This window comes from Xiphophorus couchianus, chromosome 7 (assembly GCF_001444195.1).
Source record: "Xiphophorus couchianus chromosome 7, X_couchianus-1.0, whole genome shotgun sequence".
Taxonomy (NCBI): domain Eukaryota; kingdom Metazoa; phylum Chordata; class Actinopteri; order Cyprinodontiformes; family Poeciliidae; genus Xiphophorus; species Xiphophorus couchianus.
This window is the reverse complement of record NC_040234.1, coordinates 1,193,097-1,481,454: the sequence shown is the minus strand read 5'-3', so window position 1 is coordinate 1,481,454 and position 288,358 is coordinate 1,193,097. Positions and strand designations below refer to the sequence as shown.

The following is a 288,358-nucleotide window of genomic DNA, read 5'->3' as shown; positions in this document are numbered from 1 at the left end:
ACATAAACAGCGATTTTATGCTTTTGCTAGAGGTGTGTGACATTCACTGCTGTTCTTTTAAATCAATGCATTCTGCTGATAAAAATTTACTTGTATTTATCATTTTTTTCTGTTTCTTTGGTACATTTTTCGAAACGTAATAAATTTCTCATAAACAGTTTACAGAAAAACAAAACACCATTAACTGCAATCACCTGAATTTTGCCTTTGTGAAACAATAAAGGCTATGCCTATTCAATTCAATTCATTTTTATTAATTTATTCTATCTTGCTCAAAATCCTTATTTATTTCTCATAAGCTTCAATGAACATGGCAGTGCCAGTGCTTGTTTCATACTGTGAAGAAAAGACAGTGAAATTGCATAGTTATGTTGTCAATATAATCGTGTACTCTAGAGGGATATTTTAATATAAACTATATCAAAATATAAACAATTCAGTGATTTATAAACTAACAACAGTATTTTAAAGTCTATTCTCTGATCCTCAGGGAGTCAGTGGAAGGACGTTAGAACTGGGTGATATGCTCTATCTTCCTAATTTTAGTGAGAACACCAGCAGCAGCGTTCTGGATCAGCTGCAACCGGAGGACACTATTGCAGGAATCAATGTGACTTAAGATAAACACATGGATGAATTTCTCTAGATCTTGCTGAGACATTAGTTCTTTAACTCTGGAAATGTTCTTCAGGTGATAGAAGGCCGACTTTGTAACTGTCTTCATGTGACTCTGAAGGTTCAGGTCTTATCCATCATCACACCCAGTTTTGGGCCTGATCTCTAGTTTCTAGCTGTAATAACCAAAGCTGTGTGCTGACTCTAGATTGCTGCTCTTTCGATGCAAGATACAAGATAATAACTTCTTATCATGAGTTGTAGGTTAGAAGTTGGACCAAAAAGCAGACTGTTACTAGGTGTGCAAATCATCTTGAAAAATTGTTTTAATGGAAAAATGATGAACAACCTTACAAAAATCACAGAGAATCAGGGAAGAAACAATAAGTAAGCCAAAGCAAAAAAAACAAACAAACAAACAAAAAAAAAACAAAGAGAGGCTGGAGGCACAAGGAGAATACAGGGAAGTGACGGGAATATATGAGAGAAAGAGAGACTTAAATCCTGAGGAGATTGAATGCTGAACAAAAGACTTGGGTTGATGAGCTAACTCAATCTTTCTCAAACTGGGGTTCTGGATTACAGGTGGTCTGTGGGCCCCCCTAGTGGTCCACAAAGTATTCCATATAAACAACCATTTATTTGACGTTTCTTGAGCTCAAAGTATGACGCATATAGCTGGCTTCCCAAAGGATTGTGGTTAAAAATAATAATGGGTAAGTAGCTTAAAAGCACTCAAAAAAAAGAATTCTGACACGAAATAGTAATCAGAATAAAGAAACCTAATAAAACTAGAGTAGCAAAAATTAATTATAAACCAGAAATAAATGTAAATATGAACACTATTGTCCAACCCCTCTCTAGGAGGCTGGTTCCAGAGCCTCAGCCATGCATTGAGGTGAACCCGACTATTTCTAGCTGAAACCTCTCAACCTCACACACCAGCTCAGGCACCTGAGGCCTGAGAGAGGCAACATTCCACACCCCAAGAGCCAGCTTCTGTAGCTGAGGATCAGACCGTCAAGGTTCCTGCCTTCACTTCTGCTTCCATGAACCAGTTCACACTTCCACTACTGGACAGTTATGAAAGCTTTTGTATGAAAAAGGTCTGAAGTTAATTAGCTTTCCTAATCCACAGGTGGTGTTATTCATCTATTCTGATCCAGATGCCATCCTAATTTAGTAAAGTCCATCAAGAAGGATACCTTCTTCATCACAGACATAAATCCATAGGTGCCTCATTGAGCACTGAATTGTTCGTCAATGTCGCCACCATTTTGGAAGTGGCAGAGTAGAGTGATCATGGAATTGTTCCAACTAGTGGTGCAGAAAAAGATAAATTCTACACAGATTTGTGATTTCTAGACCTGAGAATTTTAAATTGATTCACAATGCTCAAAATGTAATTTTAAAATGCTCTTAAGTTGTATCTCTTTGCTGCTCCTACTTGCGAGTTTACTGCATATAGCATTACGCATCCACTCAACCATGGTAGGAGGCCGTGTCTCCGTTGATGTAGCAAAGTACGTAGCTAACAGCCAGCTTCTTTTGTCTGAATGGAGTGCGCTAGCATGGAGCATGAGTAGAGTATGATTCAACACGACCTGCTGTAGCTAACCAGTGTCTGGACACACTTTAGATTCTACAATGTGCCAGGGAGGAGACAGCTTGACATGAGCTCAATAATGAGCAGGCAAAGTAAAATAAAATTGAGATACCTTGGACATACGACCAGTGCCCAGGCTCATTCCATCTTAACTGTGTAACACAGCCTTCTTTTTGAAGACTGCCATGTGATTTCAGTGTGGATGTAAATGTTGTTTTTGTTTGTGTTTTAGGGGGCTGGAATAACAACCCGTCATCAGCCAGACAGATCCAGGCCATCTTCTGCCATCTGATTGCAGGGTGTTGACAAAAAAAGGCTTCTTGTTGTTGGTTAGTGTTTTCTTCCCCCAACCTGGAACATGGTGTGAAGAACTTATTTTCCATTAGTTTTTCTGGGAACCTGTCAGTTCTATTATTTTCTGACCAGCATAAAAATTCAGTTTATTAACAATATTAAATGTAAGATACCCTCTTTCTTTAAAAATATGTGTCCAAGAATCTTTGTCAATTTTGTTACCATATATTCTTTCCCTTTAAATTTGTGCAATTTCCTCCCACCATATGATGTCATTTCATCTGATAAAGAATACATACAAAGATACATACATACATGTACATTAAAGTATTTTCTGGTTAAGTTGAATACAACCCTACATTGTTACTGTAGACAGGTCTCTCTCAGCATTGAGCTAGGCCAAGTGCCAATCCACATAGAAGATAGGAGTATGTATTAAAGGGCAGAAGAAGATTGAGATGCAGCAAGGGGTTGGGAAGAGTTAGATTGGTGACAAACCTAACTGTAAGAGAAAAGAGGAAAAAGCAAGACAGCACATGATGCAAGTAGAGCTAGAAGAATAGAACACAAAGAAGACGACCAACCACAAACTCCTGATTTCACAAAGCCAATCTTCAGGGGTCAGCAATGTTTAGAAATCGAAAAAGAAAATTGCTAGCTAAAGTATCATGCATTGTTGGTTGACTTATTCTATATTATTATGTTGACACAACTTAAATAATTATGGTTTTAATAACTTTTATAAAGATATATATATAAATACCACTGTGGTTGTTTGTATATATGTTCATCAATGTCAATATAAAAATGATTGATCATTTGTATCAAATGCAACAACATTGTGCTCTTTCTTCAGAAAGTGTCATGAAGTGCGGGTGGTGAGAGTGGTGAGGCAGATGCAGCGGACCCAGGTATGATGAATATGAAGATTTAATTATGAAACACAGTCCAAACAACGAGCAGCAGGCACATGGAAACATTGAGGACGACTAGACTGGACATTGACGACACAGAAGCTAACATTGACGACACAGAAGCTAACATTGACGAGGACCCGACGAGGAACAAGGAACACAGGTGGAGTTAAATACACGGGAGGGTAATCACAGAACGAGACACACCTGGGAACAATCAAGGGCAGGACAGGACAACGAAGAAACTTAAGGACACAGAAAACTCTAAATAAACACAGAAAACACAGATCCTGACAGTACCCCCCCCTCAAGGGCGGCTACCAGACGCCCCAAAAAACAAAAAACAAAACAGAAAACACAACAAGGGCGGGCGGAGGGGCGCCGGACGGCGGGCCAGAGTCCAAAATAACAAAAAACAACCCACCATTGTGGGCGGAAACACGGGAAGGGCCAAGAGTCCAAAAAGAAACAAAAAACTACCAACAGGGTGGGCGGAGGCAAAGGAGGCGGGAAGCACGGAGGTGGTCCGGCGGTCGTCCGCGGCGGCGGGAACCACGGAGGTGGTCCGGCGGTCGTCCGCGGCGCTGGAGGCGGGAACCACAGAGGCGGTCCGGCGGCCGTCCGCGGCGCTGGAGGCGGGAACCACAGAGGCGGTCCGGCGGCCGTCCGCGGCGCTGGAGGCGGGAACCACGGAGGCGGTCCGGCGGCCGTCTGTGGCGCTGGAGGCGGGAACCACGGAGGCGGGAACCACGGAGGCGGTCCGGCGGCGGTCCGCGGCGCTGGAGGCGGGAACCACAGAGGCGGTCCGGCGGCCGTCCGCGGCGCTGGAGGCGGGAACCACAGAGGCGGGAACCACGGAGGCGGTCCAGCGGCGGTCCGGCGGCCGTCCGCGGCGCTGGAGGCGGGAACCACGGAGGCGGTCCGGCGGCCGTCTGCGGCGCTGGAGGCGGGAACCACGGAGGCGGGAACCACGGAGGCGGTCCGGCGGCGGTCCGCGGCGCTGGAGGCGGGAACCACGGAGGCGGTCCGGCGGCCGTCTGCGGCACTGGAGGCGGGAACCACGGAGGCGGGAACCACGGAGGCGGTCCGGCGGCCATCCGCGGCGCTGGAGGCAGGAACCCCGGAGGCGGTCCGGCGGCAGTCCGCGGCGCAGGAGGCGGGAACCCTGGAGGCGGGACCCCCGGAGGCGGTCCGGCGGCCGTCCGCGGCGCAGGAGGCGGGAACCCTGGAGGCGGGACCCCCGGAGGTGGCCCAGCGGCCGTCCGCGGCCCTGGAGGTGGCGATGATGAGCCCCGGGGGCCGCCCCGGGGGCCGCCCACAGACGGCAACGACGAGCCCCCCGAGGCAGGGTCTCTAGTGGAGAACAGGGGGTCTCAGTTGGAACACAGGGGGTCTCGGTCTTGGGAGGAACAGATAGGGACTGGGTCTCGGTCGGAGCGCAGGCGGTCTCGGTCGGAGCACAGGGGGTCTCGGTCGGAGCACAGGGGGTCTCGGTCTCGGGTGGAACACTGGGGGTCAGGGTCTCGGACGGAACGCAGAGGGTCAGGGTCTCGGACGGAACGCAGAGGGTCAGGGTCTCGGACGGAACGCAGAGGGTCAGGGTCTCTGGAGGAACACTGGGAGTCTCGGTAGGAACACTGGGAGTCTCGGTAGGAACACTGGGAGTCTCAGAAGGAACGCCGGCTGGAACGCCGGCTGATTCTGCCTCCGGTGCGCCGGCTGGAACGCCAGCTGATTCGGCCTCGGGTGCGCCGGCTGGAACGCCAGCTGATTCGGCCTCGGGTGCGCCGGCTGGAGGTGAGCCGGAGCAGAGCCTCGGGGCCGGCTGCGGGGGCGAGCCGCAGCGAAGCCTTGGAAGCGGCTGCGGGGGCGAGCCGCAGCGAAGCCTTGGAAGCGGCTGCGGGGGCGAACCGCAGCGAAGCCTGGGAACCGGCTGCGGGGGCGAGCCGCAGCGGAGCCTGGGAACCGGCTGCGGGGGCGAGCCGCAGCGGAGCCTGGGAACCGGCTGGGGGGGCGAGCCGCAGCGGAGCCTGGGAACCGGCTGCGGCTCCGGAAAGCGACGAGGGGCCGGGTGCACCGGCGGCTCACGTCGCTGTCTCCGGGCAGACAGCGGAGGTGGCAGCTCCGGAAAGCGACGAGGGGCCGGGTCTGCCGGCGGCTCACGTCTGCAGGTCGGCGAGGGCTTCAGCCAGCTCCCTCTCCTCCCTGCCGGATCTCCGCCTCGGTCCGCTCTGCCTTTTAGGAGGGAACCTCACTCCAGCTGGGTCCATTTTGCGCAGCCTCACCGTTCGGTCTGGTCGGGTCCTTCTGTCATGAAGTGCGGGTGGTGAGAGTGGTGAGGCAGATGCAGCGGACCCAGGTATGATGAATATGAAGATTTAATGATGAAACACAGTCCAAACAATGAGCAGCAGGCACATGGAAACACTGAGGACGACTAGACTGGACATTGACGACACAGAAGCTAACATTGACGACACAGAAGCTAACATTGACGAGGACCCGACGAGGAACAAGGAACACAGGTGGAGTTAAATACACGGGAGGGTAATCACAGAACGAGACACACCTGGGAACAATCAAGGGGAGGACAGGACAACGAAGAAACTTAAGGACACAGAAAACTCTAAATAAACACAGAAAACACAGATCCTGACAGAAAGCCAAGAATCAGAATAATCACATCAACATCTTAGGTGCTTGTTTGACTTCCAAATATATTAATGTTTACATGCAGATGTTGCAGACACTGTGACGTATCGCGGTGATGGGTTGACCAGTTCTATGAGGTGTCTACATATTTATATCTATGATCTCTAGAGCAAAGCTGCCATGGGCCATAAAGGCAACCAACTGGTCGATCTTGCTCTAGAGCATGTTCATGTTAGATTTCAGTAGAGTTGGTGGTTGTGTGTCTCAGACTTTGAATTCACTATAATCCCTAAAGCTAAACATTAGAATGCAGCAGCAGTTCTTATCTAAATCTGGGTTGCAAAAGATGTTTTGTTTATACATAAATATTTATGGCAAAGTAGCACAGAGCACATTATGCTCACCAAACTTTATAATGTTATGTAAGTGTGTTCATATACGTAGATATTAAATTGCTGTTTAAGATCACTAGCCAAGCAAACCACCACACAACATTATAAAGGGTAGTTCCAGACATGTAGGTTACAGTATCTCCTCCTACTGGGCTCAGTCTTTTTTATCTTTGCAGTCTGTTTAGTGCAAAGAACATCTGAAACACTGAGATGAAAGTTAAAACTTTCTGTCAAGTCACGAAAAAAGGCAGCTGAAAAGCATTGTTCATTTGTTCTTTAACAATCTGGCCGTAATTGACAGGTTTACTTTTAGACTTAGACTTAGACTGACTTTATTATCATTTTGCATGCACAGGGTGTATACAGAACAAAATTTCGTTGCATACGGCTCAGGACAATGTTTTGAGGTTCCAATGTTGTGAGGTTACTCCAGAATAAAATAAAATACAGTATAAAATATGAATATAAATATGAATATAAAATATAAAGTGCAGGACTGACAGTAAAATGGGAGTTATTTAGCTATGTATATGTGCAAGGTATGAAGTGGAGACCAGTTTTTGAGTGCAGTCCAGTTAAGAGTTCAGCAGTCTGATGGCAAGTGGGAAAAAGCTGTTTCGGAACCTGGTGGACCTACACCGGATGCTGCGGAACCTCTTTCCAGAGGGCAGCAGGTAGAACAGTTCATGGTGGGGGTGTGAGGGGTCACTGACGATGTTTCGCCCTCGGGACACGCAGCGCTGGGATGAAATGTCCTGAATGGAGGGAAGGGGGGCCCCGATGATCCTCTCTGCTGTCCGCACCACTCTCCTCACGTTCTTCCAGTCGGAGGCGCTGCAACCTCCACACCACACAGAGAGGCAGCTGGTCAGAATGCTCTCTATGGTGCTTCTGTAGAACGTCTTGAAGATGGGCGGGGGCAGGTGTGCTCTTCTCATCCTCCGCAGGAAATACAAGCGTTTCTGTGCCCTCTTGACCAGAGACGTGGTGTTCCCAGTCCAGGTGAGGTCGTTTGTGATGTGCACCCCCAGGAATTTGGTGCTGCTAACCACCTCCACAGCCGAGCTGTTGATGAGCAGCGGAGCGTGGCTGGGCCGGTTCTTCCTGAAGTCGACGATCATCTCCTTCGTCTTGTCAATCTTCAGGATCAGGCTGTTGTCTCTGCACCAGTCCACCAGCTGCTCCACCTCCTCTCTGTAGTCCAGGTCGTTGTCGTCTCTGATGAGGCCCACCACCGTTGTGTCGTCCGCGAACTTCACGATGTGGTTGGTGGCGAACCTGGGGATGCAGTTTTTTTGACCTTGTTGGCTTTTTTTTTGCAAGCTTACTTCTTGGATTTTCATTCTCACATTACAATAATACCCATTTTACACAAACTCCCACATATTTGAATGGAGCCACTGGCATACAATTTACAGCAGATGTCGTCAAAAATCCAAGTAATCTCCAAATTCAAAGAAATCCTTGTTACAGCCATAACATGTAAAGTAGATTATGTGTTCTGATTAGGCTTGCTTGACAGATTAAAAGTACCCTTTGAAAATAACATTTAGACATAATTTTCATAAAGCCCTAAAGCCACATTTCTTATCAAAATATTTTTTATTGGTCTGATGCAATATCCTAATCTTAAATGTCATGTTTCCATTAGCCGTTGTATAATTAACAGAAATAAAAGGCTTGAAACCATCAGTCTGTGTGGACGTAATCTAAATAATGAGTTTTATTTGGTTAATTGAGATACAGAAATCACCTTTCAAAAGTATCCAAATTTATTGAATGGGCCTGTAGTCCACAGAAAATGTGGATTACAAACAGTGATGGATGGATGGATGAATGTTAACAGATAGATGGATGAATAGATGGATGAATGTCTGATGATGGATGGATGGATAAAACAAGTGTTTTTGAAATACAGTGTCAGGGTGTGATTAATCTGATTAAATACTTCAATCAATTGACATCACTAGTTTATGTATATATTGTTATATGTATATACTTATCATTACTATGTTATTTAAATGATCACCACTATATGTTGAAAATGTCAAGAAAGTAATTTAGAGCCTTTTCTAAGGAGAAAAATGTAAAAACCAAAGTATAGAGCAGGTAGAAGGGGTGTAATGGAAGAGAAGTCTAAGGGAGAAGATTAGTCATGTCTTTAAATGGTAAAAATGTATTCATTTCCTACTAGTTACATAATGACATGGGCTGTTGGCCCATCTATGATCCTGTCCCGGGGCAGGCAGCACTGCCAGCTGGCCCAGCTCCTGCTATGGAGCAGGTTATGTATTCAAAGTTCTGGTTTAAATATCTCCTCCTGAACATTCAAGAAAATTTCTACTGAAGCATTTTCTATTTTATTAGAGAGGTACTGAATGACTCATCAACCTTTTCGTTTTCTATTACATATCAGGTTGTTTGTGTGCTGCCAATTCATGTTAAATCTCATTTCAAGGCACTCAGAGCTGAACCAGCCTCATTTGCCAGTTGAAAAGCTCTGGCTTGATGTTTCATAAATGTATTGTCAAGAAGTAATTTTTCACTGTTGCACAATTAGATACACATACAACACCAAGCAACATTAGGTACCAACTTGTCATTCCATTCATTCTCATGGGTGATGTGAGATCTGTTACTACCAAACTGCATAAATTGGTGGTGTTCACCTTTTTTATTTTCCTGGCGCTCACCCGGCATTGGAGGAGACCAGGTTGGTTATTCTGACTGAGACATACTAGCTAAGCATTCTAACTCTAAACTCACACAATGTTTGCGAAAAGATTTGAGTTACATCTGCAACACAGGGCATTTTTGAAACACAAAAGACAATTTACTGTCGTGCCTAATTTATGTCTATTTAAATGAGGGTATTTGTGACCTCTAAGATTTGCATATTTTACACTATACTTGAATGAAATTAATATATTAAGTCTGGGAGCAGGGCCCGCCCAAACCACAACTTTAATTTTCCAAGCGACCTATTTTTCTCAGTCTGTTATGTTTTGTGAACTGTCAGACTCGTGACTCTTGCTACGGTTACAATCTACAATTTTGACACACCCTGGGAGGTGACGTGACTTTTCAGTTCAACCCTTCTGATTTGGATGATGATCTCTTCAACACTCCATCTAATGCTAAACATTGTCCTCCTCCATTAATGAGACAAGCTCCAAATCACAAATGCCTGTGCTCCGTTATCTTTGACCCTTGTGCTCAGGCTCTCATTACATCACCATCAGCTCAACATCTGTCTGAGGTTCATCTTTCACCTCCAGCAGCATCCCAGTCTCGTGGCTGTGAACTGCTTAGAAACATCAGGCAACACGTGAGTCTCTCAGCCAAAGCAATACTAGTGCATCCACATCTCAGTGTTCCTCCTCAGGCATACCCAACATGCCAAGTCTTTAAATCCTGGACTGTCACGCACCTTCAATGCTCTTTAAAAGAAAAATAATTCTATTCAGCCGCGCAGACAAGAAGTTAAGATTCTTCCGACTGCTTTCATCTTTAGTGCCTCAACAGTGCCTTTAGTGCCTTCAGTGGTTTTTTATCTATTCATGACTGGACTTTTTTTTTGGAATTGCACAGCGTTGCTGCACTACAGCAGACACGAACTTCTGGACCTTTGGAGCTACAATTTTGACTCTATGATTGCCGATCTCCGACTCATCCCAGAGATCTCCAGAACACCGGAGGCTGCTCACTTCTCCCGGCCGGGTGGAAGGGTACGCAGGCCGTGACGAGAATGTAAACAAAGGTGGGGTAAGCGTGGAGGGGTGCGAGCTAGGTTAAAGCTAACACCACATCGGCTCCCTTTACCCAGCATTTTCCTCGCCAATGTCCGTTCTCTGGACGGACATTGACGGAAAATGGACGAGTTACGACTATCCATCACGAGTGACAGACGGATTATGGACTCAAATGTCATGTTTTTCACCGAAACATGGCTAAACAACAGCTGCCCGGACAATGCTATCCAGCTAAGTGGACGCCACACACACCGAGCTGACAGGACAGCAGATGACTCCAGCAAGACCAGAGGCAAAGGTTTGTGCATTTATATTAACAAAGCTTGGTGCACAAACTCTGCTACTACCGAGAGTCACTGCTCACAGAACGTGGAGTTTTTAATGGTCAAATGCAGACCTTATTACCTCCCAAGGGAATTCATCTCGATCATCCGTGTACACCCCCTCGGATGCTAATGCCAAGCTAGCCATGAAAGAACTCTATGCAGCTATTAGCAAACACCAAACCAAATACCCCGAGGCTGCTTTTATTGTTGCAGGTGATTTCAATCACTCCAACTTGAAGACAGTTCTTCCCAGATTCCACCAACATGTCTCCTGCCACACCAGAGGAGACAAGACCCTGGACCATGTCTACTCCAATCTGGCTGGAGCCTACAATGTGACACCCCTCCCCAACATCGGACAATCAGACCATCTCTCCCTGTTCCTCACACCTCGGTACTTACCACTCATCCAACGTGTGAAACCTACCGTGAGGACAGTAAAGGTAGGGCCAGAGGGCTCAGACGCTGTGCTCCACGACCGGTTCAGGAATACAGATTGGTTTATTTTCCACCATACAGACTTGGATCAGTACGCCTCATCTGTACTGAACCATATTTCCACCACCATAGAACGCGTCACCACATGCAAACGCATTACCATGTACCCCAACCAGAAACCCTGGATGAACCGAGACGTTTGTCTCCTGCTGAAGGCCCGCAACATCGCCTTCAGGTCAGGGGATGCACAGACGTACAGTGCAGCCAGGGCTGAGCTGAAGAAGGGAATCAAGAAGGCCAAACACCACTACAAAAGGAAGGTGGAGGATCATTTTTCTAACGCCAACCCCCGACGTATGTGGCAAGGCCTTCAGATTCTCACAGGCTACAAGAACCCCAATACCACCCCCGCTTCTACTGATGTCTCCTTCCTCAACGAACTTAACAACTTCTATGCTCGTTTTGAGAGAGGGAATACCACAACTGCAACCAAAGCAGCTACCACCCCAGGCCAACAGCCACTGACTTTCCTCCCCAGTGACGTAGGAGCGGCTCTGAGCAGGATTAAATCCCACAAGGCTGTGGGTCCTGATGGCATACCTGGACGTGTCCTCAGAACGTGCTCTGGGGAGCTGGCAGGAGTGCTGACGGACATCTTTAACCTGTCCCTGGCCCGCGCTGTGGTACCGACCTGCTTCAAGTCTACCTCCATCATCCCAATCCCCAAGAATCCCAACCCAACCAGACTCAATGACTACCGCCCGGTAGCCCTTACCCCCATCATTACCAAGTGCTTGGAGCGGCTGGTCCTAGCACATCTCAGATCCTGTCTCCCCCCCACACTAGACCCCCACCAATTTGCATACAAGCAGAACAGGAGCACAGAGGACGCAGTCTCTATAGCGCTGCACTCTGTCCTTTCTCACCTGGACAGTAAGAACACTTACGCCAGACTGATGTTCTTAGATTTTAGTTCAGCATTCAACACTGTCATCCCATCACAACTCATTACCAAACTCACAGACCTCGGCATCAGTCCACTCATGTGTAACTGGTTGCTCGACTTCCTGACCAGTCGACCTCAACATGTCCGGCTGGACAACCACTTCTCATCCACCATCATCATAAACACCGGAGTGCCACAAGGCTGTGTGATGAGTCCCTTCCTCTGCTCCCTCTTCACCTATGACTGCAGACCTGTCCATGGCTCTAACACCATCATCAAGTTCGCAGACGACACTACGGTGATCGGCCTCATCAGAGATAATGATGAGGCCGCTTACAGGGAGGAGGTAGACCGTCTGGCTGACTGGGGCGACAAAAACAACCTGCAGCTGAACACCGAGAAGACCAAGGAGCTTATCGTGGACTTCAGGAGGAACGCTGACCCACATCCACCCATCCACATTAAGGGGACAGTGGTGGAGCGTGTGGACAACTTTCAGTTCCTGGGAGTCCACATCTCCGAGGACCTGACTTGGACGACCAGCTGCTCCAAATTCATTAAGAAGGCGCATCAGCGCCTCTTCTTCATGAGGACCCTGAGGAAGAACCACCTGTCCTCAGAGATCCTCACGAACTTCTACCGCTGCACCATTGAGAGCATCCTCACCAACTGTATTACAGCTTGGTACGGGAACTGCTCTGTCTCCGACCGGCAGGTGCTGCAGAGGGTGGTGAAAACTGCCCAGTGTATCGCCGGGGCACCGCTCCCTGCCATCAAGGACATCTACAGGAAGCGGTGTTTGAAAAGGGCCGGGAAAATCACAAAGGACTCCACTCACCCAGCACACACACTCTTTTCCCTCCTGCCCTTTGGGAGGCGTTACAGAAGCCTACGGACTAGAACCACCAGGCACCGGAACAGCTTCTTTCCCACAGCGGTCACGCTTTTGAACGCCTTCTGACATAAAACATAAACTATAACGACTGTACTCCCCTATCCTCTCATACAACAATAACACATGGACTATCCTCACACACACACACATCACGGACTGTTTTCTTCACACACACATACAACCTGTAAATTTTATCTGCCATTATTTATCTATAATCCATTCCCTAACATTCTTATATATTCTGTATAATCTGTGCATATAGCTCCCATATTTATATTTATACACAATATCTATATCTCTTGCTATAACCCCTTATAGTCCATACATACATAGTCTTGTACATCCGTAAATAAATATTTATATCTTGTAGAGCACTTCTGGATAGATGCAAACTACATCTAGTTGCTTGTACTTGTGACAGTGCAATGACAATAAAGTTGAATTCTATTCTATTCTATTCTAAAACAACAGTACCACCATCATTGTGGCTTTCTCCTCAGTGTCATCTTCTTCCTCCAACATCTTCCATGACATCATTCCGTCGCTGGCTTATGAACTTCCGTTCGCACCGATAGCTCCCCCTTGTAGGAGCCAGGTCATATTACCCCCTGTGCCTGCATTCTCTCTTTCATTCCTGTCCTCTCAGGCTTCACAAAATCCTTGTGTACATGCATCCTTTCATACCTCCATCCCTTCTACTCTTCCTTATGCCTTTTAGTCAAGTTTAGCTCCCGCTTCTTTTCAAAATGCTTCCTCATCCATTTCTTTCTGACCTATCCTTTCAGCCTTCTCCTTATCTCCATCCATCCATTTTCTAACACACTTGTCCCTAGTGGGATCAGGAGGGGTGCTGGTGGCTATCTGCAGCTAACGTTCTGGGAAAGAGGCGGGGTACACCCTGAACAGGTGGCCAGTCTGTCGCACAGAGAAAAACAGGACAAACAACCATGCACACACACACTCCTAGGGAGAATTTAGAGAAACCAATTAACGTAACAGTCATGTTTTTGGACTGTGGGAGGAAGCCAGAGTACCCGGAGAGAACCCACACATGCACAAGGAGAACATGCAAACTCTATGCAGAAAGACCCAGGGCCTGGAATTGAACCCAGGACCTTCTTGCTGCAAAGCAAAGTGCTACCAACTGCGCCACTGTGCAGCCCAGTGACTGCAATCCTTATCTCCCCAATTCCCAAATGTGCTTCCTAATGTCAATAACCCTTACAATCTCACCACCGTAGTTCCTCCTGTCCAGTCCTCCTCATCAGTTCAATGTCCTTTAACTATTTCACCCTCATTACAATAACAAATTCTAAATGGTAATTATGTAGATTTAGCCCAACTACTTCAGCTTTCTTTAAGTAGCTTCAAGGGAATTACATTCAAGTCTGGGATTTATCTCCTCCTTGTTGTGGGCTCAGTGATTTAATCAAAGCCTTCTCAGAGCTGGGTGTCCCTATTTCTGAAGAGTAAACTATCGGTTCATGCACTTCTTTAGAATTCTTTGGCATTACTTTTGATTCCTCATCCCCTGAGCATCTATACCTACCCAAAAATTAATTGAAACACTTTGCTCCTGTCAAATGTCTTACTGACAGATGTTACAAGCAACAGTCGCTTACACTCTTAGCCATCTAAACTATGCCATTCGAATTACTTCTCATTGTATATCTTTCATTTCATTGCAAGAGGGAAATGCGTCTCTCGCACCATTTTTGTTCCTTGTGGAATGGCATATCTTTCTACTACAGCGACTTTCTCACTCATCCACGTGATATTCAAATCTACAGAAATACAGTGCCCTCTGTAGGCTTTTGTGGCCATTACAGAGGTAAGTAGAAGAGTTCATGTCTCTTCAGAATCAATCACACTGTCATCTGCACTTCACATACTTTAATCCCATCATCATTGCAGTGATCCAATGGGGGTACAGATGGTCTAAATCTATTCTCATTAATTCAGATAATATGGCAGTCGTAGAAATTATCAACAAAGGGCAATCTTGCTCTGCAGAAATCATGCAGTTTATTTGCAGACTTGCCCTGGTCTCTGAAAACATCAGTTCCTGCTTCGAGCAGCTTATATTCCAGGAACTAAGAACATTGCTGATGCTCTGTCTCTCCTTTCTTTTCAAAAATTCTGACTCCTGACTCCAGATTCAGAAACTCATCTAACTCCAGTCCCATCGTTTTCTTCAACAATATTCAACTGACTCCCCGCTTATCCTACCTCATCAAGCACAGTCCTCATCCATGCCATCCATTCACAGTCAACACTCTGATCTTCACTCTTCAGAGAAGGAAACTGATCAATTTGCTGTATCTCATCCGATTAATCTTTTCCATCTTAACTCCTTCCTTAGTTTATACGAGCCAATCTTTAAATTTGTTCAATCAAAAATTTCAGCAAATGTGTTACCTTAAGATACATTCTTCATCTCAGAATCCTGAAGTCAAGCCACTTGAGTCTGGTTTGTCAGTCATCTCACACAAGTCCTGTTAAGGTCAAGCATTTCTCATAAACATTATTCCACCCAGGGCTGCGCAGTGGCACAGCTGGTAACGCTGTTGCCTTGCTGCAAAAAGGTCCTGGATCCGAAACCATGGAGTTTGTATGTTGTCCTTTGCATGTTTGGATTTTCTCCAGGTACTACAGCTTCTTCCCACTGTCCAAAAACATGACTGTCAGGTTGATTGAGCTCTCTAAATTGTCCTTAGGTGTGTGTGTGTGTGTGTGTGAGGGGGGGGTGCATGCGTGTGGGGTGCGTTTGTTTGTAATACCTTGTGGGGACCAACTGCTCTGACTGAAGCCTGGTCACCACAAGAGGAAATGCTGTTTTTGGGTCAGGGTTAGGTTTAGAACTAAGGTGTGAATTGAGTTTTGGTTAGGGTTAGATGTAATGGTTAGGGTAAGGATAAGGGTAAGGTTTAGGCTGTAGAAATGAATGGAAGCCTATAGAAAATCAACACAAAGATAGCCACACAAACATATGTGTGTGTGTGTGTGTGTGTGTGTGTGTGTGTGTGTGTGTGAGTGTTTGTCCTGTCTGTCTTTGTGTTGCCCTGTGATGGACTGGTGACCTGATCAGGGTGACCCTGCCGCTTGCATGTTGGCTGTTAGAGATAGACACCAGAACCCCTCCCAACCCAACCAGGGATAAGCGTTTAAGGTAAAGGATGGATGAATGGATTATTTTATCTATTCTTGTTGTAATAGAGCAGTTTCTTCCACATCCAGCCAGGGTATTTCAGACCAGACTATCCAAGTTTAGTTTGCTGCTCATCAAAGACATACTGTTCCTACATCCGCAGTAATCTCAGGGATTTGCTCCATGCTCACTTTCACCTCTGATCAGTTTAATTCTGTATCTTTTGGAGGTCCAATGTGAGCTCGGGAAAATTAGAGGAACAAATTTTCCCGAACATATCCCCACACTAAGTCTTTATCTTCCAAGGCCTCCAACATTTTCCCCAGATGGCCAATCTCATTCATCCCTACATCCCATAATCCCTTCATCCTTACTGTATATTTAATTTCTGTATTATAGAAATTGAAATCCATTAAAAACCTTTATCTGTTATCTAATCAGTATAATTTCAAAATTACACCCACCTGGTATCAGCCCATTCTACAAAGATGAGAACAGCATTGCTTTAAGTAACCTCAACAGCTCTAACAGCCTTGATAGCAACCATTTGAGGTAGTAACTGATGCTCCAGGTCCACGGTTTCACACATGAGCAGTCTCCCATACAGGCTGAATACAGGCTGTTCAGTGGTCCATGTATTGTCCCAGCTTTGATGCTCTTTCAAACACAACTCATGAATATGTTAACTGGGCCTTTTCAAGGCTCAAAGGAAGACTTCCTGTTCTTTGTCCACTTTGTTTTCTTATGATTTTCACTTATGAGAATGGTGAGGTCATACAGCAAACAAAAAACAGAAATCCTCCTCTTCACACAGACTGCTAATTATTGGTCTCAAAAGAACGTTGGGAAATGAATTTAGACCCCTCTGGATAAATCTGTAAAGAATAATACTGTGCTTAGAATTTACTTGGATATCTTCATGACTAACACAATGCTTGAATTATCATTTTAAAATCCTTATCTCAGAACAGCACTGTTAAATAAAAGTAGGCATCTTACTTTTGTGGAGAAATAATGTGATTAGATGCGGACCTAGTATTTCATCTCTTTCATCTGTTTCTTTGCAGAGCAAATTCCAGAACCGGCAAGCAGTGGACACAAGTGAGTGCCCTTTGCATCAGCTTGGAGAACAAAGTGGTGAAAAGAAGCACAGGCTCTACTGATTGACAAGCTGCTGCTGAGCCCTCAGAAGGGCTGTTAATCTTCCTCTGTGAATGCTGGAATTATCTCACCAGACCTTACTGCCTTTTGAGTAAAAGGAAGAAGTCAAGTTTGGGAATTACATTACAAAAGGACATGCTTCACCAGGTGGAAGCAGTAAAGAGGAGGTATTTCAGGTGAAATCTCCCCTGTCTAAGTGCTCCCAGCAGTTTCACTCAATCTGGGCCTGACTAGAATTTACCAGATCAGTGAAGTAAAAAATTGGTGTCAACAAAATGAATAAAAAAAAAAAATCTTGTTAAGAAATTTCATAGGCTTCACTAAGAACCTGCCAATTAAAGAACCTAAAAAGTGTTTGTTTGATCATAAAAATGAAGAGTGACGACTCAAGCAAAGCATACCCTGCTTTCTGCTTCCTCTGAGCATAAGAACATGCAGCAGTGCCTCTCCAAGCCTCTACCTGTTTGTCAGTCAGTAGAGGATGTCTATGTAGCTGGCTAAAGTTTGATGTTTCCTCTGTATTGCCTACCTCTGACAGCTTCACGGTTGAACTGTTTTGTTTTTGCAGTCTGACTCAGTCTTCTATAAACCTTCCTGAGCCTTCTGGCCAGATAATGACTTGCCTATTTCCCAGAACATCAATGATTCTTTTAATTTCTCTGTTTCATTGTCCCTGATGCTTCAAAGCTGCAAAACGCTACAGTTTTCTAAAAATCAGTCGCTTCCAGGTAAATAAACAACTTGTCATAGCTCAGAATGCCGAAAAACACACAGCACATGGACAGACAGATGCAATTCTTTACTTCAGTGAAGTTCAAACAAAAGTACAATAAACAGGCTTCAGGCAGAGATCTGCCCCAAAAACAAGAGAAGAGGAGGAGAGAGAAAGAAAATGACGTCACAAAACTCCAGAAACACTTGAAGAGTAAAGACTCATGCTTTGCAGTTTACATCCACTGTATTTAAAGACACAAAACCATTTTCTCTCACTGTCTGATATTAAATCAAGTCAAGTTTATTTCTATAGCACATTTCAGCAACAAGGCAGTTCAAAGTGCTTTACACCATAAAAACACATAATACAATAACCAATAATAAAGTAGACAAAAAACACTACGTTCTGTGAAATGCCATTATCAATATCACCAAGAAAATGTTTGGGGTGTATGTGTTTATTTATTTATTTTTTTGGTCTAATGCATAAAAGTCACATTGGGTGCCATCATATGGTTAAATGTTACATGAATACTCTCATCTGTTTACAATATTCATATTTCAATTATTTCTTTGTTAACTGCACCTTTAAATAACTCCCAGTTATCTGTATGCTTGCATCAGTTCCACTTTATATCACCACAGAAATAAGAAAGTGAAGGAATAGAAAGAAACAAACAACACAGCTTCAAACTGATTGTCTATCTCCCCATCTCCTTAACCCCCCAGCTTGTTTTTACTGTCAGGTTTTCCACATTCATTCAGAGCCACTTACTCTTGAACAGCTTCAGGACTGAACTGGCTGCAGCAACAAAGATGCAATGTGGCCATCTTTCAAACAGTATTTCATGTTTACTTTCAAAAAGTAACAACATATATATGTGTGTGTGTGTGTGTGTGTGTGTGTGGGTGGGGGGGAAGGGGTCAGTGACGTGCGGTGAGGTTCATAGCTGGTGAGGCACTGACGTCATCAGAATCAGATTTGCAAATAGATGCATAGACTGACAGCAGTTTACAGGTTATGTTTCACTTCTGCATCCTTACACATACAAACTGTAGCTCACAAAACACACATTTCCTTAAAAAACAAAACAAAATAAATGTTATTACTGTCTTACCTGCTTCGATTGAAAGTCCACTTGAGAAAACTTTTTTAGTGTTGTAATGTAGTCATTCATGTCGAAAGTCGGGATGAGCGAGAGGAAAAAAATCACTATCTCTATTATAATCTATCGCTGCACTTGACTTGCTTCCCGAATCGTTTAGCCTAGCTCGCTGTCACTTACTCGGCAGTTGAGGAGTGAACAAGACGAACGTCTGGGATCTTGAGCGCCCCCTGCCATGAGGCAAGAGAACTGCCTGCCTCACCTCGAACCTGTTCTCTGCCGTTTATAATCGCTCATTACACGAAACACGTTACACAAACACAGTTGGTGACAAAAAGCACTGTACATTATATACATAAGCTAAACTATTGGAAATAAGTTCACATATTAAATTTGTTTAAACCATTTTATTGACGCCGTACAGCAACATGCTCTCTCCGCTTAGCAGCCAGCGCAGAGCCAGGGGTTGCGCAATCCAAGGTGAGGCAGAGCTCGCTGCTGCCTCACCGGCATCGCTTCCAAGCATTTGAATGGGAAAATAAGAAAATTCAGCGATTTTGAACAAATAAAAATCGAAATTGGTGAAGCTACATGAAAAATAAATATTTTTTAGTGCAAACCACCGGATGAATATAACAATTTAAATTACTTTATGATTATATATTTTCTTTCTTTCCATGATGGCAGGTGAGGCAGTGCCTCACCTGCCTCCCCTGACCGCACGTCACTGGAAGGGGTGCATGTGCGTATGTTTGTGTTTGCTAGAAGTGCTTGCCTCTCATTGTGGACCCTACAATTGAACCAAACTTGTGAATGCCAAAATTCTCTTGCTGAAATCTTAGCTGATTTAATTAAATTTTTGACATCCACACAGAGCCAAAGCTGCTTACAGCAATTTCCTCTTAATGGCTGCTGTTGTTTCTGGGCTAAGCTTTGTAAAGAAATGCAGAGGAGCAAGTGATGTGAGCTACAAATTGATGGCAGCAGTTCATCCAGTCTACTGGAGAAAAACTTCCTTTTTTCAAGTTCTTCCAGCTGTTTCTGCCTCCACATGTTAAAAAAGATGTTACAGCGTGGAAGTAAGTGTACAGCAAATCTTAAGCTGTTGCTAGGCAACTTCCCTTTGAACATTGCCACTATTTCACATAGAGGAGATGTCAACATAATTGACAAGGCAGAAATACGCTTGTTTTTAACTTTACCTGTAGGTGCTTGAGAATCCTGCCTCCTTCTCACAGTGTGCTCTTATTTGGAGCATTGGTGACATTCTAATGCTCTAAATATCTCCACTTATTTCATAATGCAGTACTTAACCAAACAACAGCACCTAAACAGCTAACAAAATCTGGCAAAACATTCTCAAATCAAATACATTTTTTTTTTAAAAGAGCTTACAATTGAGATATACAGTACTTTCCACCATCAAATCATCTAATGATGTAAAAATAGATAAATTATAAATAAAATATGTAGTTATACAATATGTTATTGCCACTGGTCGCATACTTGCATCTCAGTAACTGCAAGATTGAGGATTGGAACCCTGCTTCATATCGCTGCAGTGCAGCTGGAGGACCATGCTGGGACGCTGTGTCAACAAGCTCAACCATAGATCTGTAGAATGGTGTGAGGATGCTGGTAGGAAGGACCATTGTTTCAGTTTCCTCAGAAACAGTTGGGATGAAGAAAAAAAACTTTTGCAACTTTTGTTGACCTATCAAAAGGAAGGGGCCAAACCTAAGACCTGGTAGCAACAAGCAGACAGCTACAGGTATTATAATAGTTATAAGAGTTATATTAACATTATATTAACAGTCCAATGGTAGATCCTACAAAAACTATGAGTCAAGCAGCTCTAGTACTAGAATAATAACAAACAGGAGAGGACAAATAAAAAGAGGTAATCAGCAGAGGGCCTCAGTCAAAAATACACCAAAAGGAACAAAGGACTTGACTATTTAAGGTGCAAAAACATTACCATGGGAACATAACAAGCAGCATCAATGGAAAACACTTCAAAATTAAACACAACAATACACTAATAAAGACACTAATAAAGCTACGTGAAGCTCTCCTTCACACTCTCATGGAATAAAAAGAAGTCAGCTGAGGAGAATACATGAAACAGAAGTCAAACAAAAAACTGCAACAGATGACAGGAGATAAACGTTCCTTAAAACACAGCAGAGTGTGGAGTTTCACATAATAAACCCAGTGAGACTAACAACTCAATATGTGACTGAAACCGTCAGAAACGGAGGAACAGCAACACACAAACAACAAAACCTAATGAGATTCTTCAAAAATATTGCATATATTTCTCATATAAATGTTAAACCTCTTCATAAAGTCAATAAGTATGAAAAAAAAGTTTTATTTTTTCTGTTTCAGAGGGGTTTTTATAAATAAAGAAAAGTAGAAGTCTGCTTGCTTTGTGCTGTCAAACTTAGAGTTATAGGTTGCTTGTAACTTCTGTTGTATGATTTTATAGAATGTCCTTTTTGTGGTGTTTAATTTGTGAAACACAAACACATAGGAGAGCAGGTAAATGATGCATTTCATGAATAATAGTAGTTTATGCTGTGTTTTTTTAATAACACATCCATCCATTCCTTTACACCCTTATCCTTAGTTGGATCAGGAGGGGTGCTGGTGCCTATCTCCAGCGAGACATTTGGGGTGAGAGGTGGGACAGATCACCAGTCCATCGCAGGGCAACACAGAGACAGACAGGACAAACAACCATGCACACACACAGTCATGTTTTTGAACTATAGGAGGAGAGAACCCACACATGCACAGGGAGAACATACGTTTAAGAACTTGTTTAGGGAATCAAACCCAGGACCTTCTTGCTGCAAGGCAACAGTGCTACCTACTGCGCTACTCACAGCTCATACTATAGCAGCCAAATCAAATACTTTTATGAAGCTGAATGTTTTGCAAAGCCAGAGGCATTAAGGTAGGATGTTTAAAATGTCAACAGGTCATTTGGAATTTACTGTCTCTATGGTTTTCAGGTCACTTGTTTTTGACTCTGGATTAAAAGAACACTTTAAATATTTTATTGCTCATACATAAATTTATAGTATAATCTAATTTTAATTACAAACCCAACTAGGTGGTTTTCTAAACTTGCAGGCTGCCCGAAAAACAAGATTAAAAAAATCATTATCTGTTGAAAATCCCAAATACTCTAAAATTATTCATAGCTTTAGCTTTTAACCTTTTGAACATTCTTGTTGGTAAATATTTTCAACACTGTTAACAATTGAAGTGAATTGACATGGAATGGAGTTTAACTGAGATTTTGAGTCCTTAATTAAATTTGATTGAGATTCTGTGGAGAGAGTTAAAGATTGGAGTGATGGCAAAAAAATCTTCCAACCTCGAAGTTCATCACTAACGATGAATCATCTCAATTCAAATCTTTAGAAACTATCAAGCTGTTCGATCACAGAACAGGTTTAATTGCTCTAATAATGATAAAGATTCTTTATTATTGAGAAGGGTGCTTCAGACTAATTTGATAAATGTAAATAAAAATAGATTTTTTTAAACTGATACTCATTCTAAGTTGTTTTATTATAATTTGGAAGATACTTGTCACATGTCCTATGAGAAACAGGTTCCTTGATCGAAGAAAAATTATTTTAAATCTACCTGAGGTGTTTGTTTTAGTTTTGTCAGGATAAATAATAATAAACTTTATTAATAAAGCCCTTTATTTCCCCAATTGAAATCTCAAATGGCTCATTCACATGCCGATGACTGTAAGCTACTGTGATAGGTTTATTTTATCCTAACCTGCAAAGAATCAGCCAGAGACAGAGATTAGGTTTATTTTCTTTTCTTTTCTTTTCTGCAGAATAGGAGAATTGAGAACAGACGCGACGAATCGCTGTCAAACACTGTCTGAAATCAATTCTGCTAGATCTTTCTTTGCATTTCTCTTTATTGTATAGAAAAAGGAGGTTGGGCTTCTTCACACAGAGAATTGACCAACTGTCTTTACATTCTGGAAACTCCTATGGACATGCCCTTACAAGGGCATGTGACTGACCACAACTAATCAGTTACATATGGAACTAATAACACATGAATGTTTAACGTTATCAGCTTCCAGGCAAACATCCTAAGAAAAGTTAACAATATACTACAAAAGATTAATAAAGTTCTACAAAAGAAAGAGAAGTTTAAGTAAATATAAAAAGAATAATGTGAGAGTAATAATATAAAAAGAATAATATGAAAACATAACTTGTAAAATAAACTCATAAGTAAATAAACAGGAGGATAATTTTTCTAACATACTGGATTGTAGCTACAGCTGCCCTGGGGCAGGCTGACAGAACCTGACCAACACCAGCAGGCAGGGTGGGTGAAATGTCTTGCCAAGGGACACAAACAATGAGGGCAGGCAGACTGGGAATCTAACCAGCAATCCACCAATTGCTGGGGGAACTCCTACCGCCGTCACTACAGTCACTCCTTTCATGAAAAATTTACTAGGTAGCATTTTCAATGGTTAAAAAATAAGATTTTTTCACACTAATTGTCAATTGTGTGGAATTTTCCCCAAAATCTAACAGTAAGTATAAAATCTACTTAAAACTTGGAAAGATTCAAATCTCAGTTTTTTATTTTTATGAACTCTTGAAGTACACTGAAAGCAGCACAGCCTTATTAGCAGTAGCATTCAGAGGCTCACACTCAGGTCCACAATACAGCTGATATACACAATGAAATTGTTTCAATGTGGTCCTGAAGTCAAGAATAAGGTTAGTGTCTGCTACACCTCGTGGATCTATGTTTTATTAGATCTATTTTTTTTCCTCCAATTATAACCTCAATCAAAAACACAGACTATGAATTCACACTCTGATCACAGATCCATGCTTTGACAAAGATCATTTCTCCATTTGGAACATGCAGTACGGTCTTCGCTTGCAGCAAACAACTGATTTCTGTTAACTTAAAGCTTGACTCAAAAGAATAAATGAATAAACAGTAGAGAGAAATAATTATAACATCTAAGTTCTTCTGCAGCAGCCCCACATGATCCCTGCACCTGTCACACTGAAGAGAGGTGTTTCATGATGAAGCTCTGGTCTGTTCGGGTCTGTTTCATTTGTGTCATGCTGTCATGTGTCTACTCACTGTTTTTTCTGATAACAAGAAAACAGTCTGCTGTTGTCTTCAGCTTAGGAAATAATTATTTCATGATTATGAAAAGCAGCTTGACAGCCAGAAGAGTTGCTCACAGTATAATTATTTTCAGAGGATTACAACCTTCAATGCAAACAAGAGTGTTATCTTACAGATGTATTCTACATATAAGCAAACAGCTGTGGCAACAGAGTGATCTGGGGTGAAGCTCAGTTTGATGCTAAATGATGTTTCCACCTAGTGAAAGGTGATATCAAGGCAGGAAATATTACAAATAAATTAAAGTTCTTTCTGACAGAGAGAGTCAATGACAGTTCTGCAGAAACTATAAATGTTATATCATAGAATCCACAGTGGAATTAAAAGAAAAAAATGGTTTAAACTATCTGATTTGCATAAACAAATAGTTATTAAATATTATACTGGTATATTACATTCAAACAACTGTAATAGATAAATGTTATGAAGTAAGTGTTTTGGTGATTTATAGTGGGGGAAAATTGTTTAATAATATCCAGGACAGGAAGTGTGGGCATTAAGCCAAACATCTCAGAATAATCTCATACCCATTTAGAGTACATGTCTAGCAACAAACAACACACAGCAGTGGGCTTTGCTAATTATTGAGGTGCTAATTAGTACTAGCACTACATGTTTTTTCAATCCATTTTATACAAACACTAAAGCAGTAAGTATATACAGGATATAAAAGTGTAATGCTGAAATGAGATATAAGCCATCAAACAATGCTCAGAAACAGCGTATCCCTTGTAGTAGACCCAGAATGTTTTTTTTATCCAAAACTTATTTTCTTGCAAAACTAATTGGGAACATTGTCAAGCCTAAAGCAGGGTCACTGATGACAACTCATGTAGAGTTGCTCCACATTCTTGAAAAGGTCTAACATACTGAAAAGGCATTTCACCAATGCAGATTTCTGCATTTATCACTAATATTGTACAGCACAATGTTTTTTAACTGGATGTTGCCAACTTTTGCTTCTGTTGTTACCAAGTGCTGAGGTCTCTTACAGTTAGACAGTGCCTACTGGGAAAATAATCTAATACAGTATACTTATCCTGTCTGGAAGCAATAAACAGCCCTTTGAAGATCTAAACTTCAAAGTGTTGGAAGATCAAATATCTGCACTGTAAAAGTAACTAAAACTCAAAACTTTTCCAGCCAACATAACTAGATTGTATTTGGAGCTTCAAAATAAAGAGCAAGAGACAAACAGATCAGGCAAGTTATTGAGAACTTCATTTAACTCAAAGAGCCTGTTCTGCTGATCAAAAGTTTAATATTTTTGTCTTAAATGTCAAATTGGGGCATACATTTGACATTTATGTTATTTTTGATGAGTCACTCAAATTGTCATAAACCAAAGGCAAGAAATCTCTGTCTTTGAATCTGGAAGGACTGCTGATCTGAACAAGGAAGGCCTCTTAACGCACTATCCCCATGCGGGTGGGACACAGTAAGCCAGAATGCTTTAAAGTTCTTAAAACATTTTGAGGGGTTTTTAGGCAAAACAGCGAAGTCATTCCAAAAAACGTCCTTTGATCTGAGCTCAAGAATCAGAAGGGCTGTCTTTGAAAAACAGGCAAATGCTCAAGATTGAGGTCCTGAATGATGCTGACTGCAGTCAAATGGCTAAAAGATTGCAAGATTAAGTCTGACACAAAATGAGCATCTTCAAAGTACAAATCTCTTACATTCCACCAACATGTTCATTTGGACTTTGTAAGTGAGCACCAGACATGAGGCATTGAGAGATGAAAGTTATATTCTCAGACAAGAAAGAGTTTCATCTGGATGGGCAGAACTGTTCCTGGGTTTGAATCCTGACTGGGTTTCTGTCCAGGTCCTAGTTTCCTCCTGTCCTTCATAAACAGCACTAAACTGGCTCCGGTCCTTTCCTTCAAACAGGAGTTTTTCTGTAAATCTTTAACAGCATTCTTCCTCTGTGTCTCCTCTGAAGTATGGGGTTCCCCAGGGGTCGATATTAGCGCCTGTTCTTTTTGCCTTGTGTCTGCTGCCTCTGTATTGTATTTTTAAAAAGCACAAAGTCTCTTTTCATTGTTTTGCAGACAACATTCAAATCTATCTACCTGTAACTACAAATGACAGACAGTCTGCTGTACATATGTTACAGGATCGTCTTTAGGATATACAGGCATGGCTAAGAGCAAATTTCATTAAACTAAATAAGGAAAAAACTGAGATTTTAGTGTTTGGTCAATACAGTCCCCTGCTTGGACATGACAGTGTTGTTGGTCCCCTGTCTTCCTTTTGTCGTCCATTTGTGAAAAATCTGGGTGTGATTGTTGATCCTATGTTTTATAAGCATATTAGCACTGTTATCAAAGCCACTTTCTTTCAACTGAGGACCCTTGCTAAGATAAAATATTATCTTCCTCTGCCTGATGTTGAGAGGGCTATCCACGCATTTATTACATCACGTTTAGATTATTGCAACTTTACACCCAGAGCCCTAATGTCAACTGACCAGCTTTTATTGTCTGTCCCTAAAGTTAGGCTAAAAACTAGAGAGGACAGAGCCTTCTCTGTGGCGGCACCCAGACTGTGGAATGTCTCTTAAGCTCTCTCAGTCAGTAGGTCAGTTTAAGTCCAGCCTGAAAACTCATCTATTCTCCCTGGTCTCCAAGACCAGTCGAAGAGAAAAGGTAAAGGATGGGTGATAATTGTTGCCTCTAAATTTTAAAACAGTCTGGTTTTTATTCATGTTATCAGCTTTTGGTATCTCTGCCAAAGTTTCTTTATTCATTAATTCTGTTCAAGCGTTTGTGACAGATTTCATAAATATTTATCAGAAATAAAAGAGAATTAGAGAGAAGGAGAGAAACAAACCAGCATTAATGCTTTTTCTGACAGTTCCTCTGACTGCTTAGAGAATGCATTTGTTCAACAATGAGCTGCTACGGTAATGTTTCTGCTGTTTACTGCTGGGCTGGTGTCTTCTGGAGGTTTGATTATTGCTGACAGAGAAGCAACATGTAAAATTCTGCGTTGTAAAATCAAAGTAAGGACGTGAGAAGTGCAGATAATTATTTTTACGAGTTAGTTACCCATTACTTAGGCTTAACTGACATTAAAGCGATCATTATGGACATGTAAATGTGGTCATTGTGAAGGTAGTTGTTAGGAAAATGTCCTGCAGCTTCTTCAGTAATACACATTATTATTCTGGTCTGCTCCGTGTCTGTGCTTTTGTCTGAGCTTCTCAATTTCTCTCTTCCACTTGAGAGCATGCATGGTGACTAATTGGATTTTCTTCCTCAGCCGGCAAGATGGGGCATGCAGGCATGTGACAATGGCAGGCCACACACACAACACACACCAAATCCATTAGTATTTGGCCTGGACTATATGCTAATTGCAGCTGCTGTCCACTCACTTCTTCTAATCGCTGTAATTATTTCTTGTGAGATGATGGTGGCTGATGTGAGAGAAGCAGGTTAGAAAGTCAGAACTGCCTCCTGCATGCACATCGCCACCTCAATATTCACATGCTAATTAATGTCAGAATTTTTTTAACATGGCTCATGTTCCGACATGATGATGATGTCAAGATGACATAACTGTTTTTCTAAAAACAGAATTTGATTCAAAGTTAGTTCAAAAGGGGAAAATAAATCCAAAGGGAAATGAAATGTTGTAGCTATTAATTCAAATTCTTCAGAGTTATTGTAGATTGTAACTGCTGTTGGCAGGAATGATCTCCTGTAGCAGTCTGTATTACAGCAAATTTCCATCATCATCTCCAGAGGTTCCACAGAAGTCCCCAGTGCTCTTTATCAGGTTGTTGAGTTATTTTTAGGTCTCAGGGTCTGATGCTGCTGCACCAAAAGATGACTTCAGAAGAGATGACACTCTCAACAACAAACTTTAGAAAATCTGCAGCGTCTTGCTGAAAACCTTGAAGGATCTTAACTTCCTCAACAAGTCCAGTCTGTTCTGTTCCTTCTTATAGATGCTTCACTGTTGCGTCTCCAGTCTAGTCTGTTGTCCAGATGAACACCGAGGTATTTATATTCCTCAACCACTTCCACTTCTTCTCCCATGATGGAAATATGGTTTGTTCTAATGTGGTACCCGTGTGGTAGATTTGATAAATAAAAACTACAGAAACTGTGGGCAGGGTTTTAAAAACAAGGCAAAAAAAGTTAACGATAATTTATTTAAAAAAAGATGAGTGACTAAAAAAAACATATAGGGCAATAATGAGCAGCAGAGTCAATGGATAATTCTGCATAAGTCTTAGCTAGCCCAAGGGGGGCGTGGTCCTCCTCGGCGTTCGCCAGCCGACCGATCCTCCACGGCCACGTGCAAATCTTGGCGGCAATCTGGCCACTCATGCTCCAACACCCGGTCGTCCGTTCCTCGACGGCGACCAGCTGGATGAATCTCTGCGGCAACCAGTCCTCCAGTCCACCAGTCATCCAGTCCCACTGCTCTGCTGCTCCTACACCTGTGATCTGTCCAGCTCTGTCTCCCGCTTCAACTGCACAGCTACCTCTTTATTACCGGCTTCCCGGTCTGCACGCTGCTTAGTTAATGGAGAACACCTGTGCTGCTGCAGTGGGTGTCTCCGGGTATGAGTGGTAACGTCACCTCAAAAGCAAAAGAAAAATCAGAAAAACATGCAACACAACAAAGCAAGAATTTAACCCAAACTAAATCTAATAAGAAAAGTAAATAACTTCAAAATATAACAAGCAAATCCAAAACAGCAATGTAAGAGACATGATTACCTCAAAAATTAACTCAAAAAAGGAAAAACAAAGCCACATTACCACACTAACTCTGTTTCTCCTGAAATCTACAATCATATTTTTTGTTTTGTTCACATTTAAGAAGAGATGATTGTCCCCACACCACAACAAACCGCTCCACCAGCTCTCTGTACTCAGCTTCTTGTCCATCTCTGATAAACCCGACAACTGCAGAGTCATCTGAGTAGTTCTGCAGATGACAGAAGTCAGACTTGTGCTGGACATCTGAAGTCTAGAGAGTGAAAAGGAGTGAAGAGAGTACAGAGCCCTGATGTACATCTTACATTTTAGCTCACACTTCCAATCTGGTTTGTTTACATGGAACTAATACTCCTCAATCAATCAATCAATCCATCCATCCATCCATCCATCCATCCATCCATCCATCCATCCATCCATCCATCCATCCATCCATCCATTCATCCATCCATCCATCCTCTGTACACTCTTGTCCCTTGGAGGGGTCAGCAGGGGTGCTGGTGCCTATCTCCAGCTAACGTTCCGGGCGAGAGGCGGGGTATTAATTGAAATGAGTGGGATATCGATTCCAGATGTTAGAGATTTTTTAGTATTATCATTTTATTTTCTTACTCTAGTTCACATGAAGTCTATAGATCTTTGTGATTTTCTGTTTAAAGTGTTCTCTTCTTTAAATGACCTGGAGGTCACTACTGTCTGTTCAACTTTACGAGAAATAGATAACACTGAGTTTCTCAGACTTTAAACCCTTTTGCAAGAACACCTCCTAATTTAGTAACCACCTGTGAGCAGTCTTATTTTGTTTTCTTGACAGTATTGACCGAGATTTGAACCGGGCTCAGACCTTTGATCAGATATCACATCTGGACCTGGGTTGTTAGATGTTTGGTTTAGAAGCTTTACGACCTCTGTTGTTTTCCTGACTGCCCCCTTGCCTGTCCTTCTTAGACAATAAAAACAGGAGCCGTTGTAAGGGCAGCCCAGAACGCTCTGTGGATTCCTCGGAGAAAAGGTTCTCAGAGCCTTCTCCCAAGGGTTCTCAGAGCCTTCTCCTTTTGCAAAAGCTCTACATAAAATTCATATACGTTGTCTGTGGTTCTTTCTTTTATTTAGGTTCGAAAGGAAAAAACCTATCACCAGATATTACACGCCTTTCAGAGAAGCAAGAATTTACCAGAATATAGACATAAAGCAACAGCAGATTGCTTGTGAACATGAAGCTTTTCCAGTTAAGCTTTCATGGGTCAACATGATGGACCTCAACATCCAAGTCGACGACAATCCTGTCATTTTCCCTTTTGAAGATGACATAGACAGCCCCATTAAGCTGGTAGATGAATCAGCAGAGATCCAGGGGAAATCAGGTCCTTCCGACGACTTTGAGAGTCCAACATCATTGGAAGTTGAACAGGAAAAAACTGCCTCTGCTGGCTTCGAGATTATCCCCTCAGTGGAAGTTGTGGAAAAGACAAGCCAACACGTCATTGATCTCACAAAGCAGGTAGATAACCTTAAAAAAGAAATGCAGAGTAAGATTTTTGATCTCCATGAGGAAAGAGAACCAAGGATTGCATATCAGGCTGAAGTCAAATCACAGCAGGAGGAGATTCAAAAACTGCAAAAAATGTTAGAAAAAGAACGTCACATGCAAGTCAAATGTGAACATGGAAGAAACGTGCCAGAGATTAAAGATGTATCAAAGATTTCTTGCTCTTCCAAAGTTCCAGCTGACAAGAGAATTCTTCAACAGCTGGAATACTTCAAGAGGGAGGCTGAAAAATACGCCTCCTGCAATAAAGGTCTGATAGAAGTAATGGTTGAAGAATACAGAGTGAGACTTAAATATGAGGAGCAGCTCAAAAGTCACATTGAGCAAGTTTCCAAATTCAAAACACAGGAGGAAACAATGAAATCTCTGCAGGGTCAGGTTGCAGATCTAAAGGTGAAGTTGAAACTTGCTCTGGAAAATAACCATCCTAGAGTCTCCACCCAACCAGAGACCCCAGTGCAAACAGAAGGCTCCGTACAAACAGAGGAGTCCAATCAAATACAAACCTTGAATCAATGAGTGGTCTCCATGCACAGCCTGGCTCGGCCTTTGCACCGACCCACTCCCAGGTTGCAAATAGAAGGCTCCCTACAAACAGAGAAGTCCAAGCAAAGACAGAGCTCCAATCAACCAGGGAGGTCCGAGGAAAGACAGATCTTGAATCAATGAGGGGTCGCCATGCATAGCCTGGCTCAGCCTTTGAGCCGACCCACATCCAGGTTGCAACCAGAGGAGTCCATGCAAAGCCAAACCTGCACACAAACTTGGAGGTCCGAGGAAAGACAGTCGTCCATGCCACCAACCTCCACTGGTTGTATGGAGGGCCTTCATGTTGGCATTGGCATGAAGGCCAATCTATGCCCGGCTCGGCCTTTACGCCGACCCACACCCACGTGGCACTAACCTAGGTCACTATCCAAACCCAGGTTTTGCTAAAACTGGGCATTATGGAATTTTGAGGCTTTACACAAATTTGGGAATTAAAAACAGACACAGGCCTCAACTCAAATAAAATTCCTAACTTCAAAATAAATGGAGAAAACACAAGATAAGTCTCAGAGTTCAAAACAGTATAAGAAACATTATTAAAACTTTACTATGCTGCACCTCTCCTTGGGCTGCCACCTTATCGTGGTGGAGGGGTTTGAGTGCCCCAAAGATCCTAGGAGCTATGCTGTCTGGGACTTTATGCCCCTGGTAGGGTCACCCAAGGCAGACAGGTCGTAGGTGAGGGACCAGACAAAGCACAGCCCGAAGACCCCGCTGATGATCTAAAACATTGGACTTGGTGTTCTCTCGCCCAGACGCGGGTCACCAGGGCCCCACTCTGGAGCCAGGCCTGGAGGGGGGGCACAATGGCGAGCGCCTGGTGGCCGGGCTATTTCCCATGGCTTTTCCCGGCCGGGCTCAGCCCGAAGAGGAAACATGGGTCTCCCCTCCCATGGACTTGGACTTGGGCCAAAGAGGTCGGGTGCATTGTGAGATGGGTGGAGGCCAAGGGAGGGGGCCCTGGCGGTCCAATCCTCAGTTGCAGAAGCTGGCTCTTGGGATGTGGAATATCACCTCTCTGGTGGGGAAGGAGCCGGAGCTAGTGTGTGGGGTTGAGAGGTTCCGGCTAGAAATAGTCTGTCTCACCTCGACGCACGGCTCTGGTTCTGAAACAAGTCTCCTTGAGAGGGTCTGGACATACTTCCACTCTGGAGTTGCCCACGGTGAGCGACGTCAGGCAGGAGTGGGCAAACTTGTTGCTCCCCATCTCCCCTTATATATTGTGAGGGGGCACGCAGCAGTACGAGCCGCATTAACGGTAGTAGGAAGCGGCAGTTATTTTGAGGTGTAGAACAATTGCGAAGCAAGTCAGTCACTGTTCTCCCTATGCATTGCTATGGCAGGCCCCAATAAATAAATAAAGTGTCAATCAGTCCTTAGGGTGCAGCAATACTTATAGTTGCATTTGCTTCAAGTAAATGAAGAAGACAGGTTATACCTTTTGTTCACATAAAACTTCTTCAGAAAATTTATTTCCAAAACTTGTGAATCTGTAATCTTCATATTTTAAAGAGTCACCATGTTTAATGTCAGACTCATACAGCATTTAAACACTGTTAGAGTGGTGTAGTAATGAGTCACATTGACTGGTTTCATTTCACTTCTTACATTTTGAAATAGTTCCAGTCATAACACCACAGCAGCAGTGAAGGTGTCAGCCTGAGTTTACAGACTGGGATGAAAGAAGCAAAACTTCTTTAACACTTTTCATTCTACATCACATGGTGTGGCTGGCTAGCAGTCTGAGAAAATGACATGCCAGTAACTTCCTAACCTCCTAAAATGTCCTATAAGGTAAAGCTACACAGCAACTGTGTTGGGATAGACACAAATTTCCTCAGCCAAGCCTTTACACTTATAGGAAAACTTGACTTGGATGATGTGTAAAACCTTTAATCGAGAAATTCTACCTGAAGTTGAAACTTTTATGCTTATTTTTCTTTCTTTTTTTGTTTTACCAATAATTATATTTCAAGTTCAATTTCAGATTCAACCAAAAAGTTTGTTTGTAATAAACAAAAAAAAAAGTGGATCTGTTTATTGCCATTCAGAGGCGACAGATGTCCAGCTCCAGCCCTTTATTGTTGGATCCCTCCTCTCCAGAAACGTTGGAGTCATCATCGCTTCCTGGACTATATGGCTCAATAAATAGGAGTGCCATCCTTCTTTATCTTACACACTTACCCATAGTGGGGTCATGAGGTGTGTTGGTGCCTATCTGCAGCAGTCAACGGGTGAGAGGCGGGATCACCCCGGATAGGTCACCCTGGACAGGTCACCAGTCCATCATAGACTCCAACTAGCTTCTTTGTCAAAAACTGCAGATAAATTGGCAAAATCTTTGATGAAATCCTCACAGCTTCCTCTGCTTCTCTATACTCAGCTTAGTTGTTTATGGTTGTTGTTTACCTTCGTTATGTCACAAGATGGCGCTGGTGTTTGACCCAATTACTACAGATAAAAACAGCAAAGCATTCTGTGAGAAATATTTATTATGACAGCTTGTGCACAGAATGAAAGTACAGTAGTTCATCTTTTTAAATCATTTAACCCTCCTGTTATGTTCATTTCTGACGTACAGCAATAATGTTCGTGGGTCAATTTGACCCGGGGAGTGTTTAATCATGCAGCAGTATCAGAAACCAAAAAATTCCTTCAAAACATTTTTGTATCTGCTTATTAACTCAAATGCTAACCATTTCAATCAATATTTGTGCAATGATGTTTTTTTATTTTTTAGAAATTAAGGCTCAATGACGACAACCTACTCATTTACTCATTTGGACATAAAAATGGAATTTACATTTTTTATGTAGACTGAAAAAAACCCAGACACAAAAAACAATTCCCTTGAAATTGATCTTTGGTAAAAAAAAATTTTATACTACACTTTATTTTTTTTTTCAATGGGTGATTTTTATAATTGAACTTGAGACACACAAACTGTTCAGGGTCAAATTGACCCGCTGATTAAAATCAAGATAAATGAGTCATGCAGAGAGTATTTATGTTTTCCTCCACTTCTGCTGAGTGTCACTCAGTGTGGGTGGAGTTTGTCCACGGGAACAGAAAAGATCCCCATCAAACGTTGTATGAACAGCTGCTTTCTCGCAGTTTCCTAGTGAAGTAAAAAGAATAGTGAGTTGGTGGGCTGGGGTGTGTCGGGGTGTGCATGTATGTGTGTGGTGTGTGTGTGTGTATGTGTGTGTGGTGAAATATGGTTCAAAGCTGCAAGGAAACATGTAGAATTGGACATTTTTAAAATCTTTTTTAACCTTCAACCTGGGGTCAAATTGACCCAAACAGTATCTATGTAAAAAGTAGATGCGGGGGGTTACAAATGTGTAAAATGAATACATTTTCAATTTCTATGTAGAGTGCACCTATTAAGACAAATAAAAAAAGTTATTTTTTTCATGCAAAAAAAATACTTCCAACTATCTAAAAAAAAAAAAAAACTTTAAAACTGGTCAATTTGACCCGGAACATTACAAGAGGGTGAAGTGGCTTCATTGTGTCGGTGACACTTTAGATTTGTTGCACTCCTAAATACTCAAAGTACACAAAAAATGTATTCTAGAGCTAAGAAGGTGGGTTTTGTATGTTATGTCCCCTTTAAAAAACACTGTGACTGGGACAATGAACTGCCATATTTTTCTTTAACATCTTTAAAAACAACAAAAAATCAGACAACTTAAGCAGTAAATACGCAAAATGGTATGAATACAGAGAGTAAAGCCATAGTTACTTAATTAGATTTTTTATGATTTGACAACAAGCGAGCACAGCTTTTGAGCTGAATGCCCCCTGGGTGACTCTGCCTACAGGCCCAATAAACCAAGTAAGAGTTGCAATAAGCCAGTTACTTTTAAAGTGTGTGCAATGAAGTCTCAGCATGTTTCAGCCTCCTTTCTTCACAGTCTATAATTACTGCCTAAGCATTAGAGTTTTAGAACAGAACAAGGTTTAAGGTCTTCATTGAGCACAGGGATTAAAAGAAGGATTACTACAGTGTTTCATAATACAAGACAAATTACACTAAACCCTCCTCACTTGTTACTTACATTTCTTTTACATTAATGATTTTGAACAGTTAATTCAATAACATTTTACCATGCTGGGTGTGGTTTTACAAACCCAAAGCTCTTGCTCTCTTTCTTTGGGTTCTAATTAATATTTTTATTATTTTACAGCTAATGAATAGGGGAACAACACAATAGAACACACGACACCGAGTACTTCCAAGTTGAACTAGTCACACTTTCTGTATGGGGCTGTAGGAGGCCTGAAGGGCATCCAAGGAGGTTGGAGTCAGAGGTCCACTGCTCTGTTTGTTTCGATTAGCTGTACCTGTAACATGCTAATGGGACAGTTCAAAACTACAGTAGTCAAACATACAGGCAGTTAGATTGGAGTTGTCTAGCAACGCAAAAAGAACTGGATGAACAGAAGAATATTTTTTTACACTTGCAACACACTGTAAAACATGTGAGCCACATTAAGTTGTGTCTATAATCTTCTACTCTTTACGCTAAATAAATTTAACAAGTTTTCAATTTATTCATTTTGTCAAACTTACTCTCAAAGAGTTGAATAAACAAGATTTTCGGTTACCACTTAAAAAACTGAAAGAAGAAAAAGTCAGCAGCGGGAACTGGAAGTGTGTTACATTGATCTGACTTATGTGTGTTATTAAGGTAAAGGTTCATTGTAATACAACTGATAGTTTGGAAAGTTTGAAGATAATTTTCTGTTTACACTAAAATGTTTTGAGCAGAATTCATTGTGATATTTAATAAAATTAGATCAGAAATTTTGTTAATGCAATCTGAAACAATAATTTTAACTTTTCTAACGTAATATAAGTAATTATTTTAACTTGATAATAAGTAATAATAATAGAGAAATGTGTGCTGTTTGACTAGTTTAGGGAAGTTTTTGCCCTGCACATTTTGAAATACAGTAATTACTTGGTTTAAATTGCAGCAGTAAGTTAAAAGTCATAATTCAAGATTAATGAACTTAAAAAACAAGGTTTAGACAACTTGTCTTCTGCTAAATTAACTTCATGAACTTTAATTTCTGAGTTAAAACCAAAACAATTTTCTTGTTGACTTAAATTGCATTTTCAAGGCAGCAGGTGAACTTTTGTTTTTAAGTTAAACCATCTTCAAATGTTTTACAGTTCAGTTGTTACAAATGATTGATGACAGTTATAAAGAAACACACAAAACCCAGCCATTAGGCTTTTTCACTCAAGATCTATTTGTTTGGGTAGCTTTTTTCTTATTTTATTTTTTACATTTTACTTGATTTTAAAACATGCTTCATAAGTGTGATTTAACAAAGCATGATCAGGAAAATACATTAGAGGAGTAAAAACAGTGCAGTGTGTTAAAATTCTAAGATTTTTCGTTTATTGTTTTAATCATACTCAGACATGCTCTCTGCCCTGCGTGTTACACATGTTGAAACACAGTCCTGCAGCTATGAATATACTAAAGGTTTTCCTGAGGTCTGAATTTCAAACTTCTCTTTCAAACACAGTGGGTATCAGTGCTGGTTCCAAGTAAATCAGCTCAGAGACCAACTGGGAAAATCATACTACTGGCATCTGGTTCTTGTTGCTAGCAGCAACCACACTGCCACAGTTTGTCAGCTTGAAGCCCTGTTCATCCAGGCTGGATGTGTATGGAAGAAGAAGGGTTATTCTAATGTCACCTTGTCTGAAACTGTCATCCAGGTGGAACGTGTGCATGTAAATTTAAGTTACATTCTTCTATTATTCTCTGACAAAATCCCTTTGGGAGAAAAACTGAATGCAACGGCAGTTTGGGGTCACAGAGGTTTTCTAGTGTATGGCAGCATCGGTGTTCAAGTTTTGTGAAATAAAAACTACACTTTATGTCACCTGAGTTTAACTAAGCAAATAGGTAATTACTGCAGGGCGATTAACTCTCAACTGGCTACAGGTTGTTTAACCCAAACTAATCTAGTAGCTTCTCATGTCAAAAGGCACACAGGGAAAAGACGTTAGTCTCTTTAAAGGGATCCATGATTAGCTCTAACAATATACTTCATTTAATAAATATTCGGTTTAGATATAAGAACAATACAATACAATTACTGTAGGCTGTTTGACTTTCACTCGACAATGTATCCTGGGTAAATGACGTATGGTAGTTCCTATTGAGCTGGCTCTTTCCAACCAAAACAGAAATGAATAACGTAAAGTCTTTTCAATTTGAACCAGATCATAAGAGGTAATGAAAATGAGGAGAACCAAAAGGAGGAAGAGCACGGAGTTGGCTCTTCATAAATGTTTCATTTATGAAGCCTTCAGCTTCATGTACCTCTGGTTGGACTGTGTGACCCGGTAAAGCACACAGTAGTTGACGTGCTCTGTGTCTGATCCAGTCTTCGGTCCTTTAAAACCCATTCATGGGTCTTTGGTCCGGTGTTGGGTCCATAGCTTCACATTCAGTGCCAGCTGTTTTGGATTTATTATCATTTAAAAGAACTTCCAGTGTTGCCTGTTTCTGATGTTTCTCCCATCGTCTTTTGCACACTGGCCGGCGGTGGAACTCAGGGTTATGTTAGTAAATAGTAAATGAATTTCTATAGTGTTTTGTCGAGTCCAGAGGCCCCAAAGCACTTCACACTCAATTCAGTCATTCAACCATTCACACACAAATTCACCCACGTTTAATAGTGAAAGTAAAATCATTTCCACACCAACAATGCAAAGAGTAGTCAATGGATTGGAACTGAACAGCTGTGGAGCCATAAGAAAACTACTAATCAGACTAACAAGAGAAAAAAAGACAGACACATTTTGAGATGCCAGCTCCAGGATACAAACCTTAAACCCTTGTAGAGGGCTTCAGGAAGTAGTCAGACTCTCCCCATCATCAGTAAAGAATTTTGTTGAAGAATTAACTTAGCACTGGATAGAAACAAATTTCCTAATATTGCAGAAGCTTAGTGAAACAATGCCACAAGAAATGTGTGCTGTAATTTAAGCTAAAGGCAGTCCAATGAAATATTACAGTAATCGGGTCGCTTTCGGGTTTTTTCTTCTTTTGGCTAGGCAGTGTATAATTTTAAGATCCAGGTCATGGAAAAAATGTTCTATCACTATTTTAGTTTTAATTAAATATGAACTGGTTTTACTGGATTTTACTTGTAATAAACTTTAAATCTAATATAAAGTGCACAAAATCATTTGTAAATGTCCCTTGTTTAAAAAAAAATCTAAACAAAGCCAAAGGCTGCATGTGGAAGCTTATGTGAACTCTATAAATTATTAGCTTATGCAGTTATGGCAGCATTAACTGAAAATAGTTTCTGAATGACTTTATCAGCCTCTCGCATTACTGCTTCAGTTCATGTGGGGTTGCAGGCATTTTTATGCACAGCTCTGCTTTAGGCCATCTGTCTGACAGATTACCAAACATTTAACTCTCAAATACTTTGCTTCCTCATTCTCTCCAAACTAGCCACACTGTGTGACTGAAAAGTCTTTGGATGTATTTTTTTTTTTTGTATTTTATTTGAGCTTTGCACAGTGTGACCTTGGGATGAATTAGATGGGATGTACAGTAATGGGAAGCTTGGCTGGTGTTTTAAATGTTTTTCCTTTGGGAATACTCTCATTGTATAATGAGGGACTTTAAATAGTTTATAAATGTCCCTAAAACACTTCCCAGATTGATAAACAGCAATAATTGCTTCTCTAAGGTCATTGAAGATATCTCTTATTGTTGACATTGTGTTAGGTTGCACACAGAATGATCCAGACTGGCAAACTCTCAAAACAAATTAATTAGCTGCTTTAATTAGCAACATTCTCCATAAAATCTCATATAAAACAGCAAATTTGTACATTGTTTTTGCAAATGCCTTTTTTGTTCACTTTATTGATTGAAGAAAGGTAATGTGAAATTTGTTCTATATTTCAGCACATTTGTAGATTTAAATAACGAGCTGATGATCATCATGATGACCTCATAAACAACATGCTACAGCTGAAATGGGTTGTACTGTCTCTTTAACAAAGACTGTATATACATAGATTTTTATAGGTATTTTTTCTCAGTTCAATGTGATTACTGTCTTCATTTTTAAAGAATTAAAAATTAATCATGAAGTTAGCTTCTTGGCACAAAAATATTTAAACACACAATTTAAAATATGTGAAAAAATTACAGTAATGCTTTTCATTTCTAGCCATTTTGTGTTTATTATGAGGTGAACATTTTTCAGTTCTGTAATAGAAACAGTGTTGAATTTTTCTGAATAAAAGATTTCAGCTTTTCTACAGATCCTAGTCTTTGTCTCACTCTGCTTTCTGTGACGTTCTATTCCTTTTTGTCTGTAGACAGATCTGGACTTGCAGGCGGGCTACTTCATCGCTCACATCACTCATATGAAGCTGTGGAAAATCAGGTCTGGCATTGTCCTGCTGAAACAACATGAAGAGAAAAGAAGCTGCCTCAGTGATAGCACACATCTCACACACCAGTGGCATGCCCACCAGCAGGTTAGCTAATAATGCACCTCCATGCCATCATGGGGACTGGCCTCCTTCAACCCTTTTCTGATGACATACCTCTCATGGTCATAAATAGAAGTTAATTTTTTCCTGATGGAACTGGAGCTCCTTTAAATCTAGCTGTTCCTATTTTTTACCTCAACTTTCTGCTATTTGTATTGTGCTACATCTTGTCTCTCTGGTTGTGTGTGTGGGGGCGTGTGTGTGTGTGCGTCTTTCTCAGATTACTGTTTATTGACAATCATAACAGTAAGCCTCGATCGCAGTGAAGCGTTGTATCAGTGTTTATACTAACCCTTGTCAGTCCTCTGCTGCCTCGTCACCAGCCTGTCAGGATGTCTGCTGGCTGCTTCTCTTCCCATCAGCCCATCATTTGTCTTGTCAGAGACCGCTGGGCTTCATCTCACATTATCACTAGGTTACTCAGGGAATCCTTCATACATTATTTGATCACCCGTGTCAACTTTCCACCTCTGTATGACAAGTTTATATATAATTTTATGTTGTTTTCAGTTCTATGTTTGGATTCAGTAAGAGTGGAGTAAAGAAGGTTTTCCCAGGATGGACTGCATGTTGGAACAGTTGGTAGCTCTGTTGCCTTTCAGAAGGTCCTGTGTTCTGGTTTGGAGTCTCTGCATGGGTTTGTCTGATCTCCTCATGTAGTCCAGCTTTCTCCCACAGTCTGTTAGGTTAACCTGTTCCCTTTAATCAGGATCAAATCAAAATTTCACATACAGGTTAATCTATAAAAATAGAAAATTGTGAAAACATTCAATATTTTTGTCCCTTCTTTCAGAAACTCATTTGTCATATAGATTGCTTACAAATAGAGTAAAATATGTTAAGCCTTTGTTTCTTGTAATTTGTCTTTCAGTTAAAGAAAATCCAAAAAGAAATTCAGAATTTTATCAGAATAAATGGATATTTTAAGAAGAAAATACACCCAAACCTGACACCCTCACCCATTATGACTTAATTTGTCTCTTGTTGAAAATGTGTTTTCACTTCTATTAAAAAACCTTTAGTCAAGTGAATTTAGGGGTAAAGCACATTTAGGGTATAATCAGATTTTAAAGAACTTAACATGTGGGTTATAACAAAAAAACCCCTTCAGCTCAAAAATACAAATAAACAATTTTACCCTCATTACTTTCAACTTCAGTGTGTTTCTTTTGCTTTTGTCCTGCACAACATCTGTCTATCAGGTCCTGTAATGTCTGGTGACATTACAGGAACAATTAGTAACATTACAAGGAAACAAAGCACATTTTTCTTTCAGTTTCTCTGCCTTTATTCTGGCTTTTTTCAGATAGGCCTGCAGAGACGTGCTATGAACATTTCCATCCACTACTGTTCTGCAATTAATAATCTGTTCGTGTGGGAAATCTTTTTGAGAGGCAATCTGAGATGTTTCACAGGAGGTAACGTATGTAGCACCTACTCTCTGTTGCCTGGCTCTCACTGAGTTTTTCAGTGTAAATAGATATCAGATAATATGTCCAACCCAGAGCTGTCTGTGTTGAATGTTATTTTAAAACACCATTTTATTCCATTGTGATGCCACATGTTGCTTATACCAAAAGTCTTTCTATTACTGTTGAAGCATTATTGAACGCATTACTGCTACATTTTAGCTTAGTTGTATTTGGACAAAAGTAGAACCAATAATAAAACCATTTTCTTTTACATAGCTTTGCAAGGGTGTCGATGCCTCTTCCAGTGGGTTTTTTTCTTTTTTCATGTTACAACCAGAATTAGATCATTATTATACTGGGATTTTATGATAAAAAAGACATGACTGTGAAGAAGGAAAACAATAAATTTTTTTGCAGATAAAAAGCTGAAAAAATTGTCATAAATTTGTGTTGAGTCTGTTCAGGCTGGATTGTGAAGGTAATTGAGAGATTTTTTGGAATATTAGAAATAAATGCAAATCAGATCTTTCATTTTTTCCCAATATATATAAAAATCCTCTTCACAGTACCTCACCAATTTGTGTTACTCTGTCTCATAAAACCCTAATAAGATAAACTGAATTTATATTAGGTTTTATTGTGACAAAATGTGAAAAGGTTCACTTGGGATTCCTATATGTACAAGGTGGTGTATAAAAGATGGAGTTTTCAGAATGTAATTTTGTCCTATTAAAATAACAGGACAAATTTAATTAGGACAATTAAAATAATAGGACTTCTTATTCTTTCAGGTCTGAATATAGAAAACGCTGAACACTCATAATTAGTTTTCATGACCATTTTGTGTCACTGAACCAGCTTGTTTTTAATTACCTCCATTTGAGCATCAACTACACCAAACACTGTGCAGAAAAAAAATATTCAAGTTGTTTTCTGGCTAAGGTGAAAGTTTTTTTTCTAACAAGCTAAGGCAGTTCTAACAGCAGTAGAAACAGTTATGACTGGTTAATTACACTGCAAGGATCTACAATTAAATTCACCCATGAGTAAATTGGAATATCTTGTTTCACTAGTTGAAATAAATATCTGTAATGGAGGGTAAGAACATAAAGACATGGGAAATAATCAGCAGTCGTTTCGCATATTTCCATTGACAGCTTGTTGCATCTCCATACAGGCAGCCAAGTTTCACAGCTTCCTACTGGGCTTCATATTTATACATAATATATCTATCTTCACCCCCCCCCCCCCCCACCCTCCTGCCCACACATATATATATATATATATATATATATATATATATACATACAATACAGACCAAATGTTTGGACACACCTTTTAATTCAATGAGTTTCCTTTATTTTCATGACTATTGACATTGTAGATTCACACTGAAGGCATCAAAACTATGAATAACACATGTGGGAATATGCACTAAACAAAAAAGTGTTGATACTATTACTTGATACTAAAAACTAATATATATATATATATATATATATATATATATATATATATATATATATATATATATATATATATATATATATATAGAGAGAGAGAGAGAGAGAGATAGATAGATAGATAGATAGATAGATAGATAGATAGATAGATAGATATCCCTACTGAGAGGACCCACTCTGTCACTTTTCCCATTTCACTTCCTCCCATGTTCCATCTGTTGCATGTTTTTTAAAAGGGTGTCATTAATTATCGTCAGTCTCCCCCTGAACCCTGTGCTGGTCATTTCTGTAACGGGATGTCAACAGAAAAATAGAAGTGTTGAACAGAGGCACCTCTGGAGTTGAGCTCTGCTCCAGATGTGTTAGACATGCAGGAGGTTAAAGCTGAGGAGACACAGCACAGCGCTGCAGTCGGTATGAACATCTTAGCTTTGAATAGTCAAATTATGTAGTCTGCAAACTTTGTCAAGCAGCTTTCACACAGGTAGATAGGGGTGTGCTTAAAAGAGCTTCCTCTATGCCACAGCTCATTAACTCTGAGGTTCAGTGAAAGTTACCTGCAACTTTACTTGATACTAAAAACAGCCCCTGTACTCCCTGGTGTGTGTGTAGGTGGCCCTGAAGCCACAACAGAAAGCTGTGAATCTAATAAAGATGCAGTGGAAGGGATTGTAATGAACACATTTCTCATGGATATTAGGCATGTGTGTGTATGTGTATGTGATAAACTGGATGGAAGGAAGAAATTCACACACTCAGAGGACAACAGTTGGTAAATGGGACACATGTGAACCCATCTGGGAGGATTTAAAATGAGCACCAGCTGTGAAACTCTCCCCAGCATGGAGTCATTACATTACTTTATCAAACTGATAGACGTTCACTCGTCACAATGTGTGTCTGCTACTCTGTGCCCAATTTACCATGATTGGTATAGATGATTATGCGCAGAAACCTGCATAAACACAGATGGCATCCTGTCACACGACTCTGTAGTCTGCAGAGCTCAACCCAGGCTGCATAACAGCCATGGCCGCTGTGATATATGTGGCCTCAGGACACAAGCACTGGCCCCTGGCTTGCAGATGTGAGAGCAGGCAGGAGCAGTTTTTATTTAAAGTTGAATTCAAAAGAACAGCTGGAGCAGCAGCAGAACAACAGCAGGCACTAAACGGTCCACAAGGGATCATCCAACCAAGAACACAGTCAGATTGAAGATGTGAGTGGGGGGGAAGGAGAGATGGGTCAGAAACCTGAGGGACGTTCCTCCACCCCACTGAGTTTAGGTGGAACAAAACATTTGCACTTTTGCTGACTTTTATAGCAAAACAAATATCAATTTCAGCCACTATTATATTATATATATATACTATTAATGTTAATGTAAGTTTAAAGGCAAGGGGGGTGTTGGTGTCTATCTCCAGCGGTCAAAGGGTGAGAGGCAGGGTCACCCTGGACAAGTCACCAGTCACACAGAGACAGACTGTGTTGCCTTGCAATAGCAACACAGTCATTGCAAGGCAACACAGCACACACCCTTAAGGAGAATTTAGAGAGACCAATTAACCTGACAGTCATGTCTTTGTACTGTGGGAGGAAGCCGGAGTACCCAGAGACAACCCACGCATGCACAGGGAGAACATGCAAACTGCATGTAGAAAGAACCTGGGCTGAGAATTGAACCCAGGACCTTCTTGCTGACAGGCAACAGTGCTACCAACTGTGCAGCCCAATATTTGAAGTCATTTCTTGAAATAAATATACAACTAATGTAAGCTACAAGCTTAAACAAAACTAAAAAAAATGTTGTGAAAATAGTGATATGCTTTCATAATGACTTATATAATCAAGGTCATGTAAAAATATCATGACTGGTTGGGAGCTTTGGGCATGTCAGAAGAGGATGGATGGATCTACTGTTACAGGACCAAAGAAATTAGATTTGAGTAACAAAAATAATCTTTCAGTTCTTGAAATAGGAACTGAAAATCATTTTTGCACACGTCCACTTTAATAACATGTTTGAAGAGTTTCAATCAGGTTTCCGAGCTCATCGCTCCAGAGAAACAGCACTGGTAAAAGTCACTAATGATGTTCTCATATCCTCAGACATGAAACCATCAATCATTAGATTGATGTTTGAGTCTATCAACTTTCTGAAGTTCTTTCAAAGTTTTGGATGAGTATTTTTATTCACTTCCAGTGCAGTTTTTCAGATAAGACATGTCCTGTTTATGGTGAAGCAACTTATAACTAACACATGAGTCATTCCTCCATGGATGTTGAAACATAAAATGCTGCTTGTTCTTAGTTAGGACATGTTTTGCCAATAAATTAATACGATGTGATCATCATGAAGAAATTAAAACTCTGTATTGAGACATGGCTGAGCCTCCATTATAACCCTGATCAAGAGCAAAAACACCTGTGTTAGAATCAATCATGTGCACCTAGTGTGAATGTAAGTTGATAAATGGAGCAACGTGACAATAAATAAATGAGCACTTGTGGCTCAAGCTAACCCTCGTTTTTTTTAGTTCTTCCTCTCATTGACCATTAGAACGAATATATCACCCATACACAGAGATTATTACACTGATTAATAGACTGGCTGAGAGGATAGTGATTAAGTATCACAACCCTGTAATTTATTCTGTGACCCTTTAGTGAATGGTACAATGCACATAAACTACTTAACTGCTGTGCTCTCATTTGTTTCATGGCATAGTTCTGACTTTTTGACCCTCTACACAGTCCGTTCTCCTGACTAGTACAGATGAGGGAGTTCCTCCTCCATTTTCTACAAGTTTTGCGTAAGCTGCTTGCTTTGCAAAACTGCTTTATCTCTACACCAGATTCACAAAGCAGATTACACTTAAAGCAAATTCAAACACACTCATCCAGCCGATAACATGGGCTGGATGTTATCAGCAATTTGGTCCTTTATTTGGACCAAATATTATTTTATTTATTTGGACCAAATTTTATTTTTCTTGGAATTGTTAGATGATTATAGTTTATTGGAGGAAGATCAGGCCTAACATGACATTACGCAAGCAGTTCATTCCAGCATAATGTGTTGAATCCTCCAGAGACTATCAGCATCCATCGAACCAGTGATGTGTGGTGGGTTTCTTGACTCCTCTGAAGTTGTATGTACAAAGTCTAAACTAGAAGCTCATTTATTTTAATTGTGACCTTGATTAAAACATTTAGTTGTTTTAAATGTTTTCAGTTATGCTCTCATTAAATCTATATGGTTCAATAGAAAGATAAAATATTTTAACACATTTTATTATTTTTGTCTTTTGAAGTTTTTTTTTTTTTAATAAAACTGAAAATGATGCATGATCTTAACCTCATTTGTATATGCAGTCCATGCATCTGCCCTTTTCCAGGTGACAAATATCTCTGTCACTGTTATAAAATTTGCTCCAGTTTGTCTCGTTTTCTTTCAGTTTTGAAAGTCCAGGTCTTTCAAAAAATATGTATCAGATACACTGTGGAATGTCAACATAGGACATGTGAAATCGAGCATGTATGTTGACTATGTATAGAGTGAGAAATGGGCAGGTGGCAATTGCCTGCTTCAGTCAGACTGTGTAACAGTGGCACCAGCAGTGAGGCACAGCACTGCTTCACCTCCCAATTATTTCAACATGCAGGTGCTTAAACTCAATATTATATTTTGCAAAATTCAGCAATTTTGAACATAGAAATATTGATACCATACATGAAATTAATTTGCAGGACAGTCAGATGAATGAACTGATTTTTTCTTACCTATTTTACTTGTCATGATGACAGTGGAGGCAGTGCCTCACCTGCCTCCCTGACTGCACATCACCGCATCAGACAGGACAGATCCTTCCAACGTAGTTCCTCTTTCTGACCTTCTCTATTTCCTCTCAGGCTGCTTGCTGTGTCTCAGCCTTCAATCTGTTTTAGCTAAACAAACTGCTCCCCCTTCTCTCCAAGTTAAAGATGTTATGTAAAATTCTATAATTGGTCCTTTTCCTTCACCATCCTTTCCATCATTTGAATAAACCCTTTAGGTATTGCTATTGCTTTAGGTATCAACTTCACACCATTTATAAAAACCTCCACTGACAGTCTGACACCCAGCTATGAGCTGCAGAACTCTGCCTCTGCTGACCATGCCTTATCTTTATTCAGTCTAGCAGACGGCTAAAACAGCAGACATTACTTCATCTTTCAAAGTGTATCTTTTATTTGTTTGTTTCATCTATTAGGAAAAAAAATGTGTCTTGCCTCTGGCTGTAAAAGCAGTCCCAAAATCTTCAATAAACTTGCAGAAGCTCTCTGTTGGATTTCTCACACCAAATACCATCTACTTTTTGTCCTATTTTCTTTTTCACAATCTTCCCTGCCCTCCAAAAAAATTTGGTATTTTTACCCTTGTAACTTGCTTCTCTGTCTGTTTATCCTTTCTAATGTTATCGATTCCAAGCAACAGTTACTCTCCCTTGTTAGTCACAAAAATTTTGAAACGTGTATAATCCCAGAGGGCTGCGTAATCATTTCCCAGCTCGCTGACATGCCTTCTATCTCCTCCCTCCATGCCTCAGTCATTCTCAACAGTCCAGATTTGTAAGAAGCAACCCTGGAACAACTGGAAATTCTTTCGTCTGCTCTGATTCTTCTTGTTCTTCTTGAAGAACAACTAGCACTTTAAAGGCTCAGCTGCTTGGAAAAGTTTTCAGCACTTTTACTTCTCAGATTCCATTTAATTTCCTTCAGATGATCTTGCAACCCCTCACCTCCTCTATTACTACCTCACAAATCTGACATATCTGGCTGAAATTAGCTACTTTTACCAGCTAATCATTGGCATTCTCCATCAAGGCATCATCAACTCATTTTATTACAGAAAGAACTTCAGTAAAATGAAACATGTTTTCTTCAACCTTTCCACAACTACTGCAACTGCTTGAATACCCTATATCGATATCTGTCCCTCAATTTCCCCATTCGACCTCCTGGCCTGTTTCAGGTCAACATGTTCAGGGTATGTAATATTAACCTTTCTATTCGTCCATGTCCCTCATCAGTGAGATTTAAGTTGCTGAGTTTGCCTCATCTAAACTATGTATTGGAGAGATACTTTATTTACGTTCTGTTTCTTCATACCTGCATGTGATGCATCTCATAGCCATGAGCTTTGTGTTCTGTATTTCAAAAAGTAATAGTCTGAATTTAACTGAACTGACAGAATTTCATTTTGTTTATCGTAAGACCTGCAAATCCGTCAGACTTTTCCTTGCATGTAGGAAGAAATTCAAAATCAACAGATACATCAGTTGTCTACAGTCTACTGTGATCATTAGAGCTGAGGCATGTCTGTTATACTGCTTACAAACCTGATGCGATGTATGCCTTCTTTCCCCTATTTTATTCTTGACTTGAATATCATTGGAATTTTCAGTGACATAAATCATAAGCCAATCAGTGAATGCGGTCAACTGTTAATCAAATCACTTCAGTGTCGTATCTGGCTTGGTGCTGCTGGTACTGTCCCTGAAGTAGGTACAAAAATGGGCAGAGCCATGCTGGATCCTCTAATGGAAAATGGAACTGGTCGAGGCGGACCAGGACTGAACTGGTTAGAAGCGCTCTCTTTGAGTTGTTCATTATACTCATCATCAGGACTACTAGATACTTTATATATTATAAATTAAAGCTGTTCTTTGGTTTATTTTGGTAAGAAATTTCTAACTGTTGTGCCAAATTGGTCTGATCAGTGGGTATTTAAATCCCTATTTGTCTTTGGCTATTTGCACCATTTTCTTTTGTTTATTAATTAATTTACTGTAATGGTAAGTTGCTGATAAAGCCAAAACTTGGATTCATTGATCTTTTTTAACGGTCCGTGATGTAATTTCAGTGTCACATGTCTTTTGAAATTGTGTCCTTACTTTTATGTTTATCTGACCTTGGATTACCTCTTTAAGATCCAAAATCTCATTTACACTTGCATTAGTCATGGCCACGGCAGTGAGTTTGCCCTGCTATTGGTTGATTGCCGGCCCGATTCCTGGTCTGCCCGCCCTCATTGTTTGTGTGCCTGGGCAAGACACTTCACCCACCCTGCCTGCTGGTGTTGGTCAGAAGGGCTTTTAGTGCAACATTTGTCAGCCTGCCTTGGGCAGCTGTATCTGTGATCCAGTAGCTTACCATCATTAGCATGTGAATGAGCCCTTTGAGATTTCAATTGAAGATATAAAGGGCTTTAAAAATAAAACTGATTATTAATACAATAGAGACCTGTTTGGGAGAATTGCTTGGTCCCCATATGAGCTGGTGATTGAGACTTTCCCTATGGAGCTGCTGCTTCCATGATCTTGTCTGGGACAATTTATAATTTAAATATTATTTAGAATTTAAATTATAAATATATTAAATTGAGCTCTACAATAGGAGTGAATGATAATGACACAACTGAAGTGATTTGTGTTTGAAATGAGCTGGATCAAATTAAATAAATTGTACTAATTGGATTTCATTTGTGTGTGTTTAGTAATTTTTCATCATATAAATAAATCTACTTTAGGTCTCTGTCTTTCCTCATGTCAGTCACCAGTTTAAAGTTCTTCTTTGGTTCAGAAAATATTTCCCATAAGTTAGACTAGTACTTTCAAACAGGAGTAATTTGGGTTATTCCCCAGCTGTTTACCTTTCTGAGCCACATGCAAGGTTGACTTTCTTGACTCATAACCAAGTTTAAAGCAAAGAGAGGCGAACAGCTTCTGTTTAAGCATTTAGGATTATGGTCCTCCTACTTCCGCTTTAGGCTCCTATGTCCAGACCTTTCTTCTCCTGCTGTGATGGGAGGCATATTAAGCCTCACTCATTGATTCGGGTCTTTACCCTTACATAGCTCACATTTAGAAAATCCACTTGGATTCCAGAGAAATTGCAGTCTAAGATTTGCTTGCTTTAATCCGCTCTCCAGTTTTGCCTTCATCAGTGCTTCCAAAGTGACCATAAGATCAGCCGTCAGTCCAACTTGAGTGATCACAGTAAGTTGTGGAGTGTAATTTCTTCAGCCACCTATACTCTGCTGCTCCCCCTGCTGAGTTACAAAGTGCCTTTCATGCTGCAGACAAGTTTTCAGACAGTAAATACTCAAAGAAAATGACTATACCTTCTGATAAGAGCAGCCGGAAAATTTAACAGCGTAAAATTGCAGCCAAGTGCAGATTTGCTATTAAGCTAGTGCAGGCGTACTTGAAAAGAAGTGATTGATGGGAAGTACATATAAAAAAAACAGACTTTGAATCACTCCCCACTCCTGTAATCCCTCAAAACAGAAGCACTGCAGAACTGTTTGAGATTACCACAATTCTCAAGAAGACTACAGCACATGCAACGTTCTTCTTTTGTACAGCTGGAAAGAATTTAAAATTGTACCCAGATTTTGAGGAAATGGATTAGGGAATAAAATGAGTTGCTGTTAAGAGGCTCCTTCGTTGACAGGTAGCTGTGGAGAAATCTAATTTTAGGTGCATTTCCCGATTTTCTGTGTACTCTGAAATGTAAAACTGATGCACTTCCTCTGTGTTTTGACCAGCAAGTCAGTTCTTATTTCCAGAGTATCAGATACCTTTGTTCTGTCAGGGAACAGCAGTTTTTCAGAGATATGCACAAAGCTGCCAATTGGTATTGGAACCACGACGCTGTGGCTGTTGTGATATTTGATGCTGGAGGCAAACTCTGGCTTATGAAGCTGGAAACACATTCTATTTTTTGGAGATAAGAAGTTATGAAATGATATTAAGTGCCCCGGAAACAAATACATCTGGAAAACAATGACGGAGAGTGAGCAGCTCAATCATTTGTAGGAAATGAAGAACAAGGAATTAATACACTTTAAAACAAAAAGACAAACACAAATGTGCCAGTTTTATTTCCATTTCTGATTTATTGGACTTTATTTTTAAAGCTATTACCCAGGAGTGATGCATGCATAATTTCCTTATTTCCAAGGAGAATTCCCCCAGAATGGAAATGGGGATTTTCACTTCGTCCCTTCATTAAGAAGGTCATCCAACAGAACAGAATCATTAATAGTCATCTGCATTTATATGTCCCTCAGAAGAGAACAAATGGAAGTTTCTGTCTTTCAATATATTTTCAAATGTTCAAACGTGAGCTATAAAAGCTCTACATTATTTCAATGACTTCACAGATATGCAGCTCTGTAGTATGCAGTACATTAAGCAATCCTGATTCAGAGACTAAGCAATGTCTTTGAATGTTCTGTGGGATTGTTGGAAAAGGTTCTTAGTGACAGATCTCAGCGCCTGCAGGCATCTGCTTGTGATCTTGTGACATGCCGCACTGCGTCACCGTCTTGTCTTCTTCAGGTTATCCTCCTACTCCAAGAAGTGAAGAATCCCGCACAGCATACCTGGTCTGATTTAAAACATGTTCTTGATGATGACAAAGACGTCATGATGCTCTCAAATGCTCAAAAGCTTTTCAATTTTTCATCTTTCAAAACATTTCAAGGTTTTGAGGTCAAGCCAATATATTTCTCACATTCAACAGTGAACAAAATTAACATAAATGTTTTTTGTAATAAACAAATTCTTTTACCAAGGTAATGGGTGAATTATATTAAATCATCCAAATCTGTATCAATAGATGTTTTCTATAATGAGGATGGAAATATGGCTTACTTTGTTCTGCTGGCATCCTACCTGTAAACCCACAGTCTTCAGAAATGTAGAGAAAAATCACTCCTCAGATAGACGCTTTCTATTTCATTATTGTAGCGGCCAATGAAGGCTATAAAATATATACAGGCTAACGTTTCAAAGTCAAAGATGCTACAAATTTTGACCATAATCTATGGAACACATCAATGAATGATTCAATTACGACAGATCCACATATTTTTAAATCAGATGACAGGGTTAGGTTTAACTATGCTTCTGCTGAGCTCTCTATGCTAGCTACTCTGATCCTGACTAAATACTTTTTGCCACATTATGTACTATGATCACAATCACAAATTTGTGAGCAATATTTGAGAGAAATGTTTATTTTTTGTGTATAGAAAATGTTTTAGATCTTTGAGTTCAGCTCATGAAAAATGGGAATAAAAACACTTTCTGTATATTTCTGGTCAGTGAATCTGTGCTGAAACTGTCAAAGTTTGGGGGCCCTAAGTTTGTTGATGCCTTGGGCTGGCTCTACAAGAAGGTCTCAATTTCATCAAGCTTTTTCAGTCAACTTTATTTTAAGTAGTTACAGTCAGGGCCCGGCTCAAGTATGAATGGACCCTTTGCTGCTTGGACCCTCTGTTGGCCCTGGGGGTCTCAAGTAAAATCTGAAAGGAGATATTGTTAACTTGTTTTTACATACCAAGAAAAACATTGATGGATCAATTAAAGAATAATTGCTTACTTGTATATCACAAAGCAAACTGCATCTGATAAAGAATGCAAAAATAGATGTGGTTTTGATGTGGTTCCTGGTGGGCTGAACTGAGTGTGGGCCCCAACATGAAATTCTTTATTGGGCCTGATGCAAACCGTGGACTGCTCTGTAGTCAACCTGTAGTCAAGGTGTAGAATGTTTCAGCAGGTAGCTGGAACTCAGATTTAATTACATGATAACTACAAAAACATGGAAACATGATACTTTGTTACTGTACTTAAGTATAATTTTCATGTATTTGTACATTACTTAAGTAGATTTAATGGTGGATAATTTCAGTTTTTACTCCACTACATTTACAGTAAGTATCTGTACTTTTTACTTCACTACATTTCTACAAAAGCGTTGCGTTACTCGTTACATCCAAGTCCCATTGCACTTTCTTGATTTGTTTGTTAAAATGTGAAGTTCAAATGTGAATGTTCCATCTAAATTAATATTTAGAATATGTTTGAATAATTATATTCAACCATTAACACGCAACAGGATTTGAACTTTGCTATTATCACTTCCGGGAAGCAATTGACATAATGCTGGCTCTGCCTCCATGCGCATGTAGAGCTATCCTCCTCCAATCATTCCAGGGCATTTGTCAGCAACTGACCAACTGGCGGTTGCAATTTGTCTGAAAGTACATTGCTGATATCTGGATGAACTTGTTACATTCAGCTTAAAGCAGAACTTACAAACACACATAAGGGGGATCTGTCCCAGGAAAACAGGTAAGGTATGCTACACCATTTATTTTGGAAAAATAAATAAATAAATACCCAAATCACTCAATAAGAAATAAGTTGATCCTTAGCAACAATGATTTATTCAACTAGAATTACAATACTACAAAATAATAATAGTTATCTTAATAGATAGATCGATAACCCCATTCCCTCAAAAAAAATAATTATGGTTACTCGGTTTAAATCAGCACAAGACCTAATTAAGTAAATGTCCAAAATTTTCCAATCCTTTTTTCAAAGAGATTATTGTCCATAAAGCAGTTCCATATCCTCGAAAAATAAACAAAGTCCTGGAAGTATTTCCCCAAAGTCCCGATCCAAAATGAAAAATCCTAACGTCCAAACCCCTCCCCAAAAAGATACGAAAAAAAAGTGGTACCACCAAAAATCCCCAAAAAGAAAAGTACAGTCCAGATCTCACCGGGAGTGTTTCTCTTTCCCCTTGGTGGCGTCCTCTCGCACTGGCGGCGTCCACTTGCACCGGGCGCGGTTTCCTGGGTGCAAACTCCGATCCAGTTCCTAAAATACCATCTGTGGCACGGGGCGATCTTTGATAGCTGTTTTTGATGTCTTTCCTTTGATTTTTACTAGTTTTAAACGATCAGATAAGTCAAAACTCCCGCTGCACAGATCCCACGGTCAGCGTCTTCCTCCCCGCTTGCGCCTCTCGCGCCGACGCACACACCCCTTTTTTAATTACCAATTCGTTGCACACACACCTGAACATATCAGGATTTACCCGAAATCAGTTATAAACAGTGGAAAATTGAATACTTTTTAACAATGAAATCACAGCAACTGTTCTACACGACAGGTTGATACATTTACTTTTTAATGTATTTATTTAGGAAAAAACAAACATAGTGGTTATGTTACAAACTGACCTCACAATATTGACGGTGTTTATCATCGCAAACACGCTGCAGTCTGAGAGATTTTCAGGAAAATAATAAATAATCAAGATCCAAGCTGTCAGTGAGGAATGTGCCATCCCGACAGCCCTTACCCAGAACATTTAGAGGGCGGAATACAATTTATTACATTTCCAAAACCATAACTGCTGTAACATATGTGTACAGCGAGCTTTGCTAACATCATTGATAGGTATTTTGTTTACCTAAATACAAAGAAAGAACCACAGACAACGTTTATGAGTTTTCAACCAAGCTTCTGCAGAAGGAGAAAACATAGCAAACCACTTCTTCAAGGTGTTTACCATCTGACTCCCTGCAGCAGAGCCTGTCTTTTTGTTAAGCAGGAGAAAGAAGGGAGTCAAGAGTGAAATGTGGGAGAGTGATAAATCAAAGAATGGCTATTCTGAAACAAGGAAGAACTACATTCTACACAGAAGCAGTTTAAGGAGTATCCCAAGATAAGAAGCAGCTGCACCTTCAAGGTTTAGGGAAAAAGCAAGTTTTGTCTTTCACACGGTTTAACAAGTTCCTCCTCTCTGGGGTGTGAATACTAAACCTATGAATGAAAAGCAAACAGGCAACTACTTATGTAAGAATGATAACAAAACATAATTATTCTAACAATCATCACATAGCTTATCTTTCTTTAAGCTTCCTTTCAAAGTGATGATAAAAGTTGGACGCAGTCCCCACGTTCTGTGAAATATCGCATGATTTATGTAGCAGATTTCTATTACTGACGATTAGACAGAGGGAAACACTGAGCATGTCTTGGAGGGCCGCCTGAAGGTGAAAGGGGGAGATGATGGGTGACAACAGAAACACGTAATTAGTAAGTCACGTTATTGCTTGGATTTTACAGTACCAAGTTAAGTCCCTGAACTTCACATTTTAACAAGCAAATCAAAAAAGCACAATGCCACTTGGATGTAAGGAGTAACGCAACGCAATGCTTTTGCAAAAATGCAATGAAGTAGAAAGTACAGATACTTACTGTAAAATGTAGTGGAGTAAGAGTCGAACGTATCCACCATTAAATCTACTTAAGTAAAGTACAGATACAAGAAAATTGTACTTAAGTACGGTAACAAGTACTTGTACTTCGTTACTTCTCACCACTGGAGAGAATCCAGGTTAATGGGAGAAAGCCCAAACTGCTGCAAGCAAATTTTTTTTGAGAGGAATTGCACAGGAAGGCAATGGCCAGTCTACCTCCTGACAAAATGTCATGACTTTACCCCATAATGAAACTGAACTTTTCCCTTCTAGTTGTCAGGTCAGGAGCTCCTATAGGATCAGTTTCCTGTTATGCTACAGTGCTGAGTTTGTAACTGGTGCTTAGCAGTGTATCAGAAAAGAATGTTAGCAATTTTAGTCAAACCATGTTACTCGCACAAATTAAAATCTTGAGGTTATAATGAAGCTTAGCCTTGAGGACATGGGAACAGAAAAGCAGTCTAAGGTTTTTGTTTAGCAGTGTTTTGTTTTATTCTTTCAGGAATTAAACCATTGCAGTTTTCTTTAACCCAAACAACCTGTAGCCTTCAGCGAACAAAAGCAACATCTGTGCAAGGTGATTCAGACCAATGGGTCGACAAATATTTTCCATGCACTGCCTCGGCACTGCATGTCAAAGTATTCAGTGTCTTACCGGTGCATGATATTATAGAAAGCTGTTGCCCACACAATGCTGGGCCCACGCTGACCCCCCTAAATGCTGTGTGTTTGAACTCAGTCATGCCAAACTCTGTGGTGAGTTACAGATTTATTTGTCAGTGCTGATTTGTGAGGTTTCAAGAGGCACCAGCGATTGATGGTGTCCAGCCGACAGGGGTGGCAAACGAGAAAACGATCTCAGCTCACTTGGTGGTTCTGCAGCTTTCAAGTTTCCTCATCAGCAGAATGACTTCCATCGATTCTTCTCCTGCATCATTTGCTTAAAATCGACCAAAGCACTGTTTATTCACCCAACACCACCAGAGTGCCCGCTGCACATTAACTGCAGCAGAGACGGAGCTCTTCCTTCCATCTTCATACAGTTCTTTGTTTTCCAGCAGTTTTACTCTTTTAAAAGGAGCAATATCCATAAGGCTTCAGAAAATCTTCACTATAAAAAACCTGAAATCTATCTTTAACAATTGATGTGCCCTTTTTCTCCAAAAGGAGTTCAGAGATCTACAGCTCTTTGGTCAAGAGATGTTTTTAAAAGTATTGTTTAAAAATGTTATTTGAATTGCTTTACCAGTTTGAATCAACGTTAATGACTTTGTGTCAGTTGCTTGTGTGTGTGTTGTTTCTTTTAGTGAGTTCATGCCTGTTAAAGCAGCAGTATGTAACTTTTGTAAAAATTGTTTTTTCTTATTTCTTTTCTTTCTTTTTTTTTTTACAAATTGCATAGAGTGGACATATGCTTTTAAATCTTTCCATACATGTAAATAATTATCTAATGGTCTATATAAAGTAGAACTGCAGAGCTTTGGTTTGAATTCCTGGTTACTGCAGTTCCACAGACCCTTGTTTATCTGTTGTGAGGCATTTTACAGCAACTCATTTTGCTGCTGTCTTTTTATATTAAAATATTAATGCTACTACAATATGAAAGAAGCAAACAAAGCCTCGATATAATTATGGAGGCAGATAACACAAGTGTCAAGAACATCAGTGAATGCATTTGGATCATGTGTCCCCCAAGAGAAAAACAAAGCCAAATAATTATATTCAAAACATGCAGCACAGCACAAGGAAGCAGCTAAAAGCTAGCATACAGAGCTAACAGAAGCAGAAGGCTCAATCCTGCTATAAACCAATGGCCAGGACGTCATTATCAACACACAACATTCATGTCTAAAGTAAAGTTTGCTGTCATTTTAGTATTATTAGCAGTTTATTAGTTTATTAGTAAAGATAACTAACTGATCCTCAGATGAAGTTTTTCAGACAATCCCTCTTAATACTGGTGGAGGTCTATAAGTGATGAATGTAGGTACATTCCTGAAAAAATACAATTTTACCAGACAGTGTGAAGAGGCTCTGATTTGTGTGGGTTAATACATGCACTTACCAAACATTTTGATTTGTCTACTTGTAATAGAGGCATAACTGAACATGTACTACAAAATCGCTACCAGGAAAAAAAAGTGATAAAACTGATTAGCTGGAAGTCATGACCTTGTTTAGCAGTTTCACAGCAAATGTGTGACATCATAAACAAGAAAAACGTTACAGTGAACAGAGAAAAATTAACAAATTGAAAAATATGACTGAAAACGAACACAAAGATATCTTTGCAGCACCGGGATAGAATTTTTTTTACATTTTTTTTCATTCTTAGACACTCAAAGTACATAAAGTAGGGCTTAAAAGTGAATTTTGCATGATATGTTCCCTTTAAAACTATCATTGTACCATAAAAAATGACACTGAAAATCTGTGAAGAATTGAGGTTGTCTGTTTCCTCCCCGTGGTCCTACTGCCATTCACAGAAATATCCCATTTGGTCAGAAACAACCAATCACAGCCAGGGAGAGGGTCCTAGCATTATCAGTCAAGCTTGTGTATTTGCTGCTCAATGTGCTAATTACAGAGAAACAACTTAACCTTTAAAGGAAAACTGTATATTCACATTCATCTGTGGCCATGTTAAGTAGCCTGCCATTCATGGCAGGGTTCTTGTGGTGAACTAGCTGTAGCGTATTAGAGAACAAGAGTTGGTGTTTCCAGCACAAGCTGGTGACTTCCAGCACTAGAACGCTCCTCCTTGCTCTGGTTGGTTGTTTGTGTCAAAGTGATGTATTGTAGATAACAATAGGACTTAAGGGAGAAGGGAGAGGAGGCTCATTTTGTCCCACAGATTATTTGTCTCACAAAATGACTGTTTTAACAAATATTTATTTTATAAATAATGCATATTGTTTACAAGTTACCTACTACAATTTTAATTGATAATTAATTAGCTTTTGGATATTCAGTGATTAAAGTGCTAATCTTTGAGATGATTTTCAAATAAATCCTGAATCCTGAGCAACATGCTGATTCCTCATGCGATCAAGACAGCTGCCTCAAAAGAAAATATAATTATCACATTAAATTTAATTCATCTATGAATATGAATATAATTTCATGCATTTTAACTTCACTACATGTCATTCATTATAACTGCTAAAGTGGATGCAGCAGAAAATATATGGCTGCTATGTCTTTAACAACTGTGGCAACAATAGTTGTGTCTCACAGCACAGTAATATTTTTACTGACATGACAGGGAGACTGTTAATCAAGATGGTTGAGCTCTATTCATCTAATAATGTTCCACTGTGTCCTTTTCAAGGCTGTTGTCAGCAGACACTAAACAAGGTACAGCCTGAGCAATTTACCAACACAGACATACACAAGAATCAGGCAACCAGGCAAGTTGAAACCTAATTGCAAGGTTTTGTTTTCCCTTGTGCTGCTACTGAAATATGAAGACGGCAAAGAGCAGCCAACATTACCTGATTACCTGATCAGCAGCAAGAATGAGGGTAGTTATAAAAGCAAATGTCTTAACAGCTTGCTGTTCTTCTAAAAGCTTAGGTTAGCACAATGCCAAGCAGGAAATACATCAGCAATGAAGAAAATCTTACTGCCCATCAGAGTGGGGAGGATTTTAAGGTTATGTCTAAACAATGTGAAATCTATCAACCTACAGTGAGAAAGATTATGTACAAGTGGAAGTCAGGCCACTTGTGAATTCAGCTTGATGTCTGTAGATTCTAAGAGATATTAGAAGCTCTGTCTCTGACTCTGCAGGCCTCATATTCCAGATTAGTGTTAAAATTCATCAAGTAATGTAAACTACAGTATCTACGAATAACAATTACTGCTTTGAAAGAATTTATTTAAAACATTAAAATAATGTCCTTAGTAGTAAGTTTGTGTAAAATAGTTAAGGATGTCAATTTTACAAAGGGCTGAGTTGTGTTTATAAGAGGTTTATGTGATCCTGGTAAGACAGTGTTGGACTCTTGGATAAAAGACTGCAGCAACAGAAATATGTTTGCAAGAACCCAAGCAGAAAGGTTTAGTAATATACTCATTTTTATTATTAAATTATACATCTATACAGTAGATCCTTAATAAAACTGCAGCTATACAAATCATTAAGAAGTGACCACATGTATTACCCATTGCAATATAACCTAAACACTCAGAGGTATGTGTTCATTCACTGTTACAGGAAATCTGCGCACTATCACATCTTTGAGGGATACTTGTGGGACATGCACAGGGAGATCCAGTGGCTGCAGACTCATCATGCTTGTCTTGTTTTTCTCAACCCCATTTACTTCAACCTAAGCCATTATGGAGCTCCAGTCCACCAGTGCATTGGTCCAAAAACTTAAATCAGAGGAACACATCCTCCCCAAGTGTTTGTACCAATATTTAGAATCCCCAGAAGATGTTTTAAAATGTCTTAAAGATGCTAAAATAACAGAGGTTGTTGCATTTGTGTCAGCATGTAAATTTAGCTTTTCTTTGGGATTAACCTTTATTTAGCCTGGTGAGCTGAAAGCATAGCTGACGCTGACAAAGACAGTCATACTCCCAAAGAGCAGTGCGGTAATGAGAGGAACCAGACAAGCTGAGTTTTAAAATTTGGGTAACATCCTTTTCCTCTGGCATCAGAACTTTCTCCTGCCCTCCCAAAGCATACATCTATAAAAAGTAATGCAGTTACCATCCAAGTTTTAATGTTGCTTTAAATGTGCCCTGTGCATCACATGTCCTGGTGCAGATGGGCTTTCTTTTAGATTGTGTGCACATATTCTACCAGTGTATCATTTAGGGAAAAAGAATGATTATACTTGAGACACACTGGAAAACCAGAAACATATTCTACCACTTGGTGTAGGTCACTCAGGGCATGGAAAAACTAGCAGATTGGCTGTTTTGCAGGTTGCAGAAAGCTCTGGCTTTGCTGATTTGCATTGTGAAGTAAGAGACAAATTAAACCTGTGCACAGCCAGAAACTCCCAGATAAACTGCAGTGGGCCATCTCCCTCAAATGCAAGTCATTACAAAAGTTGGATGTTGTTATTTTTGCTGCTGGTTATTTTAAATTCCAATCATTTGTGTCACCCAAAGGATCCGTCACCACATCCACCACGCTTAGAGGCTGTGAGAAGCTCCTGGTTGCCTGCAGAGCTTACTACTTGTTCTGTGCACATCACATGACTATACTTATTATTAATACAATGCCACTTTACATTCACATCTTATTTCTGCAACTTTAAACAGTTAGTTTTAGAATGATTGTGCTACAGTTCCTACAGACAAGCCTTAGAACTTGCAGAGAATAATGAAGCCTCATTTATCAAACATCCCTGTGCACAGCATGGAAACTGTCCCAGGTTTCCAGACACAGATCAGGATTCATGTGTTCCAATGTGAATGGAGGTTTGCTCATTTAACGGGGCTCCAGGGCTCCTGACAACAGGTAGGCTGCTAATTACAATAAGATGTATGAAGGTAGAAGTTTTTTCAAGCCCTTGTTGGCTGTTTTTAACTTCCTGCACTACTTTGCTTCCGACTCAGGATTTGTATTACATTCTGCAGAAAGATGTTATTGATTTTAGGAAATGGCTTCTCCTTTAAAGATGCTACTATGTTCTGGTAGGTCCTGCCAAAGGAACATCTTCCTGAATTGCAGGTTTCTTTGCGGAACAGTTCACAGAACATCCTCTTCTGGCAACTGGCTTGTCTTCCCTCCACAGTGAATCCATGTCCCACTTGAGCACTTGGTGAATGTGTGTAACCTGAAAGTAAAGGTCATCACTTTTGTTTCTGGTAATAATCGTGAGAAGACCTCTAACATGTTCATTGCTCCTGGACTGAATTACAACATCCATTCCATGCCGTGGTGAAGGATTGCTTTCAACTGGCAGTGCTGCCTCCAGACTCCTGACTGCCACATGAACCTGTGAAAAGGTTTCATCATTATTCTGACTACCTGTCCAGTGCAGGGCTAATTACAAACTCCAGCTTTAGTGTCCAATGTGACAGCTCAGCACGCCACCTGAAGGTCAGAGAGTGCAGCTTCATGGTGCTGTGGGATCCTGACAGGAGCGCCGGAACGTTCCGCACAGGAATGGCACTCTCTACATGCTGCAGCTCACACTGTCAGCGTGTTAAGTCAGCAGCTTTAACGCTTCTCATGTGGAAGTTTGCATCCCAAACCAATCAGAATCCGACTGACACAACCAGGTTTTGTTATTTCCTTTTGCTATGTGGAGCAACTTTAAGTTATTTCTAAAATCAAAGTGTTTCAACCAGACTTGATCATTTATCAGAACTAGAATGGTTAAATACGCATAACAGTTTGATTATGTGAATCGTTTCTCCTACACCAGTCAATTGTGGTACTGCACAAAGTCCAGTACCTGGATCAGTTTGTTTTACCTTTACTTAACTCTGAAAGTCACATAAAGCTGTATTATGTGTCTTTAAAATTGAATGATTGAAAAATTTGCTCTAATAAAACTAATAAATTGATGTAGTTTGACTTGCAACCCAAGTGTGAGCAAAATAACTTCTCCATCTGTGGAAGGATTGGAAGGCTTTTCTAACGTAAGGTGCAATGAGATTAATTTTGTTTCTTTATAAATAAATGTAAAATTGGAGAGTGAGGTTGTCTATCCATTTAATATTCAATAGAAGAAAGTTTCACAAAGCCATGCTTGCTCCCACATCTCTGCAGTATTAGCCCTTTCAGAATTTGATAAATGAGGCATCGGGTCTCCGTCCAGTTACAGATTTAGAACTTTTCTGGTTTGTTAGCTCCTGTCTCGTTTCTCTGGTGAAATGGAAAACCTCTCGGTAAGAGAAACAGTCTCCCCCGGCTTGGGTTCAGGAAACAGAGGATGCTTACAGCTGGGAGATTCAGCTTTTACTGTGTTGGTCGCACACCTAAATGACAATAGTCTCCTATTAAATGCAAATGTGACTGCATTGGTGCATATCTATGAAAAGAAAATCTCTAAAATATTGAAAAACAAAAAGGTATATGCAAATTAGGCACTCATACTGTTTAGGCAGTTTTGTCCCTGTTTTTTCTACAACATTCACCACCACTGGGAAAAAAAGAAAAACAATTACAGCAGCGAATGCACGCATATCATACAGGCCTGATCTCCAGCTTCTCATCTGCATATCCAGCTCAGTGCGTTGCCCGTCCTGGGAGAAGGCCAGACTTTCACACGGAACAGGTCAAGTTGTGTTCGTTTAGGATGGACAGCAGCTTCTACTTCCTGTGTTCACACCATCCTTCTGTCAAGCCCTGAAGGACATTCATCTTATGCTTTACACAGTTTCAATGACAGAAATCACAGCAGCTTGATTCTGACAATTTCACCAACATCAAATACACTAACAGCTGCAAAGATTCAGCCACTAGCTTGTAGAGGAGCATTGAGGGGGCGGACGGCAGGCTGCAGGCTGCAGGTGTTTGCAGTGTTCCTGGGAGCTTTCAGGACACCAGGATGGGTCAATCCTGCAGCAGTGTGACCACCTATGAAGTCCTTTGTCAGAGAGAGGTACGTTTGTGGTACAGGCTGCACGCTGCACTCAGATGTAGTACTCCTTCACGTTGTCCCTGACAGAGTTGTGGAGGTGCAGCTCAGTCCTGTAGTCTGTGTACGTGCTGTGTCTGTGCTCCTCTTTCATGCTGCTGCTCCTCTTCGCCCGCCGCTGTTGATACAGGAGGCGGCTTATCACAGCCAGAGCACACACGGCAATGAAGACGACCGCTGTGACCACACCTGAGAACACAGCAGGGAGGGAGCATTAGAGGATGATGACAGGAGGTTGAAAGTCATGCCTGGAGGCAGGAAGACTTTCAGCTTCCAGAACAAAAACATCCAGCACTCAGAACTCAGACAGTAGCAGCATTCCCACATTCCCATGTTCACCACTGAACACAGTAAATCATTCATAAAGGAACCACCTGGATCCCTAAAGCTGTGGCTGCTTATCAATACCTTTGTTTTCTGTTTCATCTCTTTCCAGATCCTATAAAAGAGACTCAGATATGTGCTGTTCTGTGTTTAGGTTCTGTTTTAGATGAAATGCCAATGAAGGCAAGTTTGATGATCAGGGTTTTGCTCTACTGGAAATGCTCGGACATTTTTCTCTTTGAAACTCAAAGGCTGTTTAAACAAAACAAACCAGACTCCATATATCAAAGGGAATTTTGGTCTTTTCAGTTGTGGAGATATGGATTAAGAGCCATGTAGTCTGTGACCTGCAGCAGTCTGATCCTGAGCCAAAGAAACCTCTCAGAACAGATCTACCAATAGATGAATAGTAGCATTTCATCTTTTTAAAATTGACGTAAATAGCTAAGTTATATAAACTACAGTATTTTAGGATAAACAGAGCAAGCCTTTCAATTGATTTGATTCCAGGAAGTGTCATATTTTAGATATTTTACCTGAAAGGCTTGAACTGTTCTAAATCAGATCTGGGTCACATCTGGCTCTTTAGATGTCCTGCATAATGAACCAAGTATCACTTCTACATGTAAACCAGAACATGCTGGTTTTATTTTTGAAAAGTTTGCTTTTATTCAGAGTGCAACCAATGCAGCATTTCTATGATAGCAACATTAGCATCCTTATGCATTTGCTATTGGCATTTCAGGCTAAAAAGTGACTGATGTGGAGTGTGTTTTTAATGGAAATTAGTTCTGTAAAAGTTAATATTTCCAATGTCCTGAAGCTTCACAAGGTCACTTAGTCCAGTTAGCAAAGTTAGTTTATTTTTAAATGCAGAGCTTTGGGTCTACACCATAGAAATACAGGGCAGCAGCTTTAAGCCCACAGATTTACAGAAACAGCATAAACATCAATTATTGATTTCTCTGTAGAGGGTGAACCAGAGTACAAATGTTCTACATGGTGCTTAATCTCTGCATAATCCAGAGTTATCAAAATTATCATAACTTTTACAATTTAATAAAAGGTTTGAAGTTGTTATTGTGAATGAACTACACTAATGTGACACAACATAAATCTACAGTAAAAATGTAGGTCAACCACTACATCCCAAAGAAGGCATTCAGAATAAATGAATGCATGAATGAGTGAGTGAATGAATGCAGCATATTTTCATTCCATTTACTTTTTGATGTAAGCAATAGAGTTTGGATGGAAAAAAGCTATTTCTATGTCTTCTATGTTTTTGTGAGGATGATTTTCTTCACTGTGGTTCAGTTTGAACAAAAGGAATCTACTGTTCCCAGCCTGCTGTGTTTTATACTCTCCACACGACAAACAGAATTATCCACCAGAAATGAAAGTGTCCAGTTCTCTTTCTTTTTTACAAGGAATGTTGATCAGATATGGACTGACACGTTTTTCATGCATCACTGATCGAATTATTGTTGATTCTGAAAGTATTCACATCCTTTAAATACTGTGGTATTTATTTTTGCTGTGATTTCACTTTAGATTTAGAGAAACAAACAGGTCAGGTCTGGATTTTAGAGGTTAGCAGGAGCAACTTTGTTCCTCTCTGAAGTCTGTTGCTGCATGGAGCACTGAAGATTATTTAACCACATCAGGTGACAGGCAATCCCAACCTGGCCACACAGTAGGTCTGAACAGTTTTTCAGTTTCTATTTCACTTCATTCTAAACATGTAAGTAACTGATGAGGACTGATGAAGTTCAGGATACATCGTGAATTTGCTTCTTTTTGAGCTAATAAGGGAAAAAGAGCAACGTAATGTTAACATGTCACACATTTAGGAACATCACCTTTTAGCAGGTAGAGACAATAAAGCATCAGACTCAGCAGGCGCCTGAAATAAAACCTCATGCTAAACTTCCTTAAATTAATCTTGCCTTTATCTTATCCTCTGTTTAAAGGGAACTTTAGAAATGAGTGAGAAACATTGTTTTGTCCTTCTGGGCAAGTTCAGTGAGCAGGTTAGTCACACTTTCATGTCTTTTTGATAAACATGAGGCAGATTTATAACATGGACTCACGGTTTGTTGCCTGGAAACTGGGCTCAAGAAACACTGTGTGAAAGAGGAAATGATCATTTTCTCAGCTCTATTTGAAGTAAAAAAGAAAAACATCCAATGTCTACACCAGGGGTGTCCAAAGTCGGTCCTGGAGGGCCGCCATCCTGTGTGTTTTAGTTCTCTCCCTGGTTTAACGCACCTGGATCCAATGATGGCTCATTAGAGGCCTTAGGAGAACATTGACAAGCTGAGAAGGTTGTTACTACAACCAGGGAGAGAACAAAAACATGCAGGATGCCGGCCCTTGAGGACCGACTTTGGACACGCCTGGTCTACACACTCATCAAATATGTAAGCATTCTGACTCTTATCATCTTTATGTATATTCCTAACTTAAACAGGTAGAACTGACTGTTTGCTTGTTTTAACCTTTTTCAGCTGATAATTATGAAATCAGTTTCCATTTAATAAGCAAACATACAGTGTGACCTTACTCTCTTATTTTGTGAAATTTAACAAAGTCTCTCCAAAAGGAATAAAGTGGTACTCTTGTGAAGAAAAGTAAGTGGAAATAAAGACCAGAAGAACTAATAGAAAATAAAAAATGAAGCCAAAATTTTGGAGTCAGGTGACCATCCCGGTTGCCCAGCTCTGCCTTCTCCATCTTTAATTTAAGACAAGCACGCCTCTTAAAATGATGCTCCATGTGAAGTTGGTTAGTGCTGCTGGAGGCAGAGCAGTAAAATGCAGCTTTAAAGCAGCTCACTGTGTGCTGAGAAGTAGAAAACTGATATGCAGGAATCCTTACAAAGGGCATTGATGAACAGGGGAGAAAAGCTTCCTTTGTCTTCGCCAAAGCAATTTTCCTTGTGCTTGTCTGAAAAGGTTATAAGGCCAAGGAGAGATGAGAGAGGCATCCTTAAGCTCTCTGCAGAGCAACAAGAATTCCATCACAGTAAGCTCCTCAGTTAATCTATGGTTATTACAGTGATTAACTGCGCTTGTATTTTTTATACCAACTAATTAAAAAAAGATTTTATGCAGAATATTTCTCAGCTATTATGAATACTAGTTGCAAATTTTAAACACCTACTGAATAGTTTTGATCATCTTAGGCTTTCACATCATTGATCTTATGCCATATTTATTAAAATGCTTTCTAATTAGTACAAGTGAGTGTTGCTGTTTGACATATGGAAGGGACTACCTTAAATAATCCTCTTCTTTCTTTGAAAAAGGAATCTTTGAAGCACTTGACTTTTGTCTGTTGAAGAATCAGACAGCTCCCTTCACCGACTACTTCAGTTTCATCAGTTCCATCGGTTAGGAAAGTGTGTTGCACAGTGTGGCTACAGATTCCATTACCTCTTGTTTGAAAATTTGCTGTAACTCATGTAACTTGTGAGATTTTGTGCATCAGAAAAATTTAAATTCATGATTATTTCAGTTTCTATACCAGTTTTAAACAACTACAAAATAAAAACTGCAAAAGTGATTCATCATACTGTTCCTATGGTTTAAGGAGAAAACAGATAAAGAGTCAGGAGGACTGGGAGACTTTTCCAATTGTCTATTCACCCTAATAGACGATGTGCCTGTCAGCTGGCTGAAGCAAGGATAACGCACGTTACACTGTTGACAACAATAGAGTGGTCAAAGAGGACAGGCCATGGAGCGGTCCAGTTGGCCTCCACTCCAGAACTCAATCCTACAGTACATCTGTGGATTTTGAAGTTAAACTCAGTATCAGAGTTAAACCTGCTGTTTACAGACCACAGATCTTCAATCAGGATGTCAATGTTTCATTAGTTTTCCAAAAGTTAGATAAGTAAAGAAAGTGCTTGAAACTAATTTCACCTGTTAGATGGGTGATGTAACCCTCTCTGTTCAGTTAGTTTGTGTTTTTTTTTTTTGTCCAGACTGCGGTCATTGAAGTAAAGGTCAACTGTGTCACTGATGTGCTGCACTGTGACTCTGAAAAGTCAGAGCTGTCCTTGCTGCACTGGGCGGCAGACACACCACACACCACACACACACACACACACACACACACACACACACACACACACACACACACACACACACACACACACACACACACGCACACACACACACACACATATCTCAGCTTGTTTGTGGCTGTTCTGTTGTTGTGTTTGTGACCTCTGTGACCTCAGTCATCAGCCATGTTTTTCCAGATCTCCCTCCTGAGTTGATGAGGTTAGGATGTCAACAAGTTTGAGGTGCCTCCTTTTGCTTGTGTGTGTTTGCATTTATTTTCAAGGCAATGACATAGACCTCTCTTGGCCACCAACATGGCTGCCAGTGATCTGGGTCAAACAGCAGCTATTGATCTGAGTTTGTTAGGTGTGTTAGTATACCACTGTGCTAAAACCACTGTGTTTTTAAGGATGTTCACCAAAGAAAGCAGCTCTAAACTTCTTGCCTGTGAGATGAATGTTTATATTCACCAGTCTGATATTTTCACTTTGACTTGTTGCAGTCATTTTGTTGTAGATCTACCTGAACCAAACCACTGAGGTGGATTTATCTGTGGAGCATAACTCTAAATTATTATTATTAAGTACAGTATCTTAGCCTATGAAAGATATTTGAATGATGTTAGGTTCTGTGGTTGTGTCAATATGGCTTCCACTGTGTGTCCTAACAGATGTGAAGATACTGTATATTTGATGTTTGAACTAATAAAATAGGCAATAATAATTGTTTTGAGGGAGGTCTCAAGTATTTGGATATTTCATCCATTCAGTGATGCTTGTGGTCCCCTGTGAATACCAAGAGGTCCCCAATGAATACATTCACATAAAAATTTTATTGCCATTACTCAGCTATATTGTCCTATGGTATTCACACTGTGTAGTAGACTGCCAAGTCATTACTAAGTGAATATGTCAGTAAGCTATAGAACACATGCTTTTGTTGCTGAGTGCTCATGCTGCTCAACTCATCATCACACCTGTATGCTTGTGGTTTTTCTGGCAATATGTCACTTTTGTTTTCTTGCAGGTCTTAATGCTCTAACAGTTTGGTTTGATTTTGAGAGCTGGATTATCTAAATAGTAAAATTAGATCTGAACAGTAAAGTTAGACTAATGTGTGTGGATGCTGTGTGATGTGTAAATTAGTAAAGTTGTAAAGATGAAGGAATTACTATTTTCCTGCTGCTTGTCTTTGTGTTCAACCCGACTGACTGTTCTCTAGTAGTATTAAGGTGAATTCAATCTTCCTGTTGAACGTCTGGCAGATGATAAACTGTGGCTTTTATCTAAACCAAACAAGTTTCGTCTCAGGGTGGCAGATGCCAAGATAAAGTTCAACTTGTGTTTGTTTTGAATACTTCAGTGATGATAGCATTTGCCAATGAGGCTTTTTTAGACTCCTGTTCATTACCTCATAGACTGTGGTTACATTTATATCTAACTTGTTTTTTCTGATTGCTTTCTACTGTTAAAATCTGAGGAGAGCTCTTTTTATTTCCTAATCACAAAGCAGACATTACGCCATGAAACAAAACACGCTAAGCAGCCGGATTGAAAATGAGCTGGAGCTGAGTTATCAGGAGACGAGACAGGAACATTAAGACTGTGGAAAAATGAGGAGAATAACAAACAAACAGCTGGGGCTCATTTTCAATTAACCACAAGAAGAAAAGCTGCAGAAAGGAGGGGAAACAGACCTGCTATTACAGCCAAATCCTTCTGGGCGTTGCTGTCGTGCTGCTCCTTATCTTCATTTGCAGCTTGATCTGAAGAAGCATGAATGAGGAACAGATTCATTAATTATTGCCATAAAGACAGATGAGAGAGTGAAGATGTCAGGAATCCTAGAAAAGAGTTACATTTATTGTCCTAATATCTGTTTAGTCATGTTTGACAAATACATTGTTTTAGGTTTCGAGTGAATAAAGCTGTCTTTTGAATATTTTTCAGAACATTTGCCTTGACATTAGTTTCCATCACAGCCTTTAGACATACACATTCTAAGCCACTATCTGAGAAAAATAAATTATCTACAGTACATACAAAAGCTTTACAATCTGTTTGCGTTCCCAAATAAATTTCATTTTCTAGCTAAATATCCAGGCTAACTTGTAGGCTTGCATTTATGTTTTCCATCCTTTCACACCCTGGATTCTTTGAAGCCATTGTTCAGGAGCTGGTGGTTGAGGGTGCTTTCACAGCATCATAGCATATACAATCACATTTTCTCTAATACTTGGGGATCACACTAATGTTCAAGTGACGTTTCCTCTAGCCCCCTCCAACAGAGGGGGCTAGAGGATCCATCACTACTGTCTTTCATAGGTTGGTTTTAGTAAAGCTGATGAAGGATGATGCTTTCCTTTCCTTTCAAGCTTTCCTTTTTTTTTTCTGGTTCACAAAATGCTGATAGAATATTTTAAATGAAAGAATTACAAGTACAAACTGCTTGAAATATTTTATTCTTAGTTTGTGAATGTTAGGCAGTTTCTTTTGTACTGATGATGACCTGTGCTGTTAACAAAACAAACAAAAGGATAAAATACAAGTATTATCGCGACTAATCTTTGAAATAGAGTGGAAGCGGTGCTGCCAGGTCTTGTGAGAGAAACAAGAAACCAGCTCAACCAAAAAAGTCAAAATGGTGTAGTTTTACAGTGTATACTTGCATATGATACTACTCCCCAGCAAACTACCTACCTTTAGAGTTTTGCTTTAGAGCTGAAAAGAAAGTCAAGCCCAAATAAGCAACTTCATGCTCAAAGACAAGTCCAAAAAACCGCAATCCATGACTCATTCAATTTGCAAGTGACTGTAAAAAAAAAAAAAAAAAAAAGAGCCCAAAGTCACTTATAACTTGCGGATTTATCAACGCTGGGTAAAAGATGTTTAAATGTATTGTGATAAGTGGCTTACATCATGTGAAGTCCTAATACCCGCACTGCTATCCTTGTTCCGTCCATGTGTCCTTCAAATGCGTGTTTCATGTTGAAGGGTTTGAGTGTATAGTGCATGACTTAGTGTGTCCCAATTTTCCACATACATTTTAAGTCCCACCCCCTTTGGTCCCTATTTACAAACGTCTGCCAAACCCACCATCGACATAATGGTCCGGTCCCAACACACTGCATCCTATGCCCCTCTATCAAGTGTGGACTCAGTCAAATGAACATAAAGGTTTGAGTGCGCAGGTTACAAGCGTGCAAAAACTTGAGAATTGGGACAGTATGCCCCTGCAATGCAACTTTGACATCTTAAATGGTGGACAGATCACAGACAGCTACAACAACAACAAAAACATTATTCTAATGTACAATGTAGGTATTACTGTTTTCCAAAGTCACTAATGAAGCTATTTGGCTGTTCTGTGTTTTGTTATGACTTGTTGAATACAGAGCAAAATTAGATAATATTCACAAATGTACAGTGAAACAAAAATGATTTCAATACATTTGAAAACAGTTTTTTGCAACAGACACAGCTTCCTTGGTGTATGTTGCCAGATTTCCAATGGAAACATTTTATCACATGACAATTTTGTCAAAAAATACACATTAGAATGTACTAACAATGAATTTAACAGTCTTAAAGGAAATTTTCACATTTTTAAAGTATCTAATTATTCGTATTATAAATACTTAGACTACCACAAACAAGGACCATTGCCAAGGTTACTAGGACATGTGGTGGCAGACTTACAGGTATTTGTACTAATTTACATATGTACTTATGGGTGGTAACAGGGCCGACCGGCAACTGCGCTCTATTTCCCCTCAAATTTCTAAAGGAAAGCTGTGCAGGTATGTGTGTGCATACTGTACATCTGATTTGGTTTGTGTAACTCACTTTTCTAAATTCGTCCCTAAGCCAAGCTTTTATAAAAGCGTATGCATAAAAAATGTGCAGTGCCATATAATATACCAATAAAGTATATTCTAGTGTATTGTATTTTAATCTCTCAAACCATTCACAAAGCAATGGAGTTTCATGGATTTTATGAGTAAATGCACAAATTACACCCTCTCACCGATACATGACGTACAAACTACTAAACATGAGAAAAGATTTCTTTTATTTATGTCAGATCTGCAGTTCTGAACAACAGAACCTCCCCATTGGTCCATACTTGTCCAGCAAAGGACACTTCAGGGACCAAAAAGATTTAGTCAGATTACAACACTAAGGCTGCATCATGATGAGCTCTCACCAAGGTTAGTCTTTTGTAATTAGCCTTTTTAAATGCCAAAGAAATGTGTTTAAATTGACTGCTCTAATAAGTAGGGGTGTGTGTGTGTGTGAAAGGGTGTGTGTCTTTGTGTTGCTTTGTGATGACCTGGCTTCCTGTTGAGGGTGTTTCCTTCCTCTTGCCCAGTAGCTGCTGGAGACAGGGACCACCAAGTTAACAAGTCTGGCTTTGACAGTTACCAGGACAACAGCGCTTGCCTGGCTGCACAATTTTAATAGTAAAGTTTGGTCCTCGGGGGATTATGGTGTGTGGATGTTTTTCAGGAGCTGTTTTTGACTCTGTTAGTTCCAGGGCAATGAACTCTTAATGCTTCAGCATACCAGAACATTTTGGGCAATATTATGATCCCACCTTGGAATAGTTTAGGAATTCTCCCATCCTGTTCTAACATGACTGCAAACTAGTGCACAAAGCAAGTTCTATAAAAAGAAAAATGGTCGAGCTAGGAGCGGAAGAATTGGACTGGCTTGCACAGAGTCCTGCCCTCAACCTGAAAGAATCTTTGGGTGTGAAGACTTTGAGACTGGCCTTGTTGTCAAACATCACTATCAGACCTCAACATGCTCCTTTGATGAACTGCTCAGAAATATCCTACACACACTCCTAAACCCTGCAGAAATTCTTGCCAGAACAGTGAGAGTGAAAGGCTGAGCTGATATTATATTAAACCGCATTAAAAATGTGATGTCACTGTTAATGTGGGTCAGATGCCAGATAAGCAATATTATTGGAAATACAGTGTTATGTCTATGAACAGGATTTTTGTAAAGTTGTGAATAGGGGCTGTTAAGGAAATATGGATATTGTTGAGTGTTTAATATGGCTAATCTCATGACATGTGCGTTTAAGAGATAAACATTCCTATTTGGACAAATCTTAACAGGGCTTAATAAATAGACTTAATTAAAATGATTCTCATGATGATATATCTGAAATGCCAGGATTATTTAGATGCTTTTGTTTCCTGAAAGATTTCCCTGTAATTTTTATAAAAATTAAAGGAGTGTAAAAATGTGATTAAAAGCCAAGCTGTCCACATTATGTATATATACATGCTCATGCCTTTTGTTCAATTGCTTTGGATGGAATTGTATTGCTTGAAATTTCTCAGTAGCATAAAGAGCTAATATATAAAGGGCCCACCACATTTTCTATCAAATCACAAAAGTCCTCCAGAGGAGATGACATGCAAGTTTATCTCTTGAATAGAGGGAAACAAAATGTTGTCAGCAGGAGACGGTGTCACCTTAAAACAAGGACAATCCATCTGAGCCGTCGAGGTTTATTGTGTCATTAATTGATGACAAGATAAATGTGCACCAGAGGAAAAAAAAACATCAGCAAACACCTGCTGGCTGATGGGCAGCCTAGAAGGCATCATATTCAGCTGCTTCACTGACTTTATGCCATCATTTAAGTACTGCTTAGCACTGAAACAACCTTACTCTGTTTGTTATAATGTACACAGGCTTGGCTTTGGGTGCACGAGCATAACTTCAATTTGTCTACGCAATTTAAACTTTGTGCAGACCACACTTGTTTGTGTTAGTGTTTAACCTTGCAGAACGTGTGAGGTGGATTCAGCCAAAGCTCCACAATTTGATTGGACCAAAGGGCCACGAATAGTGATGAGGGAGCTTCCCCGATTGGTCAGTGCTGCCTTGAGTGGAGCAACATGGTTGAACTGCACTGAGGAGAGACAGCCGACGAAACCTTTGGAAGCAGCTTTCATCACCTCTTCACCAAAGCTGTCCATCCCTGCAGAGACACGGGTTAGAGGAGAAAAGACAAGCTGCTGTATGATTCATTTCTGTGAATCACATTAATTTCTGATTAAAATACCATCAGCAATGACAGAGGAATGGTGACAGGAAATGATGAATGGTTGCAACACAAGTATCATGGTGTGTGGTTTCTCAACACTTCTCCTTAGATTGGACAACTTACTGATGACTTTGCCCAGCGTCAAGGATCTGATTAAGATCAGCTCTGCATCAGATGACAGTGTGTACTTTCTGTGGATGTCCTGGTCGATCTGGTTGAGTGGAGAGAAATCAAATAACAAGGCAATTACACGAAATGTAAACCGATCTAACGGCTGCAGAATCAGCAGCTCACTATAATATTTTATAGATTGATATTTGTGTTCTCTGCAGTTTCACATAAAACCTTCTCTGCCCACAGCTGAGTGATTTTGACCTCTCTTCTCTGCTCTGCCATGCTGACTCAGATGCAATACTTAACACAATGACATGGATTGAAACACTGCAGAATTTTCTGTCCACTGCCATCAACGTACCAGGGTTCTTTACAAAGAAAACAGGTTTTAACACGTTTTCACTGCAGCTGATAAAGTTGTTGGAAGGTTGCAAGCTTAGCCACTTCTAATTATTCTAATAATTGTGTGTAAGTGATAAATTATCACTTATTTATCCTTCTGATCCAAAATGTAGGAGGAAAGAATAGATCACCTCCCCCAACCCATAGGAATTAGCCAGTAAGCAGCAACTAGGCTCTGTAAAGCAAATAAATCAGATAGGAACGCAACAGAGCTTTAGACAGTGAGAGTGGAATTCACTAGTGTTTGAGGAGGCTTCGTCTGCATGAAGCTAGACAGTCATTGAATAAGCTAAAGAACTACATAGCTGTCTGAAAAGTCAAATCTATCAGCAATGATTTATTAATAATTTTATTCAAATGTTTTGGAGTTCTATGCTTGATATGATCTAAAAATTGTTCAACCAAGCCTGTGAAGGTTCGCTATCCTCCTGATATCCTGTCTGAATTCTGTCAGGTTTTGTTTTAAAGTGTAAACTTCTATATTTGGGGAAATTAATAAGAATAATATAAAAGTTTACAGACACACCACCACGACAGCAGATGACTCTGGGAATGTTAAAATTAGTAGTCCATCTACCAGCCAGCTATAATAGACACTCTGAAGACCTGCTGGTCTGAATGTGACACATAATGCCTTTTAGCAAGATTTGGTCTTGTTCAGATCCTTCTGTGAGCCTTTTAGTTTAACTCCTTAACATTCACCTTAAGAACACTTTTATGTTGTCCAGTGGTCCATGAGCACACCGGTGTCATCATGACAGTTAAGGGGTGAAAGTGTGAAGGTTTCAGTGTTGGAGGCAGATTTGACCTTCTGCCTTAGAGACATGTTCAGAGGTGAACATTGGGGGAGTTCACCTCTCCCCCAATGATTGATTCCAGGAACCTTGGAAAGGGCATCTGCAAACATCAGTTGTCAAATTTTGCCTCATATTCTCAACTGGATTTAGATTTGGATTTTGATCATTTTAACACCTGAACAAATCTTCAGTGTAATATACTGTATGATCTCAGAATGTGTCCCCAATGTGCTTATGGTGAAGTACAAACATGATTTGTATTATAGCCTATCAACAGTGACTTTCTTCTTGCCATTCAAATGTAAATGACAAATTATTCAAGTCTTCCCATTAGATCCTCTCACCTGAGTCTTCTCTTTAGTGAGAGAAGACTGGACCAACAGAAGAGTTACCATGCTCACCATGTGTGGCCTGTCAGTTTAGGTCTCCAGCAATGTCTTGGTAGGTTTGTAATTGTGTCAGACTCTTTCTTCCAGGTGAAGGATTAAACAGTAACCTATAAAAAGCTTGAACATGAACCTACCCCTGCTTTAAACTTCTTCAAAAACCTAAATCAAATGTTTATGGGTATGAATGCATTAGCATGGAAACAATTAAACGTTTTAAAGACATTTTATCTGGTTTAAACTAAAGATGTTGCAAGATGTTAGAACTTAAAATAATTTCATTATAGCTCTCTTTGTTTGGCTGGTTCAAAAAGTTATGCTTTTTGCTTTGCTGATAGAAAATGTCAGACAGTGTTTCTACATTTGGTATTCTTACAACATCTGGGCATCAGGCCACTAAAACCACTTAGCAAAGGTCACAGGAAATGTGGTTACAAAGCAACATGACACCCACTGGAAACCTTTAGCTGACCTTCAGTGGCTTATCTTGTCATCCGGCTGCAGAGTACTTGTCTTGGGGTTGGTGGTAAAACAATCTTGATAACTGCTATGAAGAAAATTCCTTTCAACAATCGATGATAAGCTGATGAATGAATAATTTAGGACAAATGCATCTTCACTGTCTGGGTCAGTCATGTTGTGAGGAGTCTGTTGATCAGACAGGAGCAGCAAGGTTATAGCTAAACACGGTGAAAACACGCTTAAAGAAAACTTGTGATAAAGCATTATCCTCAGGCAGATGACAAGAGCTTGTGGTGAGTTTAAATCCAACTTGGACTCATTCTGTCTATCTTTGCAAAGAGTGTGTGACGAGAGATACTTTTGTACCACACTCAGCTACAGGACTGTGTGTGTTCAGGTAAGCTAATGAGTGAACTTCAGTCCCCACGAGCTTATTTTTGTTTCCCTTGTGCAAAGCTAATATTAGGTACACACTTCCAGAACATGTGAAATGGATTAAAAAAGACTGAAGTTTAAACAGAATAGAATTGACTATTCTATTTAAATAGTAAGTTCCAAGGGGAAATTCCAAAGTGTTTTTTCTGAAGTATTTACATTAGTAAATACAAATATAATCATACGTGATATAAAATGTATTTGACATTTTTTATATTCTTTACATAGATAAGTGTAATATTCTAAGTAATTTAATATGACCTAAATATAAAATAAATATGTTAAAAAAAAAAAAAATCAATCTATAAATGAGTCCAGAGTAAACTTAGATTTAAAGACACTCAGAAATTGTCCAAGTTCAGATTTATTAGGAACAACGTGATTCAGTCAGGTTATATTTAGATCCAATCATTACGTCACATATGACATATTATAAAAACATGTTGAAACTCAGCTTGTGTAAAACAATGTTAAAAAGATGAATAAATAAATTTAGATGACATTATTGACATCGTGATTATTGGTTTGAAAACATTACGTTGTTGGGCTGCAGCTCCCCTTTCAGTGCGCCCTAAGAAGGAGACCAGTCAATGAAACACTGCATGCAATACAGCGGACAGTCAGACCATTTAGGAAAGGTGTTTTAGGTCAAACTGTCTTGTTTTTAGGTTCTCAGACCTGGAATTTGATTCCAAGAAAAAAATTTACATTTTTTACAATTTACAATTTCCTTTTATTTCTTTTAGCAAACATCTCCAAACATTGTTTCTGGAAAATCTAAATTGATTATTTTTAATTATATATTATAACCATATTATTGATATTATCCTGTTTGTAGTGTCTTTGTATATTGGTGACCCACCCAATTGGCTATAATCTCTGGTTAAATAAGGTAATGATCATTTATATGGATTGTCCCGTAAAAACAAAGCAACAACTAAGTCTTTCGCAATAAGTAATAAATCAACTAATCGCATGATAAATTAAAGGGTAATTGACCTGTATTGTATAGCGCTTTATCAAGTCCAAAGGACTATAAAGCACTTCGCACTACATTCAGTAACTCACCACTCACACACACCTTAAGCTACTGGATAGTAGCTACAGCTGCCCTGGGGCAGTCTGACAGAGGCAAGGCTGCCATGCACCAGTGCCACCTGTTGGGCTCTCTGACCACCACCAGCAGAAGAGGAGAGTGAAGTGTGTTGCCCAAGGACACAACAGAGGCGGACAGAGTGGGGAATCGAACCAGCAAATATTGGTATTAACCAGCCCATTTTTGAAGGACAATTTTGTTTACAGAAACTTTATAAATTTTTTTATTTGCTGTTTCTGCTGTTTGGTTTATTTATTTTGGCTATTTAAAATGTCTCCCAGTTCCAGTGTTAAATGTTCATTAAGATTTAAAGGTTATTGATCTTTTGAGAATGGCACTATTATGCCATTACCATTATATTACTTGAAAAGGTTATTATTTATTGTAATAACTTCTGGGTCAATTTATTTCACAGCAAAAGTTGCTATCATGACAGAACTACCAACAACACCAGAAAAAACTCAAACTGAGCACTCTGTTTAAATTGCGTCAGCCCACATACTGCACTTATTTTATTTATTTCTTTTCTTTTACTGCAAGCTACTGTACAACTTTGATCTTGTAGGTCTATGCAGAATCACTTGAGTCATTTTTGGACTCTGTGTTGCTTCTCATTCAGCAGACAGTAATTGAAAACATTCTTAGTGAGTCTCAAAGACCAGCTACTCCTGGATATCATCAGGAAATCTCTTAACAAACAACATGGTGTGGACAATTATCTTTTCTCCATTAGGTTCTTGATGCATGAGGCTGAAGAAGAGTCAGTGAGTTGAATTCATGAATTCCATTTATTAATTCCAAAATACAGCTGATCCATTTTTCATGCTATCCTTATGGGCAAAATGGCATCAAACAGCAGTTTGTAATACCCTTTGTTAGCCTCTATTTAAGCTACACCCCAAAGAGGGCGTTCTCTGGTGTGTCATTTCCAGCTTTGCATGTGTCTGATATGTGAGTGCATGTAGGTATGTATGAGCATGTAAATAGCTAAAAGAGATAAAGGAAAACAGAATTATTAATTCTCAACAACAGCAATACAATTAGATTCTGTTGAAAGGACCCTAGCCATTCATTTACCACCTTAGTCCTATTTGATGTTGTGGGAATCAGTTTCAAATGAACAAAACAGAACAAAACTACAGCAGACACTTCTGCTATTTAAATGTACATTTATAAAGATATGTCTAATGTTTGTGAATTTCTTGAAATATCTCACATTCTTGTCCAAATCAAAATTTCTGCAAGCTTTCTGATGGTCTTTTAAGGTTTTTCTTTAAGTGGTGGCAACTCATTCATATTTGTGCTTTTTATAGATTCTATGAGTTATTGTGAACAGGTGATTTTTAAGCATGAGGTGACTGAGACAGAAAGATTGGGGACAGAATGAGGAGTTACATCTCCTTGGGGAATATACATTTACAATAACATCCGCGAATGTGGAGTTATTTAGCCAACACACCCCACTGGAGGACACCAGCTGTGAGGAACAAGACAACCAGACTATTCATCCTGTAAAGCCAATCTAGGACCATTCATTGAGTGGGCAACCTGTGGCGTAGGGGCAAAATCAAATGTGAAACTTTCTTGAGTGTCCTGGAGTGGAAGAATGACTGTAGTAAAACGCATAAAGACTTCAAAACCACATGACGTAAACCCCATTTGTGTTTTCTTTGTAAAGTTACAATAGTTTGGTGAAGTACTTTTCAAAGAATATTCTGCCTTGAATCAGAATTTTTTTTTTCTGTATTGTGTGATTATGGTCCCATGTAATTTTTACAACACCTCATCTACCTTGAAAGGGCGGTATTATGTATTCTCCAGGCACATAGTGCCATTTTTTAGCACAGCCACGTAACCATGTTAGCTTCAAATCCTGTTTGATTTCTTTTAAATCAATCAGGATTTAAAAGAAATTTGACTTTGCAATTTAACACCTTGAAATTGGGCCTCTGTCTCTTTAAGAAGCTTTACACACTCCTTCTATAGAAGAAGAAGAATTACTTTATTCATCCCAGCAGGGAAATTATTTCGCAGTTACAGCAAGAATTTTTTATACACAGATTAACACACACACACGACAGGAGCTGCGTCTGCAGGCAGCCAGCTGAGCCGGCGCCATTTTTGAAGGAGGACATGCGGCAAAGGTCGTCGGGACCGGGAGTCGAACCCGCGATGTCCTCGGGTCTAAGGCCTCCAAATGTGGGGCGTGCTAACCCCCTGCCCCACCACAGCACGCCCCTATAGCACATAATCATAACAATGTTCCAACATTATTCTGTTTACAACTGTTCTTAGGAGCATTGGACTGAGAAGTAGTTAACATGACAAGCTCAGCAGACTCGCAGTTCCACCAGGTGTTTGGTAATTGCTGCTGTCACTAGTCTGGAGGAGTTGAATGGGGGAATCGTGTGATAGTGGTGCTCTGTGGGGCAGAAACTTGAGTGGAGACTGCAGCTTAGGTGAGGCTTTGGATAAATAGGCAACACATGTTATCAGCAAGTGTTTAGACACCTCTGAATGGTTGCCATGGAGGATTAAATAATTCTCAAACATGCATGAAAGATTCAAGGGAACACTGCCAGTAAGTTTTTGATGAGAGAATGACAAAAAAAGATAGTAGAACTCTCAACTAAGTCGATTTTACATCCAGGCACCACATGAGTCAGTGGTGGAGAAGCAGCACCACAAACTGAGGCTACGTTCTCAAAACTCAGTAACAAAGGCCATTTGCTACCCCTTTTTCTTCACATTTATTAATGTCAAACTGTTGTTTGACATTAAAGGCCACTAGTATTTTCTCACTTATTTACCTTAATATATCAGATCATCATAATATGAATTCATTTTCATTTTTCTGGAAAATATAATGTATTTAAAAAGCTATTATTATTTAGTTTATTTAATGAAGAAAAAACTGTCTATTTTTGTTGCATTCTAGCCACACCAAGACCTAAATACTATCTAACCCATAGAACCAGACAATCGTTATAGTAGAACCACTAAAAACAGATCTGACAGCAAAGATCCTACAAAGGATCTTTTAGCCTTAAGTTAAGTTCAATTTTAAGTTCGAGTTTGAGGTTTAAGTTCATAAACCAAACTTAAGATATATAAAAATAGATGATAATCAAGGTATCTTAAATTTATCAATCTCTAAGGGTTGCAAACTGTTTCTAAGGCTTTAGAACTCCAGCAGACAGCATTGAGACTCATTACTTACAAATGGAAAAGGCATGGAGGACTTTTCCAGGAGGGACAAACCTATCAAAATAACTCCAAGAGTGCATCAACGATGCATTCAGGAGGTCATAGAAGAGCCCAGAACATCTGAAGCATCACAAGCCTGATTTCAGTTAAGGCCAGATAAAGTCAGTGTTATGGTCAAAGAGAAAGCAAAAATGGCACCAATGGGAAAATTCTATAACACCAATGCCCATGTTGTATTTTCCAAAAAAAAAAAAAAAACAACTTGATGACCCCCAATAGTTTTGGGAGAATTTCGGCAAAGAATAGTTTCCAAAACTCTATAAAGATAAAAGTGGAAAGTTTTGGAGAGTGTGTATTCCATAACACCTTACATAACTGATACAGCATTTCAAAAAAAGAACACCATACTGGAAGTCAAACTTATTGAGGGCAGTGTGACAGTCTGGCTGACAGTCTTCTTTGGCTACTTCCCCAAAGAAGAGTTATATTAAATTTCTCCACAGCGACATAAAAGATTCACTTCTGGCTATCGCAAAGTTGAAGATAACAGTTCTTGTTGGCAATGCAATGCAGTTTTTATTTTTTTCAATAATTTGTGACATCAGAATTTATAACTGCTTTTTTAGTCATGTTATCTTTGTGTGATATTAAAATGGGTTTGATGATCTGAAACATTTAAGTGTGACAAATAGAGTTAATGTGTTAACTTAAGTTCGGGAGCTGGGCCATGCCCAAACCGCACCTCTAATTTTCCAGGCGGCCTATTTATAATTTGCTCACCCACTCATCTCAGTCTGTTACATTTCATCAACCCCGCCCTCCCTTACTCTTTGTCTCTTTCATTTCATCCTTCTTCATTCATAAAAAAATGCTTATGAATGAAGCATTTTTTGTTGCAGGTCTCCTCTGAGGGGTCCTATGCAGGCTTGGGGAAATAAGAGGAACCGTTTCTCGAAGACTTTCAAACCCCTACATAGAGTCTTCACCTCCTAAACCCTCCATCATTCTCCCCAGATAACCAAATTAACAATTAATTTCTTCATCCCCTCATCATTACTCCCTTCTATCCCTTCATCCATACATCCCTTGATTCCTCATCCATCAATAAATCTTTAAACATATATCTTTGTGGTGTGGTCTTTGCTAGTGAAACAGTAAAAAGAGAAGGAAGTGTTTGAGTAGGAGAGATTCTATTTTATAGCTCTGCAGTTTAACTACACAGATGCTCATTACTCACCTGCACATAGAGGTTTTTGCCAACTCTGTGGATTCTGATTCGATGGAGACGCCCATCTGCCAGATTTTTGGGGGTAGGATTGAACACATCTGGACTTCTCTCTGTCTGAAGATGATACCAGATCTGAAGGCTTCCTAGACAGAAAACAGAAAAAAACATGTATGAACATGTAGCACATCTTTGCAGAAATCATTAGCACCTTGTCATAATTGACTTATCATCTTACTCAGTGTGCTAACTGCAATGTGTTATTTTGAACTTCAGAGAATTAGATTCTCAAACACTTCTTTCAAACAGGTTTGTTCCTCATTTGTCACCAAACTCAAACCCTTTGAGATGCAGGAAACAGGCATCTGCTGTTCGTTAACAAATACTTATGAAAGGTACAAAACTTCCTCTCTGAAGTTCAGAATATTCTTAACCCTTTGAAGGACAAATGGGCAGGCTAAGCTAGAGTCTCATTAATTTAAATCTGTCAGAAGTCAGTAAGAGCCATTTCTACAATATCTAATATCGAGATTTTTGGTGGCTTTGGAATTGAGGATTCACCATTCTGAAACAGCATTGAAAGAATAGGAGGTTAGTGAGCAGCAGAAAATTCCTAAGATTTTCTGCAGTGGGCCTAGAGAAGCAGCTTTGTCATCCATTGAATCAGATTTATGGGTGTACCAGAAACACGATTTAAAGGTTTCAGCTTGGGACTTTTGCATATAAAAACTAATTTATTTTAAGCTTAGCTTTTAATTTCTTACAGAAATGTTATATGGGGATGGCATTCTATTTGTGAGATTGATTTATATCAAGGTTCCCTTGGCATCAAAGTAGACAGGTTGAAGAATGAAATATGAACACCTATTGATATGACCTTTGGCCTTATGTGCATTTGCAAAGTCTTTTGATTTGTCTTGTTTATAAAAGATGCATTAATAATGAACTTATTAGCTTTTTAAACTTACAGACTACATGTCCACAGAAAGTAGTGACTTGTTTCCAAAACTCCTTAGCATGTACTGTGTTATTATGAACTGTCTACTTATAGAGTTCAGAATAAGTTTGTGTTCCTTCAAGCAAAATATCATACTTTCCGCCTATTTTGAAGTCAACAAATATTTTTCTCATAGCTTCTCACTTCAGAACTGAACAAGTCGATATGTGCTCAGTGTTCCTGGTTTTAACACGCACACACTCAGACAGCTGCTGCCAGATCAAAGAGTCAGAAAGCTATGCATTGTCAAGTGGAGCTGGGTCAATATTACAATTCCCAGAGTGTAAGTGAAGGGCTTTGTGTTGTGATTCATTTCAGATACTGAGAGTGCTCCACCAGATGAAGGTCACCGTGGATAAAGTGTCTTCTTGCCCTTCACTGTTTACGGAGGCCTGAGGGACACGGGTGTTCTGCTTTAACACACAAGAGTGGATTAGGAGGGTGGCTAAAAACTGCACAAAGGTGCTACATATGTCACTCAATATCATGCTGTCGAGTGTGGATACAGCTTAAACAGTGGCGGCTTAATGCTTCGAGGGCTGTCATGTGTCAGAAACAGAAAATGCTGGGACACTAGGCTGACAGCAAGTAACTAGCATCACAAATAAAACAGCCTACCTCTGAAAAGTGCTGCACAGTGTGATAGCTCTGGTGAAGCACAGTGGAGTGGTTTTTCCCACTCTTTTTTTTTTTGCTAAAGAATTTGAAGGCCGGGCTGCACAGTGGCGCAGTTGGTAGCACTGTTGCCTTGCAGCAAGAAGGTCCTGGGTTCGATTCCCGGCCGGGGTCTTTCTGCATGGAGTTTGCATGTTCTCCCTGTGCATGCGTGGGTTCTCTCCGGGTACTCCGGCTTCCTCCCACAGTCCAGAAACATGACTGTCAGGTCAATTGGTTTCTCTAAATTCTCCCTAGGTGTGAGTGTGTGTGTGCATTGTTTGTCCTGTATGTCTCTGTGTTGCCCTGCGACAGACTGGCGACCTGTCCAGGGTGTACCCCGCCTCTCGCCCGGAACGTAGCTGGAGATAGGCACCAGCAACCCTCCCGACCCCATTAGGGACAAGGGTGAACAGAAAATGGATGGATGGATGGAATTTGAAGGCCATGAGAAATTCAATGAAGAAAGAGATGCAGAGGAGGAGCGAAAGCATAGAGGTCAAATCTTTTCATTTGCCTATAAACACAAACCTGCGGGGGAGACTGCAGCATTGTTCAGGCAGCAGATGGAAGATCAGCTTCCTGCTCTTGGCCGCTGGAGCACCTGTGTCTCATCTGTCATCGGACGTTTTTTACAAGATGAACATGTTCATATGGCAAATATATATATATATATATATATATATATATATATATATATATGTATGTATGTATGTATGTATGTATGTATGTATATATATATACATACATATATATATATAGATAGATATTATATGGGTGTGTGTGCGTGTTGAAAAAGTTGTATTTGCTTCAGCTTATAATTAGCAAGTTGCCAGTCACATTTGTTATTCTAGAGTTGATTTCATTATTCATATTTATTTATCTCAAAAGAAGACACAGGAGAAGGAACAGACAAAGAACTGAGGACACATGATTTAAAAACTGTATTTAAACACAAACAGGCTGGTCAGCTGGTCATTTTAAAATCATCTGGGTCTTCTGTTATTTTCTGTCAGTCATGACAGAACCCTTCATGACCCCTTCCTGGAAAATTAAAAAGTTCTTTGTGTCTTTGAACATGGTGGGATTGTTCACACATCAATGCTACAAAATGCGGCATAAATGAATCCAGAGAGGCTTTTTAATCTGCCAACCTCCCTCCTCTCCCACAGCTCCGTTTTCTCATCAAACATCTTTATGGCGCATGTAAACCACCTCCATTTTATGATAGCATAGAAATGTTTTTCTTTCAGTATTGACTTATTACATGAATATTAGAATGGGTTCTGGGCTTCTGCATGTGTCCTTGAATGGGCTTCTGTTTGTTGATTATCCATCGTGTTAACTGGAGTTCAGGAGGATTACAGCTGGATCCTTCCACACTGAGTGGATTCTATTTTCCCCACTATCTCCATCCGCCTCCAAGTGAACTCTCTGAGTGTTAAGTGGACCAATTCACAGTCAAAGAAGCTATCTCCAGTGTAATTATGCAAGATCATTTGGTTACCATGACGACACATTTGTCTGAGTTTGAGAGTGAAGGTATTTTTTGTGATAAGCAACGAGTAAAAATTCAAAATCATGGTGACAAAATCAAAGAAAAGATGTGTGCTCTGAGCAGCATGAGACACGGCCTTCACGACACAGGCATTTCCAGATACAGCTATATTATTTTTAATAGTTTTGTCAATGCAACATAATTAAAGTACATCTTTCCAAAGGGTGCACCAACAAGCTGCGGGTTGGTTAGGGTGAGCGTAATGACTGACTGGATGCTGGTCCAGCTGTCACAGCAGGGTTGAACTCTCTGTCATCTCTATCAAAAACACCTGCACAGTTTAATGGCATCAAACACAAAAGCTCTGCAGTTGTTCTGTTCGACCAAAGCATCAACCTGTTCCAGTCACTGTAATTCAGCTTCATTTTTACCTTTTAGATCATCATGGTTGGCTGTGCTGTGCTGGACTAGAGAAAATAGAGTTTCGTCATGTTTGTAACTCACATCAGAGATAAACATTTTCTGGAGTCAGTAACAATCTTCTTGTAACTTCTTTCTGAATATTTGCCACTCTGCCTTATCAAAACTGTTTGTGTTAAATTTAAAGTATGCTTTTAAAAATTAATGAACCATGGACATAAGCATGTTTGATTAAACAGCTTTCCTTGTGGATCAAGAAGCCGAAGCAGCATCCTGAATTATGTGCAACCTGGAACACAGAATCAGAGAACCGGGAGCAACGAGGCTGATTAGAAATCCCAGCAGTGCGGTGTATACAGCTTTACATACTGACTTGGAATAATCTCTGTGAGGAAACTGTCTTGTTTACACACACTTCCAGATATCCTCCTGATAAAAGGATCCATGAATGTATACTTTCGCTTTTAAATGAAAAAGGTTCTGTAGGAAAAAAAGGATTTTCTCCCTTTCAGATTTCTAATGTTGCTTTCTGTTTCAACTAAATGCTTTTGACCATCAAACAAGAATTAATATTAGACAAAGAAAACATTAGTAAATAAAAAATAAGGATTTTAATGTTAAGAGGAAAACTAATGCAAACTAATCTGTTCCTTTTGGAAAATTTATTGCCTCCCAAATCTAGTAACTGGTTATGCTACAATTGGTGATTTAAAAGAAGCCACCAAGCACTTTGATAACTGGCAGTGCGTCTTTAACATCACTATGGACACATTATGGCCCACTTCCCTTTAAAGAATTAATTCATTTTATCTGCTAGAGACTTTTCTGGTATTACATACCTATATCAGGCCAACCCACAGCATGGATTTAAGTTCAGATTCTGATACGTCTAATCTAAATCCAAATGAATGTTTTTGACTCATTCCTGGGTAGACCTGTTTCAGATTAAGATCACAAACTGATATTTGGATATTCTCCCCTTGAACTAGACAGCAAAATTCACAATGATGATTCCATCATCACAGGGGGCCCTCATGGGCCATCAGTATCGGAATCGGCAGAAACAACCTGATCGGAGCATTCCTAGTCCACATAGAATATGGAAGATGTGTGAAAGACATTTCCAGTTCCCATGGTCCCTGAATGCAACTGCCATTGTCTATCTGTTGTAGTGAGCTCCCTCGTCATTCGAGATCATGTCTTAAGGCAAAACCAGGGCCAAAAGTTTGAAACTAAAAAAGAAAACTTTGAATCTGAAAAGAAGTTTTGACATTTTTTTCAGTTTCAAGTTTCTATTTTCAGTTGCAATTTTGTTTTAGTTTCAAAACGTTTTTTTCAGTTTCAAACCTTTTTTTGTTAACACTTTATGGTCCCAATTTAGCTCCATGTGGGACGTGGATGGGAGAGGGAAATGCTTGGTTTTGAGACTCTGACTGGTTGCCACGAGAGATTCAAGGATTTCTCAAACGTGGCTGAGAGAATCAAGGCAACACTCCAGGTATGTTTTTGATGAACAAATAACATTATCATGTAAAGCTCAAAAAAGTCCATTTTAAATACTGCCCCTTTAACAAATGGAGCAGGAGAGTTACATTTTTACACAGGTTTAGAAATATGTAGATAGCTTTTTTAAATGAATTTATGAAGTCATTATTTGAAAATATCTTTTTGTACTAGGATCATGTTTAATGATTAATGTTAAACATATTAAAAAAAACAGCAAATACATTAAGAGTAATGTGAGGAGCTAAATCCTGCTGCACATCATATAGGCAGGACTCCACTGTCTTTACCATTAACCTTTCACAATAATGTACCGACTGCATGAAGCTTTTTAAATGTCAAACAACCTGTTTATCTTTTCTGCCCTGTGATTATAGTATTTTATTTCACTTGACTTGAATTGAAATGTCTGTGGTCAGAGAGCTGATGGTCTTTATATAACAGCAGGAGATAAATGTTGGGCAGCTTTGCATCTGTCGATTTGTTTTCTCATCTGTGAGAGGCTGCAGTGCACACAGGAGCAGAACGCTGAAGATATATAAACACAGACACTACTCACTTCAGTAATTAAGAAATCAACGAAGAGAAGTGTAGATTAGTCACTATTCATGTAGATGCAGCTTATTTCAGTCACAACATAACAGCCAGTTAACATGACAGTGATTCTATCACTTCCTGACAATATTGCATCAGCACAGACTGTATCCTAGTTTCAATAAATAGACTCCTGCTTTCACATCATTTTCATGATGAAGCTGCATGAGTGTTGACAATCAGCAGTGGTCTGTGTTGATTATGCGTTATTAGTGTAAAGTATAGATGGATAAAATGAGAAAAAATGACAAGAGTTAGAAGGGAAGGATTAGGAGGGAAGCAACAGTTATGGATCTGTAATTTTGATCCCCAATATGGACGTTTCTGGTTGTGGTCTAATGTTTGTCTGACCCACACCACCCTGGCCAGATCCGGTATTCTTTGGATCTTTGTTGAAATTAAGAAATATGTAGCCGCCTTTGGCATCATTTTTCAATTGATTAACGGAAGACGTGACAGCTGATACCTTCCACTCTTCCTGAACTCATTAGACATCTACTGTAAGTACAGCAACATGGCAACCACTGAATTCAATGTTTCAGCTCCACTTCCACTTGCTCAGATGTGTTAGTGTAACTGCTTTGCCTCCTGCAGTCTCTGTTAGACTTTAGATATTGACTAGAGAAGCACCAAGTTAGTTCAGTCCGTTTACCATGAGCAGATTTACTACCCAATGTCTACCAGTTAAGAAAATATAAAATCTGTATATACCATTTCTAAAATCATATTCTTCCGCATGGTAAAAAAAATATCAATCTTCTCTGAGAAAATATTCAATACATTTGTTTTTTCTGTTTCATGTAGGAAATTATTATAAACTTGTTGGAATTGTAATTCTGTGGAAAAAGATGAGGAAGGACAACTTGGGACTAGCTTTATCACTAACTAACAGGACACAGGTAACTTTCTCTGCAGGGTCAGGTCAAGTTCTGAGTGGAAGTTACCCAGTTTGGTAACCAAAATGTAAAGTCTTCCCTGTATCAATAGAAACTCTTGAGCAGTGATGCATGTTTACTTAATTAAGCAGCCCTCTGTGCAAGATTCAGGTGTGTAGAGCAGATGATCCGTGTCAGCAAGCTGTCAAATTATTTCACTGTGGTGACGCTTATTGGGTTACAATCTGTTGTGTCTGTGCACTGGCAATGCACTCTGAGAAGTCACACAGTTTTAATTCTCCTTCTCCCATATGACATCTGAGTTGATAGCTCACTCTGTCAGGTGTATTTGTGTGTATATAAAGTGGGGAACTGAACAGAGATAAAGAGTTTTATCAGAATCAGAAAACATGTTACTACCATCTCTGAACAGGACCAGATTAGTAAATACATGAAGTACTACTGACAGCATCCAAAGCACCTATATCACTCAGTAAGGATATACTAAATAATTTTTAAAGAAAATTCTGAAAGAACACCCTCTACATTCTGAGACATCCCTTCCACAGGTCACTTAACATCTTGCCACCTGGCAAAGTATTGGGTGCTTTACCTAAGAACAGAAGGGTTTTATTCCATTGATATTAGGGCTACAAACACAATGTGTTCCCAGCAACAGTCACTGCAGATTGCTGTTTACCACCCTGGAAACTCAGTCAGGAGTAACCTTACTCTCCAGAATGATTAAAAAATTGGGCAAATAATAAAAAAACATAATGCTCTGGTGCAGAGCGCTCATTAAATATTTCCTGTTTTTCATAAGATTACTGTGGGTAAAAACCCAGCAGGTTCTGCGAGACTCAGACCTGCTGAAGTTGTGCATTAAACATCCAAATCCAACAATCCCTTCTGGGAACTTTTTTGTGTTTTCAGAGAGATTATTTAGATGTGTCTGTATCATTTTGGATTATGAAGAAAAAATGAAACACAGACAGATAAACACAAATATAGACATTGTCCAGACTTTAAATCTGTAAGATATAGCACTGCCAAACTGTCATTTTCACTTTTTCATACGCCATAGTTCATTGCTATTATTTATCTCAGATGTAAATTTGTTTCTTTATATCCATTCTTACCATTTCTGGCCAGGATGGTTGTAATGTACTGCTGAGTGAAGGTGCTGACGGTCAGCAGCATGGCCGGCCTCTGGGAGGTAACGAAACTGAAGGCCATGTCCTCTCTGGCCCTGCTCTCGGTGAATGCACTAGAAGCTTGAGAGCTTCTGTTCTGCATCACTGAGAAGGGCTCCTGGAAGGTGTAGGTCACTGAAGAATCTCTGTCAAAGGACACAGACACCTCTGCAGGGACACAAGAAGAAAAACCTCAGCAATGTTATCAGCACAGAGTTCAAAAGTCTAGGTTAATTTGCACCTACAGTTGAAATAAAAAACAACAGGCCATTTAAATTACATCAAAGGATAAATCAACAGACCCCAAACAACAAATTTCTTGAAAGACATAGTGCTATAAAAACAAAGCACACAATGACTGGAGGGAATTTCACAATCTTAAAATAGCCAACATTAGTGTCCATCGTGCAGAGCCTGGTTACATCCAAAAGAGTTGCCGTATTTCATGTCTCATCACTTGGGGCAATTTATCAGACGGATCTCTCTGAGGGCCCAGAAGCCTTTACACAGCTTCTTTCTCCCTCATCCAGTGCTACTTTCTGAGACCTACAAACAACTTTGATGTGTAAAATTGGCACAGTTCTCGAGCCTGTCCTCCCAGACAAGCATGGCACGTTAAAACAAGCCTTGAAAGTAGAGCATGCAGGATCAGCCTTCCTTGTGTTGATGTTATATAACCACTGTGATGGAGGGTTGAAAAACAGAGGAAACCCAAAGTTCTCCTAAAACTTTATGATTCCACACATATAAGAGAGTTTCTTCAAACAGATGATAATGAGGACTTCGCCACAGAGCCATTGTGCTGCACTAATATAAGCAGGTACTGCTGCAGAGTGACTGATTTCTTTTGTTTTTCAAGCATAAGATCAAATGCCATCTTCAAATCCAAGTATTTTCTCCAGAATAAAGGATGGTGGGGGTGAGTAGGAGTGAGAGTATGGTGGTACACTCTGCTCACAGCTGTCTTTACATTGCTGCAACAACATATTTGCATTGAGAGTGGCTGGGTAGTGCCATAGTCCCTGCTGCCAGCACACAGCGGTAAAATGGATCAAGATGAGGCGACTACGTCCCCATTGCACATCACTGATGGCTGCCACTGCTGTACACACACCACTACCCTTACATACACACAAAACTACTGAAACAAAATGAAGAAAGGGGGATTTTACCGCAACCGCAGCTCTGATGTCTGATGTATGCGTGTGTGGGGGTGTGTGTGCGTGTGCAAAATAATAAGGAAAACTCAGTAAAATAAAAGCATACAGTGACTTGAGATCACTTTTAAGAATCAAATTTTTAAAGGTCATTACCCTTTGAAAGTCTTCATTCAATATTAGTTTGCTTGATTTAGAGTAAATTAAAAATAGTTCACTTATGACACAGTAGTACTGTCATGGATTCTTAAAAAAAAAAAAACAGGGCAACTGTGACTACAATACAGTAGCTTGCCATCATCATGATGATGACAGGTTTCATTATAAAGCATCTTTGAGTGTCTTCAAAAGCACTACATAATTCTGATATAATTTAATTTCAAGTTTAAATTGGTACTGTCAATCCATTAAAAAATGTAATCAGATTAACCACATTGGCACTGTGATTAATCATGATTAATTGCTGTGCCTAACTTTGCAAGCTTGAAATACAAATAAGCACACAGCTGTGCAAGCCCCTCCTGCTTCACTCCGACCAATTCAAATGCAAACAATTCTAAAACATTTTTGTCAATCAAGTAATGTAGTCTCCCTGTACGCTACAGCAACTAAGGTAAATTTACTCCACTACACATACAAACAAGTAATACCAAACTTGTTAAGAGGTCAACTGAGAGATGAAAGACAGTTCATTTTCTAGATCTTGGTACCCCACCCCTTTATGACGTCATCCTGGGCAATTTTCAGCCCCTGAATCAGATTGCCCATGAAGCCCATATCAAAAACCACCACTGTATGAACGTTTTCTAAAAATGTTTCATGGTCTCAAATCAAACATGTAATGTAATGTAATGTAATGTAATATTAAGTTTTTATTAATAATAGTAATATTAACAGATTGAATAGCATGACTTAACGTGTTAACACTGACAACCCTAGTTTAATATAATATTAATCTGTTATGATATGATTAAAATATCTGTAATCTAAAAATATCTGTGTAGTTTAGTATTTATTGTACAGATGCAGAAAAGTATTAATCTAGGAGTCATTCATATCTGGCTTCCTGTAACCAGCCATCATAGTATTTCACCAGCATTTCAGATGAATTTCAGATGATTGCAATAAGGACAGAAAGAAAGGAAAAACTGAAATCTGATTAAAGCTTTGGGATGTGTTATTCCCAATGCCACACAATGGTGTGATACAATAGTGATTTCAAGTGCAATTGTGGTTTAGCTGGTCACTGTGGTTTTTTCAGCCCCTGAATCAGAATTGTGAATGAACATTTCCTGTCTTCCATTCTTCAGCTGGAGTTCCATGATGAGATGCAACAAATCAACAAATCTTCTGTACACACTAGGAACTGATCCTACAGCTGGGAGTCTTATTTTGTGTTTTAATGATTCTGTCTCATTCACACAGATGAAAATGAGCTTGCTTAAGCTAACTTGGGCAAATTTACATTGTATGATGTTGATTAATGTGCACCACCCCCTGACTCAAACTTATCTCAATAAAATAAATGATTGTCTGATTGTAAGCCAAACAGCTAGAGTAGCAGAAGTCCATAAACAAATACATCCTTGTATTACTTCAGCTGGGTCCAACAGAACCAGCTGGTGAGGTTTGTCTACAGCCTGTGTTGATGAGGAAGGTGTTCAGGTGACTCAATACTTCATTTGTTCTGTTCAATGTTGACTGCTTTGTTCACTAGTGAAATAGTTTGGATGTGCCTGTTTTTAGATCTACATAGATTGCCCCACAGAAAGGCACAATTCCATCTGCTGTGCTGGTGAATTTTGACCACACACTCCCTGCCTATTAAATAGTTTTTTATGACTAATTCAGTGTACCCTGAGGAGGGTGAGTACAATGAAGAACCAAAGGAAATTATACATACTAGATTTCTCTAAAAATACCATCTAGATCTAAATACATTTTAATGATATGCTCAAATTTACTGCAAAACGATCAATGGTGCTTCATTTTCATTACTGCATTAATCAATAATCACCATTGTCTTTCCCTTATCAGACGAGGTAACAGAAAGACTCAAACAACCCTCTCTGTAATGACACTCTCTAGATTACCAGGAGGGGTCCCAATGCATCCCAACAGGAAAACCATTGGTCATTTATAATCAAGAAAATGCCATCCTATATTCTACATATCAAAATAAGTTTTCGAAGTGCACTAATCAGATTTCTGTATCTGTATCTTCCTTCTTCTGGTTTGTGTGAAGGTCTGATCTTTAGTATATTCAGAAAGACATTTAAAAGCATCATATCTTAGTGATTAACAGAGCTGTAAACAAGTTTTGGCATGGATTTCCTAAACAGAATGTAAAGTTTTGGGCTAAAATTGTTCATACCACAAGCAGGTTTTTTTTTTTTTGTTTGTTTTACAAAATTGATACTCTCTTTGATGCCATCGCCCTGATCTTCTGTTCCCTCCAAAAGGAAAGAGAAAAAGGTTCTAATTTACTTATTTTTATGACTCTGTATTATAAAAATGGAGGTAGAAGCAGGTTTTTGAAAAAAGCTGAAGCTCCTGCTGTTTTCAGATCTCGGTTCATAAGCAGCAGTAAACAGTGGAACCGTGCAGAGTGGTTCGCCACAGCTTCAGGCGGAGTTTTCATCTGTGTTCTCACAGAGTGTTCACTTTCTTTCTTTGTCACTTGGTCAGATTGCAGGTTGCTCAGCCTACTCCTCTCCAGTCTGTGCAGGCTGTGCCCATACTGCAGGAGATAATTTGTTCTAATGCATTTTAAATGCCTTCACACGCTGCAGTAGGGACAGGTATTAATTGTCTCTTGCATTGCTCGTATTCCTATTGGTTCTCTGTAATGGAATAACCTTGACAGTGATTGATTTTCTGTTTGCTACAATCAACCTTAATTGATTAAAAGAATTACACTGTGTATCTTTTGTTTACACACTCACAGAGTGGGACTCACCTTGGTTGCAGGTGGCTCCTCCATATGCAGACTGTGAGCAGTCGCAGATGTAACCGTTGCTCTTCTCGATGCAGCGGCCTCGGTTGTGACAAAGATTGCTGGAGCCGCTGCAGTACCCTGGACAGCCAGAGCTCACCCCAGGGGTCATTTTAGCCCTCTCCTCCAGGTCAAAGGTCATGCCGTTGACCATAAGAGACCTGATGCAGCCCAAGAACCCTCTCTGCTGGGACGCTGTTCCCCCTGAAAACATATTACCATTTAGATGACAAAAAAGATTCTGCAGTAACTTTATAGCTATGGCTATTTATAAAGCTTCCATACCATAAACAACCAGTATGAAACTAGAGAAACATTTTAGGCATTTAAGGAAAAAAACCTCATCTAGACTAATGGTACAAACTATTTTCCTTCATCAGTTTTAGAGAGAAACTCAAACTGTACTTCTTCACTCCAGGTTTTCCCTCCCAGAGATGGAAGACTGATGACTTTGGATGGAAAATAAATCATACAGTTGTGATAGTAATTTATCTGAGAGAGGGGAAAAAAATCACAAACCTAAAGGCATAATCTCCTTTCACAATCCCTTAAGGCTGATAAATGAAGCTTGTTAAATGCTGTATTGTTTCAGATGAAGAGAAGCTCTGCCTGTATTTGCAGCATGCATTCATTATACATTCCCTCATCTGAATTCAAACTCTTTCAAGTAGAATCCTACCTACCAGTGTTACAGGTTGTGCTGCAGTGTGTCTGTGCTGTTTTTAGTGCTATTAACCCTTCTCCCCACTGAGGTCCCTGTAGCAGAATTCTTATTACAGCATGACCCACAGTTGTCATTTTTCACGGGCTGAATGGATAAAAAGGCTTCTGATACTACCGAGAGACAAATGGATGTTTTGTTTCATTTCTCTTGCATCAAATCTACGGAGTTTGATGCAACTGTTGGGAATTTTTAGAACATTTAAGTCTCAGCTGTTTCAGTGACTCGTATAAACCTTTTGTCCTCTTCATCACCATTTTTATTGTACAAACACATGAAAAAATAACATGTACTTTCATAGACTATTATGAATTTGCTAAAAATTCTGTGATGGTTAACAAGATATGCGTTTATCCAAAAATATGGATAATGCCATTTTGGGAATAGAATTTTAGGTTGGGTGCAGACCCAACCTAAAAATTTGACTTGATATACAATCAAAGCCCCACAAAAACAAATAAAGAAAATGGAAACATAACAAAGAAAAAATGTCCCAGCTTTCTGCGCCACTTCTCATGAATGTGTTTCGGAGCAGCTGTTGGGGTCAGCAGCTGCAGGTAAAGACTGGTACAGCTAAGTTAACAATGTTGATACATTTTGACACCAATAAAGTACCTTAAATGTGTTGTGCTCTTTTCTGTGGTCTGATGAAAGTCAAAAGTATTCTAAAGTATTCTTCACTACTATCCAAACATAAATTAACAGAAATAAATGAAAAACACAATTGTAAAATTTTCATCCATTTGAATGAAGACATATCTTTTTAAAACACATCCTCTTTACTTTTGGTATGGACAATGATTTATAAAAGGTAAGCAAACATTCTTGGATAGCTCAAGATGAAAGTGAAATATGAAACAAATGATATGATTCTTTCTTGCCGAGGCTGTTAGTCCCTCTGTATGGGATGAGCAGCCCACTCAGCAGCTCATCTTTACATTGTTGTTGCTGCTCCCTCTCACATGTCCTGACAACAGTAATCACATTCTGGTCATCACTGCCTACCAAATCTCTATATAGTCCCTTGTGGTATATCCAGAATTACAGCTACTGTATTAATCATTCTCCCATACTTGATAGTGGAAAGCCACTTTGCTATGTGTTTGCCTCCAGGCCTGTTATTCACCTTGCTACAAAGTCTTAAATCTTAAGTATGTGTTCATCTGTTTCTGTACCTATTTATATGTGTTTTCTATTCTTAGTGGTGACTTCAGTATAAACAACTTTAGGTTTGTTTGTAAATCAGAATGAGATGGTGATGTAAGTCTTTTTTTTTTAATAAATAAATACATTTATATAAAAAAGCTAGGATCAAATGCTATGAGAATGTTGAGATTGGAGTTTATTTTAAGGTCTGGTCCCTCATTGTTACTAACTCCTCTGAAAGTGATCAAATATGCTAAGAAATATCCACTGTATGTAAAATATTGACTGATCATCATGTAGATATACAGTCATATTCAATAGATTATAATGTAACTTAAAAGCTCATTTCATTTACTCAATGACTAAGTGAAATACATTATAGGTTAAATTTGCAGTAATGGATGTCTTCAAAGTTTTATTTCTGTTTATTATCATATCTTCTTGGGATGCTGTGGCGGTGCAGGGGTAAAGCACAACTTAGTCTTTGATGAGTCCATCACAAGTCCCAGCCTGATGACATTTACCCTGTGTCTTCCCCCTCTCTCATTACCCACTTTCCTGTTGATTCACTGTCAAAATAAAGGCCACTAGAGCCAGTAAAACCTTAAAAAATTATATGATGCCTTCGACTTATATTAGTGAAAACACAACCTTTAAGATTAGAATATTACATCCATCTATTTTAGTACATCTAAAAAAGAGAATATTGCATTAAGGTGCAGTATTTCCTGCTAGTCTTCTCAAAAGGTGAAACAGCCATTTTGTTTAGAAATAAAAACACAGAGTAAAATATTTCAACCTTTTATCTGCATTTTTATGATTATGGCTTATGTAAATCATACCCAAACTTCTATGTCTCAGAAAATTGCGGTATTACTTTGGACCAGTCTTTCTCAATTTGTGGACCTCGGAACAACAGGTGGTCTGGGAGGCGGCCCCTAGTGGTCCGTGAGGTACTGCAAGTAAACAACCCTTTATTTGCCGAGATGTGAGCTCAAAGTGCGATGCTACAGCTAGCTTACCAAAGGATCGTGTTAAAATTAATGATGGGAAAGCGGCTTAAAACCTAGTCACTCAAAAGAAAAGCTGCAGATACCAGTGGAAAGAAAACAACTCCAGCAACATTATATGATCAGAGGAAACTAAGTTATAGCTGCTGAGTGTTGATGTGTTTTTCACTAGCAATTGGATTCCTTTGAACGATTAGTGGTAGGAATCGCTCCTGTTAGTCAGAATTGTTCTATGTTTTTCATGACTTTGCTTGATAATGAATGATGCTCTGCTTTCAGGTCAACAGTGTATCTGCTGATCCTTATGAGTCATGTGGGAGTGAGGAGGTTGGTGCCTATCGCTATTAGTCACAAGGTGAAAGGTGGGGTAAACCCTGCACAGGTCCATCACATGACAGAACATTACATCAGTCCAATAGAATAGCAATTTCGGTGCAGACATGTTGGCTCAATCATAATTATGTTTACTTCCTGCCTCAAGCGTTTTACTTTCAGCACCTACATTTAATCTGACAATCAAGCCTAGTAGGAATGGAATTTAATGATTATGACTGCATATAATAGAATCCCCACTTTATTCTGGTTTGTTTGTAACATTAACTTTTGTACCTTTTCGACACCAAATGTGACGCTAGATTTATCACAGCTGTCAGGGACTGTGGAATGATCGGGAAGATGACTTGCTGTGTAGAACATTTGAGTCCACGCTCTGTTAACAGAAAACTCGGGGCATTGGCCCGTTGCCTGGGATTCTTTTGGGTTCTTGTAAAAACTGACGAAGCCAGTTGGTTTGTTTGTTTATTTTCCTTGGCTCCGCTCGTTTTATTCTCCATCACTTCTGTATTCTGAACCATGTCTGAGACAGTATGCGCTGGCATCCCAAGGGGACTGTAGAGCTACACCACCAGCCTTCCTGGTTTGTGTTCCACATATCTCCTTAGTCTTTTCATATTTACCACCACACACATGAAGTAGTTATTTAGCTAGCATTCAGTTTGTTTGATTAGCCATGAAATAAATCTCAGATGCTTTACAATATTACTTCCAGGTTGTGTTTGCACTATCTTCCATATCAAAATGCACATACTGAAATACAAGTGCAAAAATATTGTAAGATCAATGGCTCTGTGCACTATATCTTTGTTTTCTTAGATAAAAATGAAATGGCCCCTTTGTGCTTTATGGAAATTATCTTTAAGACCCACAGAGGACTGTCACCTCTATCTGTCCTTTCACATATTTAGTAAATTATTTTTAAAGTAAATGAGCTATTAGATCCTTGGGCAGCTTCCCTATATTGAGATTTTATTAAAAAGAAAGGGAATGATTTTTATGACATCGTATAAGAGTGTCACTTAAATAGGACACATTTAAATGTCAGAGGAGACAACACAGCAGATATGCGACAAATCAGTGACAATAGCCATGCATCTTAACCAGTGGAGTAATGAAAAAGAAAACAAAAAAAACGATAAAACAAATTAGATTTTGTGAAATTGGTATATCATTACAAGCCTCTTGTTTCCCACCACACCCATACAGATAAAAGGAGCTACGTTTTTCTGAGACACACGAGGAATACAGAAAGACAGCTACCTTATCCACCTTGCTTTTTGTTTCTCTCTTACTTATATAGATCATGTCTCAAATATCAGAGCCATGGAACATCATTATCAATTTTACATCCTTTTAATAAAGGGGGAGGGGGCACCTGATTTACACAGCCTGTTAGGGGGCCACATAAAACTAGAAGGGATTGCCAGGACCTAATCAGATGTGGATGTGACCTTCAACATTTATAATACAGAAGAATTCATAGCTAAAACAAGACACACCTAGCATGAAGTGTATTGACTTACACCTACTGTAACTTTAATATCTTATTACTCATCTAAATAAAATCCAATATTACATCTTCCAACTGTCAAATTAGATATTTACATATTTATAATTCCATGCTATTATAATTTTAAATGTATTTTAGTCTCTAAATGTAAATTTTTGGGGGGCTTTTGAATGCATAATGTAAAATTATTTTCTCCTAGTACACTATAAATGCAAACATTGTTTTTAATTAAAAATTAAATACATTGTTTTATCATCTAATTGCTATCAACACTCACTTTTACTAAGTTACTTGGACTTTGTGAATGAAAAGTCTCAACAACTCACTTTACTTACTCTGGATTAATTTATAAAAAGTAAGTTTTTGATAATTGTGCTTTTCCTTCTGTGTTGGAACATACTTTGATTCAATACCGCATGCATCCAAGTACAAATGCTTTATTTGAGGATTCTTTTACTTTGCTGGAACCAGTAATTTATCTCATCTGACTCATGATAAGGAGATAATCCTAGCGTCTCTATGAACAGAACCACATTCACATCAGAACAAGTCTCCATTTTATCTTAAGCTAGTCTACAGTTAACTGACTTAAAGTTTGGGTTTTTTGGGGGGGCATTAATGCAATTAATTGCATTTTGTTCTACAAGCAAAAGTCCCAAGTTGGTCCCTTTGTACTGTGTTTCTGGTATTCCTGTGACTCTGATGCACAAGCAACACCTGCAGACCACAATGAAGGTCGAGAGTGAATTTATCTTTATTGTAATATTAATTTGATCCGATAATATTTTTTGGATATATTATGTTTCTCAAATGTGACATAATTAGTCATTCTGTGAAGTATAAGAGAGGGGTGCTGAGGTGACACAGGTATAAAGCACAACCCATGTATGGAGGCCTTAGTCCTCGACGAATGTTGCACAACATTAAGGCATTTACACAACAAATTAAAGAGAAACTGTGTAACATAATCTAACTGCTTTTAATTAAAATCTGTAGCTTTTTAAAACATCAGCGCTCCTTCATAAATGCAGTTGGCCTATGTGTCATATCTGGGGTTTGACTTGGTTTTAGATTTTGTTCCTTTTTTCTTTAGTTCAGTTCTTAGTGTTTCTAATTATGTTTATTTATTCGTTATTTTTTGCTACTTAATTTTACTAGGTTTCTCCAGTGGCTGCTTATGTAGAACTGGTTCTAGGGTTCCAAGCTGCATTGCTAGCTCCTGAGCTCCACAGTGCTCTCCAGTCTCTAGAGCTCTGAGGGGCTCAAGCAAGACTCACCTCAGCTCCCAAGCCTCTACATGGGTTCAAGACATACCTCAGTCTTAAGGGGGACATTTTAAGGCCAGCTATCAAGTGTTAAGCTCTCCTAGTGCCACAGCCCTGCGGGCGTCAAGCTCTAAGTTTGGCACTTCAACCCTGTGGACACCAAAACACAGCCACCAAATCCTCTTCGTTGGTACCTTCAGCCTCACGGTCAACCTACAGATCCAGGGTTCCTGTTCCTCTGTCGCTGGCCCCCAGATTCTCAACTGAAACTAGAGTTCTTAAAAAGCATCATGAACTTTGTAAGAACTCTAGTTTTGGTTCTCTTCTTTCTCTCTCTCTGATTAATAAGAAAGCAGGCTAACCAGAGTAATTTAATTCACTTCCAAATAATCTTTCTGAAGTTTTTATTCAGATTTAAATTCAAAAATACTAATAGTTTTCTTCCTAATAGTCTGTATTTTACTTGCAGTTATGTTTGTCCTAACTGTTGTGGTTTTGACTTACAGATTTGTTGTTGTAATTCCTCTAAAAGCTCATCTTTCTCAGTTGCAGCAGCTGTTGCTAGTAAAACACAATCTGTCCACTGTTCATCAGCAGCAACAAACAGCAGATGGACAAAGTCAGAGACTAGCTGCAGTGCGTATTACTAAGTGCCGGAAGGCAGTTGGACGGCTTCTTTTTTCTGTTGTACTTATCATTAATTATAGAGCCAGATCCACTGATTGAGTAGAATACCAGGAACTTCACCCAAACACTGGGTCGGCCTTCATCGGGTTTCTTCTGTCCATCCTCAGTGTGACAGACTGTGCTGATAAGTCTCAAACTCTAAAACTTCTGATTTATTGCTTCTTTCTCCAGGTTGGAGCAATAACTGGACTTTTTCTTCTTCTCTCCTACCTCCTGTTTGACCTCCAGCATCACACCTGATACTTATTACATTCACCTCTCTGAGCTATTTTGTGCTCTTAAATACTTTATGCATACCTTGATGTGTTGCATTGAAATAGGTTAATTTGTAACAAAGATACCGCAGTTCCAGGGTTACAGAGGTTAATGGATGCCAACATTTTCTCATTTCCAACTTCTCAAATGCTGACACTTAACGCATGTAGAGCACCCTTGATGTCTGTTTTAGTGGTCTGGATGACCCTTTTTAACACACAGAGTATTCTATTTAAGACAATCGGAGGAGGGGAGGCTGGCTGAGAGGATTCCTGCAGAAAAACAAAATTGTATCTGCAGTGTTTGCTGCCGTGCTGAGGGTTACCTGAACTATATAGATAACTGCAAATCAGAGTATTTTTGTCTCAGATGTTACATTGGACATCACTGGTATTGATTTTCAAGGTATGTTTTTTTTTTTATTAAAGATTAAAAGGTGAAAAGGCGATCTGCTGTAATTCTCTGTAGTTAGCCTTTAGATGAATAGACACATCTGTAACATGACCTGGATGATTTTAACATTTTTCTTAATTTTCTGTAGATTTGGACTGCTTTTGAGAAATGATTAATTAATTTAAATAACACATTTAAATTGCTGTTGTCAAACAGACGGTAATTTGAAAAATATATGTTATGTGGATCTAGATGTCGGAAAATCTAGGCAATTTTGGGAACAGTCTTGTCACCTTTCTGAAGTAATCAGTGCAATAACTAATTGCATGCATGCTTGTATGTCTGAATTATTTATTCATTTGTTTTTACTACTGACGGTACATCTTAATAACAAAAATAATTTGAAATAACTTCAATTTAAGAAAAGGTTGTGCTAGTTCATTTCTGTGGCAAGCATGTTGGCAAGAGGTTGAAGGTCAGGACCTTCAAGTTTACAGTGGTAGGTAGCAAAATACACATCATCAATGTAGCAGCTAGCAACATGCACTAATAACGTGAAAGCACACACAAAATCTGCAACATTTGTGTCCACCACAATATATATATTTCTGCTTTTATTTATAATTGTGTTAGTTTGGTCCTCCATATTACAGCAGCTGCAGTGTGCCACAGAAAATGTAAAATAACACCGAGAACAAATGAAGAACATCTCAAAACTACTTCTATTCCACTTTTTCTGGCTGTGTCAGCTTTACTCTACAAGCAGTCCCATTGCCATGGCAACCAACAGATAACAGATCAACGAGCCCATAGAGCAGATATTACCTTCAAGTGTATCAAGAGGAATAACCACCAAAGTACACAAAAACATTTTCCACACAAAAAGTAGGTAAACCCCCAAAACAGAACATTCAGCCCGTTACATTATTATGTTTTCAGTCTTGATGTTTATATTGTGATCATTAGTGATCGTCTGAACACAGTGGTGGTTGATTAGCTCATGTAGATGTAGGGCAGTGGCTTAAATATGTTAGCGGATGCCACCAAAATGTTAGATTTGTTCTTTGAGTTGTGGAAGTTGGTAAAGTGTGTCCGTTGAAGAACACCGTACTTGGCGACTGTTACGGTGCGCTGGCAGTACAACGGTCAGTATTTGCTGTGAATTCTGAAGGTAAGCAATGCTGACCGCCAGCTCCTCAATGTAGCCAAATGTTACTTTTAATGTCCAAGTAGTTAGTTTTGTATCGTTTTGTCTTTTTCTTCTTTTTTTAATATATGCTGTATCTGTTAAACAAAAAATAATAATAATAATAACTGCGTTAATGAGACTTATATTGACACGCAGTATTTGCTGTGAATTCTGAAGGCGAAGCCGCTGCGCTGTCAGTTGGTCCGAATAAACGGTCTGAACCACGATCTCAACCGCCGTGTGTGTCCGATTTCTGCCTCAAGTTTCCTTCCGACAACCACCATTAAAGAAAACACAACGCAGAGTCTAAGGATCAGCGAGGTGTCGTCTCACACGGACAGGGTCACATAAACACTGGCTCTACTAATTGTGTGTCAGAGTGTAGGTGAGTGGATCACCTTATTTTAGTGCTAACTCAATTGAAACACACCAAACTGCACAGCACATGTCTTAGTGTTGACAATATATAGAAAACATTTCATTTTTCCAGAATTTTTGCATGATGGTGTCATTTTTCCAACCACCAATATAAAAATACAGTAGCAACGGCAAATGAGTGGCGGACAATAAGTCTAATCACTATAGAATTACGATTTAATGCTCTAAGTCAGACAGTACGTGTAGCCATCAGTTTCACTTTCAGTTTACTGCAACCAACAAGCTGAGGGCAGTGAAACACTTCCATGGGTTTAAATATTCTTTACCATGTGGTCATTGCTCCTGATTTTGTCAAGTTTTCTAAAATAAATGGCGACTACTACTCTGAACTTTACAGTCATGGCCAAAAGTATTGAGAATGACACAAATATTATATTTTCACATGATCTGCTGCCCTCTGGTTTTCATGTGTGTATGTCAGATGTTGTCATCACATACAGAAATACAATTGCAATCATATTATGAGTAACAAAAGCTTTTAATGACAGAATGAGTTAATGCAGCAAGTCAATATTTGCAGTGTTGACCCCTCTTCTTCAGGACCTCTGCAATTCTCCCTGGCATGCTCTCAATCAATTTCTGGACCAAATCCTGACTGATAGCAGTCCATTCTTGCACAATCAATGCTTGCATTTTGTCAGAATTCCTAGGTTTTCGTTTGTCCACCCGTCTCTTGATGATTGACCACAAGTTTTCAATGGGATTAAGATCAGGGGAGTTTCCAGGCCATGGACCCAAAATCTCTATGTTTTGTTCCCTGAGCCAGTTAGATATCACCTTTGCTTTATGGCAAGGTGCTCCATCATGCTGGAAAAGGCATTGTTCATCACCAAACTGCTCTTGGATGGTTGGGAGAAGTTGCTCTCGGAGGACATTCTGGTACCATTCTTTATTCATGGCTGTGTTTTTAGGTAAGACTGTGAGAGAGCCGACTCCCTTGGCAACCCCACACATGAATGGTTTCAGGATGCTTTAAGGTTGGCATGAGACAAGACTGGTGGTAGCGCTCACCTTGTCTTCTCCGAACAAGCTGTTTTCCAGATGTCCCAAACAATCGGAAAGGGGATTCATCAGAGAAAATGACTTTACCCCAGTCCTCAGCAGTCCACTCCCTGTACCTTTTGCAGAATATCAAGTCTGTCCCTGATGTTTTTCCTGGAGAGAAGTGGCTTCTTTGCTGCCCTCCTTGAGACCAGGCCTTGCTCCAAGAGTCTCCGCCTCACAGTGCGTGCAGATGCACTCACACCTGCCTGCTGCCATTCCTGAGCAAGCTCTGCACTGCTGGAAGCCCGATCCCGCAGCTGAAACACTTTTAAGAGACGGTCCTGGCACTTGCTGGTCTTTCTTGGGCGCCCTGGAGCCTTTTTGGCAACAATGGAACCTCTCTCCTTGAAGTTCTTGATGATGTGATAGATTGTTGACTGAGGTGCAATCTTTCTAGCTGCGATTTTCTTTCCTGTTAGGCCATTTTTGTGCAGTGCAATGATGACTGCACGTGTTTCTTTTGAGATAACCATGGTTCACAGAAGAGAAACAATGATGCCAAGCACCAGACTCTTTTTAAAGTGTCCAGTGGTGTCATTCTTACTTAATCATGACAGATTGATCTCCAGCCCTGTCCTCATCACCACCCACACCTGTGTTAATGGAGCAATCACTGAAACAAGGTTAGCTGGTCCTTTTAAGGCAGGGCTGCAATGAAGTTGAAATGTGTTTTGGGGGATAAAGTTCATTGTCTAGGTAAATATTGACTTTGCAATTAATTGCTGTTACGCTGATCACTCTTTATAACATTCTGGAGTATATGCAAATTGCCGTTATAAAAACTGAAGCAGTAGACTGTAAATATTAACATCTGAATCATTCTCAAAACATTTGGCCATGACTGTACAACTTTGTGGAGCAAGCTATGTTGTCCCCTTGCTGCACCACATGACAATCGACAAATATTTTCCCTAAAATAGCTGATGGACAACTCTTTTCTGAAAATAGCTAACCCACCTTTAGTGAGAGTGTATAAATTATTTCTGGCAGTTTTTTTATCTTCTCTTAATAATAATAATAATAATAATAATAATAATAATAATAATAAATTTTATTTGTAGGCACCTTTCTTGACACTCAAGATCACCATATAATTTAACATAAAAACAAACCCTGAAAATTTTAAATACATAGTAAAAAAAATAATTTTTTACTTGCATCATTTGTAATGCAAAAGAAATAGATGATAGAAAAGTGACTTAAAACAAATATAGCATATTAGCTGTTAGCACGAGTTCCTGATAATGTTCTAAAGGAGAACATTTTCATGTCACAAAGCACAGCTAGACTAAAACTAAATGTTCAACTGAATGTCTGAAGCCTACAAAATAAGAATGCTGATAATACTAACTTTTAGCCATTCACACAATGCTTTTCCCCAATGTAGCAATAAAAAAATCAGTTTGATGGAAAGCCTACCAACAAACAGCTGGCTGCTGAGCCGGAGGCGGAGGTGTCCATCAGCTGGAGCCTGCAGGAGGCGAAGGGGCAGCTGGTCAACCTGCAGGGAGGCCTCCTTCACATTCCGCTCTGCCCTCACATAGTGCCATTGTCTGTCATTCAGAGGGAGGTGGGACTTTACGGACAGGACTGCCGGACCGTTGCCCACATCAAAAGAGAAAGTCACCACTGTTGGAGCTGGGAGACACAACGTCAGATCAGACTGAATGTGATATGAGGTTTTATATGTTCTCCTCCATCCTGCCTTTCTGATGCAACGTGATACAATGCTGCTGAAAACTTGATGACCCGCATACATTTACAAAGGGGCTTAGCTGACAGCTTGTCAATATTTTACAATGTGTCTGATGCTGCAGCAATACATAATGACTCCAAATATCCACACAACATCCCTCTCAGGTTTGAGAACAAAACAGATTATAATAATAGGAAGTCCACAGTCACCTGAGTGCACTGTCTATAGTTTTGAGCTAAACACATCTGCTGTCTTCTAACTTGTGTTTGCACATTTTTACTGTTGAGCTCAAACCTTTTGTGTAAGCATATAATTTTATTTAATGTTTTGTTGCAATAAATCTGAAAGAGTTTTTTTTTTTTAATTTTATTTCCACTTTACCCATCAGACGAATTCGTTAAGCTTTTATATGTGCATGAGAGCAAGCTATTGCTGTTGACTGTGCCACTGGGATTACATCATGCTGTGCAAACCTGACAGGCTGCGTCTCTGGGAAATTGAACTGTCAACTACAGTACTCCCCAGGAAGAGCAAAGTATACTGCTGATGGCTTTTGTGGCCATTCTTTACATGTGGACACTCTGGCATGCAGGCTGATGTCTCATGATGTACTGCATCACTCTCATTGTGGTGTAAGTATTCACTCACAGCTCAGCTCCACCCTGATGAAGTCCTTCAGGCCCTGGTTTTCCAGAAACACTCCTGAGGGAGAGCTAGTCTTGAAGTAAAAGGAGATGTCTGAGGCTAGCTCTGCCTGTAGGGTGGGGAAGTACAGGTAGGAGGACTCCTGGTAGAAAGACGCTGCGTTCCATATAGACTCTGGAAGAAGAAAGAGAAGAAGAACAATAGATGAAACGAGAGTCCAAATCAATCAATCAATCAATCAATCAATCAATCAATTCATCCATCCATTCATCCATGAACATAAGATATGTAAGTCATTTTGAAACACTCACAATTTGGTACACACATTTAGCCGATGTCAACTTCCTATCACTTATTAGCTTGTCTGTATGTTAAACCACATTTCTGGTGGGTTAAATTTTATATCAGTGATCTTTAAAACATGGACGGTGAATAAAAGTTTGAAATTACTGAACGTTTTCTACAGAATATTTGGCAAACGATAATAAATGAGTATGTACAAGCAAACCATATATTGTACATTAACATCTACACAAGTACTCACCTGCTGTGCAGTTAACCAGAACTACTAACTGCCTGGCAGATAAATGATTTTAATACTTCCACAGCGGGGTGCAGGCACACCATACTGACCCTGGTTCCAACAAACATCCTCCTTATGCTTCTGGTAAAATAAATAAATAAATGTTTGTCTGCTTATTTTGCTGTTTATGCAGGCAGCTGAAATTTAAGACTAATTCCAAGGAGATTTTGAAGCAGCAGTGTGTTAGTCTGTTGAGATGTAAAATATATTTAACTGTAGGTAGTGATACTGATGTTTCAGCAGGGTCCAATTAATGACAGGTCTGTGCTGTAGTAGTTACTAGGTAGCTCCTTATTTTAGATTTGTGGTCTGTACATTAAAGTGCCAGGAAACTGTCACTGAGATAAGCTCTAATAAATCTGCAGCCAGGATTATGTTAGATGCATGCTGACGATTACAGAGATTGCATAATTTAGGTGTAATTCACTCACAGACATAGAGGTCTGTGTAGGTGTGTGTGGGGGTGTGTGTGTGTAGGTGTGTGTGTGTATATTTGATGTATACATAAAATTGAACCTTAGAGATAATCTACAATATATTTCAATATGTGTTCAGTTCTTGTTTTTATTCACTCCATTTGTGTGCTGTATTATTATTCTTGTAAACAAACCAAGTTAAATAAATGATTAAATGATTGTAACTTGTAATGCTGATAGCAGAAGTGGATAAAGTACTCACAATGACTACTCAAGTAAGAGCAGCACTAACATTTTTACTCAGAAAAAAAGTAAAACATAGTCATCTAAAAAATACTTCACAGTAAAACAGTACAAACTTCTCCCTTGAGCCGTGTTCAGCCAAAGAAAAGACTTCTTTATCGTTTGGTTCCATCAGCGCTCACTGAGCAAATGACTTTACATCTCAAACTTCTAAAAGAACAAGTCCTGATCAGCTGATTAAATATGTTCAGGTGATCCTGTGCATATTATTTATATGCAAGATGTTCTATTTTCAAATGATACTTAATGGAAAATATATTTTAAAAAAACCTGTTTGTGATTTTTTTTTATTTTTATTGCAAAGACAAGAGTGTTTTTCCAAACCTCGATTTAGATGCCAGCAGCATGTTCTGAGTGCTTGAGTAGAAGGCAACTGCTTCTCCTGCTGCCTTCTATGTAAACACTTCGCATTGTTGTGTCCTGGATGACTGAGAATCCACACCAGCATTTTATTAAAACTGTGACAGGATAATGTTTACCCCTGTTTTCCATCAGCTCATTTTTAGAGTGTTTTAGAAATGAGAAGACCAGCTGTCGAAGGTTTACAAGTAAAATGTTTTCAGGATTTAAGCAGCTGACCAGTTTGTGGGATTTTATTTTTTCCATAATGCTCCAGATGTTTTCCTTGAGTGACAGATGTGGAATGCAGGCAGGCCAGTTTTTAAGACACAGCCATGCTGTTGTAATCCGTGGAAAATGTGGTTTGTGTTTTGGACATAACAAGACACTTCATACTTTTTCCAGTTTGCTGCATATGCTACTCATATATCCTTCCATATTAGCAAAACCTACACAGACCTGACTTTGTAGCGTAACTTCCTGTTCAGTGAACTGTGTTCACTGAAAACTATCTAGCATTATGTTCTTGAACTAGGAGATTTTTAATCCTTGGTTTTAAAGCAGTGGTGAGACACAGAATTAAGAGTGTGCTAAGCCCTTCATGACCTGCATAACCCATGAAAGGACATGATTGGATAACAGTGCACTTAAAACCTGCTTCAGTGTCAAGATACTCAACATTAAAATTGTGATTTTATATATATATATAAAATCTAACAACAGACAGAGGAGTATACCGTCTGAATGTACATGTATTCAGACGGTATATAAATATATATATATCAGAAGGGATTCAGACGGTATACTCCTCTGTCTGTTATTAGATTTGTTAGAACGGCAGAAGGACTCTTAACTCTTTATCCACTGACAAACACAAAAGCACGAGTCTGAGACGCGGTCTGAACATTGTTTGTCTCAAATCTGTCTCCATCTGCAACCAAATCTGGCACGGCAGCTGCAGCGCTGAGGTGATCACCTACTGTCTCCATAACAACGCAGAGAGCCGACATGGTAGACAGCCTGCGATCCAGTCCTGTTGGTGTCTCCGATCACAATCTGACTCACTGGAAGGTGGTCTTTGTAGGAGAGGATGCCTGTGTCATTAGTCCTGAGACAGACAGGGAAACAGAAGAAATATTAGCTCAACAATGTCTTCAGAGACTGTCAACTGTTTTCAACAGTCATAGAATGTACAGTCTATAGTTAAAGAAATGAATCTTTCATAATGTAAACAAGTGCCAGTGAAAATATGAGCACTAGGGAATCAGGGAGGCTTTGGAGAGGATTACCCTGCTGTAAACAACAGCTCCGACCGCCCAGCACCTTAAATTAACCTTTCACTCCAATCAACACAGAAATAATTATTCACTTCCATTCCTTCATAACATAATGAATGTAATTCATAAATGTAATGCATTATATCTGACTTGTGCTGCAATTAATTATTTTAAAGGAAACGCTGTCAAATGAAAATGCTAATGAATTTTCTCATATCAAAAGACTAAATGAGCTGCTATGAGTGAATAGAGGATTCAACCCAAATGCAGCATGACACGGGTACCTTTCCAGAAAGAAAATGCAAATGTTCAGTGGCTGTGGGGAAACATGGCTGCTTTTACTGTGATATTTGTTGAGCAAGTCAGCACTTAAATGCCTAATTAGCCAAATGGTGGAAGTTTCACTGATGCAATATATTTTTTCTGGGCAGCAGTTCATGACCACACCACAGACAGAAAGAGAGCGAGAGATTTATCTTTCCACTCTTTCATTTTTGTGTTTTGTGTTTGCTAATTTGCTTTTTGGTACTGCTACCAAGCTCAGACTGTGGAACATTACGAAATGCTTCATCCGGATGTTCATTTTGATTACTAGAACAACATCACATATCCAAAAGAGTCAATATGGAGGTCATTATTAAGGTCATATTTATTATTTTGAGAATCTATACTGTGATTCAGTGCAGTTCCGTTCACTTAAGATATACAAAAGATGTAATTTCAACACACTTTACAAGACAAACAGATTAAATTCATATCGCGATGAATTGGCTATAGAAATATATAATCATGTAAATCTAAGAACGATATGATAAAAAATATTCTGTCCTATCTACTTAAAAAATGAAGGCAACTATTTGCATAATTAATTTATGTTTATCAAGCAAGACTGTTCTTTGTTTAAGGTACTTATTTCATTACATGAAAAAAAATTCAAGTAAAGTGAATTTAATTTTGTCAAGTAGATTAAGCAAAACTGAACTTTGTATGAATTATTAGACTTTTTAATAATTCATACACATAATACACACAATAATTCACAGTGTATTTTACATTTCACAGTGTAAATGTAAAATGTAATATTTTACATTTACACTGTAAAATGTTATTAACCAACACCCAAAGCCTTTTTTTAAAGTAAACTACTCGAATAAAATACTTTATTGAAACAGTTCCTGACTCCTGTTTTTTGTTGCTCAAACTTTGACAGAAAACATGGATAGTTTGTTCACTTTTTAGTAGAACAAACACAATCATATGCAAGGCTGCACCATCAAGCAGCGGGTGGTCATGAAAATGAGCATACCACTCTCTCATGGCGCGGTTTCATGTAAGCAATAGTAAATGCTTAACTAGCTAATAAGTGCTCTACTGCTCTGAAAGTAGCCTGATTCTGGTTGCCCTCTGATGATAGAGGTCAGAGGTCAACTAGTCGTCAGAGGGCTGGTTGATTTGACCTTTTGACCTTTTATCTTTCATTAATGTCTTCAAAGCCAAAGCACCACAAACAAAACATGTTGCTGCACAAACCTGCACAAACGTAGTCGAGTTGATTGGCACCAATTTTGTCTGATTTGAAGAAGGTTGGGAGGGTGGTTGACCTTTCATGACCTCTAGAAACATTTCTTAATATTTTTAAAATGATAGTGACACAAAGGAAAAAAAAAATTGCTGCACAAACGTAGAACAAACGTTTGATACCAATTTTGTCTGATTTGAAGAAGGTGGGGGTGCCACCTTCACTCAGGTAAAGTTAATATATGTCTATTTAATCATTTGTGCTTGTTATTGTATTTATTGTTATTGACTTTGTAGTACTGTTTTGTCCTTGTTGTACTGCAGCTATGTGACTTCTTCTAAGACAAATTTCTCCCATGGGAGACAAATAAATGATCTTGCCTTATCATGGACTTTCTTGGACTGTCCAGGTAGACATTGGTCCCAAAACAGAAGACCCAGTCAACCTGTCCTTGGCTACAGCAGGTGGAGTGAAGGTTCCTACTCTCTCACTGTCCTGTCAGACCTGCAGCTCATGAGAGACCTACAGGAACGGGAAGCTTTTTGCCAAGAAGAGTTTTCCCATCCCCAAAAATAAACTCTCCAACAACTTCCTCACAACACTTTAGTATGGAAGTTAGAGTGGGCATTACTCGATGTTAAACTTTACGTTGTGTACACTCTTGACAAGGATCATCTTGGTGTGATCAGGTTTCATTCTTGTTATTTGATTATAAACAGTATTATTTTATTAGAAATGACTCCCCACAACAACTAACCATGAGTAAAGGAAAAGGCATCAGAATAATGAAAAATAAAATAAAATAAAATAATTCTGCCAGGATATGTGATTATTAGCACATCTGTAAATATATTCCAATCGTACACACAGGCAATTACAATATAATACAGTCAAGCAGAGCTGATCATATAAAGCAATATGTAAGGGAGGATGTGTGTAATGTAGCCCAGCTGTTTGCATCCAATCATTAACAGCAAACTTTTCCTGAGCCAGCATGGACATCCTTCAATGCTGCAACACCAGACTGGTTTTCACTGTAGCAGCTGCTCAGTTTCTTCTGTTAGCGACTCTCTGTTTTTATCTTGTCCCAGTCTATTCTGCTATGGCTGGCATAGTTTTTAGATCAGCCAAATAGCTATTATGATGCTTTATTTGAAATGTGGTTCAGGATAATGTCAACAACCTGGGATACCACTGAACAGGAAAAGATGACATTCTTTGCTTTTTAGGGATTTTTTCTGAGCTGTTTGAAAATGTCATGGTGTTAAGAAAAGCTGGTAGGTCTAAAGAAACAGCCAAATAAACACATTTCCAAACAAAACTGTGCTAACTTACTGGTCAGCTTAAAACTGAAAAAAAAAAAATAAATAAATAAAAAAAGTAATTAAACAAGAAGAAAACTCAGACCAAAGATGCTGTATTAAAGAGGCTGTTGTCAAATTGCTGTGTTAAATATAATGGACCATGACATAAAATATGAGTTTATTATCATGTTTAGAATGAGAATCATATATTAATAATTATGGAAGTTAATAAATAAATTCATTAAGAATCTGATAAATAGGTAATGAGCCACATCAGTGAAAGATGCTGTTCACAAAGCCTCCTTTCTCTGCTCCAATTTATTTACATAAATCCCAGTTATCAGAAATGTATGAACATAACAGTGCAGCAGCCAGAAGCCACTGGGAGACACAGTTCTGTTCCTTCATAAAGAATAGTCTAGTGTTACCATGTTAAACATGACAAAGAGACACTGCAGCTTTTTCCCTGTCACTTAGTGAATTCTCCCAGCTTTGATCATGGTGGCCGTTTACACACAGCCATACTGTTTTATTCAGTTAGGATAACTTGCAAGAGAAACAAGACTGTCGTCACACGTTTCCTTTCTGAGAGGGTGAGACCTGCTTTTATGAAATATTTTTTCAAAACGTGTCTGACATGAGAGAATAAAATAATAAATTTAATTTTAAATCAAAATAAAATAGAAAAGACTTTATTCTGCAAATATTAAATGTAGTGTGCATACCATGTGTCTGTGTCAGCGTCACAGTTGCAGAAGTAATTCATGTCCATGCAGTTCTCCTCCAGGCTGCAGGAGCACTGCTGCACTCCAGGCAGGAAGCCCCCCCAGTAACTCCTTTTGTCTCCTTGGCGATCCAGCCACCAGGACAGCGGGCTTCCATCTGCAGGACAAACACAGCCAAAGAAATGTTTGAGGTTGTCACAAAAAAAATCACACATTTCCACGAAAATCCATCCATCCATCCATCCATTGTCTGTTCACCCTTGTCCCTAATGGGGTCGGGAGGGTTGCTGGTGCCCATCTCCAGCTACGTTCCGGGCGAGAGGCGGGGTTCACCCTGGACAGGTCGCCAGTCTGTCGCAGGGCACATTTCCACGAAAATAGAGTAGTTAATTTAAACGTTCAATAATGGTTTAGTTCTGAAAACCATTAATACTTTCTTTTGCTGCAATTAATGCTATGATTATCATACAAAAGAAGATTAGGGTCACAGAGGAAAAAGAAGAATTCTCATTTTAATTTCAGAATTTTGACTGTTTTTCTTATAATTTTGACATTTCTTATAATTCAGAATTCTGACTTTATAGCCGATGGGCACCAGGGAGGAACCACATTCAATGTCCAATATGCTAGTTGTGCAGGAGAACAACAAACATTCTGGAGGAATAATAACAAAATTTTAAAAAAAGTTGCATATTTGGTGACATAGGTCACAACATTTATCTGCTTTTAACATTAACTTAGAAACATCAGCGATCCTAAAACCTCTTCTTTGGCTTTTAAAATGATGTAACTATCTTTGGTTTTTAACCTCAATACATCTTTGCTAACATGTCTGCAAAAAGAGCCTGCTTCATGTTGTTTCGATTAAACAGTCAACATTCTTTAATATTGATTAAACTATCAACATTGCTTAATTGAAATACACACAGTGCCTATAAACATATTCACTCCCTTGGATGCTTTACCCTTTTACTCATTTTACAAATTAATCATGATTAACAAAATTAGGACCAAAAAACTGCCAAAATATTAATGTCGGAGTGAAACCTGATTTCTACTAAATAATGACAATTAAATTAAAATATGTAACATAATCAAGTAACTGCATAATTATTCACCCACTTCCAGTCACCATTAAGTATTTACCCCTCTGGCTCTATCACAGCAGGCAGTCGGTGTGAACTGGTCTCCGTCAGGTTGCACTTTTCCTCCATTCTTTCTGCTAAACTCTTCCAGCTGTCAGGTTGGAGGGATCCACTGTGAACAGAACTGTTCAACTCCAGACACAAATTCTTTTTCAGACTGAAGTCTTAGCCACTCTGGAAACTTCATTTTGTTATCCTCACACCATCTCTGTGTAGCTTCAGATGCATGCTTCAGGTCGTTGTCTTGCTGAAAAATGAAAGTTCTCTGACGTCGTGGTACTGTGGCTGATGAACATTAAATGTTCTCCAGGATTTCTCTATATTGCTGCTTTACAAGCCTTCCAGGGCCAGTTTCAGAGAAGCATCCCCACAGACTGATACTGCCACCACCAAGGTTCACAGTCATGGTGTGTTTGTGGTGATGTGAAGTCAGAGGTGATGTATGTGTCCACCACATATCACCTCTTATCTGATGGCCCAGAAGCTCCATTTTGCTCTCGTCAAACCAAAGAACTTTCTTCCACTTGACCATGGAGTCTCTAGTTGAGTCTTGATCTGAGTTCTCTTCAGCAATTGTTTTCTCCCATAAAGCTCTGACTGGTGAAGAACCAGCAGTTGTTGTCTGAAAAGTTTCTCCATCTCAACTGTTGAAGCTTGTAGCTCCTTCAGCGTAGCCATGGTAACCTGGTGTCCTGTCTTTCCAGTCAGTCAGGTTGTGAGGACGACCTGATCTTATCAAATTTACACATGGACCAGATTCCTTCCATTTCTTGATGATGATTCAACTGAACTCTAGAGAATTTCAGGTTCTTAATGTCCTCTGGAGACTTTTTAGTCTCCATTTCCTGACTAGTACTTTTTTAATAACCTTTTCTATGATTGCTTGTACTTTAGTCTTTATACTGTAATGATACCCGGGAGTACTTATGAAACAGTGAGTATACCTTCCAGAACCATATGTCCATCCATCCATCCATCCATCCATCCATCCATCCATCCATCCATTTTCTTCCGCTTATCCGGGGTCGGGTCGCGGGGGTAGCAGCTTCAGAAGGGAGGCCCAGACTTCCCTCTCCCCGGCCACTTCTTCTAGCTCTTCCGGGGGAATCCCGAGGCGTTCCCAGGCCAGCCGAGAGACATAGTCCCTCCAGCGTGTCCTGGGTCTTCCCCGGGGCCTCCTCCCGGTGGGATGTGCCCGGAACACCTCACCAGGGAGGCGTCCAGGAGGCATCCTGACCAGATGCCCGAGCCACCTCAACTGGCTCCTCTCGATGTGAAGGAGCAGCGGCTCTACTCTGAGTCCCTCCCGGATGACTGAGCTTCTCACCCTATCTCTCAGGGAGAGCCCAGCCACCCTACGGAGAAAACCCATTTCGGCCACTTTTATACACGATCTCGTTCTTTCGGTCATGACCCAAAGCTCATGACCATAGATGAGGGTGGGAACGTAGATCGACCGGTAAATCGAGAGCTTCGCTTTATGGCTCAGCTCTCTCTTCACCACGAAGGACCGGTACAACGCCCGCTTGACAGCAGACGCTGCGCCAATCCGCCTGTCGATTTCCCGCTCCCTTCTTCCCCCATTCGTGAACAAGATCCCGAGATACTTGAACTCCTCCACCTGGGGCAGGACACCCCCCCTGACCCGGAGAAGGCACTCTACCCTTTTCCGGCTCAATACCATGGCCTCGGATTTGGAGGCACTGATCCCCATCCCGGCCGCTTCACACTCGGCTGCGAACTGCTCCAGCGAGAGCTGCAGATCATGACCTGATGAGGCCAGTAGGACCACATCGTCTGCAAAAAGCAGAGATCAGATCCTAAGGCCACCAAATCGAATCCCCTCAACACCTTGGCTGCGCCTAGAAATTCTGTCCATGAAAGTGATGAACAGAATCGGTGACAAAGGGCAGCCCTGGCGGAGTCCAACTCTAACCGGAAATGAGCCCGACTTACTGCCGGCAATGCGGACCAGACTCTGACACCGGTCATACAGGGACCTGACAGCCTGTATCAAAGGGCCCGGTACCCCATACTCCCGGAGAACCCCCCACAGGGCTCCCCGAGGGACACGGTCGAACGCCTTCTCCAAGTCCACAAAACACATGTAGACTGGTTGGGCGAACTCCCATGCACCCTCCAGGACCCTACCAAGGGTGTAGAGCTGGTCCAGTGTTCCACGACCAGAACGAAAACCACTCTGCTCTTCCTGAATCCGAGGTTTGACTATCCAACGGACCCTCCTCTCCAGGACCCCTGAATAGACCTTGCCAGGGAGGCTTAAGAGCGTGACCCCTCTATAATTAGAGCACACCCTCCATATGTCTTTGTAACATTTTCTATATTAAGCACTATGAACTGCCTTGTTGCTGAAAATGTGCTATATAAATAAGATTACCTTACTTTACCTTACCTACCTTAATTTTTATTTTATTCAATATTACAATCACTGTAGACACATTCATTGCATTGCTGGACTTCTGTTGAAGGTAAACATTTATCTAATCACTTATTTCATGCTACATAATTTTATTTAATTGTCATAATTTTTCTAGAAACTTGTTTTCACTTGGACATTAATGGATTTGTTAAAAGAGCTAATTTTGTTTGTCATGATCTGTAAGAACAATAAAGGGTAAAAATCCAAGGAAGTGAACACTTTTTATAGGTGTTTTATCGAGAGAAATATAGACATGGTTATTGTTAAAAAATATTGTTACAGTGTTATTTAAATGTAGGCAGACAACCTGTCTACTTTTAAGACTATGCTTATCCCTTGTGTTGTCTTGCAGGTCAAAAGTGAAGCAATACCATTTTTAGCTGCAGAACAAATACCTTAAACTAACTTTTTCCAACTTAAAATTTCATGACTTTTTCTAAATTAACCCCATCATTAGAAAAAGTGATACTTTATTTTTGTTTATGTTTCCATGTGGGCTGTACACCACTAGTGTACAAAGACTGTCTTATGGGTCTTTTTTGACCCTTGAATTATAAAATCATTTAAATACCAGAAAACAGGTCAAAGGTCACACACAAACTCTCTCTAATACATACACACCTATACACCCACTAAAAAGTGCATTCTAAACTAAAAAGTGTACTCTCAAAAGTGTATTTGGGTTGTAATTCATGTTATAGACTTATTTACATTAATCTCAAAAGTCAAACTTTTTACTTTGACTTTTCTTGAAACAATTAAGCTCAAGGCCGCATTTGTATCCTACGTCATGACGCAGGCCTCACCAGGGACAGAGCCTGTATCAACCAAGGTGCTGTGGTGGTGCAGGGGACCTTAGTCTTTGATGTGGCCATCGCTGGTTCAATTCCCACCATGATAACCTTAGTTGCATGTTTTCCCTCTCTTTCATTACCCACTTTCCTTTCTGATTTCTCTCAAATAAAGGCTGACTGAGTTAATGAAATAAAAACTTTTGAAAGAGAAATCCTTTATTAGTTTACTTCTTTATCTGAAGTAAATTAATGAATTGAGTAAGACTGACTTAAATTTGTCATTTTAACACACTTAATGAATTTAGTTAAATAAAACCGAAATATATTGAGTTGGATAAACTTTTAAATAAATTCTCTTTTCTGTAAAGTGCCTGGAGACAATATTGGTGGGGAACTGGTACTAAATAAATTAACTCAACTGAAGTGAATTTATATCAAAACTCTTTGTGGGCTGTTTTGTAAATGTCAATAGAAAAGAAAAGTTCCACTAGATGATAGAACATGTAAAGTCTGATAGATCGTATAGATGTGTTTTTCTAAATTCTAAAATAATAATAAAACTGGAACAATCTAAATTTTTTATGTTTTTGAGTTTAAAAAATTTCTTCAAACCTGCCTTTTACTGTAATTTCTACATAGAGATGTTACTTTTAAATCCAGTCTAACAAAACCACATGTAAGTTTTGACTCAAACTTTATGGTAAATGCTAGTTTACCATAAGAACATATAAGATTTCTTAAATCTAATCTGTTAGTTTTATGAGTGTCTCCATCAGTGATCTGGTTCATCTTGGGCATGTCGCATTTTGTATTTAGGGACAAAAAGATCTTAAATACAAACTTCTCTTTTACCTATACAACAGTGTTAACACACACACAGCATGAATCTACATAAAATGACAAACATTTCTCAGGAGATATGAGAAACTGAACTACCTTTCTATGATTTTATCTATTAACCAAATGAGCCATTTCCCTCAACTCTCAGCCAATTGACAGTAAAGCTTCACCTGTGCTATTAAATCATAACTTATCACGCTTACTTGTGTGTTACGGGGTTCAGCTTCAATCATCCATCACACAATGTGACCCTGCATTGCAAAGAGGCCAGCCAGCAGAGAGAGGCCCATTAAGCTGCATGTCACAATACATAACCAGGTGTCACCCGCTGCAGTGCCCACCTCCTGCAGATATTACAGCTCCATTAAGCAAAGCTTTGTGTAGGGATGCACACGTCATGGAAGAGTCAGAGGCTCCAAATAATTTTCTATGTCTCTTTGAGTTGCTTTTTAAGGTCTATATTAGAAGCAAAGTAGAGACTCAAATCTAGAGCTATCGCAGTAACTCTGATTAACCAGCAGCATTTGCATCACAAAGCCCCCAACCCCCAACCCCTGCCTTTGCAAACACATGTCCTTCTGTTTGCTTCCAAACAAAATTCAAACCCCGGACAGATCTGCAAATAAGAAAAGGCAACAATCAATAGTTCCTGTAGGGCAGGTCGACCTCTTGCTCAAATTGGCTCATATTGACACAGCTTATTCTCATCAAGAAGGCAAATGCATCTTCCTGTTTCACTGATGCATGATGCCTCACAGGCAGCGTCAACATTCAGCACAACCACAGCACCAACAAGGTGAGAATACACAGCACAAGAGAGGCTCTTATTCTGGAAAGCCAATGACAAACAAAACATTGCATTCTTCATTTCACCTGGACCAGAATCTTAGCTGCTTGAAAATGGCAATACACTCAAAACATGGGCATGTTCAGAGACCTGCAGAAGAAATAGATTATTTCAGAAATATGTACTAGAGGCACTGCTGGATGGTGAGACTAACGTCACCCTCCTGCTGAGTGACCCCATTTTCTGCAGAGATGCTGTAACTACTACAAGCAGCTTTCTAAACACGCTTACTTCATTCACCCCAGACATCAGACAATGTACCAACAAAACAAACTTTTACAATTCAGTCAATTCAATTAGTAAAAAAAAAATACCTCAATTTTCTTTAAGATTCTTTACGTTTATAGGTCAAGAGATACTTTAAAATATTCAATTTCACCAAATTTTTAAAATGAACTCATTTCATTAAATTAATTAAATTGTAACTAATTATTAAGATGATGTACTAAAATTATTTATTTTAAACTTTTAGGAGAGATTATAACTACACTGAATTACACAATTCTGGACATATCTGCTTCCAAGAGAAATTATAGACTGACTTCAGTTTGTTTGATTTCACAAATTCTACCTTGGCTGTTTATTGCCAGACATGTAACTCAAGAAATCTCTTAAATAAAACCTTTGTGACAACATGAAGCAGGTTACAACAGAACACCATCTAAAGCAAAATGCAAAAAATGTAACGCAAAGAAGAAGGAAGAATAGAAAAAGTCCAAGATAAAGGTATGTCTCTTGGTAATTTAAGGTTTATCAAAATGATTTGTAGAGCTGCTTAAATAAAAACGTAGGTTGATAGTGACCTTGAACGGTCCAGTTCAACAGCCAAACATTTAGGCTATGTGTGAAATTGAGTTTTAACTTTAAATGAGTTGATTCTCGTGGTTAGCCCTAAATATTTCTGAGGTTTTTTTGGCTTCAAGACAGGGTGTGTGATAACAATAATTGAAACTTCTCAATGTTTGACATTGTCTAGCAAAAATGTTTTTACATCAGGCCACATGTCTACTGCATTAATAAATGAATGAACTACTCTAAGCTGTAGTTGGCAGTATGCTGTTTGCTGCTGAGCATAATCATTTATGTGGCTAAAACAAAGACATAACTTATAAGCTACATAACTTGTACCTTAGAAGTTATTTGAAACTTCTCATGTTAAAATTATTTGAAGGCACAGAATCAGCCCAGTGCTGGTTCACATTCTCAGGTAAGAAAGACTCACCTAGTATAAATGTAATTGTAAGCTATTGAAATTACACCTAAGAGAAATGAATTTAATTAAAGTATGTCATGAATATGTATTACATCTTAAGTCCAGAGCATAAATTTTTTTTTGTTACATTTCCTACCACTAGATGATACATGCATATAGAACAGAATGTAAACAGCACTATCAGAGATGCAGTGAATTCATACCAGGCCTGCGACTGATCTAATCGTCTGACTGTTGATTGCAGCAATTCACTTTATTAGCTGAAATAGAGGGCCTCAAAGGCAAATTTTGCTTAGGTCCCCGCGAAGGTTTGGGCTGGCCCTGGGTAGGGGCCCTAACCCTATACTTCATGTAGTTGCCTTTCAGCTGAGGCCAGCAGAAGAGATGACACACTCAACATCAGAAATACAGAAGATCTGCAGCATTTTGCTTCAAACACTAAGCTTCCTGTTCTCTAATAGTCTGTTCCGTCCCTTCTTGTAGGATAAATGATGACCTTAGTTATCAACTGAGAACTCCTTCATACCCCCAAATTCACTGATGAATTTGATATTATTAATTACTGTATTTTTTAAAATTAATTCAGATATTTTATAGTTAATTATTAAAATTAATTAATACATTTTTAGAGTGTACCACTTGCCCAACTATGCAGCTAGCTGTGATCAGGGAATGTATCACCATAAGAAAACTATTCCTGGAAACGTGTGAAAACAACAAGCAACACAAGAAGGGGACACCAAGACAAGAAGCAATTATCCCTGTTAGCAATGGGCTTTTTTCTTGTTGTCATGATGAAAGCCAGTTACTTCTAAGCAAACACAGCTTATTGTAGCTCCTGCATAAGGACAAAGAGCAATGAGCTTAAAATGACTGATTTGAATGTAAATGACTTCGCTGAAGGTTTAAGAGAAGACTGGAATCAGGAAAGACGTGCTCTACAGCTAAACTCCACAACCAGAGGTGAACTTCAGATGTTCTTGGCACACGCCTACATCTGCAATCCCACAGGGTTTTTTTGAACAGCTGCTGTTGTTGTCATTATCTTTTGAATTTGCATGAAAGGTGCCATTTTGTCAAGAAATTATTAGAACATGTTGCAGATTCTGCTTCTCATCAAAAGGGTGATTGTTTGTATCCAGACACTCAGAAAAGTTAGGAACAAAGGTTCACTTGACTTTATCCACAGTGGATATTCCACCACCAAAGAGAAGCATTAAAAATTCAGGCTATGTCTGAAAGTGTTCATGCAGCTGTAAAATAGGCTGTTTCAAATCTCTCTTTGATGTTCGATGCAATAATGAACTTGTTTATTTCCATACACATGGCACACAGGGACGGCAGAAACTGGGACTTCATGAATGTTTTATGATTTAAGAGAAAATGTTTAGATGTTTGGGAGCAAAGGTGCCGGCGCTGTTCCAGATGAATGAGTACAAAAAGACTGCAGCTAGCTTCTCAATATATTATTGAAATGTAACGAGAGGAGAGAACAAGCGTGTGGGAGGGCCTCTGAAAAGACAACAACTCCCAGCAGTGAACTACAGACTGTCTGAAAACTCAAAAAGCACAATAGCTGGAAAAAGGAGACATCGTTTTCACTCCGAAGTGATGTCGATGCTGACTTTGGCTCTGCATGTGGCACTCTTCTATCTCTGAATGAAATTCTTGGGTTCACCATTGCAAAGTAAGAAATGAGAGTCAGTAATGCAAAAGCAGAAAAAGAAACACATCGTTTGCCATGTTATTGGCAGATGAAAATGCTGCTTTTTTCTTTATGTTGTATATCAGCATAAAATGATATAAATGTGGAAGAGACTTACACTGGGTCTTCTGTTGGACCTGATCTGTTACATTGTTTCTTTGCCTTTTAGTTAGCTCCTTCTCTGGTTTAGGCTAAACCCTGGCCGGATCGTTTTCTTTGAGACATAGTCATAAGTTAAGTATTTAATGTAAATAATTTTCTTATGTAACTGAAAGTTGCAAGGAAAACATGAAAGGCCTTAGAATTCAACTGCTCTCAGTTTACAACCACAGATAGGAGAGCAGGGCCATAAACAGCACCCAAACAGCTACTCCATAAAAGCTCTACCATCAGTGGTGTTTGTGTGCAGGCGTGTGTGGGGGTGCGTGTGTGTAGGGGTGGGCGTGCAGGTGTGTGTGTGTGAAGGGGGTCAGGAGGCAGTAGTTAAAACCAGTCCCTGAGAGCTGCTATCCTGCAAATTTTAAATGCTCCAGTGCCATGACAAAGCAATTCCCCTTATAGATTTATTCTTCTTTTACTTTTGATTACTAAACACAATTTAATATCAGACAAAACTAACCTAAGCTTTTTTCAGAAGTACAGTATTGTACTGTATGACGTAAGTACTGTATAAAATACAGTTTTTAAATTGCAGTTTTAGTCACATGGACAAGAAAGCTATCCAAACCAATCAACACCATGAGAAAACATAATTGCCCTAAACAGAAGAGCTGCCAGACAAAAAACTAACATCAATTATTAATTTTACATCAGATATAACGGGATGTAGACATTCCAAAAAGATCAACTTTTGTCACAGAATATTCACAAAATATTTTCCAAAACTCTTCTGGATCATCAATATGTTTTTCATGAAGTGTAGTATTGGTCTTTGTCTTGTATTTGGTTGGCAGTGGTTTCTGACTGTGGAATTCATGCATAGAAGCCGTTTTTGTCCACTCTCTTAACAGAGGCAAGTTAGGCCAAACCCTAACTCAAGATGGCAATTAACTGTTCACACTTTTCCCTTAATACAATTGGAAACTTCATTTACTACTCACCTTAGGTTATCTTTGTCCGACATGAGCATTATGTTTAGTAATGGGTTGCGCTGAAATTGGGTAGCTGGCTTTAGCCTTCAGTTAAGCTTCATCCAGAAGGCTAACTATTACTGAAGTCAGTTAAGAACAATGTTTTTTCTTTGTATTTTATGTACATCACTTGTACAGCACAAGTACATCACTAACAGAGGTTGGACACAATTTTGTTTAGATATTGTTTGGTACAGAGTTTCTGCAGCTATTAATACATTTTAATGTAATTACAGGTCGACTGGATTAGTTGGAAAGCCCAGATGTTCAGAATTGATGTTTTCACTGCTGTTGGCTCTTTTTGCCCATTTGAAACTTGGCAATTTTAACTGCTGAATTCAGTCAATAACAATGCATTGACCAGACAGGCAGTAAGAATAGATAAAGCTCTTTCCCTCTGTTCTTGGTTTTAACAAATTATACATCAAATATAAAGTTCAAGTCTTGTCAAACCAAGTGATAATAGAACTTAGAATATTTTGTAAGTTCTGTTTCTAAAGTGATGTGGAACTTGAACAGAGAATGAAAATAGCTGGGATCAACATGTTTCTGTACTGAAATGTGGTAAATAGATTTCTGTGAGGAGTCTGTATGTCCTCTGAATTTGCATGGGCGTTCTCCAGCTCCACTAAAGCACAAGCAGAACTTGCTCAATCAATTTCAGCACCTACACACACCCCCTGGATGTTGATGATTCTACATAATGTAACAGGGCTCCTTCCGTGAAATATTACATCCTGTCTGCTGAAACAACTGCTGAGGAAGAGTCTCCAGAGACTTGGCAAAGAGTTGAAATGGCAACCAAACTTCTATGTTTCCATATTAATTTAGCTGAATTGTTTGTGTAGCAAATTATTCTGGTGTCCCAACTTAACAACTAGTCTTTACAGGCGATGTTTAAATATTTGAATTGGCTAAAGTGTGTTTTCCGTCAGAAAAGTACACATATATCTCCCCTACATAATTTATAATAATTATGTAATTTAAAACATGTATTAATTCTAAAATAATGAATTATTTTACAATTGTGTTATTTTATGTAACTATATGATAATCACATATTGTAGATATGCAAAGATTTAAAGGTAAACAAATTGCTTTTGTAATTAACTCACCCTTTGTATTGAAGAGACGTGACTTCCTGCAGTTGTAAACTACTTCCTGTTGGCACTGTTCTGCTCCAGTCACAATGGCGCGAAGTTGGTCGGCTGATGCGTTGTAGCTGAACCTCATGATGTGAGGCTTCTGGGGAGAGGAGTTCTGAACTTTTACTGGAGCTGAGTTGTTGTGGGACAACACCGTCCATACTTTCTTTTCTGTAGGAAACATAGGAATCTTTCACCCTGAAGTAAACACACCCTTCTCAAAGTTGAAACCAAACATTTAAATGTAATGTAACAATGTATTTCTCATTGTTAGACCAGTCATTCTTAACCCTTAGGCCCCAGTCCACATTTCGCACTACCACCTATGCATCCACAAGAAACTCCCAGGACTTTACCAGGGATGGGTCTGTGGTGAGTCGGTGTGTTCTGACTATCTGTGCTAACCTTCAATCCTTCCTACCTTATGGTAATGAGCATGCGTACATCGATCCAGTGTCACATATTGCTTATTCAGCAGATCTCATATCCATACATCCTACCTGTTGAAGTTTATTTTGTAACTGGCTTTCCTTAAGCTCTCTACAGATCGTCAGAACAGTGGCTCCTCACTGAAAGTCGTTCTTCATAGTAAGAGGAAGCGCTACCAACAGTAGCACAGCAAGCGGTAGAGACAGAGAGTGGAAGAGAGAGAGAGAGAGCTGTCTCCCCACTTTCCCTTTTGCTGCTTAGCTCTCACTCTTCCAGTGGCTCTACCGAGTGGCTTTGCTCATGGCAGACTTTATCAAATGTAGCACAGTCAAAATGTGTCTACCAGACTGTACAGGTCACTGTGCACCTGAAATGGTAGGTATACAATAACTATACTTATTGATATATTAATATGACCCTGTAGACATACACAGCTTCAATCACGCATAATAAAGTTTTCTTAGCATGGTTTAATAAAAAAGTATTTTGAAATTAAAATATTTTAAAGAGAAAAAATAGCCCACAAAGCAGCATTTTTTTCTGATTCACATGGTTGACACCAAGCAATAACTTTCTTGTTTACAGAATACAGTAGCGACGTTGCAGATGGCAAACTGAAGCCATTTACAAATATGTTCACAAGCTGCCTGCCATGTAAACTTAAAACATGAAGTAAAAGCCTGTCAGAAAATAAATTAAATCAAGCTTACCGACGAAATAAAACAGACGAAACATAAACTTCCACAGGTAGGATGTATGGATGAGAAATCTGCTGAGTAAGCAGTAGGTGACGTAGCAACAATGTGCGCATGCACATTACCACAAGGTAGGATGGTTTGATGGGTAGCACAGATAGTCAGAAGACACTCTGTCACTTTGGCCTGGAAAAATTGGGCCCCGAGGTCAAAAAGGTTAAGGATCCCTGCGTTCGACCAAACATTTCCTGGTTTAGGTCAGCTGTGATTACTAACATTCTTTCTACTCTCTTCATAGTCAAACGTGGTCATACTTTATTTTAATTCATTTTTAGAATATGTTTGATTTGGTTCAACTGTTTTATATATCTTCCCACAAGCTTCCAGTAAACTATTCTAAAATAGTTTACTGGAATTTGGGCCCATTCCTCCTGACAGAACTGGTGGAACACTCCACCTTACTCACACATATAGTTTTTAATTACAATAAATTGAGAACACAGAATCTGTCTCCTTCTCTCTGAACACAATGACAACTAAATATTCCTGTGCTGTTGAAACTTCCATAAAATTATTTGAAAGATAAACATAGTTCCTTCAGTCATCTGCAGAGTGCACCAAAGGATGAACCAGACTAATAGCAGTCCAATTCCTGATTTCTTTTCTGATTTCCTTTGATTGTTTCTTGCTGTCACACAAGGCAGCAGAGTGATGGTGCCTTAGAACACACCTCCTTTTATGCCTGAAATTAACTCAGATGTTGTGAACTAACCTATCAGAAGCTTACAACACAATAACATCATCATCTGGACTTTCCCAAATTGTTTAAAAGGATTCTCCCAGTCATTGTTCTGACATTTAGCACACAGGCATAATGTTAGAACAAGAAGATTTAAACCTGACTTAAGTTCAGAGAGTGAGGAGTACAAGGTTTTGTGTACGTTTGCACAGTTTATATAAACACCTCATTTTATTTGTTTTCAAGTGAAAAAACCTGAATAAACATCTACCAAACTGTTAGCAACATGCAGCTGTTTTTCATTTTAACCTTTATCATTGTATCATTACATTTCTTTGGTTCAGTGTGTTGTAATTGCTGCAAAGTTTAGAATTTGGTGTCTGTGAAGTGTTGTGGCTGAGCTGTTAGTGTTGATGGTGACATTTCACAAATCTGTTGCTTTACGTCAATGAAAATCAAATGAATACTCGTTTCCAGGCAACAATCAGACCACCTTCTTTGTCCTCAATCTGCAAACATCTAATCCCCTGAAAATAACCTTTAGAATAGAACCTGGACAGCAGACTTATTCCCTTTGACTTTCTGTGACTAAAGGGGTGTACATTTGGATGCAATAGAAAGTTTGTCTGATTAAAGCTGATAAGGATGGTGTCCTGTTCCCACAACAGATCACTTCATTATTTGGATTCAGTGTTTGCTCTGCTTTAGAGAAAATCCCTCTCCTCTCGCAATTATTCCCATCAGGTTGTATGGCTTATAGCTATTTACATGTATAATGGATTTCTTAATTGAGGTCAAGTTGAGGCATATCTGCTGTCGGCTGATTCTGACTCATAAGGAGAAGACTGAAAGCACAAAGTATATGATAACGCTCTTTCTGTGATGACATCATCAGTACATTAACCTTGTAAAGGACAAAGCAGCTGGGAAAGCTGTGACAGTCAAGTGATGAATAGTGTCACCAGAGTGTCAGAACTAGACACACTATTCTGTCCTATGTGTCCCACAGACCAGCGCTTCCCTGTCTGTCATCTGTCACAGCTCAGATGATGTCAGATGATGTTGGAAAAGTTTTCATATCCCTTAAAACTTCTCATAATTTTTGACAGTAGTAGCATAAACTTGGTGCTATGTTTTGCCAACATAATGTAGTGAACAATTGTAAGGTGGAAGAAACAACACATGGTTTTCAAGAATTTCACAGATAAAATTCTGAAAATTATTTGTATTTTGTCCCCCTTTAATATTATCTCCTTCAATTACTCCCAGTGAAACAATCTGCCTTCACAACTAACCAGTTTAGTAACTGGATTTCATGTTTTAATCAGAAGAGACAGCATCATGATAATGAAGGAAGACAGCAGACAGCTCAGAGAGAGGGCTGGGGAGAATTTTAAAACAGGTTTAGGCTAAAACAAAATATTTCAATATGCCAATCTTACAGACCTCTTCTCAACAAAGAGTATGCCAAACCTATAAATCTATCAAGCCATGACCGTCCATCTATACTGACAGACTGATCAAGATCAGTAATAACAGAAGCTGTCAAGAGTTTCGCAGACCATCTTCAAATCAGACAAAATTGGTGTCAAACGTTTGTGCTATGTTTTCACTTTGGCTTTGAAGATATTAATGAAAGGTTAAAGGTCAAAAGGTCAACCAGGCCCCCCACTTTTATGAGCAGGGGCTGGTTGACCTTTCATAACCTCTAGAAACATTTCTTTATATCTTTAAAATGATAGCGGCACAAACAAAAAATGTTGCTGCACAAACCGGGACAAACGTAGCACATATTGTCATATTGGTTTGACACCAATTTTGTTTGATTTGTAGAGGGGGAGGGGGGGGGGGTCAACTTCACTCAGGTATTTCTTGGTTATTTTGAAGAACCACAAATCAGGTGGGAAAATGTTGAAATAGCAACTATTAGCTGCAAACCCCACACACTACAGTTAGGGCATTCCTGTAAAACTATGTTTTCGATACAAAGATTTAAGACTCCAGGTTCACTTTTATCTTCCTTTATCATTAGTGACTTTGCCAGAGATGATAATGTTCTCTCTCCATTCATTCTGACTGAGACAGCCATTTATTAAAGAGCAAAGGGCAAAAATGTCTGTCTGTAGATGTGTACCATCAGTTAAGGCCCAAATTATTCATAACCCTGAACCTTTTTGATTATATTAATCTTATTCGTCTTTTAGGTTTTCAACATGTTTCTTCTTACTGGTATTTTTATTAACAGCCAGAGTCAAAGTGAGTCTGTGGAGGCAGTAAAGATTAGTCTACACTGATGGCAGCAGGAGCCTTTCATCCTCAAAGACTTGGAGCTCATCAATAAAGACAAAGTATCAAAATACCAGAGGACATCTGCAAACTCCTGCGCGTCCATTATAAAAATGGTTTGATTGCTATTATATCAATAAAAAAAAATTCAACTAACCTCTGAGGAGAGTGTAAATACTTTTTACATAACTTTGCTTTGATAAATGCAGATAAAAACAACTATTTCTTTCTTCATTGGTATGGCTTTCACACTTTAAATCATTTAGAAAACTGTGTTAGATTTTATTTCCACTTGTTCTGCTTTGTGTTGGTCTTTCACATAAAATCACAACTAAATATCATGAACTCTGTTAGACATAACAAGACAAAATATGGAAAAAGGCATAGTATGCTATATATGCAGAGACCATAAAAGGGATTACATAATTTGGTTGATGGGATCACAAAGTAAAATGTTCAAACTTCTAAAAGTGCTAGAAATAAAAGTGGTTCCACAAGTTCAGAAAACTGAATGAAGTAAGGCAACAAAAGCAAGTATGGGTAAAAGGAGGTTGAAACAAGTTTTAGTCCCATTACCACAACTTAATTCATTTTTCAAATGACTTGACAATAATTCCACATAACTAAACAATAACATTTAATTTTTTCAACCTAAAAAATCCAGGCTGATGCGTAGAGAGAATAGCCATGTGTAGTTTTGAACCAAGAAAGCAAAGACCAAAACCAGAGGAGACCTAAACTGTCACTAAGATGTGGTGGTTATTTTTCCCTAAGCAGAAGTACTTTGTAATTTAATACTGTTCAGTTGGTTTATATGACATTGATTCATAACGCATCATTTTAAGGTCAGTTCAGTCACATTTTCAATAGCTCCTCGTCAAAATGTGCTTCAAGTTCAGTTCCTTATTTAAATTAGCTAAAAAAGTTTTCTCTCCAAAGAAACCCAGCTGATTGCAACGAGTCATGAATTTACAGCAATTCTTCATATTGATGAGGAATACTTTAGTTCACTTGTCACCAGGTTACTTTCACAGCTTGCATCACGAAAATGTATGAGGCCTGTAACAATGTAGGCAGTTTGGATTGTCATCAGTATATTTATGTCATCATTAGTTGAAAATGTAATTTTGAACACAAATAATCATACTGGAGAAGAAGTTCCCAGAACTGATTGATCCTTTTGTGCAGGTCAAATATTTCATCTTTAACGACTCCAGTTCCCAGCCTCTGCAGTCTTTACATCTGTAAGCTTCTGCAACTGTAACCTTTTTCTACATGGTTACACTTAGTGACACTTGACTGTACAAGATGCTCTTTTAGCAGAAGCAAGTTTACGTTATTGGATGCAGAGCAAGATAAGTTGTTTAATTAATCTTTAAGCCATGATGATCTGAAGAGTTTAGATGGCAGGAAAAGATAAAACCACAAATGACAAATGCAGGTTTCTACCAGGAGATGCTCTTATCTTTCCTGCCCTCTTTGAGTTTTTTATTTTTATTTTTTTAACCTTTTCTGTGTGTGAACAATGCATACTTAACAAGACAAGAGCTACCATGATCTCACCTGTCATGTTGCAGTATACCTGTGTGGGCCCCAGGGGACCACTCCCATCTGGATCGATGAAGTAGAAGCCTGAGGAGCTGCCGCTCAGCTTGTAGGCCTCGCAGGATGACTCGTGGATAGCTGGAAGAACAGTAGAACAAAAATAGTCATTTCTCCAAGAATCAGCCCACTCTCTCCTCAGTCTGAACTGTATGAGTCACAAACACACAAACTCTATCTGTATTTATACAATGCACTCAACTGATTGGGTTCTAAGCTCTCAAGAAGCTTTCTGGTCAATCTATAGGATCCAGTGTCAACTTCAGCTGAAAATGATTTCAAACTTCAGCAGTTAAAATGTTTGAACTGACAGGCAGGACAGGAATGTGTTTTATGTGAAGGGATCAGGTCACATTTATGGGCTGAATGAACAAAGCTGGCCAAACCATGGAACACAGACTGTTATCTACTGCTAGTTATCAAAACACATGATGAATAATTAGGAGACAGTATCATCCACAGCAATCAAGAGAGCAGCAACGCATTATCTTTTAATGAAATCAGGATTGATTGGTGACTTTAAAAAGTATTCAGACCCCTTGGACATTTTTGAAGACAGAATTTCTTTGTACAGCTAATGATATTCTTGGTTTTCTTTCAACTTCGGTTGGTGTTCAGTTAGATTGGTGTCTGATAAAAAAGAAATATTTTTTTCATTTTTATCATGTTTTTATGCTTATTGTATTGTGATGCATTGTGGATCTTGTGCTGTTTGCTCAATGACAATACAAGGCTTCTGAACCTTTGAAATTTTTGAACTTTGAAAATATCTAGATACATTAAACTGGATGCAAACAAGAGCAAATGTTTAAGATAAACAAATAACTCAGAATTACAGAATGACAATAATTCAGAAGTAAGGACAAAAAGAGCAGACTAGTGGTCATTCAATACTCTAATGGAAGAGAATTAAAATGTGACTCTCCTCATGGAGCTTTAATCTGGATGCTGGAAAATCAACTGTCCATACTGATGAATAAACTAGACAAGCTAAATAAAAACCCTTGTTGTAAAACACAAGTAGTGTGGCTCTGATCCTTTTAGTTTAGTCGTAAAGGCTCCTCACAGTGAGACATGGGGCCAGTAAGTATGGCAGACCAGCTGAAAAATTAGGCCTCCAGTTGAGTTATTCATGTTTTTAGTTGACCCTGACAATGCCGCAGTGAACGGCTCACAGAAAAAATGGCTCTGTGTTTCACAGTAGAGTTAGGTACAACCTCTATCACGGTCATGGGAAAGAAAAATCGCTAGATCAGATTCATATTTCATACGGCTTCTCTATACTGGGATGTCTGCTCTGGGTATAAGACACTTCTGCTTTCCCAGCTAATCATATTTTATGATTTTAGCAATGAGGAACAAAGTCAGAAGCTAATCTTTTCAAATTGTGCTGATGTTGAGAATAATTTATTTGTGGTTTCTTTATTTTACCCCTTGGCTTATTACAGACTTAAAACACACATGCATTTATTACTTATATGTTTTCATCTTAACTAACTTTTAGCACAAAGAAATATATATATATTTATAAATAGTTAGGGAAAATAAAATGAAATAGATTACATTGTATTTTATTTTCAAAAGGTGTAGTTAATTTTTGTTTAAAATCGCATGATTTATGTATGATTTGCTATATCATGTCTTTTGACCTATCTGCTTTATGCATTTATTAAAAAATCTAAAAAAGATAATGTTACACCACTACCTGATTAGTGAACTCTAAAATTAGGTTGAATTTTCTGTATTTTCAGGAATGTGTCATTGCTCACAAACTGCTTTAAATGATCTATATGTAGTGAAGGATACATCCAGTCCTAGCTGTTTTATTCATTCTGAAACATTCAACTGACCAGATTTGATTCCTCCTAAAGCAGTTAAAATAATTTGTCCATAAATGTCCACAGTGCCAGAAAACATGTATGTTGTGTAAATTAAAAAGAGGAGAAACTCTGAATGCAGTTCAACTGTCTGCCTCCTAGCAAAAGGGAAACGCAACACTGGAGATAAAACTGCAACAAATACATTCCTGGTTAGCTGCATGGCTGCTTCACCTTTCAGTTGGATTAAAATACAGACTCAACAGACTAATAATAACAGGCTGATAATAAAGCATTCCTCTAAAACCAACTGGTGGTCTGTTTAAAGTACACTGGTTTCCAGGCTACAGCTTTGATTTTAAGATAGAAAAGCTGAATTTGATGAAAGGAACTATTGTTACTGCAGCAGATGCTCTTATCTGCCATGTTTCCTCCATAACTGTCTGTCTGCATACAAACAAGATATCAACATTCTGGGGCAGAGGATGGAGGTGCAGGGAGGGGGGATCCACACTCTCTCCAACAACACTCCACAGTATATATCAAGGGAATGTCAAAAATGACACCTGGAAGGAAAATCTCCTACAATCACAGCCAGTCTGAAGTAGGGAGCTATTTAAGGATGGAGCAGGAAAAAAAGTGCAGATAGGAATTGTGAGGTCATGTCAAGCTGAAACAGGACAACTTTCTGCTTCGCCTCTCAGCTACACAAAGCGAGGAAAGCTCCAGGTGAGACAGGCAGGTGGATGTGTGTACTGAATTGAATGTGAGAAGGCTTGGCAGACCTGGAGTGAGAGGGGAGTGAAATGGTGGCTTTGAGACGGTGCTGAAAGCATGAAAGTGCTCACAGTTGTGACACGTGGCTCCGGAATATCCAGTTCCCGAACAGTCGCAGGAGAAAAAACTCCACGTCTGGGAGCAGCGGGCGCCATGTTCGCAGAGGTTGGGCAGGCACCTGGGAAAACAGGAGCAGCGCCACATCTTAATGCACCAAAACTAATTCCACACTTCACACTCACTTCACAGCTCTTTTACTTTCAGAGCACAAGAAAAAATACAATCCTAATGAGACCTTGTTTTTGCCTAATTAGTCCTGAAAATGAAGAGAAATCTTAATTAGCACGCCATAAAAACCAAAGAAGCTTCAATTATCACATTTAAAACTGCAGCCGCAGAAAGCTTGGCTTTATTGCTTGTAATTAATTGATTATCAGACTAGTTTGTAATTATATATATCTTTTGAGCTGACTAATTGAAAAATCTCCAGGTTCCTCCTAATTTGCTTTGATCTTTGTTTGCCCAGCTTTCATGCTTTGGGGGGATCAGCTCTAACTGATTACGATTAACCTGAAAGTGACTATGTCAGGTGTTTGTTTCAGACAACACAATGAAGCACAGGCCATTGAAGCACTCTGCCTGATAGGTAAGAAAAATCCATTTCATTCTCTTCTTTATTGTCTTCTTTGTTGCTACGAATATGAGCCTTGGAACATATCCAAAAGTTAATTTGCTGATGACTCATGTTTTGTGAGCTGAAATTAAAAATCCCAAACGAGTGAAGAGTGTCGGGTCCTGCAGCTTCCTTGAAATTTGAAAAAGACGATTTCTCTGAGCACAAAAGCATCACTGTCACCTTCAAAGAATGCCTGTTAATGGGATTTTGCCGCAGAAAAATTTACACCGCACTCTTCTGATTAATAGTCCCTTCCTCAAGCCTCCTTGAGTTTCACATAATTGCCAGCCTTTCAAGCATGCATCTATAATTTCATACACTTTATCTCTCACCTATTAACTGCAGCACAGTGGGCCAGCCGCAACATGGATAGGGTTGCAACAATCGCTTTAATTACCATCAAGCTATTTTCTGTTGTTATGTCCGTGGCTGCCCTTACAGGACGTAAAATTACAGTAGGCAGCACACTTAAGCACACGCTAGCTGTAAACTGAGGTGTAATTAGACTCAGAGAAGAGCAGATTAGCTCTGGTAAAAGTTAATTTTCCTCATGCACTCAGGGGTCATTAAGTAGGCCACAGAAGAGAAATGACAGCTAATATCAGGGATGTAATCACTCTCACATGTCATGTCCTCACAGCGGCACAGAAGGTTGCAAAGACACGAGGCAACAGGAAAAAAACAGCCTCTGCTATGCTGTCTTTAGCCTGCTGCTCTGCTCACACACACACAGGAATGTATTTGTGCTCTCATTTGTTTGAAAAACTATTAACATTTTTTAAGATTAATCCCTCGTCAGTCTGAAGGTCTTGTATGCTGGGACCACCAGGCTGCATCTGTTATTAAAATGCAACCCGCTGCCATTTTGAGAATGTTGCTGAGCATGGCACAATCACTGAAGAGGCCTCCTGGTGCAGCAGTGATTAAAATGGATGCAACATTTCTGGTGCAGTGAATTTGGCCAAAGTGTAAAACCATTTATTTTTTCTTGAATGTTTTTCAACATATTTTTTAAAGACTAGATTCAAAATTTAGTGTGATTTATGTCTCTAAACAAAAGTCAAGCAACACAAAAAGCATCAGGACATCAGAGTGAGCAACACACAAGCACATTCCAACATGAGAATATTTTACTTGTCTGCTTTGTGTGCAGAAGGTAGTCCTTTTCTTCACGTCATATTATTTAATCAATAGTGTCAAAATAGCAGATTATACAGTATCTTATATGTGTCTTCCATTTTGACTTGTAAGTCAAAAGAAACTCAACAGAAAGAACCCCAGAGGTCTGAATTCTGACCTGGTCAGTCAGCTCTTCTACAGGAACAGTTTAAAATCCAACATGACTGCTGCCACAAGAATGACTGCAGAATGAAACTCTTTATTTGAGCAACTCTTTAAACATTTCAATAAAATGTGTCACTAAACATGTTACTCTGCAATAACTTTATATGAGCATATTCCTGTAGTGTGCAAACAGACTGCAGAGGAGTCACAGTAGTTAGTCTGCTGGCTGAGCTCAGTGAACGGTTCTCAGACTCAGGTGGATCATCAGATTCTGAAAGAATATATGCTGAGCCCTCTGCTATTCACTCTGATGACACACGACTGCGTCCCCAGGTTCGCCACCAACCACATCGTGAAGTTCGCGGACGACACAACGGTGGTGGGCCTCATCAGAGACGACAACGACCTGGACTACAGAGAGGAGGTGGAGCAGCTGGTGGACTGGTGCAGAGACAACAGCCTGATCCTGAAGATTGACAAGACGAAGGAGATGATCGTCGACTTCAGGAAGAACCGGCCCAGCCACGCTCCGCTGCTCATCAACAGCTCGGCTGTGGAGGTGGTCAGCAGCACCAAATTCCTGGGGGTGCACATCACAAACGACCTCACCTGGACTGGGAACACCACGTCTCTGGTCAAGAGGGCACAGAAACGTTTGTATTTCCTGCGGAGGATGAGAAGAGCACACCTGCCCCTGCCCATCCTCAAGACGTTCTACAGAAGCACCATAGAGAGCATTCTGACCAGCTGCCTCTCTGTGTGGTGTGGAGGCAGCAGCGCCTCCGACTGGAAGAACGTGAGGAGAGTGGTGCGGACAGCAGAGAGGATCATCGGGGCCCCCCTTCCCTCCATTCAGGACATTTCATCCCAGCGCTGCGTGTCCCGAGGGCGAAACATCGTCAGTGACCCCTCACACCCCCACCATGAACTGTTCTCCCTGCTGCCTCTGGAAAGAGGTTCCGCAGCATCCGGTGCAGGTCCACCAGGTTCTGAAACAGCTTTTTCATACTTGCCATCAGACTGCTGAACTCTTAACTGGACTGCACTCAAAAACTGGTTTCCACTCAGTGGCGCAAAAAGTGGGTATGCAGGGTATGCAACGCATAGGGGCGCTGCACTAGAGGGGGCGCCAAAACCCCGTCTCGAAAAATGTTTTTTTCTTGTTGGCATTTTCTATAATTAACAGAAAGAAATGATCAATAACAGGGGAACAGCACTGATTAGGCGCCCCTCTGCTCCTTCACCTCCCTTCCTGTCGCTCTCCCTTCCCATGCAGGTGGCTGTGCACGCGCCCCTAAGAGTACGCAGGCGCGTTTTTTTTTTTTATTTTAGACTACCACTCGTAGTGCACTTGACAAAATGGAGCGGCAGAAAAAAAAGCTGTCCGGGGCGCAAAACAGAAAAAGTAAAAGGGAGAAGGATAAAGATGTTGGCGGGATGAAAAAAAGCCTTTCAATGTGGTTGAAAGATAGTAGGTAAGTACCGTCAGTGTATTAGCAGGACAGGAGGGCTGTAAATAATCAAGTTAGCTAAAGCTAGCAGCTAGCCTAATACGGAATCGTCCCATATTTGCTGTTAAAAGTTGCCTCCCCTATTAAACCATTAAGGGACGCGATTTGTTTTGTATTTCTATGAATATCTGATACATAAACCTGTCACAGACACATAACCGCGCACTAAGTAAGAATGACCGAAATAAAACTCAGGAAATATTAACACAGGAAAGCTAAAGCTGCTGTGGCGGCAGTGCCCAGCTATGGTCCAACACTTAGCCCTCCTGGGTGCATTTTTTTCACTCATATGTATTATGGATTCTTTAATTAAAGATGAGTTGTTCAAGTTCATGCGTGTATCAGACAAATTAGTCATCAGAGTCACTAAAGCCCTTAAACTCAAAAAGGTTGGTGACCTATTTTACCAACCTTTTTGGCAGGGGGACACTTGAGTTTAAATGTCTTATTCAATACCACTACAGTGGTGTTGTGATGTATCTGATAAGTCAGATCAGATGTAATGTCCAATCAGTAACTGTTATCCAACAAGGAGATGATTTAAATTAAAGTTTAATTTCTATTGTAATTTGACTGCTGTATTTTTTAAGCCTATTTAACACAAAATTGATGTCATTCAGCTGTGATGGTGGAGAGAAAGAAGAGAAGATGATGAAAGAGGAAGAATCAGGACAGACAGGGGAAGGCAACAGGTTGGTCTAATGCAGGTGGAAGTGAGGGAGCAACTAGTCCATCTCAAGCACACATTTTTAAACATTATTTTTAAAAATGGTAAGATCTGTAATTTTTACAACTAATAATGCTTTTTTGACCACATGACTTAGTGGAGAACACCACAGACAAGGGATGAAGGAGACAGACATGAGGTCAGTGATAGAGGAGACAAGTGATGAGATCAGGTAGGCATTAGGAAAGCAACAAAAACCTATATACCATGATGGTTTGAGTTTCTGATGACCATCTTTGATCGTGTTCTTTTTTTGGGAAAATTAGTGCAGGCAGTCATGGTGAGTCAACCACGAGAAACAGAAAGGTGCAGATGAGGGAGAGGAAGAGCAGAGAGGACTAGATGATGAAGAGAGAGAGAAGCACAGAGCTGCGGAGGAGAGAGCCGAGACAAGGCTTTATTCAGAAGAACCATCTGAATGGCCTTTACCACACAAAATGGGGGACACATTTAGGCAGTACATGGTTGTAAATGGCCCACAGAAAGTTTCTGATGGTCCATATCCAAGATCAGAGAAGAATAAGAGGTGTTTTTCCAAAGCATACTGTTTTCATTTACTGTCTAATGGAGAGAAAGTTGAACGAGATTGGTTACTGTATTCTAAAAATACTAACAGAGTCTATTGTTTTGCATGTAAGCTTTTTGGTGAAGCTAAAGTTCTTGACACATGCCTTGTGGAGGGGTATAATAACTGGCGATGTCTTTCAAAAACACTGAAGCACCATGAAACCAGTAGTTCTCACATAAATGCTTATCTGACGTGGAAAGAAATGGCATTTCGCTTACGCCTAGGTAAAACTATTGATAGTGAACTGCAGAAAACCATGGCAGCTGAAAAAGCACACTGGAGAAGTGTGTTGACTAGAGTTATCGACTGCATACTTTTCCTTGCAGAGAGAAACTTGCCACTAAGGGGGAAAAATTCTCAGTTAGGAAATCCTAAAAATGGAAATTTTCTGGGAATCCTTGAGCTCATAGCACAATATGATGTAACACTGGCAGAGCATCTTAGAAAGGCTGCCTCCAAACAAACCACTGGATATCTGACATGGTGCACTCAGAATGAATTTTTAGATTCAATATCAGAGTGTGTTTTGAGTAAAATATCTGCCAAGATCAAGTCCTCTAAGTACTTTGCAGTGGAACTGGACTGCACACCTGATATTTCAAAGCAAGAGCAGGCCTCAGTCATCATTCGATATATGGGGGGGCGCCGAAGATATGTTCGCATCCACCTCAAAAATATGGAGTTGCGCCCCTGTTTCCACTTCATACCTTGCACATATATATAGCTAAATAACTTCCATTTTACTGTCAGTCCTGCACTTTATATTTTATATTCATATTTATATTCATATTTTATACTGTATTTTATTTTATTCTGGAGTAACCTCACAACAATTGAACCTCAAAACATTGTCCTGAGCCGTATGCAACGAAATTTCGTTCTGTATACACCCTGTGCATGCAAAATGATAATAAAGTCAGTCTAAGTCTAAGTCTAAGTCAACATTCAGTAGATTTTATTATAAACAACTGATGAAGCTCAGCTTTTCTACATTGTATCACACTTAATTTTGGAATAAGAGACATTGGAGAGGTAGAGAAACAACCTGATTTAATCTCTTTTAAAGCACAGCTTTCAAACACAAGGCATGTGGGCCAAATCCTGCCCGCCATAACTATGTATGTGGCCCTCTGGACACTGCGGGGCCACATACATTCAACTTTAAGATAAGAGTTATGTGCTTAAATATTTATCAATTGAGTTTTCATTTGTATAGGAGCAATGGCAGACACCAATGTGAAAAGATGTTAAACATTGCTACATTTTAAGAAGTACTAATCAAATGCATATAAAATTATCATATTTTAACAGCTTGTGTTTTTATCAGGAGATATTAGCATATTGCAGCCCAAATACCATGAGTTTTTATGTCCCTTGTATTGAAAGATCAAAGGGAGATATAAACTCACAGAAATTACTGTTGTGAAAACATTTGGCTGAACTAAAACAGGGGGAAAAAATTACATTTCACCTTGTTAGTGTCAGAATCCTTTCACCCCTTCCTAATAATCTAATCCAATAGAGTATTAGGGATATAGTTAGATAAAAGAAAAAAATAATGTTGCCACAGTGGAGTAAATTAGTGTCAAGCAACTCTTCAAAAAATTCCACACATTTGCAAGAAACAATGGGACATTTTCTAATGAATCTGACAAATTTGCAAAAGCAGGGACAACTGGCATGATTAAAAGCATATATTCCTGATGAAAAAATGTGATACTCATTGTGAAGTCAGAAATTTGTACAAAGAAACCAAACATGTTTGACACAAAAATTGCCAAACGGGGGCGTGCTGTGGTGGCGCAGGGGGTTAGCACGCCCCACGTTTGGAGGCCTTAGTCCTCGTCACGGACGTCGCGGGCTCGACTCCCGGTCCCTCTCCTCACCCTCCTTCCTGTCTGCCTACTGTCAAAAAAATACAAGCCACTAGCTCCGCAAAAACTCTTCGGAGAAAAAAAAAAGCCAAACGATGGTGACTGATAGCGCTAAGTCTCTGATTGGTTGTTTCTGATGCAGAACAGTGTATCAGTGGTCCAGCAAGGAGGTGGAGGAGCTCAATCTTTTCACAGATTATCTGTCTCATCATATAATGTCACAACAGGGCGACAGTTTGAACAAATATGGGCAACCCTGAATGTTTGCCACAGGAGATTCAAGGATTTCACACACATACATGAATGAATCAACACAAAAATTAAAGTAAGGTCACGGTCCTAAATCAATTAAAGGTCTGAATTCAAAAAATGACTTTTTACTTTTAGAACCTGAAGAAGGACAGACTGATGAGAGTGAGTACAGATTGCTGCTGCACACCATTTGAGAGAAGCAGCAGGGTGCTCATTCAGCCATGTGCAGACAGACAAATAAATGAGAAACAAAGCCAGACTGAGACACCTGCTTAATGTCAAAGGAATTAGTTTTGCAGCAGTGTTTTGGGTTCATTATTGGTCTCCTGACGACATCTACACTTTTCTTAAATCACAACGTTTGCCATGTAAAAAGGTCTTTAATCATTGGTACACCACGTTTAATTGATTGAAATCTTTGCATGTTCAGGGGATGATGTAAAATGGAGGCGTAGATTTGGAAGCTAGCATGTTGAACCATGCTGTGTAATTACAGAATCCAATTTATGGTGTGTTTCAAATCAGAGGTGATGAACTGCAGTTTTGAAGCAACTGGTTTCCAGTTTGGCTAAGTTTATTTTTTTACTGCTTCAGCAATCACATGATTACATGATTCACTTTGCCTGTAAGGTGCGGACATGTCTGTGTAGAACTTTGATTGACATGTTTCTTCTGACTGGAAGTAATATTGCAATTTTGGAGCAACTAATGTGAATCTAATGAGAATTTGTAGAGGAAGATAAAGATTAGGGTGATGGCAAAGAAACATGCAGCAAGGTGGTTTTGTGTTACATTCAGTTCAGCTCAGTTTATTTATATTGTGTCAACAAATGTCATTTCAAGGCATTTTACAAAAAATAATTTCAATTCTGTCACACCTTCCAATTCCATATTAGTTATCAAACAGTACAGAATGCTCAATTAATTAGTCAAAGTAGATTAAAAGGTTTGCATCTAAGGAAACTCAGCAGATTGCATCAATTGCCTTGCAGCATTGATTCCTTCCTTTAACAGGAAGAAACCTCCAGCAGAACCAGAACCAGAACCTGGCTCAGTGCAAGTATCAACTGTTACGACCGACTGGTGGATTTAGAGGACAGAGAGGGATTTTGTAAGACGGGTTTGATTGTTGTAATGAATATGAAGACATTCCCATAGATTATTGTGAATGATATGAATGACTTTTGACAAGCAATTTTTAAATAATCTAAATAAAAAGGTTTTATTTCCAAAATGAATGCCCACTTTACAGATGTTTGTTTTATTTTATTTTTAGAAGCAGACTTCTTAATTACATAGAAATCATTTTAAACGAAAACTTTCCAGGACCATGAATAGTTCAGATTCATTCATTGTTTACAAACAGCAACGATATCAGCCAGTTGCAAGAGTTTTAGTTTGCTCAGCTGTTGGTCATAAACAATGTCCACTTCTCATTAATTTGGAAGAGGATGAAGAACTGTGTGGCAGCCACTCACAGCACTCTCAATTCCAAAAACTACCTTCAGGTTTCCATTGTTGGTGCAGACATACATTTTGTTTGTCTTATTTCAGATTGAATGTTCTACAATAAGGACAGACTGACCAAGACTGGCTATAAATACACAATATACTTGGTTTCCATGAGGTGCTCAGCACCTCCACATGCTGTGTAAAAGTAGCCTGAAATCATATCTAGCTAGCTGAATAAATTACTGTAAATGTAATTGGAGTTTTATAGTCAACAATTACTGCATTCCAAGAAGTCATTTGTGGTGATAATTTTGCTCATAATCCTATTGTAATAGTCATATACTTGTGATATATTGTGGAGGCCTGCCTAACGTGCTTATCCAGAATGCTGCAGCTAGAGCTGTGACGAGAATTAAAACGAGAGATTTGATATTTCCTTTTTTTAAGCTTCCCTTCACTGGCTCCTTGTTTAATCCAGAATAGAATTTAACATTCTCCTCCTCACATAAAGCCCTTGATAATCAGTTCCATCATATGTCACAGATTTGATTGTTCCAGATGTGCCTAATGAAACACTTTGCTGTCAGACTGCAGCTTTAGTGCTGGTTCCTAGAGTTTCTAAAGTAGAAAGGGAGGCATATCCTTTAGTTCTCAGGCTTCTCTCCAGTGGAACCAGCGCCCAGTTTTAGTGTGTGAGGGAGACTCCCGGTCTATTTTGAAGACTAGGCTTAAAACTTTCTTTTTAATAAAGCTGATAGTTAGACTGGCTTAAGCTATCCTAAGTTATTTCTGTAGTTATGCACATTAGGTCCCAATCTGCCCATTTTAAGATTCCATCTGCTACTTTCTTCTACTGCTCTCCAGTTATATAGGTGCTGTCACGCCTTCCAGGAGAACTCACATGCATTGTATTGTAACATGGAGTGAATTAGAATTGACTATGAATATACCTCCAGCAGAACCAGAACTAGAGTCAGAACCAGATCCTGGCTCAGTGCAAGTGTCAACTGCTACAACCGATTTGACTATATCTTGTCATATTCAATAAATTAAAATATGGGTTCTGATGAGACTCATTTGTCAGATTTCCATTTAAAACTAATCTTTGGACTTCCGCTTCCGGCATGCCTGAGTAGAGACGCTTGCTGACGACGCACTGACCGAAATATCTCTTAATTTACCTCTTATTAGAATTTAATTCCACCTACATTTCCAGAAGACGCTACTACAATGACCTCATCACGAAAGTCTACAAGAAGAGAAAAGAAGATGGGGAAAAATGATGATGCAAAGACAACACAGAAACAGCTAACACTTGATGCTAGCTTAATTCAGAATGAAACAGGGACCGACTTGTTAATGCTAACAGAGCTCCGCAAATTTCGAGAAGAATCTGGAACGGCGCAACGAGACATTTTAGAATCCCAATCCCGGATGGAGGCATCGATTGCAGAAATAAAAAAGAGAATTGATTCACTGGAAGAGAGACTGAACACAGCGGAAGAAAGAGTGAGTAACGCAGAAGATCGTGGCCTACAGCAGGAAAGGGTGCTAGCTTACTTACTCAAAAAAGATGCCAAAGTAGCTGCAAAATTGGATGATATAGAGAATAGGATGCGCAGGAACAATATAAGAGTGTATGGGATAAAGGAAGATTCAGAAGGAAAAGAGATGATCCTGTTTATTAAAGATTTTTTAAAATCTGCGCTGAAGCTGCCTGAAGGCACGGACATTTGCATTGAAAGAGCCCATAGAGCTACAGTTCTCCACCGAGATCCATAATAGTTCGCTTTCTGGATTCCAATGTTAAGCAGCTGGTACTACAGTCTGCGTGGAAGCAGTGAGACGTGGAGTTTCGGGGAAACAACATTTTCTTTGACCAAGATTACTCCACCAAGGTACAGAGAAAAAGAAAACAAGTGCGTGAAGTCATTAAAAAGCTGAAGGAACGCAACATAAAGGCACAGTCACCATACCCGGCTCAACTTGCACTGTTTTTGGATAAGGGTGTCAAGACCTTCTCCTCTCTTTTGGAGGCCCAATCCACTCTGAAGGAACTCGGGATCCCAGTGGAGGTGGATGAGCGGGACGTCCTGGAGAGAGATTTGCTAAACAACAATTGGCAGACCAGGGGAGACGTGGAAGGGCCGATCCAGGTCTGGATAACATGGACATCAGGGCCATACTAAACTCGGTGGATCAGCACAAGCAGGGTTGAGACGGTACCGTTTTACCTGATTCTATCCTGATTTAGCCGACATTTTATTTAAAGGTGGATCTTGTTAAAAGTATAAATAAGGACATGCAGGTATAATATTACATTAATACTTATGGACTATTGGTTGGCGTATTCGCAGTGAGTGTTTTACTTTTTTCGCTTTTTTTCCCTTTTTTTTTATTGGGCATTTAGTGCAGTAGAATAGGAGACTATATGGTCTACTGCTTACACACTAGGTGTGTAAGCAGGGAGACCATTATCCCTGTCCATTTTACATCAGGAGTGTGCTGCCTATGTTTTCCAAAAGAGCAGCACATGGAATACTTGGAAGTTCTGTGAAGATGAAGATCTGACTACTTGTTCATTCTGTTCATTGTTTTTCGGCGAGCTGATTTTGATTGTTAGAGATATTTGCATAGAGATCAATATATTACTGGAGGGATGTAACTTTTTTTTTGTTTTCATATAAATATGACGACTTTGAAAATTGTTACTTACAATATTAATGGAGTAAATCACGTTATAAAAAGGAAAAAAATTCTAACACAATTAAAAAGGTTGAATTGTACAATTGGGCATTTACAATAAACTCATTTAAATGAGATAAAACATGCTAAATTAAAGAGAGACTGGATGGGACAGATATTTAGCGCATCCTATGGAAACTACAAAAAAAGAGGAGTAGCAATACTGTTTCATAATTCTTTATGCTTTGTAGCAGAAAACGTAGTCAAAGATAAAGAAGGCCGCTGGATAATGGTTGTTGGTTTAGTTGGAGGAACCACTCTCATGAATATTTACGCCCCAAATGAGGATAATCCAGGTTTTTTTAAAGAGCTAGCCCAAATTTTAGCGGGTCATTCAAAAGGAACGATTATTTTAGGTGGAGACTTTAATTGTGTCTTGAATCATTACATGGACAAATTTCCATTAGAACAAAAATATCAATTATCAAAAACAAAAGCGTTAAAGAGCCTATTGGAGGAGTTGGGGCTGGTTGATATATGGCGTGCAAAACATCCAAAGATCAGAGATTATACTCACTTCTCAAAGGTTCATAAAAGCCATTCCAGAATAGACTTCTTTTGCGTTCCCAAACAAGCAACCCACAGAGTGGTGGACTGTCATATTGAACCTCAAACTATCTCAGATCATGGACCTGTGATAATATCTTTAAATGTCGACCTGGAGAAACCTTTTAAGTTATGGAGATTGAATGTATCACTTTTAAATAATCCGGAGACAATCCGATATATAAAAGACAAATTAAAGTTCTTTTTAGATATTAATGATAAGGACGAGATTTCACCATCTATTCTATGGGACACAGCCAAAGCATACTTGAGGGGTAAAATTATTTCATTCTCTTCAAAAGTTAAAAAGGAACGTGAGAAAAAACAAGAAAACTTACAAGAACAGATTAAGAAACTTGAGACTAAACATAAAAGAACAAATGAAGATAATGTATTACAGGAACTTAGAAAATGTAGACAAGATTTGAATGAGTTACTAACTTATAAAGCAGAGGGTGCTTTACGTTTCACAAACCAAAATTACTATGAGCAGGGAAATAAAGCAAGTAGACTATTAGCATTTCAACTAAGAAAATCGCAAGCAAGTCGAACCGTTCAAAAAATTACGTGCCCAGTATCCAAAAAACTAGTATCTCATCCCAAAGAAATCGCAAATGCATTTTCAAAATACTATAGACAACTATATAATTCGGAGACTAATCCTAACAAATTAAATAAAATTAGGCAATTTTTGCAACGAATTAATCTTAATAAACTTGACGAGGAGGAGGCTAAATCATTAGTGGGGACAAGTACCGAAGAAGAGATAAAATCTGTTATAGGAAAGCTTAAAAATAATAAATCACCTGGAGCGGACAGATTTCCAGGAGAATTCTATAAATGCTTTCAGGCTGAGCTTATCCCACTCTTATACAGAGTGTTTAATTATGCTTTAGGTTCCAAAGATCCACCTAAAACATGGGCAGAAGCAATTATCTCGGTCATATACAAAGAAGGTAAAGACCCCACACAATGCGCCTCTTACAGACCAATAAGTCTGCTGTATAATGACGTTAAGATTTTAAGTGCCATCTTGGCCAAAAGACTACAAAAGATTATTAATAAACTTATCAATCCTGATCAGACAGGCTTTATACCCAATAGACTCGGAATAAATAATATCAGACGTACCCTAAATATAATTTCAATTGGTCAACAAAGCCCTCACATATCCATGCTTCTCGGCCTAGACGCCGAGAAGGCATTTGATCGGGTGGATTGGTTGTTCCTGAAGCAGGTTCTATTGAAGATGGGCTTTAATGAAAACTTTATCAGTTGGTTTGGGGTGCTGTACTCCAGTCCAACCTCTAGAGTACGCGCTAATGGTTATATGTCAGAAAGTTTCCCCTTAAAAAGAGGAACTCGTCAGGATTGCTGCCTTTCACCGATCCTGTTTGCTATCAGTATAGAACCCCTAGCAGAATTAATAAGAACAGACTCATCAATTCTAGGCATACCAGATAAAATCAGGACTCACAAACTATCACTGTATGCTGATGACGTCATTCTGTATATAAGAGACCCAATAACTTCTATACCAAATATTTTAAAATGTTTGAAGGACTTTGGTGTGGTCTCAGGATATAAGGTTAATGAATCAAAGTCAGAGGCCATGATGCTAAGAGGCTCCTGGCCCGCAGAACTATCCAAATCAGTGAATTTCAACTGGTCACCTAACGGATTTCGATATTTGGGAATCAATATTACCACGGATGTTTCCAATTATATAAGGCAAATTTTGGGAAGCTATTGGACCAAATTCAAAAAGACATAGATAGATAGGATATTTTACCGCTTTCCTTTTTTGGAAGGATTGAATCAATCAGAATGAATATTCTCCCTAGATTGTTGTATTTGTTTATGGCCCTTCCTATTTGGGTTCCAACGACAAAATTAAATAAAATGCAAAAAATGATTTCTACATTTATTTGGCAGAAGAGAAAGGCCAGAATAAAACTTACTCAATTGACCAGTGGTAAACCTTATGGAGGTCTTAATGTACCAAACTTAAAATTATATTACTGGGCAGCACAACTACATGCAAGTGTAGGCTGGCTAACACAGAATAAAGAAACAACGTGGCTGACATTGGAACAGAGCGCAAGCCCTAAATTTTCTTTACAGGCCCTTGTATTCTGCTCGACTGAAATCTGGCACAAGTACAAAATTACAAATTTATGGATGAAAAGCACTCAAAGGACTTTAAACATGATTAGAAAAAATATGAAAGCTCCTCAATCTATATCCAGAGCTTCAAAAATTTTGGATATAATAGACTTTAAACCAGGGCGACAAGATCCAGGATTTCGAACCTGGCAAAGCAAGAACTTAATTTTTATTGATGACTTGTTTGAAGGGGAGATTCTGAAATCTTTAAGCCAGATTAAGGAGAAGTATGGATTGAGCACATCTGATTTTTATAGATATTTACAGTTGCGAAGTTACCTGATGTCCCACACCGAATGGTCCCTTCTTAAGTCACGACCTACTGATTTAGAATTATTCTTTATAAAGATCACCAAAGAAAAAAAATCTAATAACACTGTGTCGAATTTATACAAATGCTTACAATCATGTCTGTCGATGGGATCTCCTGGGATAAAAGAAAGATGGGAACTAGAAATGAATGTTGTGATTGAAGATGAAGAGTGGGAGCAAGTGTGTGTAACTGGACATAAACTGACTAACAGTCCAACATGGAAAGAATTTTATTGGAAAATAATCGTTAGATTTTTAAAACTCCATATATTATTTCCAAATTTGATCAAGCTAAATCAAATTTGTGCTGGAGACAGTGTGGACTAATTGGAGATCACACTCATGTCTTTTGGGATTGCCCAAAGATTAAGAAATTTTGGGAGGGAATTAGAGAGGAAATTTCAAATATTTTGCAGACTTATATTGATTGGAACCCCCGGATCTTTGTTCTGGAAATTCCCCCAAATAATTTAAGTAAAGAAGAACAGTACTTGTTTGGAATCCTTGTTCTCGTAGCCAAAAAAATGATAACAGTATGTTGGTATAAACTTTTACCCCCTACTGTAAGTCAATGGAAAGAGAAACTAGTGAACGTTTATACGATGGAGAAAATAACAGCAAAATTAAACTTGTCCACTGACTTATTTAAGAAAAGATGGAACCCTTTGAAGACATATTTCCAATTAATATTGTAGTGAGTAAGATAAATGTAAACACACATGCACATATTTTATAGGTAGATTTAACACATATCCCCGTTATGATAAAGACAAAAGTCACTCGAGAAAGATTTTTCCTTTATTTCATCCCCCATGTAAAAAATCCTGGATCTTCAGCTCGCCGACTTGTTTGGTTGTTGTTGTTCAACTGTTTGTCTGGTTGTATTGGAAATTGTTGTTTCTGACTTATTGTATTAATCATTGATTTTGAATATTGATCTGATAAAATAAAGTCTTTGTTCAAAAAAAAACAAATCTTTGGAAAATAACTTTCAAGCAGGTAATAAATATACTTTTGATTAAGCCCACATTTCTGTATTAAAAATATTTTTGAATTGGTCCAATGTAATATTCTATTCTTAAAGTTAGCGTTTTCATTAACTGTAAGCAGAAAATCTCCACACTTAAGAGAAGAACGGCAAAGGCTTAAAATAACCAGTAATTGATCTACATGATGTGTTTTTCTTCGTGAATTGAGGTAATATATATTTTGAGTAATATTTCACAGATTATCTGTCTCATACCTTACAGTCACAACATACTAATAGTTTACAAATATGTAAAGAACACACCTTTTTTATAAACGTTCCATATTGCAGCTATAAGGAGATGATTAGGAAATAATTAATAGTGAAAACAGGAAGGGAGGCTTTAAGTTCGACCATTCAGTCTCCCAAGGTGAATGAATTGCTTGAATAGCATAGATTGAGATTGTTTTTGATTCAGTTAAGTTTTGTAGTTGCATTGTTGTAGCAGTGATGTACTGTATATTTGTGGTGTGTAATGGTGTGTGTGAGGAAGCCATCACTTTAAGGTGGCAGAATTTTTCTATTTGCCCCCAAAATGTCTGTGCTTCTAAAAATTGTATTTTGAAAACTTCAAATGCAGATGTTCAAAGTGTGACAGCAATGATCCTAATGAAGTGAGTTTCATGCAAGGTTCTTCTTCCTTCTTCTTCTTCCACAGTAACATTTTAATAACAGACTGTTCAGTTTGTTAGATAGCTACAGACAGAAACAGAGAAAGAAATCCAGAAGGAGTGGGAGGTTTTTTGTGGTCTGCTTGCATAAGCCTAAGGCTTAAAGCTGAATAAAAAGAAGTTTTTTGTTGGAGCATTGATTTAGCAGTCAAATAAAGTAAATCTTGAACATTTTTTAACTTGACTAAAAAAGTTGGTAAAATGTTAGACGTGAATATCTGCTGATCTTACTTTGTATGATTCTAAAGAGTAAGATAGAGATATTAAAGGGTTTAAGTTCAGTTTCAGTCCAACAAGTAAGTAGATACTATCAGGCTTTCAAAAGTAAGGATCTGAAAGTAACAATCTTGGAGTTTGGTTTAAGGAATGTTACATCTGAACAATGTCAGAGTTTATCCATTATTCTAACCCATTATTTGGAATGCAGTAAATTCAAGTCAAGTAAATCTTTTCCCCTCAGTCCATATTTTCATTAGGCGATTTGTGATCCCAAATTTATCATTTTAGCATTATATAAAATATACATATTTTGTAGCAGGTCTTTGTTTTCATACAATTCTGTATAACCCATTAAAATATATTCAATATTTTTATTGTCAAGAAATCTACTTTGTTCAGAAGCTCAGTGGTTCTCAGTTTAACAATGGTTACCCTGTGGATTTAAACAATTACTGGCTCAACTCTCCCTTGTCCGTTCTCATCATGGCTCGGGATCCCTTGAGAGCGAACAACTTAAGGTTTCTGTCGACAAATAACATCGTATTAGACATTAATGAGGCTGTAGATTAAGCTGCAGCACAACTAAAGTAAGCCATTAGGAAAACCTTATTTCACATTTTTATTGAATCTAATAAGGAACAACATTGTGCAGCTTGGCGTGAACACAGTTGTGGTATACATTCTGTTGTAATAAGCAGATACATTAATGATCTTTAGGTTGGTATAGCAGGTGACGTTTAGTTTTTTCTCAAATTTATAGTACTAACTGAATAAAAACTCATTTTTTAGATATGGACGCCATAATTCCATACTTGTCAATCTGATCCCAACAACATCTTACATTGCAATCTGTTTCATTTATAAAGCTTTCAAAACTGTAGTTTATGCACATTATATTGTTAATTGATTCTGGGTTTCCTGCTTAGATCCTCAGCCTTCTTTACCCTTCACAAGGGCATTCCTAGTGAGTCAGGGCTGCTGCAGCCTGATGTCTGTGTGTCATGAGCTCACTCCTCAGAAAGAAAGAAACAGACAAGGCCTTCATTTTTTTTCCACCATTACTGAGGATCTGAAACGGGGAACGAAAATTTTGTTTCTCACTTGATTGACTAGAGCTAAAGTGAAACATGTTATAGGCCCAGTTATCAATGATACATGTCTTATCAAATTATGCCAAAATAAAGTTTGCTAACAACCTGCACTAAATGCAAACATCATGTGTACTGTCAGATAAAACAAAGAATCAATTTAGTTGCTGTTATTAGACAAACAACTTTCCTCATAAACTGCAGCTTCTAAAATATTTGCTGCATTTCCATTACAATGTGCGCAAATCTTAGTCTACATTCTGCTATTGTTGAAAACACACAATTTTGCAATTGAGGTGTTTCCATTAAATAAGACATTAAATTAAAATCACATGTGAACAGGCTGGTTGACGTGATAGCCCATTGAAAATCATGACAGCGATGGTTGTAAAAAGTTACATGAGACATATTCATAATGGTGGTGCTAATCATCTATCAGCCATCATCTATATCAGCCATAATTTGGTTTTGAGGCCCTCTATTTCAGCTAGTAATGTGGATTGCTACAATCAACAGACAGCTGATGCAGCGAGTAGACGCAGCGGCTTTGTGCTCACCAACTCGAAGTTTGTCTTTTCCACTCTGCTCGGTTAAAAACACCTATAATCGACAAAATTTACTGGCCATTGGTCAAGCAATCGGGGGAAGTCTGTCACAGGAGCTTTTCCGTGTCCACAACAGCATTCCGGTCGATATTGCACGGACACCGGGCTCTCCCTGGATTACAATCCCAGTAACTACGACAAGGCGACGGCGCAGAGATCGTAAACAAAAGAGGGGGCGTCGCAGCGGCGTGTTAGCGAGGCTCAGGAAACAGCCACACAAACCACCGCTACCAAGCATTTTTGTCTCCAACGTGAGGTCTCTCGCTAACAAACTGGACGAATGGAAGCTGCGGATTGCAACTGACAACCTCATCTGGGAATGCTGCATTCTGTTGATCACGGAGACGTGGTTAAATCCAACCATACCGGACCCGGAGATCGAGCTAGCAGGCTACACAGCACACCGACAGGACCAATCAGCAGCTCCGGTAAGAAAAGAGGAGGTGGACTATGCGTTTATGTAAATAACAGCTGGTGTACGAACTCCACAGTAGTTGTTAGCCACTGTTCTCCAGGCGTGGAGCTCTTCACAATTAAATGCAGACCCCGATACCTCCCACGTGAGTTTAACGCCATTCACTGCGGTTTACATAGCACCGGATGCTAACGCTAGCTCGGCCGTGGGACTCCTGCATGATACCATCAGCAACAAGGCTGTTCACATCGTCTCTAGGGACTTTAATCATGCTGATCTGAAATCAATCCTCCCCAAATTCCATCAACACATAAAGTGCACAACCAGGGGTGATAAAACTCTGGACAAGCTGTACACAAACATCAGACAAGCATACCGGGGCCTCTTGAAAGCCAGGAACGCTGCTTTCAGGTCTGGGGACAAAGCACTCTACAGTTCTGCCAGAGCCAACCTGAGAAGAGGCATCTGCCAAGCTAAGGCATCATACAGAGGGAGAATAGAGAAGCAGCTCAGGAGCAACAACACCAGGCAGGTGTGGCAGGGTGTTCAGCACATTACAAGCTACAGATCCAGCAACCAGCCATGCACAGAGGGAACCACTTCCCTGGCAGAGGAGATGAATATCTTCTTTGCCCGCTTTGAGGAGACACCTACCACAGCTCCATCGCAGCTGCCTGTCCACAGCAGCTCTGCTCTCACAGTAGAGGAGTGTGAGGTGAGGCAGGTGATGAGGAAGGTGAACCCAAGGAAGGCTGCGGGACCTGACGGTGTGTCGGGATGGGTGCTTAAAGACTGTGCAGACCAACTGGCTGGAATCATCACAAAGATTTTTAACCAGTCCCTGTCTCAAGCCACTGTACCTCCCTGCCTAAAGTCCTCTACCATTGTCCCCCTGCCGAAAAGAACCAACATCAACACCCTGAACTTCGGGAGAGTGCTTCGAGAGACTGGTGCGGAGTCACATCCTCGCTGGCCTGCCTGCTGAGCTGGACCCTCTCCAATTCGCCTACAAAGCAAAGAGGTCCACAGAGGACGCTGTATCCACAGCACTTCATGCTGCCCTGACCCAATTAGAGAAGCAGGGGAGCTACGTCAGAATGCTCTTTGTGGACTTCAACTCAGCATTTAATACCATACTTCCCCAACGTCTGGTGTCCAAGCTAGCAAACCTTGGGCTCCCATCATCCACCTGCAGTTGGATCCTGGACTTCCTAACAGGTCGCTCCCAGAGGGTCAGACTGGGCCCCCACACCTCCACTGCTCTGAGTCTGATCACCAGATCGCCACAGGGTTGCGTGCTCAGCCCACTTCTCTACACCCTCTACACTCATGACTGTGTCTCCAACCACCTCAGCAACAAGATCATAAAGTTTGCAGATGACACGACTGCTGTTGGTCTCATCTCAGGCGGGAAGGGGGAGCTGGAGTACAGGGATGAGGTGAAGCGGCTGTCAGAGTGGTGCAAAGTCAATAACCTGCTCCTCAACACCTCCAAAACAAAGGAGCTGGTGATCGACTTCAGGAAGAACAAAACGGACATCCAGCCTCTCACCATCAGTGGGACCTGTGTGGAGAGGGTCCCAGTGTTCAGGTTTCTGGGCATGGAGTTGGAGGACAAGTTAACCTGGAGCACCAACACCAAGGAGCTGTTGAAGAAGGCACAGCAGAGACTGTACTTTCTGAGAATACTTAAGAAGAACCGTCTCCCCTCAGACCTGCTGCAGGCCTTCTATCACTGCTCCATAGAGAGTGTGCTCACGTACAGTCTGTGTGTCTGGTACGGCAGTAGCACATCCGTGGACAAGAAGGCGCTCCAGAGGGTTGTTAGGGCAGCAGAGAGAACCATAGGCTGCCCCCTCCCCACTATGGAACAGATTTACACTTCCAGGCTCCACAAGAAAGTTTTGGACATTTTAAATGACTCTTCACACCCTGGTCATGGTCTCTTCCAGCTGCTGCCATCAGGCAAGAGATACAGAGCAATAAAAACCAGGACAAATCGCCTAAAAAACAGTTTTTACCCGATGGCAATCATGGCACTAAATTCAAAGGCATAAGAACTTCTGCTCTTGACACCACTTTGTTAAAATTTATTTCTCATTTTGTACTACTTATTTCTTTATCTTTGTATATCATCTATATACACATTACCTGCATCTTAACTCGAGTTGAGCAAATCTCAATCTCTTTGTAATCTGTTGATGACAATGACAATAAATCTTATCTTATCTTATCTTATTAGATCATTCACACACCGGCTATAAACTGACAGTGCTGTTTATATCCTATATGCATGTACCATCTAGTGTTAGTAAAAGCAACAAAAAACATTGTATGCACTATTTTGACGCACTATTAGGGGTGCACCGTTTTGTTGGTGCGGATTTCCTTAACTTTGGGTGATCGGCCAATACTCTCATGTGAAGCTGATCTCATCCACCGATCTTATCTACCTCAGAAAAGTTCTAAAATAAATCAACCGCAGTGCTCTTCTACTCTCCAGTGAAAGAGGTTTGATTGATAGAGCAGTCCATCAGCTCTGTCAGTCTGCAATCGGTGCACACCTACTTAAGATGTAATACATACAAACATATTCATGACATAGATTATATTTATTTCTCTTAGGTGTAATTCCAATAGCTAACATTGTAATTTATACTGAATGAGTCATTCTTGCCTGAGAATGTGGACAGGTACTGGAGTGCTTTTGTGCTTTCAAATAATTTTAATAGGAGAAGTTTCACATAAGAAGTTTTAATTTTTGTTATCAAATGTTAGCACACTCTGTGGTGTGGTGGACTACACATTGTCTGAAAAAAACAACAACAAAACATCACCCTCATATTTCCTCATGTTGTCGTCATGATGCCAAAAGGCTGTTGATCAGCCGTTTTATATCACTTGTGATATAAAATAAGTGTTTCCATTGCAGTTTAGCAAAATACATTATTTTGCTAAACTGATCTGAAAAACCACCTCATCCCAACGCAAAAATGTTTTATGAAAAATGTGACTTGATGGAAAATTGCCATGTTTCCATCAAGCAAATTTATTTTCATAATTTCAATTAGCGTCATTCTATGGTTAATGGAAATGCAGCTATTTTTGGTACATGAGCTCTGAACGTGATGAAAAGATATTTTTACTTTTGCTGAATTTGAGTCAGATCTTACAGAAAGAAGCTCCTGAGTTCAAATACTGGTCTGTGGTCTTTCTGGATGAAGTTTGCATGTTTTCCTTATAGATGTGTGAGTTTCCTCTGGGTACTCTGGCCTTCTTTCCACAGTCCAAAACATGACTGTTAGGTTAAGCTGTCATTTTAAAATTGCCCTGAGCTCTGAGTGTGGGTGTATGACGGTTTGTCCTGTGTGTCTCTGTGTTGTCCTGTGATGGACTGGTGACCTGTGTAAGGTATACCCCGCCTCTCACCCAATGACTGCTGGAGATAGTCACCAGCTCCAACACAATCCTTCACCAACAAGTACGGTAGACACTGATAGACGGACTTAAAGGTACTAAGTTTTCAAGTAGACGAATAGCATTGTTTTTACAAGCATTTAATTGGACGTTACTAAATTCCTTGGATCAAAGACTAAATATTAAAGAGAATAAATAAATATAACAACTTTGAAATAGGATTTGACTTATTCAAGGAAAGAAAACCTTCCAAACTAACTTGGCCCCAAGTGAAATCCCCCCCAAAGCTAAAAGCTGGTTCTATCACACTTGCTGGCAACAACTGTTGTCAAGCCTGTAGGCTAATTGGGGTCATTTCGGAATTTTGCAGAATAGTTTTAATTCAGCAACATTGGGGAGTTTTGAGCATTGAACAGCCTGTGAAATGATAAGGTCTTGCCACAGCATCTCAATCAGATTTAAGTTCAGCATTGAATAGACCTACAGTATATGCATAGTTTTTCTTTGAACCATTCAGAGGTGATCACTAGTGGGCTTTGGATCATTGTCCCGCTCCACAACCCAAATGTACTGATTCCAGAAATCAGTTTTTCATCAGAAGGTAAAAAAACTTCTGATCAAATGTCTGATGTCTGGAATTTTTGCTGCAAGATTATTTTATAAAGAACATAATTCCTGGTTCTAATAATTACTGCAATTACTGCAATTCACAGCGAAGCACACCACCACCACCATGTTTTACCATCAACATGACGTTATGTTTTAGATGCTGTGTAAGTTTCCTGCCAGATGTAATAAGATGAACATGTCCAAAAAGTTCTGCTTGATGTTTTGCCAACTCCTGGAATAATCGTGGAGGCGCCCTGAGGGTAATTCTGGTAGATTGGCCATTCCTAGGAGATACAGTACATCATGATTCCATATTTAATCCATTTTTGGATATTGGTTCTCACTGTCACTGGCTGTAGTCTAAGGGCATCTGGAATGGTTTAGTAATCCTTCCCTCACTGATGCCCATTCATTTCCAGTTCATTCATTTCTTTAGATTGGGGAAAGACATGTTTCTTGGGATCATATGGCTCACTTGATGATGTCAGGCAGTGATCAGGTGAACTGGTATGAACCCGTTGTGTCTGGAGAAACTGAACTCAGCTTTCCAGAAATCTGGTATATCATGATTATGAAGGGTCACATTAATTTACATAAATAGCTGTTCCCATTAAATTAACATATCTATTTGAAAACTGATTTTCTTTTACTCTTTACTTATGGTATTGTCTGATGTTAAAATTGGTTTGATCTGAAAACATCTGTAAGAAAGAATATTTTATAGAGCATTGTACAGTAACATAATCATGTCATTTAAAGGCTTAAATAAATACATCTGATGAATCTGTTATTTAAATAAGTTATAATATGATACATCTGTTACATGTATAATTTTATTTTAACATGAACTGTAATAACTGAGTTTTTTTTTCTAAACAACCATTGTGGAATTTCCCCCCCCCCCCCCCCCCCAATTTCTTTCCAGTATTTACGTTTGCTACCTTTTCCCGAGGGCTGCAGGTACTGATCATTTGAAGGGCCAGTCATTCACTAACATTCCAGCTCAGAGGAAAACTGTGCACATCCCCCAGAGAGGTAATCCCCTCAGAGTCACAGTTGAAGTTTCAGGTAGGAGCACCAATCCTGACTCTCTGTTTTCTCTCATCCCAAGGTACATTAGGTGTGAAGAAACAAGACCGAAAACAACATCCGTCTTGCTAAGCCTGGGAAAATAAAACATCTCTCTCTATCATTCTGTCTTTTCCTACAGTGCATCTCTTTACGTACTGACATGACAGACTGGCATTGCCGGTATGTTTGCATATCTTCCAACTGCGAGCAATCTGGTCTAAAAAGTAGGTAGTCTGAAATTTGACAAAGGGGTAATTCTCCCCAGGGCATGCACAAGGGAAAGTGGCAGTTTGCATGTTTGCCTCGGTCCTATAAATGTTCCCCTCCACATGCAGACATTTATGGAGCTCGTAGGTCTGCCAGGGCCCACAGCTGTGCAGGATAATGAGGGAGAGCATGCCACACAGGACAGTGGGGAGCAGCTTGTTAGCATAGTCCTCTGCCAGAGAAGGTGCAGCCGGGTTTCTGTTGCACTTTAATTGGAAGATCCAGTCAGCTTGTTTGTCTCTACAGGACAGAATGTCAGCCACTTTCAGGCTTTGCTGCAAACAACACACTGCCATCCACAAATTAACATTGGGGGCATGAATGACTCTGCTCTGCCAACTTGGATAATGTTTGACATTCAGCCATCAATTGAGAGGAAGTTTTTGTCTGCTCCCTCTGAGAACTGTCCTCACAATTAATTAAAGTCTAGAAAAGAAACTCAGACTACTTTACCTGTCTTTCATATTGCATGTGTCAAACTGGAGCTCATTATAATTTCCTAGCAATCCTTGCTGCACATGACTGAGATTCACCAGGTGATTGTTGATGGATATAAGCTGCATGCATCCCTGGAAGGCAGGAGCTTGGATGTGACACTCTGTGGGCGGACAGCCTTGACGAAAGTGACACAAGAAAGAAACAGCCTTTAGTTTTACTCCTCTTTAGTCACAGAAAACTGTAAGTGACAATGTTGGAATTTCAAGAGAAAGACGACACAAAGGGAATCTCACTAACCTCCAACGTAGAAGCTGCCTCTTGATTCCACCGGTTCCCAAAGCTCAACGTTGGATGAAGGCTCGCCATCCACACTCAGAGTGATCTGCAGATTCCTACTGGCAAGACTCACTGTGTGCCACAATCCGTCGTTGACTCTGCGACCTAAACAACAGAGTATAATCAGTTTCAAGGGATACTGATCAGATGCAAATTATGTCAACATAGAGCAACAAACATCCCAGCTTATGTCCAGAATTTTTTTTCCTACAGGGCCAGGCAGGGGCTCAGATAGTACAAGGGGGCATATTGAATTTGCAGTTTTATCTAAAAGCAGTCTTAAATTGCAATGAACATCTGAAGTTAAAAAAGAGGAAAATGTGTTGTGTTAATTGGTCTTCAGTCTGGAGGTTCTAATTTGAAATGCTAACCTTCATATGTGCACCATGAACAAAGTGACTGACAGCTTTGGTGGACGTGGCCAGGCAGAGTGACCCAATCAAATTTTAAGAGGAGCAGGAGTTCACCACTGAAAACGTCTGCATATTTCTATTTCTGTGATTTTTGTATCTAGATAGACCACATGAATGAGTCATGGTAAATATCCCAAAATGTAATAAAATTAAAACTGAATAAAGTGAAACCAAGATTATTCTTAACTCTCGCACATCTAGACTCAAAGTCATTCAATCAAAAAGCATATACTGTATGTTTAGATTGAGATGTTCAGCCATTAAAATACTTGCATTTCTATCTTTGTTAGTGTTATTTAATTTATCAAGATGTTTAAATTTCAGCTCATAGAATGTCAAACATTTTTTTCAGTAATTCTGATTCAAATAAAGAACTTTGTTTACTAGATTGTTGATTAATCATTAACAAAATGGTGATTTAAAACCGGGAATCTGTAAAACTGCTATGCCATGCGATCAAACATTTGGGTTCACCTTACTGGTGCACCTCAGAAACAGCCCACCAGTGCAACCACTGGAAGACATTAGTTTAGAGCCCAGTAACATATTTGTCTGGTGAAAATCCGGGCATAAAGTGACATTTTCTAAACATCTGCTACAGCTGTGTAAAATCTTGATGCACCTGCGAGAGCACCCCTACCTCCCAACCTGCTCTTTCATGTTTGATGGCAGCTTCTATAGTTTTTCTTCTAAAGCAGCTTGGGTTTTGTTTTTCTCAAAAAGATTTCACTTTAATACAGTCATCTTTTGTTCTGTGCCCCTTTTCTCCACTCTTTGTACCACAATTTTCTCAGAAATGTCTTGTACTCCCATGGCTTTCCTCTTTGATGCATACAGTGCCTCCAGCACTGCAGCAAAGCATTCCCACAGCATTCCGTACCTTCACTGTTGGTAACAGAAAGCTGGCTGCTCTTTTCTTTATTGGGCTCAATTTTTCACCAATAAACAAACTGTAGAACAGCAAGAGCTAAATTGTGCTGGGCCTCTACCGCCACATGCAGACTTTGTTAGCACAGTACTTTCCACATCTTCAACTGCATTTATTTTTACACTCTTCTCAGACATAAAAGCATAAAAAACTTTCTGTTGTTATTTGTAAAAACAACATTGACCAACTCTGCCATCAAGTATATTTACAGATTGTGTCATCAGGACTTTTAGCCTGAAGTAGAAAGCTGCAGCCGCACTAAACAGAGCAGTGAATGACAAAATTAGACTCAAATTTTATTTAATAGCTTTTACAGTTTAAAACACATCTACACCTTTAAACACCGCCACAAAATCGAATGATCATACAGCTAGAAAGTAATGTATATAACAACCAGTTCTTAGACATGTGGATGGAAATGAGGAGAGGGAGCTAAATTAATTCAACTATTTCTATGTGTTAAGACCTGCTTTATCTGTTTAATACTCAAGCAGATACAGAATGTGGTTACAGAGGAATATCTGCTTATGTATAGGTTTATTTTATATAAATTAAAATAAGTAATTCTGTTCATGACAAGCAGGTTGCATAAAAAAATATATATCTGCTGAAATCTGGTGGTAGCAGTAAAATTGCAACCTGTTGCTTGCTAATAGGAGCTATAATTCATCTTCACTAACAATTTATACACAAACAGCTGCAAAATGTTTCTCTAAGTTAAATAATAAATTGTGCAAATGTAATTGTTCTTAAATTAAGTTGAAATGAATTAACACTGTAAGCAAGACTTGGACTCATTGTGCAATGATGCTGCTGCGTTGGGTGAGGAGATGAAGTGGATAGTACACATAAAATATTGGCAAGAAAATTTAGCAAAAAGCACAGTTTTGTGAATTCAACTGTATAATGTAAAATGTTTATCCACTACTTTGCTCAATAACCTAAATGAATAATTTTACATATGTTTTATGGCAAATTAAACCAGCTATCAAACTCAAACAGACAAAAAAAAATCCAAAGCAAACTAAATCTTTTAGACTCCTAATCTCATCCCACAAACAACTGAAAATTAATTTGTAGTTCTTTCTTGTCTTTCATTCAACAGTTTTCATGTAGAATGAAGAGCAGATGTTCTGTTTATACAGAACTTGTTGGCCACCAAATGCATAAGAAGCTTTGGACAATGCTGCTCAGATTTCATCTGAAGGGGTAAATGTCCAAAGTAATCTAGAATTTGCAATATCTAGGATACAAAAACAAACACATCAGGAAGAATCGTGAAGATTAAAACTATCTAACTGAAATGGAAAGAAATTTGGACGGGCAACTTGAATATTCGGAGGTGACACAACATAAGTCTGTTCTCATCTAATGTTGCTTTCACAGCCTTTTGATTTTCATATTGATGGCGCATTCTTGTTCTCCTGTTTCTAACATTTCAATTCTTCCAGCTGATCCACATGCAGACAGCAATTGGAGATTTCATTGTTCCCAGCTTTTATCACACCCAATTCAGAGTGACTGGTTTTTAGACCACAGTCATGCGTCACATTGTTCTATTTTCAGTTTCTCAAACTATTTTGGTCAGATTATTCTATGTGCACAATGATGCATCCATTCCCTCCCCAAAGCCCCACTCCCACACAACAACTCCTGCGTAGCAACTAAAGAACAGCACAGATCTGTACTTTACTATTCTCTGTCCAGGGAAAACTACGGAACTTATCTCAGAGAGTTTTCTCCTCCTGTTTGATCGACCCTGTTCTCCTGAAATCAGGATTTCAGGGTCTTTCAGCAGTCGCTGTATCGTCTGGAGAAAAGCTTTGGTTTCTATTACAGACTTTCACTCATTTTCACCATGAAAAAAAGTGAAATACAGATTTACTAGTTAATGACATTTTGATGAAGACTGACAACAAACGTGATATTTTTAATAATTTAATATTTCACTGAGTGTGGGCAACTCTGTGCTCTGGTTTAGTAAACTGCACCAATATAAACTACTAATGAAAACTAAAAAAGTGTTGACATATCCATTACCAGATTACTGTAAAGTTTGTTTTCTTTATTAAGTTCCTAGTCTTCATAGTGTCCAATCATTAACTACACAGTTATATCAATAAATAAATACAATATACATTCAAGAAGAACTTAAACTTTCTCTTTTTCTCATACTGAATCTGAAAACTTGTTAATGATGTTTGGAAAGCATGTTCTGAACTTACATTTAAAGCTGTTGTCAAGTTGAAACAATGTTAACATCTCATTGTTTTTGTAGCATTAAAGAAATTATACAGAACTATGGGGCAATGCTTTGCATAAATATGAATTTTTATCACATGCATGATGTTAGTACCTCAATGTTTCAGAAACGTGGGTTTCAGCTCCATGTTGCTGAAGCCTTGAGGAGCAGAGTTCTATATGAAACTATGTTATGGTCCAATCACTTTATTATTTATTTATTTATCTTTCCCTCCAGCCTGTAAGCTCAACAGGGACATATGATTAGGAGAAATGCATCCTGGGAGTTGTTTTCAGTTACTCTAAAATAACATCTGTCCAGGCTCTTGAGGAACTTGAGAATTTCCAGTGATGCCTGTCGCTAACGGCACAGCCTTTTATCCTGGAAGCCTGTGAGCGCCACAGGCGTTTCCTCCTATCTCCATTCAATGTTTCAGTGAATAAGCCATGCAGCCATGACGGACTGCTGGTGAGCTTCCTGTCACACTCTCAGGTCATATACATTTCATCTGCTGCTAGCCAGCCCTGCAGGGTCAGTGCAAGACACAGATCTAATCAGACTGCTACTCCCCCACTAAAAGAAGAATCCACCATTTGGGCTTTTTTTTTATCAGCTCGTAATCTCAGAGCTTTCCTTCTGTCCAGACATTTTTTAATGCCAGTTTTCATTGTTGACTCTGGAGAGGAAGCTGGAAGATGTCCTTGACAACAGACAGAAAAAAGTGAAGAAAACAAAAGCTTGTTTGGATGCCATCTTTCTATGCTTCTCCTCATTTAGCTGAAAGATAATTTCTTCTGCAAAAATCATTTCTTGCATAAACACTATTTTTGGTCAAATTCTTTCCTTTGTGCCTTCACAAATATCACATGAGAGCCAACTTCTCCCACCATCAAACTGGAGAAAAAGCGGTGCGATCAAACGGAAGACAGAGTTTAATTTTAGAAAGGAACATACATGAAATGTAAGATCGCTGTGAGCCCTGGGGCTCAGTTTAATGATCTCGACAGATATTGCTGTTTGTGCTCTAGTCATAAATCCAAAGGAAAGGTGGGGAAAAGGGTGAGAATTACATTTTTCACATCTCTGTTTTCTAAGCTCTAGCAGAACCTGAAAGGAAAAAAAAAAACACTTTTCCAGGACTAAATATCACAACTTCATAGACCAGATAGAACTAGAGTTTCACTCATTTTAGAAGCTCTAAGCTATAAGTAGAAGTGGTTATACATTTTATTTTTTAATGTTACTGAGCAGACAGTCTGCTCAGTTTAACTGAGCATTTATGCTCTGTAGGATTCTGGATGTGAGTCCAGTTTTATCTGTTGCAAAGCTCAGTTAGGTTATGTTTCAGGACATTCATCACACAGAGAAGACTTCCAGCTGCTGCAAGTCCTGCACGTTTCTCACAGCAGCATATCGTCAATATCCTGCTGTAATTAAGGAATTTACCCCCCAAGTCTGTGCAGCACACTCTCACTCAGTCAGGCTGATTCTGATTCAGGGGATTTCTCTACGCGTGTTTGATATGATAATGAATTTGTAACCAAGATGCTATCACAGCTTCAGCTCAATAATCATTTCAGCTGTGACCTCCAAGAATGTACCTAAGCAGTCCCAATAAAAATAATTGACAAATTCCAAGCAAGGCAGTTTATATCGAACCTATATCAGATTAGCTTTTCTGAATTCATTTGCAGTGAAAGTTTGACTAATTATTAAACTCTGGGTCCTGACATGCTGCAGCTTGGAGATGGATGTGTCCCAGTGCAGGCAGCTAATCTAATGCAGCTTCAGGTAAATGACAGAAAAAAGCTGCCGCTCCTCTGCTGTGCATGTCCTCTCAATCTAGATTTCCCGGCAGCCCGGGACCTACGGAAAGTCAGACTACCTGAAACGATCCCACTTATCTATGTTATCTGCACCATGAAGCCCCAGACAGAAGATTGGATGGTATGTTTTCCCTTGCAATTGTAAGAAAAGCTTTTCTTTTGTTGAATCTTTGAGGGCAGAGATGATAATGGACCCCAGGTGAAATTTCCTAATGCACTGTATTGTCTCCAGATTGTGAATCAGGCTGTCTCTCCTCGTCTGCTTCAGTAAAATGAAGCTCAGAGTCAAGCACCAGTAAAAAAGGACTTTACTGTGATAATATGTTCATATGGATGTGCATGCACTCCTCACAGCTGGGATTGAAACCGATTGAAGCTGCATTTTGAGCTCAAGTCTTGAGAATGAATGTCAATATATCCACTATATAAACAAGTCAGATGTATACAATAAATTACTTTCTCCAATCTTTATAAGATATATATTTTACCTGAACCTGAGTTCACATTAGCTACTCCTCCTTCAGTTTATGCACACCTCATGCCATACCCTCTATGTTTCAACACATGGCCGGATTGCAGCATATCTGAAAAACCTCCTCTAGGTCACTGTATATGCGATCTTTATTGCAAATAATTTTACTCAAAATGTTTTCTTCCTCATAATTTCTTAATACATTTTTTGCTGCCCTCCCCATTCTCTCTGCAGTGGTACGTTTGTACAATGGTACAAAAAAGCTTGACCAGGAGTCACCTGACCAAAACACACCAACACATTTTGACCTTTAACCATCACAAAACATCTAACTTCATAATTTACATTGATATAAAACATTTGTAGAGAAAAATGAAGGAGCTTCTATAACTGTTCAGCAGATGATGTTGAGGATTTGAAGAAAAGTTCAACATTGTCCTAATTTTGGAAAAAAAATCTCTAATAGTTTTCCTCTTTCCATTCATTTCATTCTTAAGATGTCGTTTCAAATTAAGTATCTGGACTGTTAAAACAATATTTGGCTGCATTTTGAAAAACAAGAATCTCCAAATAGTTTAGTAATATAGAGAGTCCAATTGCATTGTTATCACAGTGTGATAATAAATTTATGATATATTGTGCACCCACCACCACTACCACCCATCCATGGATTGGGGCAACAGGTTCTGGAGAGAAACCCATATATTCTTTCTCCGGCTCATTCTAAAGTGTTCCCAGACCAGATCCACTCATATAAGATACCGGTTGCCAATAGTATCACCTTCTGATTTTAAGTCAGATGTTGTAACCAGGGGTGAGGGGTGGATTAATGATCATTTTAGGGCTGTCCTGCCCTAATCTCAGCCTGGGATCTTCCTGCATGGAGTTTCATGATTTCCTTTTGCCTGCTTTGGTTTTCTCTAGGTACTCTGGTAAGATCTCAAACCAAGACTTTTAGGATATTGGCGTTTTATCCTGTCTGTGCCCATGTTACCCCGTGTTGGACTGCTGACCAGGGTGGACCATGCTGGATAATATGAATTACGACAGAATTTAATTTCCCTTTGAAGCTTACCAAGTATTGTTGGATCTTATTGCAATACTAAAAGTTGAATAATATTTTCAACAAGCTGTATATAAAAGAAAATATTTGAACTGGAATGCATGAGTCAAGCTGCAGCAGCCACAACAAACACTCTCATTGTAAAACTGCAGCTGTTAAAAAAAAAACAGCACTATTTTTCTACACGCCTCGGTTAATGTGAAAGCCAGCATTTGGCTACCTGAAAGGCTCATCAGTTCCTCTTCATTTTATGATATAGTTACCTCTTCTGTTCATAATGAGCATGGAAAGCAAAGAGACAGCACGCTCTAACCTTCCCTAACATCTCAGCCACGCATTCATCCGGCAGCTACAAAAGCTTCGCTTTGCATATTCTCACCATCCCATGCAGGCAAACAAGATTCAATCTACAGTAACAACAGATCTTCAAAAATACAAGCAGCAGCAGTTGTTTTATTGCATTCATTATGAAGCTTCATTTTAGTTGTTTACCTGATTTAGACTTTTCATGAAAAAAAAATTAAAATAAATATATTTATGAAACTACTGAATGAAATCCATTTAACTCTGCATGGAGTTGTAAAACAAATCAGGTTCAGTGATAATTTAAGGCGATGCAAACATTATTGAATCAATATTTGCATCATATTACTTTTAACAATGTGTGCTTGTGTTAAATTACCTTTAGTGTAGAAGATTCACAGTTTATTTCAGCAAGACTGGAGACCACAAATGTAACCTATAACCCACTACTAATACTAAATCAGTCATTTTTTAATTAAAATAGGCATATATCATGCTTTTAAATCATTCCTTACATGTAAATAATTCTCTAATGGCCTATATTAAAGTAGAACTGCAGAGCTTTAGTTTGAATTCCTGGTCATTGTAGCTCCACAGACTCTTGTTTATCTGTTCTGAGGTATTTACAGCTACTTGTTTTGCTACTGTCTTTTTATATGGTAATGAGACATTTCACTCTATGTCACAGGTCCAGGTAACAGAACCTTCCACTCCATCCAGTTCACCCATTTTTGTAGTTTGATAGCTGCAATACAATTATCTACCAGCAGAGAAACATTTTATTCCAAAGTTTATTAAACACATCAACAACAGAGGACTTGTCCATGTTGGAGCCAGAGTCTGATAGAAAACAACCAACCTGCAGAACCACACATTCAATGAATGCATCATAATGGTGTTATTAGTGTATTTATACTCTCTAAAAATAGTAGATAGTTTAACTCACGTTATAGGAGCTAAACTCCTATAATATGGAGTGTAACTATAGTTTAGCTATCCATGCATGTCCATGCATGTCCGATACCTATTTAAATATTAATGCTACTACAATATGAAAGAAGCAAACAAAGCCTCAGTATAATTAAGGAGTTAGCTAACGGGAGCATCAAGAACATCACTGAATGCATTTGGATCATGTGTTCCCAAGGCAAAAACAAAGCCAAATAATTATATTCAAAAAATACAGTTATATCCTAAAGGAAGGAGCTAAAAGCTGGCATACAGCGCTAACAGAAGCAGAACTCTACTATCAAACTCAATGGCCAGGACGTCATTATCACCCCACAATATTCATGTCTAAAGTAAAGTTTGCTGTCATTTTAGTATTATTAGCAGCTTGCAACTTAATCCCTCTCAATACTGGTGGAAGTTGCTGAAGCACTCACCCTTAAAAGCTTCACACAAACACGGGAGAGTTTTCACTCTGATGTGGGTATATTTCTGTCGAAAACAAAAATTTAACCAGACACTTCGAAGAGACTGTGATGCTGAGGGAATGATGTAAAGAAATGTATGCATTAATACATGCCAGAACCAAATATTTTGACTTGTCTACTTGCAACTTTGGCATAGCTTAACTTAGACCACAAAATTGCTGTGAGAAGTAAAATGGTGGATTCACAAAACTGTTTAGCTGGAAGTTACAAACTTGTTTAGCACTTCCACAGCAAATCTGTGACATCATAGACAAGAAAACATTACAGGTGAATGATCAGATTGAAAAATATAACCCCCCAAAATATAAAGAAACCTAGGCTAAGAGAGAATAAATGAAAGTATAGTATTTGCACACATAGACACTCAAAGTGCAAAAAAACTATTAAAGGGATTAAAAAAGTGGATTTTGCATGTTATGTCATCTTTAAATTTCTGCTATATAAATTCTAATTCATGAAACAGACAGATCATTTCAGCAAACGTTAATGCAACTATTTACATAAAACAAATACTAGATTTAAAGGGAAAATTTGCCGGTTTCTTGAGATGGTAGCTTAGAATCCAACAGAAAACAAAGGGATTACAGAATAATATTTCTTTATGCCTACAAACATATGTCCCTCAGATTAAAAGAAAAATCTGAGGGACATATTTATTCCCTCAGAATTCCCTCATAATAAATGGCTTAAAACAAAAAACTTTTGTTTTAAGCTCTTAGTAAGCTTTAAACAAAATGCACCAAAGAAGGGGCTGTTTGTGGATGTGTTAACAAACCAACAAAAGCTGGAGCCTTCCACTTTTTTGCATTATAATTTTAATAACTGAAAAGTTAATTTCGTCACATTCATGTCAATTTCAGATCCTTGGAAAATCAAACAGTTCAGTCAGACACTACAAATCTCAGTTAGCATTTTAAAGGTTCAAGTTTCTGACAGAATGATAAAAAGTATGGCTTTGTTTGGATTGCCAGAAGACAGAAAGCTTTTTGTCTTTAAAGGCACATGACAGCAGATCCTGAATGAACCAAAAAACTTTGTAAAACAATGAACATTAAACAGAAATCTACTAAACCAATTCTTAAGCAATTCTGAGTAATTGAGCTTGAGGTGAACTGACAGTCACTAAGTAAACCACTAAATCTATAATGAATTTAAGTATTTTAGGCCAACTTACAGCTTGGTCCAATCATGCCAAACACAACAGCAACTCTACCAGAGAATAAATGAAAACATACAGAATCACAGTGTATTTCAATGGCCTAGTTAAAGTTCAGCCAGATAGAAAGGCTACAGTGGGACATTGGGAGAGCAGAAAGCATGTCTGAGAGGCTCAAATGAACTGAAGCAACACACATCCAGAGTGTTTCCAGATTCCTCCCCAGTGATAAATTCATACAGAAAACCGCATCTCCATGTTACTGTGTGTAACACGGATTCAGTAGAACATTATATCACAGATTGGTTATCATAAAAGTGAGTCATCAATGCATGATTTCACTCTAAACAATAAGCCCACTGAATCTTTTCTTTTTCAACAGAAATCTCAACAAATAAAATACTTGCATGATTTCAACTTTCTATGCACATCAAATATTACTGAATTTTAATATGTTCTATTTATTAGTTGTTCAGAGAGGTTTTCCTTTAAGTCCTGAGAGACATGTTTCATAAATCTAACTAATTACACAACCCAAACTTCTAAGGGGGATTTCATTAGAATTTTTCTCAGTAATTATGAACACATTCCTAAAACTGTAGGACAAAGGACCAGGTGATATTTAGAGAGGGTTTGATGTTCACACTCACCAGCAGAAACCTCTGATCTCTGTCGCCCTGTGCTGTGGAGGGTCAAATGAAGCCAGCTGTTGCTGATCTGCAGCTCTAGTTTCTGTGGGCTGGGGTTTAGCTGCACCGAGAACAGAAGCCCGTCGGGGTTCCAGGTCCTGAACTGGAAGCGAACAGTGAATTCCCCGGTGGGGGGAGCAGCAGACGGGAGCGACAGGAAGCTGCTGCTGGAGCTCAGGAAGGTGCAGGCCACCAGCTGGGGCGGCGAACATGAGAAGGTCACGTTGCCCTGCAGAAAAAACGAAAAGGAGAATTACATGCATCTTTAGCAACGTGTCAGCCGAGGACGAAGGCTGCAAATGTCTTGTAAAACTATGACCTTTTATTAATTTTAGGCAACATCTTTTCCAGGTCCAATTACTTGGGATCAGTTTAACATAATTACAGAAAATGGCTACCACAATATGAGATACAGAAATTAAAATAACAACAAGTGGGAACTGAGATAATTATATGGATTATTTGACATTTTTAGACAAGATTGAAACTAAAGTTCCTCCTAATAAAATATGTGAATGAATATGCACAGTGGTTGTTTTGACCCAGATTTTCAAAGGATGAATCCATAAATAAAACATTGTTTTAATAAAAACATTCAGAGTTGTGCATAACATTACCCTAATGTCTAACAATATTAGACAATCATCAACAGAGTACCAAAATGTGAATGCAGATGAGGTTGATACTTTTCATGCAGTGCCATCCTGACGTGGATACTGAATCGTCCACTTGTGAAATCAAAACCATCCCTCTGGGCTGCAGCTTTTCATCCAATCCCACTATACATATAATCTTAATTGTGTGTCGGGCTGCAGTCAAAACCCAACCAGTCATGACTGCTGAGGTCAGACTCCTATCAGTCCCACAACCCCGCAGGGCAGCACACAGCAATCACAACTCTCTCACTCTCAATGTGATTCCCTCCCATCAGCCCCGGGGAAATGGTCCCATTGAAATTCCATTACAGCTTCCATCATTCCCGTCTCCTCCACCTCTGCTTTTCTAGTCAGCAAAGACCTTTAATGCAACAGTTAAAGGCTGTGGGTGTCTCATTTGAGATGTGGCTTGTAGCTCTTCGACCGACCCGTCTGATTGGTGTGGGAGGAGACTCTCAAAATGCACTCAAACTTAATCACAGAGTAGCCAGGATTACAAAGGCTGTAATGATTGTTTATTCTCCATTTGTGCCTCTGACAATCTTTATTCAATGTCTGGATAATCACAAATCATCAGAAGAAGGGAAAATGTGAAAACAACAGCAAATACCAGTCAGAATTTGAATATAGTGCCACCACCAGGCCAACATCTTAACTGTTTGTGTCAGGGAGTAGTTTTGGTGGTTGTTTCTGTGTTTGCTTCTATTCCTTGATTAGATCAGCCTTGATTCCTTTTTGCTTTTGTTTGTCCCTCATTATTCCGTGCCAGATTCATTCCCTCTGTTTGCTCTCCCTTGCACCCTGGTGCCATCCTCTCTCACACACTTGCAGCCCGATAGCTAATTAGCCCATGTTCTGTGTTCCAGCGTTCACTCTCCTAGTATTCATACACCTTTTCTCTTCTCATTCCTCACTGTTCCTCCAGTTTGATCCTACATACCCTGGTCCTTCCTGCTATTTGAGTTTTCCTGGCTACTTGTAAGTTTTGTTCATCATGATTTTTGTCATTAAAGTCTACAAGAGTGAAAAAGAATGTTTGCTGCTTTCTGTTGAGCCTTCGTTATATAACTCTTACTCTGCTTTTTTGTCTCAGTTTGAATGAACAGCAGAGATATTTGTTAAAAAATAATCACACTTCCTGATTTACAGTGCATATAAATACTATTCATCCTGTAGTGTCTGAAAACAGGTTATGTCTGTATGTCTCAGTAACACACCCAACCTGAGGTCTCCATGCTATGAGTGATGTAGTGTCTGGACACACAAAAGGATATTTTGAAATGATCGGCGAAACAGGTCTCACACAAAACACATTGGGTTTGAAAACAAGTTCATCTATGGATACTGTCTTCCTGAAGGCACAAGGAAGAATCCAGAGGCGATACAGCCCAGGACCCAAATAAGGCATCAATGAGGAACATGTGAATGTGATCATATGCTCATGCTGTAAAATATGTTGGACAGAGCTGTATAAAAAGAATGCTGTCCAGAGATCAGAGGGGACTTTATTGTAGGGCTATTGTAAAAGAATATTTCAGTAATCGAGTACTCTATCAATTACACTGCCTGGCCAAAAAAAAAGTCGCCACCTGGATTTAACTAAGCAAATAGGTACAAGCCTCCTATTGGATAAGTGCTGCATAGGCGATTATCTTCAGCTGGCAACAAGTTATTTAACCCCAGCTGATGCAATGAGTAACTCCTCATTTCTTAAACAACCATGGCAAAAGACACATCCTGTGGTCGTGGAAAAGACGTTAGTCTGTTTAAGAAGGGTCAAATCATTGGCATGCATCAAGCAGAGAAAGCATCTAAGGAGATTGCAGAAACTACTAGAATTGGATTAAGAACTGTCCAACGCATCATTAAAAACTGGAAGGATGGTGGGGAACCATCGTCTTCCAGGAAGAAATGTGGTCAGAAAAAAATCCTGAGTGATCGTGATCGGCGATTACTTAAACGTTTGGTCAAATCAAATCGAAGAAAAACAACAGCAGAACTCAGGAATGTGTTTAATTGTGAACGCAAAAGCATTTCCACACGCACAATGCGAAGGGAACTCAAGGGGTTGGGATTGAACAGCTGTGTAGACGTAAGAAAACCTCTAATCAGTAAGGCTAACCAGAAAAAAAGGCTTCAGTTTGCTAGGGAGCATAAAGATTGGACTCTGGAGGAATGGAAGAGGGTCATGTGGTCTAATGAGTCCAGATTTACCCTGTTCCAGAGTGATGGGCGCATCAGGGTAAGAAGAGAGGCAGGTGAAGTGATGCACCCATCATGCCTAGTACCTACTCTACAAGCCTGTGGGGGCAGTGCTATGATCTGGGGTTGCTGCAGTTGGTCAGGTCTAGGTTCAGCAACATTGTGTGCCCAAAGAATGAGGTCAGCTGACTACCTGAATATACTGAATGACCAGGTTATTCCATCAATGGATTTTACCATACCATACCATACCAACTTTATTTATAAAGCACTTTAAAACAACCACAGCTGATACAAAGTGCTGTACATCAAAACACAACATAACAATAAAAAAAACATAAAATAAAAACTTACAGTTTAAAAACAAAAACATACAATTTAAAACTAGATCCCGCTAGAGTTGAAAGCCAAATAAAATAGATGGGTTTTAAGATGAGCTTTAAAAGATTTTGTCTTCCCAAATGGAACGGGCATATTCCAAGATGACAATGCCAGGATTCATCGGGCTCACATTGTGAAAGAGTGGTTCAGGGAGCATGAGACATCTTATTCACACATGGATTGGCCACCACAGAGTCCAGACCTTAACCCCATTGAGAATCTTTGGGATGTGCTGGAGAAGGCTTTACGCAGTGGTCAGACTCTCCCATCATCAATACAAGATCTTGATGAAAGATTAATGCAACACTGGATGGAAATAAATCTTGTGACACTGCAGAAGCTTATTGAAACAATGCCACAGCGAATGCGGGCCGTAATCAAAGCTAAAGGCGGTCCAACAAAATATTAGAGTGTGACCATTTTTTGGTGGCGACTTTTTTTTGGCCAGGCAGTGTATTTATTATTTACAATTACTCAAGTAATATGAAAAAATATCTCTCTATTTTTCTCTATCTCTCTCTCTCGCTCGCTGTCTGGTTTATCTTCCCACCGTTTGCTTTGAAATGGTCACCACACAGTTCCAGGAAAAGAATGGCTGTCGTACTCCAAGCATTGCACCAGTCAATTTAAGAATGCCTATTTCTTCCCCAAAAAACTATAAAAACTTGGAAAATTTCACGTTTTGCTGCTAGCACTTAGCTAGTGAGAGCGCTGCCCAACACAAATAATGACCCGGCCGGAACACAGCGCGCTAAATAATAAAACATAATTTAACAAAGCTTTGAGGCAGATATAGATTCCTCAAGGAATTTTAATAATCGAGGTATTTGAATCACTCAAGGAATTGTTACAGCCCTACATTATCATCCCTCTGACCAGTCTTTAAATTTTGACTCACTAACTCCTCATTTTGACAGACATCAGTGTCTAAATTTTGGGTTTGCTTAATCTTTAAATGTATTTGGATAACTTAATAAATGTTCTTATTTATTTAACCCTCCTGTTATGTTGCGGGTCAAATTGACCCGTTTAAAAGTTTTTTTTAAAAATTAAGTATTTTTTTGCATGAAACTTTTTCTAATTGTCTTAATAGGTGAACTCTACATATAAATTGAACATTTGTTCATTTTACACATTTGCAAACCCCCCTACGTATACTTTCCTTGCAGCTCTGAACCATATTTCACCACATATACGCACACCCAACCACACGCAAGCCCACTTTCTATCCGCTTTACTTCACTAGGAAACTGCGAGAAAGCAGGTGTTCATACAACTTTTGACGGGAGTCTTTTCTGTTCCCGTAGGCAAACTCCACCCACACTGAGTGGACACTCAGCAGAAGTGGAGGAAAACATAAATACTCTCTGCATGACTCATTTGTCTTGATTTTAATCAGCAGGTCAATTTGACCCAGAACAGAATATGTGTCTCAAGTCCAATTATAAACATCACCCATTGAAAAATAAATCTAAATATAATATAAAAAATTTTACAAAAGATCATTTTCAAGGAAATTATTGTTTTTTTGTGTGTAGGATTTTTCCAGTGGACATAAAAAAAGTTAATTCTATTTTTTTATGTCCAAATGAGTAAATGAGTAAGTTGCCATCATTGATCCTTTATTTGTGAGAAATAAAAAAAACATTATTGCACAAATATTGATTAAAATTGTTAGTATTGGAGTTAATAATCAGATACAAAAATGTTTTGGAGGAATCTTTTGGTTTCTGACACTACTGCATGTTTAAACACTGCACGGGTCAAATTGACCCAGGGACATTATTGCTGTGCCTCAGAAACAAACACAAGTCTGTCTTCCAGAGTTTGTATCCCACAAAGTCATATTACAGACAACCATAAAAGTATATTTCAACCCCTTTGGATCATTCACCCTTTTTTCTGATTGAACCGGCAACCAGCTTATGGGGAGCCTTTACCACCAGAGCCACAGAACTACGGCTTCAGAGAACAAGACAACAACCTGAAGCAGGCAGCTAAAGCTACACAGGGATGGTTTTAAGACAGTAAGGCGGAGGCTCTGGAATGGCTCAGTCAGTTTTGTCATTTTTGAATTCCTGGTCGTTTGTGTCCAGTAGCCGTTCTGATCAGACCCCAGCTTGTAGAGCATGAGCGCTGAAGTTACAGTTATAATGTGAATGGTTAGAGACTCCACAATCCCTAGATAGCCCTGTGTGCTTGGAGTTTAATTTATATATTCAAACTTTTAGAGATTTCTATAATGGTGGAAATCAACGTAAAATACTACCAATTAAAATTAAAGGTAGGAACAGAAATAATTTAAAACAAAAGAAGACAATGGCTCAAATATAAGACATGGTACCTGCTCAAAGTTTAAGTTTGATGTAAGTTTATATAATCAGTTGGTTTAATGTTCATTTTGTTCTCCTCAGCACATTAATGTACTTCCATTACAACACCAAATTCAAAGTATAAGTTGCTTTTTTTATTCAGACTGTCATGATTTGTTGTGGTTGAAGTGGACCCATATGCCGAGAGTTTGAGGTTTTGAGTAGATGGTGAAGTGATTTAAACTTCCGTTCTGGAACATGCTAGTTTGGAAATGTAGGCAGCCTTCTGGAAGTTTCAGACTAAGTTTGACAACTAGATATTCTACAAGATACACACAGGGACTGCTCTTTAAAATAATTCTAGCAAGATACAAATAGTTTTTAAATGTCAACTATGTTATTCTGTGTTTACTTTAAAATGTGTAAACTCACCTTTCCTCTTATAATTAAAATAAAAGCTCATGGTAGCAAGGTTAGAAATAAATGTTTAGCTGCTGCTCCAATATCAATTATCAAAATAAGTATCGCCAGGTCAAAGCTTTCCAAAAAAATAGAGATCAGCAGTGATTCACTATTTGTTGATTGGAGGATTTTTAAACTGTAGCTTTGCTAACTAGTCAGATGTTCACATCTGCATAAATTATTCCACCTGACTCTGGTCGTAACACAGATCGGATCAATGGTAGGCCTGGATACTAAAACTGAAGGTTGAATAATTAGTTTGATGTATGCCACTGGGAAAGCCTGATACTCGCTCATGGACTCATAATTTATTTTCTGGAGTTTCCAGTCTCAAAAGAGGCAGACTGTGAAGAAAAGAAAGGAGGAGTCATATTAAGCAACTGACGCTGTACCTCTGTAATGGCCTTGAAAAAAGCTGTAAATCCATACTTGCTTTGATGCAGATGTTTCAGCATGACCGAAAAGAATTTCACTTTTGTTCCTTCATCTGTTAAAATGCAGACATTGCTTTAGTCAGCATTGGTAATGTGCTTCATCAGAAGATGGTAGCTTGTGCTGGTAGTTGTAATTTAGTGAGACTATTAAACTCCTCACCGGCAGCGTTCTTCAGAAACACTCAGGAATGAGTATCATAAATAGTGATACAGCAGAAGCTGTGGGAGGATTCATGCCGTCTAAAGGATTATTGATGTTTGAGGCATTAAAATGTCATGTTGATTCTTAGGTCCAACAGATATAAAACCGTTTATTTTTTTATTTTTTGTCTGACTGCATTTTAATATCTGTTTACAAACCATTCTGGAGGTGCAACGTAGAGTTAACAGAGTGTGAGCTAAGAGTGTATTTAAAACTTCAATAATAGGATACTGAGCTTGGAAATGTTCAGTGGCATTCGAGTTTCAAATGTACTTCATTAAAGTGAGATTTTTTTCAGCTTGTAAATCTGTGAGTTTATTGAGTCCTCTCTTTACTATTCCTCTAAGGTTTATCCTTTTTTTCCATTGGTTGACTAAAGGACTTTTATTTTATTTTATTTTTTTATCGCCCCGCAAGGGGTCTTTTTGTGGGTTCTAGTGTCCCTTTTTTTCAAAGTAGTCTGACAGGAAAGGGGGAAGAAGAGGGGGAAGACATGCGGTAAACGTCGTCGGGTCCGGGAGTCGAACCCGCGACAGCCGCGTCGAGGCTACGTTTTTGCCTGAATGTGGGTCACGCTAACCCCTCCGCCACCACAGCACGCCCAACTAAAGGACTTTTATGAAGCACTGCTGATGTAGTCTGTGCTGCTGCCAGAGTTCTGACCAGCACCAGAAAAATGGATCACATAACCAGTTAAATACTTACTGGCTTCATAATAGAAAACAGATACATTTATAATGTTTTCTACTGGCCTCTAAATCACTTTGGATTGTCTTTTGAATAGTGCTACATTAAAAGCCTCAACTTCCCTTACTCTAGATTTTGGGCTGTGTTTCTGTTATGTTTGCTCCTTACCTAAATGGCATAAGTCTACTATCATCTCATGTAGTAAAATGTTACCTGTGTCACAACCTGCGACTGAAGATCATTTCCTTATATATTTTTTTATATCCCCTACACCAAGTGAGGGTATGAACTAAAAATAATAATCATTATCTTTTGCCAGTGCATGTAAATATTCACCACTTCTCTTTGGGTTCATCTCTAAACGTTCGTTCAGAACTGACTCCGTTCTGTGGCCGTGAAACATCATCCTGTGGAATTATACTGGAGAGCTATATATGATTACCAAAATAAATCGTTAACAGATTTTTTTTTCCTCCAGTAAAACCGCCCACTCTCTGCCTCTCGCCTACACATGAGCTCATTCGCTCTCTCTCTCTCTTTCTCTTTCTTGTCCTCTCTCTCTCTCATATCATACCATCAGTTTTCCATCCTTGAAAACTGCACTGCAAGATAAGCTTTACATGGCAAAGTGATATTTCATATTTCTGACATTTTAAAGGCATTTATAAGTTCTTTGAAGAGAAGCAGCAATCAGATATAAAATTGACAGTGAGCTTAAAAACATTATTTTTAAAGAACTTACCTAGGGACTGATATCTGATCAACAAAGTCAAAAACAGCTCCATAAATTGGTCTGATTTTAGCTACAGATCTTGAGTTCTACTACAAGACTTCAAAACGGGAAAACTCTTCAAAGAGAGGAATTGATCATTATTTATGATAGTGTAACACATAAGAAAACTAAAGTGTAACTCACCACACTGTGTATCTGTGGTTTGCGTCTCTTAGCCAGGTCTATGATGTTGATTCCGTTATAGTAGAGGTTCTCTATGCAGCCATGGAAGTTCTTCCTGAGGAAGGTGCCCGGTTTCCCAGGCAGAGGAATTCCTCCAAAGCTCAGCTGAGGATGGAGAACAGCAGATTGATTACACCACAAGAACAAACTAAGCTGCTCATATGCGCCACTTTTAGAACAAAAATGAGCTGAAATGAAACTCTTTCTGCTCCACAGTGTGTGTGATGTTCAGGTGACATGAGTGTAACCTGAATGCTGAACACACACATTCTTAACAGGTTGTGCTTTAACAACTGAGCCAGTTATTCAGCAAGTGAGAGGTGATGTGAGAAAACATCACCTCTTACCACAGCATCTGAAGGTGTGCTGCTCTGAGCCTGATTTCATGGTTCAGTGTGCATCAGCTGAGTCAAGCCACAGACAGAATACATACTTTCACACATTGGGTATGATCCCACATCTCTGAGCTAGAGCGGTGAAAGAAACCCCTTTGTTTGTCCCACCAGTGCCACGGCCTCGTTTCCTCAGTGGAATTTATTTGTGTGAACGGCAGACTGGGAGCAGACCAGTTCAGGTCAACCAGAAAAACGGTCAACTTTATAAAAAAGAAATGTGCACAACAAAGAACTTTGATCATTTGTCAGAGTTGTAAAATTACCAAAATAATTGCACAAATCTATGTTTAGCTTTCTTCTACCATTAAGCAGTTAAGTTTATTATGGAAATTATCTGTCATTATTAGTTAAGGTCTTACATTCCACTTTTAATTATCTTGAGGGAAAAAAAGCCCAAAGAGGATTAAATGTAATTTTCTGAAAGTTGCAGTAGGCCTGTTTCAAAGTCATTCTTCACAGTTTGCTTGTTATTAATAAGTGATTGTGTTACTGAACAGAATTATTGCACCATTTCTTTTGTATGAATTTTTTTTCCATAGTTGCCTGGAGTTTTTCAGTGGGTTTGACAGCACTAATGTTCCTGTTTATTCTCTGATCAAGCTGTTGTTCACACTCTTTACTTTGACATGGTAAACTTTGAAATCTTGCTGTTGTTTTTGTCTTCAGATCTCACTCTACACGGCGACTGTAACCGATAGTCTGAAGGTTAGCGTTTGTTGTTTCCAACACAGATGTGCAGCCTGTACTGACAGACTACGGGTGCAGAGATGACAGAGACAGACAGCGACTTCAAGCTCTGCAACAAAAGTGCTTCTGTTTACAAGGTCGAAATACAATGGGAAAGTCTTTGGAGGCTTGCAGTATTGTTCGATAACAACAAAATGTCGTTTTTCTAATTTTATATTTAAAGGAGTGCTTCCAGCAGTTCCACGGAGCACACTTTGTTTGCTCCAATGCTGCAAGGCTCACCCTAATGCTGCTCATCAGTCTGTGTTCATGATAAGGTCGTCTGCGCCTCTGTGGAGAAATATTTACACAGCTGTTCCATCTTTTCGTCAGGTTATTCAATCTGGCTGAGAACTCACCTCGTAGTCCACCTCCAGAGACTGTCCTTCCCCTTTGGTTTGGAAGTGCTGTGTGTGGGCGTCTACAGTGAGGTTGACCTGCCTGTTGAAGCGCTCGATGTGAGCAGAGTGCCAGTGCTGGTCATCCAGCAGGCTGCCCACAGTAACTGGAACACGGCGGCTGCTGAACCTTGACCTGATATCATCTACACAAAAAGGACGACAGCAGCAGGAGCTCAGTAGGTCTGGTGGGAAAGCAGCTTCAACTTATGCAAAATTCCTCTCAAAGTTAAGCAACAGCTGTTAAACATAGGAGAAAAGATCAGCAAACATATCATAAACCATTCTATTAATGCAATAAGGAAACCCTGTCATTCAATCTACATAATTAAGATCATGCACTGCGATCAATCCAAAAGCTGCAGGAGGGAGTGAATGCTTCTTAAATCCTGATTACCCAGCATGTTATACTCAATACAATTTAAAGAGTTAAACTTATACACAGTCCATTTAGTTCTATGTACTATTAACTAGCTGTACTCAATATAAAATGTACAGTAAATGTAATGTAGTAAAGTATGTACACTGTATTTCATGTATTCTACACAATAAATCATATTTAACTTGCAGTATGGCTGTCAAATTACCCAAAGGGAATCTGATCCAAATCTCCACATTGTACTCAACAGAATCTCTCATTAATTTTTTAATCTGAATTTTTCATCAGTTTTGTACTAGCATATCTTTCTCACTGTTCAACAAATCCACCCCATAAACTAAAGATTATGGTGATGGCAGGGAGGCATTCCAACCTCAAAGAATAGGAGTTCATTACCAGCTGAACATTTTAAACTCTAATGGAAACATGTGAAAAGGTGCCCAGCTCACACAACAAGGCTTCTAACTGCTGTAATGCAAATGAAGACATTTACTTTTACTGAGTAACTGTCAGCACCATTTATTTACATTTATTAGGATGTAAATAAATATTTTATAGAATGTAAATGAACAATAATATTAGATTTTTGTTATATTATCTTGGACAGATGCCAGTCCTATTTCTCATCAGAAAGAAGCTTGATTGTTGTTTGCCAGGTGTATGAATAATTTTGGACTTTATTGCATACCTATATGAATATACAACAATAATGTTGTATAGACCAAATCATACTAACTGATGGTTACTTTTAATTCAATCTGAACCTGCTAAAGCTACAACTGTTTTTCTTGTTCTTTTTGTTTTGCTCAGTGTTATCAGAGGCTATATTTCATCCAGATTATCACATAAGGTAATAAAGACATGAAATTTTAAGCAGTAATGTCAAACTTCTGGAAAGTCAATTCATTTCTCTGCACTCAATACTTGGTTGGGGCTCCTTTTGCATGAATTACTGCAATGCGTCGTGGCATGGAGGAGATTATTCTGTGGTTCTGCTGAGGCGTAATTAAAGCCCAGGTTGCTGTGATGGCTGCCTTCACTGTCTCTCATCTTTCTCTTGAGAATCCACATATTCTCTATGGGGTTAAAGGTCAGGCCAGGCTGCTGGCCAATCAAGTACAGTAACACCATGTTCATTGAACCAACTATTGGTGCCTTTGGCTATAGCTTTTTGGCAAAATAAAATTTTCTGAGACACTGAATTTGAGGTTTTCATTATCTGAAAAATTGAGTTTCACTTTATGAAATCAGTGAGAAGTTGTCACTGACAAGAAATGTTGAACGTTTAAATTTACAATACATGCAATTTTCCAGGGTGTACTTACTGTATATAGTGTTTGAGAGTTATTCAACTAAACAGACTGTTGCTGTTATACAGTTTATTTTCTTAATCCTTTGGAAGATTTTAAGAAAAATAAAATACAATTTATCTCTGCATTCCTGTCTTTAGATTAAACAGTTTGAATGAATATTTTAGGTCTTCTATATGTTGAGTAAAAGCTGGAAAAAAGCATCAACTCAATCACCGAGGCATCCTGGAAAATAAAGTTCTCATATCCTCTCAATCACTTCTAATCTCTAGCTCAATCTCAGGGAATGATTCCCACAATCACCACAAGGACTCAAAAAGGAAAGAAAACAAGTGATTTTCAGGGGCGAAATCAAGAAGGCGTAGCTCACCTAAGTTGAGATAGAGGTCCAGTCTTCCTCGGTGCAGCTCCAGTGTGATGTAGTCTCCTCTCTGCCCCTCTCCATGCAGTAAGACCCCCTCAGCCTGGTGGCTCTTAAAGCGCAGAGAAATAACATCCTTCACTGTTGACATGGACTTCTGGTTGAACCGATACAGAAGAGAGCTTCTGCCATCAAAATCGGCCACATACGATTCTGTGGAAAAATCAGAACCAGTATGAAGGGGTGTGCTCTGTTAACTAGAAGCAAATTGTTAAGGTTAGAACAAAACTGAAGTATTCTACAACCAGGACTACAAATCAGAAATGTTTATACATCTGTGAGTTATTATGCTTTGACTGCAATGTACATAATTAGGTAAATATAGACATGTTTTTCCTTTTAATGTATGCATCAGAGCAGAGAGATGCTGTTTGCTCTATGAAACAACTTTTGTGGCATATCTACATTTGGATGCACACAAAAACTCAAGTTAACAAGCAATCACTACCTGCTAGCCTTGCAGTTCACTGTTTATTCTCATCTGACTTGCTTTCACCGTTTTGCTGTGCTCCCTTCATGGTTTGTTGCAAAATGCAAACAGAAGTTCTTATTATTTTCTTTCAGAAAGAACAGTTTTTTGGGTTTTTTTTGCCACTTTTCTATACAAGCCACATTTGTGGGGTTCAGCGCCGAGCAGTCCAAAGAGATTCTTCCACCTTCAGGTACCCAGGCCTGAAGGTTAAGTAACAACCCATGTATGGAGGCCGTAGTCCTCAACGCGGCTGTCTCAGGTTCGATTCCATGCCTGGCGACCTTTGCAGCATGTCTTCCCCCTTCTCTCATTACCCACATTCCTGTCAATTCACTATCAAATAAAGGCCACTAGAGCCAATAAAACCTTTAAAAAAATGTACAACATGCCGCTTTTATGGATTGAAGTTCTGCAGTGACCGAAGTTTGGAGTTATGTCTCCCTACCTTGTCACTCCAATTTAGCTGACTTAAGTTAGAGGCAATCTCTGAATTTTGCTTTACTTAACTTGTTTCAATCAAATTAGCAGTAGTAGTTTTAGATTTTCAACAATTTCCACACAGTATAGTTAAAGAAATTCTGGTTGCAACAGTTTTGTTTCATGGAACAAACACTTATTACCATTCTATGGTAAGGCATTGTAAGGCAGCTCTCGCTGGAGCGGTTCGCAGCCGAGTGTGAAGCGGCCGGGATGGGGATCAGTGCCTCCAAATCCGAGGCCATGGTCTTGAGCCGGAAAAGGGTAGAGTGCCTTCTCCGGGTCAGCGGGGGTGTCCTGCCCCAGGTGGAGGAGTTCAAGTATCTCGGGATCTTGTTCACGAATGGGGGACGAAGGGAGTGGGAGATCGACAGGCGGATTGGCGGAGTGGGAGATCGACAGGCGGATTGGCGCAGCGTCTGCCGTCAAGCGGGCGCTGTACCGGTCCGTCGTGGTGAAGAAAGAGCTGAGCCATAAAGCGAAGCTCTCGATTTACCAGTCGATCTACGTTCCCACCCTCATCTATGGTCATGAGCTTTCATGACCGAAAGAACGAGATCACGGATACAAGCGGCCGAAATGGGTTTTCTCCGTAGGGTGGCTGGGCTCTCCCTGAGAGATAGGGTGAGAAGCTCAGTCATCCGGGAGGGACTCAGAGTAGAGCCGCTGCTCCTTCACATCGAGAGGAGCCAGTTGAGGTGGCTCAGGCATCTGTTCAGGATGCCTCCTGGACGCCTCCCTGGTGAGGTGTTCCAGGCACATCCCACCGGGAGGAGGCCCCGGGGAAGACCCAGGACACACTGGAGAGACTATGTCTCTCGGCTGGCCTGGGAGCGCCTCGGGATTCCCCCGGAAGAGCTAGAAGAAGTGGCCGGGGAGAGGGAAGTCTGGGCCTCCCTTCTGAAGCTGCTACCCCCGTGACCTGACCTCGGATAAGCGGAAGAAGATGGATGGATGGATGGATGGTAAGGCATTGTAGTATATCACAGCTACAGAGAGAAAGCGAAGCCCTTGTTACCACCCAGGAATCAACCATCAGATAGCATTTTTCAGGCTACATTTTCAAAAACCTAATGGAGTGAAACCCACCGTGTTCCTGATGACTACCTCTCTCACTTCTAGTTACTCTGCTGGATGCTTTAACACAAACTAACACTTAATGGACACATAAACTAGACTAACAAGAACAGAGTAATCACTAAAAGAACATCACTAAACAATTCACTGAAATGATTAACAATGAACATAAATCTTACCCATAATCCCTCACTGAATTCATATGCCAAACACAGCAGAAAAATGCAAATATAAGAACTCTGGTTTCAATTACCATATTAATAAACATTTTCCATTGTCTTCATTGGTCTTCACAATGTTAAACAATGTTCACTAAAGAGCAAATTGGTACGAAAAGTATATTTATTCACTCTCACATTAATACTGCAGTTAGCTACTTATGACATTACTTAACAACAAAGAAAGACCAAACCAACACCAACATTTCACATTATTTTTTTCTGGCAGGTATGTGAATTTGTTTTGCACCATTTGTTTTAAATCATTTGGGGCAAAACTATAAAATTAAGCGTATTTAAGGTGTAACTCAATTAATACAACGTGTGTCTTACAAATTTGAAGATGTTTAATTGCTGTTTTAAAAAATAGTTCCCTTATTTCTTTTAAGTCGATAAGGCAGATTATTTTTTATCTCAGCAATCATAACTGTTTGTTCTCTGAAATCGTGACATAAAAGATACGTTGAGACACGTTGAGTGGTCTCTGTTTCTTAAATAAGGGATTCAAGAAAGCAGTTGGTTTCCATTGATTTCACCTAGGGGCATCAGAGTAGGAGGAGCTGAAAACATGTGAACACCACAACCTTTAAATTTTCAGTTGTAAAAGAATGAAATGAATTATTTTTCTTTCACTCAACTTCCATGTACTCTCATGTAAAGTTCAAAAGGTATGAATACTTTAGGCAGGACCAGGCCAAACTGTAATATGCATTTGATGAGGCTCCTTTCTGCAGCAGGTTCTCTGACTCCATTTAAATTCCAGGGCTTTTATATTAGTCATGGAAAGAAACTATAGTTAATTATTTATACCATTTTTCAGCTTTCATAAGTCATAGTACACCAGTTAATTGCAGAGTCTGCACAGGTCTATCATTTCTCATACACATAACTGTGCTGGTGTTTTTTGTATGAAATGTTTTTCTATCACTTAAAATCCCTCAACTCTAAAAATATGAACAATCCTAGTTTTTGTTTCACCTTTCCATTGAGTAGGAGTGATGCACAAGGTGATGTTTTTGGAGAAAAACACTGAGTGAGAAAATTGTGACAGGTTTGAGTGTGGAAGCAGATAGATGTATTGAAGTGAAGTCTAACAAGAGGGCAGCAGCTTATCAAACTTGAACTTGGTTTATTGTCTTTATGAACCACAGGACACGCTATCCTCTCATAGTAAGGTTGAAACAGAAAAAATATCAGCTTGGAACAGCAGCCTGAAAGAAACGCAGACAAAATTGCACTCAAGAGAGTAACCGTCTGCCTCAACGATGCTGTGCCGTACCATGTGGCGCTTGGCTATCATAAAACTGCTCACTGTGGTGTGTTCTGACACTGTTCCACAGCGCAGTAATTCTCTGGCTCATCTAGTTAGTGCCGCCTCACAATGCGTGGGAGAGGTGTGCCAGTAAATCCCCATTAAATGTCTTATTGAGAACTGCTCAGAATATAAATGGAAGTACGCTTGCCCTTTATAAATGTCCACAGCCACAGAAGACCGCTTTTTACTTCATTACAGTCAGAGGTTGAGGGTTATCTTAGTGAATTCTTTACCAACATAAAACAAACATTATGACAAATGAGTGTTACCCATCATATTCAAAGAATTACAGTAACTTTTCCCATTTAAAAGCAGTTGTATAAAGCAAAGTATGAAGGGCAAGACATGGAACCAGCATGCCGAGCACTTATAAACACATGCACAGATTGCTTTCAGAGTTCAGGGTTCTGTCTGGGCATGAGTCAGGAGACAGGCTGGTGCACAAGAAAAGCAGCAATTTGCATATTTGCTTCCAGGAGCAGCACGCCGCTGCTACTGTACTGTGTTGCTGCTTCTACTTCCTGTGTGGCACCTCTGGAGTGTGTAACAGTTTCAAATTACATTCATCAACTCACTGAGGGTCACAAGTGTGTGAAACTTCCATTTGTGGCTTTTATATCTTTAACACATCAGGTATGCACAACACAGTGTGAAAGCATGTGAAGATATGATAAAGAGACATTAAAGAGATCACAGAAGGATCTTACTGTTTACATCTGCAGCAGTTTTACTGTGTGTACGCATGAAAAGGTTCAAACCAAACGTCACAAAGTGAGTTATTTTCCCCAAGAAAAGGTTGATGGAGATGTTCTCCAGACAGGAAGAACAGTATTAAAGAATGTGATAGCATGATTTCATATAGTTATCAATTAAATGTTTTTGCAAAATGTTACATCAGTCAAAACATCTATACGTAATTCCTCTGTCACATGATTGCACAACAGCTTTTAAATTTCATTGCTTTGAGAAAATATGATGTGTTTGACCACCAGATGCGCCAACATCAGCACTGCAGCACTCACATGCCGTCACTATGGAAGCACCACAGCAATGACCCAATGATAATGTTACATAATGTCAAGTTTTACTGTCCAAAATGTTTACCCACCTGAGGCAAGAGGCTGAAAAAGGAAAGAGAAAATAAAGACCTCCCTTACTGCCTGATTAATTCTGATAATAATAATCTGACCACACACAAAATAAATAATATTAAAAAGCAAGTCAATATAAATAATGATCTGACTATTTAAGAGGCATTGAAATATCATCCCTACAGTAAGTTATTCCTTTAATTGGGAAACACAAATTAAACAAAACAGAAACACTGAAAGTAATATACCTAGTCATGATGAAGCGTATAGCAGTGACTTTCACCAAATTGTTCTCATTGTACACAGACTAATTATAGGAATGCCTCAACAGAGGCACATATATTTAAATATTTAAGTATTTGTATAAGACTCAATGTGCTAAATAAAATCCCTCATTTCCTGGATTACACCTATGAAAAAATGCTTTTTAGATTTTCATTATGGAAAGATAGGAAGCTGTGTGACAGAAGTGTAATACTTATGTATAAGGCAGAGGTTAAGCTAGACTTTATTGTTTACTAATTTGACTGAAGAAGTAAAAAAAATCCAGTCATATGGCCGTTTTTATCCATCAAATTTTAAAATAAAACTGACATATTCTGTGATATTTAAATTTGATTCAGTTTAATTACCATTCAGTTCAAACAAGTCCACATTGTGCTATCCAACTGAATGAACACATGAAACGTTTTTCTCTGCAGTGAGAGAAACACTGACTGTGGCCTCAGTAACAGCACACAAACACTGAGATTAAACTCCCATTGGGAACGATTCACCTGCTGTGGTCTGAGCGCACAGGCCCACAACTTCCTCCTGGTCCTGAACTGTGCATCCACTTGTGCATAATCAAATGTCTCACCCGGGATTCCTGCACAGGCTATATTCTAGATTCAGTTGAATGTAAACCAGTGGTTCAGCTGCACTGGTCTGTGACCCAAAGTGGCATAAAGTTGAAAATGTCTGTATGTCTATAAGTGGTAAAGAGTGTGAATTGTAATCCTTCAAAATGATAAATGATCTTCAGATTTCTCCATCACCTTTAAAAAAAACTGTCAAAGACAGGAAGTATTGGGTTAAGGCGACCCCTTTTTTAAGGCCATGAGTTGTAGTTAAATTATTTATGAGAAATGTGCTTCCTTGTTAAACAAAGGCAGTTTTTCTTCATAGCAACATCTGCAGTTTAAACACAAATCTGCAGTGAGTGTTGAGTGCATTAAGGAGCAAACCAGGCAGCAATATACATGTTTATCAACTGGTTAATAAAGGACATCCACTGAATATGACTGTATTCTGATGCAGAGCCTGAATCTGAACCTGAATCTACACCTTAGTGAAGACCTGCTTAGTGTTTTAACTTATGAAAATAAATGAAGTTCTTTGAACCTCATTTATTTAGAAAAAAATTCTAAATGTACAGCAGGTTAGATTTCATTTTTGATTCAACATCAAAGATTAGGGAATCACTAATACTAATACTAAGACACTGTTATTTTTATTTTGACTCTTTTGCAGTTGTGTTTATAATGATGGCATAAATTGTTATGAAATCAGACCCAGGAGCAGACAGGAAAAAATAAGTCCACTGTTACAGGAGAATATTTATAAAAATCAACTTGCAAAATGAGGAAGAAGCGAGTGAGGAACTAGAAAGAAGGAAGTGAGAATATTAAATGCCTAAACATGGTGATTAGCATAAACATAGAAAATCAAGTCAATGGGCATAGCAGGTATAAATGTAGTTAAATAAAATCCTGCAACAAACAGTTTCCAATACACCCAGGGTTCAATATTTTCATACCCCACACTGATATTTAAGAAATGGTCCTGTCGAGGGTTGCAGAGGAACACATAGTTTTTAATCATCAACTTATTTGGAAATGTTTGTGGTTAATGGAAGATTGAACCTGTTATTTGATGGAAGTTTATCCTTTACATATTGTCAATCATTTTTCCAACTACAATGAAAATCACCTAATGCACTATTTTTCTGTCTGTGACTTAAATCAACCCTGATCCTCCCTGAGTTTTATCTTTGGGTCTTCTGATAAAAAGTCCTTTACTTTGAATATTGATTCCCTCATTTTAACATTCAGCATCATAAATGTTACACTATGCTGCAGCTTGATAGGAAAATGTAATTGTATATATTAAATATTAAGATAAATATTCATGAATATTCATTAGCATAACCTTATTAATTTACCTGTGAGTGTAAATGGGGAACCATACGCTCCGTGTTTGTTCTCAGACCTATAACCAGAACATTGTTTAATATTTCAATGTCTTTCAGAACTTTTCTAATGTTTATCATCTTTCTAACCAGTGCCTTCCTCTCTCTTATTTTTGTGTTTTTCAGCTGCTGCTCAGCAGTTTGACCCAAAGTTGATTGTAGAGTACTGCATCAAAACTGTCAAGAAGTGGCTTCATTATAGAATGGGAGGAAGGCATCGCAAGGAACCAAAGTGATGCCAACTAGAGTCTAACTTGGGTTACCCCAACACATACTGTTTCCCTGGTTCATACAGTACAAGGCTTAACCTCACTGATGCTGTTCTTCCACATACAATAGACTTCTGATAGTCAAAACCCAGTCAAATATGTTTACAGATCTATCCCTGTTTTCTTAAATAAAATGTTATTGTCATGAAGTGTGGCGGTGAGGGGTGGTGAGGCAGAAGCAGCAGACCCAGGTAGGATGAATAAATGATTTTAATGATGAATGTCCCCAAAAAGTCCACAAACAACCAGGCACCACGACTGAGCAGAAGCCAGGGCTCAACGCCGGTAGCAACTGGTAAATAGAATGGACAACACGAAGGACTGAACGCACATAAGACGACCGCAAGACAAGGGCCCGACAGAGATGCAGAGACACAGGTGACACTAAATACACACGGGGCAATTAGGGAACGAGAAACACCTGGGAGTAATCGAGGGGAGAACAGGACAACACGGAGACACAGAGACACAGAAAACTCGAAATTAACACACAGAAAACACAGATCACGACAGTTATATTAATGCCATGCTGTCTTTTTTAAGCTTGTGTACACACATTTCTGGAAATATGTTAATTTAAGTTAATTATGAACTAGATAATACTCATCTGCCAATAAAATTGTGTGTTTAATACCAGTGATGAAACTTTTAATGGTATGTTATGATGAAGACATTTCAGACCAAAAATTTTACATGAATCAACATTGATTAATTAGCTTTCATTCAATATAAATCAACCCAAATGTGCATGCAGATCCACAATCAGATGATGGTTGAATCAACATTGACTCAACCATCAGCTATGATTGAAACCCTAACGTTGATTCAATATGTAAGTTACCGATCACTTTCAATTTCATTTCAATTTCAGGCTTCAACGTAGATTCAAGGTAGATTCAATATTTCTGCCTGACATTGTTTCAATGTTGTTTCACTCCTATTGTGCTATCTGGGTAGTCACTTTAAAAATGTTCCAGTGCTTGCCTGCGGTTTATGTGGTGAGCCTTAGTGAAATAAAATAAAAATCTCCTTTTCTACAGAATCAAGCCTTTTAAAAAAGAAGAGGTGAGAAAATGTTCATTACAAGCCATCACTGGTAAATGATCTAAGCAGGAGTGGACGCTCCACAGTGCTGAGTGCTTTCAGAGAACAGGCCAAGCCATGGGGTGTTGGATACTTACTGTAGGAACATCCGAACACCTCCACTCTCAGGCCCATCCACCCGCTGGGGTTCCAGTCAAGAGGGACAAAACGCAGGAAACGTGTCTTCACCGGGTGGGACAGCTTGTTCTGGACAACCGTCTCTGAATTCACATTCCCATCAAACCTCTGCAGGAAGAGGGAGGATAGAGTAGTATTAACAAAGAACAAGCCACCAATGGTCTACTTAGATCTGGTGAGCACAGTAAAAGTCTCAGAAGAGTGAAGAAATGTATATCTCCTGAGCATCCTAAACAAAAGCAGCATGAAAATTTAAATCTTTCTCCAGCCAAAACAAAAAAATAAAACATAATTATGACAGGACCAAGGCAAGGCCAATGTCTGATTCTGCTTCTTGAATAAACTATTTGATGTAAAGTGATAAAAATGATGGTGTGCTGAAGAAACGTGAGAACATTCGTTCTAACAGCACCATGAGAGGTGGAGGAGAAATGACCACTGAGGCAGCCTGAGGCAAAATAAGGGCTCTCATATTGTGTTTTTCTCCCTGCAGAGCTAAAAGCAAAGACCTCTGAGTACAACTATGAGATGTCATTCTTCTTTTGCTTTTTTCCACCCCTCGCTGACTTCCAGTCTTCACCAGATAACGCCAGAGGACATAAACAGTGAAACACAGTGAAAGATGGAGGCTAAAACGGAGACAAACAGCCTCTCCTCTAAAATGACTGATTACTAGCTCCACCATAACCGATTTCTGGGCAGGTGACATATCAAATCAATAAGCACAAGAAAGAACCAAGATGATAGATCTTTGACAGAGAGGCTTCAGGCTTTTATAGAATAGTTCAACACAGTCAGACAGGAAAAATCATTCAGCTTGCTTTTGGCAACAAGAACACAACGGGAAGGAACTGGAATGACCGTGAGACGCTTGTGGAGCGCTGTGGAACAGAGGCATCATTAAATGGAGCAGGACCCAGCTTCTTACTGGATAATCAACGCAGCAGCAGAGTGCTGTCGCTGATTTATGCCACTGCTTTCACCATTTTGAGCCATGGGCTGAGTGGTGCCTGGTGGCAGAGTCTTAAAACAGGAAGAGCTGGCATTATTACAACATGCGCTATAAGTCACATCAGCACAGGAGGGATTAACTAATGCCACTGGGCTTTACTTATGTGGTTAATGTGTGTGCATTACCTCAGCTCTGCTGTGGAATGCTTCTGAAGGAAATGAACCAGGCCAAAGAGCGTGTTAAGATGTTCAGTGTGAAGGCTGGAAACTCCACATCAGTGTTTCGATGAAAACAGTCTGCTCTGGATACTACACTCAGCTGCAGTTCCAGCATTAATTTCATTTAACTGCTGTTAGGTATTTAAAAGCTTGCATTGAACCACTAAAATTGAAAACGAAGTATTTTCAGATCAAATATTCATCTGTAAGGATAAGTAAAATGAAAAGTTGAAGGAAAAGATGCATTCTTAGCAATAATTCATGAGTGAAATTTTGTGAGGCAGGAAAAGGATGAGGCTGATTTTCTGTGTGAGGACTTACTGCAGATCCAACCTCATTGAATCAATTGGCTGCAATGCCTCCTCAGCATGTAGTCAAATTCTACAGAGTAATGCTAATGATCTAATTATTTGATTTAGTTGTGTTGAAACAGAGACACGTGCAGAAGTTGCTGGGCGCTGGCCCAGGAGGGCTGGAGTTTGGCATCTCTGGACCACTGGGTGTGATATGACCATACAGCACAAGGATGGAGAAAATATGGAGTAAACCTGAAGGTTTTACATGTATTTTTACTCCTTCACAGGTGATTCAAATGGCTGAATTGCCTATCTCTGTAGAGACCTTCTAATGAACCAGTTATTCAGGACTCACAGACATGCAGGACACCAGAGCTTAATAACTACGTATATTTATCAGGATGAGCCTCCTGTGTCGTCCAGTGGAGGTTGACAAGGGTGATGAAATTCAGTCCAGACGTTAGACAACAATGTTGTTGTTGAAGAAACAACAACATTGTTTCTTCAACAATGTTGTTGAAGAAACAACATTGTTTCTTCAATGTTGTCAAAACACTGAGGGACCATGTCTCTCAGTCTTTTCTAGTGGTGTGTATTTTGTCCTGGAAGAAAAATTACATGGAGCTAAATTGGGGTCATAAAGTTTGTTCAAAAGAAACAAAAAAATGTAAACTAAACTAAAAAAAAACATCTGAAACTGAAAATCACCCTTGAATCTGAAGAGTAAGGTTTTAGGGTTTTTTCGGTTTCAATTTTGTTTTTGTTTTTTCAGTTTCAAATCCTGTTTTTTTTTTTTAAGCTTAAGATTTTAAGCTTAAAAAAAGCTTAAAATTTAGCTCTTTAAAGGTAGACCAAACTTTCTCCTTGTGGGATTGGGTGTGGGCATCAGAGCCAGTGAGTGCTCACACTAATACAAAACACAGTACTAACACCCAGATTAGGAATGTATGAACCTTACTAAATACATATAAGTATTGCATTGAAGCTTTTGTAGCTGTGATATTACACACACTGGTATTCTGTTTATAATTACAATTCCAGGTATTGTGCTATTCTAGTAAGAACAACATTTTCTGTAGTATCTGTATTGAGTATGAAATTTTGTCATTTGAGAAACATATATATATATGTACAATGTCATATATGAAAATAGTAATGAGCGTGTATCTGTTTCATAACATTTAGCTGAACAGAGAGCATCCCTGGTCACACAGACTTACTGCAGATCACAGAAATTCTGGTCTCAGAATTACAGTGCATAAAAATAGTGATATATAAGAATGAATGACAACTGTCAGACCAGATTTAGTTTAATTAGTATTCAGATATGTTGCTGAATAAATTATCTTTCAATTTCACTACAATGAATCAGTTATACCTATATAAATTTGCACAGCAGGTCTTTTTACACAGAGGAGTGGTCTAGTTTTCCAACATTAAAATCACACAGATCCTCTTTCAGAAGAAGAGAAAGAAAAACAAAGTGTAGGATTTTAATGTTGAAGAGACTTTAACAGGAAAGAGTGAGAAAAATCTAATTTTTCAACAAGAGTAATCCTGATGAAATCAAGTGAAAACAATCATAAACATTAAGGTGTACCCATATGTGGAAAAATACCTGAAAATAGTGATGCAATTTATCTTGATAGTCATTGAGTGGCAGTTGGGATCGTTAACATCTCCAACATTAAAAACTAAGAAATTGTCCCACAATGTTCCTTTAAAAATATCCTTCTACGAAATTGAATAGACTAAAAACCTGGTATATCAATGTTTTTCTATCGATCACTTTTGCTTCTGTTTCCACCAATAAATGTCCAACAAAAAAGCATCTAAAAGAGTTGCTGAACAGTCACAGTTTTGCAAATATAATGTTATAGCAATACTTGGAATATGTTCTCAGCACTCTTTACATACATCACTGTAAAGATGTGTACAAAGCCATAAAATAAACAAAAATACTATGACAGTGCTGAAAATTACTACAGAAGAAAAAAACTCAATTTAGGCACATTTCTTTATTGAGGAGAAATAAATCCCACATCAAGAAACTATTCTTTTCAAAATCATCCAACCATTTTACCCAGTTACTCTGTCACTAAGTGAAACAGTATATAGACGTTTTGCACACAGACAAGTATTCAAGTATTCATTTCTGCTCATTCTGATGGTTTCATTTCAAGCTACGTTTAGAATTAGGATGTTACATCAGACCAATAAAACATTTTACCACAGAAATGTGGGCTGTAAATATGGAGGCCTTAGTCCTGTTGCAAGTTAGATTCCAGGTCGGACGACCTTTGCTGCAAGTCTTCCCCCTCCCTAATTACCCACTTTGCTATCTGGGACCTTCTAAATAAAAGCCACTAGAGCCAATAAAGCCTTTAAAAAACAGGGTGTTAAGATGAACAGAAGAGACTCTAGAGTAGCGTTTCTCAAGGGGGGCGTTCAGAGGACAGCATGGGGCTCTTGCTCGAAGGTAAACTTTACACCTTATATGCACAACAGTACTAGTTTTTAGACTTTTAGCTACTTGCAAAAAATTGAGATGTGCAACATTAAAACATGCATGGCTGCAATCGTATCGATGGTAGCTGTTCTTCTTTTCAGTATTCCTTTTAGCTTCTTGGTGCAGCTCTGCGTTCCTGCTTCTCTTAGCTTCACCGCACAATCAGTTCAGTGTTCAGTGTTCAGCGTTACAGCGGCTAGTGGCCTTGCTGTGATTCACTTGTCTGGTCATGGGTGTCTGGTTTTAAAATATTTTATGTTCAATTGAGGGTTTTTATGTTTTGGCAGTGCTGTAGTCATGTCAAAGCAGCAACTTATATTGAAAAATATTTTAATGTTCGTCTGGATGCTGCATGCTTCTATGGAAGCACAACGGAATATCGCTCTTATAAACATGTATTGCCAAAATCACAATACCCTCACTGTGTATCCTTCAGAAAAATGAACCCATTTAAATTAAGAAATCCATCCATACGTGATACCATGATAGAGAGTGTTCATTTACAAAGTTACCATTGGTGCTGTAAGTGAACAGGTGTTCTCGTTGTAAGTTTCCTCATTCATAATATTGTGGTTCATATACACCGATTGCAGTTTTCTGGCCAATCACTGATTACGATCTTTAAAAAGCCTGACCTGTCGATTCCAATTTTGGCCAATATCAGTTTTTGTCTGAAATGTTGCTAAATATAGTAAGAAAGTTGCTGAGTTTTCAACAGTGACGATTGCTAACTGTAAATGTGCAGACATGACCTGGTGGGGGGTCGGTCAGTCAAACTTCTCACTGGAGAGCAGATGAGCACAATGGTTGATTTTTAGACCTTTGCTGAGGTAAATGAGATCAGTGGATAACATCAGCTTCACATGTAAGTATCGGCCAATCACCGAGATCTGAAATGGGCTGGCTGATATATGTGTGCACCCCAATTAAATTTTCCTCTGGGATCAAAAAGGTATTTTTGAACTGAAATTGATATAAATATATATATTTTTTTCAATCTCAGAAATTCTTTCTTACTTGTCCAGTTAGGACCATATTTGTACAGCAAAGGGTATTACAATACAACAGAAGAACTGCCTGAGCAGTGCAGTAGGATAGCAGGAACTGGTAGTGACATCCACTTTGTTTAATTCAGTAATGATGATGCTCCATCAGAGCAGAGCTTTAAAAAGGATCTCAGCCTTGGATTGCCTCCTACTAACCAGGTGCTGCTGGTGTTTAACTGCAAATACTGGGGGTGACGTTTTCTTTTTACGCCTTTCTCTTTAAGATATCGGGGATTAGGAAGGCCAATGATGGCGAGAAACTGAAATAAATGTGAAACGTTTATTAATTTAGGTCAGTGGTTTTTAACCTGGGTTCGATTGAACCCCAGGGGTTCGATGAGTCGGTCTCAGGGGTTCGGAGGAGCCTCTGCCACGGAGGTAAAGATACACTTGTGTAAAGTCGTGATGACACGCCCCGCTTGGCCATCACTTGCTGCAGAGGATCATGTTACATTGCTCGGCCAATCAGTGCTGCGGGGAATTTAGTGCACGCAGTGTCAGCGGCTGTCGTAGTTGTATGTCGCGTGGTTTCTTTCTTAATATTTTAATCCATACTAAATATGTCGAGCAAAAAAGAAGAAAATGAACAGACTTTGCTCTGAAGATGCACTTGCCAAGGTGAAGCCATGCCTCTCTGAACTGGTCTCCCAAAAACATCAGCAGAAGTCACACTGATTTGCAGGTATGTAATTTGTGCAATACTTTATTCTGGCCCCAAAAAAGTATTTTGTGGATTCAAAACGACAAAAAACAAATTAAATTTAAAATAAAAAAAATTAAGTTATTAACATTTTTTTAATTCTTTGAAAAAAATCCAAATTTATTTTTAATTAGTAAAATAGTAAAAAGATATTTTGGGGGGCTGAAATTCTTTTATGGGGCCGAAATATTTTTTGGGGGCCAGAATAAAGTAATACTGTAACTTGCTGTGAGTTCGTGGTTTTGTTCTTTGAGCAAATATGACGTTCATCCACGGCTCATTTTGTGCACAAAAAAACATATACCTATGTCTTGAATTAGGAAAAAATATATATTTTATTTATCACTAAAGAAGGGTTCGGTGAATGCGCATATGAAACAGATGGGTTCGGTACCTCAAAAAAGGTTAAGAACCATTGATTTAGGGTAAGGATGATTATGCGAAAAGTGAACAATTCTCCTACAACTACACCAGAAAGTTCGATAATAATCCATGTGACAACACAAGAATCACTGGTAATAATTTATGTTGTCATCAATTATAGCTACTAGGTATGGGGTGGATGGCAAACATTTGCCAGGGAACATGTAAATAATTCAGGGTAGCCTTGAGAAAAAATGCTGATATGATGAAACTCCACATTTTTGGCATCAATTTAGAATTTAATGTTGAAGGAAGATAAATGTGGAATTTGACACCACACAGACAAGAACAGACTGGTAAAAAGTATGCTTTGGGATTGTTTTCCTGCTAAGAGACAAGGACTCTTTTCAGGAGTCGGTGCTTGTGTGTGGGGGGGGGGGGGGGGGGAGGCGTGCGTGCGTTGGGGTGTGCGTGCGTCCGTGTAGTGGGTATGGTCCTCAAAGAGAACCAGAAATATGGCTCATTGATTTTATTTTACTGCATAATAATGGCATGAAAAGCATTTCTAAGGTAACAACAAATGATCTTAAGTTGAGGTACAGTAAGATAATGGAGTGGCTTGGCCACAAACCAATTCTTAATAATACAGGAAACTTTCAGCTAAAAGTTGATGAAAATGTATGAATACATAATAAAATCTTTACCTTTTTCTCAAGGTCAGAGGTTAAAAAGGGCTAATCTTTTCCCGTTTGTGGTCAGTAAGGGCATTTTTTTCTGCTTACTATAAAGTCAGAAGTTACACACATTTACATTGTATTTAGTAGAATTGGCTTTTGCATATATGACATGGGTGAATTGTTTATTGCAAGAACCGTCTGAAAAGTTCTCTAATTTTTTCCACAGATAAAGTTCAACAATCTGGGAAGATTGATCTCCTCAAATTTCATACTTGGATCTTGGGACTACAAGTAGATTTTGGTTGACGGATGTGGGAAATCAAGTTAGAGAATGTGGCTTCAACATTTCTGGAACTGGAGCAAGAAGGACATTGAAATTTAAAGTCAGGTTTTTAAAACGAACTCTAAAATAACCGGGTTCACAGTATTAAACCAGATGTGATGTGAGTTTATCTGTTTATTGTTTTTTGACCATCTAAAAGTAATGAAAGTCTTTTTCTTTGTTGATACATGTGAAAGGTCTAGACTAGGACAAATAGAAACAGGCATAACCATCTCACCAACATTTGACAGAAATGTGGTGAGATGCACAGATACAAGGGCAGATACACCCATCATAGATTCAAACATGGTGATGAATAGCAGAGTTGGGTAGGAAGAAGCCTGTGATTTGATCTACTAACACTTGGAGCACTTCAGGCATTTTCAGGAATGAATCAGTGTTACATAGGAACCACAGAAGTAACCAGGAAGACAAAGAGTGACATGAAGTGAATTGAACAGGTGGGAGGCTCTTCAATAAAGCCAAACTTTTAGTCACTACCTGACAACACTTTTAGTTAGAAAATATTTTTCGAATGATTGCATTTGTTTTGGACATGTCGTTTTAGGTAACCTTTATTGAGATATTGAAAAGCTTAAATTTCTTACATTTGACTTAAAAGCCAAGCTGTAGAGTTCAATATATTGGTTGATCAGAGGGCCCATGTTTTCTGGGCCAATAATCATCTGTGATAAATGGACAGAACAGTTGCAGAGATAAGCAGTACCTTGGCATATGCCACAATTTATTTTAACTTGAGCAACTGGCTTCAGCTGGGCACCAAATTTCTTCCACAATCTGATGCAGCTCACCATGAGGAGGATCTAAGTGTCCTGTTAATATTATGCAGCTTCTAGCTCTCCAAGATCTATATGTGATTCTTGTGAATCCAGGCAGTGCAGAAGTTTGTGTGTCTGGATAGTCAGTCATCATTACCCAAAAGAGCCACTCTCTGTGGGCCAGTTCAGTTGGAATGCAGATTTCCTGTCATACAGAGCTATTTTTGAAACAGGAAGATATTTCTTTTTTTTTTCTTTTTTTACAGTATGGCATGATGCCAAGAATTCCTTCTGAAACAATTTTTTCTTTTTCCAAAGAAAAATGTTTTTGTGGATGTCGACACCGCACATAAGACACACAGGGAGTCCATTACACTAAACTTAAGACAAGCACTAGTGTTCCAAAATACCTTTTACATAGTTCACTACATTCTGTATGGTCTACATTATTGTTATTTGATCATCATTATTAAACTCACGGTGTCTGGATCTGAGCCACATGCCCTCTAATTGACTCTGGACTGCACTCACTCACTCAATAACAACACTCAGATGTACGTCATCTTGAGTTATTCGTATTCTAAAGAAATCCCACCTCAGAGCAGCTCAGGCCACTCTGACGTCTGTGTGGAAAATGTTGCAGCAGAGAGCATGCCATGTGTTCCAAGTGGGAGATCAAGTCTAGTCTGTGAAGAAGGGCCTGAGGGTCCAAAAGCTGTTCCAAAGGGCCAGAGCAGCAGGTTCGGCCCCTATCCACCAAAACAGCCTCACCCTATGGTGACTTCATTATTTCTATTTATGTTGCTGTCACTGTGGAACAGTTCCTCCCTGTTAATTAAGACTCTTTATGCTTCTTCTCCCGTGATGAGCTCCCTTGTGTCACTTTTCCTCTTTTTCTGCATAGAGAACAAGCACATACGTTTATTTTAATCAATTCACTAGGGGACAGATTTTGCTCCTGGCGCTGAAGATGCTACAGTATGTTCTAGAAGGTTAGTGGGAAGTTAAACAGCCTGAGGCATCACCACGTTAAGGGAACGTAACAAAAGCAGAACCACGCTGGGAGAGGAAACTCTGGAGTGATCCCTGGTTGTCAGTCAGCTGTACGTCTCAATTGACAGTCTCATATTTTTCTTCAGCCTATGCACATAGCAGGGAACTTATTCTGTTTTCCTCATAATGTTTAGCCTAAAGCAGTTTTATTTGTTTTATTTCACTTTGAAAAATTATTCACATGCTTTGAAGTTTTCAACTTTTTGGCACTATTGAACACAAACTTTGACATATTTCTTTGGAGTCTGATGGGACAAAGCAACATAAAGTATTACATATTACTGAAGTGGAAGCAATTTTCTGTAAAACAAGTGATATCGCTCTTAAATGTGACGACAAAATGATGACACCTGGAGGAGGGTGTCAATATATCTTGTTTTCACTCCAGGAAAACGAGATATGTGCCCAGTAACTCATTAACGCATAATATTGTGTTATTACATATGTATGTAAACAGAGAAGTAAGCACAGAGCATACGCCTTTATTTGGCCACATCTTGATGGAATCTTGCTGGATACATTTTTACAAGTCTAATAGCGGGACTGGTTGAACTTCTATGAGGTGTCTAATACAAAAAGATGATTTTTGAATATTATGTAGACAGAGTTGCCAGAAATGGCCTTTTAGTAAACAGATCCATAAGAAAAATAAGTCTATTTATGTACCACATTTGGAACGCAGTGTCAGTTAGAAATGGTAGAAAACAGAGAATAGTAACAAAGTAACTTTGTGTTTTAAATCAGATATTGAAGTACTTCTGTGGCTCCACTGAAAACTAGCTAGTTGAGGTTATGCGTGCTGCCAGGTTCCAACACAGACGAGCTGAGTGAAAATGACCCTTCAATCTCTACTACATGTTTTGTTGTTTCTAGCCAGTTTGAACTTATGAGTTTATCTTTTTTGCATGAAATAGTGAGTGAAGCCTTCTGGGTCTCCCATCGATCATCCAGTCCAACCTTGTCTTTTTAAAGAGGTCTTCAATACCCCAAATTCTAAACTCCAGTTTGGAAAATGGGATAGTGCCAGTAAACTTTAAACATGCCATCGTGACAACACAGATTAAGAAGCCTGGTCTACATTCGTTTATACTTGATCATTTTAGGCCGATCCATAAGCTCCCTTTTCTTTCTAAAATCTTGGAAGAATATTAAATACTGTCAATTGAAATCATTCTTACATGGAAATAGCATCTTTGAGGTGTTCTAGTTTTAAAAACTGTCACAGTACAGAGTCAGCACTACTGGAAGTACTGGAGATAGTCCATTTTGACATTTACCTATGCAGTCTAGAGATAGGCCAAATGACCTGAAGGATTGCTTTTGTTCTGTAAATAAGGCCATTACCTTATAAGTACTCTGGTAATGGCCTCAACGCATCTCACAGTTGCACAATTGTTCCTTAGACTTAGACTTCGACTTAGACTGACTTTGTTGTCATTTTGCATGCACAGGGTGTATACAGAACGAAATTTCGTTGCATACGGTCACATCTCTCCAAAAGCACTTCATGTATGCTTCAAAACTAAACTGACTAGTTGTAGGTATCATAGATACCCACCCCCAACATGGACTATTCACACTCCTACCTTCTGGCCTGACGGTCAATGGCCACATTTACAATTGAAGAAGAATGCTAATTTGAGCCATCAGAGTCGTCAGTTTGGACTCAGGGCCTTTTGGCCCTGTTTCAGTAAATCTGGGGAGAGGTCGAAAATCTAGTACTCCTTAAGGGTTTTAAATGATTTATTTGCAGTGTTGTATAAAGTACTGAAATCTCAGAGTCAAGTAAAAGTACAAGTACCTCTCCAAAATACGACTTTGGTAAAAGTCGAAGTCACTGACTGAAATGTTACTTGAGTCTTAAAGTATCTGAAACTTCTTGTACTTAAGTATGGAAAGTACTGTAAAAATGGATGTACTCAAGTAATGTAATGAAAAGTACAAGTAAAAAGTAAAACAAAGCAAATGCAGTTTGAATGACATTTTTTATATTTTGGTAAACTTGTCAAATACACTTAAAATAATGTACCAACCAAGTGCAGGCAAAATTAAACCTCCTAATAGATATACCTGCAGGCATCATTTAGTTAAGAAAATTAGGTGCTTTACCTATAGCACAAGGTTATAGGTAACCTATAACAACTGCTTTACAACTGAACCAGCTTCTTAGTATACCCTCCAGGACAGAAAATACAAAGTTTTTGTAAGCCTTAAGTTTTCCCTTCAAGTAAGGTCAGTGCTGAAAATGAGAAAAATAAATAGTACAGAAAATGCGGCCAACATGAAGAAAAAGAGCTGCTATGATTACTCTACTTCACAAATCAGTGAATCAGTCAATAGGTGGTGCACACAGAAAACTTTGGAGCGGGGGGGGGGGGGGGGGGGGGGGGGGGGGGGGGGGGGGGGGGGTGCTGCCCACTGACGCGGCTCAGGGATTACGTGACACGCAGCGCCGTGCACAGTGCCCTACAATGCACTGTAAGCTATGTAATGTGTTTTGAGGCAATTGACCAAATTCCCGGACAATTTTTAAATTCCCCCGGACATCTTTTTAGGTCTGAAAAGTAGGACATGTCCGGGAAAAAGAGGACGTCTGGTCACCCTATCACCAGCTGGTGGTTCCCCTGGAGCCGTGTCCGACGTAGTTGCAGTCGTTGTGGTCTCCGTCTCCTCCTCCTTGTGGCTGCTGCTGATTGCGAGACTTGCTTTGTGTTTAATGGGAGAAGCGAAACAGGTGTATCCTATTGGTGGTGATGAACAAGCCCAGGCAAGTAGGCTACCGACTTTGTTCGGTAGCCTGCTTGCTACTTGCTAATCAGTAGGTGGGATCAAAACACTTGCGTTTCTCTCTCGCGCTTTTTGTAACGAGTAACTAAACCACACATTGAAAATGTATCGGAGTAAAAGTACGCAATTAAGTTCGGAAATATAGTGAAGTAAAAGTGAAAGTCATCAAAAATTTTCATACTCGAGGAAAGTATGAAGTACTCCAAAATATACTTAAGTAAAGTAGTGAAGTATTTTTACTTCGTTACTATACAACACTGTTTATTTGTAGCAATAGTTTTTTTCTTTCATGACTGGGGCTCACACACTTGACAACTGAACCTGCTGAGGGATCACACGCTACAGCATTTAAGAAACCCACCAAAGCCAACTGAAGAGATCAAACCTGCAAGAGTGGCAGTCTGAGGGATGAAAGAAATACCAGTAGGTGGTGATGACCAATGATATTCTCAAAATTCTATTCTAGTCCTTTATAAAATAAAAGTAATCTAATTTCAAATAGGTTTATCCAAGATAGAATGTTAAATTGCAGAGTTCTAATGAATAAAAAAAGACGCCTGACCTTAGACTCCTTGTGTGTAAAGATACTGACCACACTATGTCACCGGCTTCCAACCAATCACCAAAGATACTCTTTAACCTGTGTTCACTATCACTGTTACTGGTGTATAAATAAACAAACAATGCTTAGCCTGGTGGTGGTGCAGGTAAAACCTGGTTAAAGCTTATGATACACCGGGGAAACGCTGTGGCTGTATTCTAAAAATAGTGCCAAAACAAAAGGCCAAAAAAAGGAATCTTTTTGTAAATATCTATTCATTCATACATTCATTCATCCATCCTTCCTAATAAAATGTTATTTAGTCTTGTATTTTGCCTTTCACTGACTTGGTCCAGAATGGAGTCATACAGTCACAGCATCTTCCGATGACGAAAGTCGGTTCACTATTCTAGACCTGGCAGGACCTCACCGTGATGCAGGTGATCCGCAGGCAGACATTCATGGACATGCATTCTCTTGTTAACATGCATTCTCTTGCCAGAGTGATGGATAGGAGAAGTAAGACATGTGACTGGCATAGCACTGTGTTGTCACAACCAAGAGATGAACTGGTGTCAGACCTTGTGGCTACCGACATCATGACCACAACAAGATATCAGGATGTCTCTCCACCACATTCCCCTCATTAGCACCAAATACATACATGATTTGTCCTTTGCAGTAATGACGCTGATTATGATACAGCACCACTTGTCATTAGTCAGTGCATACCACTCACAGCTCGAAATGTGGCACTCTTTGCTTGGTATTAAAGGTGGGCTGGATGATAAATTTGTTTAATTTATGCCAGGTTTTGTGGGATAGTGCAAAGTGCAGTCATAGGTAACACATGATTGTGTGAAGATACTAAAGGAGCATTGTCAACATAAGCTCAGCCTTAGTGGACGGCAACATACATTGCCTGGCCAAAAAAAAAGTCACCACCAAAAAATGGTCACACTCTAATATTTTGTTGGACCGCCTTTAGCTTTGATTACAGCCCGCATTCGCTGTGGCATTGTTTCAATAAGCTTCTGCAGTGTCACAAGATTTATTTCCATCCAGTGCTGCATTAATCTTTCACCAAGATCTTGTATTGATGATGGGAGAGTCTGACCACTGCGTAAAGCCTTCTCCAGCATATCCCAAAGATTCTCAATGGGGTTAAGGTCTGGACTCTGTGGTGGCCAATCCATGTGTGAAAAAGATGTCTCATGCTCCCTGAACCACTCTTTCACAATGTGAGCCCGATGAATCCTGGCATTGTCATCTTGGAATATGCCCGTTCCATTTGGGAAGACAAAATCCATTGATGGAATAACCTGGTCATTCAGTATATTCAGGTAGTCAGCTGACCTCATTCTTTGGGCACACAATGTTGCTGAACCTAGACCTGACCAACTGCAGCAACCCCAGATCATAGCACTGCCCCCACAGGCTTGTACAGTAGGCACTAGGCATGATGGGTCCATCCCTTCACCTGCCTCTCTTCTTACCCTGATGCGCCCATCACTCTGGAACAGGGTAAATCTGGACTCATTAGACCACATGACCCTCTTCCATTCCTCCAGAGTCCAATCTTTATGCTCCCTAGCAAACTGAAGCCTTTTTTTCTGGTTAGCCTTACTGATTAGAGGTTTTCTTACGGCTACACAGCTGTTCAATCCCAACCCCTTGAGTTCCCTTCGCATTGTGCGTGTGGAAATGCTTTTGCGTTCACAATTAAACACATTCCTGAGTTCTGCTGTTGTTTTTCTTCGATTTGATTTGACCAAACGTTTAAGTAATCGCCGATCACGATCACTCAGGATTTTTTTTCCGACCACATTTCTTCCTGGAAGACGATGGTTCCCCACCATCCTTCCAGTTTTAATGATGCGTTGGACAGTTCTTAATCCAATTCTAGTAGTTTCTGCAATCTCCTTAGATGTTTTCTCTGCTTGATGCATGCCAATGATTTGACCCTTCTTAAACAGACTAACGTCTTTTCCACGACCACAGGATGTGTCTTTTGCCATGGTTGTTTAAGAAATGAGGAGTTACTCATTGCATCAGCTGGGGTTAAATAACTTGTTGCCAGCTGAAGATAATCGCCTATGCAGCACTTATCCAATAGGAGGCTTGTACCTATTTGCTTAGTTAAATCCAGGTGGCGACTTTTTTTTAGCCAGGCAGTGTAATTGTGGCCTTTTATTCACTGTCTGGTACCTGGCATGCAAAGAGGTGACAGGTACCAGCAAACATCTCTCAATCAAGTGGTTGTCCCAATAAATGTATATTGTCTTTAGTTACGGTTTCATTATTAGTTTACAGAAAATTGCTTTGACATTTTTATAGTAGATGATTATTGACTATCATGCTGTGAATGTGCTGGGTTGTAGATGGAAGTTTGGAACAAATGATTTTCATGCTTTACCCTCACAGCGTTGTTCTGCGCTGCTGAGGGTAAGTCAAGGGAAAGTTTGCTGCTGTGATATATGTTTGTTTTCTGTGTGGAAGTAGTCGTTCATGTTGAGGTCTCTGGCACATGTTGTTCATTAATGTTTGTTTGTGTGTTGTGTAGCAGTTTTGAACAGTTTTAACTGTTATTGTGGGTTTTATGAATAGTTTTATTGTCATTCTTTTTGGCGCAAACATGTCAAAAAGAATGACGCAAACAAGTCTATGCCGGTCCAGCGCAGTTTGTTTCAACATTTTTTTTTGTTTTTTTGTTTAGGACTGGAGTGCAGGGAGAGAGGTGAAGAGAAGATTAATTTGTTTTAATCTCCTCCCCAGGTATGTGTTTTTATTAACTTAAATGTAATTTAAAATTAAGTCTTAAAGTCTGGATGGCAGTTACTTATTCAGGTTGATTTGGATAGCTTTTCTTATCCTTGATAAATGAAATCAGAATTTGAAACCTACAGGTTATGTTTATGAAAAAGCAAAAAATGAAGCATATGAAAAACATACACTTTCTAAGAACTGCATGTGTTTTGCAGATTCAGTTTTATTAAACTAGACTACATAATGGTCTTCATGATCAAATTTAGCAGCCCTGAATCAGATGAGGATCTTGCCAAAAACGACTGAATAAAAAACATCGGTGTGACTCATCCTTCAAAAACCCAGTAACATGTTCCAACAATCCTACTCATAATGGCTAATTCTGTCGGAATAGGCTTTTGGAATAATGCTGCTTATTGATGACAGGCAAACTCTTCATTTTGCCAACATCAGGTGTTTATCAGATATAGTGACCAAAAGGTTGCTCAAATTTCCTGTAAGCTGTGCAGCAGTAGTCCAGTCAGGAGCACCATTACCACTGTGTTAGAAGGATAAAGGAAATTAGCAGCATAAAATCACTCTTTGGTGCTCATGCAAACACATTTTAATCCTTGTTAGATCCCCGTCTACCTGAATCGTTAACATGCAGGCAAATTAATGTTTAAATATTCCCCTCAAGAAGGAGAATTTGTTTCACACATTTATTCACCGCTGCATTAAAAAGAGATTTTTAAATAAGACTTTGTTAAGATAATGAAGGATAATATGGACTCCCTGCTGAAACACAACCCCCCTTCCTAACTATGAATATATGCAAAGACCATACAGTTAATGAACTCTGAAGGATATTGCAAATATTATACAGGATTTTAGGTTAAAGCATTGTTTAAAACTGGGGCACTGCTTTTTCAATTAATGTACTTAAGCTGTACAGCACTATTAGAAATTAAATAGTTAAATATAGTTCCCCATGCATCCTGGTGCACACTATGCATGTTCCCATTCAGACAAAACTACATTCAGTTATGTTTTCTAAAGATATTCCTTTCAAAATGAACTGTGGTGAAAAGTATTAATATATTAACACTGTCCTGGATTTAACAGACAAAACAAGCAAGTAAGTTGTTTGTGAAACAATCATTTTAATAGTACAACACATGATCAGTGGGTGTCACAGTTATCAGCAACGAGAGTTACAACTGAGAGTAAAAACAAACTCAAATCAAACCTTTATCCTGCATAAAATGATTTTTTCAAGTAAAGTTGAAACCAGATTTTTAATTATAAATAGAGCTGGTTATTTTACTTTCTGACATTACATCAGTTTAAACATTTTATCTTCTAGATTAGGGTTATCACATGTCACATAAAGACAGTTACAGAGTAGGCCTTCTATCACCTGGAGAGAAAGCCAAGGATTAGAGGACTACTATCTCCATAAGATCTATACTTAACAAAAATATAAACACCTCATGTTAAATATTGTTGCCATGTGGAGTTAACAACTGTAAATGAGCATTTGCTGACATTTTATTTTAAAAAGTAATATTTCTCTTGATTTGTGTATAGTTTTTAATCCAATTTCCTGTCACTAAGCATTACTCGGTGAGTTGTTTTCTTTTATCCAGTGCATGGGTGGGACATGTCCAGTGGGTGATCAGACAAAATGAGCAACAACTGGACAATCCTTGGACTGGAGACAAAAAAAGACCACCCCAAAATGTCAAATTTTGTCACAAGTCATAATGCCTCAGATGTCTCAAGTTATGCGTGAGCATGCCATTGGCATGTTTAATGCACTGATGTCCACCAGAGCAGGAACTGCACGACTCAATGCCCCTTATCAGACCATAGACCTTTTAAGAGTTTGTCTCCAACAGACTGGCATTACTGCAAACTGACCTCATCCTCGTCGGCCACTGTGACCACTCCAGCACAGGATCGCCACATCCGGCTCGTCCATCTGTGGGATCGGCTAAGACCAGCAACACACACGGCTAATGAGACTATTGGTCTGCACAACAGACTCATCACACATCAGGCTGTCCATAACCGCCTACGAGAAGCCAACTTGCATGCTCTGCAAATTCCTCAACCTGACCCTTATCATGGTCAAAGGACTGTCAATCCGCTACAAATGGCTATACCACGATGTTATCAATGCCGATATGAAGATCAGTAATTACTGAAAATACATTTTGAGTTTCTCTATATATTGCGTAACCCAAATGTTCATAAAACTCTTACATATATTTGACATGGGGCGTTTGTATTTTTGTTCAGTGTAGAAAAACTCGCGATTATCGTTAGTCGCATTGATTACTGCAGCAGTGGCTTCACAGGTTTGCCTAAAAAATTAATCCTCCAACTGTAGCTGATCCAGGACGCTGTTGCTGGTGTTCTCTTAACTAAACTAAAGCCAGGAAGAAAGAGCACATCGACCCAGTTCTAAAGACCTTCCACTGACTCAAAGAATAGACTTTAAAATACTGCTGTTACTTTATAAATCACTGAACAGCTTAGCACCACAACCCATTGTGTTGCTAAGCCTCCTGGTTCTGGTCTTCCTAGGTAGAACTGTGCCACTATTATTATCATTACTGAGAATAATACTGCTAATGTTATTAACATTATTAATATTATTTTTGTTAGCAGTAGTAGTGTATCAGTATTATTGCTGTCATTATGAAGAACGATCTCAAATCAATGTAAACCTAACTTGTCTAAGACACTCAACAGATATTGGAAATGAATTGCCATCACTAATTTAATTAGTGCTTTAAAGCATAATCATTATAATTATAAAGCAGCATTTTCCCAAATACTTCATGTGGCTTGTTTGGCTCAGCACCAGGACCCTTAGATCTCAGAGTAATGTCAGCAGCTTCTGGTATCTCATTAGTTCCTTTCTGCTCGGTTGCTGACAGTTAGCTGTTACCTTTGAGCTTTAGTCGACTGTGAGGTGGAATCTGTCAAAAGGTCTTAGTGTGAGCCGAAGTCAGGCCAGGTCAGGGGCTGCACACAGACTGGCTTATATCACTGCCAGCCATCCCTCATGTGAATGTAAAAACATTGACTTACTACAGGAAATATGAAGGCTGCTCATACCTGATTTAAATGTTTGCCTTTCTTTGGTTGCTGAACCACTTGGCCGGGATGAGTGTAGAGTAAATGACAGGAAGTTCACCTCTCTCATGAAGTCAGTAACAAAGGGCAACAGCTCCAGGTCACACCACTAATGTGTAAACATGTTGCCTCATCTTGTCTTTGCATAAGAATTTTAATACATTTTCACACAATATGAGAAATGTCAACGTGTTCTTAACTTTTCACCAAAATTGAAAAAGATCTATCATCTCACAATAAAATATTCGGGATAATATTAATAATGTTTCAAAGAGTTTGCCTTTACTTGTTGAACACTGAAAGATAAGATGAGCTTGCTAATGTCTTCCCAAAGGGAAACGTTCAGAGTTGGTTTCTGCAGTTATCTCAATATTAAAGGTATTTATTATCAAAGTAAATAGCCAGAAGTGCATTTTCTTTTCAGCAAATATACAATTATTTGATAAAACACCAAGATTCAAAAGGATTTCACTAAAACATGTTTCTTATAATAATTGTATGTGAAGAAATACATAATGGAGCAAGCAATGCAAATTTGCTTATGTTACAAATATCTCAGCGTTGACAAACCACAGCTCAGACAGAGACAGTGTTATAGTTACCTTTATTTTTTCAGATCATCAACATGAATCTAAGCAGCCATGATGGATGCCAATGTGAAGCAAAAGGCTGAAAAAAGTGGCGATCATATGGATCATATTCAGAACTTGATTTTGGTTTAAACTGTTAAGTTCATCATTTGATTAATTTCTGCACATATTTGAACTTGTAAATGCTGCTCAATTATGTGACGTGTTCCTCATGTCACGCCCCAGGCATAGAGCTGCGATATGAAACTACAAAACCACAGTTGTAGGGGATGAATCAGGCCAAAAATAATCTTTAGTAAATTAGTATGTAATTTTTCTGAGGATCTTTCCTCAGATAGATGCTTGCTGATAGACTAAGCTAACTTTAGCTTGCTTCCACTCTGTTTTCATATGACTCACTGATATTTCATTACACAATGTATTTCTTTGGTTACATTTAACTTAGACTGAATGACCTTTACATTGTTCAATTCACACCTTGCCTTTATATACACACATCTAGATTATTTTATACTCACTTCAGAGGTTGATGATTTAGATTATTTTCCTAAAAAATTCTCAGGCTTACATATGGCAAGGAATCATGTAACTTAAGCAGGAGCCTACCCACAGAAGGCTGCTCCAGGTTATTTTGATCCAATTGTGGGTTATAATATAATTTTTCATATATGGGTCAACTGGTCCAAACAGGAAAAAAACAACACAATCAATGGAAAATGGGCATAATTTTAAAAAAATCATTTTTCTTTTCTGTAAAATAAGTAGTGTGGTATCTTGACATTTTTATTATTATTGATATACTTAATAATATGTGATATGTATTAATAAACTGGTAAGGAATTGTAAAGTACATGAAACATAAACTAATCTTTACAGCTACAGGAGGAAAGTAGTACAATAACAGCCAGTAATGAAATGTGGGAATAAATTCTCAAATCCAGTAGCAGCACCATACTTTGGTAATTAAAAATAATAACAGACTTATTTTTATAGCAGTGCAGATTTGACAATGCAGATTTCTATTTTTTGTTTTGTTTTGCTTAAATTCAAGTTTTGTGGTCAAATATAAATTTTGCATCCAGTCAATAGCTTGACATGATTTCCAATAAATGTTTCCAGATCTGTTCCAAGCATGTAATTATTAGGAGAAAAAAAACAAAGTTGTTGCTTACTGAGCAACTTTATCTCTAAGTTTAGCAGGTGATAACAACTCACACATCAACTTCTATTTTAGCAGAAGAACTCAAGTTACTTATTACTGTCACTGTCCCGCACGTGTGATGTCCTTCCCCTTATTCAGGAACACTTCTCTGTGCTTCCTTCTATTCTGACACAGAGCTGCAGAAACGCACCAACACCTCCTGCAGTGTTGCCCTTGTGGTGCCACAGAGCAGTGTGGACCGATGTGACACAGTCTGTCACTTTCTGTCTGAGTTACCATCGCACTTGTAAATAGAGCCCAGATTGCTGCACAGATTTGTGTTGTGTGGCTCTCTTAGACAATGCTACAGCTGAAGAACACAATTAACAGATTATTTAAAAAAGGCAGTGGTAAAAGGATGATGAAAATGTTTTTCAGGACTGGCATCCTTTAAAGACATATAGTTCCTTGTCTGACAGCTTCATGCTATATCTTATAAAAACCTTGCAGTTGTCAACTCCAAAGCTTTTTCCTGAATATTTTCAGGACGGAGGCTATATATTTACCTTTGGTTCACCCTTGACCTGTGACAGCTTTATGTCTGCCAAGCAGACATGTTTAATCTTAAAGGTATAGCTGAACATAGCACAGTTTTTAATCTTACTATGATCGTGGAAAAAACTCCAGCCTGGGTGCAAGTGAGAACTTTCTTATTTTAGCCTCCTGCTTTCTGATTCTTACATTTTAATGCATTTCAGATAATCTATTTTTAAATAGGTGAGGAAAATAAATAATTCAGACCAGACCAGAACTACACATATTGTTCCCCATTTCATCTCTGTGCTTTTTTAATTTCAGAACAATGAAAAACAAAATCACTGTGCAGCAGTGACATGCCAGTAGGCAACTACAATTCTGCTAATTGGACTGCCAAGTAGAAAAACACTCTGAATTACAATTTAACATCCTGTTGGCAGCCTTTGACATAACTGGGGCAAACACAATAAAGAATTAATGACATGTGCCAACATAAGGCTATTTTCTTAGCTACTGCATCCATGAACAGGCTGCTGGGAGTTTACATGGAGGACAAAAAGAGGCAGCATAATAATTGTGTTGACAGCAGACACTTCCCACACCTTGAACAGTGTTGGAAAAAGTGAGAGGATGTTATCTGACACTGACCTACCCTGCTGTCAATACTGCAGGGGTCCCTAAGAGCACAAAAACAAATGCAATATCAGGCAACACAAGACCAAGTGTAATTTTTGGTCTATTCTTCTTGGAGACCATAGAATCAGCCAGCATGCCATACCACAGTTGACAGATTAACAAACGCTCGCAACTGCACTCTGCTTGAAATGAATTAGCAAACGTATTCAGAGAAAATTCAAAAAATAGAGTTTTAATCTGCATATGAACATCAAATCTACGGTGACTTGGATTTGTGTTGCTTGTTTGTTACTTTTAGTCCTCTTGTGTGTTGTGTTTTCCCATTTATTGGTTAATTGATTCCACTGTAGTCTTCTTGATGGTACCGGCTGTGCCTCATTCTCTGATAATGTTCCATAGGTATTTAGTCTTTCATTTCCTTATCCTGAGTTGCGGGTTCCTTGTCAATGTTTACTGTCATTTGAGTTACCAGAGCTATCTGTTATCGAGTCTATGTTTGTTCAAGATCCCACTGGAAGTATTAAAAATGCTGAGTTTCCTCACCTCTACCAGTTATCTGAGTGGTGACATTCTTCTCAACTAGCGAAATTATGACAAAATCCAGAATCAATGCTATGTCTGATCCAAAGAAATACAAAAAATGACACAGTCCTACCAACTCAATCATAAAAGCTTAGAAGAAATTATGTTTCTTTATCTAGTCCAGAGGACTCCAAACCACACACATTCACATGTGCATACAACCAAGGTGTGTGGAGTCTCTTGTCCAAGGACTGAGAGCAGAAGCTACAGGGGCAACAGGGGCTGCAGGTATGTTAGGCTGGGTGTTTACACATGCCACACCACTTAACCTCACGCTCAAGACTCTGATCCAGGGCTGACTACCAGAATAGGCTTCAGGAGAACACTTTTATCTTTACTAAACCTTGTGCTGGGTCAGACAGACTGTTGTTAGATACTGGTAGTGTGGATAAAGCATCAGCATTCCCTTGCTGATGTTTAGAGATGGTTTGTACTGAATTGCAAACGTAGCTAAAATCAAACACCAACAGGTGACACTCCTATTTAGGGAACTAAAATGAGGTTTGTGATCCATTAAGGTGAACTTGTGACCATATAAATACCTGTGGAATTTCATTATACCAACTTCAAAGCCAACAACTTCATTTTCTATCTGAGAAAAATGCTCCTCCCCTCAGATTGAGAACTACGTGTTTTGCTGTTTTTCCAACATGCACGGCATTCTAGGTTCTTAAAGCAGCAATTATCCAGTATTTTTTTCCTCCAGCACAATTATAATATTACTTTCAGGTCCTTCTACATTTGATACATCTTGTCTTGAAAGATCTCTGTGATAATTTCTATACACTCTGTCTGGTAACTTCACGTGCCACTCCCTCTTCACAGGCTCCTGTCAATGTTAAATCTTTGGCTTGTGTTGCTTTTGGGATACTTTAATGAAGATTTGCACTTTAACATCACACATAAATGTGTCTCTTATGGGGTTGCCTGAAAATGTTCCTAACTTGCATGTACTATTTACTGGCTTGTGTTGGGCTAACCTATATAATCCTAATAAGACACATAAAGATTTGTGGTTACCTGACAACAAGGTAAAGTCTGAGCAGTATGAATACTTCAAAGCACTGTATAATACCTCCAGTGTTGAATATTATTATTTTTCTCCTTTTCTACAGTAATTATCCGGCATGCTTGAAATACGTTATTTACCTTCTCAAAGGAATTAGACCTGTGTGCTGAAATTAGCTCAGCAGTGAAGGCATGCGTAGTTCGAGTACCGGCTCCCTGCAAACCCCAGCTTGACATTTCCTCATTTCTATTCCTCTATAGATTATACAAACAGTTAGTGACCTTTTGAGCCCAGCTCCCTTCGCTCCCTGCTCCCAGAGTTTATGCTAATTTATTCTAATCAACTCTGCAGCTCCACAAGTACTGAACACACGCACAAGTGCTACTGACCGTTTTTTACTAACACTCGACAAAGAAGCAGAGGCATTTTATCCAAAACATTAACCTCGTCCATCAACAGCAAAAAGCCCAGAATCAGTCTCAAACTGTTTAACCAGACCCAAGAAAAAAAACAGCATTTATTTTGGGTATATTCAGTTTGAAAAACCAAATTGGCAACTCATCTCAACTGGAATGTCAGAGTGTGGACTCACCTCCAATCCATCTTCATGCCTATACTGCTTCCAGATGCGACCCGTGTCGCTGTAGAGCAGTAGGTAACTGCTGACCCAGTCCGAGCTGTCGTAGCGTCCCTGTGTAGCCACAGCCGTCACCTCCATCTGCTCCCGGAGGTCCACTTGGAGCCAGGGGTCTTGGTCTGTCACCATTGGAGACCAACCTCCTGCTTCTGGAGTAAGAAAGAACACACAGTTAGCATTTTATGTTGTGCTTGAATGAAGGGAATGTGGGGAAATCAGCAGATCAGTGAAACAATTTGAAAATCCCACCATTATATTCAGTTTTTTTTCATTAGAACTGCAGTGTGTATCTTCTATAAACAATGTTTGTTTTTTTTACATCTTTATTAAAACTGTCACTGTATCCTGACAGTATATTATGAGGCAGAAAAAGCTGTGCTCCTCTGACTTCTCCCTGTGGCCCTACTGCCATCTGCAGTACTAAAACCGTCTCCACTGTGCATGCTCGCACATATTAACGTGTATTTGGTATTAAAATAGGCAGTTCTAAAAGTTTATAGAGGATCTCTCAAATTATTGCAGATTTTAGCCATTTGTGCGCATCTGTGGTCCCTAACCCTCACAAATAAGGGCTCCACTGGCGTTGATTTAGAATTGCCAAAATTATTTCTATTTGCTATACGTAAGAATAAAGTGAGCTGTGTGGACGTTTTCTAAGAATTTAACACTCTCCATGATAATCGAGGGAGGCAAAAAGTTAAGCATTCAGTTTCTGTCTCCTGTTCAGCTCATCATGCAGTTAGGTTTTTATTGCATTATTGTCATTTTTACATTATTACATTATTGTTATTGTTGTCCACCAAAAATAAGCCTAACAGGTTTGAAAGATATACATCTTTCAAAAAACAATTTAGTTTGGTTTATTTTATTAACAATGGACATGGAGATGGAAAGGAAAGAGAAAAGGAAGGTAAAGAGGACAGGGAATAATTTAACATAGAGAGAGAATTAGATCAGAGGAGGGAAGAAAATAGAAGAAGTACACCCAGTACATATACAGTATACCAAGAACAGTGTCACTAAATGCACACAGTACTAATAAGAGCAGCCCAAGTCAGTATTTTTACCTGAACACACTTTATTTCAGGCACTTGAGCATCACAAACCTCTGCCACCTGCTCCTGCTTTTATCTGTACTCTCCAGCTAACACAGTTACTGGTCACAAAAACTGCTGGACAGAGAATAACTCTGCACATCCAAACAATGAAGAAAACAGTTTTGGTTTGGTTAAGAGTCCCCAAAAAATACAAACACTAGCATAAGATAAAGCAAATGAAACAGCCTGCAGATACAGCAGCACTATCTTAGATTGTTGAGGTAATGTCTCACTCAAAATCTGGGTACAAAAAAAAAGTGTGCAGGGTTGGTGATGGCAGCCATAGTAACTCTTCAACAGCAGACTGTGGCAGTTTGAACAATGAAAACAACCACAACTCGCTGGTTTACTAGACAGGAAGGTCTTTATTTTTTACTATTTAAGGAATAACGATTCAGTTTCCAGTTCAATTTATTTTTTATGCACAAATTTAGAACACATATTATTTAAAGGCACCTTACAAAAAAATAGTAAATTTAGTCCTGTCACACAAACATTCAATGTCATGTTGTAATGCATGCTATAGAATCGGTTTCCTTCTTACACAGGGCAACCTAGCATGACCTCCTTTTATGTCAAAGGAAACGTTTCCTCAGTGTTTTAAGGAATTCCATGAGCTCTTATAATGTCTGTCACTGAGACACCTTTCTGCCATTTTACTCAGTTAATGAAATGACTGTTTGACTGCACCCAAAGGGATGCTAAATAAAGAAAGGTTTTATGAACCATGGAGCATTTCCTTTTGTAGAACATTATTTAACAGAGTTTGTCACTTTTGGCAACTTCCCTGAAATCATTTGATGTGACGCTCGCTGAAGCTGTTCTGGGCCCTTCAACTAAATCCTACATAGAGCAGTGAGATTTGCATCTGGAGTCCTAATGTGAGGAAAACAAAGAGGATGTTTCACTTTGATGAAGCCGTATGTATGATTGCTTTTCATATACTAATGGATTTGCACAAGAAAATACTGTTAGAACAGATGAATATATACCATTGTCAGCTGTATGTTCTTTATGTTATTTTCTGAATAATGAAAATCCCATATCTGCCTTTCATGAATGAGGCCCAGATGGATCGACAAATGCAGAAACTACAATGAAACAACAAAAGACATAACACAATGGCATAAAGCCACAAGCCTGCTGCTAAAACCTCAGCAAGTAAATTTATTATAACTTCCACTTATTCTAAATTCTGTTTTAGGAAAACTTCTGTTGTAGCCTTTTGCTGTTGTGTTATAGCTTTTGTGTTTTGTTGACCTTATCTGGACTATTATAAATAAAAGTGGAATTTGGTTTAATTTGTATTATCTTTTGCCTTTCAACCACTGACTGCCACATATGCAGCACTGTCCAAAGATAAAACCTTCAATAACCTACAGAACTACTGATCAAAAACTAAATGAAATGACCATCATGTGTACTTCTGGTTATAAACGTTTGAATTATATTGGAATTGTAATGCATATTACATTTATGTACAATGCTGATGGTTCAAGATGGCTTTGTTTGATATATGAAAGTTATGTTTTAACAGATTATAAGGTATTACTGCTTAAATTGATTAATCAATTCAATCCTGATGTATAGATTATTAAATTACCTGACAATTATTTTAATAATCAATGAATCGCTAACTGGAGTATGAAGACATAAAAAGGACATTCTGTTGAAAGAACAAGGTCAGGGCAGTAATTAAACCAAAACTGTACAAAAAAAAGTACATTTTACACTTAAGATAAAAAAACAACTTTTTGTTCTCCTCAAGTGGAATAGTTTTAGCTTCACCTGATTCAAATTCTGCAAAAACAAAAATAATAACAATAAAATCCTATTAAGCACCTTTTGCTATACATTAATTAATACTTTTGTTGCGGAAAGTGCCTCCACTGTATGTGATGATAGCTCAGTAAGTGGTGTGTATGTTGAGTGTAGGTGAGCGAGATGTGTGGCAACCGTCCTCTGGTCCGAAGGGGGGCGCTGCGTGCTGTAAACTGATTGGTGTCCCACTATTCCATTTAGAAATTCCATATCAATTCTATCAATTGCAATCGATTCATAAAATAAAGACCTTAAATATCAAATTGTTGCAAAACCCAAAGAGAGTCCTTATAGCAAAAGTTTCCAATGAGACATTATGGTAAACAATGATAATAGCTGAGCCAGGTCACCTGCAACCAAAAATATTCTAGTTTTCGGAATGGCACTTGTTAGAAGTTCAGAAGTCCTTTGGTTTGTTTGTAAATTATATTCACAATGTGAATAATAAGAAAAATATTTGGCAAGTAAACAATAAAAGTGCGCTGTGAATGGACGTACTAAATTGGCCAAAATTGTTGACTAAATGTTTTACCAACCAAACCTCTTTTCCATCTAGTTCTTATTTAATAAGCCAGAGGCTATTATAGTTTAGAATCATTGTAACTTATTTATTTTAAGAATACCATTCACAACATCAAAATATATTATTTGAACTTCATTTGTTTATATCTGTTTTCTTAATCTGCGATGGACAGGCGATCTGTCCAGGGTCAGCAGCCCTCATGACCCAACTATAGGGATAATTCATGATAATTAATGGATGGATAAATGTGCTCTTAATGTAATGTACATTTGTCTCCAAAAAAATGATTTATGTTTTATTACTTTTGTTTGAGATAGATTGGGTGTAAGGATAGATAAATACATCTCAATCAATCAATCAATCAAATTTTATTTGTATAGCACATTTCAGCAGCAAGACATTTCAAAGTGCTTTACATCATTACAAACACAGAAACACAATGCAATATAGAATCAATAATCAAAACAAAGCATTAAGTCAAGTTCCATCCATAAATTTGTAATTGATTACATTTCAAATACAATTCTAAACAGGTGGGTTTTTAGTCTCCATAATGTTTCCTTATTGTTGCTTATTCTAGATTGTTTGTTACTAATATAATTTTAAATAAAGATTTAATAAAGATTTGGAAATAAAAAAGTGACTTACCACGTGACAGACATACCACGTGACATATCACGTTTTGTAGTCATTTCTTTACTATTTCATTTGTATTTTTAATGTTGAAAGTGTTCTTGGGTGTTTTAAAAGGCGTTGTCAAATAAAATACGTTATTATTAGTATAATTATTATAACACGATCGGTACAGGAAATAGTGTCACTAGCGCCCCCTTCATTTCCGGAATGAAATAGTCCCATTTCCATATAAGGTATGAGACTGACAGTGGTCCGTCCCCACCATTTCCATATAAGGTATGAGACTGACAGTTGTCCGCCCCCGCCCCATTCTGTTTGCTGCAGCAAGGTGTACTTGGGAGCAGTGGCTAAAGGAAAAAAAACGTCTGTTAACTTTCAACTGTAAGCTGGCGCTATTAAAAGTAAACTTCCAGCCACCTTCGTGTCCCTTCGTGGTCGCCAGTGTTAACCTTTCCTGCTCAGTCTTCTGACCGTGGTCGGAGGACACAGGGGAGTTCTTCCTCCAGGGCCGAAGTGAAGTCTACTTCGGGGTTAACTCCTTCATACGCCTTGAACAGGAACCACACTGGGGCACGAAGGTGGCTGGAAGTTTACTTTTAATAGCGCCAGCTTACAGTTGAAAGTTAACAGACGTTTTTTTCCTTTAGCCACTGCTCCGGTCGTCGGCTACGCTCACCCCTCCCACATACTGTCTCTTCTTCGCTCCCCCAGCATCCTGGTTCTTCTTGTTTACAGCACGCAGCGCCCCCGTTCGGACCGGAGGACGGTTGCCACACATCTCGCTCACCTACACTCAACATACACACCACTTACTGAGCTATCATCACATACAGTGGAGGCACTTTCCGCAACACTTTAATGCAAAAAGTCTGTGGGTGTTTTAACATAAAAGAGTGGAACATACATTTAAATAAGTGCAAGAGAATCCCAGTAAATGTGGCACCAGTGAAGAATTTTTTTTTTTTGGTAAGATTATCAAATGAGACTAGCAGTAGTACATGGGAGAGGTGGTCAGTCCATCTCCTGACATAAAACTGTCTCTGGATCATGATTTAAGCAGCATTGTGGTTTGACCTGACAATGAGGTGGCTGGTTGTCCTATAGGAACCAAGCCTGGTTGAGCCTCACAGAGTTCCAGAAGCACACATCAGTTCAAGACTAGTCAGGTGATACTTTGTTGCTTTTACTTTTCGACTCGGATGGCTTCGCAGTTTTATGTTTAGTGCTGATGCCTTATCCTAAATAATAAACTGAGGTGAGGTGCATGTGTGTGTGCTTTCAGTCTGTCCATGCTGATCTCTGACTCTCACTGTTCCAGTAATCTCTGAGCAACACTGAACATGTGCAGACCATGAAAAAAATAACATTTATCCATGTTTTCTGATTAAAACAAGCCTAACTGGGCAGCAAAAATAATCAGGAAAACTGAGTCATCAAAAAGTTTGTTTGCAAGTGAACACATGTTTAAAATATACTGTGCAAAGGCTTTTTACCTGCAGAGATATTCTTCTATAAAAACATTTAGAACAAACAAATAGATCAAGGAGAAATGGACTGAAATCTCATAGAGCACATAAGTCCTAAGTTCTCAAACAATGTTGTTATAAGACACCAGAATAAATTTAGGATAGACAGATATTTCTCAGAGTACTGTTTTTTTTTCTAAATAAAGCAGTGTGAACTCACCATCTCTCCTGTTGAGCTTGGCGTAGAAGGCAGAATAACTGGCCGAGGACTGAGATGAGCTCTGAAACGATGAGTGTGGTAATGCTGATGCGAGAGGACCATTGCAATTATCTGGAAAACAAAACAAACACTGCATTTCAGAACCTGTTATTGTCAGATGTGAGCGGTTTGAATATTGTTGCATATGTAACTTGCCAAACTGGGACTTGCTCTGCGGAGAGTAATTATGGAAAATGTTCCAGGCGTTGTTACACATTAGTTCAAAGTGTTCCTCTACCTGTCAGTGGAGGAGTTTAAATGCAGAAAACAAGGAAAATAACAGCTTTGTTTCGTTCCTCTGTTCCCAGGCGCCTGCAACAGTCTGTTAACCCCTGCAGTTCCTCACAGACTGCAGCACAAACATGCTGCCTCCTCTACTGTTAATGTGTGTACTTAATCCAAGATTGTACGATTACATCACATCCAACCAGCAGCAGATTAGGAGTAGTGTGATCTAAAGCCGTCACTTTTATTGCGCTCTGATCCTTCTATCCTATAACAACCTTCTCCAGTTTGTCTGAGCGGCATTAAGGCCTGGGTCTGAGATCATAATGAAAACTGGCAGCAGCCTGATTACAATTATCCCTCGGCTTTCTCAATCAGTCGTGTAGCTGAGTGAGGGGCAACCCTTTGTTTTTGGGCGTCTCTCTGCTTGGAGCTCAGGCAGATTCTGGGCACATCTGGAGCTGCGATTGGACATCCATCTGGCAGACAAGAGCTCAGCAGAAGTGACAGCGTGATCTGGTGCACTTTTAGAATGTCTCGCTGAATCTCAGCCGACCTGACTTGACTCCTCTCACATCCTTTGCCAAGAGATTTTTCTAATCCTGATTTCAAGTGTGACTAAAGTGGATCATGCCGTTTTTTCCTCTTCTCAAATTACAACTGAAGCTGAAGTGCAGTTGCACGTGTTCATGTGGAAAATGAAAGTGCTGGCACAGCACCTTAACAGACCACAGTGTGCACTGGGTTATTATTCAGGAACGGCTCTCTCAATCTATTAAAAGTCTCCTTGATCCAATGTTTGCTTCAAACACTCTCATTCATTTCTCCCACCTTTCAATCTGCAGCCATCTTTTTAAGTTTCTCTTCCCTTTGAAGTGAGCTTTCTTTCAGTCAGACATCAGACATTGTTGGGCTTTGACAGCTTTAAGGTGCAGAACTCAAAGCAACAACATTCTCATGTTCCGCCATAGGTTAAAAACAGTGTGTAAGTGGAGTAAGTTAACAGACTCTGTTGTTATCACAGATTTGTTCCCAAGCCTAAGGCCAGCTTGTGACACTCAGGATGACTTATGGATGCAGGATGATTTGTCTGCAGAATGGTCCAAAGCCTGTGGAACGACTCCAAATCCTCTGAAGCTGATTCTAGATCTGTGCTCTGATCTTGGGGGGCTTTTTTTTTTCTTTTTGCTTAATGAAGACACATGCGCATATCCGGGTGGACAGATATAATACATGCACAGAGGTTGAGGAGGAAGAACACTTCATTGCTCTTGAAATCTGAAACGTGTCAACTGTAGTCAGGCAACTGATTGGTTTCCTGCTGAAGATGTTTGCTCACTCTTCTGGCTCAGGGAAAACAATGTTTCCAAGGAACAGCGAAACTGGGGAAGCTTGTTTGAATTACATTTGGAATGTTTTGATATGAGCACAGTATATCTAAAACTAGCTGATTTTGTGGCACCCAGGTCTTAGATGTTTGGTTCATGAAAGATGATGAAAGACAAGAACAGAAGCACCCTAATTTCATTAAGCCTGACAAAACTCATCTACTGCAGTTCATTATGTATAATGCAATGTTGTCCCTTATTAGTTCAGTATTATTAACACTATTTCTAAGAATTGATCATTTTCTTTTCCATATTATGTTCAATTCATTGTACAGAAGGGGTTTGTTGGAAAAGAACATTATGTGACCATGAGGGGAAAAAAGAAAACATAATCTGTCGCTCTGGGACTCAGAGTATTTATGTCTTGTTTCTTTTTTTAAGCAGCAAAAGTCAAAAATTTACAAATGACAAACTTCTGATTATGTATTTCATTGGAATCTGGACTCAGAAATTTATTTATTCAGCTTTGGCAGAGTTATTTATCATCTTAGAAGACGATGAATCCAGCTGTAAGAAATAAACACTGAGGGAGGAATTCACAAAGCAGCACTCTTCATTTTTATTTATTCATTTTGCTATTTGCTTTTTTTGTTGTACAGAAGTGTTCCTGCTTCCATCAAGTCCAGCAGATGGGAACAATTTCCTGCTATTTTACTAATCACCTTGTGTTCTCTTTTTAGCTATGAAAACAGCACTGGCAGAAATGGTTAGTGTTTAAAATAGTTTGATTTTCCCTTTTGTATCTTAGTATAAAACAAAGCCCTCCTTCATCCCTTAGAATTTTCTTGATGTTTTCTCTATTTTTTCTTTCACTTTCGTGACTTTGTTTTTAAATAGCATTGACTTTAAGGTTGTGCATAGGTTGAATTCTTAAAAGTCTGATTTTTTTTAATGTCTTCAAATCTTTAACATTTTAAATCAAATAGACAATCTACTGTATGTCCTTTTGCTTTTTACTACGATTGTCTCCCATTGAAAATGTACATTTAGTACAAGCTACTGTAATTTGATTTCTAATTCTTCTAAGACTACACGCTAGAGCTTATTGTTAAGAAATTCAAAATTCTGAATGGTTCTTAACTTGGTGAGGACGAATGTTAATGCTACATTCATGTGGATAAAACAGTGGAATATTATACATAGCCTATACAAATATCATGCTGTCATGTAGATGTATTGTGTAAAAACACTTGTTTGCTTAAAAAGGGCCTTTTTATCTATTACACTGTGCTCACTGTGTGCACTCCTTGCCCCTCCACACTGGTCCCATGTTTCCCAATACAGACACAGCTTCTTTAAAGCAATAATAATAATATTTGGAATCTTTTTACACGAGACGTGTCTGAGGATATTCCAATTACAATAATAATAATTATAATACAATTTTATGGTTTTATTCTTAATTTTAAAAAAGGCCAAAATGGTTTCTAATTTAGATGAGACAATTTGCTTAAGTTCTTTTTTCTTTTTTTTTCTCTCTTTTTGTTTATTTAGACCTCACAGGATCTCTTCTTTTGTTTTCATCATGCAATCATGCAATCATGATTATGAAAATTCTGGCACTACAGTAAAGTGCAAGTAAAAAAAAGAGGAGAAGAGCCTTTTCCAAAGAATCTCTCAGTTTAATCGAATGAAAATGTTCCCAGAGTTGGAGAAATCTCATTGACCCATTGCCTAAATGTTTATTGCGTCCCCTTCCCCAACTCTGGATTTGGCTCAGAGAGGACATAATTGACTGACAGGTCCATATATGGAAAACCCTCAACTAATTTATCCAGTTGATAACCAGCACTGCGCATTACATTTTGTTAAACCTAAAGTCCAGCCCAGTGGAGAGAACTATATCCATAAAATTATTTCATGTAATTATTTTAGTGTTTTATTTTCAAAATACTGCAGGACTTAAATCAGATTTAAGTAGACTAATTCTAGAGTGAGTTTTCTAAATAAATCATTCTTTTATGTAATTTTAAAGTAAATATATAAGGCACAGCAAAAAATTAATTGTGTACCTCTGCACTTCTGATATTTATAGAGCAGTGTGTGTGCTTGAATACGGGTGTGTCTGTGGGTATATTCTTGGTTATCTGCCATGATAACACCAGAGCTCAACGGCACAGAGCAATAAGCTTGAAACATCAGACTTGGCTACACACACAATCCTTGATAATAGGATCAATTCCTGCTCACTGTTGGATTTTCTGACAATAGAAAAACATGAAACATTTCAAAGATTATCTTTCATGTCAGTAAAAAGCTTTTCACCGTTTGCTGCTTTCATTTTGGAAATGAAACAAGGTTTCTGTCATTATTTCCCAAATCAATGATTGCAATTATGTTTAGATTTAGAGAAAATCCAGGCTCCTTATTGTGTTCTTCTGTATCATTTAATCGATACCAGTCACATGGAATGAAAATCCGTAATTAACTTTGTACAAATTATCTTCAAGAACACATTGCAGAGAGAGAGGAAAGCCTGCAGTGACAGGTTTCACTTTAGGTTGGAATAAGAAGAGAAGCATCCTGTTTCTTATCTGCCAGACTTAGACCTTCTACCAACAATACAAAGTGATGTTGTTGCATAAAAAGGCAGCAAATATGTCACAACAAAGTAATTTTTGTAGCACATAATTGAATATTTTAGGCACCACAGTCAGAAAGATTATTCTACATCTGAAACTCATGAAGTTTGAGTTTTCACTTGGACTTCAAAACAGTTGAAAATGAAAAAAACACATGCCAAAGGGATTGTTCTAAAAGTAGAACAAGTAATAGTTGTAGGCAAAAGGAAGTGTTAGAATGAACAGTCTGCCCTGATCCTCTTCAGTGGAAGGATGAAACCCATCTAAAGTTACTACTGACCAATTAGAGTTGAGCTCTCAGTGGTAGCTTTGAGGAAGCCCAACAGGGGAAGGGTTTCTTCAGACAGCAGCTGGGGTTGATCACAAGTTAGCTAGTTAGTAAAAGATCACAGCTTCTAATCATGCAAACACAGCTGCCAACAATTAACACTGTAAGTTCTATACAAACTTCCTGTTAATTTAACCAATCAGTGCAGTTCGACCTTCTAAAAAGTTTTCAACTTATTTAATGAAGACCAAAATGATACATTCAATACAATTTCTAATATATTTAGCTTAGAAATTGTCTCAAATTGGCTGTTCTTTTAAGCACTGGTAGTTAGTGGTGTTTGGTTTAAACATTTAATTAAAATATTTGTATTCACCAGCAGATTGAAAGGGAAAAAATACAAAGAAAGAGTAGGCCATAAAAAAGTCTAATTTTTGTTCTTGGTTATATTGTAAAATGTAAATGTATTGCTCTCTGTTCAATAACTAGTTGTACTATAGTGGTCCGATGCATTTTCTTGAACTTGCATTTCATGAACTGTGAAATGCAGGAAGCCAGAGCAGGGAAAAAGCAAAAAGAAAATCACAGGAACCCAGGAAAACAGAGAAGAAACGGGATTTAACAGGAGGAACCAGCAAAAAAATCTAACACTAAAGAATAACTAGACCTAGAAACATAATTAAATACAGGCAACAAAAATTAATAGACACAAAAAATAAATATATTAAACTAGAATTACTAAGGACGAACTGATCTAAAGTAAAACAGAAACAAGACTGATCTAACACAAAGAAATTAAGGAAATCCCAAGATTAAACTCTTGGAGTCATGAAGATGGTTATGAGAAATGTGAGACTTTTTGTCATCAGTGGTTTGAGCTTGAGACTCTCCCATGAAGTCCATATTTTCTAGTCTCTTTCTTATTGTTGAATCAGGAGCTCTGTTATTGAGGAAGATGAGGCTGGCTGTGTGCTAGATGTTTTTAGAGCCCTTCACTGACCTCCTGGATGACTTGCTGATTCACTCCTGGAGTATTTTTGGAAAAGTGGACAAAACAGGATTCCACCAACAACTGGTCTGAGAGCAGCTCTAAAAATATCTAAAGTACAAGAGACCTCACTTAGAGGTCTGAAGGCTCTCTATAGCCCAAAGTTTTCTCTTTTTGTCAATCAATCTCATTGATGGTTCTCAATGTGGATTGGTAGAATCCAAAAGCCTTAAAGTGGCATTGTAACTCCTCCCTTACTGACAGACATGCATAACTTTCTTTCTCATCTGTTTTTGAATTACCCGGGGCATGATATGTTGCTTTTTTAAGATCGTTTAGCCTACTTCATGTTGTCAAACAGGTTCCATTTAAGTAACTTTTTATTCCACATGAGGCCCAGGTGGGACAGGTGAAATTGAAATCAGATTTTCTATAAGTGTGTTTAATCCAACTTAGTTTATTATTTAATTAGAGTGCCATTCATTTATTTACACTTTCTGTAAATTAATGAAATAATTTGTTAACTGCACTTTGTATCTATTCCAGCAGTTTTTTTGTCTAAAAAAAAAAAAACCTGATCATCTAAAAAAAAAAAAACACAGAGATATATCTGCAAGGAGACAAATACTCAGGTCCCAGCCTTTTTAGTACCGCGGACCGGTCAAGACTTCGCAAATTTGCTGTAGACCGGAGGGGGGTTGGGGGGGGCACCGACACCGATGCTGTTGCTGCTGTTTCTAAATCATTCTGCTGCTTGTGGGCTCAATGTTGGCACTCAAGACGTAACCGATAGAATCCGGTTAAAGGATTTTCAAAATAAAAGATCCTCCAGACTCAATACAAAAAACGGAAGTATTTAATTATTTCTTGCGCGGCCCGGTACCAATTGGTCCATGGACCGGTACTGGTCCGCGGCCCGGGGTTTGGGGGCCACTGCTCTATATGTTCTATCGCCACATGTTTTTCTAGAATTTTCTCAAGAAACCAAATCAGCAAGGGTTAAGTAATTTTATTTTTTCTTAAACTCTAGTTGTTGAAACTCATGCCTCGTGTTACAAAATAACTAGAAACTGCTCAGGCATGCTGACTGTATGATTGTGTATGTGTGTGCATTGTGATTATAAAGCAACTCAGTGTTTTCTGTCTTATTTTAATGTTTTATTATACATAATAAAACATTACACTTTTATAACAAGGAGATGTGAATCAGCTTTTGATGTAATCTGCTTTTGCTGTAATCTGCATAGATGACATGTTTTTACAGACATGTCATCTATGTCATCACCATTTGATGACAAAACGTCATCAAATGGTGACATCTATGTTTGAGCTGTACATTGTTTTATTTGTTTTGTTTTTAAAAGTTCATCATTATGATTACTAACTTGTAAATCAACAAATTGTAGATTTTTACAACAGATAATTAGAAACAGTTCTATTGTGTTTTAGGGCTGATTGCAGCCCTGATATGTAATCTGCTCATCGCGGATTCTTTAAAAAGCCTGACATGCCGATTCCAATTTTGGCAGATACCATTTTTTTGTTTAAAATGTTGCTAAATATAACAAGAAAATGACTGAAAGTGACTAACTATTCAGTCACTATTGTTACCTGCAGACATGACGTGGTGGAGGGTTGGTCAGTCAAACCTTTCACTGCAACGCAGAAGAGCACAGTAGCTGATTTTTAGACCTTTGCTGAGGTAGATAAAGATTAGTGGTAAAGATCGGCTTCATGTGTAAGTGTCAGCCGATCACCAATCTTATAAAATTAAGGAATTTGGTGCAGAAAAATCGGTGAACCCCTGCTCTATATATAAACCAGGGTGCTCTAAGGCTGTGGGTAAATCTACCTGCAGGTGTTTCACATGCTAGACTCTTCTAATGGTTTTCCTCCAGAATAACAAAGAGCAGCTCTGTGATTTCATTTAGCTCCCACAGTAGTTGCTGACTCAGCAGAATTACACCGTATGTCAAAAACATGAATTTGTTTCTTCTGCAACTATTCAATATATTCTGTTAAATAACATTAGAAACCAAGTATATCCAGACATCTTTTACATTTACGACATTCATATTGTCTTTTAAACCTAGTATGTAGTTTTCACCTTCCTTTTTACATAGTTAAAAAAAAACTATATATATAATAATGGAAAGGTAATTACTGCAAGGTAATTGTTGCCAAAATGAAAACACAATATTTATTTTACAATAACAAGAAAAAAATAAATATCACTTATGTAATATTTAATAGCTTTGGTAGCTTGCCATCATCAGCGTGTGAACGGAAATGACTGATTTCATTGATGTCTTTAAGCGCCCTGAAAAGCGCTTTAAAAGTCTAATGTCATTATGTGATGTTGATGAAATGTGATGTTTATAAAAGCTCTAATTCATGTAGAATAAAGCTGGTGGTTAAGCGTTGTGTACTTGTAATTTGTTAACGTGTTTGTGCTCCTGATAAGCTTTTGTAATTCCTTGAAAAGAAATGTTTTCACAGAATGTGAAAATACTTTTAGCCACACCTATTGCTCTTTTTTGATACTGTTACCATAGTTTTACATTGAATGTACTGTAGGTCTATTCAGCTACATGTGTCTTCTTCAAATTTTATATTTGTGCAAGCTATACGCATGATTTTCTTCAGCATTTGAAGGCTTAAAATATGAGGCATATTGTCTATTTCACCGCTGTTACAATTGTCTCTCATGTGAGCTTCCCTCTTTGCTGCCATGCTTATTGCCTCACTGTTCAAAATAAAAGTTGTGGATTCTTCTGGGGTTTTTTATTTATCTGTATCTTCCTTTATCTCCATTGCTGAATTAAGATGGGAGCTGCCATTACTGCTATCCACATGTCAAAACATGTGGATCTTTAAACTGCTTTTAAAGATAGAGTTTGAAAATGGCCCTCAAAACAAACAGCAACAAACTTTTATGTTAAAGTCTCAAACTGTGGTAAAAAGCAAGAACAGTCAACCATAGAGAGCATCTGAAAACTTGAAGTACACTGACCTTAAGAAAGTGAAAAATTAGTTGAACACAACTTTCAATTTTAAAAAATGCATGGCTAGTCAGCAATTTGTGAAAAACTAAGTGCACCCGCATGTTAAGAGCATGTCAAACCCCATGTTGCAGTCATAACTAAATATATTCTGCATGTCTTCAGGCATGTGAAGAACATCTCTCTTAAAGTTCCACTACTCGTTACCACCCGTAGCTGCATAAGTAAATTAAAAGTAAATAAAAATAAAGTACCAGAAACTAAATCACACTACCAACCACATAAAACAGACAAATTATTATTATTATTAAAGCTGAGACACGCCACTTTAAACTTGGTTTAAAGTTTAAATGCGTTGTTGTTTGAGAGCTGCGACAGAGCCTAGAGAGGCAGTCTGCTGGAAGAGGGTGCAGAAGTTAATCAACACAGAGACCACAGAGTCAATAATATCAAAGGGTACAGAGATAGTATCTGGTATCAGAGTAGCCTCAGACCTCTGTGTGGTATTGACAAAGCTTCATATGATACCCTGCTTGGACTAACAGGCTATGCAGCTTGGTGACCTCTGCTTAGCGATAGTCCAAGTGGAGCAGAGGTATCAGTTCACAATTAGCTCTGAACGTCGGCGGAATTCAGGAAGTGCACATCAATACAAATGATTGAGAAACATGGGGCACTTTACTGTAGCACTTTATTTCTCTGAAGCTAGAAACTAATCTGAAGGGACCTGCCAGCATTTACAGGCAGCCTGCAGCGTAATTCATCAATGACTTAATGATGATAAAAATGTGAATTATTTAGCCCTCGTTCAGGAAGCCGCTAAAATAGAAAACAGGTTTATTTTCCTCTGGACTACTGAATCACTGGAAAATTCTTAATGTTTTACAGCTCAGTGCAGACAAGAAAGACAAAGAAAGATTAAACAATAACTAGATAAAATAGAGATTACTAGAAAATTTCTGAAGAAATTTAACCGGGGCCTGCCAAACCGTGCCCGTCGGTTTGGGCCCGGCGTTGTCATGCTAGAAATTAGCATCAATGCTAAAGAACGCTGCAATGTAATCAATAGCATGTGGAGAATCACAAGAACGTTAAGTAAGGTGGACGTGCACCATTCAGTATGATGTAAAATTTGTCAAGGCTGTGTTGTTGGGGATTTATGTGTGTGTATATGGGTGGGGCTTTCCCTTTAAGAGGTGCGGCCCAGCTGCATGTCATGTGACTTCGGCCAGGAAGCCAAGCTGTGTTAGATTCATGTCACCCATGTGTTTAATCAATCCAGTTTAATCTGTATCTATCTTTGCCCGGACGAAGCATTGTGGGTAGGTTATGTTTAATATATTATTATATATCATTATTTCTTACATCATTTTTTGGTTGTTGCGGTGGATGTTACATATTTTTGAATATGTTGTAAGTCTTGTATCCCCTTTTGTGTGTTTCAGTTTCACACTTCCTTGAAATCATTAAACCTGTGGACAAAAGGTCAACTTGCCTCAGAGTCTTTGGGTCAGGGAAGAGTTTAGCTGTACTGTCTAGTGCTTTTCATATGGCGAAGGCAGTATAAAGGCTTTTATTTTGGAATGTTTGTGAAACTTCATTTCAAAGGGCCAAACTAATACCATGTGTAACATTGCTTTGGCTGAAAAAGTCAAATAAAGCCAAAAAGAGCAATTACATGATGTAAAAAAATTCAAGGCTTTTCTTTTGAAATTTTTAGTTAAGCTTCATTTCAAAGGTCCAAACTAATCCCATGTATAACAGTCATTGGGTTAAATCAGTTATATAATGCTCAACAGAGCAATTACCTGATGTAAAAATATTCAAGGCTTTTATTTTGAAATTATTATTATGCTCCATTTTAAAGTTCAGAACTAATCCCATGTGTAACAGTGCTTTGGATGAAAAAGTCAAATAAAGCCAAAAAGAGCAATTACATCATGTAAAAATATTTAAGGCTTTTATTTTGAAATTTTTGTTAAGCTTCATTTCAAAGGGCCAACCTAATCCCATGTATAACAGTCATTGGATAAAATCAGTTATACAATGCTCAAAAGAGAAATAATCTCATGTAAAAATTCTCAAGGCTTTTATTTTGAAATTTTCAGTATGCTTCATTTCAAAGGGCCAAACTAATACCATGTGTAACAGTGCTTTGGATGAAAAAGTCATATAAAGCCAAAAAGAGCAATTACATCATGTAAAAATATTCAAGGCTTTTATTTTGAAATTTTCAGTATGCTTAATGTTAAAGTTCCAAACTAATCCCATGTGTAACAGTTACTGAGTTAAATCAGTTATATACAGCCCATAGCAGCAAGTAGTTCTAAAGGCCAGTTCAGTAATCCTGTTTCAACTGAGTGTTCCACTATAGATAGAACTACAGTAATGTGTATTTGTAGTCCTAACCACCACCAAATAGCCTCTTGAGTTCCGTTGCTATGGTAAATAATTTTCTCAGCAAAGTGTGAGCTGTTAGTGAGAGAGGCTGGGGCAGAGAATACTCTGTTTCAGCCAGCCAGTTTAACTGAAAAAAAAGCATTGTGAACAAATCCTTTCCGTTCCGGAACCGTAATACATATTCGAAAAGCGTTTGAAGCGTATGAGAGGGCAATGTGTCTTCTGCAATAGTCCCGAGATTCATGTCTCTACCTCCCTCACAGCAATAACAGTGATGAGAGAAAGAAATGTTTTGCCCAGATCTGAAATTGTAGTCAAATACATGGGAGAGAGCCTCAGACAGCCTCAGAAAATCCTATCGCATGACTTTGCTCTGAAGCACCGTGACAGAAAACCGTACGGTCTAGATAAATTTCGAAAACATTTTACCGGAGCAGACATGCGTATCAATGTCAGGACCGATTTTGATACCAATCTTGCGATATTTGTGGGCGTGATGGCGATTTCAAAATTATTTTGGAGTGAAAAATTCTCTTCATTTCTCACTCTAGCGGAGATCTAAAGGCCCTGACTCTCGCTCTAATTTTAGGAAAAATGAAAAACTTTGGGTCGCTTAGAGACAAATTGTGGACAAACCGTAATTGGTATTGACGAGCCGTCTTCACTTTCGAAGAGATCACAGACGTATCTACAAAATGAAATTTGAATGGCATTTCTACGTGAATTCGTGACGACACAGAAAATCCTCAAAAATAGGGTATTTGAAGGATTTTTCCCATTGACTTATAATGGGGTTTTTTTCGTAGTTTTTTGCGAATTATGTCGCCATCTTAACCCCGAATCCCACCAAAAGTAATAGCTCCAATGGCGTGAATTTTCTGCACATTTTGATACCTCATTTGTAGGTGTGCACGCAGCGGTATGAGCCGCATTAACGGTTACGGATGAAAACTAAAGAATTGGGAGAATAGTAATAGGTTCCTGCCATTGCTTTGCATGGCAGGCCCCAATGACTGATTAAAGAAACAGCATTACAAGCTTAGATGTGCCACCTGTGGGCAGTTCTTTCAGGTGGGGGTTGTAACATCTGGAACAATATCCATTCACTATAGAAGAATGCTCCACGTTTATCACCTTTAATATCAATTAAAGAACTGCCTTATATCAACTCAGTAATGTCTCATATACCACTTATACCACTAGTAGCAGTTGGCTTGTCACGTTAATTAGTGTATCCCACTGGTTTCAACTTGCAACTGGAACATGGGGGAGTTTGGACTGATGTCATTTCCAATCCAATGGTCCAAATGTAGCTTCCTTTTGATGATTGATGTTTGCTTCAGTTTATAGTGGAAATGTTCTTGTAAAGGAAAATGATTATTTAAGTGCTAAAATACTTACAACATGTGTAAAGGTATAGCTAACACTTTTATTGGAACAGTTTTCTGTTGAGCATGGGAGAGCTGACAATAGCAGACATTTAAACAAGCAGGGCTTTTTCCTCCCCCGCTGAAGACAGAGTAATAAATTTACATTCCGATAGGGGGCAAGAGACTTCTTGGCGCCTCTCCTCGTGCCAGACAGAGATGAGCACGAAGTGGCCAATACTGAGATAAGAACCAGACCTCTGAGCTGTATAGGGGAGTGTCCGGGGTTTCTTTGGGGCCGAAAACAGGTCTCTGATTGGTTGAACAACGGAACGCCTTTGTTGCATAGATTAAAATACGGAAACACCCCTTTTGTTAAAACGGAGTGTAAAGGAAAAAGAAGAGAGAGAGTTTTTCCATTTTTTCCTCTCCACGTTGGGCGCCGTTGTCTGTCTATGTGTTCTGTGTTCGTTTGTCTTCCCCTGGTGTGTCTTTATTTTATTTTATGAGTTAATGCATATCTCTGTATCTCTGCAGCTTTGTTGTTCATTGCTTTCTATGAATTAAACTCTGTGATCTGTGACGTCAACACGCTGTGTTAGTTTCGTTTTAGCAGGACGCCGCCACTCGCCAAGGACTCGGGAGAGAAAAGAGGAAAGAGCCAAAACTTTTTGTCCAAAGCTAGCATTAAATGATCTTCTTTTTCAACATTCTCTAACGTACTTCTCTTCAGCAGCTTCTGTCTGAAGCAAAGATCAATCCACTTGAGAAGATGCAGGAGCCCCTAGTGGGACTTTGCCACAGCTTAAGAACATGGAGCTCACAACTGTTACCCTTGGTGTGAAATAAGATCAAAAGCCAAAATTAGTTTAGATGCTATGACTATCTGCTCCACCTATATCTAAAGGTGGAGCAGAACATTTACTAAAATGTTTCTTTTTAAGATATAATCTTTTATAATATTTTAATTTATGTTTACTCTGTTTATGCCTAGTATCGCACACTTCCTAGTTAACTACACAAATTTCAGACTTTCAAATCCAAAATAATACACTATGCAATTTATGCTGTAAGATCCTGTCCATGATGTCATTTTTAACATCTCCAGTTTTTACAATTAAACTTGATAACTTCACTTTTTTCTGCCTCAGGTTCTGCTGAATCTTTCCATCTCTACATCTTCTCTGTGTTTAAGCAGCCAGCTGCCTCTGAGACTAGTGGAACTCTGCCACTGTTCTCTTTCATATTGACTATTGTGGTCTGTGCTGATTAACTTCTAAGCCATCCTTCAGCTACCTCTCTGGGATCTGTAACAGCCCTTAAATGATTTTACAAGCAGCAACAGAAACCATGTAGTTCAGGAGACACGGTATCAGAATCTGTTCAGAATAAACATAAATGACATATTTCATTTTTTTTTAAATCTAAGTATACACGGACAGAATATATAATTACTAAATCGATATTGCTGTTGTTCTCTCCCCTGTCTTGATTAAGTCTGTCTCAATTAGCATTTAGCCATGCAATCAACATTATTTGACAAGGTAATGATCTGCATACGCAAAGGTGTCTGACTGAAATTCTAAGCAGGTCAGGTTAATCTCTTCCAACATTTACACAATTCTAGTTATTTGGTGCTGTGGAAATGTGTCACTTTCAGATAAATTTTATAATCTAAGTGGTTCAGATTTTCTTCTTAAATTACACAAAGATAGCCAGAGTAAAAAAAATCACGATTCATTAATTAACTTCAATTAACCACATCTCTGGTTCAGTTTCACTTCAGGGTTAAGAATGATAAGAAAAGAAATTACTTCAACAGAAGCTGCCTGGCAACATGAAGAAGGACTTCAAAAGGCAATACATTATGCCTGGTTCTGAAAGCAAGTTAAGAATAGTTGAAAGGGGTTCAATTCAAATTAGAAGTAAATAAATTGGTGAAAGCGATTGATATCCATCAGGATAGAAAATGTATTGAGGCCTTTTCTAAGAGTTTGGGACTACACGGAAAGCAGAGCAACTTCTAAAGAGTGTCTGGCCTATCAAAATTATTCTAGGTGAACTGTGATGACAATTTCATTAGTTCACAAATAATCCAGATCTATATCTGAAGAACAGCAGGCCTCAACTTTAGCCTTCAAGATTTAACAACAAGAACAGACTGGGCACCAGGCTTCCATGGGAGTTCTGAAGCAGAACTCCCATGGAGTTTGTATTCTTTTGGCACTGCTGACCCAAAAGAATACAAAGTCCAACTGACATTTTCCAAAAATATCTTGATGGTCCCCATACATTTGTGGAAAAATATTTTCCAGATCAACATGAGAAAAATGAATTTTAGAAAGTATAGTTTTCATTTCATCTGGTATAAAACTTTCAGAAAACAAGCAAAATACCACCAATGTGACACTGGTCGCCTGACCCCTCTGCAGATGTTTGGCCTTAATTTTGTGACTATGAGCTCAAGAACACTTAAGTGTTATTATAAGACAACTCCAACACTTCATGGCAACTGGTGGCATAGCCAGTGGTTTGATTTGAAGAAGGATTACGTTTCACACAGTAAGTAAGTACATTTAGTAGAGCACCTATGCAAAAGGCTAATCATTATTCTAGTAATCCTTCAAATCAAACCACTGGCTTTAGACTAACTCTGGTTAGTCTACTGCTAACCAGAGAAGTAGCCGTCTCTTAACTCTGTCTCCAGACTTTGACCCAGTCAGTGAAGTCGCTGCTGGGGGTGGTTGCCCAGGGCGCCAAACAGGCTAGGACCACCTCTAAGTGGCAGGAGGGGCTCTGTGGTTTGGCTTGTGCTCTGAATCATGCTCTTACAAAGAATATTCTACATACTCATCTTTGGGAGTGGGAAAGGGAGTGGGCTGGGGGCAAATACATTCACCAGCTTCTGTTAGCAGATTTTCATTATCAGCATCAGAAAGATGGGGTCATATTACAGGGTCACCAAGGAGACACGACCGGTAGACCAGGGGACAAACGTAAGAACGAGGGGGAGCAATATGGGATTTTTACAGCACCTTCGTTCGTCACACTCAGAAACTCATCTACCAGCTATGTACCACCACAATGCGCTCCGCCAACCGTTTGTTCAGACTGGGATATATGAAATTTATTGTGTAGTTCATCCGTAAAGTTACACTTACACTGTAGGCATCAACTACTCGGCCGCCCGTGGTGTTCAGTCTATCTTCTCACCTATATAAATACTCCCGCAGCGCTCTTCTTGCATTTTGCTTTGAACCACCAGCTCCGTAAGGAGAAAAGCTGCCGTACACCACGCATCGCGTTAGCATTTTAAGGATTCTTATTGGTACCCCCAAAATGATGACAACCCGGGCATTTTCATTAATCAATAAAATCTCCACGGGCCGAACTTGAAAATTGGACGTTATGCAGCTAACACTTAGCTTTCGTCAACAACTCAGAGGCGGAAGTGAGAGCTCTGCGCAACACAAGTAATAAGTGAGCCGGAACACGGTGGCTAAATAATAAGCCAAAAATTAACGAAGCTTCAAGGCAGGTAAATTTTCCTTGAGGAATTTTAATAATCAAGGTACTTGAATCATTCAAGGAATTGTTTCAGCCCTAGTTAACACATTAACTTAATTTGAAATGTACGTATCTCAATGGTGTTATTACTGTACATAATAACACCACCATGTTATTATGTTACACTGTGGTACCTACAATAGGTAGGTATGACTACCTACCTATTGTACGTAGGTAGTCATACCAACTACCTACAATATGAATTTAACTATAGTGCCCATGCATGTCAGATATTTATTAAAATGTTAATGCTACCACAATATCTCATAACACTGTGAGAATCACATTCTTTGATTTCTCCAGTGCCTTCAACACCATCCAGCCTCTGCTGCTGGGTGAGAAGCTGCGGAGGATGGGTGTCAACGACTCAGTGATCTCCTGGGTTACTGACTACTTGACAGGCAGGCCACAGTTTGTCTGTCTGGGCAGTGTCCTGTCTGATGTGGTGGTCAGTGACGTAGGAGCTCCACGGGGAACTGTGCTTTCTCCCTTTCTCTTCACCCTGTACACCACTGATTTCCAGTACACTTCTGAGTCATGTCACCTACAGAAGTTTTCTGATGACTCAGCGGTTGTCGGGTGTATAGGGGATGGAGGGGAGGGGGAGTACAGGACACTGGTGGACAGCTTTGTGGAATGGTCTGACCAGAATCACCTGAGGCTCAACATTAGTAAGACGGTAAGAGATGGTGATTGACTTCAGAAGGAAGAAGATACCTTCACGGCCACTAAAGATCAAAGGGGAAGTGGTGGAGGAGGTGGAGGATTACAAATACCTGGGAGTTGTAATCAGCAGCAGACTGGACTGGGCATCTAACACTGACGCTGTGTGCAAGAAGGGGATGAGCAGACTCTATTTTTTAAGGAAGCTGAGATCCTTCAATGTGTGCAGCAAGATGTTGGAGACCTTTTATCACAGTGTTGTTGCTGGTGCCATCTTCTTTGCTGCTGTGTGTTGGGGAAGCAGCATCAGAGCCAGTGACTCTAATAGACTGGACAAAATCATCAGGAAAGCTGGCTCTGTACTGGGACTAAGGCTGGAGTCCCTGGAAACTGTGGTGGAGAGGAGGACACTGAAGAAGGTTCTGTCTATTATGGACAATAAACAGCACCCTCTCCACCACATAGTGGACAGACAGCGGAGCACCTTCTCACATAGGCTGCTCCAGCTCCGCTGTCGTAGTGACAGATACAGGAAATCCTTCCTGCCACATGTCATCTCACTGTACAATAAAAGCTAAATCATTGTTCTGCACTAATCAGTCCAATTTTGCACAACTGCACTGTGGCACACTTGCTGTACATATATTTACATATACATACTGTACCTGCATTTTTTTTGAATCTCTGCAAGGACTGCTCTAAGCTGCTTTTTATATTAACAGCATTTTATATTTTATTTGTATTTTTTTTATTTTATCTACAACTACTACTCAGTGGTAGTTGTTATTGTGTCTTGTCTCTATGCTGTAACTGCGAAGTAATTTCCCTGCTGGGATGAATAAAGTACTTATATTCTATTCTATTCTATATGAAAGAAGTAAACAAATCTTTGATATAATTAAGGAGCTAGCTAAAGGGAGTGTCAAGAAGATCACTGAATGCATTTCACTATCAGCATTGGAGAGATACTCCCTTGTTTGAGTGAAAGTTACACTCAAATAAGGGAGAGTTTCTACACTGATGTGGAAGCATTACCAAGGAAAACAAAATTTATCTTCAAAGAGGCTCTGATGCCAGGGGACGATGTAAGGAAAATCCTGTGCATTAATACATGCTAGAACTGAACATTTTGACTTGTCTACTTGCAACTTCCTAATAACTGAACATATTTTTCTCTGTGCTTCCAAAGAAAAAAAATTTAAAAACAAAGCCAGATAATTATATCCAAAACATGCAGTACAGTTATATCCTCAAGGAAGCAGATAAAAGCTAGCATACAGTGCTAACAGAAGCAGAAGGCTCAATCCTGCTATAAAACCAATGGCCAGAATGTTATTGGCACACAAAATTCATATCTGAAATACGTTTTGCTGTCATTTTAATGTTATTAGCAGGTTACCAGTTTGTTGTGTACCTGGTTTCAGTAGAGAGAAGTGACTATCAAACATAGTTTTTCAGAAAATGCCACTCCATACTGATGGATGTTGCTGAAGCACTCGCCCTTAAAAGCTTCACACAAACAAGGGAGAGTTTCCAAACTTATTGTTGTAAGACAAAAAATGGCAGATTCACAAAACTTGGTTTTGTGGCGGATTTGTCTGGAAGTCATGATCTTATTTAGCTGTTAAACAGCAATTACAGTGACATAACAGACAAGAAAACATCACAGCTAATAGAATAGAATACTAGAATAGAATACTACTTAGTGTTACTACTAAGTAGTATTACTACTTAGTAATACTAAGTAGTAATACTATTAAAACTAATGTTACTTTATTCATCCCAGCAGGGAAATTATTTCACAGTTACAGCAGCATAGAGACAAGACACACAACAACCACCACTGAGTAGCAATTGTAGACAAAATAAAATAAAAATAAAATATAACATGATGTCAATATAAAAAGCAGCTTAGAGCAGACCTTGCAAAGATTCAAAAAATGCAGAAACAGTATGTATATGTAAATATATGTACAGCAAGTGTGCCACAGTGCAGTTGTGTGAAATTGGACTGATTAGTGCAGAACAATGATTTAGCTTTTATTGTACAGTGAGATGACATGTGGCAGGAAGGATTTCCTGTATCTGTCACTACGACAGCGGAGCTGGAGCAGCCTATGTGAGAAGGTGCTCCGCTGTCTGTCCACTATGTGGTGGAGAGGGTGCTGTTTATTGTCCATAATAGACAGAACCTTCTTCAGTGTCCTCCTCTCCACCACAGTTTCCAGGGACTCCAGCCTTAGTCCCAGTACAGAGCCAGCTTTCCTGATGATTTTGTCCAGTGTATTAGAGTCACTGGCTCTGATGCTGCTTCCCCAACACACAGCAGCAAAGAAGATGGCACCGTCAACAACACTGTGATAAAAGGTCTCCAACATCTTGCTGCACACATTGAAGGATCTCCGCTTCCTTAAAAATAGAGTCTGCTCATCCCCTTCTTGCACACAGCGTCAGTGTTAGATGCCCAGTCCAGTCTGCTGCTGATTACAACTTCCAGGTATTTGTAATCCTCCACCTCCTCCACCACTTCCCCTTTGATCTTTAGTGGCCGTGAAGGTATCTTCTTCCTTCTGAAGTCAATCACCATCTCTCTGGTCTCACTAATACAGAAAAATTAACAGACTGAAAAATACAACAGAAAACAAATCTAAAGACATCTGCAGCACCAGGAAGAAATACTTTTTTTTTTCACTCCTAGACATTCAAAGTACACAAAAAATGTATTTAAGGGCTAAGAAAGTGGATTTTGCATCATATGTCGATTATAAAATACACTGCTAAAAAAATAAAGGGAATACTCAAATAACACATCCTAGATCTGAATGAAAGAAATATTCTCATTGAATACTTTGTTCTGTACAAAGTTGAATGTGCTGACAACAAAATCACACAAAAATCATCAATGGAAATCAAATTTATTAACCAATGGAGGCCTGGATTTGGAGCCACACACAAAATTAAAGTGAAATAACACTACACGCTGATCCAACTTTAATGTAATGTCCTTAAAACAAGTCAAAATGAGGCTCAGTATTGTGTGTGGCCTCCACGTGCCTGTATGACCTCCCTACAACGCCTGGGCATGCTCCTGATGAGGTGGCGGATGGTCTCCTGATGGATCTCCTCCCAGACCTGGACTAAAGCATCCGCCAACTCCTGTGGTGTTGTCTGTGGTGCAACGTGACGTTGGTGGATGGAGCGAGACATGATGTCCCAGATGTGCTCAATCGGATTCAGGTCTGGGGAACGGGCTGTCCAGTCCATAGCTTCAATGCCTTCATCTTGCAGGAACTGCTGACACACTCCAGCCACATGAGGTCTAGCATTGTCCTGCATTAGGAGGAACCCAGGGCCAACCGCATCAGCATATGGTCTCACAAGGGGTCTGAGGATCTCATCTCGGTACCTAATGGCAGTCAGGCTACCTCTGGCGAGCACATGGAGGGCTGTGCGGCCCTCCAAAGAAATGCCACCCCACAACATTACTGACCCACTGCCAAACCGGTCATGCTGAAGGATGTTGCAGGCAGCAGACCGCTCTCCACGGCGTCTCCAGACTCTGTCACGTCTGTCACATGTGCTCAGTGTGAACCTGCTTTCATCTGTGAAGAGCACAAGGTGCCAGTGGCGAATTTGCCAATCCTGGTGTTCTCTGGCAAATGCCAAGCGTCCTGCACGGTGTTGGGCTGTGAGCACAACCCCCATCTGTGGACGTCAGGCCCTCATACCATCCTCGTGGAGTCGGTTTCTAACCGTTTGTGCAGACACATGCACATTTGTGGCCTGCTGGAGGTCATTTTGCAGGGCTCTGGCAGTGCTCCTCCTGTTCCTTCTTGCACAAAGGCGGAGGTAGCGGTCCTGCTGCTGGGTTGTTGCCCTCCTACGGCCTCCTCCACGTCTCCTGATGTACTGGCCTGTCTCCTGGTAGCGCCTCCAGCCTCTGGACACTACGCTGACAGACACAGCAAACCTTCTTGCCACAGCTCGCATTGATGTGCCATCCTGGATGAGCTGCACTACCTGAGCCACTTGTGTGGGTTGTGGAGTCCGTCTCATGCTACCACGAGTGTGAAAGCACCACCAACATTCAAAACTGACCAAAACATCAGCCAGACAGCATAGGTACTGAGAAGTGGTCTGTGGTCCCAACTGCAGAACCACTCCTTTATTGAGTGTGTCTTGCTAATAGCCAATAATTTCCACCTGTTGTCTATTCCATTTGCACAACAGCAGGTGAAATTGATTGTCAATCAGTGTTGCTTCCTAAGTGGACAGTTTGATTTCACAGAAGTTTGATTTACTTGGAGTTATATTGTGTTGTTTAAGTGTTCCCTTTATTTTTTTGAGCAGTGTATATGTAAAGGACAGAATTTCTTTTTCAAGAAAGCAACAGGCAAACACATAAAACATGACACTATTCTGCTCATTAGAGCTAATTTTTTGTCAAATTATCTCAATATGAAATGATTAATAGGATTATTAAATAGAGTTGTCATGAATATGAACCCAGTAAAAATAAATAAATGGTAATCTTGTGTAATTGTTAGCCATTTATTTGTCGTAACATTTCATAACGTGTCAGCCTTAATCAGTTAGACTGAACTTCATCGCAGACTGGTAGGAGCAGCTATGAGTGATGCAGCATACTGCTGACTTGGGAATATAAAATGGCTTGTAAATACCTGAGTGGAAAGATCTGCAAGAATAAAACTGCAGAGTGGTCATTAACTCTGCAGTTGTGGGAACAGCTCTGCTGCAGAAATTAGACACAGCGTTAAACACTGAGACGAATCACAAATTGTGCTTCGGTCAAATCTGCATAGCAAAATCAGTTACATATTGTTACGTGCATCCAACGAGTTTTCATGGTTAGAGACCCCTTCTCTGGGTTCTCCTCGGCTTGTGTCATAAACATAATCTGGATGAGGTAAACTGGGATATTGTTTGTTTCTTTAATTGGTCATCAAAGTTAATACTTTTTTGTAGACATTCAAGTTAAGTTAACATGCGTTTTCAGGATATGTTGAAGATGTCACCTAGATACTCATCACTGGCAGTGATGAGCAGTGTTTCTCACAGATGGGGGTTTTCTGCCCAATACAAGACAATCTTTTAACATTAATGCAACACAGTTGAAAGTGAATGGGAATAACATGCAAACAACATATTCCGACTTCAGTGAAACAGAGTAAAATAACTTGAAAAATTGAATAAAAATCAGATTTACCTAACATGTTGAAACCAAAATCCCCTTTCTTAATGTGTCCAGTCTGTCAATAATTGTCCACATGTGATTGTAATTGTGATCTTAAGATGATCTGTTTTTTTGCATTAACAATTTAACAACACAGTTGTACATCTGTGACAGAACTGCATTCAGATACAGAGCAAGGATTAAGAACTGCTGTGGAGTTTTAAGATGTTTCCCACAAGACTTAGCTGTTTTCCTATTTGTCAGAACATCATGCTGACCACTGTCAGAGATCTCAGTACTAAACTAAAGTCTGATGGTTTGTAACTGGGAAAAAAAACATCCATCCATCCATCCATCCATCCATACATGCTTGTCCTTGCAGAGTTGCAGGGGTCCTGGTGTCCAGCGGTCTTCAGATGAGAGGCGGAGTCCACCCTGGACAAGTTGAGCATTAAAATGTTGTAATTGCATGGATGTCAAAATCTTTGATAATTTGAGAACTGATCTTAAGGTTATACATCTGTGATATTTACAAAATGATCGAATCCAAAACATGAATCATATCTTCCTGATCTGCTCTATTTGGTTGTGAAGTTGAACTTCAGATCAAACCAGGAAAAAACAATGATTCAGCAGGTCTCTTTATTTTAATATGATCTAAATCACAAATAAACACTTACTGCTTACTGCTGAAGTCTACGTGATAAAATTTGGTAAGGTAAGTGAGGTTCTTCTAGTCATTTAAGGTACATTTGCCAGTCCAAAATAAACTTAGCTACGAATAAAGACCAAAACAGGATAGAGAATAATTTGGTCACACACTTGTATTAAAATATGCAACAACTGCCTTTTTTACAATGCCTCTGCATTCCTTATTCCAAAAAGTCCTATTTCTCATTGCAGTCAGTGGCAGCATCCTTTGACCCCTGCTGTACGTTCAGCATCTGTTCCAACAATTAAACACGTAACCATTTTCAACATTTATGCTGATCTAAAGAATGTCTGCCTTTTTGTGTAGGTGACCTTCATGTTACGTCTGCCTGTGGGTTGTCACGATCAGAGCTCTGCATCAGCTGGCTGGACGAGCTTTGTTAAAATATGAAAGAAGCATCTATCCCAAAGTGTTTCTTTAAAAGGCACATTATTCTCTCAGCTAAAAGCACAAAGAAACCTGAACAGAACTGCATTCAGACACAGAGCATGGATAAAGAACTGCTGTGGAGGTTTAAGCTCGCTTTACAAATATCTGGTTGTTTTAATTATGTGATGAAGCGCTTCTTAAAGCACTGGGCTTAATGTTTATGCATAACAACCTTTTTGATTAAATGCAGGGTTTGGTTTTAACAAGGAGCATAAAACCTAGGATGATTAGCTAATCTCAGAAACCTGGATTTTTCTGATTATTGTTGTCATTTTTATACTATTTTATTATGCATTTCATAATGTTTTAAGCTTTTTAATCTAGTATTTTTATGGATGGTTATCTATGTGTGTGAACAACAGACTATACTCATAATTTTCTTGGGATTAATAAAGTACCACAAAACCAAACCTAACAAAATATAAGGAGGAGATTCACTGAGAGCTCTTCACCAACTTCAAGAGACTGAAGATGGAGTAGACCTTTTTAATGAGATGTAAGAAAATGTTCCATTTGTCCTGAGCAAACATGACACAGCTAACAGAATTAGTGGACAGATACTACAGAGTGACACTGTGCACACTTCTCTGTTCAGAAGGCCAAACTATAGAAGAGCACAAACAGGCTATTAGCACAGCTGAAGCTGCAGATGCTCTTTTAGTCCACAGTTAAAGCTGTGAAGTCCATTCATGCACTTCTGTTTCACTCCGTCATGCTATGATTATGTGATCTCTGTGTGATTTCTGACTTCTACTGAATCAGAACTTGAGAAAACTGTTTCTCAATACAAAGGCGGGCAATTTTTTTATGTAAATATTTTGTGGCATTTATTATAACAATAAAAGTGATGATAAAAATAATGCTAAAACCAATACAAATTTTTCTATTAACCATTTACGTCCAAAATTATTTATGTACCTCTGAGATTTAGATTAAAATTGATCTTCATTTAGTCAAAATCTCTGAACTAGCAATAAACAATGTTAAAGAAACATAATTTTTTAACAAACACACTGTAAAACATTTGACGGTGATTTAACTTGAAAATGAAAGTTCACCTGCTGCCTTGAAAATGCTATTTAAAGAAAATTGTTTTGGTTTTAACTCAGAAATTAAAGTTCATGAAGTTGTGAAAAACACTGTTTAGACAACTTGACAAGTCCATTAATCTTGAATTGAGTTTTAACTTAACTCTGTAATTTAAGCCAAATATTTTTTTCACAATATGCAAGAAAAAACTTCCCTCACCTAGTCAAACAGCACACATTTTTCTATTATTTTCACTTACATTATCAAGTTATAATAACTACTTACTTAATATCTTGCTTTAAATTACACAAACAAAATATCTGATCTTATCATGAATTTTATTAAACATCACAATGAATTCTGCTCCAAAAAACTTAGTACAGCCAGAACATTATCCTGAAACTTTGTAAACTGACAGTTGCATTAGAGTGAACATAAGTGTACCTTAAAAACACACACACGAGTCAGATCAATGCAACACACTTCTGTCTCACTCATGGTGCAAAACAGGATACAAAAACATGCCACTAAGCACACTGGGAAATAGTTCCCAATGCTGTCTTTTTCTTCTTTTAGTTTTTTAACATACTAACCTTATTCACCTCTTGTAGGTTTGACAAAATTTATAAAAACTTACACAATTTAACTTTGTAAGTTTATCCTTCACAAACTCACACATTTAGGTTCAAAATCTAAATTCATTTGACTTAAAGAGTAGAAGATAGTAGACACAACTAAATATGGCTCAAATGTTTTACAGTGCAGTGGTAAAACATTGAAAGGAGCAGGAGATCGACAGGCGGATTGGCGCAGCGTCTGCCGTCAAGCGGGCGCTGTACCGGTCCGTCGTGGTGAAGAGAGAGCTGAGCCAAAAAGCGAAGCTCTCGATTTACTGGTTGATCTACGTTCCCACCCTCATCTATGGTCATGAGCTTTGGGTCATGACCGAAAGAACGAGATCGCGGATGCAAGCGGCCAAAATGGGTTTTCTCTGTAGGGAGTCTGGGCTCTCCCTTAGAGAGAGAAGCTCAGTCATCCAGGGGGGACTCAGAGTAGAGCCGCTGCTCCTTCACATCGAGAGGAGCCAGTTTAGGTGGCTCGGGCATCTGTTCAGGATGCCTCCTGGACGCCTCCCTGGTGAGGTGTTCCAGGCACGTCCCACCGGGAGGAGGCCCCGGGGAAGACCCAGGACACGCTGGAGGGACTATGTTTCTCGGCTGGCCTGGGGAACGTCTTTGGATTTCCCCGGAAGAGCTGGAAGAAGTGGCCGGGGAGAGGGAAGTCTGGGCCTCCCTTCTGAAGCTTCTACCCCTGCGACCCGACCTCGGATAAGCGGAAGAAGATGGATGGATGGATGGATGCAGTGGTATATGGAAATATTCATAGCTTTCTCTGTAATCAGCGAAAAACTCTTTGCTGGCATTACATCAATTAAACCCTTCTTATATTGTGTGATCAAATTTTTAAGGGAATTGCAAAAAACTAATGTGTTCTAACGAGCTTCAAGGAGTTTGAAGTAGGAAGGCTTCTTTGATTTCATCCTAATCTCGTCCTCCCTCCACATTAAAGATGAACAAAAAATTATGCCCAGATGCCGATACGGTCGATTCAGACTTCACAAATAAATACCAAAATGTTATTACTTTTTTGTTCAACTATGATCTGATTTGAACGAAAGCAAAAATGGAACTTGGATGTGTGTAAGTACAGCACCAGGATATTCTATGATGAAAACATAAGGTCAGATACACTGCACCCTCATCATCACAGTGAAAATGAATACATACTACAATGCCATCAAAACACAGTGATTGGATCACAAGCATGCAAAATAGTTCCAATTTGAACATGAACAGCTTTTGCCAGAGAATCATATTTCATCTAAACTGCACATTTTATGATGTGCGTCAATTGTTGTGTTGGTGGCACCAAATAAAATCAATGAAAGAAAGTCACTCATAGCTAAATATAAATAGGTTTTATAAAAAGCACCAGAGAACTGGCATGTAATGAGAATTTAGTTTTAGATCCAGGTGAGGTAGAAAAGATTTTGATCTTATTAACCTATGAATAAGGTCAGCTGATTGTTCATTCAGAATGTGCAATGATCCAAAACCCTCTCTTGTATTATACCCATCGCCATGTTTTCTCTGAGACAGTTACTCTCTGTTTTCTGCAGAAATGTCCCCAGGATATGGCTGTGTACGTATGGTGGGCACATGTTAAATCACAACATAACCGTTCCTCTGAAAATTAAATTATATACTATCACATTAGTTACTTAGGTAAACCAGACATGTAATATTGAGTCATATTCAAAATTGATTTATGTTCTTTTTGAATTAACAAAGGAAAACAAAATGTTCCAACCATATCGTGAGCTTTTGAGTTTTGGATAGTGGCCATCATGAATATGAGCTCATAGTAAAGTAAACAATATGAGCTAAAGTAAACAACAAATAGTTTTGAACACAATTGATATTGCAATATTTGTTACATAAAAGATGTAATAGATAGATTTTTCCAACTGTTGTGTAATCTTAGACTGTAAAGATACACAAAAGCTTTTAAAAAGCATTTCAAGTAGAGATATTATTGACAACAACAGCTTATGTCAGGCCAGTTGGAGACTGAGGCCTGACATTTCCTCTAGCTGCTTTAACAGATTTTTTTTTTTGACAGAATATGTAAAATGTATATGATTATATAATAACTCTGACAGTCATAATTGCATGGAAAAACGCAGTTTAACCTGCCGTATGTACACCACATTAAAGCACAACCCTGCAGGAGCTCAGAAGCACACAGCTCAGTCACAACCCTCAGACAACACAGCCATATCGTGCTAAACACACAGTCAAAGCAATAATCCTAACAAGTAAAGCACAGGCCGGGCTCCACTCTTAATCACAGCTACAGCCGCCCTCAATCAGCCCAGCAGCAGGTGGTTATAGCCTAATAACACAGTGTAAAGAGCCACATTAAGTAGCTCCGCTTACAGATGCTGCCAGTTATCTTTAGGCAACAAAGACACTGAGATTGTTCAGATAACAGGCTGGGATTTGAGAGAAGTTGGATAAAATGCGTTTTTGAATTCATTGATTGCATCCCAATCAATATCAAACCATGCAGTGCCAACATGCAGCTCTAAGCATAACATCTAATTATATAAATGTATAAACTGTGAAATCCAGCATATCACAGAGTTTTCCCACAATTTTTGGTCTAAATTTATCACCCAATTAGTATTTTCTCATTTCCAGTTTTTGGTCTAATTTTTCCCATCACTATATGTGCCCCCACACATTTTTGTCTGCATCTTATTGGCATAGTCAATACAAAGTGGGTGTTTATAATCCTTTCAAAAGTCTGCCAGTAACAGTGAAATAAATAGAGGAGGAAACTTACAGGTTATACAGCTATTTGCAGCACACTCTATAGATTGGGAGCTGGTGCAGCGTCACTGTGTGACCAGTGGAGCTGGAAAGGGAAAGGCCTCCACTGGCGCCGCATTCATCATGATAGATTTTTTTCAGTTCCTAAGGGATGAGCCAGAAATTATTTCTCTAAATAGTCTGATATCATGTAGCTTAGTATTTTCTTTATTCCAATCAAAAAGCATGTTGTTCTGTATACTTGATCTCCAGAGGACCACGCAGGCTGCCTTTTAACTTTCCCTCTGTGCATACCGGCACAGACAGACTGGGAGGTTATATAAAGGTGAATTGCAAGGTCTGATTTTATCTACATATTGACTTCGATTTATGCTGGGCTCATGTCTTCAGACTTTTGTTCAGCTTAAGCTAATTAGTTTTATTAATAGGATTTTCAGCAATTAGAGTCATGATAAAATTAATGACTCAAGGAAAAAGAAAAAGAGTAAGAAGATGAATCTTATTGACAACAGGTTTTGCTAGGAAGACGTGCGCATACACATATAATGACTATCTAGGCAGTCACAATATGAGCTGGGTGGTTTTTCCAAGTGTTAAGAGTCTTAGAAGTCAGCCTTTTCTAATAGTTTTCTAAACCTTTAGGTTTACTTTAACATCTTACTATTACATAACGTCGATATGTAATACAGCCTACATGGTCTAAAGGTGTAAAGACACACACTCCTTTGCCAATATGCTGCTGACAAACACCTTTTACCAACAGCTAGGTCAGAATAACAATCTGGAAAAGTATCTTTGGGATATTTTGGTTAAAAAATATTAAATAAGAAGAAAGATTTGTTATTAAGGTGCAGTTTATTGCACTCCTGCTTTGCAGCAAGAAGGTCCTGGGTTCACATCCCAGCTTGTGGTGTACTTGCTTTGGGTATGCATGTTCTGTCCATCCATTTCTTCCTGGATACTCTGGCTCTTACTGATGCTTAGGAGTATGTATAAAAACTAAGACATACAAATGTGAATATTAATAAGAAATGTCAGATAATATATTCTGAAAAAAAACATATAAACAATATGTAGGAAAGGTATGATGGAAGATGTTCAACATCCTGAAATGTTAGCTTGATTGCTGATTAACCAGCCCATGCTGAAGTTTTTGAACTTTTTATATTGATGTGTCTGAAATCGGTTTTATCTCAGTGTATCAATAACATATCTAAGCCTAAAGCCTTTATGCCTGGAATAAGGCATAAAGGCTTATGCATAAGGAAATATATGTATGTTGGATGACCTCCCAGTCCAGAGCTACTGACTTCCATATATGTAGGTAAAAACCAGTGCATGGGGGTTCAGTGATGAACAGTTTGCCCCAGTGTATAATAAACTAGGTGGGCCACCAGGGCTTACTTGCCCCTCTGACAGGCTAAACTTAGTTTGTCTTTTTTTAAATAAGGTACCTTTAAATGCACCAGTAACAGTGATGGCAAAAATGGGTTAAGAGTATCTTTGGCAAAATGGTTGAAAGCACAATGGCGACATGCTATGGTCTATACATGAACACAATGCGAGTCTGGGGTCAGGTATCTTTTTTTTTTTTATCACTACTCGTCTCTACTTGTCTACATGCTAATATATTTATCAAATAAAGTTAAAAGTCATGAATAAATTGTTGAAAAACGTTGGACACATTTTTTCCTGAAGTCTGAGGAGTGGTGAGTCTGACCAAAGGGGGCGTCTGCTACAGAGCTGACATTTACTACATTACGTTAAGGGCAATAGGCTGATGTGATCCACATATTCATCTAAGAGTGTGTGAGTTGTGTGCATTTACATCTCACACACTCTTAGATGAGCCACACCACCAGCAAATCACACACAGGTCTTTCTTTATCCAGTCAGAGGATTTTTGCAAATGCTACAATTGATTGGAAAAACAACAACCATTCACAACCAGCAAATCAAAACACTGCACCAAGCTGCAGAAGTAAAACATGGCATGATTTAGGAAACAAGAAAACTCCATACTTTAAGTTGTATGATTAGTTAAGCATGCGGAGCAAATACTTACTCATCATTGCCCGTTTTTGTTCATATTTCTTTTAAATCTTTTTACTTTTAAATGTGACTATTACAGAACTTGTTTTAAGATCTTCTGGCTAATTACTTAAAGATTAAATTGAATTGCAAATTATTATTTACTTTAATTATATTTTTGTGTTTAATTTTTTGAAGACTCAATAGTTGGTGTTTAAGAACTGTCAACACATGAATTCTTAGTCATAATTCTGACAAGTTCGGATTTAACCTTCTGACCCACCTGCAGAATCAACAAGTCCAAGTAAGGAATAGGTTTTATTTTCTTTCAAAGGAACAAACAATTGACAGGTTTCCTTGATGTTTCTGGGAGTGGTTAGTGTCACGCAATCTGTGGCGCCAGGAACGGGAGTTGGGGTTATTGGTGGCCTGTAATGAGTTGATCAGATGAAGTAAGAAAAAGCTTACTTTCGAATGGGTTTGGTGAAGCGTGGGAGAGAGGTGCCCAAGGGTCCTGTGTGGAGAGTGGTGATGGTGCTTCCTGAGGCCAGTGCGAGGTAGGTGGTGACCGATAGCCAGAGGTCTGATTGAGCGGAGTGGAGATGGGGGGGGGGGACAGTGGAGCAGGCAGGCAGGTACTTGCTGGTGGGTTCCACAGGAGGAGAAAATGGTTGAACTGATACCTCTAGAAAGATCCAGTGACAAATCCTATGGGAGCAAACACAAAGACTATGAGCTTCAGGTCATCAAGATCACTCAAGAGACTGATCAAAAAGCTTAAAATAGCCTGACAACAAGAGGTGGCCAGAGTGACTACCAGTAGACGTTGATCATCCAGCACTGAGTGAAGGCTCTGCTGCTCCTTTATCCCCAGCACTCTGATGAGGTAGATGAGCTCCACCTGTGAAGGCTGCCCAGGCTCTCCACCAAGATCCTCGCTGGAAGAGATGTGTTACTCACACCCACATACACACAGGAACCCTGACACTACCCCCCATTAAAGACCGCCCCCTGGCAGTCGGGATGAAGACGACCCACGAGAAGCCTCAAAATCTCTAATGAGGTCAGGGTCCAGGATGAAGGAGCGGGAAACCCAGGACCGTTCCTCAGGTCCATAACCCTGCCAGTCCACCAAGTACTGGAACCCTCTTCCCCGACGAAATAGCCAGAATCCTTGTGACGTCATAAGTAGGGTGACCATCAATATCCTGGGCGAGTGGTGGGGGTCTGGATGGAGGGCAAAAAGGACTGTAACGGACTGGTTTAAGGAGAGAGACGTGGAATACGGGGTGGATCTTTAACCCATCAGGAAGTTTGAGGCGTATGGCTGAAGGACTGAGAACAGAGGTTATTTCAAAGGGACCAATAAAGCGAGGGGATAGTTTACAATTAGATGATTTGAGATTGATGTCTCGAGTGGAAAGCCAAACCTCTTGTCCAGGTGAGTATGAAGGTGCAGGGGTTCTCTTACGATCAGCCCATCTGCGGTTCCCTTCGGCTGCCTGGTTGAGAGCAGCATGGGTTTGTGTCCAGATGTGTCTGCAATGGCAGAGGTGATGGTGGACAGAGGTGACGGGTGTTTGTTGTTCATCAGACGGGAACAGAGGCGACTGATAACCAAGAGAAGATTCAAAAGGTGATAGGCCAGTAGCTGTTGATGTGGGACTGTTGTGGGCGTACTCCACCCAAGCTAAGTGTACACTCCAGGATGAAGGGTGTGATGAACAAAGATAATGAAGGGTGGCGTCAAGCTCCTTGTTCAGACGCTCAGTCTGACCATTAGTTTGAGGATGAAACCCAGAACTGAGGGTTACCTTAGCTCCAAACTCCTTCCAGACTCTAGAAACAAACTGTGGACCTCTGTCTGACAGGATCTCGGTGGGGATACCATGCAGACGAAACACGTTTGGTTAGAAGATGAGCAGTCTGCATGGCGGTGGGAAGTTTACGTAAGGGAACAAGATGGCAAGCCTTAGAGACACGGTCAATGATAGTTAAAATGGTGGTGAAGCCCTTTGACGGTGGTAGTCCAGTAACAAAGTCTAGAGCTATATGTGACCAAGGATGTTTGGGAACTGGAAGAGGCTGAAGTAACCAACTGGGGGGTTGATTGTGGGTCTTACTGCAAGCACAAATGGGACAGGCTAGCACATAGTCTTTGACATCTTTATATAAAGATGGCCACCAAAAGTTTTGTCTGATCAGAGAGACTGTTCTGTTAATGCTGGGATGACAAGAAAATTTTGCTGTATGCTCCCAATGAATGAGACAAGCTCTAACGAATGAAGGGACATAGAGACGGTTGGGTGGTCTATTAACGGGACCGGGTTCGGTCTGATGAGTTGCCAGTACCTGGTCTCTAATCTCCCAAGAAAGGGCTCCGACAACACATGATGGTGGAAGCAGCTGTATCATGATCGGGAGAAAACTGTTTTGAAAGCGCATCTGGTTTGGTGTTTTTGGACCCTGGCCGGTAAGAAATTGTAAAGTTGAACCTGGAGAAAAAGAGGGACCAGCAAGACTGTCTGGGATTCAATCTCTTGGCCTGTTTAAGGTAGGCTAGATTTTTATGATCTGTCCAGACAACAATGGGATGCTCGGCCCCCTCTAACCAGTGACGCCATTCATCAAAGCCATCTTTATGGCCAGAAGTTCTCCATCACCTACATCATAGTTTCTCTCTGCAGATGAGAGAAACTATGAGAAAAACACCCAAGGGTGCAGTTTGTTATCAGTGGAAGAAATCTGTGACAGAACTGCCCCTACCCCTGAATCAGAAGCATCCACTTCAATAATAAACTGTTTTAATGGATCTTGTTGCATGAGGATGGGGGCAGCGGCAAACTTCCTCTTTAATTCTAAAAAAACTTTGTTCAGCTTCAGGTGACCAACTGAAACTAGCTTTGGTGGATGTGAGGCTGGTGAGGGGATAAACAGTTTGGCTATAGTTCTTAATGAAATGGCAGTAGAAATTTGCAAACCCCAGAAACCGTTGAAGTTGCTTGCGAGATGTGGTAGTTGGCCAGTCCAAGACTGTTTGAACCTTCGCTGGATCCGTCTTCACCTGCCCGCTCCCTAACACAAAGCCAAGAAATGTAACTGATGAGGCGTGGAACTCGCATTTTTCTGCCTTGACGAACAGCTGATTCTCCAAAAGACGCTGAAGAACCAGGCGGACATGTCTCTTGTGTTCCTCTAGAGATCTTGAAAAAATGAGAATGTCGTCAAGATAAACAAAGACAAACTGATTAAGACATCATTGACTAGTGACTGGAATACGGCTGGTGCATTCATGAGGCCAAAAGGCATAACCAAATACTCAAAATGGCCGAGTGGTGTCCTAAACGCCGTTTTCCACTCGTCCCCCTCTCGCATTCTGATCAAGTGGTAAGCATTACGGAGATCAAGTTTGGTGAATATAGTGGCTCCCTGTACGAGTTCAAAAGCAGAGGCAAGTAATGGCAGTGGATATTTATTCTTTACAGTGATCTGGTTTAAGGCCCGGTAGTCAATGCATGGTCTGAGTGTTCCATCCTTACCGACAAAGAAAAACCTGGCTCCCACAGGTGAAGTTGATGAATGAATTATGCCAGCTGCCAGGGACTCGCTGATGTATTTCTCCATGCTCTCCCTATCCGGTTTGGATATACTGTACAAACGACTGGTGGGTAGTGGTGCTCCTGGAAAAAGGTCAATAGCACAATCATATGGACGGTGAGGAGGAAGAGAGAGCACGAGAGACTTACTGAAAACCATGTGAAGGTCATGGTATTCAGATGTTACACTGGCCAAGTCAGCTGGAGAAGGTTCATCTGCAGGATGAGAAACCACTGGGGGAAGGGCAGAGTGAAGACATGATGATAAACAGTATGTACTCCAGGACTCTACCCGACTGCTCTTCCAATCTAGGTGTGGATTATGGAGAATGAGCCATGGGTAGCCTAGAACCACTGGAGACTGAGGTAAAGGAAATACAAAAAAGTTATTATCTCACGATAATTTCTTGAAACTAAAAGTTCAATGGGAATAGTGCGATGAGTAATGACAGGTAAGGATTTACCATCCAGTGCAGAGACCAAGACTGGGGCTGGAAGAGGAACAGTGGGTATTTGGAGTTGATTAACCAGGTTGTCATCAATGAGGTTTTGTTCACATCCTGAATCAATTAAAACAAATGTCTGAAAGGAACGGTTACTTGTAATCAAGGAACAAGGTAGAGTAAGACCGGAATTTTTCTTTGAGTTGCCCACCACTCCTCCCGTCGCTAATGATGGGCATTGTCTTTTGGCAGGTTTTGACAGTTAGCAATGTAATGTCCTGTTTGACCACAGTAAAGGCAGGCTCCAGATCTCATGCAACGCTGTCATTCTTCGGGGGTGAGTCTGGTTCTTCCTATTTGCATAGGCTCTTCTGGGCTCTGATCTGCAGGGGTGGTATAGGATTCGACCTTGTTTGGGTAAAAACTCAGTTATTTCTTGGATCGGGTTCTATCTCTGATCCTATTGTCAATCCTAATAGCTAAAATAATGAGATCTTCCAATGATGCTGGTTCATCTCGATAAGCCAGTTCATCTTTTATGTTCTCATTCAAAGCTTGTAGAAAAGCTCCTTTTAATGCCTCTGTATTCCAACCAGAAGAGGCGGCCAGGGTTCTAAAGTCAATGGCAAAATCTGCTACTGCTTGACGACCCTGCCTTAAATTCCACAGCTTGCGGGTAATATCTGACTGTGATTCAGTATACCCAAATGTCTGTTTAAATGCGGACACAAACGAATCATAAGTGCCCTGAAAAAGGACTTGCTGTCCCAGTTTGGCCTCCGCCCATTTTAGTGCTTGTCCCCTTAATAAGCCAATGACATAATAGATCTTTGCTGCATCTGTTTGGAAGCTTTGGGGTGAAAAAGAAAAAACTAAGGAGCATTGACCCCCACATTTACCTATCTCTCCTGAATAGGGCTTGGGAGTAGGTGGCGAGACTTCTCTGAAACATACGGAGACAGGGGGTGTTGGTGCAGGACTGGCGGAGGCACTGGCTTGAGATGGAGGCGGAACTGCGCCAGGATGCAGACCTGCAGAAACAAGTTTTTGGTGAAGATATTTGAGAATCTCAGAAAATTGCTCTAATCGTAAGGTTTGTATTTATTTGTTGCTCATATAAAGATTTTAGCATAGAGTCATGACGGACGAGTACAGCATGATCCTGATTGGGGTCCAGAGATGGTTTTGCTGGGTCAGGTTGGCTGGATGATTCTGACATGTTCGGATTTAACCTTCTGACCCACATGCAGAATCAACAAGTCCAAGTAAGGAATAGGTTTTATTTTCTTTCAAAGGAACAAACAATTGACAGGTTTTCTTGATGTTTCTGGGAGTGGTTAGTGTCACGCAATCTGTGGCACCTGGAATGAGAGTTGGGGTTATTGGTGGCCTGTAATGAGTTGATCAGATGAAGTAAGAAAAAGCTTACTTTCGAATGGGTTTGGTGAAGCGTGGGAGAGAGGTGCCCAAGGGTCCTGTGTGGAGAGTGGTGATGGTGCTTCCTGAGGCCAGTGCGAGGTAGGTGGTGACCGATAGCCAGAGGTCTGATTGAGCGGAGTGGAGATGGGGGGGGGGACAGTGGAGCAGGCAGGCAGGTACTTGCTGGTGGGTTCCACAGGAGGAGAAAATGGTTGAACTGATACCTCTAGAAAGATCCAGTGACAAATCCTAAGGCAGCAAACACAAAGACTATGAGCTTCAGGTCATCAAGATCACTCAAGAGACTGATCAAAAAGCTTAAAATAGCCTGACAACAAGAGGTGGCCAGAGTGACTACCAGTAGACGTTGATCATCCAGCACTGAGTGAAGGCTCTGCTGCTCCTTTATCCCCAGCACTCTGATGAGGTAGATGAGCTCCACCTGTGAAGGCTGCCCAGGCTCTCCACCAAGATCCTCGCTGGAAGAGATGTGTTACTCGCACTCATACACGCACACAGGAACCCTGACAAATTTCACATTTTCTCTCATCTTTTAACATTTTTAAGGCAAATCAAACCAGAGTTCAATTTATTGCTGTTTCACAGCTTTTAATTAAATATAAAAAAATTCCACAACATCTTGCTGAAGGTATAGATCCATGATAAGAATGTTTACACTTCATCTCTATGCATCAGTGATCTGTGGGAGTATCCTCATCACTCTAAAGGGTGTTGCAGCTGTGAGTTGGCATATTGACCCATTAAACCGCATTAAACACACAACCGTCAGCAGAGTCAGCTGTGAAGATCAGGTGGCTCTGATGGAAAAACAAGCTGAGGTGGAAAAACAAAAACCTTCTAAGAAATTATCAAGCAGAAAGAGGTGCAAAGATAGTAAAGAATTTTCTAAAACATGCAAAACATTTAGCAGGCATATAAATGTAGCAGACACTGCAGGGTGATTGATTCACATTGTTTATGGACATCTGTTAGGCAGATGTTTTCACAGATGTAACACCTGAAAAATTAGGTAATATCTTCTGCTTATTCTAATAACCTGAGTATTACTAAGTGTATCACACCATGGAAGATCATATCAGAATATGTCCTTAGAAAGGACATACTAATACTTTCTGTATAATAAAATTGCCAACTCAGCTGTGCTGAATGCACTGAACCTGAGAGGTTGGTGGAATCTATCCAGTAAACATCATCATGTCCACTTCTGTTTGAGCATTTTTTACTTCAAACTTTGGTTTTGCACCACATGACAGTATTGATATGACATGACCCGGTTTTATGTTTGGTCACTAGTAGAAATAATGAAAAGGGAAAAAAAAACACTTAAGCAGCTATGAAAAAGACTCAATGTTTTATGTCTACACTAAAACAAGCAGCAGCATTTCAATATCACCAGAACCACCAGAGATAATCACCCTTACTGCATGGGACACGAGCATTAACAGTTGCAAAGGCTTACAGAGGTTAAGGAGATTTAAAGATTTAAACATGCTGGATTTTACTGTAATGAAACTTTTAAAAACAATTTTAAGTTAATAAAGGGGCACAAATTCACTAAAGGCTCCATCTCATCTTTCTCTGACCCAACAAAGAATTGTGTGTGTTTTTATCTGCAGAGCTGAAGGAGGAAGTCAAGCAGGCCAAACAGGGTTTTACCACAGAGATTCCCAGCACTGATGACAGCAGTCAGCCATGTGAATGCCACACCACGGCTGGAAAACTTCAGCATTGTATTTTTAAGGTTGCCTTAGTCATGCTGTGCATTAATTAAGATCACTGACGTCAGTCAGATTTTTTTATGAGCAACAGCCTAATTCGTAACATTCCAAGTCACATATCCTCACATTCCAGATCACAGTCAAAATTTTATTTTGACCTCTGGTTTCTTATCCATACCTCTGAAAAGTTTTCATCAAGCTGCCGCCTAAAGCCAGGCACTTCGGAGCTCTAGTCAAACCCCTGGACAGGTAAACTACACAGTTGGTTGCTGTGCTGGTCCAACACACTTCAAACATCAGGCTTAAGTGAACTGAAAAAGAACAGCTTGATGGACCTCCACCTTGGATAGATCCTTCTAGAAAGCTGAGAATAATTGGTGAGAAGGACTTCATGCAGCAATGCTCAGTAATCAAACAATAACACCCTCACACAATGCCCATGTGTTTTACCATGGAGTATATTTGAAGGCTTATTGAATGGCAGTTGCTAAGCCAGTATCATTTCAACTAAGTTAAGCAATAACAGAAAAGTGAATGAGATAATGCTGAGGTTGCCACCAGATTCAGCACTTGATTAAAAGACTATTTCAAGGAATCTGTACTATATATGATAAACTTAAGTTTTCAATCTAAAACAACAAACAAACTGATCAAAGCGAGTCTGAATTATTCAACCCTACACACATATATTTTAAAATACATTTCACTGATTTGTGAAAGCTGTTAAAAACATAAATAAAATGTGGGGTCAGAGCAGAATAATCCTTCTACATCTTAACTGATTCTATGAAATTCAGCAATATTAATCAATCAATCAAACCTTTTTTTTTAGATTTATTGATTTGATTGAAAAAAACAATGTGCAAACAAAAACAGACAGGAGAAGACATAAAAATAAAATGATAATCATATAGACTAAGGCTGCCCTGCGACAGCCTGGCGACCTGTCCAGGGTGTACCCCGCCTCTCGCCCGGAACGTAGCTGGAGATGGGCACCGGCAACCCTCCCGACCCCATTAGGGACAAGGGTGAACAGAAGATGGATGGATGGATGGATGGATAGACTAAGGCTGTGGTGATTCACAGATTAGAGCTGAACCTAACTGAGCTTTGAACAGAGTTGGTCAAAGTGTGAATGATGCTGTTTACAGTCTGTTAGCTTACACATACATATGTGTACATAAGGTTTTGAAGCACAAGTTACACTAGTATTTACAAACATGTGATAGAAGAAAAAATAAAAACATAATTTTTTTCTAAATTACAAAAATAATTTATAAGGTAACATTTGATTATTTTTTTGTTTGTTTAATTTAAATGTTTTCTTTGGCTGAATTCTCTCCTCCGATGAAAAATTTAAAATTGTGTATGAGCTAACCTTTATTTTCATATTATGTTAATGCATCTGTCCTCTATGAATATCTCTTCCATTCTGTATAAGAAACATTCTTGTCTCTCATTTTCCTTTCGTTTTAAAAACCGGGCAGCTTGAAGGTGGATTAACGCCAAAGCGAGTGAGTGCCCTTGGATGGTTCAATTCTGACTGTGTCTGGCCAGACACGAACCATGTGGGGGAATAGTCACAGGTTACTGTGACTGTATGGCTGGGTAGGTTATATTTAATTTACTTAGTTTTTGTTAGTTTTCGCATGAAAGCTGAATGGAATAAACATATTTTCTGTCCATGACTTGGCACTGAATTAGCTGCTTACAACATTAGCACTCTGGCGACTACAAAGCTAGGGCGTAAAAATAATATATTTACCTTACATATGAATGCTTGTCCTTCAAAGTAACTGTCCAATAAAATGTATGGAAATACGATTTAAGCAACAGGATCATTACCTGTTAGAAAGTGGGCACTGCAAACTCTGGCATTGTTAGTTTCCGCACCTCCTGTTTTTAGTCGTAGATTGTTGATCCACTTTTATCCTCTTTTCTGGTAAGTTTCTTAAAATTAACTCCCTTGTGACCAACTACCTTCGAAACACAAAAATGACGTTTATCTTTCTCTCTATTAGAACGGTTGGAATAACTGTACATGTTTCAGACTTTAGGTATTTTGATGCTGGATCAACAGACGTAAAGGGCTGCATTTACTTCTTGCCCTTCATCTGCATTGGGTGACATCGATGCTACATCATCTGAAACCCAGCAATTAAAACAGGAAATACATACATGTAGCAATTTTGACCATAAAATGTGATTACCATTAGAAAAGTAATTTATAGAAAAGTCAAGTGGACAAATTAATTTAGTTTCTTATGTACCTATTTTACTTGAAACATCACATATTCTTATATTTGATTATGTAATTTTTCAGTCTATAGTGAAATTAAACAAAAATAGTAATTTATTTTATTTATTGTTCATCCAAATTGTATACAAATCAAAGCTGTGGAGTTAAAAGTAGAGCCATTTTTTTATTGAAAATATATCAGGATTCCTGCAAAGCCCGTCATTTTTCAGCTGTGACTTATGTTACATTCTGCTCTCACAGTTTATCTATTTGTTTCTGTACAATTCACCACAGGTCCCCATCTGAGGGCTTATTTTTCAACCTTTCCTTCCCCCTGGATTCAAGGCTTTTACTGGTTCAATATTTTATACTTCAAACTTTATTTCCGCCCCCTGGCTCTGTAGCTGTAACCAAAATCCTGCAAAATGTCGTATCCAGTGTTTTTTTCCCTGCCTTCTACATCTAAGGAAATGTTGAAATGGGAAGAATTATTAAATGATTAAGGAGCAGAAAGTTAAACAAGAGATTAACATTTCAAGCACATGAAACGAAACAACTCTCACCCCATGATTTGATGAGCCTACTGTGACGTGAACATGCATTTTAACATTCCCCATTTCAGGATTCACAGTCTCCCTTCGATGGCACGCTGCTTCCGGTTGGTTTTGTCTCTCAAAGGAACGGTGAGCGTGAGGAGAGGCAGCGCCACGCCACGCCGCTTTGCCTCATTTACCATCTGATAAATTCATCAGGCCCTGAAAGTGTACAGCTGCAGGAGTTCACTGAGTGGTTGCTTCACATTCATTAGTAAGTGAATCTGCAGCTGCATCGTCTCCATCTCACACACACACGCGCACACACCCCACCGCTGCGCCTATGAAACTGCATGCATGCTCTGCTTCAACACCTTCCCGGTGCTTCAGATGGAAAATAATTAGTAGTGAAGTATATGCTCACTGAGCTAACTTGAAGCATAAAAATTTAAATAAGTGTGTATGTATGTGTGTGGTGGGGGGGTGCGTTGCCACCCCGGAAACCGATTCCATCTCATAAAAAATAGATGGCTGGTGAAGCGGTCTCCAGTGAGGAGATCACTGGAAGCGAGGCAGCATTCCTCCCACAGACTCATGCTGAAGAGTGTCACATCAGCCACTAATGAAAGCCTTTTTCTTTCTATTCTCCCGAATCAGGCCTCAAGTGGGTTGAGCACCGTGCCTTCACTGGCCTTATTAATGAAGGAGATTTGGAATGTTGCTGATAAATGTGCAATAAACAGGTTACAAATCCATAAATATATTAAAATCACATGTAACCAGCACAATATAAATAACCTAAGTTGTTCCACAGTTTGTTGCTTCAACTTTTTGTCACAATATTTTGGCCATCTTTTGTTGACCAAATAATCTTAAATTTAACACAAAAAAACTTCCCAAAAGATGAAGTTTTAATTAATGGCATTATTAATTAGGGAAGTTCCTGCTCTGCTCCAACAGCAGACACTGAGTGACATTCGGTGGGTAAACAGGCAGTCAGAGCTGTGGCAGAATGGATCCTCTGACCCCGACAGGCAGCTTATCGCTTCCTAACAGACACCACCAGCCACCAAACTTCCCAGAACACAATCCACTAGAATTCATGTGTCTTTTTACAAAAGACACATGAATAAAACTGACCTGCTCAATTCCCTTCCTGCATCAAACTGCTGCAAAAAATGAATGTGACTTCATGGGTCGCTGGTACTTTACTGAATTCAAATGTGAAAGTGTTAATGGGTTTCAAATCCTTTAGCATCTTTTATTACTGAGAGGAGATTGTGTCATTTATCGGGGTCAAGGAAAATTATATTTTAGTATTTTTAAAACAGAACTCAATGTTTCTAGACGTTTCCTACAAATATTTATGTTCAATAGAAAACATTTTAGCTTCTGTGAAAAGGTAGCAAATTATTTATTTGCTATCTTATCTTCAAATAGATAATCTGCTATATTTGTTAAGCACTACTAATTATCAAATTATCTATTTGGATAATTTGATATCTTAGAAAATGATCTATTTGTGGAAAAAAATAGGTCTGGACTTCACATTGATTTCTACCATAAATAATTTATGTCACCTGAACTTTCAAATTAGTGCCACAAAAATAGTGATTTATATTTTGTGTGAAAGACCATCACGAGGTAGAATACTATTGTTAAACGAAGAAAAAAATGATCAACATCTAAAAAGGCATGTAGGCCTGTCGCGATAAACGATAAATCGATTAATCGTACGATAAATTAAAACTATCCACGTCATTTCAATGGCATTATCGTCTCTTCCGGCCTTTTTCTCTTTCTGTTGATGACACCGAATGAAAAAAAGCTCAACTCCGGTGCTCTCCACTGACTCTTCCCTTCCTCATTTCCTTAGTGTAAAGCCCAGCGCACGCTACACGATCTTAGAGCTGTCGGCCGATTGTCGGCCCATTTTTAAAACCTGACAGATCACACATTAGCCGACAGAAATCCTAGGTATAACGGTTCGATCGGTTCGTTAATGCCATATGGTGTCCGACAATGGGCACAAAATAATGGCTGCAAGTCCAGTGAACTAATTTTAAAACCAGGCATTAATTAATGCTTTACTACAATCTACCTGCAATGCATGTGGCTAGTGTCAGCGTAAAGTCCTGACTGAATGAAAATCATTAGAACCTATTTACGTCAAGTTAACGAAGAACAGCTGAAAAGTTACTGGGTTTATCAACTGCGTAGCAATTTCGCTCCAACTCCTCCCCTTGTCATTGCTATATTATTTGCGTTTTGAATAAACATTAATGTTGTTTCCAAGTCCGCTGGACTTCGGGTTGCGCTGTGTCAGCTGTTTGGGATTCCCCTCGTAATTTCCCCTCAGAAAACACGGAGGAGAATCCGCGCTTTCTGATTGGCTACCTGTCACATTCAACAGGCTGCGTTAAGATCCCAGTGGGGAAAACCCCTGATTTGGATCGGAGCGGCAACGATGATCTACCGTAATCAGTGGTGGAGAAAGTACTCATACAATGTACTTAAGTAAAAGTACAAATACACAGACAAAAATTTACTCAAGTAAAAGTCAAAGTACCACATTATTATTTTACTTAAGTAAAAGTAAGAAAGTACGAGCTTTTAAAACTACTTAAGTATTAAAAGTAAAAGTACTTGCCGACCATAATACCTAACGGCTTATATAATGTCATTAAGTGTACCTATTGTATTTAGTTTTAATAAATCAGTAATGTACCATTTTAATGAGCAATGCTGCAGATAAAGCATGTTTTTATTGTGTTTACCCCCTGTGACAGTTTAGATTTAGATATTTTATTCTATGCATCAGAATTCCAGGGATGACCTGCAGGGTTACATGTAATTAGGCAAAATGAGAGAAATTATTATACCTTTGAAATGTTTTATTTAATTCAAAATAAACACGTTCAAAAGAAAATTGTTTCCCTGAAAAAAGGGACTTTAAACTGACCTAACAAACATCAAGCGATTTGGAAACATCTAGTCTTTCGTCCTAACAAAACATGAACTTAACTTTTTTGCCTGCTATTTTGAGAGAACTCTTAACAGAAAGGGGCTGACAATAAACACCTTCCAGGCAGGGGGGGTACGGCTGACTCTGTGGGCGGGCATGTCCGCCAATGTCGCCGGACTTGCGACAATTGCGTCTCATTGGAACCCATATTCTAATTTATTGAATATGACTGTAACTGTTACATGGAGATTATTTTAATGGCCCTAACATTTATTCAATAACCAGGACGTGAAGGAGTTTAGCGTCAACTTATATGTAACATTCATGGCGGGAGACGTGATCACGACCGCAGTAATCACTGTTACTTGCAAGTTCATGCTAGCTTATAACAATATAAGCTGTTATATTATAGCTATGTTTAAAAGAATGTTAAAGATTGTTTTTTTGAAGAAGTATGAAATAGTATAAAGTCAAAGTATAGTATTGTTCAGTTGAGATTGATGATTGACCTTGTTTCTTTGTTCTTCCTTTGTTTTCTTTTTTTGTCACATAAGACAAATCAAAAAAATTTTAGTTTTTTTTTTTTTGTTTGTTTGTTTGTTTTTTGTTGTTTTGATCCATAGTTGAGAAAAAGGGGCAGATATTATAAGATTATTTTCTTCTTTCTGCTACCTTTCATTTCATTTTTAAATTATTTTATTTTTTTTCTTTGTATTAAATTTTTTTTTTTATTTTATTTTTTTTTTTTATTTGTATTGAATGAAATGAATAAAGATTTAATAAAAAAAAATAAAAAAAATATACAGTAATCGTATTTATTTACTGCAGTCGAGTTCAACAAAAAGCTTGCTAAGATTACATAAAACTTCACTAACACAAATTCATTTAACATCGATAGCGTTTAGCAACTTAACTTACCTCAATATGTTTTTTCAAATTTGATGGTGAATTTTTGAAAGATAGAATTTCATGCTTTCGGGGAAGGCAAAGGCGGCATTGGAATCTCCAGGAAGCGTTTTTTGACCCGGTTATTTCAAAGAAATCTTTTAAATAAGGCCATGGGTGGGGCAGGTCTTCTGGAGGATGACTATCCTTGGACTCCATTCTGGGAGTTAATGATTCTGCAGGTCCTGCGTACTGTGCTGCTCTTCTTGAGGGAGGGCCTAATGGTTATTTCCCGCTTTAGATTGGTTCAGCGGACTGATTCTGCTCTCGCCATTGGATACTTTCAAACTAACGAACAAATCAAAAAACTGAAATGCGTCTTGGATGTAACGAGTAACGAAACGCTATATAGAAATGTAGTGAAGTAGAAAGTACAGATACTTACTGTTAAATGTAGTGGAGTAAAAGTAGAAAGTATCCATTATTAAATCTACTTAAGTAAAGTACAGATACACGAAAATTGTACTTAAGTACAGTAACGAAGTACAAGTACTTCGTTACTTCCCACCACTGACCGTAACACACCACACAATCTTAGAAAGACCAACGTTTTAAGATTGTTGTAAGGGAAAAAATAGGAGCAAAAAATCATGTAGTGTGAACTATTGCATCAGGTAGTCGATGTGCCCATCTTCTCTATTTAAATCTAATTATTACTGAAGGGCAACATAGTATACAGACTTCATAATCTGCACTCTTTTGGTTGAATACAGTATTTATTTCCATTTTGGCTTTATGTTGTTTAGTTTTTTTCAAGTACATTTTTTGTTAATGGAGACTGAGAATCCATTTTGTTTTTGGTTGTTTTGTTTATTTTGTTTATCAGCTCCAGTGTTTAGTATTCTTTTGAAAATAAAGTGCATCTATCTTTGGCAGGAAATCACATGCATTATTACTTCATTTCCATTAAATCAGTGTAAAAAGGTCTTCAGACAATATTATCGTTTATCGCAATAATTTTTTGAGACAATTAATCGCTCAGCAAAATTTGCTATCGTGACAGGCCTAGTGGCATGCATGTATATTAAATCATAGCTGAAAGTAATTTGGCTTAGGTCTCTACCAGCTTTGCACAAGCAGAGAACGTGTTCATACCCCTAAATATTTGCATTCAACCAAGACTTTGCTCAATGGAAAATGAAGCAATCAAACCAAACATTATAAGTGCTGAGGAGTTTTTTTTTTGCTTGTTTCTTCTGGTATTTTAGGGATTTATCTCAAATAATGAATTCCAGGGGTTTTAAGGTTAGAAGTTTAGGTCCCAGTTGTGCTTTTCCCTTTTGACATTCAGATGGTGAATTGAACAGAGCTCCGTGAGAAGTTCAAGGTTTAGGATATTGTTTTATGACCTACAGAAAACAATATCTTAAACATTTTTCCTGCTCCTTAAAGATCATGATAATGTTTGGTCACTAATGTCCTCTAAAACAGTGGGGGGGTGCACGTGCCGTAAGTATCGAGTCGGGGGCGGGGGGATTAGGGCTAACCCCCTCATTTTTTGCGGGGGTTACATTCCAAAAAGAACCTGCGATAGGTGAAATCTGCGAAGTACTAACCTTTATTTTTTTACAATTATTATACAATAAAATACTTCATAATACATTGAAACCAAAGAACAAAACCTTTTTACAGGCCCAAACATTTGTTTAACAAATAAAAAGTACTGTATAAACATTTTTTTTTTTTTTTTACAAATAACTACTGTACTGTAAAATAATAATTTTAATATGAACTGAAAGCGGATTCTTGTGCCCGAATTGCGGAGATCAGCGCCGCCCCACCGCGACCTGAGTCATTGGATTAGAATGGGAGAAAATAAAAAATGATTATGAAAAAAAACAAAACAAAGTACAGTAGGACAAATAGTGACTCACGTATATTTCACTGCTCTTCTGACTGAGCCGCTGCATCCTGACTGCACTCTGTAGCGTTTTTTTGTTTTTCTTCTAAAGCCCACAGTGCAGGTGTGTTTTTTCGAGAGAAGAACATAGTTATCAGTAGTTGTTGTCGCTCTTTTTTCTTCTGGGCAAAAAGATTCTTATAAACCAACATGCCACCATCGATTATGTTAAATTTGGCAAGCTGTTTCACGTATGTTAGAAAAATTATCCTCCTGTTTTTCTACTCATGTGTTTATTTTACAAGTTATGTTTTCATATTATTCTTTTCATATTATTACTCTCATATTATTCTTCTTTTTATATGTACTTAACTTCTCTTTCTTTTGTAGTATATTATTAACTTTGTTTAGGATGGTTGCTTGGAAGCTAAAAACGTTAAACATTCATGTGTTATTAGTTCCATATGTAACTGATTAGTTGTGGTCAGTCACATGCCCTTGTAAGGGCATGTCCATAGGAGGGTCCAGAATGTGAAGACGGTTGGTCAATTCTCTGTGTGAAGAAGCCCAACCTCCTTTTTCTATACAATAAAGAGAAATGCAAAGAAAGATCTAGCAGAATTGATTTCAGACAGTGTTTGACAGCGATTCGTCGCGTCTGTTCTCAATTCTCCTATTCTGCAGAAAAGAAATTAAAAGAAACCTAATCTCTGTCTCTGGCTGATTCTTTGCAGGTTATGACAAAATAAACCTATCAACGTATGTGTACATATTATACCGCAACGTTGTTGACACACAGGTAGAGAAGAAGCGGAGAGACTGTTTAGCCAATCAGAATGCAGAACACAATGCACGATGCAGATCCGCACAGCAGCGAGACCGCGAAAGGTGAACCACGAAATAGCGAAGGTTCACTGTACTCCGATGTTGTTTTGTTACTCATTCTGCTGCAAGTTGGCTCAATTTTGACGCGCAAGACGTAACCAGTAAAATCCGGTTTAGCATTTTCAAAATGCTAAACCGCAAAAAAAAGCAAATTTCTTGCATGGCCGGGTACCAATTGGGTCGCGGACCGGTACCGGTCCGCGACCGGTTGATGGAGTTGGGGGGGTTGTTGGTGGAATGGTTCACTCATGGTGCCAAATTGGCTAGGACCGCCTCTAACGCCAAGGCCCTTACTGATCTGTTGGATGTTTAAAGTCTGAATCTACGTACTTACAAATCAGAGGCTAGAAGCTACTGGTTCCCTTTAGAATTGGTGAGGGGAATCAGAGTAAGGGGGGTTGATATCGTTAAAGAAAATAAATTAAAAACATCTTCCTTTCTCTTTAGAATTACACACTACTTTGTGTTTTTCGGACAAAATCCTTGTTGGTTTTAAGTTGCAATATTACCAAATATACCGAAGCTCAAGCATTTTTTTCAAGGAGTTGACATGAGAGTTATGAACTAGAGATGTGAAAATTTAGTTTGGTTTTGAAAAGATTACAAAAAACAAAACTCCAAAATCATTTGACAAAGTTTGCAAAACTAAAGGGACTTGATTTTGGCAGTAATGAGAGGAAATCTTCACATAATGGATTAAATAAAGAAAGTCTTTGATATGGAGCCTTGGCGAAAATTCAAACTGGGAGACTCGACCAGCTTCACCACATCATCTAATCACTACGCCCGACCGCAGCCAATCCGGACCGGAGCTTCACGCCACTCCAGCCAATCGTCGTCCAAAGACACCTTCAAAGGTCCAAGCTACCCTGGGGTCTTCCTGCTCGTCAGCCGTGCTTCGAACCTACGTGAAGGCTTCTCCTACCTCTCCGACATTCAGTCAACAAGTTTCAGCTGCCTTCCATCCGCCCAGATCCAGGGAGTATCCCTCACCGGCCGGCTGCGCTCCTGTCGACTCCCCGCTACTCCTCACCAATCTAACCGCCCTCATCATGCCTTCCTTCGGCCTCCATCGGCGACGACGAGCCGGAATTTTCCGTCCTCCCCTCGTTGACGTCGCAGTCCTCCGCTATCTGCCCGGTTCCCCGCTCCGGCTCACCATAGGCTGCTGCGGCTCATTGGCGCTGTCCCCCGCAGCAAGCGCTGGTTGTCTCCACGATCCGCCGTGGCTGCACCGACGCACGTCGGCTCTTCCTGCTCGTCCCACCATGGACTCGATCCGTTGTCCGATCGTCTCTCCCAGTTCACCTCCGAGAGAACGTCGCATCAGACCGCTACGATCACCTCCACCTATCTCGGCTCGCAGCTGGCTTGTCAGCCTCATCAACCCGCAGCTTCATCTGCGCCCATTGGGCGTCGTCTAGGTAAGACGTACCTGCTCCTGCCTCGTTCATTCTCCCTTCGCTTTACGTCTCTGTCAGCATACCAGTGCCTTTAACTCACGTTTACCACGCCTCCTATCGCCGGTCACTCTTGGCATTTCCAGGGTCGCGACTAGCTCGTTCCGTTAGTTCCCCGCTCAGGCCGCCGTAGCCCTCTCTTCCCTCTGTTGCTAAGATCGCTCCAAATTCTGTCAGTAGTTCCAGTTTGCATTTCAGCTCATTCTGGCCTCCGCCCCAGCTGCCGCTGGTCTCCTAATCGCAGCACCATTTTCTTTAAGCTTTTCATGACTAGTAGAGGGAATCTGCCTAAAGTTCCATATAGAACGCACCTGAAAACAAACGGAGTTATGGGCAATCTTTTATTTACAATTTCTCTTTTCTGTAAAAAAAAAAAAAAAAAAAAGCTGTGCTGCCCCTTCTACTCCAGATCCATTCAAGCAGCCATCCACACAGACGGCAGAGCGTCCGAGCGCTGCAGCTCCAAAATGGTGCAGTCATCAGGTATCTGAAAGAGAAAATACCTTAACTATGGACCCAGCAGGTAGATTACCCGAGAGCAGAGACGCAGCCTACCTAGATCCGCACTTATCTGGTGAACCAGGTGGAAACGTAACAACGCTGCAGGAACACACGAATGGCTTCATTAGTAGGTCCAGCATCCACAACAACCGCAATCCCAGCCATTGACCGTAGATGGCTTGACGATCTCAGTTGAGCAATCAGGAACACAAGCCACTCAGGCAGCTGACATACACGGGGAGAAACAGTCACGCACACACACCTTAGCAGCACCATCAATCACGGGGCCGCTCCTGGTGCACAAAGCGGGGAGGATGGTTCTCCTTCCCCCTCAGTCGGGCCAATGTCGCACCCCGAGTAGTCTGATCATCAGAAGCCGCTCGTAGGCTCTCTAATTTTGCAGCTTCATTGCAGCCAGCAGACCAGATCTCATCTGCGTACTTTCCAGTCGTCAATCTTAACCTCCACCCTCGAACAGTCAGCTTCACCTGCACAGTGATCCGAACTTCACGAGTCCTCTTTCAAGTGATTCATAGTTCACAACGCCGCTCGCTCTGACAGCTTTCTTTCCTCGTCATCCATTGGTTCCGACCCATATCAAGGAGGCATACACACAGTTAGTACGCAGACATGCGCGCTAGGTGGTCAGCGTCATCTGTACAGCCGTCAGTTCGATACACGCGACGGGATAAAACCAGCCAACGTTCTTCTGGTAAATGAATGGTCAGTAATTACCGCTGGAGCTAGTCGTAGCCGACCACAAAGCTCGCTCGTATAAAACAAGCCTCCCGTTCCCCGATAATCCGACTGCTTACTACCAAGCCGGACCGTTGCTGGCAATACGGCTTACGAAGATCTAACTTCCCTGTTATGTGGCCGATTACCTAAAAGCGTTTCGGTAATCCCCTTCTGTCGGTCGCTACCAGCCGTTGGAGCAGGACGTATGGCGATCTTCATTGGCAGGAAACTAAACTCCAGCCCGACGTCGACTCTCGGTCTCGTGTACGTGCTGTAGTCTACCGCTCAGTAGGAATCCTGACTTATTCTACCCTTTTCCTTGCATTCTCTAAAGAGCTTTTGGGGGATTTACAGGCCCCTATTATTTAGCGATCCAACTTCGTCTCATTGCCCCCAGCATAAGATAAAAACACTCCAGGATTTCGAGAATTACATCCATGCATTCATCCGTAGTTGCATTAATTAATTAATTAGTTAAGCAGGATTCGTATACCCGTACAACTTAATCATATTACAGCAGATCACAGGCAGCCAGTCTGCCCCTCCAGGTCCAGTTATAACTTCCACATCTGCCTCCGTGCAAAGCATTCCTACAGCTTCCCTTCTTCAGTTCTTTCCTACATCCGCAGTCTGCTCGCTGGAAGCAACTTTCACGCTAAGCTTTAGCAACCTAGCACATCATCTAGTCTAGTCTGGTCATCTAGTCTAGTCGAACCCCGCTGTGAATTCCTTCTCAAGGGATTTCTAAGCATAGCTCCTCTAATCCTGATAGCTGGAAACCCATCTCATTCCCATCACTTGGGAATCTCATCACTGCACACCAATCCGGCGCCTTCGTCCCCTACATCAGAGCTCCACTCATGCACTTTCCTCCTAGCCTTCTATGGATTTCTGATGCGGAGTGAGTTCACACTGCATCTAAAGTATTCAATCTGTTAGAGACTATCTAACTCCAATACTAAATTCTTCCCTGACCACTACAACCGCTGCCCGTTTCATCTGCCACCTCAGACCGATCTCAGCTGAGATCTTCCCCCTTGCCACTTCTCGGGCCATTCTTTTAGAATAGGCGTTGCCACATCACCATCGTCAGGCGTCCCTTCAGCTTCTCTCCTTCAGCTCGGCCGCTGGTCATCCCCGGCCTTCTCATCCTATATCCTACCAAATCTTTCAGCTGTGCTCGAAGCTCCACATGCAATGTCTGCAGGTGAGCATCTCTCCAAATAACTGGTGGTGGAGCCCTAGTCACCGTAAATAGCTACTAAATGGGGAAATTCTTCTTTTTGTTCATTGGTCCCACAGTGACACTTAGTGGTTGATTTGTGCTTTATTTTGAAGAGCGGTAGATTTCTTCTTTGCGTATTTTGTGTTAGGCACTTCCTGTTTCGCTAACCACGCAGAGTCAGCGTTAGAGCCTGAAGAAAATGAAAAGAAAATTTGTAAAATAGCGCTCTTGGAAAGCAGAATGAGGTAGGAATGTGCACAATTGTGTTTTGTGAACATTTATGTTTATTTATACATTATGTATCCTTTATTTATGCTACAGTTTTCACAGTGTCTGACAAGAAAGGTCAAGATTAAACTGCACCCGTTCGGAACTCCCTGCATCTGGCTGTCCATTCCGAGAGGCCGCTACAGTCACCTCTAACATTTACTTCACACCTAGGGAAGCTAGCAGGGCCTAACAGGCCCTCAGCCCTGCCGGCTTGGCCTCGCAGTCCATCACGCTGCTTCGCCATCAGTCCCGCCAGCGTGCGGGCCCTATCGCCTATCAGTCTCGTCAGACTGCAGGCCCCGACCCAAGCCTAACAGTTTCGGTAGGCTGCAGGCCCGACTGACGCCTAACAGTTTCGGCAGACTGCAGGCCCTACTGACGCCTATCAATCTTGTCAGACTGCAGGCCCTACCGACGCCTATCAGTCCTGTCAGATTGCAGGCCCGACCGACGCCTATCAGTCTCGCCAAACTGCAGGCCCTACCGTCGCCTATCAGTCCCATCGACTGCAGGCCCCGACTGACGCCTATCAGTCTCGCCGAGCTGCAGGCCCCAACCGACGCCTATCAGTCTTGTCAGACTGCAGGCCCGACCGACGCCTTTCAGTCTCGCCAAGCTGCAGGCCCTACCGTCGCCTATCAGTCCCATCGACTGCAGGCCCCGACTGACGCCTATCAGTCTTGCCGAGCTGCAGGCCCCAACCGACGCCTATCAGTCTTGTCAGACTGCAGGCCCAACCGACGCCTATCAGTCTCGTCAGACTGCAGGCCCAACCGACGCCTATCAGTCTCGTCAGACTGCAGGCCCAACCGACGCCTATCAGTCCCATCGACTGCAGGCCCCGACTGACGCCTATCAGTCTTGCCGAGCTGCAGGCCCCAACCGACGCCTATCAGTCTTGCCGAGCTGCAGGCCCCAACCGACGCCTATCAGTCTTGTCAGACTGCAGGCCCAACCGACGCCTATCAGTCTCGTCAGACTGCAGGCCCAACCGACGCCTATCAGTCTCGTCAGACTGCAGGCCCAACCGACGCCTATCAGTCTCGTCAGACTGCAGGCCCAACCGACGCCTATCAGTCTCGTCAGACTACAGGCCCAACCGACGCCTATCAGTCCTGTCAGACTGCAGGCCCAACCGACGCCTATCAGTCTTGTCAGACTGCAGGCCCAACCGACGCCTATCAGTCTTGTCTGACTGCGGGCCCAACCGACGCCTATCAGTCTCGTCAGACTGCAGGCCCAACCGACGCCTATCAGTCTCGTCAGACTGCAGGCCCAACCGACGCCTATCAGTCCCATTGACTGCAGGCCCCGACTGACGCCTATCAGTCTCGTCAGACTGCAGGCCCAACCGACGCCTATCAACCGACGCCTATCAGTCTCGTCAGACTGCAGGCCCAACCGACGCCTATCAGTCTCGGCAAGCTGCAGGCCCTACCGTCGCCTATCAGTCCCATTGACTGCAGGCCCCGACTGACGCCTATCAGTCTCGTCAGACTGCAGGCCCAACCGACGCCTATCAGTCTCGTCAGACTGCAGGCCCAACCGACGCCTATCAGTCTCGTCAGACTGCAGGCCCCAACCAACGTGGTGCGCCTATCAGTCATCCAACTGCTGGCCAGCCAGGCCTCGGCCCGGCTCCCTCTTTTGGGGGGAAGACTATCCCGAGCTCGCCGAGCAGACCGCCTGCTCACGGCGATCCTCGGCTCACGGTCTTCTGCCGGGTCCGAGCGCCAAAGAAATTGTACCATTAAATCTTTTTAACTGCTATTTTCTTCTCTGTGTGAGTCTCTCCAGATTGAAATGGAGCCTTGGCGAAAATTCAAACTGGGAGACTCGACCAGCTTCACCACATCATCTAATCACTACGCCCGACCGCAGCCAATCCGGACCGGAGCTTCACGCCACTCCAGCCAATCGTCGTCCAAAGACACCTTCAAAAGTCCAAGCTACCCTGGGGTCTTCCTGCTCGTCAGCCGTGCTTCGACCCACCTCCTCCCCTTCTCCACCTTCACCATGAGGGTCGTCCTCCAGGATCCCTTGTGCTCTTCCTCTCCAAGCTCCGCTCCACCACCAGTTTCGGTCCCGGGGGGGAAGACTATCCCAAGCTCGCCGAGCAGACCGCCTGCTCACGGCGATCCTTGGCTCACGGTCTTCTGCCGGGTCCGAGCGCCAAAGAAATTGTACCATTAAATCTTTTTAACTGCTATTTTCTTCTCTGTGTGAGTCTCTCCAGATTGAAATGTCTCTCCCAAACATTAGGTGTAGATAAGTTCTCACTCTTACGAGGCCAAAGTTGTTTCAAATAGTATTTTTACATATAAATGTTGTCATTTGATTTCACATAAATGCAACACAATCCAGATGAAAGTTTAATATATTGCTGGGTCTGAATTATTGCCAAGCAGAGAGTTAATAAAACAGTGTAAACTGAAACTGCATCAAACTACAGTAAAATCTAAAGCAGCACTGATAGATGCTCACATCCAACAGTTAAATATACTGCAGCAGGTTTCCGCCACATAAATGGTCTGCTGGTAGGGTGGCCAGTGCACGGCCGGTGGGCTGTGTGCTGTAGGCTCACTAGCAAGGCACTGTGGTTTTCTGCTGACAGGAAATTTTAAAATATGATGTGATGATTTTGTATTTTTGGAAGACATTATTGAGAATACTTAAACACCAGGAATCTTAAAAAAGGCAAACACATACAAATAAATGAAATAAAACAGTTTTTCCCTTTAACTTTAGTTAAATCTTGATTAACTTTTAGTTAAATCCTAAAAAATTAATCAACTGTGTAATGTTGGTCACATTTAAGAGTAGAATAAATTGAAATAAGCATTTCCAAAAGGACAACAATGAATATTGCTATTCTTCACTAAATATTCACAAAACTGTGCTAGTTTTTGTTTTAAGTTTTGTTGTGTTTTCTTAAAATCTAGACTTGTTTAGTAATGTCTGCTTTGGTGCAGTTTTTTTGATTTGCTGGTTGTGATTGGTTATTATTTATCTAAGCAAATGCAGCATTTGGAAGGACCAATACTCTGATTGGACAAACAAGCTGTCTGTGATTGACTGGTGGTGTGGTTCGTTCAAATACAATTTGTCAAGTTGAAAGGGCAGACACACAGGGCCAAATGCATGTCAGAAGACATGTTTAGCAAAAGTGTATTGGATGTATATGGATGTGCCACACATTACTTGTTCACAAACATATATGAGCTCAACATAAATCTCTAAATGTCCAATTATAACTCTATAATTGTGATTTTAGAGGTCTGTGTTGAGCGAGCGATGAGGCTTTTATAACTGACATGTGATACTTGATGAAGTATTCTCCAAAAAGACAGTTTTGCATCTAAATGCTAGTAGACCCTGTTGAGTGAAAGCTGTTGAGATGTATGACCAGCGTGCGAGGCAAATGTCTTGGGGACAGCACGATTGGTGCATCCAGTTCAATGCATCTTTGCTACAATAATAATCATCTTTAATTATAATGCCCTTTATGTCTCCAATTGAAATCTCAAAGGGCTCATTGATGATAGCAAGCTACTGGATTGTAGCTACAGCTGCCCTGGGCAGCCAGACAGAAGTCTGGCTGCCATTTTGTATCAGCTCTTCTAAACAACACCAGCAGGCAAAGCAGGTGGAGGATTTTGCCCAGGGACACAAACGATGAGGGCAGACTCACCGGGAATCTAACCAGCAATCCATTGCAGGGTGAACTCCTACCGCCGTCACCACTGTCTATTTGTGTATCGTTTATACAAAAACTATGTAAAACAAATGAACAACAGAAGCTTAGCCAGGCAAGCAAAGTCTGTCGACTACAAGTGATGCTATAGTACAAACATGAGTTCTGCTTTGTAATATATTATAGCAAAAGTATAATAGACAAAGGATCAACTGTCCTTTTTTTCTATGGAGAACTTGTAGTACTACTGGTACTTATCCTACACAAAGACATCATGATGGAACACACTGTCCCCAGGTTTCCATCTCAAAAATTTTTGCCTATGGTAAATAAGTAATAACTTTGTATTTTTAGGAGTTGACATAATCCTACCAGAAGAGACCGGATGCATAAACTCAATGAAAAGATGAGTCAAAGTATTCATTAGAGGGGGCTCATATTCATGCAACAAAACCTTGCACCTTTTTAGTTGTTCACATTCCACCTTTAACAAATTTGTTTTGGGTTTTTCAGCTGAATTGTATAACAGAAATTGTACATTAAATGTCCATCCAAAATACCACTGTAGAAGCACTGCATGCTTTAATTGGTTCGGACCGGGAATCAAACTCAAGACTGCTGTACATGGCCACCGTACATCCTGCAGCCACTTCGTCTGCTGAGCCCCGCAGGGTTCCACTGCCTGGGTATTTTAATCTATACTCAAACATGATTTTCAAGCTCATCAGCAAACAGTTCATCAAATGGGATTAACAAAATCAGCAGCCACTATTTGACCATAAAATCAAAATTAAAACTCTGAAAGAAGGCTCCCATTAATAGCTGCTCCCACTTCCTGCTGGCACCACAAAAAGCAGCCTGAGCTGTGAAGAGCAAATCAACATCATGCAAGCTTAGTCTATCTCATTAAACACACTAATCAATGCTCATACAATACTGCGACAAACCCCAAGCGTGACAGAATTTCTATGATGATGTAATACATCCCGATAACTCTCTCTAAGCGCCCTTCTCAGAGAAACACCAAAACCTTCTTTCAAAAATAATTCCACAAAAAGACAATTTAAGAATGGGTGAAGAGTGAAGACACAGCTCTGATCCTTACAGGCTTGAACTGCAGGCCAGAGGGAGGAGAGTGGCACTGGGACATTAAGTGCAGATGTTTTCTGCCTCCGAACAGTCCTGGACTCTCTGTGGTCCTGTAACTGGAAAGTGTGATGGGGTAGATCTAAAACAGAACCTACACTGGTTTTAGTCTAGTGACTGATGAAAAAATTACAGTTCTCCATCCAGTAGTCTCAGTAATATTCAGTATAAAACAATAGCAGCAGGGTCATTAAACGCCTCGGAAGCAGCTGTGTAGAACTCAATACATTTGAAAGAAAAGCACTTTCACCCCATGCAGTACATAATCACTTCTTATTATTGTTGCGGCTGCTGGAGTGCACCTCACGGTTTGCTGTTGTCAAGATACATTTCAACAGTGGCTAATAAGGTTGGATTGTATGGTCATTATGCAATAATTCAAAGAAAAGTGTTATTCTGATTTAATTGTAAATAACTCTTTTCGTGCAATTGGAGAAACCATGCCAATACAGCACCAATTAACTCCTGCTGAAGACTGACCCATTGAACATTAAAATCCAATGACAGACCTGTCATCATCTCATAAAAAAGTCAAAGGGCTGTCCTCAGAGAGGAAATGGCTGCCACTGTCTGAGCCTCCCAACAGAGCAGCTGTGACACCGCTTCTATCGCCTCCTTCTTTCTCCCAGCGGTAAATATGAGAGCAGCACTTTGACCTCCAGGAGTATCTCAGCATTACATCGCAGCACTGTATGTCAAGCCTGATCACTGCCAACATTTGAGAAGCACATGACTGTCAAGGATGAAGAATGTAGCTGTCAGCTCAGCTCTGCTCCTCACCTGAACATGACCAGCTTAAACACTGATGTCACACCCACCATTTAGTTCAGGGAGGCAAACAGATCAAATGGTGGCAACGCCTCTGGTGGATTTACTGCTGCAAGCCCCTTTTACCTTTTTACATGACATGAAAGGGCAGCAATGTAAGTTGAGTCAATTCTCCTTCATTCCTAAGCATTCACTGTTATCATTGAGAAAACTCAGCTCAACGTGTTAGTCTTGTTAATGGGGCTAGAGGTAAATGATGTATTAAAAATATAAATATATTAGTTATCAGGGAAGCCAATGCTCAAATGCCATACACCACATTATGCATTCTATAGAATGGCCAACAAAGGGAAGAAAAAGCTTTTACGTAAAAATGTTACGTAAAATTTACTTGTTTTGTTTATTCTCGTAAACACTCAGCCAAAAAGTGACTTTGTCACAGCAAAGCTGATTATGTTTTCTCCAGTTCCATCACATTTAACCACACAGTGCATATGTATTATTTGTCCTGCAAGCTGCTATTTCAGAAGGTAAGTACCTTTTACAAAAAAATAATGCAACGAGCCAATATTCTGTTTAAATTGTCATGGATTATAATCAGAAAGATGATTATAATATTTAAATGAAAGGTAAAAGCCTATTGTAGCAATTATGATACAAAACAAATGCAAACAATGTTTTAAATTTCTGTTATTTGTATTGATGAAACCATGCAAAACGGAGAATATTTTGATAATTATATTTAGTATCATTCTTTACAGAGTTAATCTGTCTAAACATATTCAAAATTTCAACTCAATCCAGTTTATTTTATTTAATATGGTAAGAATTTTTCTGTGGTGTTTTACATTGATTTGTGTACACATCAAGTCTGATCACTGCTGAGCCAACATTTGATGACTGTCAAGGACAAAGACAGTCACGACTAGAGAATATTTTATATTCTGTAATTCAAAGCATTCCAAATGTTTCAATTGTTTGAGATTTACAACTTCAGCCTTGAAAGTTCAAAGCAACAACCCAACATGTTAGTTTCACAAACATGTCTATAAGCATGTGACCATGTTGATGTTTGTTATCATACCAATAGTGCTCATATGGAGAAAAGTGGTTGACAGAAAGTTTTTAGCCATGAAATTCACAATTTAAAAAAAAAAAGTCTAACCCATGACAAAAAAGAATTGTAATAATACTGAAAAACTGGAATAACCTTTACTTTTGCCAAAAAGGTCCACTGATTATTATAGTTCTAATAATGCCATCTATTGCATTTATTGTACTATTGATACAAATAGGAAGATAGAATAAACATTCTTCTGCTACTTAGAAGATATACTGCTTACTGGTTTCAACTGTGTTACTACAAGAATAACAGGGACCATTTCCACATGATATGGCTGCGGGCAACACAATGTCTTATTTTATATTTAAGCAGACACTCACTCTCATTAGAGCCTCCTAGAAACATCTTGTAGAAGCACACACCCCAACATTTTTATAACATGTTCAAAATACTGTTGTCTTAAAAAATGTATAAACATCACATCTGTCGGGACAACACTGTGTGATTTTGCTAACCAGCTGATGTTGATGCTGCATTTACCACTTTGAAAAAGGGTCTAAGGTGTGGCTGACTGTGAAACTAAAAGTTTGAGCTTAGTTTACCCCTTACTGTTAAATCAAGCCAGTCTTTGATTTAACAGTAAAATAAAGAAAAAAGCTGACAAAGCCTCAGAAGTCTGGTTTTAAGATGGAATGACATTTTGAAAGATGACTACTTTGTGTGACTTGAAGTTTCTGAAGGTTTGTGCTCCTATGTACTTTAGCTATAAAACCAGCTCAATAAAATGATTCATTTAAAAAACAGACCTACTTTTCAACAAGAACTCATCAACCAAATTTGATCCTAAATGTATTTCCAACAATAACTGCAAATTAGACTTCAAGCAACAGAAACATACCAATTAGAACATACAAGTAACCAGAGCAGGGACTGAAGCTTGCTAAAAAAAATTTTTGTTTTTAACATGTTAAATTTGCGTCCTCAGCAGGACAACACAGCGCAGACAGGCCTTAGCGCAGTTCAACAGCCCGCCAGCCCGTGTTGGGTGACTGTTCAATGGGCTGCAGGCTGTCTGGAGGTGATGCTCTCATGGAGCCGAACCTCGGCCACTCGGCACTTTGTTCAGCCCAGAGAGCAGCAAGCAGCGGAACAGAATGAAACCTGTTTGCTTGACCTTCATCCACTCGCTACTGCTCATCAACTTTTTCACATGTACAACAAAAACTAGAGATGACAACCAGCAGCATCAGCCACGGTCACGGCGCCCCTCCAGCCGGGCGTGAAGCCCCGCCAGCGGCAGCATCGGCAGCTCCAGCCGCGTAGCCGCGGCGCTGACAGGTGCCATACTCACAGTGAGACGCGGCTGATGCTCCGCTGAGGACACTCGCAGTGCAAAGAAGAACTACAGGAAACAGAACATCCATCTTCCCGGCTGTGCTGCGCTGTTATCTATCCAAGAATCCGCACACAGGGTCCTGCTTGTTCCTCCAGCTCGGAGGGATGGTGGGAGTCTAGTGTGGAGAAGCAGACCTCTCCCACGATGGCACGCCCTCCCTCCTCCCTGTGAGGTACAGCCCACCTCCCTCTCCTTCTCCCCTCCCTCCCTGCCTGACTGCCTCCCCCCGTCTGTGTCTGTTTCAGGGTTTATTGGCAGAACAAGAGAACCGGACTGCCCAATCATTGCTGCTGTAAAAACAGAACAACGGCAAAGATCCACAGAGAACAGCAGCGCTTCCTCCTGAGGCATTGCATTAAGAAAACCTATCAGGAGATAGCAAACTGGGTGTAACAGCCTGGACATGAATTCGTTCATCCTGACAAGCAGCACCTCAAAGTCAGGTTCTTTCTTAATTCTTCAGGCTTTATTTAAAGATCAAACATATTCGAACCATTTCTGACTCTGGTTTGACATTTGAATGGCTGAGGAAAGGTCAGTTAAACTGCTCAGATGTGGATCTGTTTTTGCAGTAAAATGGCTCTCAACACACCTCTAAAATATGTTCAGAAGAAATTGGTTTTAAAACTTCAACACATTTTATGAAACATAGTTTGTTCTGTATACCCTGCCATCAATACAAAGTTTACCATTTTAAAACTTCTGAAACTGCTATTTAAAGCATAATGTGGTTTCTTCATCTTGAACAAGTATATTTTGCTGTAAACAAAAACTATTTTTTCACTTTTCAGAAAGTGAGGATTTTTCTTCTTTATCTCTGTTAGTCCTCTGCTGACTTGTTCCTCCTTTTCTTGTGACCTGTCACATGTAGTTCATCTGATTCATTCAAAGTAGAGCGGCCGTAAACAATTATTTTAATCATTAAATAATCTATTGATTTTTCTGACAATTAATCGAGTAATCAAATTTATAATTTGATAAAGTAAAATACTGGTAAGTACTGGCATAACAGCAATATTAATATTGGATGTAGCAAGTATTCTAGTTTTTTGAATATGACTATCCTGTAGCCTATCTGACAGATCTGTTTTATTATTTTACAGTGAAGTACCTGGTGATTTTATTTTGAAGTACATGAATGCAACCTATTTACTGTGTTTTGGGCTGGAAAAACAAAACATATAGGCTCTCCTGGTTTCAACCAAAGACATTGTTACCACAAAAACTGAAGCAAAACCATTTACTACGATTGCTAATCTTCAACATTTCAGTGACTGTCAGTTCTTAATTATGGATTGTAACTATGGCAACATATCACAACAGAAGCAAAATGTGGGATAGGATCATTGGTATTTATTGGCAAAAAGCCACTTTTAATAAAAGGCACATAACAGCAATAAATGCATATCAATATGAGCATTTATGAGCTGAGAAAAAAACTACTATTCTTTTTATGTCTGTCTTTAAGGCTCAAAATACAAATAAATACAAACCATAAATGTATCTTTGTATTTAAATGTAAAGTCTGGTCCCATCCAGCTATTGTACGATGCTTATTTCACCAATCTGAATGGAAATCACTTTTTGTTTATAGATATGGATAAAACTAACCTAAAAACCTGTAAGCTATTTGATAATACCCAGGAACCTGAATATGAGTAAATATTCACATATTTGGTAATAATATTTGAACTGCAAAAATTAAAACCTTGAAAAAAACAATTTGAGGCCTAAAATCTGACACTTACTGAGGATTTTTCTGTTTTGTTTGTTTTGTTTTGTGTTGGTTTTTTTGGGGGGGGGGGGGCACCAGCGGCATCATTAAAAAACAGAGACTCCATCTGACAACACAGTTATGACTTGTGAATTATACATAGTGACCTGATTCTATTGGGGAAGTTGTACAATTCTAAATTAAAAATACATATGCTTTTGGTTTAGATGCTGCATCCATCCATTTTCATTTCACCTTTAGTTTCAACATCATCTCCTTTTGCAATAACTCAGTGAGGAAGAACACAACAAAACATAATAGGCATGTAGATTATTTAATCTTTGCTTCAAAATCTTCTTCTCTGACAACCTAGTTTGAACCACGGGTAAAATGTTCTGCAATATATATATACATATATATATATATATATATATATATATATGCGTGTGTGTGTGAGTGTTTTCTAAAATTCACTTTGAACAAAAGATTATTGAGGTAAGTTTTAGCGATTGGCTGAGAAACCAGTAACTTGGAGGTAGAGGAGTGATTCCACCAATGACTGAATGTGTCTCAGGCAGTGCTGTCCAACATGTCAAAAGGAGAGCATTTGACATGTAGTTGAAATAAAAAGAACAATATAGCGCTAGACAATATATAGGTAAAACCAGACATTTTTATAATTTAAATAATGTTTTTTAGGTTTCCTTCAACAACCCTCACTACAGTTTGTTGGGAGTTTTGTCCCATTCCTGTCACATCTGGTGGACAGGGTCAGATTTCCCTCACACATTCCTTTTCACCCGTTCTCACATATTTTCTATGGATTGAGATCAGAGCTGTGTGATGGCCACTCAGCTTATTCCTTTAAAACCTTATTATTTTAAGCTGGTTTGTAATTAATTTACAAATCAGTGTCTTCCTCTCTAGAGATGACTCTAGAGATTCCTCTCTTTGCACCGAACAGATTTGTGATGCTGGAAAATCTAATCCTCTTCTTCTAAAACCACCAGAAAGGCATTCGCTGAATGCCTTTCTGGTGGTTTTCTTTCTAGCTGTCTTTCCAAACAGGATTTATTTCTCTGTATATTGAGAATCCCTTCAGCTAGCCTCTTTACAAGGTCTTTTGCTTCTGGGAGTTGATTTGCACCAATACACACTCATCTCTGAGACACAGAACCTGTCTCCTTACTAAAACCAGTGGGCGTTAGACCTTCCCTTGCTGCTTTAACACATTCACATGACACCTTCATCCATCTGGTCCATACAATGAACTGGACTTGTGGAGGTCTTCCTACCATCTAGGCTGATTTCCTTAACATTTATTTTTTCTTGATGTCACTAAAAAAAGCAGTGCTTTTGAGATTTTGTCTCAAACTACATTCACAGGTGTGCTTCCATTTAAATCAGATACTTTTATGGGAAATTCTGGATTGTAAAAGTGAACCGAAAGAATACATTGTCAAGAGGGGATATTGTGTGTTTAGCAGGTACATAGAGCCCTTTTATAGTATAACCAACTATGTTACCATCAGTTGAATGACTGTAATTTAATGCCTTGAAATTGGACCTCTGTCTATTTAAAAACTCCTGCTCTTTCTGAAACTCTGCCTTCAGGAAGTCATCACAACTTGGCTCCTTTATTAACCCTTTAATAACATTTTTACCAACATTGCTCTGAGAAGTAGCTCCTATCAGCAGAGTCTAATTTCCACCAAGTGTTTGCTAATTGCTGCTGGCTAGTCTGAAGAAACTGAGTAGGGGAGTCGGTGGGGCCGGGGTGGGAGCTCTGACGCTTGGAATCTGCAGCTCTGAAGAGGAGCTGGGCCTTAAAGATGGTGGTAGGTCCACCCAGGCATTTTGCACAGCTGAATGATTGCCATAGAGATCAAAAGATTTCTCAAACATGCATAAAAGAATCACATTAACACTCCAGGTGTGTCTTTGATGAGGGAATAACATTATGACAGGATGTGTAGCTCAAAAAAGTGGATTTTATATAATACAGCATCTAAAAAGTTGAATTCTGTCATTTTCCTGGTATTTAGAGAATAGAAAAAAATTAGGTAAATCTAAACTTATTCTGACCTGAAACAAAAAAGCTTTGATGGTGAGAGCTAAATGATCTGTGTGTTTATACAAAGTGTGTGTGGTAGGACCCCACAGTGGAGGAGCACAAAATTAATTAACTCAGCAGACAGATTTGAGAATCTTGGTCATTACTGCTCCATGAATAGATAAGTTGGTTTATCTTTTGCTTCCATAGCAACAAGAGTTTCAACCAACTTTATTTTTGCTGTGACAGTATGTTGTTTTCTTGGAGTTTTGTTTTTCTAAAGTCCTTCATTGTGCATGCCGGCTGTGTTGGCAGACTCCTCTCAGTCTGTTCTATCAGACTTGCCAAGATTTGCTGTGACAAGCCGTGTCAATGGCCAATTTGTGGTCACTCAGTCCTTTTTGGAGTGATGTCTGTGATTGCTCATACTGCCCAAATAATGTGCTGCTCTGTGTGTTGTGTTTAACAGCTGACTGATGCACTTCCCTTTTTTGTCAGCTCTAAACCGGTTGGTCACAGGCCATCGGCTGAGTGTCCTGACTGATCAGCTGGTTTAACTTCAGTTCTGAATGTCTTCCTCTCTTTGCACCGAACAGATTTGTGCTGCTGGAAAATCTAATCCTCTTCTTCTAAAAAACTTCACACCTAAACACAGATTAATAGGGATTTATGGGAACAATTACCAGGAACTGGTGAAGCAGGCCACAAAATTCATAGCCTGAAAGCATTTCTGCTTACTGGTGAGGTTTAGATAAAACTACAGAATCAGATACTTTAAGGACTATAAAACACAGCTTTGGAACATCAAACATGAGCCATTTGTCTAAAATAAATCACTCACATCATGATACGTTATTCATAATAACAGAATAACAAGCACAAGATGATTTTTAAACTTAACACCTGGTGAGAATATTGTGGGTGATGTAAAACTATTTTATCATAATTATTTCTTATGTATGCTTAATGGGTCTTTTCATGACTGGAGGGGTAAACTCATCTAACACACTCCCTTTACTACAATGTAAACATGATCACTTATTCTATCTGTACACCCACGATGCTGCTTTAGTGCTCATGTACACATACAGTTATGCCAAAATTCATTTGCATTCTCTGTTCACCACTCAGTTTTAAAATTCTTTTCATTTTATGAAAAACTTCACAGCAACAGACCTGAAGACCTGAATCGTTCATGATTCATGAGCCTCATGGTCTTTTTTTGGTATCTTTCAGAAGCAAAAATGTTTTTTTTATAGATTTTTATTTTTATTTTCTATAAAATTGTAGACATCAGTACAAATGTCTGTTCTTTTGTTAATTGTTATTACACTGGAAAACAGAAGCTTACATACACTGAATAAAAAGAAACATATACCTTTTTCTTACTGTCTGAAGTTAAATCACACCCAATTCTCTTCTTTTTACATCAGTTAGAATGATTACAAATAGTTACATTTGTTCAATTCAACAATGATAAAAAGTGTCATGAATTGTGAGAGAGAGAAAATGGCCCACAGGGTGTGAGGGAGAGTACACGAGAGACTAGGAAAAGAATCTAACACTAAAGAATAATTGGAGCTAAGAAATATAAATAAACTAGAGTAACAAGTATATAACTGGACAATTTTTTTTCCCTTTTTATTCATTGTGTGTACATTTGTGGTTTCAACTGTAAATTTAGATTTGCTGGTGAGTTAATCAAGTTTGCTGTTCTTTTTGTTTATTGGTCAGTTGGGCTTATTGATTGGTTTAATATTTCTGTTTGGTTCATTTGCTGATTGGATGGACGGATGGACGGATGACCTTTAAGCCTTCTGAACTTCAGCAGACGTTTTCTTCGTCAGCACAGGTTTTCACTAAGAGCCGTTAAGACATGTTGTAAAACTATTACAGCATTATACAGAGGAACATCATTTCAGCAGAACACACCCTTCAAGGCAAATACAGAAATACATAACATATAGTCAGTTAAAATTAGATTTCACACTGTCATGAACAGGGAAAAGTTAATAGGAGCAAGAAGACGAGACAGATTTCCAAGCAGCTCAGTGGAATTCCATGTGTTGTTGAGCTGCTTTTCCCTCAGGCTGCGACACATATTGTTCCTTTGCTTTCAGTCGCTTTATTCCCTCTGCACTTGCTGAATTTAGATTTGGGCTGATGCCGTATCCAGTGTGAGGCATCTCACAACTTTCTATTATATAAACAATCCCACCACAAAGTTTGGATCATTCTGAAAGTTTACATAATTTCTTTTTTTAGCAGCTGTTTGAGTCATACAAGTTAACTGAAAATAACCCCTGGGGTTCTGCAGGAGGACCCAGATCCATCTGGATCAGGATCTAAAACCTGGACCTTCTTGCGATTAGACGAAGCAGACAGCATCACAACCACCGTCCAGTTCTTATAAATGTAATTTGATGATTGAAAAATATTTTTTATTTCCTATGATTATTGTCTTTGTTATGTATCCAATAGTCCCTGTATCCAATAGTCTGCTGTATCCAAGTCCCATTCCTCTACTGCTGCTGTTAACATCACCCTTTGTGTCTCTTATAGGAGAGAAAAATGGACTTTTCTCTCTACCTCTGCCATGGCCCTGTCTGGCTTTCATGTTCTATAGAGGAAAGCAGCTTGTACAACTGGACTTACTGTCCTAAAAATCAAAAACATGCCCATAGCTCTAATTACTGTACAGTGGGAAAAGCGTACTGAAGGTCTCTGTTTAATTGTTGCCTGAAAGCATCTCTGATCATTGGTAGATTATCTTTTGCAAGAGGAGCATAGCAACATTAAACTTTAATTACACAATAGTGGGTCCATAGCATTCCACATTCATTCTGCTCATTTGACTTTACAAAGTTAAGTTATAAGACTATTGAACAGGAAAAAGCTAATAGGAGCAAATAGGTTAACATCTGAAATTGACAGATGTTAACCTATTTACTGTATAGTGCAAGAGTATTTAAAAGTTGAGCATAATGTAACTCAGATGTGTTATAAACGACTGCCGTGCAATGTATAAGATCCATGATCGCTTCTGTGATCACATCCCATTCCATCCCAGTGTAGCATGGAGAAGTAAAACCTGGATCTTGTTGTCTGTAGCATTTCCAGTTGTAATAGTTTCATTAGCGCTGCTTGTCTTTGATGTTTTTCCCAGCTTCTGTAGAGCTGTATCCGGTTCGGCTACAGCTGTGTTGTATAGGGTCTAGTGTAGGTCCGGAAACAGCTGTTTATGTAATGCTCAGAACAGAGGACCTGGAATTTCAACTAGACACAATAGAAAAGCAAATGGCTTATTAAGAATGAGTGTATGGGACAGGCAACCTCCAGGGATGGGACCGGAACCACCGAGGACAGAGAAACAGGTTAGTGGCTCATATTCTTGGGGTCAAAAGGCCCGATAAGAAAAGCCACTAACTTTCTCAAAGTGCTGAGGAGAACAGGGGAAGGTTCTTGCTTCCTCAGCGAAGTGGTGGTGAAAAGTCATCTCAGGGGTTGGTTGTAGAGAACAGAACACCTCTGCAAGATAGAGTCTGATCCAGGGAGTAAATACTGGTAGCAGGTTATGTGCCCTGGGGAAATCAGAATTCGGAGGTCAGGGGACAGAAACTGGTGATGGGACAGACGACACCGAAACCTTGGCACATGCACCGAGCAAACAAGATGAAACCCTGTGTCGGTACGTGTATCACTTTAGGGAAAACCACGTGACCAATACTGTTCCAGTTTCGTTTGGATGTGAGCGCGCCAAATTGTATTGATGAGGGAGCAACTGTGTCGACACATTTGTGGGTTTTGTTGGAGATACTTTGTGTTCTTCGGTTTGCATTGGTTTTTGACTACCAGCATGGATCAACCAAAGAAGAGGATGTTTTCTCCCATCTGGGATCATTTTGATCTTATAATGGAAAATAATTATTCCATTCTCATTTCCACTTTTGATTATTTTTCATTCGGATTACTCAAATTCCTTTCCATGTGATATTTGAGTTAGTTTACATCAGGGGTCTCAAACTCCAGTCCTCAAGGGCCGCTGTCCTACAGTTTTTAGATGTGCCACAGGTACAAAACGCTGGAATGAAATGGCTTAATTACCTCCTCCTTGTGTAGATCAGTTCTCCAGAGCCTTGCTAATGACCTAATTATTCTGTTCAGGTGTGGTGCAGCAGAGACACATCTAAAAGTTGCAGGACTGCAGCCCTCGAGGACTGGAGTTTGAGACCTCTGGCTTACATGGGATAACTTGTATTTATATTGTAGGTGAAAAATGTAGTATTTGCTCCCAGGTTTTGTCTTACTGTAACAGGAACACTTTCACAATGCTGAGGCATCAATGTTCCCGGCATGAGGGGGAGGAACCGGTTAACTCTCCTGTCTTTATTGAATTTGCCTGCAATGATTTTCTAAATCCAGCAGATGTCACTGTGAGTAACAAAGCAACACAGTCTCAGCACAGTGTCGACACAGTTTGGGAAATGTGCCACACACCCAGTGACGCCTCATCTGCCCATCACTAACAGAAACAGGTCAGGCACGTGAAGACATTCTCAGGCAGGCAAATCCAGGGACGAAGCAGGCGGCAGCAGTTGAGAGGCAGAAACAGGGTCGTGTCCAGAAATCAGAAGCCAGTGAAGTATCCGATGTGTGTGGGCTAGGCAAAACAGGGCAATCCAGGAGACAAGAATCGTGGTCATGATTGTGGTCAGACAAAGGAGACAACGCTGGATATCTACTCACACTGAAGGCTTTCAAAATCTGGCACTGTCTGTACTATAACTGCTGGTGAACAGATGGATGACATGAGAACCAGGTGAACCAGATGAGCTTGATTGGAGAGATGAAAGGTGAGGAGGAAGACAAAGCAGGCAGATGGCCAGAATCATGACAGTTTACAGTTTACAGATCCAGTCAGATCTGTAGATTTAGTTCAGAAGGCAATATAGCTCTGTTAGCATTTTGAAGAGCTTCGAGTGCTGCCTGTCTCAGCAGCTGTATGGCATTTACTTTTAGCTCGCTAAAGTAACGATCACCTGTTAGAGCCATCTTAGTTTTGCTGTTACAATTGACTCAAAGTTTATCTCCATAAACAATTATGGAGATAAATGTACAGATTAAGTCCTTCGGGAGTTGTTTTCCACTCCGGCTCTGGCACTGCAATCTTTCTTTCATGTAGGAAAATATCCAAGATAACCTCTTCTTTTTCTTTTTTTTTTTAAATTACAGCCAACAGTGACACAGTGTGGCATTATCTAAAATTACACCAGTGAAACGCAATACTATAAGCAAAAACTCAAGTGAAGTTAGCCTTCCTGTGTTAATCTGTAGATTCCAGTACAAAATGGGCCACTATGCATCATCAACCCATCAAGTGAAAGAATGGTCACCTCCATGGGTGAAAAATCTAACAAAAGATGTACATTTTTGAAGTAATTATGGGTTTTGGAGTGTCACAAACAGCAATTCTTTAATTAATAGGAAAATACAACATATTTAGGCCAACATGTTCAACTAATCCTGGGTCCCTTTAACGAAGGGCCACAGACCATTCACTAAATGTTCTTTCTTCTCCTCCATCGCCTGAGAAAGTAGCTGCACCTTTCAGTTCTAGACTCTTGCACATGTAAAACACTCCTCTATGATCTGAAGGAAACACTTTATTCTGTTCACACCAGAAGCAAAGGCTGAGATTTAGAGATGCTGATTGGCACTCAGACAGCATTACACTCAAAGTGAGCATTAGAGAACCCCCTGCGGTGCTGCCAGAAGGACTCTGCATGGTGTGCAGTTTACCACTTTTCAAAAAGAAAAGCTAAAATGTCTGAACTAATCTAATCAGAAGAATTAAAATTAAAACAGCCAGAGTTCCATTTGTTTTGCAAAAAGTATCAGAAAAAATCACCAGACAACCACCTCTGGAAGCTTTCTCATCTCATCTTCTAAACACTACAGCCATTAAAAGAACTGAATCATACAGGAGTCAGAGCTCCTTTTATCACAGGTTAGAAGTAAGACAGGGATTTGTAGCTATAATCTTTAAAAATGAAGAATAGCTGATATAAAAGTGTGATGTTCAACAGTGCAAGTATTAAAGGGTGCAAAACAATTCACTGCAAACATTTTAAAAATAGAAAGTATTGTATAAGCTGATTTAAAAAGTATCTCCCTTTGTGTTGTTTCTTTGAAGTGTCTGGCAGCATCCTCTGACACACTGCAGCTTTAAATTGGTTTAATATTCTTACATGAAGCAGGGAATAAAACATCATTTGTCCTCCTCTGTAGCACAGAGATTAACAGTCTACTGAAGGACATCACAATAATACCGATTTGAGATTTCAAAAAGCTGTTTTAATTTGCCTCTTGTGTTTTTCGCAGAAAGAGATTTCATGATTTAACCAGGATAATGAAGGCTGCATAAATATTTGCAACAAGATGGTCCCTCAGACGGCTATCTAATGACAGCATCCATGCTTGAATTCAGGGGGAGATATCTTTACAGCCAGGAAATGGAACTGTAACTTACTTCCTTCTGCTTTCTGCCTAGTTGGACACTGATTGTGAAGGAGAACTTTTCCCTCAAGGACGTTATCAGCAGAGGTGCTCAGGCCTAAATGTGAGAGTTCTTTGCATTGGAAAAGTCCCGCTCATCCATCATCTGCAAGAAAGAAACTCTCAGCTGTGCCTGTGTTTCCCAAATTAAATTCTCCACAGTGTCTGCATCAGAGGACGATTCTCTCTGTAGTTTGATAGAAGAGAGAGGATTCCAGAACAACTGTCATGAGGAAGTTGTCACAGATTCAGGTGATTTGAAAACAGAAGCACAGACTTCGTCCAATGGGACATTTAAGAAGTGAGGAGTGGACAAAAGCCTCTGAATTCCAATGCCACAAAAGAAATTAGATTTAGCTTAAATGTGCTTTAATATTTTTATCCTACCCAGATAATATGCAAATTAACTTTTCAAATTATCTACAGCTGTCTTCATTGGAACAAGTGTTCCTAAATGTTCTCTTCATCTGAGTTGAAAGTCATGAAAGGATCAAAGCAGCTCACACTGCAAGAAGTTGCACACCAGCAAGCTCACAATAGGAAAAGAAAGCATTCTGATGACATTGTCAGCCACTTCATTTTAATTGCATGGATTATGAGATCATAATCCATGCAGAAAGAAGAAACCAATGTTTCTTCTTTCTCTGCTGATCCTGTTCTTCTCTGCTTTATTGTTCTCCTGAAAATATAATTCAATTCTTTCATGCTTTTATTCTAATCATGTGGCTATTTCAGTTCGCTCAAGAAATATGTCCTCATGGAGAACAAGAAAGTGGTAGTCATTACAGAGTGGAATCCACTGAGGTAGTCAGAACACTCTTTTATCCTCTCAAAAGCCAAGATGACATTACTTTAGAAAAATAAAGATCTTGTATTCACAAAAATTTCCTCCTTTTCTGCTGTGACCTGATTAATCTTTTCACTTCATTCTCTGGCTGACAATGGCCACTAGGTTCTAACAGAGAGCCTTTGGAAAAGTTCAGACTTGCTCTACCGTTGTGAAATCAACTCAAGGGAAAATCAACTAATCAAAGAATTGAACACATAGAAGGAAGCAAGAAGACATCCAGAGGCCTGTCATTCTGTTCAACTTAAGAAAATAGGCAAAAAATAAAATACTACATCAGTCAGCTATTCCTGCTATGGGTGAGTGCTTCTACATCTCTCTGGACTGTGACCTCATAAATCACAGCAACACCTTATAACAAGCTGCATATGTTAAACCTTGGGTGGATTTTCACTTCCTACATGAGTCTAAATATTGTTACAGGCACAAAGCACCCTCCAGCTATCCAATTATTTCCAAAGACAAAACAAAAAAACAACAATTTTCTGCAGCAGCATCAACTGTTTGCTCTTCCAGATCTCAGTAATCATGTCACATCTGCACAGCTCCTCGACAGCAATCGGGCTCTCCAGGATGGAGTAGCTGAATTAGACACGAGAGCAAGCGGATCAGCATCTTCATGGCCTCCCTCTGCTGAGAGCACAGTGTGGAGCTGTCAGCTCACACTTTTTCTTCTGCACCATAAAACAAACATTAAAACCATTACACTTCCACCTGATGCCTGCTCCACTCTTTCATCTCACAGGATCACAAAGTGTGAGGGCTTTTCTAATACACTGCACTCATACCTAATCACAATCCCATAGTTTCATTTGACATATTTAATAATAGATGAACTGACTGCAGTTATTCTTTCCTTTTCATTCCTCATCTCTGTCTGCATTGACTTCCACTTTTCACACAGAACCTTTAAAAGAAATTATGTCCAGTAAAAATGAAATCAGTTTATTTGAGTCTCATCGAGTGCAGTCTAAAGCACAGAACAGCAGTGAACTTACAGAACAGCTATTAAATGGACCCACAGCAAAACTCATTCTTAGCTTTAAGCTTTATTGGGTTAGTACATTTAAAGGGGACTAAAACCGTATCTGATATTGTGATTTTGAGAATAAAATTATATTTTAATAAGACTTTTCTTTTCATAAATGGGAGTTCAAATTTGACCATGCTTCAGTAGGTTGACCAGCACATTTATATTGTGCAACAGTAACTTTGTGCTAAAAAGTGTTCTTTTTACACATATATCCCACGTGGAGCATAGAGTTATCTAATTCAAATTTTATGTAATTATTTGAAGTTCTGAGCACTGTACAGATTCATAAACTGATGTAGTCCTTTAGTACCAATAAGGAGCTTCAGAGTAGATTTTAACTGCAGAGCCAATAGTGGTTAATAGTAAGTGTTTTGTGATATTCTTATAATGGTTACAATCTCTTTGTATCTAGTTGTTCTATCAAGTTTTTGTTTTTTCATAGAGAGAGCCATGACATGTAGAAAAAGGTCTGACTGAAAGTCTAACCAGAAACATCTGCAGTAAGCTCTGCAGCTTCTCTCTATTCACTGCCTTTGTGGCAGATGAGTAAAACAGAAAAAGCCGGGGGGTGGGGGGCTATCCTTTTTCTTAAAAAAAAAAAACCCATAATTTTTCCCCTATATCTACACATTCTCAGGATCAAATTTTTAAAGTAAATAGCACTGATACACATGTGGGCTTGTGATGACAAGCCCACATGTGTATCAGGCCTGTCAGCTGCAGGTGGAGGACTGGGCCATCATAAGCTGCTGATTATCAGGCTCAGGTTCTCATGCATGATTGGCACCCTCTACTGAGGACTATGAAATGAAAACTTATCTTCTGTGTTGTGATTGGACTTTTATATGACTTCCCCTCCAATCAGTGAGGAGGCAGGGCAGCTTTGTTTTTAATCGGCCTTTTGTTTATCCTAGCTGACCTTCATATCTGTTCCTCCATGGGTTTTAAAAATGGACTGAAATGTTCTGGTCCAGAGCTTTACTGGTGACCAGATGTTTGTGTGTTTAGTGTGCTTTTCTGTTTCCCCTGCTATGAACTAGTAACTCAACTTTTCCCAGCTTTATCAGTCAGCTTTATTTATCACATTCATAAACAATTTCACTTGGTTTTATTTTTTATGGTTTTTCCCTTTTTAAAAAAAACATGTATATATACGGTGTTTTTACAAAAGCGGAAGTCAAGTTTAAATTGGTGTTAATATGCATGGTATAGATCTGGGGACTCAAGTCTAAAGCATGCGTGAGCACAAAATATGTGTGGAGCCATATTTTAAGTACAAGTCTGCATGCATAAAAATAAACGTGACTTGAAGGTTTGCATAAATATAGGTAAACGTTTAACCTGCCATGAAAATGTGCGACAGGCACTCAAACTTTTTTGTGGACAATAACTAACTACAAAGAGGCAAATCTCAAAAATAAATGGATGGGAATACCTCACACAAATGTAAGTGGTACATTTCCTGAGTTTGTGTCATATAAAATGTAATTGCACTGAAGAGCAAGAAATGCATGTTATCTGTGATACCCTTTCATTCTCATTGAAAAAGAAAACAGGGTCATATCAGCAGACTAACTCCAAACAGGTCAGGTTTTATTATTGTTAAGATGGTCAAGGTGTGTAGACAATCACACATGTATATGAATAGCTAAACAAAGGTGTGTAATTGTGGAACCTTTTGGAACTGATGGAGAACATCGTCAATAGAAGGATTCGGAGGGATCATTTGATCAGAGACCATATTGATCTGCTAGCACATGTTGATGATGGTTTATTAGCGCTTAGCTCTGTGCAGAACTTAAAAAAGGAGCCATGCATTACCAGTTGAACTGAAGCTGCTGACAGGTTAGACATTCATCCTTCAGTCGAGCCACGCCAGCTTTGTAACTGCACTTTCATGAATAGAGAGCATCTATTCTGTAAATGTGCAACTTATGCACACTATTCACTTTCAACTGCAAATGCTGTTCAAATAGGCATTTGCACTTGGACCTCTTTATTCTTTTTTTTCTTTTTGGATTTTTTCTGTAAAATTTATTATTTTTTGTGAGGTGACCTTACGTGCCCTGAAAGAACCACTGAAGAAGAAGACTTACTTATTTATTCATCCCAGCAGGGAAATTATTTCGCAGTTACAGCAAGAATTTTTTATACACAGATTAACACACACACACGACAGGAGCTGCGTCTGCAGGCGCCATTTTTGAAGGAGGACATGCGGTAAAGGTCGTCGGGACCGGGAGTCGAACCCGCGACGTCTAAGGCCTCCAAATGTGGAGCGTGCTAACCCCCTGCGCCACCACAGCACGCCCCTAAATACAGATAAAAGCCAGTAAATTAGAATATTTTGAAAAACTTGATTTATTACAGTAATTGCATTCAAAAGGTGTAACTTGTACATTATATTTATTCATTGCACACAGACTGATGCATTCAAATGTTTATTTCATTTAATTTTGATGATTTGAAGTGGCAACAAATGAAAATCCAAAATTCTGTGTGTCACAAAATTAGAATATTGTGTAAGGGTTAAATTTTGAAGACACCTGGTGCCACAAACTAATCAGCTGATTAACTCAAAACACCTGCAAAGGGCTTTAAATGGTCTCTCAGTCCAGTTCAGAAGCCTACACAAACATGGGGAAGACTTCAGATTTGACAGCTGTCCAAAAGGCGACCATCGACACATTGCACAAGGAGGGAAAGACACAAAAGGTTATTGCTGAAGAGGCTGGCTGTTCTCAGAGCTCTGTGTCCAAACACATTAATAGAGAGGCAAAGGGAAGGAAAAACTGTGGTCAGAAAAGTGTACAAGCGATAGGGATCACCGCGCCCTAGTCAAGATAGTCAAA

At 39.4% G+C, this 288,358-nt stretch overlaps 1 protein-coding gene across 2 annotated transcripts; it reads right to left on the bottom strand.

The window, feature by feature from the left end:
• Nucleotides 1-58,607: 58,607 nt before the first annotated feature.
• Nucleotides 58,608-273,449, bottom strand: cntnap5a (contactin associated protein family member 5a). Of its 2 annotated transcripts, none has more exons than XM_028022913.1 (24): nucleotides 273,260-273,449; nucleotides 215,161-215,271; nucleotides 209,353-209,546; nucleotides 186,091-186,238; nucleotides 177,710-177,913; nucleotides 175,612-175,796; nucleotides 174,093-174,236; nucleotides 165,802-166,069; nucleotides 155,274-155,417; nucleotides 154,992-155,151; nucleotides 131,108-131,214; nucleotides 128,404-128,523; nucleotides 122,662-122,862; nucleotides 111,433-111,589; nucleotides 107,588-107,715; nucleotides 104,970-105,140; nucleotides 104,045-104,263; nucleotides 92,596-92,835; nucleotides 88,426-88,647; nucleotides 80,758-80,891; nucleotides 72,745-72,832; nucleotides 72,355-72,555; nucleotides 68,249-68,317; nucleotides 58,608-62,344 (listed from the first exon to the last, which is right to left on the bottom strand). In XM_028022913.1, exons 1-24 carry the CDS (start codon nucleotides 273,330-273,332, stop codon nucleotides 62,151-62,153), a joined length of 3,882 nt encoding a protein of 1,293 aa, XP_027878714.1. In that variant the 5' UTR covers nucleotides 273,333-273,449; the 3' UTR covers nucleotides 58,608-62,150. The 2 variants fall into 2 exon arrangements, with proteins under 2 accessions (XP_027878714.1, XP_027878716.1); XM_028022915.1 differs by lacking the exon at nucleotides 58,608-62,344 and adding an exon at nucleotides 63,207-64,605.
• Nucleotides 273,450-288,358: the final 14,909 nt, after the last annotated feature.

Excerpts from the sequence above, each read along its gene's own strand:
- cntnap5a (XM_028022913.1), bottom strand. The coding sequence starts at position 273,332 with ATGGATGTTCTGTTTCCTGTAGTTCTTCTTTGCACTGCGAGTGTCCTC. Across the intron at positions 175,797-177,709 it reads GGACCTCTATCTCAACTTAG|ATGATATCAGGTCAAGGTTC; the intron begins GTGAGCTACGCC and ends CTTTTTGTGTAG. Across the intron at positions 92,836-104,044 it reads CAGCAGCCAGCTGTTTGTTG|GGGGAACAGCGTCCCAGCAG; the intron begins GTAGGCTTTCCA and ends ATATGTTTTCAG.